The sequence below is a fragment of the Aquarana catesbeiana genome, linkage group LG05 (assembly GCF_042186555.1).
Source record: "Aquarana catesbeiana isolate 2022-GZ linkage group LG05, ASM4218655v1, whole genome shotgun sequence".
Taxonomy (NCBI): domain Eukaryota; kingdom Metazoa; phylum Chordata; class Amphibia; order Anura; family Ranidae; genus Aquarana; species Aquarana catesbeiana.
Genome location: NC_133328.1, coordinates 458,039,338 through 458,327,695, shown reverse-complemented (window position 1 = coordinate 458,327,695; position 288,358 = coordinate 458,039,338). Strand labels below are relative to the sequence as shown.

General features: G+C 41.8%; 2 protein-coding genes across 5 annotated transcripts in view; both read left to right on the top strand.

Moving 5' to 3' along the window:
- NDUFV2 (NADH:ubiquinone oxidoreductase core subunit V2) overlaps positions 1–22,741 on the top strand; it is a 36,451-nt gene extending 13,710 nt beyond the window's left edge. Inside the window, exons 5-6 of the mRNA XM_073631357.1 lie at positions 21,275–21,351; positions 22,580–22,741. Of these exons, the coding sequence (XP_073487458.1) occupies positions 21,275–21,351; positions 22,580–22,673 (171 nt within the window). The 3' untranslated portion in view covers positions 22,674–22,741. The remainder of the gene's footprint in view (positions 1–21,274; positions 21,352–22,579) is intronic.
- A 33,390-nt stretch (positions 22,742–56,131) lies between these two features.
- On the top strand, positions 56,132–278,454 carry ANKRD12 (ankyrin repeat domain 12). Of its 4 annotated transcripts, none has more exons than XM_073631354.1 (14): positions 56,132–56,404; positions 146,934–147,072; positions 183,649–183,796; positions 194,303–194,371; positions 199,097–199,243; positions 221,284–221,487; positions 223,396–223,538; positions 231,566–231,713; positions 237,135–241,621; positions 253,514–253,612; positions 255,323–255,466; positions 257,201–257,254; positions 259,595–259,690; positions 275,954–278,454. In XM_073631354.1, exons 2-14 carry the CDS (start codon positions 146,971–146,973, stop codon positions 276,137–276,139), a joined length of 6,027 nt encoding a protein of 2,008 aa, XP_073487455.1. In that variant the 5' UTR covers positions 56,132–56,404; positions 146,934–146,970; the 3' UTR covers positions 276,140–278,454. The 4 variants fall into 4 exon arrangements, with proteins under 4 accessions (XP_073487455.1, XP_073487454.1, XP_073487457.1 ...); XM_073631353.1 differs by lacking the exon at positions 56,132–56,404 and adding an exon at positions 56,784–56,962; XM_073631355.1 differs by lacking the exon at positions 56,132–56,404 and adding an exon at positions 60,948–61,234.
- The last annotated feature ends 9,904 nt before the right edge of the window (positions 278,455–288,358 follow it).

Sequence of the window (288,358 nt, the reverse complement as noted above, 5' to 3'; positions counted from 1 at the left end):
CAGCACCCCATATTGACAGAAAAACACAGAGTTGTTGATATTTTTGCAGATTTATTAAAAAAGAAAAACTGAAATATCACATGGTCCTAAATATTCAGACCCTTTGCTCAGTATTTAGTAGAAGCACCCTTTTGATCTAATACAGCCATGAGTCTTTTTGGGAAAAATGCAACAAGTTTTTCACACCTGGATTTGGGGATTCTCTGCCATTCCTCCTTGCAGATCCTCTCCAGTTCTGTCAGGTTGGATGGTAAACTTTGGTGGACAGCCATTTTTATGTCTCTCCAGAGATGCTCAATTGGGTTTAAGTCAGGGCTCTGGCTGGGCCATTCAAAGAACAGTCATGGAGTTGTTGTGAAGCCACTCCTTCGTTATTTTAGCTGTGTGCTTAGGGTCATTGTCTTGTTGGAAGGTAAACCTTCGGCCCAGTCTGAGGTCCTGAGCACTCTGGAGAAGGTTTTCGTCCAGGATATCCCTGTACTTGGCTGCATTCATCTTTCCCCCGATTGCAACCAGTCGTCCTGTCCCTGCAGCTGAAAAACAGCCCATAGCATGATGCTGCCACCACCATGCTTCACTGTTGGGACTGTATTGGACAGGTGATGAGCAGTGCCTGGTTTTCTCCACACATACCGCTTAGAATTAAGGCCAAAAAGTTCTATCTTGGTCTCATTGGGCCAGAGAATCTTATTTCTCACCACCTTGGAGTCCTTCAGGTGTTTTTTTTTTTTTTTTTTTTTTTTTTACAAACTCCATGCGGGCTTTCATGTGTCTTGCACTGAGGAGAGGTTTCCGTCAGGCCACTCTGCCATAAAGCCCCGACTGGTGGAGGGCTGCAGTGATGGTTGACTTTCTACACCTTTCTCCCATCTCCTGACTGCATCTCTGGAGCTCAGCCACAGTGATCTTTGGGTTCTTCTTTACCTCTCTCACGAAGGCTCTTCTCCCCCAATAGCTCAGTTTGGCCGGACGGCCAGCTCTAGGAAGGGTTCTGGTCATCCCAAACATTTTGCATTTAAGGATTATGGAGGCCACTGTGCTCTTAGGAGCCTTAAGTGCAGCAGAAATTTTTTTGTAACCTTGGCCGCATCTGTGCCTTGCCACAATTCTGTCACTGGGCTCTTCATGCAGTTCCTTTTGACCTCATGATTCTCATTTGCTCTAACATGCACTGTGAGCTGTAAAGTCTTTATATAGACAGGTCTGTGGCTTTCCTAATCAAGTCCAATCAGTATAATCAAACACAGCTGGACTCAAATGAAGGTGTAGAACCATGTCAAGGATGATCAGAAGAAATGGACAGCACCTAAGTTAAAAATATGAGTGTCACAGTAAAGGGTCTGATTACTTAGGACCATGTGATATTTCAGTTTTTCTTTTTTAACCAGTTGCCGACTGCCGGACGACGATGTACGTCGGCAGAATGGCACGGGCAGGCAAAAGGACTTACAGGTACGTCCTTGCCTGCCCGCGGGTGGGGGGTCTGATCCAACACCCACCCCCCTCCCCCGGTGCCTGCGGCGGTCGGCAGATCTTCCCCGGCGATCGGAGGTGAGGGGGAAGGCCATCCATTCGTGGCCCCCCCCCCTCACGATCGCTCCTAGCCAATCAGATCATTTCCCTGCCTCTGTATTGTACACACATTTTCCGTTCCGGCGCCAAGGAGAGAAGACTGCAATGTGAGTGCACCAACACAACACATCACAGTAGACCATGCCAGGCACACAATACACCCCCGATTTCCCCCCCCCCCGGTCACACTGACACCAAGCAGTTTTTTTTTTTTTTGTTTTTTTTTTCTGATTACTGCATGGTGTCAGTTTGTGACAGTTAGTGTGGTAGGGCAGTTAGTGTTAGCCCCCTTTAGGTCTAGGGTACCCCCCTTAACCCCCCAATAAAGTTTTAACCCCTTGATCACCCCCCATTGCCAGTGTCGCTAAGCGATAATTTTTCTGATCGCTGTATTAGTGTCACTGGTGACGCTAGTTAGGAGAGGTAAATATATAGGTTCGCCGTCAGCGTTTTATAGCAACAGGGACCCCCATATACTATCTAATAAAGGTTTTAACCTCTTGATTGCCCCCTAGTGAACCCTTTCACCACTGATCACCGTATAACCATTACGGGTGACGCTGGTTAGTTCGTTTATTTTTTATAGTGTCAGGGCACCCGCCGTTTATTACCGAATAAAGGTTTAGCCCCCTGATCGCCCGGCGGTGATATGCGTCGCCCCAGGCAGCGTCAGGTTAGCGCCAGTACTGCTAACACCCACGCACACAGCATACGCCTCCCTTAGTGGTATAGTATCTGAACGGATCAATATCTGATCCGATCAGATCTATACTAGTGTCCCCAGCAGTTTAGGGTTCCCAAAAACGCAGTGTTAGCGGGATCAGCCCAGATACCTGCTAGCACCTGCGTTTTGCCCCTCCGCCCGGTCCAGCCCACCCAAGTGCAGTATCGATCGATCACTGTCACTTACAAAACACTAAACGCATAACTGCAGCGTTCGCAGAGTCAGGCCTGATCCCTGTGATCGCTAACAGTTTTTTTTGGTAGCGTTTTGGTGAGCTGGCAAGCACCAGCCCCAGGCAGCGTCAGGTTAGTGCCAGTACCGCTAACACGCACGCACCGTACACCTCCCTTAGTGGTGTAGTATCTGAACGGATCAATATCTGATCCGATCAGATCTATACTAGCGTCCCCAGCAGTTTAGGGTTCCCAAAAACGCAGTGTTAGCAGGATCAGCCCAGATACCTGCTAGCACCTGCGTTTTGCCCCTCCGCCCGGCCCAGCCCAGCCCACCCAAGTGCAGTATCGGTCGACTGTCACTTACAAAACACTAAATGCATAACTGCAGCGTTCGCAGAGTCAGGCCTGATCCCTGCGATCACTAACAGTTTTTTTGGTAGCGTTTTGGTGAACTGGCAAGCACCAGCGGCCTAGTACACCCCGGTCATAGTCAAACCAGCACTGCAGTAACACTTGGTGACGTGGCGAGTCCCGTAAGTGCAGTTCAAGCTGGTGAGGTGGCAAGCACAAGTAGTGTCCCGCTGCCACCAAGAAGACGAACACAGGCCCGTCGTGCCCTTCCTGCTGCATTCGCCAATCCTAATTGGGAACCCACCACTTCTGCAGCGCCCGTACTTCCCCCATTCACACCCCCAACCAAATGCAGTCGGCTGCATGAGAGGCATTTTCTTTATGTCCTCCCGAGTACCCCTACCCAACGAACCCCTCCAAAAAAGATGTCGTGTCTGCAGCAAGCGCGGATATAGGCGTGACACCCGCTATTATTGTCCCTCCTGTCCTGACAATCTTGGTCTTTGCATTGGTGAATGTTTTGAACGCTAGGCACGTGCACAGACTAGGCACACTTTCACAGGGTCTCCCAAGATGCCATCGCATTTTGAGAGACCCGAACCTGGAACCGGTTACAGTTATAAAAGTTAGTAAAAAAAAAAAAAAAAAAAAAGTGTGTAAAAAAAAAAAAATAGTTTTATTGTTCTCTCTCTCTCTCTCTCTCTATTCTCTCTCTGTTGTTCTGCTCTTTTTTACTGTATTCTATTCTGCAATGTTTTATTGTTATTATGTTTTATCATGTTTGCTTTTCAGGTATACTTTACCGTTTTACTGTGTTTTATTGTTAACCATTTTTTTATCTTCAGGTACGCCATTCACGAGTGGTTATACCAGAATGATGCCTGCAGGTTTAGGTATCATCCTTTTCAGCCAGCGGTCGGCTTTCATGTAAAAGCAATCCTAGCGGCTAATTAGCCTCTAGACTGCTTTTACAAGCAGTGGGAGGGAATGCCCCCCCCCCCACCGTCTTCCGTGTTTTTCTCTGGCTCTACTGTCTCAACAGGGAACCTGAGAATGCAGCCGGTGATTCAGCCAGCTGACCATAGAGCTGATCAGAGACCAGAATGGCTCCAAACATCTCTATGGCCTAAGAAACCGGAAGCTACGAGCATTTCGTGACTTAGATTTCGCCGGATGTAAACAGCGCCATTGGGAAATTGGGAAAGCATTTTATCACACCGATCTTGGTGTGGTCAGATGCTTTGAGGGCAGAGGAGAGATTTAAGGTCTAATAGACCCCAATTTTTTCAAAAAAGAGTACCTGTCACTACCTATTGCTATCATAGGGGATATTTACATTACCTGAGATAAAACAATAAAAAAAAAAAAAAAAAAAAAAAAAAATGAAAGGAACAGTTTAAAAATAAGATAAAAGCAAAAAATAATAAAGAAAAAAATAAATAAAAAAAAAGCACCCCTTTCCCCCCCTGCTCTCGCGCTAAGGCAAACGCAAGCGTTGGTTTGGCGTCAAATGTAAACAGCAATTGCACCATGCATGTGAGGTATCACCGCGAAGGTCAGATCGAGGGCAGTAATTTTAGCAGTAGACCTCCTCTGTAAATCTAAAGTGGTAACCTGTAAAGGCTTTAAAAATATATTTATTTTGTTGCCACTGCACGTTTGTGCGCAATTTTAAAGCATGTAATGTTTGGTATCCATGTACTCGGCCTAAGATCATCTTTTTTATTTCATCAAACATTTGGACAATATAGTGTGTTTTAGTGCATTAAAATTTAAAAAAGTGTGTTTTTTTTCCCCAAAAAATGCATTTGAAAAATCGCTGCGCAAATACTGTGTGAAAAAAAAAAATGAAACACCCACCATTTTAATCTGTAGGGCATTTGCTTTAAAAATATATATAATGTTTGGGGGTTCAAAGTAATTTTCTTGCAAAAAAAAAAAACATTTTTTCATGTAAACAAAAAGTGTCAGAAAGGGCTTTGTCTTCAAGTGGTTAGAAAAGTGGGTGGTGTGTGACATAAGCTTCTAAATGTTGTGCATAAAATGCCAGGACAGTTCAAAACTCCCCCAAATGACCCCATTTTGGAAAGTAGACACCCCAAGCTATTTGCTGAGAGGCATGTCGAGTCCATGGAATATTTTATATTGCGACACAAGTTGCGGGTAAGAGACAATTTTTTTTTTTTTTTTGCACAAAGTTGTCACTAAATGATATATTGCTCAAACATGCCATGGGAATATGTAAAATTACACCCCAAAATACATTCTGTTGCTTCTCCTGAGTACGGAGATACCACATGTGTGAGACTTTTTGGGAGCCTAGCCGCGTACGGGACCCCGAAAACCAAGCACCGCCTTCAGGCTTTCTAAGGGCGTAAATTTTTGATTTCACTCTTCACTGCCTATCACTGTTTCGGAGGCCATGGAATGCCCAGGTGGCACAAACCCCCCCCCCCCCCCAATTGACCCCATTTTGGAAAGTAGACACCCCAAGCTATTTGCTGAGGTATAGTGAGTATTTTGCAAACCTCACTTTTTGTCACAAAATTTTGAAAATTGAAAAAAGAAAAAATGTTTTTTCTTGTCTTTCTTCATTTTCAAAAACAAATGAGAGCTGCAAAATACTCTCCATGCCTCTCAGCAAATAGCTTGGGGTGTCTACTTTCCAAAATTGGGTCATTTTGGGGGGGGTTTGTGCCACCTGGGCATTCCATGGCCTCTGAAATTGTGATAGGCAGTGAAAAGTGAAATCAAAAATTTACACCCTTAGAAATCCTGAAGGCAGAGATTGGTTTTCGGGGCCCCGTACGCGGCTAGGCTCCCAAAAAGTCCCACACATAAGGTATCCCCATACTCAGGAAAAGAAGCTAAATGTATTTTGGGGTGCAATTCCACATATGCCCATGGCCTGTGTGAGCAATATATCATTTAGTGACAACTTTGTGCAAAAAAAAAAAATGTCACTTTCCCGCAACTGGTGTCAAAATATAAAATATTCCATGGACTCAACATGCCTCTCAGCAAATAGCTTGGGGTGTCTACTTTGCAAAATGGGGTCATTTGGGGGGGGGGTTGTGCCATCTGGGCATTTTATGGCCTTCAAAACTGTGATGGGTAGTGAGGAGTGAAATCACAAATTTACACCCTTAGAAATCCTGAAGGCGGTGATTGGTTTTCGGGGCCCCGTACGCGGCTAGGCTCCCAAAAAGTCCCACACATGTGGTATCCCCATACTCAGGAGAAGCAGCTGAATGTATTTTGGGGTGCAATTCCACATATGCCCATGGCCTGTGTGAGCAATATATCATTTAGTGACAACTTTTTGTAATTTTTTTTTTTTTTTTTGTCATTATTCATTCACCTGGGACAAAAAAAATTAATATTCAGTGGGCTCAACATGCCTCTCAGCAATTTCCTTGGGGTGTCTACTTTCCAAAATGGGGTCATTTGGGGTGGGGGGGGTTTGTACTGCCCTGCCATTTTAGCACCTCAAGAAATGACATAGGCAGTCATAAACTAAAAGCTGTGTCAATTCCAGAAAATGTACCCTAGTTTGTAGACGCTATAACTTTTGCGCAAACCAATAAATATACACTTATTGACATTTTTTTTTACCAAAGACATGTGGCCGAATACATTTTGGCCTAAATGTATGACTAAAATTGAGTTTATTGGATTTTTTTTATAACAAAAAGTAGAAAATATCATTTTTTTTCAAAATTTTCAGTCTTTTTCCGTTTTATAGCGCAAAAAATAAAAAAGCAAAGGTGATCAAATACCATCAAAAGAAAGCTCTGTTTGTGGGAAGAAAAGGATGCAAATTTCGTTTGGGTACAGCATTGCATGACCGCGCAATTAGCAGTTAAAGCGACGCAGTGCCAAATTGTAAAAAGTGCTCTGGTCAGGAAGGGGGTAAATCCTTCCGGGGCTGAAGTGGTTAATAAATCTGCAAAAATGTCAACAATTCTGTGTTTTTCTGTCAATATGGGTTGCTGTGTGTACATTAATGAGGTAAAAAAATGAACTTAAATGATTTTAGCAAATGGCTGCAATAGAACAAAGAGTGAAAAATTTAAGGGGGTCTGAATACTTTCCGTCCCCACTGTGTGTGTATGTGTGTATGTATATATATATATATATATATATATATATATATATATCGTTGTCAAAAGTTTGTAGAATTCACCTCTGTAACATCTCTAAAATTCGCCCTTTTTTAACAAATGAAACCACCAAGCTCCTCATTCACTCCCTTGTTATCTCTCGCTTTGACTATTGCAACTCCCTTCTCATTGGCTTACCTCTCCATAGGCTATCCCCTCTTCAGTCTATCATGAATGCTGCTGCCAGACTTATCCACCTTACCAACCGCTCAGTGTCTGCCAACCCTCTACTTCAATCCCTACACTGGCTCCCAATCACCCAGCGAATTAAATTCAAAATTCTAACCACAACATACAAAGCCAGTCACAACTCTGCCCCAAGCTACATCACTAATCTTGTCTCCAAATATCACCCAAATCGACCTCTCCGCTCTTCTCAAGACCTCCTGCTTTCAAGCTCTCTCATCTCCTCCTCCCATGCTCGTCTCCAGGATTTCTCCAGAGCCTCTCCCATCCTCTGGAACTCGCTACCTCCATCTATCCGGCTATCCCCTACTCTTGCTACCTTCAGGCAATTCCTGAAAACTGATCTCTTCAGGAAAGCCTATCACGTCTCCAACTAATCTCCTACCACTTCCACCAGCTCATTCCCCACAGTTACAACCTTTTGTACCACCTGCCCCACCCTATTAGATTGTAAGCTCTTCTGAGCAGGGCCCTCTTAATCCTATTGTATTGTATTATAACTGTATTGTCTCCCTTTTATATTGTAAAGCGCTGCGTAAACTGTTGGCGCTATATATATATATAATTTATTTATTTATTTATTTTTAACATCTTACTGATCTTGTATTGTATGATAAAATGTAGAACTAATGATTTTTAGCAGGGGTTCCCTGAGACATCAACATTTTGAGGGTTCCTCCAGGGTAAAAAGGTTGAGAAAGGCTCATCTAGATTGGGATTGTTGCTCTTACTAGCTAGATAATCTACCTGCTAATCTCAAAGCAGTGCAGTGAGACTTTAAATACAGGTTTTAGATGTGCAGATGGTGTTTATTGTGTAGAGAATGGAACACATGCACACCAGATAAAAGATGGCTTTTGCAGCTTACTACTTCCTCCTAGTAAATACAGTGACAACAAATCTGTTGTGGAAGAAGTTGCTTCATTGGTAAAAAAAAATAAAATAAATAATTTTAAAGTGGCAGTTAGGACCTTGATTATAGTTTATAACTAACACCGATATAAACAAATGTCAAATAGGAATAGTGAGACTGTGTATTTATAGAAGTTGAGTTCCCATTGTAATGTTCACAGAAAAAAGTCTTCCAAAGCAGCATGGTTTACAATAATATCCAGAAGAGAGCGGAATTGTTTTGAAACGTATAGCTAACGTTTATCAAAATGTCTGCTATCAGATAAACCACTGATGTACAGTGAGAAAAAAATAATCTGGTTGTTTCAAGTGGTACAGATGCGATAAAGCCCCAACTATCACCAAAACCTTTTTATTTATTTATTTATTTTTTTTTTTTAGCTTTGATAGTATTAGAACTTATAAATATGCCTTGTTGAGGAGACTTTTCTGTCTGGGGTTATATTGTCTGACACTTGTCTACCGGATAGGAAGTGATGGGAAGTCTCCCTGAAGTAAACAGACCGCAATCATATCCTGATTTTAAACCTTTTCCACTCACGTTCTGTCTCATTCATCAAAGAGACAGGAACTGAGGAGAAACCGCTAGAATTTGGACCAATTTTTTCCCACTGTCCAAAACAAAATGGGAGTTAGGTTTTTGCTCCCCAATCCCATGATGTTCTTTTAGGTCAATCGCAGCTTTTTCCAACACTAACCGAGCTGCAGTCTCTTGTCGGCTGTAAAATGAGACATATGGTCTTGATGATCAATAGAAATGCATATGAGGTGGCCATGTGAGGAGACAGGCACTCTGACGAGCAATTGAGCCAGTAAACCTGCTTTAGTGACCTGGGTTCACCTTTTTTTAAAGTGAATTTCCTCTAGTCAAATCTTAGTTAATGGTAGGCATAATTTGCCTGGTGCTAACTACTGTTAGTAACTTTCAAGTGCCTCAGAAACCCCAGGTTATTCTTTGTAAATTCAGACTGTTCAGAAAGTCTTACAGTGCCTTGAAAAAGTATTCATACCCCTTGCAATTTTGCACATTTTTGTCCTGTTACAACCAAAAACATGTATTTTATTGGGATGTTATGTGATAGACCAACATGTTTCACAGAGTGATGTGCAGTGTTAATTTTCGCCACACATGGCGTTTTGCTTTTTAGGCCAAAAATGTCACTTTTGGTCTTGTTAGACCAGAGCACCTTCTTCCACATGTTTGCTGTGTCCCCCACATGGCTTTCTCGCAAACTGCAAATGGGACTTCTTGTGACTTTCTTTCAACAATGGCTTTCTTCTTGTCACTCTTCCATTAAGGCCAGATTTGTGAAGCGCATGACTAATAGTTGTCCCATGTAGGTTTATAGAACAAGTGAGCCGCACTGTCTCTTTAAATGGTGTAATAGAAGCTGGCACAGCAAGAGATCAATTTGCAAAGTGAGAAAAACTGTATGTATAATAAAGTGCAGCGCTAATATGATATCAGTGGAATAAACCACAACAAAATAGAAAGTATACTCAATACAGTGACCTCATAAGTATGTAATACATATATATTAAAAAAGTATATCTATGCTCTGTAAAGGAACGATCAAACTATCTCCATATAGTTACATAGACAATTTGTGGAAAACTGACTTGAATTTGTGAAAAAAAATTATATTGCTGTGAAACAAAAATGAAATAAATATACGTTCATAAGTGAATATCAGAGTCCATGATCAAATAGTCATAGTGACATGGTGATTTGAAAATACTTGGTGCAAACAGTTTGCCAGTAGATAATCCACCACTGATGAGTATAAGGCTTACCAGAAAAGTTGAACCCAAATAGGCGTACGCCTAATGAGTCAATAAAGCTTGTGGTGTAATACACCCAGGGAAACCATTCATTGCACACACAGCATCCAGTTGAGGATATAGACTCCTATTGTCCTTCACAGCGCTGCTTCCAATGGGTATCCACTGGAGTGGTGATGGCCAGGGGATGGATCAAAGAAATGTGTTGTGTGTTTACATAACACACGGGGTAGATCTAAATCTTTGGAGTTCAAATCTATGACTACCAATCGTGTGTATTCAATCAGGGGATTTTACACATGTGCCACTAGACACGTCTATATGATAACGCGCCCTTTTGGCAAACAGTATGTAGGCCATACCATTCGCACCTTTACAAATAGAGTAGGTGAACATATTGCTAAAATAAAGAATGGTGACACCAAACACACTGTACCTAGAGACTATAGGGAACATCATACTTGTGACCCTCAGCCCCCGTTCACACAGGGGTGGCATGACTTGCAGGTCGCCTCACCAAGGCGACCTGCACACGACTGCCACGGCGACTTGCAAAACGACTTCTGTATAGAAGTCTATGCAAGTCGCCCCCAAAGTAGTACAGTACGGTTCCATTGTACAGAACGGGAGGCGACTTGTCAGGCGGCCCTGTGTGAACGCGCCCCTGTGTGAACCGGCACTCAGGGTACAGAGTTTGTTCTCATCGATCAGTACATCCCCCCTTGGAGAGGGGGTGCAATGACAAGGGGTGTCTTACATCTTGAAACGTATTGGATAGACGAGTTGCAATCCCATTATCCTCTTGGAATGCATGTGGAGTGGTATATCAACTCTTTTTTTTTTTTTTTTTTAAATAAAGCATAGAAGATTGGGTGGTTTTATTCCATATAAAATTCTGGATGCATACCCATTTCCAAACTGTTCGGGATACCAACTTTTTTCTTGTAAAATGTTGAAGATTGGATGATTCAACAATATACGAAACTCTGAATGAGTGTGTAATTCCAAACTATTGTTTGGTTTCTTATAATCAGGATACTCCTTATATATTCTTTCTTTTTAGATATATATTTTCTTTATATATACTTTTTTTTTTATATATTATTCTTGTATCCATATTTTCATCAGTCGTTTTGAGCAGATATGTGATTGTTGTAAACCACGATTTGAGTGTCCGCTCCTGTGGCATTTGAGGTGTAAAACACTTTCATATAATAATGTTACTTGACCATTGAGGGCCATTTTATTATATAATCTAAGGTAACCTATTTGTTACCCTCATTCACTTAATATGTTATTGAGCGGTAATTTCACGGCCCAACATTAATTCTGAAGCAGATGGGTTAATATTTACCATTTGTCCAATTCAATTCCAAGAAGTGCAGCCTTAAAGGTGTTGTAAAGTTATTTTTTTTTTTTTTTTTAAAATAACAAACATGTTATACTTACCTTCACTGTGCAGCTCGTTCTGCACAGAGTGGCCCCGAACCTGGTCTACTGGGGTCCCTCGGCGGCTGTTTCAGCTCCTCCCCGCAAGCATTTACCACCTTCATGCGAGCTCCCTCGCACGGTGGTGAGTGCTTGCGGGCGCGCTCCCGTGATACAGCCGGCGGCTATAGCCGCTCGCTGTATCACTCGGCCCCGCCCCCCGGCGCGCCGCGTCATCGGATGTGATTGACAGCAGCGCGAGCCAATGGCTGCGCTGCTTTCAATCCATCCACTGCAGCCAATCAGCGACCAGGCTGAGCTGCAATGAAGCTGACGAGGACGAGGAGCGAAGATTCGAGGCGTCAGGTAAGTAAAACGGGGGGCCTGGGGGCGGCGGTACTGTCAAAAGTTTTTTCACCTTAATGCATAGAATGCATTAAGGTGAAAAAATTTTTACCTTTACAACCCCTTTAACAGGATCCTAACAGTTTCTGGCTAAAGGGGATAAGAGTACTGCTCCACTTTTTTGATTTTGACCATATGTTTTAATTTTAATGTATGTGGCGATGTTTCGCCCATTGTCTGTTTAACTTATGGCTCTGAAAGTGAGGTTTGAACCGCATTTCCTGGCATTTAATTAGATCTACACGTTTCCGCGCCATTTTGGCAGTGACGGGAAGTAGAGGCTGCGATTTCCGGCTTTCACGCCATTTTGGCGGCGCTCGGAAGTAAACATGTGTCCATCCGGAATATGGTGACTGCCGAATAACATTGCAGTGTGTGTGGGGTGGTTATCTCTGTCCCACATGTTAGAACAAGGCCTGAAAATTATACTTTTGTCATTGGTGCATTCTGAAGCGAGGCACAGATTACACGCCTCTGTGTCATATCCAAGAACGACGTGTAAATCCCATACCATTGACATAAATACATCTCAGAGTGAGGCGTGCACCACACACCTCAGTGCCATCTTTGTCACAACCAGAAGTAAGTGAAATTGCATTTCGGGTGCCAGGGAGCTGTTGCTTATTAAGGGAGGCATAATATTGTATAAATACACAGTGGCCAGGCACCCCAGATGTCTTAGAAGAAACGCATCGGGCTGTGCTGATGCCACTGCATCACTTTCCAAACCTTTTTTTTTTTTTTTTTTTACTACAAAGTGCTTTTTAGCTTCATAAAATGTGAATGGTCCCTTTTTTTTTTTTTTTTTTTTTTTTTTTTTGTTTTTAATACAATAAATGTCTTATGATAAAAGGAAGGGGGAAGTGGGGTAACAAACCCTGGGGCTTTAACGGTGTTCAGTACAGAATCAAGGCAAAAACACAATAGCATCAATAAAATTTGAATATTTTATTTTTATAAATGTAAGACATGTGGAAATTAGACCTTTTGTTATTCATTGTCCTTTTGTTATTCCTAGCATAATATACCTCTTACCAGAAAATCCTGAAGAAGCTTCAAAAGCGAAACATGTTGAGTGGTATTGGTTGTATTTATGCCTCTTAATGAAATTTATAACCTTGATATGGATGGTCTAATTTCCTCATGTTTTTTTATCTTTATAATAAAATATTAAAATTTTATTGATGCTATTGTGTCTTTACCTTGATTCTGTACTGAACACCGTTAAAGTCCCGGGGTTTGTTACCCCACTTCTCCTTCCTTTTATCATAATATACATTGGGATCTGGTATTCTTTCTGATCTGTCAGCATTAGTTTTCAATAAATGTCTTATATTGAAATTGAATTACACTATGTGGTCTATTCCTTCTTCTCCTTATAAACACACCACATCCATCCCTTGGCCATCACCTCTCTGGTGGATATCCATTGGAAGCAGTGCTGTGAAGGACTAAAGATGTCTATATCCTCAACTAGATGCTCTGTGTGCCGATGAATGGTTCCCCTGGGTGTATTACACCACAAGCTTTATTGACTCAGGCGTACGCCTATTTGGGTTCAACTTTTCTGGTAAAGCCTTATACTTATCGGTGGTGGATTATCTACTGGCAAACTGTTTGCACCAAGTATTTTCAAGTCACCATGTCACTATGATTATTTGTTCATGGACTTTGATATTCACTTATGAACATATTTATTTCATTTTTGTTTCACAGTAATATAATATTTTTTTTTTTCACAAATTCAAGTCAGTTTTTCACAAATTGTCTATGTAACTATATGGAGATTGTTTGATCGTTCCTTTACAGAGCATAGCTATAAATTTTTGTATATATGTATTACATACTTATGAGGTCACTGTATTGCGTATACTTTCTATTTTGTTGTGGTTTATTCCACTGATATCATATTAGCACACTTTATTATACATATAATAGTTGTCCTGTGGACAGATTCTCCCACCTGAGCTGTGAATCTCTGCAGCTCCTCCAGAGTTACCATGGGCCTCTTGGCCACTTCTCCGATTAATGCTCTCATTGCCCAGACTGTCAGTTTAGGTGGACTGCCATGTCTTGGTAGGTTTGCAGTTGTGCCATACTCTTTCCATTTTCGAATGATGGATTACACAGTGCTACGTAAGATGTTTAAAGCTTGGGATATAAACCCTGCTTTAAACTTCTCCACAACTTTATCCCTGACCTGCCTGGTGTGTTTCTTGGCCTTCATGATGCTGTTTGTTCTCTAAGGTTCTCTTACAAACCTCTGAGGGCTTCACAGAACAGCTGTATTTATGCTGAGATTAAATTACACACAGGTGAACTCTATTTACTAATTAGGTGACTTCTGAAGGCAATTGGTTCCACTAGATTTTAGTCGGGGGTATCCGAGTAAAGGAGGCTGAATACAAATGCATGCCACACTTTTCAGATTTTTGTAAAAAAAAATTTTTTATTTATATAAAATGTTTTCCTTCCACTTTACAATTATGCAGGGCTCGACAAAACTCAGGTCACAATAGCAACTGCAAATTGCGTCCTAGAGCCTGGGTTACACAGAAGCAGAGTTCGGAATCCTCCCATGTGGCCCACTCATGGGTGTGCGGACTAGCGTCGGGCTGGCCAATAATTAAGGCTGCAAATTTGCAGCCTGCTGGAGTGGGATACACACCCCTATGTGCGAACCGGTGCCCTCTGATGGACGGTGCTTGCTCTCACTGCTCGCCCACCTCCGACATCCTTTTCCAAGGTTGAGGTTGTGGGTTTGATCGGTCCCCCACTGCTGAGTGGATGGGGGGAATGCCACCTCATCAGTGCAGCCTCAACCATGCCCAGAGTCTCCCATCAGTGCAGCTTATCAGTGCCCATAAGTGCCGCCTAATCGGTGCTTATCGGCGCAGCCTCAGTGTCGCCTGTCAGTGCATATCAGCGCAACCTATCAGTGCCACTTTTTTAATTTTGGATCTTTTTTCGCTTGCCATTTCTTATTGCCTGACACCCTGGACATGCAGTTCTGGGCGGTGGGCAGCTGATTTAAAAAACTGACTCCTAATTTTTTAGCTGGCTCCTAGGTTCTAAGCAAATTTGTCAAGCCCTGCAATTATGTGCCACTTTGTGTTGGTCTGTCACATATAATCCCAATAAAATAAATGTTTACGCTTTTTGGTTGTAATATGACAAAATGTGGAAAAGTTCAAGGGGTTTGAATACTTTCCCCCCCCCCCCCCTTCAAGGCACTGTATAAAGAACTTGCACGCAGGCACCTTTTTAATCGGTCATTGAGACATTAAAATGTAATTGAGGGATGCAGTATGTTGTGAGTGTGGTATGGAATCTTTATTAAAGGAGTTGTAAAGGTTCATTTTTTTAAAAATAATAAACATGTCATACTTACCTCCACTGTGCAGCTCGTTTTACACAGAGCGGCCCCGATCCTCCTGTTCTGGGGTCCCACCACGGCTCTCTCGGCTCCTCCCCGCAATAGCTAAGCCCCTCAGGAAGCTCTCTCCCAAGAGGGTTACCTTGCGGGTGCGCTCTCGTCTCATACACTCTGCGTCCATAGACACAGAGTGTATGTCTCAGTCCCGCGTCATTGGATTTGATTGACAGCAGCAGGAGCCAATGGCTGCGCTTCTATCAATCTATCCAATCAACGCCAAGACTCTGTGGAGAAGAGGACGCCGGGGACGAGCCGAGCAGGTAAACGGGCTTAGGTAAGTAAAACGGGGGGGGGGGGGGGGGTTGCTGGGGAGCTGATTTCTTACCATTGTATAAATATCTAAAATTTTACTTATAAATATAAATTTTTGACTATTAATTAAAAAGTATAGTGATACAATGTCATACAGAACTGGAATTTCTGGTGATTGATATTTCACACACACATTATCAAAACATCAACACGGCAATAAAATGATTTTTTTAAATATTTTACAATTAACTCAGGGAAGCTCAAATTGTTCTGTTAGAAAAATATGTGCGGTAATCGCGCCTTACTTCCAAGAATACAATATGCCTCGGGGAAACAGTCCTCTAAATTTCTCCGGCCGAAAGGAATCCAAAGTATGTCTCACGGAGTCAACAGATGGATATTGCCAATTTGAAAGAAATATTAATCCAAATTGAATGGGACAATAAATACTCTCCCTGGGACCACAGAAATTTTAATTGATATAATACAAGTTTGTGTCTGAATTTCCCCAAACACGGCTTCAATAATACACAGCCTAGACCATCAATATGGGCAAATGATAATGATAAATCACCCTACACACTGTGTATGATAATGTCAACACAATAATTTATAAACTACAATCCCTTCAATTATGAGAGAAAAAGAGAATTAATATTTGTCTGGTCTGTATCTTACCAACAGTTTAGAAGGGGAAAATATCCGTCAAAATCCAAGTACATCTAGTGGTTCCAGTCACAAGGTCCAGCAAGATGGGGAGTAGTTAAATATCATCAGGCTTCTTGATCGTCTAGGGGTGTATCCGGCATGTGGGTCTGTGATCACTCTCTATGGACCTCACATCTGGGACAAAAAGCTCATAAAATTATCATAAGCTCAGCCCAGAAAGTTTGGCTTTATTCTCCATTGGTTGGGGAACTTTAATGATTTACCTGGTGAGTCCAGGTAATATCTTCAGCTACAAGGTGTGTCTGAGGACATAAAATGTGTTCTGAATTATTTATTAAAAGAAAATATGTCCTCTTTCATAATGGGCATCTATCTATATATTGGTGCTTATGAATATATATCTATATTGTTCAGGGACCCCTGCAACTGGTACAAAATACAATACACTTAGTATAAATTTGATCAATCAATATAACACAAAATGGACGTTTATATGGATAAATGTATGACTCCTGCATATCCCATGAAAACCTTTTTTGTCTTAGGACAACACATTTTATATGGGTATTTTCATGTAGATGCGATCACGGTTTCTATGTCTTTACAACAATGATGGGTATCTAAACACAATTCTTCATTTGTTCTTCAAAATGTATATTTCTCTCTTATGGCAGATTACTCATGGGGTCAGTGGATCTTAAAATTATGGTCATATCTGTGTCCTGGAGTCTTAATATGGCATTTCAATCGCTTATGATCACATATATTTTAAAAAAACACATACATATAGGAATTAACTGTTCTCCTAGAGCCTTTGAAAATAACTTTGGACAGGCTTACTAAAGGCTTAGAGAAGGGTTTAGCTGTACAAACAATTTCTCCTTATAGGCACTTTTAGACAATGTCATTATATACTGTTCATATATTTGGGACTGTTGTCGTTTTGGTGTAACATTAACCTCGCATCTCAGTCATTGTCTGAGGGAAAGATTGAGTCAACGTTGGGGTTTGAGTAGGGAGGCAATTTCACCCTTTGAAACAATGGGGTTATTTACCCAAGCTTTTCCTTTAATTAAAGGTTTTGTAACTTAGGTCTGAAAACACACATTTGACCACAATCAGCTGGTTTCATGTCAGATTCATGTTTACTTGGTTTTGACATAAGTTTTGTCTCTTAACTTTAACTCTCCAATGGATGGTATGACTTAATCCACCTTCCTTGTTGGGAGGAGGGGATGTTTTACTGGAGTGATGACTCCTAAGTTGAAAGTTCCATGAAAATGTATAATATTTTAATGTATCTCGGCCATGACAAGTATGTATTGGAATCGGCTTGAAAACATGCAGGCCAGATTCAAAGTGTTGTGATGCATTGCCTTTACACACATTAAAATGTGATATGGTAAGGTAAGCTTGATTGTTCTGAATGTGCTGTCAACTTTAATGGATTTAAAATTTTTAATGGACATGCACTTTTTTTTTATCGCAGTGCCACAACACACAGATGGTAGCCATAATTTGTGCTAAAACACAGGCCTGTTTTGATATTTTGCGGTACCATTCCAAGTGAATGGTATTGAAGTAATGTGGAGAAATAACTGGTGATACTCCAAGCATGGAGAAGTGCTTATAGATGTATGGAAAGATGTATTTTTTTCGGCAAAGGATATTTATATTATGTTATTAAGGGCTTGTTTAAACCTTAAAATTTGTGCTTATGAAAGCAGGCTAAACGTGAAGGGCACATAAAAACAATTGACAAACACCTGGAAACCAATTGGTTTCTTTGCAGAGCTGCACCAGATTTTGCACTCACAAGTAATGTTCAAGTAATTAGGGTGTTGCGCTGTAAAAATGCATTGAACAGCCCCTACACAATGTACACCTGCATGCATTATACAGATCAGAACACGCATAAACTTGTGTGAACAGGCTATAGGTGTTTGTTATTTGTCTTGCAAACTGAGTAATTCAGTGCGGTTTCTTTTCTGTTGTAATTTGCATTGCTACAGGACTTTTTTTTTGTATTATCTCAAAAGGTGTGTGTGTTTGTTTTATTGCACTAATAATCGATTATCCATGTTCACTGCCAATTTATGCCTGACCATTTTTACTGAGCTGACAAGGATTGAGAACTGCTAAATCAGTTCATTTTGCCTTTTTTGTTTTGAATAGAGTGGAGAGATTAGAGCCTGTCTGTGCCAGTTAGGGAGATTCACTCCTTCCATTTGTACAGTTTACCATTTAGGACCGAAATGAGAAAAAAAAAATCTGATAGGGTTATAACTCTGTTAAAAAAAGAAAAACGCTTTTGTTCTACCTAAAGTGCTTAGTTATCGCAGGTATTTACTGACTATTTGATCACCAACATCGAAGGTCTCAATGCCATACTAGAACATACCTTTTGTTTGAAAATAAGAATTTGGCCATATATATAAAAACATTGAAACATTTGTTGGTACCCATACAGCTCATCGAAACAATGATTCAGTCTTCCTAAGAGATGAAATGAAAACTAAATTTCATGTATATTTGCATGCCCTTTTAGTATGTTATAGAGTAAAGCAAAGACAGTCTGGAAAGCAAAAGTTATTATTGTAGATAGATGTTCTAGAATGGCCTGGACAGATATGTTAGTACCTCCAGAGAAGATCATAAAGACTTGCATCATAGTGATATTTCAAACTAACTATTCTCTTTTATTAGTATCAGGCCCCTTTTACACGGGCACCATCAGTTTAGCCACGTTAAAAACGTATCAGTTCTTATCCGTTGCTTCATCCATCTTCTGTTCTGTTAATCTCCATTTTCATCCGTCTTCCATTCCATTAATATCTGTTTTCATCCGTTAAAGTACACGTTTACATGCGTTTTTGTATCCGTTTACAGGAGTTTATGTGCCTTTAAGGAAATTACCCAGAAAGCATTGCTCCTCCCATCCTACATTGCCATGTGTGAACAATTTGCCGACTACTTTCTATCTCCATCAGAAGTTCCATGGCAGTACCAATATATAAATAATGCAGTGCAAATTTAAATTTATTAAATAATTTGGTTATTTCATTGTGTTTTGATAGCATAAAAAGACACAAAAGCACATATGTTCAAACTCTTTTAGTTTTATTATTCTGTATAAACCGTTTAAAATAAAGGTTTTTTCACTTTGTTTTTTTAGTTGTCAAAGTATGAACTTTGAATTATTTCTTTAAAATGGATCTTAACTGATTGGACGTTAACGGCCATTGTCAGTTAATATCCGTTTTGACGAATCTGGACGTAGCCTTGTACGTTAAAAAAAAAAAAACGGATTAAAAGGGAAGCGGAGGTTAATGGATGGTCATCCATTTGCCCATAGGAATGCATTGTCGTCCGTTGACGGATGGAAGAAAAACGGATAGTCCGTCCGTGTGAAAGGGGCCTCACACATGTCTTCAATCTTGTAATCAGTCTATTTTAAATGAAGAAATGTAGTCCCTGTTCTGTTTGGTAACATTGTATGCACCACACTAAACATGAACCAGTGAAAATAAAGGAGAGAGTTGTCTAAGGAGATCAGAGAAAAAGTTATAGACCAGCATTTCAAAGGTAAAGTTTAATAATCTCAAAGAGATACAAGCTGAAGGTCAAGGCGCATCAGTGTCTGAATGCACCATCTGTTTTTTGAGCAAAAGTGGGCTGAAGGGGAGAAGACCCAGGAGGACTTTGCTGTTGAAAGGTAAAAAAAAAAACCCCTAAAAGCCAGACTGGAATTTGCTGAAATGCTTGTAGACAAGCCACAATGCTTCTGGAATGAAGTCCTGTGGACAGAGGGGACAAAGCTAGTTTTTGGACAAGTCATATATGCTCTGTTCAGACACAAAAATAAAGCATTTTAGAAAAGAACACTGTACCTACCGTGAAACATGGAGGAGGCTTGATTATGCTTTGGGGCTTTTTTGCGGTTTCTGACATGGGATATCCTAGACTGGGGCAGGGTATAATTAAATCTCAAGACTATCAAGAAATTCCAAAGCAAAAAACGCTGCCCAGGGTCAGATAGCTTTGCCTTAGTTTGCAGATCATGGATCCTCCTACGGGATCCCAAAGCACACTGCTAATAGCACCCAAGAATGCCAAGAACAAAACATGGACTGTTCTGTAGTGGCCCTCCTGAGTTTTGATCTTAATTTCAGACATCTATGTAAAGAGCTGAGACATGCAATCTGGGGAACATACCAGGCTGCTATACCAGTTTTCTCAAAAAGAGGGCTGCAAACTACCTGTTGGCAGGCGTAGAAGTCTCATTTAAGAGCTACAGACATTTCTTGTTTTGTAGTGATAGCTTCTAAGGTTAGCACAACAGAATTATGGGTTAAAGGTCCCATAATTTTTGTTCATTCCATTTTGTTTTCTTTTAAAATATTCTGTTGCTTCAAAAGCAAAAGTTGTCATATTTGGTCAGGTAATTTTTCAAGTTACTTCAGAAAAAATTGTGGTTTTACATTTTGGTCCAGGTATACAACAAGCTGCTTCTCACCTGTGTCAGGTATCCATGTTTGTAAGTGTGGTGCAACGGAAAGCTCCTGTCAGCTGCAACAAATGTGAATGAATATAGCTGGCGCCTGCGGTAGCTCTTGCGATACAGCGGGCGCCGCCTATATTCATTCACTTTCTTTTGTGGAAGAGTACCAACAAATTTGTCCACGGCTGTAATTTACATGCTACAGCTTTTACAATCCATATGCATATTTACTCTGCACTTCCACTGGCCACCCAACATAATCCCAATAAAATACTCTGTTTATGCCTTAAACAAAGCTGTTAATACAAAACATTTACTTTAAGACCACATCAAATTTCTGCTGAATTTTGTCATTAGTGGGAAGTTAATCAGCAATTTACATAATTAAAATACATATTTAGGTTTGCAGCAAACTCAAGCCCCCACATATAATAACAGTATTTTGGCCAATATTTGTTTTCCTATGATCATCAGCTTCATCTAGTGGCCATAATGTTATATTTTTCAGATTGAGATATTTCAGTAAAGTACCACAATATAGGCACTAAATGGGGCTGAATACTGTGATTCTGCTTTAAGTAGAATGAATTTGGGGTGCAGTTTTATGTATGTCATTTCTGAACATGGTACAAGGCACATTTTAGCTGGCATCATTCACTGTAAACCATTTATGATAAATTAATATTTTTTGACCCACTTCACGGATTTATCTTCTAGGAGGATCTTTTGCCGAGGGATATTGAAAGTATAATTGATGACTTAAAAGCTGGGAAAATACCTACTCCTGGACCCAGGTACCCATTTTTTTTAAGTGTTCGCATATTCTTGTAATTAGATACATATTCTAAGTAATTTAGATAAACCACAGATCTAGCTTTATCTTGTCTCCTTGATAAAACAAAAGGGTATCCTGTTATAACGTTGAGGGTTTCATGCTATCATTCACCCTTCAAAAGCACCTTCCTTTTTGTTTCCTGTCATTTATTTTGGTTACTGGGTAGAGGATGCCAATGTCTAATTTATCAGTTTACAATACATAGACCTTCAATGTGCAGATCATTTTTATTTTCACTTTATAGCTTATTTTATTTTGTGCTTATTTGTATGATGGCTCTAATGCTTCGGTATTGTTTGAAAACAGATTGGCTTGCTCTGGAACTCTCCTTAATTCTGGAGAAATCCTTTAAAATATAATACAAATATTCAGCTAAGTGGTGCTGCAAGCTGTGTCTGCTTTTATGAGTCACAGAGCTATTCATACTAATACCATCTTTCCTTCTTGAAAGCCATACTGCACTTGATGCACAATTACTCTTAATGTTGAGCATGCAGCACTTCTGCTGCTGGGCAATTATCAGATAAGAGTATGAAAGGTCACCCAGCATCAGTACTAATGTTACAAGGTAAGGTATGCTTCAAGGGGCTGTAAAGTCTAAACGTTTTTTTTTTACCTTTTTTTTTTTTAATGCATTCCTTGTATTAAGGTAAAAAATGTTTTGTATCAGCATCACCTCCTCAATTTACCAAAGACCTCATTCTATCCAGCACCGTGCAGGTCTGCAGATCTCTTCTCTCCTCACTTCTGGGTCTCGCTGGCTTTGCTGTGGTATCGGGAGCCATTGGCTCCCAGTGCTGTCAATCAAAGCAAGTGAGGAGGAAGCGGGGGCGAGCGCACACAAGTACCCCCATTAGAAACTGCTTCCCGTGGGGGCACTGAGAAGAGGTTCCTGTCCGCTCTGTGCGATTCCATTGCTCAGAGTAGGCAAGTATAGACATGTTTTTGTTTTTTTTCCAATTACCTTCACAAACTCTTTCACTATTCAGAAGTTGGTGTTTGTTGCTATTGTAAAGGTTACATTATATATATATATATATATATATGTATATATATATATATATATGTGTTTTTTTATGTGTGTGAATAATGTAACAGTGTTCTAAAATGAGCATCACTGCACATTAATGCATTGCTATAGATCCTAGAAGAGTATACTGATCAAATTATCTTTTTAAATACTTTAGGAATGGCCGTTTCTCGTGTGAACCTGCTGGAGGACTTACCTCTCTGACTGGACCTCCAAAAGGACCAGGCTTTGGTGTGCGTGCAGACCTCTAAAATTACTGTGTAATATAACTGCAAAGCTTAACCCTTATACACATAAATAAAACAGTTTTGTTCCAATATTCCTGAGTTGTATAGTCTGTGTATATGCACTGCATTACATTTGGCAATGGTAGGATCTGTATGTTGCTGTTTGGTGATGGGAGCCAGGAGCAGTACTTTTTTTTTTTTTTTTGTTTTGTTTGGATTGACACCACCTTAATGGGCTGCCCTACACACAATTGCCCCAAAGAAGCTTCAGAACTTTTTTTTTTTTTTTTTTTTTTTAGAGCGGAGCTTGGTGCATTTGTTACTGTGCAGTGCATTCTGAAATGCAAGGAAACGCACTTATGTGAATGGAGCCTCATTGTTCTTTGTTCATTTTCACTTTCAGGACCCATTCACATTTAGCGTAGTGGGAGTGCACGCTTGTTTTTTCCTGTGACACGCATAGGGCAGCCTATCGATTTCAATGGGCTGCGCTACATGTGGCTCATGGGACATTTTGGTGTGTTGTGGGTTGTTTGTAAATGGGTGGATGATGAAGGGTGTGTGCTAATGAGGTCAGCTGGTTAACTCCTTCCTGTGTCATGACCTATAGCCTATCCAGGAAGTAAGGTAGAACAAATGGATAAGTTTCCATGAATATAGTGAAGTGTGTGTAGAATTCATTTCTAAGCCCTGGATTTTTCTGTAAAGGTGAACTTACCCTTTTAATCCTAATAATAAAAAAAATCTGCAAATTTATTGAAAATGAACATGATCCAATTATGTATGCTAACAATAATTGATGTCCAAACGTGCTTGTGTCCAACAATCTTATGTCCAAACAATACAGACCCATAAAAGCAGTGTCCAAACATATCTATAAATCCATGAAAAAAAAACAAAACATATATCACATCCACAGCCATGTGTATTACAATAAAGACATATAAAAATAGGTGAATACTACCAAAAAATGTATGACCATAAAATGGATAGTGTCAAATAATTAATCAGTGTTGATCACATATAAAGTAAATACACAATAATACTTAATCATCAGATGTGCCAGTGATTAGTAGAAACCCGTGCTGGTTCCATGAGCCAGACACCAAACATAAAAAACATGAAACTTTAAAAATCCATAAAAAATGTGTAGAAAATAGTGAAGAAAACATCAACAGAGTTCAAAGGGGGTGATGATGCATAGCCAGATGGTATTCACAGAATTTTAGTTGCACCAAATCTGGCGAGTGGGCAGAAGGGAGACCACAAGTGTGCATAGATTGTACATTAGTGTCGGGGCCAACACCAGGAGTAGAGGAGGCTTACCGGAAAAAATTGACCTGAATTGGCGTACGCCAGACAAGTCAAAAAAGCATAATAACCACTGGTTCTAGGAAATGCGTCTAGTCAGATGTCATCAACAGATGGTGGAAAGAAAAGGGGGGGCGCACGGCTTCCTCTCCCATAGGTAATCCAGCATAAGCCAAACGTGTAGTTTCATATGCCATGCAAGGAGCAAACGAAACTCACATAGCGTAATAACGTTTTAAAACACTAGTTTATTAAAATAATAAAAAACAGACTCACCTTTTGGAAGAACGAAACAGAGCTCAAATAGCGGCGATCGTGAGGGGTCCACCCGACATGTTTCAGCTAAGGAGCCGTCATCTGGGGTATGGACCACCCTCACCTCACCGCTCTATAAACAGAAGATGACCCCCACTGGGAGTGTCTACAAACCGGAAGTGCAACAAGTAAGAATCGCTTCCGGTTTACAGGGTCATAGGATGACTAATTGAATAGTTATATTAAGAACAAATTAATGAAGCAGAGAACCATGTATCTCATGTTTCTAAATTAGGAGATTAAAAATGAAAAATAAGTACAAAAAAACGGTAAGTTGTGCCCTGAATCAGTCCATCTACCAGGAACTGGTCAGAGCGCTAGCCAAGCCTCCCTTTCAGCCAGCCTGCTCCTCAAGCCTCACTTTCATATGTGATGCACTTCCCATCACACAGAGAGCCTCACACAAACCAAGCCTCAATCTGAGGCGAAGTGTCAGCAGAGAGGAGAAATAAATCAGTGCACTGAAAAAAGGCATTAGTGTTAAAATAAAAACAGATTGAAAAAGAAAAAAAGGGGATAAAAATTATTACACAAGGCTAATGCTTGCAATAACAAAAGGTGATATAAGGACATTCTAATAAGGTTAATTAGTGATCAATTTTAGAATCATGGGCCATAATATTAAAGGGACACTGCCAATGGGGGAAATCAACAGCGTACATATCAAAAATTGCATTCTAAACCGTAATTATCCCGGACTCCATGACATAAATTAAGACAACCAATAATCTTGTATAGTAAAAAAATAATAACAATATTCTTTGTCATTTAGACAATAAGAGAGATCATATTTATATTCAAGCTTGGTTAATAAAAGAGTTGATGTCCCACTCCACGTTGATACCCTGTGGAAAATGGGACCCAGTAGGTCTCTAAACGCGAGACACCTCTAAGAATCGACCTGCCCCGCCAGGGGGGCACGTACCTATCTATAATGAGGAATTGAGTACCCACAGGGTTCCGATCGTGAACCTCCCTGTAGTGTCTAGGGACAGTGTGTTTAGTACTGCCTGCTTTAATGAGATTGATGTGTTCCGAAACCCGTGTAGTAAAAGATCTGATGGTCCGGCCGACATATTGCTTTCCACAAGGGCAAGTTAAAAGATAAACTATTCCTGTAGTGGCACACGTGCAGAAATGTTTAATTTTGTAAGTACGGCCGGTCACGGTGGAAGAAAAACTATAACTAGCCCTTCTGCCACAGGTATTAAATTTACAGACCAAGCACTTTTTACAAGGATAAAATCCAATCAAGTTGTGGAAAAAGGATGGTCTCTCTGGTGGGTTGATGACATTAGGTGCTAACCTATTCCGGAGAGATGGAACACCCTTAAACACCACCTTTGGAGTCTTAGGCAACAGAGGTCCCAAGATTTTATCTGTTTTTAAAACATCCCAGTGATTTTCAAAGATTTTCTTAACATGCTTGTGCTGCATGGAGAAAGATGTCAAGAAGGACCATTTGAATTCATCATTCGTTTGTCTAGGTCTATCCTCTAATAATGACTGACGGTCTGTTGCACAAGCACTTTCGATCTCATTATCTAAATCCACAGAGTTATAACCCTTCTCCAGGAACCTATCTTTCAAGGTCATGGCCTGTAGTCTAAAAGTGTCTGAATCAGTACAGTTCCTTCGTAATCGTAGGAACTGACTTTTGGATTACCTATGGGAGAGGAAGCCGTGCGGACCCCCCCTTTTCTTTCCATCATCTGTTGATGACATCTGACAAGACGTATTTCCTAGAACCAGTGGTTATTATGCTTTTTTGACTTGTCTGGTGTACGCCATTTCAGGTCAATTTTTTCCGGTAAGCCTCCTCTACTCCTGGTGTTGGCCCCGGCACTGATGTACAATCTATGCACACTTGTGGTCTCCCTTCTGCCCACTCGCCAGATTTGGTGCGACTAAAATTCTGTGAATACCATCTGGCTATGCATCATCACCCCCTTTGAACTCTGATGTTTTCTTCACTATTTTTCTACACATTGTTTATGGACTTTTAAAGTTTCATGTTTTTTATGTTTGGTGTCTGGCTCATGGAACCAGCACGGGTTTCTACTAATCACTGGCACATCTGATGATTAAGTATTATTGTGTATTTACTTTATATGTGATCAACACTGATTAATTATTTGACACTATCCATTTTATGGTTATACATTTTTTGGTAGTATTCACCTATTTTTATATGTCTTTATTGTAATACACATGGCTGTGGATGTGATATATATATTGTTTTTTTCTGCCTTGAGTCTATAGGTGTGTTGGCTGCTTTTCACTTTCAATCTAAACGTAGCGCTGTACTTAATTTTTATTTTTGCTTTCTGTAAATCCATGAAAGACTTAAAGTGGTTGTAAACTCATTACAACCACTTTAACCTACAGGTAAGCATAGATTAAGGCTTACCTGTAGGTGCAAGAAATATCTCTCAAACCAAAAAGATTTAGGAGATATTTGCAGGAATAGTGGCACCAATGTCTATGGCGCATGCGCCGTAGACTTTGGACGCAGGCGCACTGAGCGTGCAGTTTCTAACGGCGATCATGCTGTTAGTGGCGGCACCAGTGCGCATGCGTGGGAGTGACGTCATCGCGGCTCCGGCTAGTAACAGCGCCGGAGCCGTGATACCCGGAAGTCACTCCGGGATCGATGGCGGCGTCTGAGGAGGCGAACGAGGGCCGATGCCGGGGCTTCGATCTCAGGTAAGTAATTCATAATGAGCTAGTATGCTATGCATACTAGCTCATTATGCCTTTGCCTTGCAGGGTGTATTATTTTTTTGTTTTAAGAGGCTTTACTTCCTCTTTAAACAATATTTGTTTTTTGTTTTTTAATAAATGTAGTGTCTGCCACAGCTGCTGAACCAAACTTGAATTTTTTCTTCCTGTGAATCCCACCACCACTCTTACTTGAAAGAAATTATCTATCCGCAACAAGGTCTTGCAGACATATCCCTTTTGGAGCTGGGGTAAATGCTGTCACTCCACCAATGGTGGTAAAGATGTCAACGCTCTCAGGATAAAACCACGTAGGCAAACTCAAGGAAAACACAAAAGGGACAACGTATAATTTTGTATTTAATTAACACAGTAAAATACACTTGCATGTAAAAAAAGACACCCTTGCTTTAAAGTGGTGTTCCGACCGAAATTATACTTTTTAAATAAAAATACCCCTATAATACACAAGCTTAATATATTCTAGTAAAGTTAGTCTGTCAACTAAAGTCTGTTTTGTTAGTTTATAGCAGTAGTTTGTTATTTTATAAACTTACAGCAGGCCATGGCCATCTTAAGTGTGGGCATCTGAAGCCAGACTGTATTTCTTCCTGGATCTCATCCTTGCAGATCTTGCACATGCTCACTGCAGCACAAGCAGTGTAATAGGTTTCAGGTCAGGTTTCCATAGCAACGGCAGTTTCAGAGGAAGTTGCCTCCCCTTCCCAGAAGGCATTGCAAACAGGAAATGATGCGATGGGCTGCGGTCAGGGAGGAGGAAGTGAAAAATGAATACAGCAGATATACAGTAGGTGCTGAGAAAAAAAAAAAAAATCCAATTTGTTTACAGTGCACAGTTTAGTGAGGGATGCTGAAGAGTTGTAAAAGTGGGTGGAACTCCACTTTAAGGATCCCACTATGACTTTGTAGCACTCGGGAAGCTGCACTTTGAGCCAGGCTGTGTGTCTGTCAGCGCTACATAGGCATTATTGCCGGTCTACTCTGTCTCCTAGAACAGTTCTTTCTCACACGAGTCCTCCCTTCGCTTTGCCCAACATGTTTTGTTGTGACATCATCGGGGACACAAGGTTAAGGGATTTAAAGCTAATCCATTCATAATGGACAAGTTAAGTGACCGACTATTGTGAACCAAATTCAATCACCAGCATCCAGTTGAATTGTGGACTTTTTAAAGCAAGATATTTAAAACAAGCATATAAATCATAATGAACAAAAAAGGCACTAAAACATTTAAAAAAAACCTATATATGAGAATAATTAAAACCCAAACTGCAAGCTTCTTTATCACCATAGATGGCACCTGAAAGTGTTTTCCAATCCAAGCACCATTACCACCCCTTATCTCCTTCCATGTAACCACTACTCACACTGTGAATAAATTAGTTATGTTCTATAGCATGAAAAATATATATAATGTGTTAAACGTAATGTTTGAGATATAGTATGACCCTTAAAAAAATATATATATGAAATTAGAATATTGTTACTGTAAAATTCCAAGATTGGCCTAAAAGTCAATCAAGAGAATATTAAGGGTCACTAATGTAACAATAGAGATCCATATATTGTGATCCTTGAGAATCAGTGTGTCCGCTTCATAGATCCACCAAGTTTCCTTTTTGGACATGGCTCTTTTGAAATCCACCCCCTCCCTGCGCCAATGTTCGTGTTATTTAAACCCACTGGGGTCCCTGTTCTGATGGATATTCCAGTGCTCCTTAATGTGGTTGAAAAACTTCACATATACCCAGTGAAGTAATTAGCCTCAGGTGATATACAGTTGTGCTCAAGTTTGCATACCCTGGCAGAAATTGTGAAATTTTGGCATCAATATTGAAAATATGACTAATCATGCTAAAAAACTGTCTTTTATTTAAGGATAGCAATCACATGAAGCCATTTATCACTAAGTTTTTTGGATCCTTTTTAAATCATAATAACAGAAATCACCAGGAATGTTTGGCCTTGGTACAGACACAGGTGGCACACACAGATTAAAATGGCAAAGGTCTATTTTCCCACCTTTTTTTTTTTTAATCACAATTAGTCAATGAGTTTGTTAGCTCTCACATGGATGCACTAAGCAGGCTAGACACTGAGCCATGAGGAGGTAGAAAAGAACAGTCAAAAGTAGAGGTCGACCGATATGGGTTTTTCTCTGGCCGATGCCAAAGCCGATATTTAGAAATTGCGGTGGCCGATGGCCGATATATGATGCCGATTATTTAGGGCCGATATATTAGGCCGATTTTTTTTTTTTTTTTTTCCCTTCATCTCATAAAATCTAACAGTTAGACCCCTTTCACACTGGGGCGTTTTTCAGGCGCTTTTGGGCTAAAAACAGCGCCTGTAAAACGGCTCCCCTGCAGTCTGTATGAAAGCCCGAGTGCTTTCACACTGAGGCGATGCGCTGGCAGGATGTTAAAAAAAAGTCCTGCAAGCAGCATCTTTGGAGCGGTGTGTATACCGCTCCTCCACCACTCCTGCCCATTGAAATGAATGCGCACCGCTGCCGAAGCGCCTGCAAAGCGTTTCGGCAGCAGCGCTTCAGGGGCGCATTTAACCCCTTCTTCGGCCGCTAGCTGGGTTATAAGCGCCCCGCTAGCAGCCGAATAGCGCCGCTAAAATGACGGTAAAGCGCCACTAAAATTAACAGCATTTTACCGTCAACGCATGCCCGCTCCAGTGTGAAAGCAGCCTTAAGTAATAAGTGATACAGAAAATTTTTTATATTTAAACATTTATTAAACAAAACAAACCTCCAATCAGTTCACTTGTATGTAGAATTTAGATTAAAAAAAAATAACTATATCTTAAATATTAAATACACAAAAACAGGTAATCAAAACTTTTGGACGAAAAAAAATGGGCTAACTTTACTGCTTTTTTTTTTTTTAATTTCATTTGTGTATTTTTTTTTTTTTTTAATTGCGTTTGAAAGACCGCTGCGCAAATACTGTGTGACATAAAATATTGCAACAACCGCTATTTTATTCCCTAGGGTCTCTGCTAAAAAAAATATATATATAATGTTTGGGGGTTCTAAGTGATTTTATAGCAGAAAATACAGAATTTTTACTTGTAAGCAACAAGTGTCAGAAAAGATTTAGTCTTTAAATGGTTAAACTAAAAAACTTCTCCACGGAGTTCAGTCTATTGATAAAAGAACCTGAAAGAGATACAAATGTATCTTCTTATCAGACTTGGCAGGCTGCCCAGAGGAGGAGAGAAGAAAACTTCAGACAACTTGCAATTGACTTCAATTACAGAAGTCATTTGCAAGTCCCGCTGAATCGGCTTTTTTATCAGCACAATCGGCTGATGCCGATTAAGTAAAAAAAAGCCAAATATCGGCCGATATATCGGTCGACCTCTAGTCAAAAGACCTGCGTAACAAGGTAATGAAACTTTACAAAGATGGAAAAGGATCTAAAAAGATATCCAAAGCCTTGAATATGCCAGTCAGTACTGTTTAAGCACTTATTAAGAAGTGGAAAATTAGGGGCTCTTTTGATGCCAAGGTCAGGTAAACCAAGAAAGTTTGCAGCCACAACTGGCGGAACAATTTTTCAGGATACAAAGAAAAACCCATAGGTAACCGCAGGAGAAATACAGGCTCTTCAAAAAGACGGTGTGGTTGTTTTTAAGGAGCACAATTCAACGATACTTGAACAAAAAAAGAACTGCATGGTTGAGCTGCCAGAAGGCAGCCTTTACTGCGCCAATGTCACAAAAAAGCCAATGAGGCATGTCAAGGTGTTGGGCATATTGTAACTAGGCTTTTTTTGTTGAACTTGTACAGTAAAGGCTTCTTTCTGGCAACTTGACCATGCAGCTCTTTTTTGTTCAAGTATCATCGTATTGTGCTCCTTTTAAAAACAACCACACCATCTTTTTCCAGAGCAGCCTATATTTCTCCCGAGGTTACCTGTGGGTTTTCCTGTGGCTGAAACCTTTCTTAACCACTTCCCGACCGCCGCACGACTATGTACGTCCTAATTTTGAACGGGGATATCGTTGTTATGGCAGCAGCTAGCTGCCATAACCCCGGTATCCCCGTTTTCGTGCAGCGGCCGGCTTTCAGATAAAAGTGGTCCCTGCGGCGGATTCGCCGCGAGATCACTTTTATCGGTGGCGGGAGAGGGGCCCCCCCTCCCGCCGCGATCCGGTGCCCTCCGCCGCTTACCGGAGCCGTCGGTAGCGGCGGAGGCGATCGCGTCCTGTTCTCTGGTGTGTCTGGAGACGAGTGAGGCCAAGATGGCGCTCACTCGTCTCCATGACACTGCTGGGCGGAAGCGACGTCAAAACGTCACTTCCGTCCACGCCTCTTAAAGGCATATTTTTTCAAATGTCATTTTTCTAAATTACTTTTTTTCTTTTTTTTTTTTTTTTTTTTTTTATTGCATTTAAGTGTAAATATGAGATCTGAGGTCTTTTTGACCCCAGATCTCATATTTAAGAGGTCCTGCCATGCTTTTTTCTATTACAAGGGATGTTTACATTCCTTGTAATAGGAATAAAAGTGACACAATTTTTTTTTTTTTTTTAAACAGTGTAAAAATTAATAAAATATTGTAAAATAAATAATAAAAATAAAAAAAAAAATTTTTAAAACCCCCCTGTCCCGACGAGCTCGCGCGCAGAAGCGAACGCATACGCGAGTAGCGCCCGCATATGAAAACGGTGGTCAAACCACACATGTGAGGTATCACAGCGACCGGTAGAGCGAGAGCAATAATTCTAGCCCTAGACCTCCTCTGTAGCACAAAATATGCAACCTGTAGAATTTTTTAAACGTCGCCTATGGAGATTTTTGAGGGTAAAAGTTTGACGCCATTCCACGAGCGGGCGCAATTTTCAAGCATGACATGTTGGGTATCAATTTACTTGGCGTAACATTATATTTCACAATATAAAAAAAAATTGGGATAACTTTACTGTTGTTTTATTTTTTTATTCAAAAAAGTGAATTTTTTCCAAAAAAAGTGCGCTTATAAGACCGCTGCGCAAATACGGTGCAAAAAAAAGTATTGCAATGACCGCCATTGTATTCTCTAGGGTGTTAGAAGAAAAACCATATATAATGTTTGGGGGTTCTAAGTAATTTTCTAGCAGAAAAACCTGTTTTAAACATGTAAACACCTAAAATCCAAAACGAGGCTGGTCCTTAAGTGGTTAATCTACCTGACCTTGGCTTGGTATCAAGAGATCCCCACATTTTCCACTTAAGTGATTGAACAGTACTGACTGGCATATTCAAGGCTTTGGATATCTTTTTCCATCTTTGTAAAGTTCCATTACCTTGTTAGGCAGGTCTTTTGACTTTTCATTTCTACCTCCTCATGGCTCAGTGTCTAACCTGCTTAGTGCATCCATGTGAAAGCTAGCAAACTCACTGACTATACACAGACACTAATTGTGATTTAAAAAGCCACAAATGTGAGAAATTAACCTTTAAGTGCCATTTTAACCTGTGTGTGCCACCTTCTGTGTCTGTACCAAGGTCAAACATTCCAGGGTATGTAAACTTTTTATCGGGCCATTTGGATGATTTCTGTTATGATTTAAAAAGGATCCAAAATACTATGTGATAATAAATGGCTTCATGTAATTGCTATTCTTAAATAAGACTTTTTTTGGCATGATCAGTCATATTTTCAATATTAATGCCAAAATTTCACAATTTCTGCCAGGGTATGGAAACAATTGTACAACAGATGAAACAAATCCTGCTACATAGGTTGTACCCCATTATCTGCGAACCTCTCTCCTCTACATCTGTCAGTGAGGAGAGCTCTGAGTCTTAATTGGAGGTAAGGGACATACCACCTCCGCTCCCCTCTCTCTTGGAGTCTGCAAAAGCTGTCAGAAGTGAGTCATGTACAGTGGATATAAAAAGTCTACACACCCCTGGTTACAATGTCAGGTTTCTGTGGTCTAAAAAAAATGAGACCAAGATAAATCATTTCAGAACTTTTTCCACCTTTAACGTGACCTATAAACTATACAACTCAATTGAAAAACAAACAAATCTTTTAGGGGGTGGGGGGGGATGGAAGTAAAACTAAAATGTGGTCGCAGAAGTATGCACACCCTCCTATAACTGGGGATGCAGCTGTGTGTTCCTAGTAGAGGAACACCGATCAGTCTCCCCCAGGCAGTCCCACCCCCCCCATAGAACATACTGAGGGAACACATTTAACCCCTTGAGCGCCCCCTAGTGTTAAGCCCCTTCCCTGCCAGTGACATTTATACAGTAATCAGTGGCTATTATATAGCTCTGATCGCTGTATGTCAGTGGTCCAAAAAGTGTCCGATCTGTCCGCCGCAATAATAACAAAAAAAAAAAAACAAAAAAAAAAAACGCAGATCGCCGCCATTACTAGTATAAAAAAAATGCCATAAATCTATCCCCTATATTGTAGACGCTATAACTTTTGTGCAAACCAATCAATATACGCTAATTGCAATTTTTTTTTTACCAAAAATATGTAGAAGATTACAAATCGGCCTAAACTGAGGAAAAAATGTTTATTTTTTTTCAAAATGGGGAAATTATAGCAAGAAGTAAAGTGGGTTTTTTTTCAAAATTGTTGCTTTTTTTTTTTTTATAGCACAAAAAATAAAAACCACAGAGATGATCAAATACCACCAGAAGAAAGCTCTATTTGTGGGGAAAAAAGGACATCAATTTTGTTTGGTTACAGCATCGCACGACTGCGCAATTCTCAGTTAAAGCGACACAGTGCCGTATCGCAATGGCCTGGTCAGGAAGGGGGTAAATCCTTACTGGGCAGAAGTGGTTAAACAATCACATTCAAACTCATGTTGAATAGGAGTCAGTACACACCTGCCATTATTTAACCGCTTCGTTTTTGCGATTCGGCACTGCGTCGCTTTAACTGACAATTGCGCGGTCGTGCGACGTGGCTCCCAAACAAAATTGACGTCCTTTTTTTTCCCACAAATAGAGCTTTCTTTTGGTGGTATTTGATTGCCTCTGCGATTTTTATTTTTTACACTATAAACAAAATAAGAGCGACAATTTTGAAAAAAATGCATTATTTTTTACATTTTGCAATAATATCCCCCAAAAATATATAAAAAAACATTTTTTTTCCTCAGTTTAGGCTGAACGTATTCTTCTACATATTTTTTGTAAAAAAAAAAAAAAAAAATCTCAATGAGCGTTTATTGATTGGTTTGCGCAAAAGTTATAGCGTTTACTAAATAGGGGATAGTTTTATAGCATTTTTATTAATAATTTTTGTTTTACTAGTAATGGCGGCAATCAGCGAGTTTTATTGTGACTGCGACGTTATGGCGGACATTTTTGACACATTTTTGGGACCATTGTCATTTATACAGCGATCAGTGCGATTAAAAATGCACTGATTACTGTGTAAATGACACCGGCAGTGAAGGGGTTAACCACTAGGGGGCAGGGAGGGGTTAAGTGTGTCCTAGGGGAGTGATTTCTAACTGTAGGGGGATGGGCTAGCAGTGTCATTACTCTGATCACAGCTCCCGATGACAAGGAGCTGTGATCAGTGACACTTGTCACTAAGCAGAACGGGGAGATGCTGTTTACATCAGCATCTCCCCGTTCGTCCTCTCCGTGAGACCGCGGGACCCACGACCCGACTCACGGAGCTCCCGGGCGGTGCGCACGCAATGGCATGGCGGGGAATTCAAATGGACGTACAGGTACGTCCATTTGCCCAGTCGTGCCATTCTGCCGACGTACATCGGTGTGCGCCGGTCGGGAACCGGTTAAAGTGCCTCTGATTAACCTTAAATAAAGTTCCGCTGTTCTAGAAGGTCTTTCCTGACATTTTCTTAGTTGCATCCTACAGCAAAAGCCATGGTCCGCAGAGAGCTTCCAAAGCATCAGACGTATCTCATTGTTAAAAGGTATCAGTCAGAAGGGTACAAAAGAATTTCCAAGGTATTAGATATCCCATGGAACACAGTCATCATCAAGTGGAGAAATTATGGCACAACAGTGACGTTACCAAGAACTGGACATCCCTCAAATTGATGAAAAGATGAGAAGAAAACTGGTCAAGGAGGCTGTGAAGCGGCCTACAGCAACATTAAAAGAGCTGCAGGAATATCTGGCAAGTACTGGCTGTGTGGTACATGTGACAACAATCTCCAGTATTCTTCATATGTCTGGGCCAAGGGGTAGAGTAGGAAGACTTTTCTTATGAAGAAAAACATCCAAGCCCGGCTGAATTTTGCAAAAACACATCTGAAATCTCCCAAAAGCATGTGAAAAAAATGTCTTATGGTCTGATGAAACCAAGGTTGAACTTTTTGGTCATAGTTTCAAAAGATATGTTTGGCACAAAAACAACACTGCAGCATGGGGGGGGGGGGGGGGGGCAGCATCATGCTTTGGGGCTGTTTTTCTTCAGCTAGAACAGGGGCCTTAGTCAAGGTAGAGGGAATATGAACAGTTCCAAATACTAATCAATATTGGCACAAAACCTTCAGGCTTCTGCTAGAAAGCTGAACATAAAGAGAAACTTAATCTTTCCGCATGACAACAACCCAAAGCATACGTCCAAATCAACAAAGGAATGGCTTCGCCAGAAGAATATTAAAGTTTTGGAATGGCCCAGACCTGAATCTGATTGAAAATCTGTGGGGTGATCTGAAGAGGGCTATGCACAGGAGATGCCCTCGCAATCTAACAGATTTGTGGTGTTTTTGCAAAGAAGAAGTGGGTAAATAATGCCAAGCCAAGACGTGCCATGTGGATAGACTAATACCCAAAAAGACTGAGTGCCGTAAAAAAAATCAAAAGGTGCTTCAACAAAGTATTAAAGGGTGTGCACACTTATTGAACCATATTTTATTTTTTTATTTTTACTTCCCTCCACCTAAAAGATTTCAGTTTTTTGTTCAACTGAGTTGTACAGTTTATAGGTCACACTGAGGCTCAGTTCACACTGGAACCAACTGTGGATCGCACAGGAATGCTGTGCATCCCCACTCTCCAGTTCAGGAACGTATCTTTGCCTGAATTCGGCCCTGAAACCGAGCCAAAGACGCACAGCATTTCTGTGCAGTGCGCTCTGCAGCCGCCCCAGAGATATGTGAACCGGCTCCATAGACAGCCAGTCTCATTCTCCTGCTATGCGAATTGGATGCGGGGGGTTTCTCATAGGTGTGAACCCAGCCTAAAGGTGGAAAAAATTCTGAAATGATTTATCTTTGTCTCATTTTTTTACATCACAGAAACCTGACATTTTAACAGGGGTGTGTAGACTTTTTATATCTACTGTGGATAGCAAAGGTATGAGACGGCAGATAGAAATCACACTTCGTGCTTTGGAGAGTACACATCATAGAAGGATATTTATTCATATTTCATGTCTGAGGTTTACAACTGCTTTAATGATTTTTTTCAATTTGTTTATGTTGAATGTTGTAATCCAATCCAATATTATTGCTAAGCCTGTGTCTTTCCTCTCTCTTCTGTCTTTGCCTGATAGAATATCTTCCCTTTTCTGATCATATACTCTGCTTATTTATATTGTCCTCAGAGTAACCCTTCTGGAGAAATCTTTTTAAAAAGCCCAATAATTTTTCTCGCTGGTACAATTCTTCAACTTACTTAAGAACGGTTCCTTTCAGAATATTTTGTAGCCAGAGGGGAAGATGGCAACTGGGGAGTGTAAGATAACGATTTCCCTTTTCTCCTTTTTAACTATTCAGTTTTTTGTAAAAGTGAGCAGAGTGGCTATACAGCCTCTTGATCACTTTTACAGGGGGCAGGGACTGTTATGGACAGTCAGGCCCCCTTGCCATAGAGAGAGAGAGAGAAACATCCATTCCTTAATTGTCACTATAGTATATAAAAGGATTTAGTCACTTTGTTTCAGTTTGTTTACAAGCCATTCCTAGCTTGTAAAGCATCTGATCAAACTGATCTGTTTAATAAGATGCTTTTGGGGGGCAGAGGAGAGAGATCCCCAGATCTCTTAGTAAAGAGCACCTATCACTGCCCATCCTATCACAATAGTACAATACATCCCTTGTGATGGCAAAAAAGTTGATGAAAATATTTTTTTAAATTAACCACACGTGAGGTATGGTCGCAAGCGTCCACCTGAGAGCAACAATTCTAGCACCAGAACTCTTGTTTATTTCTGGTAACCTGTAAAAGCTTTTAAAGCTTCATTTCTGGATAATTCAATGTACCATGGTTTATAGCCATTCCATGGCCATGCACAATTTTAAAGTGCGACATTTTAATTATCTATTTTATTTACTTGGCATCAAATCATCTTTTATATTTTACCAGGAAATGTGTCGTTCTATTGTTTGTTCCCACTAAAATTCACTGAAGTGTATTTTTTCATGAAAAATTTCATTTGATAAACTGCTGCACAAATATCGTGTGACATAAAAAAAAATTGCAACCGCCATTTTTATTCTCCATGCCTTTTGCTTTCAACAAATGTTTGGGGTTCTAAGTAGTTTTCTAATTAAAAAAGGCTGATTTTTACATGTATGTGACAAGCGTCTGAATTGGCTTGAGCAGCGAGAAAAAAAAAAAAAAAAAAGATATAGTGCCAATTGCATACATTTCTAAATCTAAAAAGTTAGCGTATCACTGATATAAATGTACATAATATTAACCTGATATTCTTAATTGAATCCTCACGGAAAATATTTAAATCATGTTCATCCCCTCTCCGTATCATGATAATATCAATATACAGTGCATCCGGAAAGTATTCACAGCACTTCACTTTTTCCATATTTTGTTATGTTACAGCCTTATTTCAAAATGGATTAAATTCATTATTTGCCTCAAAATTCTACAAACAATACCTTATAATGACAACGTGAAAGAAGTTTGTTTAAAATCCTTGCAAATTTATTATTAATACAAAAAATAAAACAAAAAAAAAATCCCATGTACATAAGTATTCACAGCCTTTGCCATGAGACTCAAAATTGAGCTCAGGTGCATCCTGTTTCCACTGATCATCCTTGAGATGTTTCTACAACTTGACTGGAGTCTACCTATGGTAAATTCAGTTTAGTAGGAAGTGGATGGAAGGCGCGTGATCAGACGCTTACATCAAGAAATGTATGGTTTATTTATGTAAAAGAATACAGACATATAGTCATATAGATATAAAATCATACAAATACTACATAATATTATAAAAAAAAAAAAAGGAAAAACAGGTAACAAAATAAGTACTAGGAAGTTAAAATTGGGGTGTGCCCATATTGAGGCAGGTATTTAAGAAATGCTGACGCGTTTCGAGGAAAACCTCTTCATCAGAGCCAGGAGAACTGGAGCACAGTCTGTATGGGCCGGTAGGCCGACATGTGTACATGGGGAGAGGTGGTGTGGCTAGTAGGAGGATGTGTCCTGTGATGGACAATTGATTATTCCAAGTTCCATACCCAGGTGTTCTAGATGGGGTATAAATAAGAACAATATATACCGTACACTACAGACTGGAGACGTAAGATAAGTTTACATTGAAAAATGCATTCATAAAATGATAAAAAGTATATAATATAAATATATTAGAAATAAAAATTACCATATCAGTACAAAGAATTAATGATAGGTAGTGGGATTTTGAAGCACAGAACATGAGATTGTAGTCTAAATACATACAAATGAAAAAATCTACGCATACATAAGTGTACACACACATACTCGTGTACACATACATGCATATACATACATGTGCATAATACAAACGCATGTAAATGCATTAAAAAAAAAAAACATATATGCATATGAGGGGGGGGGGGGGGGGGGGCGCGATGGTAAATGAAGTAAAAAGTGCACTGAGACACATTGAGAGATATTGTCTCTCCGCATGGTAAAACCGGTTGTGCTTTTGTCCAAAGGACATGCGCATGCGTGTAAAAACTCTGCCAGCACGTACAAACGCTGTGCTGGAACAGATATGTGGAGGTATGCCCCTGTTCACGGAAAGCACAAATGGGGGCACAAAGATGGCCATGTGGTTTGTGCAAAAACAGAAATGTGTTCATTCAAATGGAAATCCACAAAAATATATACAAAAATGCATATATCAAATGTACATAAAAATCTAAAACGCATATATATATATATATATATATATATATATATATATATATATATATATATATATATATATATATATATATATAGATAAAGAAACAATATGCACAAAATAAATATATGTATATATTCACATAAATCTGTACACACACACACATATATATATATATATATATATATATATATATACACACATATGCACACATATATATATATACATGAATGTGTAGTTTGTGCAACGCAATAGCGGAGAGTGGCGGGAGTGGATACGTTAGGGGGATAATCTGGTGTTGGTGACCAAATATTGGAGGTGGCAGACAGGTGGGCTGATGACAGAACGCACCTACCTATGGATGAAATTAGAATGTAAATAGATTGTATTTTCTTTTTGCGGTCCTGTTAGGCTGTCAGATGTGCCTGTAGTGAAACATAAGTTGAGCAGGGAAAGTAAGCAAGCTCTTATGGACACTGCTGGGTTTAACAGGATAAGGAAGTTACAAAGACCATTGTGGCTAACCTGTCTCAGGAGAAGTGTGTAGACACAGCTGTAAACTGTAGAGATCCCTTGGAGTGGAGAGCCGTGTGATCCTGGCACCAGCTACCAGATGAACAATACACCCATTCAGCAAATACCGATGGAAAACACACAACCATGTATTTTTTTAGAAGAGGGAGCTGTGGGAAACTGGAACCCCACGGCACAACAACAACAAAAAACCCCTCTGGAATTCCAACAGAGGTCGGTAAGAAAAAGAGAAGATGGAGAAGAAGAGGTAGACGAGGAGGAAAGAGCACCAAAAAAAGGGAAAAGATAATTCCAACACATACTACAATTAAGATCTTCAATCTATCTAGTTCAGTCTTCGATGACACAGAACTCAACATCCTTCGCAAAGGTCTCAACTTTGCCCCAAAAAACCCTCCAAACCTTTTTGAGATCTTTTTTAGACCTAAATAGGTATATAAGAAATCTCACCCTGAAAAGGTATTTTGCCCTTCGCGAATCACCCTCTGAAGCACCATCCTTATCCACAAGCCCCCCATCTGACAATATTGCACTAAATACGGACAACGCACTCGAAAACTTGGAGAGTCTTTTTCAGGAGGGAGCCTGCGAGGACTATGAAACTGAACCAGAACTCTTAGCCCTCATGGAAAAACAGATCACACACACCGACTTCAAACCCAAGTATTCCTTCCATCCCCACTGGGCAAAAGGAAAATTCATTCCAATATTCTATGAGATAGTGCTGGACGAAATTAAAAGAATCTGTCAAAAAAATTGTCTCAGTGACAAATCCATAAACATTAAGAACAAAGACCACAAAGTCTCCAAAGAGATCCTTAAGAAATTCCAGAATAGAGAAGACATCATTATTAGGCAAGCTGATAAAGGTGGTGGTCTAGTAATTCAAAATCAAGCTGACTATCTGGCAGAGGCCCTGAGACTCCTTGGAGATACCGACACATATGAGAAACTCCCTGCTGACCCACTACCATCTTTTGCAACCTCCCTCGAAGTCCTATTAAATCAAGCTAAGGATAATGGAGTCATCACGAAAAGCGAACTCCTTTTCCTTAACAAACAGCATCCACTGACTCCCCATTTCTACCATATCCCCAAAATTCACAAGAATCAGACAAATCCACCGGGCAGACCTATTATTGCTGGGATCGACAGCTTAACCAGTAATCTAGGTTGTTATATCGACCACTTCTTACAAGACTTAGTAATACAACTACCATCATACGTAAAAGATTCCGGACACATGCACGACATCCTTTCATCATTTTCTTGGCAACCGCATTTCAAATGGCTCTCATTGGATGTCTCTTCTCTCTATACCTCCATCGAACACAAATATGGCATAGAAGCAGCCAAACACTTTCTCTCCAAGAGTAACATACACCCTCTACAGACCAAATTCCTCCTCGACTCCATCGAATTCTGCCTCACTCACAACTACTTCTCCTTCGTGGGCGAATATTTTCGCCAAACCAAGGGAACTGCCATGGGAGCAAAATTTGCACCTAGCTATGCAAACCTCTTCATGGGCATGTGGGAAGATCTGTTCATCTGGGCCAACAATCCTTTTAAAGATCAGCTCGCCCTCTACACCCGATACATTGATGACATCCTGATCATTTGGAACGGATCACGTATGGATCTAAACAAATTTCTGGAATACTGCAACTCCAATCCTTATGGTATCTCTTTTACCCATGTGGTCGACAACACATCACTCGTCTTTCTGGATTTAGACCTGCAAATCGAGGAAGACAGCATTATATCCAAAACCCATTTCAAACCTAGTGCTGGAAATTCCTACCTCCACGCCAAAAGTCACCACCACCCCAAATGGATCCGTAACATACCCCACGGGCAATTCTGCAGGCTGAAGAAAACCTGCACTAAGAAAAGTGACTATGAAAAACAGGGATCCATCTTAAAAAAGAAATTTCTTGAGAAGGGTTATGAAGAATCACTCATCAAACAGGCCTTTTACAAATATTGGACCCAGTATGACGAACATCCCTCTGTCACTATGGCAATGGAGGCTAACAAAACAAGCGGCAATAAAAGGACCACCGACAGCAATATCTCCAACCCCATCAGATTCAGTACACAATATAACACCAAAGCATTCGACATACAGAGAGCCATCGAGAAAAATTGGAACATTCTCAAGCAGGATCCCATCCTCAATCCAGTTCTACCACCCAAACCAGTAGTTGTGTTTCGAAAATCCAAAGATCTTAGAAGCCTAATATCTCCGAGTAGAGTACGAAAACCTCAGAACCAAACCAAGACCCCCACTGGCAATTGGGCATCCATCTTCGACCAGAAAGGCAACTACAAGTGTGGAACCAAAAACTGTGGAGCCTGTGCCTTCATGGCACACCGCAAAAAAGAAATCATGGGGTCCGACAGCCAGTACCACAAAATCAAACAGTTCATCAATTGCGGTACCTCCTATGTAGTCTATGGTCTTATCTGTCCATGCGGTCTTCTGTATGTTGGGCGCACAATACGTCCACTCAGGACAAGATTTAGCGAACACAAATGCAGCATAATCAATAGTAACACGTACCATCAGAGTAAAAATAAAAAATGCCACAGCTATTCAGTACCTAGGCATTTCAGAGAATGTCATAACAGCAATCCAACAGGCATCAAAGTGTTTGGCATTGAAGCTATCAAAAAAGACGCTGACAATGGGAGGAGATTCAGAATACTCTGTAAACAAGAATCATTCTGGATTTTCACTCTTGGGTCATTGGTTCCCGATGGAATGAATGAAGATCTAGATATCCACGGTGCCATCTAGATACAGAATATCACCATCATGCTTTGCCCCCCCCCCCTATCCTAGCCATCCCCAGCCCCCCCCCCCCTTATTACCTGTGATCCCCTTCATATCATCACCATCATTCCACCATACGGTAAACCCTGTATACCCTCTCCTGTCTCCGCATTTTTATGTACACCATTTCTCCTCATATTATCCACCTCTGCTGTTATACAACACATATAAACCTGTGTGTGTACATGTGTGTGTGTATGTGTATGTATATATGTGTGTATATATATATATATATGTGTGTGTGTGTATGTGTGTATATATATATATATGTACATGTTCTGCACGAAATACCTCCAGTTCACTATTCAAATCATAGTCACACTTTTCATATCACATTACTTTATATGGCTTAACTGGATTCAATAATAGCCTTTTCATTCATGCCCTGACCCGCCCCCCAGAGTCTTATAAACCCCCAGCACAACCTCATCACAAAACCTTTCCTATCCCTAGGCAGCAAGACGCTTTCTATCCAGCCATCAGCTGCCTCAAGGACACCTCCTCCCTCCTCCTCCCCCCCCTTCTGCTGCCAGGATCACACGGCTCTCCACTCCAAAGGATCTCTACAGTTTGCAGCTGTGTCTACACACTTGTCCTGAGACAGGTTAGCCACAATGGTCTTTGTAACTTCCTTATCCTGTTAAACCCAGCAGTGTCCATAAGAGCTTGCTTACTTTCCCTGCTCAACTTATGTTTCACTACAGGCACATCTGACAGCCTAACAGGACCGCAAAAAGAAAATACAATCTATTTACATTCTAATTTCATCCATAGGTAGGTGCGTTCTGTCATCAGCCCACCTGTCTGCCACCTCCAATATTTGGTCACCAACACCAGATTATCCCCCTAACGTATCCACTCCCGCCACTCTCCGCTATTGCGTTGCACAAACTACACATTCCCACCCTACCGCCATGACACTGGTTCTACATAGGCACAATACATGCTGTGTAGGGGTGGTCTCCACATGTGTGTATGCATGTGGACATGTATATGTGTGCATGTATATATATATATATATATATATATATATATATATATATATATATATATATATATATATATATATGTACAGATTTATGTGAATATATACATATATTTATTTTGTGCATATTGTTTCTTTATCTATATATATATATATATATATATATATATATATATATATATATATATATATATATATATATATATATATACATATGCGTTTTAGATTTTTATGTACATTTGATATATGCATTTTTGTATATATTTTTGTGGATTTCCATTTGAATTAACACATTTCTGTTTTTGCACAAACCACATGGCCGTCTTTGTGCCCCCATTTGTGCTTTCCGTGAACAGGGGCATACCTCCACATATCTGTTCCAGCACAGCGTTTTACGTGCTGGCAGAGTTTTTACACGCATGCGCATGTCCTTTGGACAAAAGCACAACCGGTTTTACCATGCGGAGAGACAATATCTCTCAATGTGTCTCAGTGCACTTTTTACTTCATTTACCATCGCATTTACCATCGAGTATGTGTGTGTACACTTATGTATGCGCAGATTTTTTCATTTGTATGTATTTAGACTACAATCTCATGTTCTGTGCTTCAAAATCCCACTACCTATCATTAATTCTTTGTACTGATATGGTAATTTTTATTTCTAATATATTTATATTATATACTTTTTATCATTTTATGAATGCATTTTTCAATGTAAACTTATCTTACATCTCCAGTCTGTAGTGTACGGTATATATTGTTCTTATTTATACCCCATCTAGAACACCTGGGTATGGAACTTGGAATAATCAATTGTCCATCACAGGACACATCCTCCTACTAGCCACACCACCTCTCCCCATGTACACATGTCGGCCTACCGGCCCATACAGACTGTGCTCCAGTTCTCCTGGCTCTGATGAAGAGGTTTTCCTCGAAACGCGTCAGCATTTCTTAAATACCTGCCTCAATATGGGCACACCCCAATTTTAACTTCCTAGTACTTATTTTGTTACCTGTTTTTCCTTTTTTTTTATAATATTATGTAGTATTTGTATGATTTTATATCTATATGACTATATGTCTGTATTCTTTTACATAAATAAACCATACATTTCTTGATGTAAGCGTCTGATCACACGCCTTCCATCCACTTCCTACTAAACAGTCCTTTGCAGACCACCCCTGGTCAGCTAAGGCAGCGGGACACGCTCCATCATCTCCCCCAGTCCTATCTCTGACTACAATACTACCTTTGTTTTAAAGCAAATGATCTCAAAAGCACAGGAGTATTTTTCACCATATCCGGTAAATTCAGTTGATTGGACATGATTTGGAAAGGCACACACCTGTCTATATAAGGTCCCACAGTTATGGCCCGTATACACGATCCAAAAATCGTACGAAAAATACCCTTTGATGCGATTGTACGATAATCGGATTGTTAGTACAGAGCTTTCGAGAGCCAATCACGACAATTCATCCGACATTATTCGATCAGACAAGCATGAAAATTTTAATAGTACGATACCAGATCGTACGATTTTCGTTTTAGTTAGTACAGACGCCAAAAAATACAATACAAATACAGTACAACCCATGACATCACTTCAGATTTTTTTTTTTTTTCTGTCGTATGAGAATTTTCTTGACTTTAGTAACCTATTCAATTTCTACTTGCGACTATTAAGCAAAAAAAGTCAGACGTTCAGTCGTCCGATTTTTGAATCGTGTGTATGGGGAATTAGCAGTGCATGTCAGAGCACAAACTAAGCCATGAAGTCCAAGGAATTGTCTGTAGACCTCAGAGACAGGATTGTATCGAGGCACATATCTGGGGAAAGGTACAGAAAAATGTCTGCAGTATTGAAGGTACCAATGAGCACAGTGGTCTCCATCATCCGTAAATGGAAGAAGTTTGGAACCACCAGTACTCTTCCTAGAGCGGGCCGCCCGGCCAAACTGAGCGATCAGGGGCGAAAGGCCTTAGTCAAGGAGGTGACCAAGAATCCGAAGGTCACTCTGACAGAGCTCCAGTGTTTCTCTGTGGAGAGAGGAGAACCTTCCAGAATAACAACCATCTCTGTAGCACTCCACCAATCAGGCCTGTATGATAGAGTGGCCAGACGGAAGCCACTCCTGAGTAAAAGGCACATAACAGCCCACCTGGTGCTTGCCAAAAAGCACCTGAAGGACTCTTAGACCATAAACGAATTTCTCTAGTACAGAAACTACTTTTGGCAATCAGTGCGGTGTCGTACCGATTCAGAAGGTGCCATTGCGGGCAATAGCCGCCAATTTGGCATGCGATTTGACATGTCAATCAATGTGAACCTAGGCTAAAGGTGTGATTTTAACTGCACTTTGTCCCCGTCTGGTTTATGGTTCCTGACACTGCCATGAATATTACAATGGCTTCACACAGGACCTGTAGCGTTGTATCGTGTTAAAAATTAAGCAGCATGTCTCTTTCATGAGGCATCGAAGCCTGTCAGCTGCCTCTATTGATTTCAATGGTAATGCTCTATAACCGCACCTTAACCACTTAAGCCCCGGAAGGATTTGCCCCCTTCCTGACCAGGCCATTTTTTGCGATACAGCACTGCGTTGCTTTAACTGACAATTGCATGTGCGATGTTGTACCCAAGCAAAATGTAAGTCATTTTTTCCCCACAATTGGAGCTTCCTTTTGGTGGTATTTGATCACCTCTGTTTTTATTTTTTGCGCTATAATCAAAAAAATAGTGACAATTTCGATTAAAAAAAAAAAAACACAATATTTTGTACTTTTTGCTATAATAAATATCCAAAAAAATAAATAAATACTAAATTTCTTCATCAGTTTTAGGCCGATATGTATTCTACATATTTTTGGTAAAATGAAATCCCAATAAGCGTAGATTGATTGGTTTGCGCAAAAGTTATAGTGTCTACAAAATAGGGGATAGATTTATGGCATTTTTATTATTATTTTTTTTTTTTTTACTAGTAATGGTGGTGATCTGCAATTTTTATCGGGACTGCCACATTGCGATGGACACATCGAAAACTTTTTTGGGACCAGTGACATTTATACAGCGATCAGAGTTAAAAATAGCTACTGATTACTGTATAAATGTCACTGGCAGGGAAGGGGTTAACACTAGGGGGCAATCAAGGGGTTAACTGTGCTCCCTCAGTGTGTTTCTAACTGGGGGCGGGGAAATGTGGCTGACCTAGAGGAGTAGACCGATCATTGTTCCTACCTAGTAGGAACAAACGATCTGTCTCCTCTCCCGACAGCTCTGTCACTAGCGATCGCGGATGCCCGGCGGTCATCAGGCACGCGCATCAGCTCTGGGGACACGTTGCGGGCGTGCGCCTGCTACAGTGTCTTAAAGAGCCGACGTACAACTATGACGGCACGCCCAGGGGAGCCAACCTGTCACAGTAGAACTGCGGCGGCTGGTCGGGAAGCGGTTAACAGCACCTAGAACTTTTATGTTATCAGGGAATTGAGGGAGAGGCAGTGGAGGCTTCTGCATCCCAGAATGCACTGGGAAATAATAGAGAATCAGGACAGAGCCGTTTCAGTCACTTCCTGGCTGTAAAGAGCAGCTGTGTGTTAACACCATTTGCTTCTGTGTGCATCACTCAGCCAGCAATACAGGCAGGAGCAGAGGCAGTGAGCATTATTGTCAATGGAAAAGCATTTTGTTTCAGCAAGGCTGAGCTGAACCCAGCCAAGTGTCAAAGTATATGATTCCACCTTGCAGAGAATTCACAAAAATGTCTTATCACAATGGCTGGGAGTGCTGATCGACAGACCCTTTTCAGTCATACTCCTTCGTTTGGCTGGCTTCTGTCGGACAAGCTGCAGTACACACGGGCCGAATGTAGGCCAGTTTCTACTGAACAGGCCGATGCCTCCCGACATTTGGTCCATTTGTACTAGACTTAACCATGCCTCAAAGCAGATAGTTTTCTCTACATCACTTCCCCTTTAAGCACTTCACACTATAAAAGCAACACTTCCATGGGCATTGATCAAGTGTTCTTGATGCTGTTTCAATGCTTCATTTTTCAAAGATGCTGCTAGCAGGACTTTTTTTAGCGTCCTGCCAGCGCACCGCTCCAGTGTGAAATGAAAAATATAAATAACACCAAAATTAATTATCAATATGTAACCTATAATGTCTCATAGTAATACGATACAATTAATTGTGTAAAGACCATATGTGCCAATATTACCATGTCTCTAAGAAAGTAATAAATTAATATCTAAATAGATAAAGGTTAAAATATTATAAAAATGGACATGAATTGGTAATGTGTGTGTGTGTATATATATATATATATATATATATATATATATATATATATATATATATAATATATATTATATAATGTGCCAAAAACAAATCCACAGCAGCAAAGATCGATGTGGATTGTAATGGCCTCCTATCTCTGGCTACATCATCTCCCTGAAATTACATACATGGATATTAGCAGTCGGAACTAAGAGGTGTACTATTGGATCACGCTGAGGACATCAATTTCCTCATTGAGGCCTTCAGGCGAAAGGGAACCAAAACAATAGATCCAAAAAGTCTCTCCTTGGCACAAAAGGGAGAATCTTTCATTTTCAGTCAGGGTACCCCTAGGGGCGGCCTCAATTGCTCGTACTTGTATTTGACCAAAATCCTTATTATGTACATGACAACAGTGACGCGAGACGCTAGGTTTAACACATCCCTTCTTGGTCAGTCTGCGGTGTTCCCCCACTCTAGTACGCAGGGTGCGTACTATTTTAATTTTAAGGGCCCACATATTGAAACATTTTATCAGGCCGTTTGCAGAGATTTTATGGAGTTGTGTGATGTCCCAATCAGTAGGAAATCCCAGAATTTGAGTCTTGATGAACGCCAGGCCCTTAAAGATTTAATGACCAATAGAAATATTATAGTTAAACAGGCGGACAAAGGAGGTAGTTTGGTGGTCCAAGATAGACTTGATTACCCTTGAGAGGCCCATCGTTTACTATCAGATGTGGATACTTATTTAAGACTCCCCTCTGATCCACTTCCTCTTTTTCAACGGGAATTGGTTAATCTCGTTGAGGCAGCATATGGGGATGGTGTACTGAATATCAAAGAGAAATGCTTTTTGCTTCCAAAGGTAGGTAGTACTCCCCTACTTCTATCACCTTCCGAAGGTGCATAAATCACTCATTGACCCTCTAGGGAGACCTATCGTCGCTAGTACGAATAGTTTCACGAGTGGTCTATCAATATATATATATATATATATATATATATATATATATATATATATATATATATATATATATATATATATATATATATATATATATATAGATAGATATATAGACCACTTGTTGCAACCGACTCAACTAACATCATATATTAAAGATTCGAGTTATGTTATTGATATTTTAAAGGACTGCTCTTGGCAAGAAAACTACATGTGGGCTTCATTAGATGTAGCCTCACTGTACACATCAATACCTCACGATGTGGGTTTTGCTGCTGTACAGTATTTTCTGAGCAAAAATGTGGAGATGAATTCAAAACAATCAGAATTCTTGCTCTCAAGCAACGATTTCTGTTTACGTCATAACTATTTTACGTCTTTGGATCTTTTTTACCTGCAGTGCAAAGGTACTGCTATGGGGGCCCCGTATATGCAAATTTGACTATGGGGTACTGGGAGGACTTAAGAATATGGGTTGATAACCCTTTTTCTCAATATAGCATCTTTTATGGACGGTATATTGATGATGTTTTAATGATTTGGAGTGGTGGTATAGATATTTTTCTTCCTTTGTAGCGTACTGTAATGACAATTCATTTGGACTATCTTTTACCTATGAGTTAAGCCAGAAAGAACTAGTGTTCTTAGATCTGGTATTGTCTCATGATAAAGATACTGTTATTACCAGTAATCATATAAGCCGACATCTGGTAATAAATACCTTCATTATAACAGTTGTCATCATCCTACCTGGAAAGAAAATATTCCTAACGGTCAATTCCAGAGATTACAAAGGAATTGCACAAAAACAGATGATTACATAGCACAAGGATATCATATGCAAAAGAAGTTTGAGGAGAAAGGATACCCAAGAAACTTGATAATGGATGCTTTCCTCTCAAATGAGACAGAACTGTACAAAAATAAAAAGGATAAATCTCTTGAAATGGTCAATACAGCTAAATTCGTATCAACATTTAATACCAAATATAGAGCCATTTCTAAAATAATATATAAACATTATATTTTAAAACTTGATCATATTTTGACTCCTGTACTTCCTTCAAAGCCCCAAGTGACTTTCAGACGCTCTTGTACGGTTAAAAATATTATTGCCCCTAGTAAGTTGACGAAACCGAAGACTGGACCTTTGATATCAGAACTTAAGAGGAGTTCCACCCAGGGGGGCCGTCAAAAAAAAAAAAAAAATTAAAAGTCAGCAGCAACAAATACTGCAGCTGCTGACTTTTAATTGGACACTTACCTGTCCCTGGGTCCAGCGATGCGGGGGATCGAAGCCCCGCTCGTCCCCCCCCTCTGCTCGTCGGCGCCGGCATTTCAACTGTGGGCGCCGGGCTGTGGCTTCACAGCCTGGCACCCACTGCGCATGCGCGAGCGGCGCCGCGCGCCGTGATTGGCCGCTCAATCACCTGGGACCTGTAATGGGTCCCAGATGATTGACAGGAGGGAGAGAGCAGAGCGGAGCCCTTCCTGTGCCTGGGGGGGAAGTGATGTCACCAGCCCAGGCAAAGGAACAGGCAGACTACGAGGGACCACCTAGCAACAGGCATTTAGAGGTAAGTGAACAAAAAAAAAATATCCAAATGTTTTTTTGTTTTTTTTTTTAGAATTTTTACAGGTATTTTTGTTTTTTGGGTGGAACCCCACTTTACTTTGATAGTAGGAATGGGATTTTTCAATGCCGCAAGAGAGGATGTCTCACATGCCAATCTATTTCCCATGGCTGTTCAGAGATAGTAACTAATAGAGGCAAGTCTTTTCAAATCAAACAATTTATTACTTGTTCTACAGAGTTTGTTATTTATGTTTTGCACTGCTCGTGTGGTCTTCTATACATGGGGCGCACGATACGCACCCTGCGTACTAGAGTGGGGGAACATTGCAGACTGACCAAGAAGGGATGTGTTAAACATAGCGTCCCGCGTCACTGTCGTCATGTACATAATAAGGATTTTGGTCAAACAGAAGTACAGCAATTGAGGCCGTCCCTAGGGGTACCCTGACTGAAAATGAAAGATTCTCCCTTCTGTGCCGAGGAGAGACGTTTTGGATTTACTGTTTTGGTTCCGTTTCGCCTGAAGGCCTCAATGAGGAAATTGATGTCCTCAGCGTGATCCAATAGTACACCTCTTAGTTCCGACTGCTAATATCCATGTATGTAATTTCAGGTAGATGATGCAGCCAGAGATAGGAGCCCATTACAATCCACATCGATCTTTGCTGCTGTGGATTTGTTTTTGGCACATTATGTAATATACATATACACACACGCACGCACATTACCAATTCATGTCCATTTTTATAATATTTTAACCTTGATCTATTTAGATATTAATTTATTAGTTTCTTAGAGACATGGCAATATTGGCACTTAAGGTCTTTATACAATTAACCACTTCCCTACAGGGCCAATTCTGACATTTCTCTCCTATATGTAAAAATCATCATTTTTTGCTAGAAAATTACATAGAACCCCCAAACATATGTGTTTTTTTAGCAAAGACCCTAGAGAATACAATGGCGGTTGTTGCAACTTTTTCACACAGTATTTGCGCAGGAATTTTTGGAACGCGTTTCTTTGGGGAAAAAAACAGTTTTGTGTTTAAAAAAAAAAAACAAAACAGTAAAGTTAGCCCAATGTTTTTGCATTTTGTGAAAGATGAAGTTACGCTGAGTAAATAGATACCTAACATGTCACGCTTCAAAATTGCACACACTCGTGGAATGGCGCCAATGTTCGGCACTTAAAAATCCCCATAGGCGACGCTTGAAATTTTTTTACTGGTTACATGTTTTGAGTTACAGAGGAGGTCTGGGGACAAAATGATTGCTCTCGCTCCAACGTTCGCGGCGATACCTCATATGTATGGTTTGAACACCGTTTTCATATGTGGGCGGGACTTACGTATGCGTTCGCTTCTGCGTGCGAGCATACGGGGACAGCGGCACTTTTAATTTTTTTTTTTTTCCTATTGTTAATTATATTTTCTTTTTTTTTTATTTTGACACTTTTTTGAAAAAAAAAAAAAAAAAATGTGATCACTTTTATTCCTATTACAAGGAATGTAAACGTCCCTTGTAATAGCAATATGACATGTCAGGTGCTCTTAATAGTGAGATATGGGGTCAATAAGACCCCATATCTCACCACTAGGCTGGGAAGCCTGAAATAAAAAAAAATAAAACGATCACCGCTTCCCAGCCGAAGCAGTGCCGATTTTTTGAATGGAGAGGCCGGGCGTGACGTCATAACATCGCGCCTGGCCTCCGACGATCATAGAGACTCCGGCGACCATCTGGTCCGCCGGAAATCTCTATGATCTACATCCCGCGCCGGCGGATCCGCTCTCCGCCTCACCGATCATAACAGTGAGTCGGAACAAGCACCGGAGGGCGGCGGGAGGGGAGTCCCCTCTCGCCTCCCATAGGAACAATCAAGCGGCGGAACAGCCGCTATGATCGTTCCTATGGTGTAGAGATTCGCCGGCTGAAACCGGCAATATCTGAATGATGTCTGTAACTACAGGCATCATTCAGGTATACCCGCCCAAAGCCCAGGACGTCATATGACGGTGGGCGGGTGGGAAGTGGTTAATTTTATCGTATTACTATGAGACATTATAGGTTACATATTGATAATCAATTTTGGTGTTTATTTTTTCATTTATTTTTCTTTTATTATTATTTTTATTCTTTATTTTTTATTATTATTCATTATTATCGTTTATTTTTATTTTCAATATACCAAATTGCTAGCGTTATTGTATTTGAATCTGTTTTCCCAATGCAATATGTATGTACTAATTTACCATAATAATGTACACAAGGGGTTAATATCACAAGACTTGACAGCTCTTCCCCCTCTACGTCTATAAGCCTATATATGCGTCTGTTGCCGCTGGCTCCCGTGACTTTGACAAAGCACAGGCGCGTGAAACATGTTAGTCACGGTCGCCATGGCAACATCGAGTTTGCGTACTGCCTGACATCTTGTGACTTCCTGTATCCGGCTCTCGGATTTAGCTCTCGCCACCTAGAGTGCCCCTGCAGGACACCTGGTACATTGCTCGCCTGATCAGCTTGCTGACCGTGGAAGTCCCACGGCGACACGGGCTACAATACACCTCCCTACAGAGTGAGAGTGACATCCATTATCAAGCCAGTAGCTGCAGCATAGAGAGCGGTGTCTCTCTTCTTCAATTCCTCCATGCACACTTGAACCATTGGGTCTTTTTATTCCGGATTCAGAACAGAATCTTGCTGATGTTAACCCCTTGTCATCTGGAGTCACGGCGGTATTGTAACTATCAATTTTCAGAGTATTTCAACGATGAAAATGATTTTTTTTCTTATCAAGTTTTATTATTATTTCAATCTTTTCATCTGACTGTTGTGAGATTTTTAATTTTTTAGCGTGCATCAATATAAATGAACTTGGATTAATGTATTATTTATAATAGACATTTTATTATTTTTCTGGTCCCATTGAGCGCTGTTTGTACATACCCCATCGGTCACTGTCCTCTTCCCCCAGGCTACTTCTGTGTTCTGGGTTTTTGGCCAGCGGGGGGTGACACAGTCCTGCGCATGGCCATGGACATCAGTCATTCCGGCACAGCTGCAGTGTGCTGGGAAGGCATGCTGAGCTGTGCACACATAGCTGCGTACATTTAATAAAAGACTGAAAGTGTGTTATTGCAGAAGAGTCATTGCATGCAATGGTGCTCTGTCTAGCATTGTCGCCTCTGCAATAAATTGATGTCTGTTTTCAGCTTTTTAATTGTAGCTTTAGTTCCTCTTTAAAACAGAACTTCACTCTCTCAATATTTGCTTGCTTTAAACATTTCTTCAGTTACTTCCTGGTTTCCATGCTTAGGCAAATGATGTCATACATCCCAGGAGTCTTCAGTAGGGGAGGAGTGGCTTTCTCAGCTAGGGGGTGTTTTCAAAGTGATTTCTCAGTAAAATGAAGCATAGAGACCTAGATAGAAGGGGGAGTTTGCCTTTAATATTAAAAATGAATTAAATAGCATTTTTGGTTTGTAGAGCTCAAATGCAGTGTACTTCCATTTTAACCATTTGCCTACTGGGCACTTTCTCCCCCTAACTGCCCAGGCCAATTTTCAGCGCTGTCTCGTTTTGAATGACAATTGCACAGTCATGCAACACTACCCAAACTTTTTAGCATTTTTTGAGACTGATAGAGCTTTCTTTTGGTGGTATTTGACCCCTTCCCGACCAGCCGACGCAGTTATACTGCGGCAGGTTGGCTCCCCTGAGCGAACCGTCGTAGCTATACGTCGACACGCCCTTTGACAACTAGGGGCGCACACGCCTGCAGCGCGACCACAGAGCCGATGCGCGTGCCCGGTGGTTGCTATGACTGCTGGGCACCCGCGATCGCTCCACATAGAGACAGAACGGAGATCTGTCAATGTAAACAGACAGATCTCTGTGCTGTCAGGGGTGAGGAGAGCGATCTGTTGTTCATACTAAGTATGCCTCTCCCAGGCAGTCCCATCCCCCCACAATTAGAATCACTCCCTAGGTCAGTGATGGCGAACCTTGGCACTCCAGATGTTTTGGAACTACATTTCCCATGATGCTCAACTACACTGCAGAGTGCAAGAGCATAATGGGAAATGTAGTTCAAAAACATCTGGAGTGCCAAGGTTAGCCATCACTGCCCTAGGTAATCGCCCCCTACTGTTAACCCTTTTCCTTCCAGTGACATTTACACAGTAATCAGTGCATTTTTATAGCACTGGCCGCTGTATAAATGCCAATGGTCCCAAAAATTTGTCACTATGGCCCTTATAGTGGTTGTAAAGGCCGAAAAGGTTTTATATCTTAATGCATTCTATGCATTAAGATAAAAAAAAAAAAAAATTCTGTGTGTAGCAGCCCCCTAATACTTACCTGAGCCCCATCTATATCCAGCAATGTACGCCCGGGACTCTCCCTCCTGATTGGCTGAGACACAGCAGCGGTGCCATTGGCTCACGCTGCTGTCAATCAATGTCAGCTAATCAGCAGAGAGAGGGCGGAACCAAACAAAACTGCGGCTCCGTGTCTGAATGGACAGCAGCGGCTTGGGTGCCCCCACAATGAGCTGCTTGTTGTGGGGGCATTCAACAGGGGGAGGGGCCAGGAGAGCTGAAGAGGAGGATCTGGCTGCTCTGTGCAAAACCCTTGCACAGAGCAGGCAAGTATAACATGTTTGTTATTTTTAAAGGGAAAAAAAAAAAGGAAAAATTAGACTTTAATATCACTGTAAGGATGAACAAGCTGAAAATAGATGCTGATTGGTTACTCTGCACAGCTGCTCCAGATTCCATGTGCACCAGTTGTAGTAAATTCCCCTCTATCGTGTGAATGATCCTAAATTACCTCCCAAAATCAGCATTTACAGTTTAGGCACAGCTGAGAAAGAAATCAGGTGTCCATTCTATCTTTGGCCACACACAGTCACGTAGAACCAAAGCTAAGTTCACATAGGTGTGTTCCTGATCTGCAGGCAAAACGCGTTGCCCTTTAGCAGATGTACAGGGTGCCATTAATTCTTAACAGCATCAGAAAATATCTGAGTGCCAAAACTACATGGGACCGCATGGATGCGTTTTTGAAAAAGGGTCGGGGGACTTTTCGCCACTGCATTTCTTGCGAGTACAGCAGCCCATTTAAATGAAGGGGTCGCTGTACCTGCACATATGTGAACCTAGACTAAATATACCTCTTTCACCACAAAACAGAAGAACTAATGCAAACGTTTGTGTACACAAATTGCACCATAACGAATGCGATTTAACAAATGGACTCACTCAGCCAGAAAACGGCATTCTAAATGTACAATCTACAGCCAGAGTAGGGCTGGGATCACACTGATGCAATGCGAGAAATGCACTGGAATCTTTGCGTTTCTTGCACTGCATAGCAATTGCGCTGTATTCATGCGATCTGCTGCTTGACACCCCAAAAGGAGATTGAATCGCATGAGTATGAACAGCTATGTGATCCAATTCCAGTCAGGCAAAAAAAAGGTGCCTGTACCCTTTTTCATGCAGATGCAGCATGACTTGAGCCATACAAAATGATGGGCTCAAATCACACCGCACAGAATCGCATGTGATTTGCACAGGAATGCATTGTGACGCATCACATCAGTGTGAACCCAGCGTAAGCAACAAAAAGCGATCTGGAAGTCACATCCCCAATCCTAGAGACCCCCTGATCAGAGTCACCTAGCTGAGAAGAAGGCTCCCCAGCCCCATGGCACGCATTATCTCACTGAATGTGGGCCCTCAATAGACACATACCGCTCAGATCCGTCAAAACAGCTGCTGCTTGCGTCACTGTCGCAACTGGCAAGTCACGTGACACCCCCAGACTTGGCGCATGCGCCCTGGCAGCCCAGCAGACAATACTCACTGCGCCATCACAACAATAGTGAAGGCAGACCCTGCAATGGAGACGAGCACACTGGACTCTGAGGACGTCAGACACAGCCAGAGCGCTGAGCAGAAGCCCGGCGCCTCCACCGCCCGAACCCGCCTGCCGGAATCGCCTCCTCTTCGCATCTTCACCCTCCTGCAATTCGAGAACCTTCTTCCAGGGGCAGCCATTCCCGGGTGACGCCACTACCCTAGCAACCAATCGGAGGCCGCAGGTTTGTTTCTAACTGCCAGCTCGTACCGGGTTGAAGCTGCCTTTTCCGTGACGTAGGGTTGGGGGAGGGGCTCTGCGGACAGAGGCACACAACGAGCGAGCGCTTTATTAGAGCACTGAGAATGGATTGTAGGGAATGTGAACGTGTGCTATTGCCGCGTGTCCGCTCCCTGCCCCCTCGCACTACGTTGCTCCTCTGTGGGTGATAAGTCGGGCTGCCTGTCATTGTCACCCCACGCTCGCCGCAGACTGTATGTGCCTGTGAGTGACAGCATTGGCTCCGCCCCGCCAGCCCGCCAATGGGACGAGGCGGTGTGCAGTCACGTGGGCCGCGGAGCTGCGTCCAATCAGTTTCGGGTCGCTGAGGGCTGTGTGGTGGGGAGGGGGGGAGTGTGTAGAGAGAAGGGGGGAGGGTGGACTAGAGAGACAGAGGGAAGAAGAGGGGTGTGAGCGCTGCTGTGTGAACGCTGCCGGGCTACTGAGCGCCTTACGGCTATTCACCCCGACACCGCTCAACGTCCGAGTCTGAGGGGAGCCCGACACAGCCTTGTGCTAGCAGGTGAGCAGTCCGGGGGGGTCACATGGGGAGGGGCGCGCAGGCCTACCAGAGGGGGAGGGGTGACAGAAGGTGCGGGTCACGTCACTGGGGTCACCCGTGTTGTCTATGTGGCCGGGAGGTGGAGGCCTGACTTCCCGGGGGGAGTGTGTGAGTAGCGGGCCTGACTACTGAGGAGAGAGGAGCACTGACCGGCCTGCCTGTCCTCCTCACTGCTACACTGTGCCGGTCCTCATCTCCTCGCCGCTACACTGTGCCGGTCCCCATCTCCTCGCCGCTACACTGTGCCGGTCCCCATCTCCTCGCCGCTACACTGTGCCGGTCCCCATCTCCTCGCCGCTACACTGTGCCGGTCCCCATCTCCTCGCCGCTACACTGTGCCGGTCCTCATCTCCTCGCCGCTACACTGTGCCGGTCCTCATCTCCTCGCCGCTACACTGTGCCGGTCCTCATCTCCTCGCCGCTACACTGTGCCGGTCCCCATCTCCTCGCCGCTACACTGTGCCGGTCCCCATCTCCTCGCCGCTACACTGTGCCGGTCCCCATCTCCTCGCCGCTACACTGTGCCGGTCCCCATCTCCTCGCCGCTACACTGTGCCGGTCCCCATCTCCTCGCCGCTACACTGTGCCGGTCCTCATCTCCTCGCCGCTACACTGTGCCGGTCCTCATCTCCTCGCCGCTACACTGTGCCGGTCCTCATCTCCTCGCCGCTACACTGTGCCGGTCCTCATCTCCTCGCCGCTACACTGTGCCGGTCCTCATCTCCTCGCCGCTACACTGTGCCGGTCCCCATCTCCTCGCCGCTACACTGTGCCGGTCCCCATCTCCTCGCCGCTACACTGTGCCGGTCCCCATCTCCTCGCCGCTACACTGTGCCGGTCCCCATCTCCTCGCCGCTACACTGTGCCGGTCCCCATCTCCTCGCCGCTACACTGTGCCGGTCCCCATCTCCTCGCCGCTACACTGTGCCGGTCCTCATCTCCTCGCCGCTACACTGTGCCGGTCCTCATCTCCTCGCCGCTACACTGTGCCGGTCCTCATCTCCTCGCCGCTACACTGTGCCGGTCCTCATCTCCTCGCCGCTACACTGTGCCGGTCCTCATCTCCTCGCCGCTACACTGTGCCGGTCCTCATCTCCTCGCCGCTACACTGTGCCGGTCCTCATCTCCTCGCCGCTACACTGTGCCGGTCCTCATCTCCTCGCCGCTACACTGTGCCGGTCCTCATCTCCTCGCCGCTACACTGTGCCGGTCCTCATCTCCTCGCCGCTACACTGTGCCGGTCCTCATCTCCTCGCCGCTACACTGTGCCGGTCCTCCACCATGGATCCCCAGATTGGGTCTAAATTAATTCAGCAATCACATTGTTACAGCAGAAGCCATCAGGCTTAATGAAGTGGTCCTGCAAGGCTCTGAATGAAACCTTCCTTCTGCTGTAACTATGTGATCGCTGAATAAAGTTTTGGACCCATTCTGGAGATCCTTGGTGTGCTGGTGACATTCTCTCGCTCTGAGTATATAGTATCTCACAAAAGTGTGAGTACACCCCTCACATTTTTGTAAATATTTTATTGTATCTTTTCATGTGACAACACTGAAGAAATGACACTTTGCTACAATGTAAAATAGTGAGTGTACAGTTTGTATAACAGTGTAAATTTACTGTCCCCTCAAAATAACTCAATTGGGCCCAAAGTGTCAATATTTTATGTGGCTGCCATTATTTTCCAGCACTGCCTTAACCCTCTTGGACATGGAGTTCACCAGAGCTGCATAGGTTGCCACTGGAGTCCTCTTCCACTCCTCCATGACGACATCACGGAGCTGGTGGATTTTAGAGACCTTGCGTTCCTCCACCTTCCCTTTGAGGATGCCCCACAGATGCTCAATAGGGTTTAGGTCTGGAGACATGCTTGGCCAGTCCATCACCTTTGCCCTCAGCTTCTATAGCAAGGCAGTGGTCGTCTTGGAGGTGTGTTTGCAACGTTATCATGTTGGAATGCTGCCCAATCTCCGAAGGGAGGGGATCATGCTCAGCTTCAGTATGTCACAGTACATGTTGGCATTCATGGTTCCCTCAATGAGCTGTAGCTACCCAGTGCTGGCAGCACTCATGCAGCCCCAGACCATGACACTCCCACCACCATGCATGACTGTAGGCAAGACACACTTGTCTTTGTACTCCTCACCTGATTGCTGCCACACACGCTTGACACCATCTGAACCAAATATGTTTATCTTGGTCTCATCAGGCCACAGTTCCAGTAATCCATGTCCTTAGTCTGCTTGTCTTCAGCAAACTGCTTGTGGGTTTTCTTGTGCATCATCTTTAGAAGAGGCTGCCTTCTGGGATGACAGCCATGCAGACAAATTTGATGCAGTGTGCGGTGTATGGTCTGAGCACTGACAGGCTGACCCCCCACCCCTTCAACCTCTACGGCAATGTTGGCAGCACTCATACATCTATTTCCCAAAGACAACCTCTGTATATAACGCTGAGCATGTGCCCTCAACTTTATTTATTTTAGGTACTTATATAGCGCCGTCAATTTACGCAGCGCTTTACATATACATTATACATTCGCATCAGTCCCTACACCCTCAAGGAGCTTACAATCTAAGGTCCCTAACTCGCATTCATACATACTAGGGCCAATTTAGACAGGATCTAATTAACCTACCAGCATGTCTTTGACTTCTTTGGTGGACCATGGCGAGGCCTGTTCTGAGTGGAACCTGTCCTATTAAACCGTTGTATGGTCTTGGCCACCATGTTGCAGTTCAGATTCAGGGTCTTGGCAATCTTCTTCTAACCTAGGCCATCTTTATGTAGAGCAACAATTTTATTTTTTTCCGTTTCTGAGAGTTCTTTGCCATGTTAAACTTCCAGTGACCAGTATGAGAGAGTGAGAGCGATAACATCAAATTTAACACACCTGCTCCCCATTCACACCTGAGACCTTGTAATTCCGTGTACAGACAATCGGAATTTCCGACAATAAATGTTCGATGCAAGCTTGTTGTCGGAAATTCCGACCGTGTGTAGGCTCCATCTGACTTTTTTTTTTTTGTCAATCTCTGACCAACAAAATTTGTAAGCTGGTTCTCAAATTTTCTGACAACAAAATCCATTGACGTAAATTCTGATCGTGTGTACAAAATTCCACGCATGCTCGGAATCAAGCAGAAGAGCCGCACTGGCTATTGAACATTTTTCTTGGCTCGTTGTACGTCACCACGTTCTTGATGTTTGGAATTTCCGACAACATTTGTGCGACAGTGTGTATGCAAGACAAGTTTGAGCCAACATCCGTCGGAAATAAATCCAGGATTTTGTTGTCGGAATGTCCGATTGTGTGTACGCAGCATTACACTTACGAGTCACATGACACCGGGGAGGGAAAATGGCTAATTGGGCCCAATTTGGGGTGTACTCAGTTTTGTTGCCAGCAGTTTAGACACTAATGGCTGTGTGTGTGTTATTTTGAGGGGACAGCAAATTTACACTGTTATACAAGCTGTACACTCACTACTTTACATTGTAGAAAAGTGTCATTTCTTCAGTGTTGTCACATGAAAAGATATCATAAAATGTTGTGTACTCACTTTTGTGAGATACTGTATATGGTTTCAGTCAGTGGTCGCTGCAGCACCCACTTACATTTACATACACAGGAATTTCTACAGGAACGTGTGCATTTGGAATCTTGTGGCTGAGCAAGGTGGCAACATCCCAAATATTTCAGAGAATAAAAAGTGTTGTCGGTGTAAAGCTGCCCACACTTGGGTCAAAATTTTGCCAGTTCAACTGGAGCTGGCAAAATTTTGAGTCCTGTATGTCTGTTTTGTTTGTAAGAAGTTGATCTATCGATCAACTTCCACGAACAGTCCTGCTGGAAAATTTTATATTTGGTTAATGCTTGCAGTCAATGGGTTGCAGTATTGATCAGTGTATTCTGATGGAGGAGGAGTCCTGCTGTCACAGAAGACAATGATACAGCAGGAAGGATTTTCCCATTCACCTAAATGTGTGGATGAGTAAATCGGGTCAGTGGTTTTTGTTAAACCTGCTGGCTGGAAAAAAAAAAAAAAAACCTGATGCATGTATGGCCAGCTTTAGGAAATTTCATGTCATCACTAGATACAAAAATATACATGCAAGATAATGGCACTGCAAGCTGGGCTGGCAAGATCTCTGCTTCCACTCCCTGTGCCTGACTTTCAGTCTCCACCCCACAACAGAGTCCTTCCATGGTAGATAAAGTCAGCAACCAGGTAAGGATGAATAAAATGTATTTTTATTTTTTCCAAGGATGTTCCAAGCAGAGCCAACACTAATGCGTTTCAAGTGCTCGACCAACCCCAAGCTTCGGGAATCTGCTTGCCCATCTGTGGGCCCCCCCACATATATACGTATGTACAAACATAAATGCACTTGGTGGGGTGCCTATGCTTGAAAACGGTGATTGCGATGCACATGTTACATATCGCCATGCACACTGGAATGAGAGCAGTAATTCTAGCACCAGACCTCCTTCGTAGCGATTTTAAAGCATCACCTATGGAAAATATAGGGTGCTAACATGTTGGGTATCTATTTACTCTGAGCAACTTCGGCTTTTATAGTTTGCCAAAAAAATTGGTAATTTTATTGCGTTTTTGTGCCCCCTAAAATTAACTTTTAGTGTGTGTTTTTGTTTTTGGTTTTTTTCCTCCTTTGCGGTAATATTGTGTGACATAAATTGTCGCTACCACCATTTTATTCTCCAGGGTGTCTGCTTTCAGAAAATATATAATGTTTGGGGATTTTATGCAATCTTCAGGCCTACAATTGTTTTAATCGTGTGCAAAAAATGCAATAACGGCTCTGGCTGTTAAAGGATAAGTTCACTTTTGGGAACTTGTTCCACTCGTAAGATTTGTTAAAAAAAAAAAAAAACTGGCTTCTTGATTCAAAGCAAATCTGTCAAGCTCTGCCCTATGCTAAGGCCTTGATAGCCTGAAAGGTGTTAGCTCTGTTTGGAACATGTTTATTGCTTGGACAAAATAGGTACAAAAATGTTTTTAAATTCTTTTAATAAAAGCCATGGAACTTTATTACAGTAGAAATTAAAACCTATTAAAACAGGCTGGGTTAAGTATAAACACCAATATACGCCAATGAACATGATTAAATAGTACAGATGAATGGATATAAATGTAGATTCCATAGCTGATGTGGTCTTACTAATGCACTTTGAAGCAAAGATGTACCTTTTTATCTATGAACAAAAGTAACATTACATCCATATAGATTCCCGCCAATGGATGAAGAATAGAGAAACATACATCTAATCATAATTCATCACAATTACATATGGGATAAATTATATGATATTTGGGCAGCAGGCAATCTGTCCTTGTGTCGGGGCCCAGTGTTTAGTTGCGCGTTTCACAAAGTGCGACAACATTCAAGATAAAGATACCTGTATTCTGAAAGGAACCTGTTCATACCTGAGTGTGGTGTTATGTGAAGCTCAAAAAAGTTGTACAAGCTTCTCTGGGGCAGAATCCAGGCATTTCCATCCCCTTCTATCCCCCATGGAAGTGCCTGGGGAAAAAAAAAAAAAAAAAACGTGTTTATGCACATTTTGTAAGGTGCTCCTATTTGAAAAAAAGTCCACGAGGACAAAAACACAGAATTCTGCACCTATACTGCAAGAGCCTCTAAATCGCCTGGCTGCATTTACGCTGAAGTGTGAATGGGGGCTGAGTTGTGCTTGTGCCCCAGTTTGTCCCACATTTCTATTTTTTGAGCTGCAGATTATCTATATTAATCCTGAGTGCTTTAGGGGCCATGTTTTTCAGCTTTCCCAAAACAAAGGCAGAGAGAAAAGGTGACACAAAAGCATGCCATGCTGATGCAGGCTATACAAAATGAGAGGTCAGCTCTGGGTTTTCCAGTGGGACTGTTTTTCTGCAATCACAGTAAATACTTTTTAAGGTGGCAGTTTGAAATTTTTTTGATCTGTTCCAATGCTTTGTATCAATTTACATACATTTTTTTTTTTTTTTTGTACACAAAATATTTTTTATGTGTAGTAGAATTGTTTGCTTCTTTTGTGTGTGTGTGTTTTTTCCTTTTTTTTTTTTTTTTTCTCCAAAACATCAGCTTGATTAGTTTGTAGTTGTGTACAATTGCATCATCAAGTATTTCCTGGATTTTTTGCCAATGCTTCTTTCTGTGGTCTAGTATGTTTCTTCTCCTGTGTTTTGTCTCAGGGGAGAGCAGCCAGGTCACTAGAGTGCAGGAGCTGCTGCTTCTTTACCTCTGTGGGTAAGAGACAGGTGTCCCCCCCTGGCATCATCTTGTACAGCACAGGTTATGGTGTCCTTTGTTTGTCTCAAGATCTGTGTCTGGAGAGGTATAGTTGTATTTGTATTCTGTGCACTATTGTACAGGGGATGATTTGTTTGTGCCAGTGGAGGTGGTGTTGTGGCTGTGCGGCGTGTTTTGTTGCTGAGGATTGGTCATGAAAGAGCAGCAGGAATGGCTGCTGAATGTGTCACTGCCCATCTGCCTGCATTACTATCGCTCCAGGCTGCTGTAAGCTAAGCCTCTGTGTCTGTGCTTTTTACTTTCCCTTTTATCACGTACACAAGTTACCCTTCCCAGGTAATAACTATATACAGAATTAATAGCAAGTTTATCCTTCTGCGTTTCCTACAATTTATATTCCGTGTCAAGTAATGAACCTTCCCTAAAGGCTTTAAAGTATGCCATCATCAGTTATTTTGTTTATAATAAATGTGTATATGTCCCCTTCTGAATCCTATGTTGCTGTTTTTATCTATTAATAAAGTATACATTTTTAGGTCTGTCTATGATTTTGTGTGATAGAAGCAGAGGGAATAAAGGGGGTGTGTACCTCGTCAGGCGAGCATCCAGAGACAATGCAACTCAGGCATGAATGCCGCATAGAAAGGAAGAAATGGCACATCTTAGCAGTAAGCTCGCCAGCAGCAGTTTGACATGGCATTGACTCATGCTTACTGCTGTTTTGCTTCTGTATTCATGCCCTACTTGGCTTGTGCCTGATCTTGTGTCTGGCATGGAGTTGACTGCTCCACCTTCTTTTCTAGTGCACACTGAAATGTTGCTGTGTCTTTGAAACCAATATTTTCTGAGTTCTATGTGGCAACAAATAGGTAGCACAAACCAGTGAACATCTCTGTAAATACTTTTGTAGGTTGTTTTTTTAACTCTAACTAGGTAGATCCCTCCACTGCTGCAGTAAAAAAAAAAAAAAATCTTTGAGTGATCTTAACAGATTTCACAAAATTCTTCTGGCAACCACAGCTTATTTTCAACTTCTGATTCAAATGGTTTGTTTAGGCCTTATTTACAGTTGTGCGTGTGCAAGCATATGTGCTGTGGCGTGCATTGTAATTAATTCTTATGCGAACCTAGAGCTACACGTTTCTGGATAAAATAAGAATCAATTTTTTGCTTAAAATAAGATCACAATTCCCAGTGTAGCACCATCGTTCACATTATACAGAAAATTTGGTTAACTTTACTGTTAAGTTTTTTTTTTTTTTCTGTTCATTAAAGTTTATTTTTTCCCCAAAAATTGCTTTTGAAAGACTGCTGTGCAAATACAGTGTGACACAAAATATTGCACCGACTGCCATTTTATTCTCTAGGGTATTTGCTAAAAAAAATGTATGTAATGTTTGGGGGTTCTAAGTGATTTTATAACAAAAAATACTCTATTAAATCATCTGCCCTGGTTTAATCAATTAATGAATCATGTAAATGCCTGATTAAGATTGTGAGGGAGGTTGAATGGCGATCGCAATTTTTTTTTTTTTTTTGTATTGCAGTACAAGGATACATGAGTTTTTAAAGATACAGATCATATTATGTATCATTTCTGTTATACAGTCACATACAGTACAGCCTTTGTCTCCCTGACAACACCAGCAGCAGTCAGGGCTAGTGGGGTACATGTCGTGGAGCACATCTGGGGTCATTTACCAAAAAAGGAGGATTTTATAAGAGTTTTCTTTATACAGTGTGCAGAGTGAGCTTTTCGCTGCTTGCGACCAGATCACCCGCCACTGCTCTATAGGGATTTCCACATTGAGTGCCTACTCCCATCTGATCATATAGGCATGTTTGCCCTGCACTTCTAAGGGGTAGGCGTTTAGTATCCTGTATATATCGGAAATTAGGCCCTTCTGGGCAGAGCCTGCTAGGATTAGGCTTTCAAAGGGGGTTAGAGGTGAAAATTGCAGGTTTGGGGCTATAGCTGGGGCGTAGTGGCGGATTTGCAGGTACCCATAAAACACCTGGCAGGGCAGATCGAATTTGTTCGGCAAAAGGCAACAGTTTGCCTGATCGGGGGGTCTACTAGATTCCCAAAGTGGAATGGGTTCCGTGATGTTCACGTCGAGGAGATCCGGTGGGTGAGGATATCTGGCACCTTGGGATTACAGCAAACTAGGTCAGAAGTGATCTTTCTGACAGCTCATGGAGATGTGACAGTTTTACGACCCGAGCCGCCGAAGTTGGGACATGGAGCCCAGCAGGCGGTCGGGGTCTACCTCTGCATTCCAAAGTAGGTTGTTCGGGTGTACCGGAGCAAGCCATATCTTTTCGATTTCTGTCCTTTTGTTGTAGGATCGTTGGGTAAACCAAGAAGCTATTGCACGCAGCTGGATCACCTAATAGTATTTTGATAAGGTTGTGAAATGCAAGGTCTCTATCCGTGCGTGCCGCCGTTAGTACCGAGCGAGGCATTCTATGTCTTTTGTAGTTTCAAATATACTGGAGCGGGTCGGATTGGAGCTTTCTCACGTGGTCTTAGGGAATGGGTATGGGCAATGTTTGAAATAGGTATAAAGGTTTTGGGAGGATCGTCATCTGAATTGATTTAGACGCGTTTATTTTATATCCCGAGAGGGCTCCATAGTGGTCAGGTTCCGCATGTAGGTTCGGGAGGGAGACTCTAGGTTGGGCTATTGTGAAGATAATGTCGTCTGCAAACAGTGAGGTTTTGAACTCCCTACCTCTGACCGATATGCCCCGAACGTCCAGGTTTCCGCGGATAGAGGTAGCCAAGGGTTCAAAACACAGTGTGAATAGCAGGGGTGAAAGTGGGCATCCCTGCCGGGTGCTATTAACCACTGAGAAAGAGGAGGAGAGGGCAAAGGGAGTATTAACTTGAGAGGAAGGGTTGGAGTAGAGATCTCGGATCAGAGGAAGGGCCCTCCAAACCCAACATGGTGTAGCGTGGCGATTAAAGGCCTTTTCGCCATCCAAGCTAAGTATCAAGGACGCCGAGCTGTCCCTATTCGCCACATCAACCAGATCCATCACTTTTCTAGTGTTGTCGCCCGCCTGTCAGAGTGGGACAAAGCCCACCTGATTCTTGTGGATAAGTGAGGTGATCGAAAGTAGTTTTGTGAAAGATTTTAAGGTCTGAGTTCAAAAGGGCAATGGGTCTGTAGTTGGCACACAGGGAGGGGTCTTCGCCTGGTTTTGGGATCAAGGTGATAAAGGATCTCTGCATGTCCATTGGAATGGGGGTGTCCCGGAGAAAGGCATTGAAAAGTTTTCAGTTTTCACAAGGGGGGGAGTAAGGTGATGAAAATGATTTGTAATATTCATAAGGTAGTCCGTCTGGGCCCAGGGCTTTATGGGAAGGTAGGGATTTGATAGTCTGCTAGGGGATGATAGGTCTGAGGGTTGCATTGGGAGATCCCGCTCCGCTCGAGATATTATTATACGGTGGAAAAGGTCGGGAGAGGGGGGGTTACTAGGGATACCGGGACTGTTATAGAGATTAGTGTAGAATTCTACAAAGTGGTGGGCAATCGCCTTGGGGTGAGATAGTAAGCAGCCTGATTTATTCTTAATCTGGTGTAGTGTCGTCATGTCAAGTCAACTTTAGTCAATTAACCCTGGGGGGGGGGTACTTGAGTAAGATAAATCCCTCACTTTCGGATCTCATCTGTGACACGCCCATGAGGGGTAAACTGAGGACTAAAACTGGGGCACAGGGGGAACTGAAAGCTGAACAGTGGTTAGGGCAGAGTCACCAGCCGCGATCAGGTGGTAGATCATTTGGTGAGCAGGTACCACAAGAAAGAGAGTAGATATAGTTCAGCCATTTCTGTGTTTGGTGGCTTTACGGGATGTGTCTGTGCCCCAAGGACGTTTAGGTGAGGGGATCTTCTGCCAGACTGTGGGAGGTGGGGATCTCCAGGACATCACAAAAGGCAGCTAGGTCTTCCAGGTATCGCAGCATGGCAGATTTGCCCTGGCGCTTTGCTGTGAGGCTGAAGGGGAACACCCAAGCAGTAGAGAATGTTCTCGTCTTGAAGAGTGCGCAGTAGGGGTTGAAGTCTGCGCTTTTGTAGAGTGATCCAAGAAAGATCTGGGTATAGCTGATTTTGGACACCTTTGAATGTTTTACGTGCTAGGCGAGCCTGTCTCATAATTTCTTCTTTCAGGGGGTAGGAGCTGATCCTACAGATGATTATCTCGTGGCTTGGAGGTGGCTCCTTTAGGGCATAGGGCTCAATGGGCTCTGTCCATTTCAATATGTTTTAGCAAGGGGTTGGCCTAGCAGGTTATTGAACAGGGTCTGCAATGTAGACTGTAGATCCTCAGAGCCCTCTGGTTCTGGAACTCCCCTCACTTGAATGTTGTTTCTGTGTCCCCTGTTGTCCAGGTCCTCGACATGCTGTTGCATGTCTCTTAACCTCCCTGGGGGTTTTCCCGAGTGTGGCTCGGGGTTACCTTTCAGCACCATTAGCGGTAACCCCGAGCCACACTCGGGATTACATCGCAGGATACTGGTGTGACTTTACTTACCTTGTCCCCGGGATCCTGCGATGTCCCCCGCTGTGTCTGCGGGCTCCGTCCTCCTCCGAAGCCTCTCCTTGCCAGGCACCGTTCCCTGCGAGCGTCGCGACGCACGGGGGCGGAGCCTGGCGGCAAATTCAAAAAATTGTAAAAATCATAACACATACAGTACTGTAATCTTACAGATTACAGTACTGTATGAAATGATTTCACATCCCTTTTGTCCCCAGTGCTTTGGCCCATGCCCTGCATGCAGTTTTATAATATATATACTGTTCTTTCTGCCTGGAAACTGTAGATTGTCCATAGCAACCAAAAAGTGTCCCTTTACGTCAAAAGTGGCTTTAGACCAGCTAGAAAACAGCGATAGTAAATTAGAACACTTGCAGAATTGGACGATAGTGAATCGTGGGGAAAATTATTTTATTATTATTTTTTTTAATTATTTATTTTTATTTATTATATTATAATTTATGTTTTTGTGTTTCAAACTTTATCATACCCGGGATATCTACTAGACTCTGGTTTGGACAGATTTAAGTGTGTTGTTGTTAAGAATTACAGACCTACAATATAAAACGCCAAATTTCCATGCAAAATAATTGTACCGCTTTCAGCACCTAAAATCCGAAATAATCATACCGCCAGGGAGGTTAAGTAAGGAGCAGTGATCTGCACCCTGAAGTTGGGCCCTATGAACTGGTAGTTTGGTTTCCTGAATCTCTTTTTTGGCCATTTCCACTCTGTCTGCCAGGTGTTTGAGGCCTGATTGGAGTACCTGGATCTCTGAGCGGCAAGTGGATTTCACGTCCTCTGTCAGCTGCCTGAAGTCCTCCTTAGTTGGCATCGCCTGCAAGTAGGAATACCACTGGGGGAGCATGAGGTGGACTTGAGCGGGCACCGTTGTTTGTGGCGGTAGATGAGGTTAGGGCGGCAGTGGTTGAAGTTCCGGTGTAGTGGTGCTGGGGGGCAGGGTGTGAATGTAGTGATGGTGGGTCCCATGGCTCACTCAGTGAATTGAAAGTGTTTCATATAAATAAACATCAATACTGCAAATAAACACACAGGGGGTTATTTACTAAAGACAAATCCACTTTGCACTACAAGTGCAGTCGCTGTAGATCTGAGGGGGACATGCAAGGAAAATAAACAGCATTTTTGCTTGCACACGATTGGATGATAAAATCAGCAGAGCTTCCCCTCAGATCTACAGCGACTGGTAATAAAAAAAAAAAAAAAAAAAAGTGTCCAGATATGTACAAATAGCCCATCTATGCTTTTTTTACATCAGTGGATGATGGCGCACTGAAATGAAAATTCTGGACTGCAATCGAAACCGAAAATTCAGGATGCACTTGGCTGAAAACTGAAATGAACAGCTTTTTTACTTTAAATTGCAAAATCTCACATGTTTTTTGATGGCCATTATTGGCACCCTTTTTTTTTATTGGCAAAATGCAGATAACCCTATTTTCGGACGATAATTTTTGGCAGTTATATAGGTGCATCCCTGTTTTCACCCAGTGCATGTTTACTTCAAATATTAACTTATTTGTGCTCCTTTTTCACCAGTGCACACACCAAACTCACCGGATCTTTATGCCTATCTTTTCCAAGAAAGACAAATGAGCTCATGGATGTTTCAAACTGCTTTTCTGGGACATTGCTATCTCAGTCGTCATACTTTTTTTTTTTTTTTTTTGCTTTCAATATCAGACCCAAAATTAACACCACCAAGCGAGAGAATTCCATATAGTGTAAGTTAAAGCGGAGCTCCACCCAAAAGGTTAAGTTCTGCTTTAAGGCCTCCTCCCCAGCTCCTGTTTGTGAAATGGAACTTTTCGGGGAGGAAGGGGGGGGGAGTGGGTACTCGTTTTTTGACAGTTACTTGCTCCCACTTCTGCTTCAATCGCCTTAGGCGTTAGGAAGTTCTTCTCCTCCCTCCCGAAGTCTTTTGGGACACATGCTCAGTAGGCACCCAGCTGTGAAGCCGCAAGCTGTAACAGCCTGGTGCCCATAGTGAAAATGTCGGCAAGGGAGGACGCAAAGAAAACTGGGGTGAGCACACCACTGGATCGCGGGACAGGAGCTACAGTTTTTGTAGCTGCTGACTTTTTTAATTTTCACTTCAGAGACTGGGGCTCTGCTTTAACCGGTTCAATACCGGACATTTTCACCCCCTTCCTTCCCAGACCAATTTTTAGTTTTCAGCGCTGTCGCACTTTAAACGACAATTGCACGGTCGTGCGACGTTGTACCCAAACAAAATTGACGTCCTTTTTTCCCCCACAAATAGAGCTTTCTTTTGGTGGTATTTGACCACCTCTGCGGTTTTTATTTTTTGCGCTATAAACAAAAGGAGAGCGACAATTTTGAAAAAAACACAATATTTTTTACTTTTTGCTATAATAAATATCCCAATTTAAAAAAAAAAAAAAAAAATTTTTTTCCTCAGTTTCAGCCGATACGTATTCTTCTACATATTTTTGGTAAAAAAAATCGCAATAGGCGTATATTGATTGGTTTGCGCAAAAGTTATAGTGTCTATAAAATACAGGATAGATTTATGGAATTTTTTTTAAAAAAATTATTTATTTTTTTTTTTTTTACTAGTAATAGCGGCGATCGCAATTTTTTTTCGTGACTGCGACATTATGACGGACACATCGGACACTTTTGACACATTTTTGGGACCATTCACATTTATACAGCGATCAATGCTATAAAATTGCATTGTGTAAATGTGACAGGCAGTGAAGGGGTTAACCACTAGGGGGCAGGGGGGGTTAAATGTGTTTCCTAGGGAATGCTTCTAACTGTAGGGGGAGGGGACGCACAAGGGGAGGAGACCGATCAGTGTTCCTCCGTTCTGGGAACACAGATCGCCCTCCTCCTGAGCTGACAGGACGTGGATCTCTGTGTTTACACACAGAGATCCACAGTCCGCCCGGTTAACGGGCAATCACGGGTGCCCGGCGGACATCGCGGCCGCCGGGCACACGCACCGGGTCCCGAGCAACGCGGCGGGCGCGCGCCCCCCTAGGCGACCGGGAACCCGAGGCCGTCATATGACGTCCACCCAGGATGGGAGATCCCATCTGTGGACATCATATGTCTATAGGCGGGTAGGGAAGTGGTTAATAAACAAGAAATATAGTCACAAAAGGAGAAACCCTGCCAATATCAGACAGGCAACCCATGCCTGTTTACTGCATTGAGACAGATCACCAGTGACTCCATCCTAGACTCGGACTACTGCCCTCCAGTGCTAGGTTTCTTTCACCTCATACTGTCGATCCATCTGATGCGTTTCGTTGCTATGGTAACAACTTCAAGAGGAGATCCTCAGCTTCCAGCTGGCTGGATCAAATTTAACATGGTACGCTAGTGTTTCTCAGCTCCAGTCCTCAAGGCGCCCCAACAGGTCATGTTTTCAAGATTTCCCTCAGATAAAATGGCTGTGGTAATTACTAAGGCAGTGAAACTGATCAAATCACCTGTGCAAATTAATGGAGAGCCTGAAAACATGACCTGTTGGGGCGCCTTGAGGACTGGAATTGAGAAACGCTGTGCTACACTATATGGGGTTCTTTCTCTTGATGTGTCCATCTTGGGTCTGGTATTGGAAGCAAAAGTGTACACAATGTCTTGGAAAATTTAGTTATTTTTTTTCTGGGGGAAAAAAAAAAAATGGGAAAGCAATTTTAAACATCCCATGAGCTTGTTAGTTTTTCTTGGAAAAGATGGGCATAAAGATCTGGTGAGTGTGATGTGTGCAGTTGTGGAAGGGGAGCAGAAGGAAGTTTTAATATTTGAAGTGAACATGCACTGGGTGTAAAGAATGTATAAAGCATAAATGGACTCTTTATACATATTTGGATACTAGAAATCATTTGCTTTTTTTATTTTTAAAGTGGATGTAAACCCTAAATTTTTTTAATTTATTTTTTATATCATACTGTAGAGTATAAGATTTCCTATCATTTGAGCCCAGTCTTGCCACACAGAGTTAATCCATCTCTGAGCAATCCCCTTTTATTGTTGAGTGAGAAAAATCTTGACAAACTGAGAAAAACTTTGTCAAATACACCCCCTTGCTGTGAGTGACAGCCGAAGACACAGGCATTATTTTTTAATTCCCTCCCCCACTCCTTTTCTTCAGCAGCTCTGCAAGGATTGGCTGTTCCACACCTCAGCATGATTTGGCATGCTGAAGTCATGTTACTTTCGTGTCTTTTCACTGGATGTTAGAGATCATAGCAGAAGTTCAGTGTAAGAAATACACAGGAGAAAATGCATATTGACAAGGGGAGTGTAGAGATGGGCGGGGAGTCTACTGACATCACGACTCCACCCACCGAGCTCCAGACAACAGACCCACCCACAGAATATGCAGTTTTTCGGGTCTAATAACAGACAGAGGGGAGACATTTGACAGGTAAAGATGCATGCATGAGGCATGTATATCCTTATAGATAACCCCTATGGCAGTAGTTTTTAGAAAGGATGACATTGGGATTACATCCACTTTAAGTTTGTCTTGATCAGATATTAGGCCTCATTTAGATTTGCGGATGAAGGATGGAAAAAGATGTGCAGTTGAGCCATGTTGTTGCCACCCGCCTACCCAACCCCCTCCCCCCACCCCCTTAGGTTGCAATAGGCAGTGGTCGAGGGTGTTTACATGCCATGGCCTTGATGCCTCATGCCTGTGGCACAGCTGGCCCATCTTGTCGCAATTAGTACCCCCCGCCAAACGCTATGTATTCAACTTGGTAGGGAAGCACCACAAATACCCCACAACTGTGTGCAATGAACGTGCTTATGACATTTTTGTTGGCAAAAATGGAGTTAAAACAGGTGGTGTGGAGGCTTCGCTGCCTGTTAGTAGCCTCTGGAGCACGATCCAAGCATGGATAGGGCTTCAGGGGTAAGGGAGATTTAGATGCACGTTTAAATCTACCCTTAGTGAGCAGTGTATTTACACCTATCTTGGTTATATACTGTATGTTCTGTTTGCAGTACTGATGTTTATGTAACGCTTTCAGTTTACTGAGTAGATATGTTGCATCTACCTGTAGTTTTTTTGTTATTTTCAGGTGATCATTATATTCACAGCTCTGGGCTTAGACCCCTTTCACCTGTAAAGCGCCTAAAAAAACGGCTCCCCTGCAGTCTGTGTGAAAACCGGAGGGCTTTCACACTGAGGCGATGCGCTGGCAGGATAAAAAAACTCCTGGAAGCAGCATCTTTGGAGCGGTGTATGCCCATTGAAATGAATGGGCAGCGCCGGCAAAGCACCGATGCAGCGGCACTTTGTGGGTCGTTTTAACCCTTTTTCGGCAGCTAGCGGGGGTTAAAAGAGCCCCGCTAGCATCCGAAAACCACCGCAAAAACGACGGTAAGGCGTCACTAAAAATAGCGGCGCTTTACTGCCGACGCCCCAGTGTGAAAGGGGCCTGATTGAAGTGACATATTTTACTTTGATATTGTTTTGATGCAATAAAAAGTGCATTGCTTTTGCTGTGTAAAAAATGAGTGCATTTTTGGTCTGTGGATGCAAGTTGAAGACTCTCACTGAAAAGGAATGCGCTTGCCCAACTTGTGCACCAGCAAGGTTTCTTTCAAAAGAAACCTTAAATTTCTTTTTTTTTTTATTTTTATTTTTTTTCACAAGAAAAGCTTAAATTTCTTACATGTTGCAAGATTTTTTTTTTTTTTTTTTTTTTTTTGAAGTCCTACGATTTGTGTTGCTTATGACGGTTCATCCTCCTCCTCCACAATGCTGGAGGCTGCAGCATATTGTATGAAAATATCTTGGAACAGGATTTTGTTTTAGGTATTGCGTGACCTATTTGAAAATGTGTGAAAATACCCATACACTACTAAATTTTTTGACAGATTAGACAGTTTTGAGACTAATGGAAATCACTTTATTTTTTTTATTTTTATGTTTATCAAATTTTATTTTAATACAATGCTTTTGGAGTAAAAATCTAAAGATAGTTTTCTATTTAAGATGCATTAATAATTTTAGTTCATTCAGCATGAAATGGAGCTTAGTTATGTAGTATACATTTTACATTTTTGGTAAACTCATTCAATGAATGCAAGCAGAGATAACATGCACTGAATTGATACATTCACACAATTTCACAGTAACCATGAGATAAAAACAAAGTTCGGGAATATTCCTTTATCCCATTGTTTTGCAAATATATGTACACTACAAACTGTATGATTGAATCGATTCTGATATCGCTGTTTTACTAAACTGTCAGCTTATTATTCTAAATAGGAAACCTTCATTTTGTTTGCAAATATTAAAGATTCTCACTACCAGTAAAAATAAGTCCTTACATTTAAAGAGCACCTGTCATTTCAGGTCCATCATGGCACCGCCTGTTAGCGGGCATCCACTTACCTGCTGCCGCCATGTACCTCCCCTTGCTCTGTCACTGCCGCATCACCAGCCGTCCCATTAAAGTGAATGAGACTGTCGGTGAGTCAACAGCGGGTCAGAGGAGGAGCTGGACAGATGACAGTTGCTCCTTAAAAATTATCATTTTAAGTTGAATTGATTTAAATCAAGCTTTTTTACTAGTGATTTAAATCGACTGGTTTTAAATTAAATACACTCAAAATAATTGGTAATTGACCTGGAAATCAAAATAATCCATTCACTTGAGTTTAAATTTTGCAAATGAAAAAATTAATTCTAAAATTCCTTTTGCAGATCTTATTTCTGAAAAGACCAGATGGAACAATAAAGTGGGAAGGAAATAATTGTAGTGGTTACAGGGCACACTATAGAGAAAATGTTTAACTCCAGTTCTCAAGTACCCCCAACTGGTCATGTTTTCAGGATTTCGCTCAGATGAAACTGCTGTGGTAATTACTAATCCCTGATTTACACCTATGCATTTTTAGTGCTTTTTGCATTTTGCAGATTTGCACTACAAAACGTGTTCCATAGGAAACCATGTTAAATGAACTGTAGTGCAAAATGCAAAAAGTACTAAAAATTCATAGGTGTAAATCGGGCCTTAGTAATTACCACAGCTGTTTCATCTGGGCGAAATCCTGAAAACATGACCTGTTGGGGGGTACTTAAGGACAGGAGTTGAGAAACCTTGCTATAGAGCAGCCTTCCTCAAACTTTTTAACAAGGAGGAACTTGCAAAATAACTTGTAGATTTCAGGTAACCCCTGATAATAAAAAATACATCTGTAGCTTACAAAACACACAAAGTGTACCTTGGGTGTATAAGAATTAGGCATGTGGCATACTTAACATATTTTACAGGGCTGCCTTGTACAACAAAATTGATTTTCAGTAATATTAAAAAGGCTCCCCCCCCCCCCCCCCCATACTTACCTGAGGTCCCTCTTTGTCCGGGAATCGCTGGACCGGTTCTCCAATCGGTTTCGGGTGCTGCTGCTGGCATAGGAAGCAAGGAAAACTGGAGGTGAAGGCTTGCGGCATCAGTCGGTTTCCTACTGTGCATGCGCGAGCTGCACTGTGCCATGTGTATGGTCCCGTAGTCTTCTGAGACCTGTGATGTGTCCCAAAAGACCACGGAAGGAGGACAAGGGCATGGCGATCTGAGTCGGAAGTGGGAGCGTATAGTACTGTCAAAGTGCTGTTTAGCCATCCTCTGAAAAGTGATTCATGATCATGGATCCTTTTTGAGAAATAATTGAAGTGTGAACCTAACCTTACATTGGTCATCAGTGGGAAGAATCCTCTTTACATTGATGGTTAATTTGAAGAATGACCCCCTTACAGTAAGCTGTGAAGAGATTTTGTGTTAATGGTAACTTATTGGAGTGGTAGCAATTGCCTAGGGGGACCCTAGGGTTTCATGGAATCCTGGTTAAGAGACTGGTATAGAGCAAGCCAATGTGTGCACCTTTGTTGCCAAAATATATCTCCCTAGTATGGCCAGCCTTATGCTTAATTTTTTTTTTTTTTGTACATTATCAATCTGCATTGTGATGTGGTACCATTGTCACCAATGGGCATTATAACATGCATTGATATAGGGCTGCAACTAACGATTATTTTCATAATCGATTAGTTGGCCGATTTTTGTTTCGGTTAATAACCTTAAAAAAAAAAAAAGTGTGGTGTATAATTTAGTTAATATGTAAAGTTTTAAAAAAAGGCAGTTTATTCTAAATTATCTCCTATGCAGTGGTAAATATAAATAACCAACTATATGGTTAGGGAGCAAATTTTCTAATCCACTCTGAGAATAACAGACAGAAAAGATATACTGTATATACTATTAAAGGGTGAATCTGGTAAATATCATCAGATTCAGAGATCAATTTTTTTTTATTTAAAAAACAATGTCTTCCTTCAAAAAAAAAAGTACTTTTAAGAACATTCATTCGATTCTTTATTTGTTAGTGGGGTCAAATAGACGTTCATTTTCAGCCACAGTGATGGGAAAATTTGGAAATAATAGAAAACTTCTTGGTCAAAGGAATTTTCAGACAGTGTATGTGGTTTTCGTTCAGAAGTTAATTTTAAAAACAAGTGAAAATTTCAAACGTTCTTTCATTCAGTGAATGTACAAAGATTTTTAGTCTGAATATTCTCGTCTGAAAATTGATCCGTGTGACCAGCATAAGGCTCAGTTTACACCTATGCAGTTTGCTTTTCATCTGTTTCTGCAGTGCTTTTTGCTGTGCGTTTTCATTTTTGTGCATGTGATTTTGCTGCGATTTTGCTTTTTTGCATTTTTTTGGCCAATTTGTTGTTGAGCAGATTAAAAAAACAAACACAAATTGCTACAAAAACGCATTACATGCTTTTCTGCAGCTTCTCCATTGAAGTATATTGAACCAAAAATGCACCGTTTTGCGTTAAAAAACCCTGACCCTTTCCAAATACGCAGCGACTGAAAAAAAGCATACATGTGAACGTGTCCCATAGGAAACCATGTAAATGAACTGTAGTGCGTTTCTGCCAAAAGCACCAAAAAACACATAGATGTGAACCAGGTCTCAGACGTTTAGTAACATAATTGGGTTGAAAAGACTAAAATGAGCCCTTTATAGTACAAAAAAGCAGATAATCGCTACTGTAGGGGGTTCCTTTTTTTACTGTAGACCTGTGAAAGTAATATTTACAGTAGCGATTATTCTTTTTGTACTATAAAGGGCTCATTTTATTTTATTTTTTTTTAACCCCATTGTGTTACTGGCCGATTTAATTGATTATGAAAATAGTAATCGAATAATTTCATAATCGATTAGTTGTTTCAGCCCTACGTTGATACTTCAAAAACCAGATGTAAACTTTTTCTGTGACATAATCTGGCAATAGTGTACATATGTTAATGTTCATTTAAACATATAGGTGTGAATGGGCTTTATAAGAAACGTAACAACTTTTTGTCTTTTAAGCCCTTGTTCACATTGGAGCAATTTGTCATGCAATTTGACAGGTCAAATTGCATGACAAGTCGCAGCCTATTGCGATGCTGACTTTGTGGCACTGCACCAGTTTGCAAAAGTAGTTCCTGCGCTACTTTTGGCGACTTTGGGTGCGACTTCAATAAACATCTGTACATTGCACAGATGTCTTTCACGTCGTACCTGAAGTTGCGACTTTGAAATCGTGCCATTTCAGATCAAGTTGCACGATTTCAAAGCCATGTTCAATGTGAACGAGAGCTCAATCTAAATTATACTTACCCCGTGTACAATAAATAAGTATCGTATAACTTGACTTTGTTGTAACCATGGGATCAATTTCATAGCTACACACTGAATAAAGTCGGCCATACATGGATCCCCGCTGAACCGGCCATATTTCGATCCATGTATGGGCACTTTTGGTTTAACAAAAGTCAACCTACCAATCGACTTCTGTGCTACCAGCCTTCAGGTTTTTTTCCAATTGTTCAGTGCCGTCGGCTATAGCCGGCAACACTGATCAGTGTATTCTGACAGCAGGGGAAGCCCCCCGACATCAGAACACAATAGCACAGTGGACAGATTCATCATCAGATCGTTTTTCCTCATTCAACCTGCTGGTTCAATGAAAAATAAGATGAATGTATGGGCTGCTTTAGTCTTATGTTCATGGTATGTTCAAACCATCTACGGTGACCTGCATTGTTTACACACTGCATAAAAGCAGATCACTGCTGGGGTGCATAGAAAGCAATGTGCTCTGTTCCCACCACAAAACTGGTTTGATGTCCGTTGCAGTGCAGAAAAAATGCAGTCTGCATTTTTTTTTTTTTTTTTGTTCTGCACTGGACAGGGTGGCACCGCATACCTTGGCACAGCACAATGCCAGCTTTATATCAATCCCAATAGGCTTCAATCTTCAGCTTTTTCATGTAAGCATTGAAAATGAAAGTCAGGAGCTGATTGGTTGTCATACACAGCTTGGTACATTGCATTTTTTTTTTTTTTCCACACATTTTAAATATATGGTTCACTTTAATCGGTTTCTACTGACGAATTTCACTACACTCCTTTGCAATACAGTGAAAACAATGTGCTGCAGGAGATGATTGTTGACAAGCCGATAAATTGCTTAGTAGCATGAGACTATCGTAGTCCATCTTGTTTAGGTTTTATTTATTTATTTCTTTGCCCTTTAAAATCAACCTTTGTAGTTAAAACACAAATGATCCAAAATGGAATAGATACTGTAAACATATTTTTCTTTGTCCTCTGAATAGCTGCATATAGAGAAGGTATATATGCTTGCTCAAGTATTCTTTTGTTCTGGTTTTAGCTGCTGTGAATTTGACATCCTCATGCATTTATGTTGGGTATTTTACTTTTCTTTGTCATTATGGTTGAAATCACATATCGGATGTTTCTCAGCCGAGACGACGTAGACATTTTAATAGAATACAGACTGAGCTATAGTTGTTGGGAAGTGTTCTTGCTGACGCAAAGGTGATGCTGACCTACACAGAGCACATACGTCTGAAACAATACCCATTGCATATTAATTGCTTTGTGCTTTTATATACCTTTTTTTTTTTTTTTTTTTTTTTTTTTTTTTTTTAGTGCTAAACATTGCAGTGTGGCCACATCTTTTAGTGTTAAAACAAATATAGTGAAAACCTTTTAATAGGCGAAATTGCCTCATTTTCTTCTCCTGACTGAGTGTTTTAAATGTAGTACCCTAAATATATTATTCTGTACTGAGGCTTTTTTTTTTTCTTCTTTGCAAAACCATGTTTATTTCCTGCTGTAGTCAAAACCTTTTGTTTTTTGCTCTCATTTGGTACTGCAGCTGTCCTGTGTCCTTGAATTATTTCTGCAGTTTTTCAACTGGCTGCTCAGCACTTTCGGTTTTTAGTATTTCTACTTTATTGGCTATATGTATTTGCGCTGCCACTGCCCTTTGTTTCAGGCTTCCTAAACGTTCTACACTACAATTTTGATGGTGAATGTTAAGGTCTAAATGACTATAAATCATAGTATTTGTGTGACACAAATGACTGTTGTTCTTACGGTAGTTCAGTTGCAAGTTTGTTTGTGATGTGACAATAACAGCAGTTTTTTGTGATTGCCTTTATCATCCAGCTTCATGATGGTTTCCTAGCAGCCCAGGTATATTTCTGATTATTTATTTTTTTTAAACCATTCGTCAGGCATAGTTTTAGTCTGCCTAAGGGCCTGTTCACACCACAAAAATGCAGTCGGGATGTGTTCAGATACGTTTCTGCATGCATGTTTTTGATGCATTTTCAATGCGTTCAAGACATTGCGCTCCCCAGTGTGTCTTGGTTCCATTTACACAGAATGCTAATTGTACTGAGGGGTGTAGCAGTTATTAGTGATTATAAATGCAGAGGGTTTTTTATCTTAATGCATTCAGATAAACTTTTAGTGTGCAGCAGCCCCCCTAATACTTACCTGAGCTCCATCTCAATCCAGCAATGTGCACAAATCCCTTGGCTGTCTGGGACTCTTTCTCCTAATTGGCTGAGACAGCAGTGCCATTGGCTCCCACTGCTGTCAGTCAGTTAGCCAATTGGGAGAAAGGGGGGTGAGGCCAAACAGCGGCTCTGTGTCTGAATGGACACTTAGAGCTGTGGCTCAGGTTCCTCCATAGCAAGCTGCTTGCTGTGGGGGCACTCATTGAGAGGATGGGGCCAGGAGCTCCGGGGAGGGACCCTAGAAGAGGCTGATCAGGGCTGCCCTGTGCAAAACCACTGCACAGGGCAGGTAAGTATGTTGTTTTTAAAGAACAAAAAACGATAAAAGGAGTATCACTTTTTAAACGCTGACAGCATAGACTATTTGAGTGGTAGGTCGTGAGGCAGAAAAGCTGTATTTTTTTTTTTTTTTTTACGCAAAAATCCATCACAGATCATATGTGGATGTACAGTACTATACAGAGAGAAAAGGTTTGGGACTTCAGTTGGACTTTAAAGTGTCAAACCCACATCATTAAAAGCTGTCAGTACCTGCTGTATTACATGTGTATTTTCTACCGTAAGCATTTTCTCCCGATCGCATCTGAGCAGCCCATGTGACTATAGAGTCACACGGGCTTATGTATAGTGATAAATGGCAGCCCACTCCTTCCCTCCTCCATGTCCTTTTAAACCACTAATGATCCATGAGAAAATGTTGGTGGTCCCCAGGGGTTCTGCCGCAAATTAACATTGTGGCCGATGTATTCCACCCAGTGTTTCCAGTGTTTCTCAGTGCACGCTGACAGTCAATGATTCTGTGTAAGGCAGCAGTGTGATGGGGGCGGCAGAGTGCCGGGGTATTGTATGTGTATAGGGGGGCAGAAAGCTGGAGCATTGTGTATATATAAAGCATGTAAAATCACGTTAGTGGTCTGCGGGATTCAAAATTGTGAGGTCTGAAAGGTTGACTAGCCGACAGTCCTATTCACTTTAATGGGACGGCTGGTGATGCGGCAGTGACACAACAAGGTGAGGGACATGGTGGCAGCAGGTGAGTGGATGCCCGCTAACAGACGCTGCCATGATGGACCTGAAATGACAGATGCTCTTTAGGCTCGGTTTCCACTACTGCGAGTTGTTGTGCGACTTGACACATGAAGTCTCATGACAAAATAAAATCCATGTATTTCTATGGTCCCCGTTCTAATTGGTGTGACTCAAGTTGCAGTGACTCCAAAAAAGGTTTTAGTACTACTTTGTTCTGACTTCGGTGCAACTTGTTCTCACCAGTCGCATGACATCGTATCAAAAATCGCATTGCAAATTGCGTAACTTTGGGGTCGCAATAGTGTAAACCAAGCCTTAACGTACAAATAAAGGCAGATTACATATTTTTATTGTACTGTGAATAAAGCTCATGAAAGTGCCACATTTTAACCACTTAAGGACCACATATATACGGTGGCAGGGCAGCTCTATTGCATGAAATCACGTACCTGTGTGTAATAGATACTGCGCACGCCCATTGAACAGAGGGGGGTCAATCAGCAGTCATTCCCCAGAGAGACAGAATGAAGATGTACCTATGTAAATGAGGGAGCTCGCCGTTCTGACGGGAGGACACACATTTTCTGTTCCTGCTAAGTAAGAATGCGAATCTCTGTGTTCCTTCACTCAGTCCATCCCCCACACAGTTAGCAAGCACCTCCTAGGGACACACTTAACCCTTTGATCTCAACTGATGTTAATCCCTTCCCTGCCAGTGTCATTGGTACTGTAACGGTGCATATTTTTTGGTACTGATCACTAATGTCACTGGTCCCCAAAAAGTGTCCGATGTCAGCCGCAATGTCCCAGTAACGCTAAATCTCACTGATCGCTGCCATTACTGGTAATAAAAATGCCAAATATCCCATAGTTTGCAGATGCTATAACTTTTGCGCAAACCAATCAATTTATACGCTTATTGGGATATTTTTTTTTTTTTTTTTACCAAAAATATGTAGCAGAATACATATTGGCCTAAATTGATGAAGACTTTGTGGTTTTTATTTCTTGCAAAACAAAAAAACAGAGGTGATCAAATACCACGAAAAGAAAGCTCTATTTGTGGGGAAAAAGGGCATCAACAACCGCAATTATCAGTTGAAATAATGCAGTGCCGTAGCGCAAAAAATGGCCTGGTCATTTAGAGGGTAAAACCTGGGGCTGAAGTGATTAATACGCAGCCTAAATAAAATCATAATTACTTCAGCATTCACCCATTTGCTTGCTGTAATCTCTCCCCCCACCCCCCCCCCCCCACCCCCACCCAATCTGTGCCTCCGCTGCTGGCTCCTGATAGTGATGGTGAGAGGAGTTTTGAAGAGCTAGCACGTTGTTGCCTTCCACTATACTAGCATCTCCCACAGTAAACTACATTTGCCATGATTCATTGGGCGGAGCCTTGGCGTGTCTTCAGAGAGGACTGACGCACTACATACGGCTTTGTAAGTAAAGGAAGCAACGCCCCCCCAATGATGTGACGGCACTGTGCTGTATTTGCTTCAACAAAGGCATAACACAAAAGGGGACAACTGAACCGTTTGAAAAGTGGGGAAGCTGCGTTGTCCCCAGAAAGGAAGCTGACTAGCTAGAGGGGGAGCAGATCCATTTCTCTATATCCATGCATTTATATTACAAAGACAGACATGTTTTACAGTCTACTAAGTTATATTGCATAAAATTTTTGTTTTTGACCTTCATTCTTTAAATGTAAGGACTCATTCTTGCTGGTAGTTTAGAATCTTTAATATTTCCAAACAAAATGAAGGTTTCCTATTTAGAATAATATGCTGTCAGGTTAGTAAAACAGCGATATCAGAACTGATTTTAGGTTAATAGGTTAATCACACGTAGTTGGAGAACTAATCAAATTCTCTTATTTGATCAATAATATTATATTGCATATTCTTGTATTTGCTTAAGTGCCGGTTCACACTGGGACGACTTGTCAGGCGACTTTGCCGCCTGACAAGTAGCGTCCCGTCCTGCGTCGCTCCGACTTAGAAAAAGATTTCTGTACGACTTTAGGGGCGACTTGCATTGACTTCTATACAGAAGTCGTTTTGCAAGTCGCCGCTCCTGTCGTGTCCAGGTCGCCTGAGGCAGTCGCGCTGCAAGTCGTGCTGCCTCAGTGTGAACCGACACTTAACATCAATGTTTAACTTAAGTGCACAAAGTATCTTTGAAAAAACAAATAAAAGAACTTAAACTAAATTTATCAGCTGGGTCCACATAAAAAAAAAAAACTTCAACCACGGTCCTTTCATCACAGCATGTCTTCTCATGATGTTTCATTCAGACCACTGGGTCTTGCATCTCTTTGTTGCATTTTGCATGCATACCTACTTTACCCATGGGTAGAGGAGCTTCATTAAAATATTCCCAAACTGGGTTCCTTTTACGGCCTGCTGGCATTTTGTTCCTCAAGGGAGGAATAACGCACTTCAATCTATGAGCAGAAAGATCACAAGGTTTGCTGCTTAGGTTTCACTTTCATTTTTACTGCTTGCCCTTCCTCTTCACAATTAGAGCCTGGTACAAATCATTTAAATGGCCCCTGTTCAAATCTGAGCGTTCTGTTACATAGGTGAGGCTGAAAAGACACAAGTCTATCAACTCCAACCTATGTGTGTGATTATGACAGTAATACATTGTATATCCCTGTATGTTGCGGTCGTTCAGGTGCTTATCTAATGGTTTTTTAAAACTATTGATGCTCCCCGCTGAAACCACCATCTGTGGAAGGGAATTCCACATCCTTGCCGCTCTTAGTCAAGAACCCTCTACGCAGTTTAAGGTTAAACCTCCTTTTCTAATTTTAATGAGTGATCGCGTGTTTTCTTAAACTCCCTTCCGCAAAAAAAAAGTTTTATCCCTATTGTGGGGTCACCAGTATGGTATTTGTAAATTGAAATATCTCCTCTCAAGCGTCTCTTCTTCAAAGATAAGTTCAGTGCTCGCAACCTTTCTTCATAACCAATATCCTCCAGACCCTTTTATTAGCTTTGTTGCCCTTCTCTGTACTCACTCCATTTCCAGTACATCCTTTCTGAGGATTGGTGCCAGAACTGGACGGCATACTCCAGGTGCGGCTGGACCAGAGTCTTGTAGAGTGGGAGAATTACCGCTTTATCCCTGGAGTTGATCCCCTTTTAATGCATGCCAATATTCTGTTTGCTTTGTTAGCAGCAGCTTGGCATTGCATGCCATTTCTGAGCCCATCATCTACTAGGACCCCAAGGTCTTCTCTTTTTTTTTTTCTTCCATCCTAGTTTCCCCAGAGGTTCACCCCCTAAGTGAGTAGATTGCATTTATATTTTTGCCACCTAGATGCATTATTTTATATTTTTCTACATTAAACCTCATTTGCCATGTAGTTGCCCACCCCATTCATTTGTTCAGATCTTCTTGCAAGGTTTCCATATCCTGCGGAGAAGTTATTGCCCTGCTTAGCTTCGTCCGTAAATACAGAGATTTAGCTGTTCACCCCATCCTCCAGGTGGTTTATGAACAAATTAAGCAGGATTGGTCCCAGCACAGAACCCTGGGGAACCCCAATTCCCACCCCTGATCATTCCGAGTATTTCCCATTTATCACCACCCTCTGGGCTCGCCCTTGCAGACAGTTTTCAATCAATGTACTCGCCCTATGGTCCATGCCAACGGACCTTACTTTGTACAGTAAAGGTTTATGGGGAACTGTCAAGTGCTTTTGCAAAATCCAGATACGTCACATCTATGGGCCTTCCTTTATCTAGAAGGTTAATAGATTATATATATATATATATATATATAATGTATAGGGAAGCAGCGCTAATTGCCTACAAACATAGCAAAAAATAAAGTGATAGTGGGCAAAATACCAATAATCCTTCCCAAAGTGTATCTCATCAAACATTCATATAATTATTTTCAATAAAAATAATCCAGTAATAAAGTGCATCACATCCTAATAATATTCAAGAAAATAATTCAGTGAAAATAGTCCAATAATAAAGTGCATCCAAAGGAATCTAATGATTTGGAGAGATAGTCAGTCTCTCTTATTTAGGATATACATTCGTACGTTCCTGTGCAGACAAGCAGAGATGAAGGCGAGAGGGACAGATAACCCCTTCCCGCCGACCGTACGCAGATATGCGTACTCGGCTTTCCGGGGTTATACCGGGATGATGCCCGCAGCTGCAGGCATCATCCCGGTACCGTTGTTTCCAGCGGGCGATCGGCTACCCGAGTATAACGACCGATGCGGCTAAAAGCCGCTCGGTTGTTATACCGGAGGAGCGGGACGGGACATCCGCCGCCACCCGCCGCTGTTACCGGGCCTCCCGTGCGATCGGGAGGCCCGGTGTCCGATCGGGTACCTTCGGCAGCTGGGGGCGGGCTGGAACGAAGCTGTGGGCGGCTTCGTTCCAGCCTTCTCGTTGTAAACGCGGAAGCGATGTCATGACGTCACTTCCCGTTTACTCGGCTGCCAATGGCGCCGAATTTAAAAAAGTACACAGTATTCAGAATCGCCGTTTTCGGCGATCTGAATACTTTGAAGTGTAAAGGAGGGATGGGGGGTCTTTTAGACCCCCCATCCCTCCATAAAGAGTACCTGTCACCACCTATTACTGTCACAAGGGATGTTTACATTCCTTGTGACAGCAATAAAAGTAAAAAAAAAAAAATTTTTTTTTAAAACACAATTTATAAAGTAAAAAAAAAATAAAATAAATAAAAAAAATAAATAAATTTTTTTTTAAAGTGCCCCTGTCCCCGCGAGCTCGCGCAGCGAATAAAACGCATACGGAAGTCGCGCACGCATATGTAAACGGTGTTCAAATCACACATGTGAGGTATCGCCGCGATCGTCAGAGCAAGAGCAATAATTCTAGCCCTAGACCTCCTCTGTAACTCAAACCTGGTAACCGTAAAAATTTTTTAAAGCGTTGCCTATGGAAATTCATAGGTACCGTAGTTTTGTCGCCATTCCACGAATGCGTGCAATTATAAAGGGTGACATGTTTGGTATCTATTTACTCAGCGTAACATCATCTTTCACATTATACAAAAAAATTGGGGTAACTTTACTATTTGGATTTTTTAAAATTCATGAAAGTGTCCCTTTTTCCAAAAATTTGCGTTTAAAACTCCGCTGCACAAATACCGTGTGATAAAAAATATTGCAACAATCGCCATTTTATTCTCTAGATTCTCTGCTAAAAAAATATATATAATGTTTGGGTACTCTTAATTAATTTTCTAGCAAAAAATACGGATTTTAACTTGTAAACACCAAATTTCAAAAATAGGCTTAGTCATGAAAGGGATAAAGAAGTCCAATTCACAGATGTATAATGATAATATATGGAAAAAAAATCCTTCTAGAATCCTCCCCCAGTGGTACTAGCCTCTCACCTTATGGATAGACTCCAACAGGTCTAGTAGTGCATAAATAAGCATCAGAAACTATTGCTTTATCCTCCTTAGTGTGTCCAGGACAGGGAGTCACTGCAGCTTTTCCTCCAATCTCCACGGTCTTTTTCCTGAAAGGAAATATCTCCAGGTCCACGGGATCAAGAGCAGAAATGAAGATTCTCCATAGTGTAGTACATTTAAAAATTTCTTACTTTTTAAATAAATATATCATCACAGTTTAAAAAACGGCAGAACAAGCCAAGCAGCAAAAAAAAAAGTGACAAAAATGTAAGAACTTCCGGTCACGTCCGTAACCGGTTGTGACATCACCAAGCTCTTCCCGAAGCATTGCGTCATAACACACGTGACTTTATCAAGGGTATAGGAGCTTAGGTGATGAAGGTGAGCTTAAATACTAATAATCATCATGGTAACAGCCTTGAAATCAATAATGGGCTTGGTATATGCAAAGGAGAAGTGGAAGCAGAGAGGTCTGGGAATAATTGAACCTAGAAGAACAAGTCGCTCAAGCTCTCACTAATCCATAGACATAGTGGAAGAACAATAGTATAAAAACAGGTGAAAAAAACCCCTAGAAATTTAAAAAAAAAAAAAAAGTCAATAATAATGATAAACAATGGATACAAATATTGATAACAAAAGAAAATAAATTAAATAAAAATAAATAAAACATAAAATAAAAAAAGGAAAATAGAAAGAAAAAAAAAAATATATATATATATATATATATATATATATATATATATATATATATATATATATATATATATATATATATATATATGAAATAAAGCAGTTCAAATCAAACTCTATGTTCAGACCTAGGGGAATAAAAGATTGCATTTCAAATATCCAGCGAGATTCAGATTTGCTGAGTGATTTATTTTATTGCTTCCTCTCCAATGAGGCTTGTACTTTTTCAATACCCCAAAAAGAGAGGGAGCTAGAAGGATTGGAGGAAAAGCTGCAGTGATTCCCTGTCCTGGCCACGCTAAGGAGGATAAAGCAATCGTTTATGGCGCTTATTGATACACTATTAGACCCATTAGGGTCTATCCATAAGGTGAGAGGCTAGTACAAATGGGGGAGGATTCTAGAAGGATTTTCCATAAATTATCACTACACATCTGTGAATTGGACTCGTTTATCTGTCCCTCTCTCCTTCATCTCTGCTTGTCTGCACAGGAATGTATGGATGTATATCCTGAATAAGAGACTATCTGTCCGAATCATTAGATTCCTTTGGATGCACTTTATTATTGGACTATTTTCACTGAATTATTTTATTGAATGTTATTAGGATGTAATGCACTTTATTACTGGATTATTTTTATTGAACTTCTTTTATATGAATGTTTTTTGATGAGATACACTTTGGGAAGAATTATTGGTATTTTGCCCACTAGCACTTTATTTTTGGCTATGTTTGTAGGTAATTAGCGCTGCTTCACTATACATATACATACCTATCGGTGTTGGCAACACTACAGAAGTTTAGCTGCTTTTTACGTTTTTTTTATTAAGCACTTTATATTTTAACGTAGCACTTTACTTGTTAGCACTTTTTTGGTAGCGCATTAGTACTTTATTTTCTATAGGTTAATAGATTGGTTTGACAAGAACGATTCTTCATGAATCCATGCTGATTACTGCTAATGATACCGTTTTTCATTACTAAAATCTTGTATATAGTCCCTTATCCCCTTCAAGAGCTTGCATACTATTGATATTGCGCTAACTGGTCTGTAATTCCCAGGGATGTATTTTGGCACTTTTTTAAATATTGGTGCTATATTGGCTTTTTTTTACAATCAGCTGGTACCATTCCAGTCAGTAGACTGTTGCCTGAAGCTCAAAAAAGTACATGAGCTTCTTTTTAGGCAGATTACAGGCATTTTACTGCTTTTTACATTGGTTACCTTGGGACCTCGAAACGCCTGTACAAAAACTCTGCAAAAACGCCTGAAAAGGATATGCTTAGGTGTGAATGCAGCCTAAACAATCAGTTTGCAGTGTACATAATTTGCAAAACAATGGGATAAAGGAATATTCCTGATCTTTGTTTTATCTCATGGTTACTGTGAAATTGTGTGAATGCATCAATGCAGTGCATGTTATCTCAGCTTGGATTCATTGAGTTTACCAAAAATTAGAATGTTGCAAAATATACAGCCTCATGCTACATAACTAAGCTCCATTTCATGCTGGGTAAACTAAATTCTTAATGTAACTTAAATAGAAAACGATAGATTTTTACTTCAAAAGCATTTTATTAAAACGGCTTGCAAAGCTTGGATTCATTCAATGAGTTTACCAAAAATGTAAATATGGCAGCCTATACAGCAATATACAGTATAACTGCTGGTCGCCTGCCTGCTGGCCATCATATAACTTTCCTGACTTTGTGCCGGTATATCCGAATGATGCCTGCAGCTACAGGCACCATTCAGATATCTGCTTTTACAGCCGGCGATTCCCTACACCATAAGAATGATCATTATTGGTCTTATTGACCCCATATCTCACTGTAAAGAGGACATGTCATGCCATATTCCTATTAAAAGGAATGTTTACTTCTATTACTACTATTTGTTTTTATACTGCTGAGTCTGCTGTTACTCGGTGGGTGATCACTTCACTGGAAAACACTCAGCCTTTTGCCTTAAACATTATTCTTTTAAGTCGTCATCTTTTTTTTTTTTTTTTTTTACCCAATCTCACAAGCTGAGCTGTACAACATAAGAAAATGTCTTGAGTGGAAATGTTTGGAAGGCGGGCCTAAGTATTTGATTGTAACTTTATTGATCCAGATGCTAAAAATTTGTATAGCACTACATTACTTTTAAATTAAAAAATTAGTGGTTCTGTTGAAACCAAACCACGGTCAGGTAGACCAACTAAGACCCACAAAGAAAAACCCACAAATAACTAGGTGAAATACAGGACTCTCTGAAAACATGTGGTGTGGCTGTTTTCAAGATGCATAATAAGGAGGCACTTGAAGAAAAATGGGCTGCATGGTTGAGTCGCCAGAAGAAAGCCATTACTACGCAAATGCCGCAAAGTATCGCGCTTACAATATGCCAAACAGCACACAGACAAGCCTCAAACCTTCTGGTGCAGTCATTTGGAGTGATTACACCAAAATTTTAGCTTTTGGCCACAACCATGAATGCTTCATTTGGAGAGGAGTCAACAAGGCCTGTTGAAAGGTACACCATTCATACTGTGAAACACAGAGGTGGATCGTTGATGTTTTTCTGGATGTGTGAGCTACAAACGCACAGAAAATTTGGTCAAAATTGATGGCAAGATGAATTCCGTATGTTATCAAAATAATACTGGAGGAGCATTTGCATTCATCAGCCAGGAAGCTGCTCATGGGACGTACTTGGACATTCCAACATGACAATGATCCAAAACACAAGGCCAAGTCGACCTGTCATTGGCTACAGCAGAATAAAGTGAAGGTTCTGGAGTGGCCATCTCAGTCTCCTAACCTCAATATCATTGAGCCACTCTGGGGATATCTTAAATGCGCAGTTTATGCAAGACAGCCTGACGCTTGTAAAAGTGTGTAATGCGTTCGGGCACTTGTATAGGCATCAAGTGCCTGAGTGTTTAATTCATTTTATTGGCCAGAATAATATTTTATTCTGGTCCATGAAATTAATGCTCAAGCGCTAAACTTGCCTAGCGATTACAAACGTCAAGTGTTTTGTTCTGCCAAAACGCCACTGCTCCTGGAAGCATCGGCAGTGGGTATGGGTGTGTTTTTTTTTTTTTTGTTTTTTTTGTTTTTTTTTCCTGCCTCTAAAAGCCCCTGCCACTAAACTCTGCTAAAAGCCTATGCTAAAGGAATTAAACCCATTATCCAAAAACTGCATAGTACTAACCAGTAAAGCTATTCAGCACATAATGCCGGTGAAACAGTCTAAAATTGCTGATTGCTTCACTTTGGGAAATGAGAGCAGTTGATATTTGGAAATTACTACATTAAAAAATGTGCACATTGGCTATTTGGAAATCTAAAACCCCGGGATAACATTCAAGTATTTTAATCGAACTCCAAATGCAGCAAAGATTGGGCAATCCCGACATGGCCGGGCTTACACGTTGCAAACACACACAGAAGTACATTATTAAATTGTTACTATTGTAAAAAGCTCAAGATTGAGTTAGGGTTGTGTGTTTTTTTTTTTTTTTTTTTTATTTTTTTTAATAATGTTGTATTTAGCATATCTTGAACAGTTCTCCATTAATGCATTGATCCCTTGTTGGACTTTTCTACATTTTCTAGTTAAATCCTGAAATTAAAATGATTGAATTTAGATATTTATACCGCTCATCTTTACAAACACATGAACGATAAAAATCGACAGTTTCCAAATTAAAGCAAATGACGATTGATTGTCCCCTTTGCTGTAAAAACATTAGTGCAAAGATTTGCAAGCAGAAGATGCAACAATGTGCTTATTTCTAAAAAGACCTCAGAATTTGTTAGCAAACCATGTATTAAGAGAAAACACATCATCATGACAAAGAAGCTGACAAAGCAAGTCTAAGATGCATGTCTGTAGAAAACACAAGTGTTAAGGCTCTAAAAATAAATAACCCTTAGGGCATTTAAATCCCTAATCTATATAGCAAAATGGAAAGAATATGACACAACAGATTCTGGCTAGGAAAGGCTGTGTTTCTTTTTTTCAGTTTTGGAAGGCAATGGAAAATATGAATGTGCTGCAGAGATCCATACCTGAGAAGAAATGGTCCATGGAATAAAAACTATAATCTGGAGGGTCCAGAAAGCTGAGCTGGTAGAGCAATGCAAAGAGTATCTGCTCTTTCAGTGCTCCTGGCACCCTCCTGTTGAGTGCCCCCGCAGCTTACTATGGGGGCAGCGGAATGTGGACACAATATGGTAAGAATTACTCCTGCGCTTGTGAGAGCGTTTGTTGTGTAATTGGGTAGTATTTGTAGATGGTGAAAAGTATAAAGGAGATGGTAATGCGTGTCCCGCTGCCTCAGCTGACCAGGGGTGGTCTGGAGAAGGAGGTGGATGGAGGGCGCGTGATCAACCGCTTACATCAAAACATATTTGGTTTAATCATGTATAATAGAATACAAACAAATATCACCATCTGAATAATACAAATACTAGTTTCATAAAAACAGGTGACAAAATATACTCTGAAAGGTTAAAATGGGGATATGCCCATGTGGAGGCAGATGTTTAAAAAAGGCTGACGCATTTCGAGGGTGACCTCGTCACCTGTTTTTATGAAACTAGTATTTGTATTATTCAGATGGTGATATTTGTTTGTATTCTATTATACATGATTAAACCAAATATGTTTTGATGTAAGCGATTGATCACGCGCCCTCCATCCACCTCCTTCCACACATACTATGGGGGCAGCCAAGCTGCAGCTCTCTGTGTCCATTCAGACATGGAGCCGTGGCCAGGCCCCGCCCCCTTTCATTAGCTGACTTACTTTGATGGACAGCAGAGGGGCGCCATGCTGCTGTTTCAGCCAATGAGGAGGGGAGTCCCGGGCAGCCGAGACAAATCTACAACATCGCTCAGGTAAGTATTTGGCTGATAGGGACTGCTGCGCACAGAAGGGTTTTTATCTTAATAAATAGAATGCATTAAGATAAAAAAAACTGCATTTACAACTTTTTTTTTGTTTTTTGTTCAGCAAATAGGGGGCAAAAGGTCACCTATGTGATGATCTTTTGGTGACAGGTTCTCTTTAAGGAGAGATTTGGGGTCTAAAAGACCCTGGATGTGTCCCTTCTGCTCCACTGAATGTAATACAGTGCAGACCTGACGGCAAAAGGATTAAAGCAATAAACTGTTACATAAGCCCACTGAAGTGACTAACCTCAGGTGATGCACAATGATGAAGCAAATCCTCCCTCACATAAACTATATATATCTTTTTATCTGCAGACCTTTCTCCTCCACAGCCTTCCAAAGTATAGAGTTCAGATGTTATTTCTCAGCTTACAGGAAGCAGCAGGTGGGATCTGACATCATACACTGCTAAGCAGAGAGCTGAGTGAAATGTGACACCTTAGTGGAGGCAATGGATGCGCCCCATCTACAGTCTCATGGAGAAACCTGCTCATATGAGGCTGTCCGATACCTGCTGTGTGCTCAGGGGAATTGTGGGGGGGGGTTGCGTGATGCCGGGGAAAACTGTCAGGCATGTTAGATGCAGATTGGGGGGGAGAGACAGCAGCCAGAATCCACACTAGGTGCTTTGGAAAAAAGGCAAGTAAAATTTTTATATGAAGATGATTTAGATTTTCCTTTCAATGGTTTACAAACACTTTAACCACTTCAGCCCCGGAAGAATTTACCCCCTTGCTGACCAGAGCACTTGCACTTTTTTGCGATTCGGCACTGCGTCACTTTGACAATTGCGCGGTCGTGCGATGTTGCACCCGAACAAAATTGACATCCTTTTTTTCCCACAAATAGAGCTTTCTTTTGGTGGTATTTGATCACCTCTGCGATTTTTATTTTTTGCGCTATAAACAAAATAAGAGCGACAAGTTTATAGCATTTACAAAATAGGGGATAGTTTTATGGCATTTTTATTATTATTTTTTTTTTTTTTTTTTACTAGTAATGGCGGCAATCAGCGATTTTATTTATTTTTATTTTTTTTTATGGTGACTGCGATGTTATGGCGGACATGTCGGACATTTTTGACACATTTTTGGGACCATTGTCATTTATACAGCAATCGGTGCTATAAAAATGCATTGATTCCTGTATAAATGACACTGGCAGTGAAGGGGTTAACCACTAGGGGGAGGGGTTAAGTCTACTAGGGAGTGATTTCAAACTGTAGGGAGGATGGGCTAGCTGTGTCACTACTCTGATCACTGCTCCCGATGACAGGGAGCAGAGATCAGTGACACTTGTCACTAGGCAGAACGGGGAGATGCTGTTTACATCAGCATCTCCCCGTTCATCCTCTCCGTGAGGTGATCGCGGGTATCCCCACAGTGATCGAGTCCGCGGGACCCACAGCCCCAACTCACAGAGCTCCCGGCCGGCGTGCACGCAATGGCACTGCAGGAAATTCAAATGGAAGTCCATTTGCCCAGCCGTGCCATTCTGCCGACGTACATCGGCGTGTGCCGGTCGGGAAGGGGTTAAGGTATCCCATTCAGTGCTGCGACGGCACTCATGCTGAACCTGACACTAAACTCTAGTTAAAAAAAAAAAAAAAAAAGGCTGTTCAAGTATGTATTGACTCAATAAAGTACCCTGACTTATTAGAGGCTGGCTACATTTGTTCACCACATGGGAACGTAGCCACGTTCTCTTGCTCACTCCCAAGATGGACTTGGACTATAAACTATTGGATTTGTAGTGTGCATAGAGCAGTGCACAAGGCCGTAACAAATGTGCACGGCTTGTTCCAAACTGAAGTAAGGAGGAAAAGTGGAAGTTTGGGAGCTCATGGTGTACATTACAAGGAGGCAGCAAAATAGGTTACAGCGCCATTAAAGTGATATTAATGCTTTGTTTTTGTTTTTTTTGTTACCTGTTCTGTGCAAGAAGTTTGCACAGAGCAGCTCCGATCCTCTTCTTTTCGGGTCCCCTGCTGGCGAGCCTGGCTCCTTCTCAAGCAGTACCTCCAGGCAAAGCCACTTGCCCTGGGGGCACCACTGCGTGTTCACTCCCGAGCTGCTTCTCTATGCATCCATAAGACACCTAGAGCGCCCCTTCCTCCTCTCCTCACTGGCTGTGATTGACATCAATGGATGCGGGTGTGGTTTAGTGGATTATTTTTGGAGATTAAGGATATTGTTTAGTGTCACTTTGTGCATGACCCTTCTTTTCTAATGCAGGTGCATTAGGATGCTATTTAAAATGCCAGGTTATTTACGTTATTGTGTGTTTTGGTAAAACAGAAGTGTCAATTTCGGCCTAATGGCAATCACATAATGTTTTATCAGTAGCAATAAGAGGCTGGTCATGGTTGATGGTAATGGATGTAAGCAAATACATGGCAATTTGGGAAGAAAACTTGTTTGTAAAATAGCCAAGGACATAGATTTACCTTGAAGCAGAACAGTGGCCATTAAAACACAACCAAACCTATAAAAATATTTTGCACCCTCAAGCTAAGTATTCAAATCAGTCTAAGGCGGTAAATAGTTCTGAAAAATACTGTAGGAAATGTTTGGTTCTCATTTCTAAACCTAAACCTATGAAGGTCCTGTAAACAAGGTAGAACTCTCGTACCTTTTGATCTAAAATGGTGATTTGAATCTCAGAAAGCATGGACATACTATATTTCATGATATTTTCATGAATCCTATGCTAAAAGAAGTACATGCACTGCCATTGCTCACCTCGCCTTTACAAAATGCTTTTGGGAAACTGCCATGCGGATTTATTTACGTCAATATTTTGTGTCTAAATCACTGACTTGAAGCAAGTATGCAGATCAGGAATCCTGATTTTACTTGCTGCATTTTTGTTCCCAGTCAGGGGCTCGATATTAAAACCAGAGGCTTAAAGTGCCTGTTAAGCCATGGAGTGTCATTTCTACAATCCTCTATTACATGAACTGATTTGTGTGACTTTGTAAAAATAAGCTGTTCTATACTGTGTTTTCGCTCGACCAGCTGGCTGCCTCTCTCCTCTCCCAGTCTGACGGCTACAGTGGGAGGGGCCAAGAAACCCCTGCTGAGATCAGCTGAGAGGAGAGAGGCAGACGGCCATGTGAAGACGAGCGGCGCTTGTTAATACAGTATAGAACAGCTTATTTTTACAAAACCACATACTCTGGGCACATCAGTTAATGTATTAGAGGGGATTGTAGAAATGACACTCGGAATTTATAGCAGCAGTCGGAGCAGGCAGGGGGGAGGAGAGCTGTGGATGATGGAGGCACGTAAACTGACCACGGTGTTAGGGCTCAGCAGAATGCTAAACCGTGGTCAATTTACAGTGGGGTGGGCAGGATCAGCCAGGTATTTCAGGTGATACAAGGGGCCGAAATACACAGCACAAGCACTGTGCTGCTGTTCATGCTTTAAAGGAACAGTATCTATATTATTATTATCATTATTTATTTATTTTTACGGTTACAAACACTTTTTAACAGCATAGGTTTAAGGACAAATTTACACAGGTGTACCTATCTGTACACCCATACGAAGGGCTGTCTTTGCCTGAGCCTGATACACAGGTGTTCTGTGCACTTGCATGCAGCCAGTCTCATTCCTGTCTATTGGGCATGAACGAACACGGCCGCTTGCCCAAATCTGGCAGCTTTGTAGGTGCATGTCCCTGATTGCAAACAGCAGACAGCCGTTTGCACAGGTGTATGAATAACATGGACATGTTGCCGGGTGTCAGAGTTATAGGCACCACATCCCTTCATAATCAAAATATTGTGCCAAACCAGCAATCTTTCATTTATAAAAGTAGCAAAATTTTATTTTAACGTTTATTAAAAACTATTTCACAGATAAAAATCATTAAACCGTATTCATATGGTTATGATACAGGTGCAATAACTCCAGCTCTACATGTTTTTCCAGCCTGTCTTTTTCAGGAGACTTTAATGAGTACTGCATACATAATCATTAAAAACAATACATTAGTCACGTGTGACTATCGCTTATATTGGTATTCAATAAATTGTCACAAAAATGGTAGATGTATTTTCATTTCACGAAGATGCATGTGATTTCAGGTTTGTCAAGGAAAGCCCTCTTACCTGACTGTATACAGTCAGGTCCATAAATATTGGGACATCGACACAATTCTAATCTTTTTGGCTCTATACCTCAGCACAATGGATTTGAAATGAATTCCCTCATTATCCCATTTACAAAGAGCAGATAAAAGGTCCAGAGTTCATTTCAAGTGTGCTATTTGCATTTGGAATCTGTTGCTGTCAACTCTCAATATGAGATCCAAAGAGCTGTCGCTATCAGTGAAGCAAGCCATCATTAGGCTGAAAAAACAAAACAAACCCATCAGAGAGATAGCAAAAACATTAGGTGGGGCCAAATCAACTGTTTGGAACATCCTTAAAAAGAGAGAACGCACCGGTGAGCTCAGCAACACCAAAAGACCCGGAAGACCATGGTAAACAACTGTGGTGGATGACTGGAGAATTCTTTCCCTGGTGAAGAAAATACCCTTCATAACAGTTAGCCAGATCAAGAACATTCTTCAGGAGGTAGGTGTATGTGTGTCAAAGTCAACAATCAAGAGAAGACTTCACCAGAGTGAATACAGAGGGTTCACCACAAGATGTAAACCATTGGTGAGCTTCAAAAACAGGAAGGCCAGATTTGAGTTTGCCAAACAACATCTAAAAAAGCCTTCACAGTTCTGGAACAACAACCTATGGACAGATGAGACCAAGATCAACTTGTACCAGAGTGATGGGAGTATGGAGAAGAAAAGGAACTGCTCATGATCCAAAGCATACCGCCTCATCGGTGAAGCATGGTGGTGGTAGTGTCATGGTGTGGGCATGTATGGCTGCCAATGGAACTGTTTCTCTTGTATTTATTGATGACGTGACTGCTGACAAAAGCAGCAGGATGAATTCTGAAGTGTTTCGGGCAATATTATCTGCTCATATTCAGCAAAATGCTTCAGAACTCATTGGACAGTGCTTCAGAGTGCAGATGGACAATGACCCGAAGTATACTGCGAAAGCAACCAAAGAGTTTAAGGGAAAGAAGTGGAATGTTATGCAATGGCCAAGTCAATCACCTGACCTGAATCCAATTGAGCATGCATTTCACGTGCTGAAGACAAAACTGAAGGAAAAATGCCCCAAGAACAAGCAGGAACTGAAGACAGTCGCAGTAGAGGCCTGGCAGAGCATCACCAGGGATGAAACCCAGCGTCTGGTGATGTCTATGCGTTCCACACTTCAGGCTGTAATTGACTGCAAATGATTTGCAACCAAGTATTAAACCAAGTATTAACCACTTACCAACCGGCCCATAGCCGAATGACGGCTGCAGGGCGGTTGGATAACTCTGGGAGGACGTCATATGACGTCCTCCCGGAATTCCCCTCGGGCGCGCACCCGAACACATCCGTGACCGCCGGGTCCAGAGGACCCGGCGCATCACGGATCCCGGTAAATGGCCGCTGATCGCGGCCGTTTACCATATGATCGCGCCGTCAAATGACGGCACGATCACATGTAAACAGAGACATCCAGCCATCCAGCCATCCATCCATCCATGCTCAGCCATCCCTCACTACTCTGCAATGCTGTGCAACACTCTGCAATACCCCCACAATACTCTGCAATGCTGTGCAATACTCTGCAATACCCCCACAATACTCTGCAATGCTGTGCAATACTCTGCAATACCCCCGCAATACTCTGCCATGCCCCTGCCATACTCTGCCATGCCCCCGCCATACTCTGCCATGCCCCCGCCATACTCTGCCATGCCCCCGCCATACTCTGCCATGCCCCCGCCATACTCTGCCATGCCCCCACCATACTCTGCCATGCCCCCGCCATACTCTGCCATGCCCCCGCCATACTCTGCCATGCCCCGCCATACCCCGCCATACTCTGCCATACCCCGCCATACTCTGCCATACCCCGCCATACTCTGCCATACCCCGCCATACTCTGCCATACCCCGCCATACTCTGCCATACCCCGCCATACTCTGCCATACCCCGCCATACTCTGCCATACCCCGCCATACTCTGCCATACCCCGCCATACTCTGCCATACCCCGCCATACTCTGCCATACCCCGCCATACCCCGCCATACCCCGCCATACCCTGCCATACCCCGCCATACTCTGCCATACCCCGCCATACTCTGCCATACCCCGCCATACTCTGCCATACCCCGCCATACTCTGCCATACCCCGCCATACTCTGCCATACTCTGCCATACCCCGCCATACTCTGCCATACCCCGCCATACTCTGCCATACCCCGCCATACTCTGCCATACCCCGCCATACTCTGCCATACCCCGCCATACTCTGCCATACCCCGCCATACTCTGCCATACCCCGCCATACTCTGCCATACCCCGCCATACTCTGCCATACCCCGCCATACTCTGCCATACCCCGCCATACTCTGCCATACCCCGCCATACTCTGCCATACCCCGCCATACTCTGCCATACCCCGCCATACTCTGCCATACCCCGCCATACCCCGCCATACTCTGCCATACTCTGCCATACTCTGCCATACTCTGCCATACTCTGCCATACCCCGCCATACCCCGCCATACCCTGCCATGCTGAGCCATGCTCAGCTGTACTCGCCCTCTGTATGTGGCCAGGCTGTGGAAGTCTCACACATGGGGTATCGCCGTACTCAGGAGGAGTAGGAGAATCTATTTTGGGGTGTCATTTTTGGTATGTACATGTTATGTTGTAGAAATATTGTATAAATGGACAACTTTGTGTTAAAAAAAAAAAAGCGTTTTAACCACTTCCCGCCCGCCGGCCGTCATACAATGTCCTTGACTTTGTGCGGGGATATCTGAATGATGGGTGCAGCTACAGGCATCATTCAGATATCAGCTTTTTCAGCCAGCGATTCCCTACACCATGAGAATGAGAACGATCATAGCAGCTGTTCCACTGCTTGATCGTTCTTACGGGAGGCAAGAGGGGATGTGTCCCCCCCCCCCCCCCCCCTCCCGCGCTTCTACCGACTCACCGCTACGATCGAAGCCAGGATCGTTTTTTTTTTTTTTTTTTTTATTTCAGGCTTCCCAGCCTAGAGGTGAGATGTGGGGTCTTATTGACCCCATATCTCACTGTAAAGAGGACCTGTCATGCCATATTCCTATTACAAGGATGTTTATATTCCTTGTAATAGGAATAAAAGTGGTCAAAAATTTTTTTTTTTGGAAAAAAGCATCAAACTAAAATAAATAAAGTAAAATGAACAATAAACAATAAAAAAAAATGTTTAAAGCGCCCCTGTCCCTGTGTGCTCGCATGCAGAAGCGAACGCATACGTAAGTCCCGCCCACATATGAAAACGGTGTTCAAACCACACGTGTGAGGTATCGCTGCGATCGGTAGAGCGAGAGCAATAATTTTGGCCCTAGACCTCCTCTGTAACTCAAAACATGTAACCAGTAAAAAATTTTAAAGCGTTGCCTATGGGGATTTTTGAGTAGCAAAGTTTGGCGCCATTCCACAAGCGCGTGCAATTTTGAAAGGTGACATGTTGGGTATCTATTTACTCGGCGTAACTTCATCTTTCACATTATGCAAAAATATTAGGCTAACTTTACTGTTTTGGTTTTTGTAAAGCACAAAACAGTTTTTTTTTTCCAAAAAAAACGCGTTTAAAAAATTGCTGCGCAAATACCGTGCGAGATAAAAAGTTGCAACGACCGCCATTGTATTCTCTAGGGTCTTTGCTAAAAAAACATATATAATGTTTTGGGGTTCTATGTAATTTTCTAGCTAATAAATGATGATTTTTACATGTAGGAGAGAAATGTCAGAATTGGCCTGGGTGCTCCAGAACGCCTGAAGGTGCTCCCCTGCATGTTGGGCCTCTGTATGTGGCCACGCTGTGTAAAAGTCTCACACATGTGGTATCGCCGTACTCGGGAGTAATAGCAAAATATGTTTTGGGGTGTAATTTGTGCTATGCATATGTGGTGTGTGAGAAATAACCTGCTAATATGACAATTTTGTGGGAAAAAAAAAAAGTAAAAAAAAACCTTGATTTTGCAAAGAATTGTGGGAAAAAATGACAACTTCAAAAAACTCACCATGCATCTTTCTAAATACCTTGGAATGTCTTCTTTCCAAAAAGGGGTCATTTGGGGGGTATTTGTACTTTTCTGGAATGTTAGGGTCTCAAGAAATGAGGCCGTCAGTACTTCAGGTGTGATCAATTTTCAGATATTCGCACCATAGCTTTTGGACTCTATAACTTTCACAAAGACCTAATAATATCCACCGATTTGGGTTAATTTTACCAAAGATATGTAGCGGTATAAATTTTGGCCAAAATATATGAAGAAAAATTACTAATTTGCAAAATATTATAACAAATGAAGAAAAATGTATTTTTTTTACAGATTTTTCGGTCTTTTTTTCTTTTATGGCGCAAAAAATAAAGAACCCAGCGGTGATTAAATACCACCAAAAGAAAGCTCCATTTGTGTGAAAAAAAGGACAAAAATTTCATATAGATACAGTGTTGCATGACTGAGTAATTGTCATTCAAAATGTGAGAGCACCAAAAGCTGAAAATTGGTCTGGTTAGGAAGGGGGTTTAAGTGCCCAGTGGTCAAGTGGTTAAAAAGTGAAAGTTTGGATGATTGTTAATCTGTCCCATTACTTTTGGTCCCTTTAAAAAGTGGGAGGCACATTTACAAACTGTAATTCCTACACCGTTCACCTGATTTGGATGTAAATACCCTCAAATTAAAGCTGAAAGTCTGCAGTTAAAGCACATCTTGTTCGTTTTATTTCAAATCCATTGTGGTGGTGTATAGAGCCAAAAAGATTAGAATTGTGTTGATGTCCCAGTATTTATGGACTTGACTGTATAAGGTATTTTTAAAAGAACTGCATATCAGGAAGGTGTTCAAAGGAAATATCTATGAAACCACAGGGTAGAATACAATCCGAAATCAGGCCTGTGCAAAAGGGGAATCGACAATAAAAATAGGGGATTCACCAAATACAACACAGCACAAGCCCGGGAGTTGAATGTTGAACCTACCAGTCTATCAATGCGAGAAGGACCAGGGCCAGAAAGACCTGAACAGGTTGCCAATGGGTTAAACGTGTTGTAATTCCTATTTTATCCTATAATCCAATCCCCATTCACTTGCTATCAAGCAGGCAATCCTCCAGACTGGCTCTGCAAATGAAGCAACTTAGGTAATGACTTCCTCACCCAAATGGACATAAAAGTAATCTGTGATTGGCCATAAATGTCTGAAATTACATTTACCTCTATCTGGCATTAAAACATCTGTCCAACCTCTTCAGGGCAAGCTATCGCACTAACCATGGTCAAGGGGATCTTTAAATATCCCTCCCCACCGCCGTTCAATGACGCCGATGGAGGTGCAGATGTCCAAATGAGGCCATCACACATGCACGATCACGGCTGGAGGTGACATCGCGTGCAACGGGCCTCCAGCATGGCATGGCTGGAGAATCTGCCCACAGATAGGATGGTCAGAGACAGGCATAGACTCATCCAACCCAGCTCCTCAGCGCCAGTGCCCACCGAAAACAGAGGCACCCGTGTACACAGGAGATCATCCTGTGAAAGAACGCGTAGGGTGGCGGATCAGCAGCACCACCACCCATGACAACAGACCGGAGCGCTGGCTCCCACTCCACCATCCCAAATAATGGTGCCCATGCAGTCACCCATCCAAAATGATCACCATCACTGTAAAAAATATTAAATATGCACCATCTATTGGACAAACTTTAAAATGGCATCCACGAGGCGTCTTTTAACAATGAAAACATAAACCAGGCATCAAAAGGAATTTCAAAGAATACATACACAGGGCTTTCAGACAAACCTCCATTATTCACATGCATTTTCGAGTTACTAACCAGAAAAATTTAATTATATGGTCATTTTAACCACATATCAATTCTCACCAGATGCAAATACATGAGAAGCATAATGGCCAGTTAGTTAGTGTTTTTTTTTTTTTTTTTTTTTTTTTTTTTTTTTTTTTTTTGTTCTTTAAAAAAATTCTACTACAATTAATAGATTACAAAAAGGGCTTAAAACTGATGGAGTTGTTTAATCCAGGTGATTTAGTCGCTGCCAAGGTGTTATTCCATTTGGTTTCATGCTGCAATAGCTCTTGTCCACATCTCCTCCTCTTCCTCATGTTTTAGACACATGTCATAGAGCAAAGGATCTCATTTAAGATATTTGGAATTCATGATGAAGGCTCACGTGATGGCTAATGGGGGGCTCCAGTGTGTGTGTTTGTGGTGTGTTTTTTTTTTTTTTTTTTTTTTGAGACCAGGGAAACATGCACCCACAGTTTGACAATTGACATAGACATTGGGTATGTACTCACATCCATTTGGCAGGGTTATTTGTCTAGTATTCATAAATTGCTTTTATTGCAGGGTGCTGTACCTGTAATTTTTTTGAACCTTAGATCTTGGTCCTACATATGACTATGGACCAACTGATCTTTTAAAGACTGGGATCTCCTATATATGTGGTCTGGGAATATGGACTCACATACTTAGACCACATCATCGGCCACCAAAAGGTGCTAATATTTTTGAATAATCAGACAAACCTGCCTATGCTGACCTGAGTAGCGTGTTATCAATCTGACATTTTGAGCCTGGGATTTACTTTTTTTTTTTTTTTTTTTTTTTTTTTTTTTTTTGCGTGTGAATCAAAGAATCAGTATTTAGTGACTTGGCTTGATGGTATGCTTTAAGGCATCACCAACTGTATACTCTACTCAAGAGTCGGTTTTGTAAAGCTTTGGCCTCAACCTCAAAGTCTCCCTGACGGCTGCAGTTCCTCTTCAGCCGCAGGTACTGACTATACGGTATACTTGATACCAGGGGTGAGGGGTGGGAGCTACTAGCATGTAAGATGGTATTCCATGCAGAAGGTTTCCTGTGCAAGGAAGAACCCATGCTGCCATCAGCATTTATGAAAATTTGAATGTCTAAAAATCACATGGATTGTTGGTCACAAGTCATGGTGAATTTAAGTTTAAATTTGTTTTAGTTTGAGAATGTCCAAAAATAGAAGTAATTCATCCTTAGATCCAGTGCAAATGATAAACACGTTGTCTTTAAATCTGCGCTAAACCAATATCTTATTAAGGCTATCTTGCAAATCCTCACATGAGAAAAAATTGCGCTCCCACCCCTCCCCAGGTACAGATTTGCATACGATGGGCACATGCGATGGGGTCTCCAACACCCTGCACCTGGAGGTAGTGGGAGCCCCAAACATAAAAATATTGTTAGAATAAACTCAAAACAAAACGATTATATTGGCCAGCCTTGATTCCTCTCTCCTGAGATAAAGCCCTCCTCAACTCTGACCCCCAAATCATGGGGGGATCGAATTATAGAGGGCATCAACAGCCACCAACCAAGCCCCCTCTGAAATCGAAACACCATCTAGGGCTCTCAGGAAATCCATGGTGTCTTGAATGTAGGAGCGAAGAGCTCCCACGTGGGCGTAAATAGTCATCAATGAGCTGACTGGCTGGCTCAGCAAGACAGCCAATACCCGATACTATGAGACGTCCAGAAGGACTGTCCATGCTCTTATGGATTTTTGGAAGAGCATGCAGTATTGGCATCTTAGGAATTTTTACTGCAAGAAATTCCCAAGTTTTTTTGATCTATAATCCCATCATGAAATGCCTGGACAATAGGATTTTTTTGAACTTTAGGCTTCATGTACATAGGACGTTTTTACAACCTCTCTTGTACGATTTTTAACTTGGCAGCTACAGTGCCTTGCAAAAGTATTCACCCCCCCCTTGGCTTTTTACCTATTTTGTTACATTACAGCCTTTAGTTCAATGTTTTTTTGATCTGAATTATATGTGATGGATCAGAACACAATAGTTTAAGTTGGCGAAGTAAAATTAGAAAAATATATAAATAAAACTATTTGTCAGAAATTAAAAAATATTTGGCATGTGCGTATGTATTCATCCCCTTTGTTATGAAGCCCATAAAAAGCTCTGGTGCAAACAATTACCTTCAGAAGTCACATAATTAGTGAAATGATGTCCACCTGTCTGCAATCTAAGTGTCACATGATCTGTCATTACATATACACACCTTTTTGAAAGGCCCCGGAGGCTGCAACACCTAAGCAGGAGGCACCACTAACCAAACACTGCCATGAAGACCAAGGAACTCTCCAAACAAGTAAGGGACAATGTTGTGGTGAAGTACAAGTCAGGCTTGGGTTTTAAAAAAAAAAAAAAATATCCAAATCTTTGATGATCCCTAGGAGCACCATCAAATTTATCATAACCAAATGGAAAGAACATGGCACAACAGCAAACCTGCCAAGAGACGGCCGCACACCAAAACTCACGGACCGGGCAAGGAGGACATTAATCAGAGAGGCAGCACAGAGACCTAAGGTAACCCTGGAGGAGCTGCAGAGTTCTTTTTTCTGTTATTTTGTCCTATTTGTTTGCTTCACAATAAAAACATTTTTTAAAGTTGTGGGCATGTTCTGTAAATTAAATTGATGCAAATCCTCAAACAATCCATGTTAATTCCAGGTTGTGAGGCAACAAAACATGAAAAATTCAGAGGGGGTGAATACTTTTGCAAGGCCCTTAGTAACCCAAGTTTAAAACATCCGTTTTGCCGCATTTACATGCTGCGTTTAGCAGCGTTTTGCCACGTTTGCATTTTTAGAAGCATTTAAAAAAAAAAACCTGTAAACGAAACATGTTTAGAAGCGTTTGGCGCTTGAAATGCCTCTAAACTCCGCTTCTGAACCCATTTTTTTGTGTTCCAAAAAAAGCCTCTGGACTCAACTGCCTAGAAACAACTGTAAACCATACTGATAAGATAACATAGTGGAGAGTTCAGGAGAAGTTGAAAAAAATACCCAACTGCTCCTAAACATCAGTTTTTTGCAGTAGCAGGGTACATGAGGCCTAATTGATACCCAATCTGCATAAGTTTCAGATATGTGTTTATACCACTGACGATTATCAAGCATGTCCATAACCATCTGCAGTTATCAACAGGTGTATGACTAGGTATAACAACAAAACCTGGGGAATGCCCAGGTAAAAACTCCAAGCCTACTTACCACCAGCTCGCAGACAACCAATTAACCTGTCTAACAGTACGCATTAAAAACGGGTTCAGTCCGCACGCATTTACAAACGCATGCGTAAGCCACAGAGCCACGTCGCGGCACCCTGTAATCTGTGGTCCTAACACTAAAAATGTGGGTGTCCCCACAGTGGAGGCACATGCATTCTGATGGTTAAGTGAGGGCAGGTGGACTGAAGGGAGCCCACCCCTTCTTAAAGGTACAGGACACACCAGACACCCAGCAGATAGCACAATGGCTGCAAAGGTGCTGGTGCGTTGCTGGACCAATACACACCCCCACGTGATGACTAGGCATGCCCATTTTTTATTTATTTAATTTTAATACTATTGATGTGTGGTACAGTATTAACCACTTCAGCTCCTGAAGGTTTTACCCACTTCCTGAACAGGCCATTTTTTGCGATACGGCTCTGCGTTGCTTTAACTGACAATTGCATGGTGGTGCGACGCTGTACACAAATAAAATTTATGTCCTTTCTTTTCTTTTTTTCTCCCACAAATAGAGCTTTTCAATTGGTGGAATTTTGATCATCTCCTGTGCGTTAGTTTTTTTTATAGCACAAAAAAAATTCTGCTATAAAACCTTCCCAATAAAAAAAAAAAATACAAACAAAAAATCAAATTTTATCAGGTGAGGCCAATATGTATTCTGCTACATATGTTTGGTAAAAAAAATCCCCATAAGTGTATATTGATTGGTTTTCACAAAAGTTATAGCGTCTTCAAACTATGGGATAGATTTAGGGACTTTTTAATTTTATTTTTTAAATTTGTTTTTACTAGCAATGGCAGCAATCAGTGATTTTTAGCAGGATTGTGGCGGACAAATGGGACATGGATCCTTTTTGAGGACCAGGACACCAGTCTAATTTTCAGTGCTAAAAAAAAATGCACTGTCAGTCAGGGTGGATATAAATTAATAAATTTTTTTTTTTTTTTTCCGGATTTTTTTTATTCAAATTTTATTTTAATAAAATGCTTTTGGAGTAAAAATCTATCTAAAAATAGTTTTCTGTTTAAGATACATTAATAATTTAGTTTATTCAGCATGAAATGGAGCTTAGTTACGTTGGTAAACTCATTCAATGAATCCAAGCTCTGCAAGCTGAGATAACATGCACTTCATTGATGCATTCAAACAATTTTACAGTAACCATGAGATAAAAACAAAGTTCAGGAATATTCCTTTATCCCATTGTTTGCAAATCTATGTACACTACAAACTGTATGATTGAATCATTTCTGATATCGCTGTTTTACTAAGCTGACAGCTTAGTATTCTAAATATAGGAAACCTTCATTTTGTTTGCAAATATTAAAGTTTCTAACTGCCAGCCAGAATAAGTCTTTACATTTAAAGAGCACCTCTAATTTCAGATGCATCATGGCAGCGCCTGTTAGTGGCCATTCACTCACTTGCTGCCGCCACGTCCCTCACCTTGTTGTGTCACTGCCGCATCACCGGCCGTCCCATTAAAGTGAATGAGACTGTCGGTGAGTCAACAGCGGGTTAGAGATGACAGTTGCTCCTTAAAAATTTTATGATTAAATCGAGCCTTTTTACTAGTGATTTAAATCAACTTGATTTAAGTCAAATCCACCCTGGTCCCAGTATAAATGACACTGGCAGGGAAGGGGTTAACAACTAAGGGGCGATCAAAGGGTTAAGTGTGTCCCTGGGTGGTGCTTACTTTGTGGGGGACGGATACACTGGAGGAAAAGAGAGCTGAAACACGAGATCTCTTTGGCTCCTTGACAGATCAGCGGTCTGCGTTGTTTACATAGGCAGACCTCTGCTCCGTCTCTCCTCTGAATGACTGGCGGGTCATAGCGTCCAATCACAGTGGAGTGCACAAAATCATGTACAGGTGCGTGATTTTGCACAGCCGGGAACAGCCTCAGATGATGAACAGAGAATATACCAATCCTCCTACATAAGTTTTACTTGTTTATGTGCAGCCCTCTCTTCCCTACACCCCTTCAAAAGGGCAGAAAAGCTTTCTTCATCTGTCAGAAACACAGAGAAGCTGCAGTAACACTGTGTGAGAGCTGATTGGGGGAAAGGAACGCACCCCCCCTCCACACAGCAGAAGAACTGTTCTGTGCTGAGCTCTCCCTCCCTACACAAATATCTCATGTGTGGGCAAAACTTCTCAGAAGTGACATATGCTGATAACAGAGGAACGAAGCACCAGAGAGAAACGACACTTAGACCTTTGGAGAGCGATAAGTAAACATGAAGTTTACAACCACTTTAAGTCTTGTTTGAATATAAAGTTTGTAATTATGTGTGTTCATAGGAGTCCCTGTATTTTCTCATTGTTTGCAGGTTCTGCTTTCTGCGATGTAGTACTGCACAATCTGTGCAGTACTACCGCTCTGGTGGTGGACTGTCCCTCCTGCTCATGTCCAGTGCATGGCTATAGTCCCTGCATTGGTCTTGTTGACAGGGTCATCCGACTGCTGGAGTTAAGGGAAGAGGCTGCGGGATTTGATGTAGTCATGGGGGGGGATCCAGTAAGGAAAACTGCATCACCTGGCCCCCTAGACTTAAATGAGCAGTTATCCCTTGCAGTGTAGATATAGTCCCACTGCAAAGGAGGACTTTTTACTATTTCTGAGTTCAGCTTTAACCACTTACCGTCCACGCTATAGCCGAATGACGGCCACAGCGTGGACCTGAATTTCCAGGAGGCCGTCGTATGACGGCCTCCCCTGTGCATGCTCCCTGCAGGGCGCGCGCGTAGCTCACTGTGATCACGAGTCCATGAGACTCGGGTGATCACCGATCCGAGTAAGGGGCCGGTCCCGGTCCCTTACCATGTGATCAGCTGTCGGCCAATGACAGCTGATCACATGATGTAAACAAAAGCTCGGTAATTTTTTTTTTTTTTTTTTTTTTTTTCAGCGTGAGGAGAAAAAAAAAGCTGATCACCGGCTCATCTGCAAGGGATATCGGTCCCCGAAGAGGAAGAGGCAATTATGCCTCATCTGTGCATACCAATGCCACCTATCAATGCCCATGCGTGCCACCTAGCAGTGCTGCCTATCAGTGTAACCGATCAGTGCCCATCAGTGCTGCCTCATCAGTGTACATCAATGAAGGAGAAAATTACCTGTTTTAAAATTTTATAACAAAATCTTAAAAAAAAAAAAAAAAAAAAAAATTTAATTCGGTCTTTTTACATTTTTTTAACAAAAAATAAAAACAGCAGAGGTTATCAAATACCAAAAGAAAGCTCTATTTGTGGTAAAAAAATGATAAAAATTTCATTTGGGTACAGTGTTGTATGACCGTGCAATTGTCATTCACAGTGCGACAGCGTTGAAAGCTGAAAATTGGTCTGGACAGGAGGGGGGTTTAAGTGCCCAGTAAGCAAGTGGTTAATCTAGGTTCACATGTGTGCAGGTTGTTTGGCTTGCATTTACTTGAATGGGCTGCTGTACCTGCGTTTCCTGCAGGGACCCTTTTTTTTTTTTTTTTTTTTTTATGCCTCTGCATGGTGCTTTGACAGTTTCACACACCCTAAAATGTGCAGCCTCTTCCAATGCGTTAGGGTGCCATGACATGTCGTAAATCTTTGTTAAAGTGTAAGTTCACCTTTTACAGAAAATCTGTAAGGTGAACTTACACTGGACCCCCTCCCCATCGCAACCGGTCCTGCTGTAACCTGAGAGCAATCTCCCGCAATGACAGCAGTATCGCCGCTGCACAGGTCCGGGGATTCGAAATCCCTGCATGGGCTACGCTGCGGGCTCTGCTCTAAGCCACAGACTTGTGAGGGTGATTGCCATTCTCCAGGTCAGTGGGACTAAGGAGGAGGGGGTCCTGTGTAAGTATACCTTATGCCTCTTCTCTGAGAACCAAGCGATCGAACACTGCCAATCGCTCGGTTATCACAGCTCTCTGCTCCCTCCTCGCTGGAGGTCTGAGCTGTGGAGGGGGCGGTAGCGGCTGGCTCAGTCTCTCATCGGCTCGCTGAGAGGTTGAGCCTGGTGTTGGTCCAGGAATCTAGGTGGATCCCGACTCTATGGTTGTGATGACACAGAGCCTGGACCGACTCTGATATCAGCAGAGAACGGACTTCAGCCCGCTGTCTGCTGAGAACAGGTCACAGGAGTGAAGAACGAACAAACTTTGGCTGGACTTCACCTTTAAAGCCCCAATCCAGGTAGAAAAGAAAATGCCCTTGCATTTGAGCCCTCCCTCCCTGCAAAGGGTTAGATGCTTGTGAAAGAGTATCTATGGTCACAATGTAAAAATCATATATTAATTTTTGCATTATATTTCAGTGTTTTCTAGCCTATTCCTATTACTGAGCAGTCTTGACGTTTTTATATTTTGTGAAGATCCCCATATATTTGCTTCTGTGACACATATTCATTATGCCCTGTGAGTAGGCACTGCTGTGTCACAGAATTCAGTCTTCTACTACAGAGGTGCTGACAGGAGGAGTTTCAGGAGCCTTAGTCTGTACAGGAATTACTGCTTGCAGGTAGCACGGTATCATGGGATATGTAGTCCTTAGAAATTGAAAGGAAAAAGGTAGAGAAGAAGCTGCAAATCATGCAGGGAATCCAAGAAGTTGTGGAAAGAGATGGTCAGGAGATGGGCACAACTCACAACATGAAAGGCGATTCCCCCCCCCCCCCCCCCCCCACGTAACCTTATATTGGATTGTCAAAAATCAGCATTCTAAAAGCAATGCAAACAATAGTTATAGAATGAAAGTGTATGCTTTGATCATAGATTTCATTTCTAGTCTAGGGGTAGAGGAATAAGCTCTGGCAGGCTTCCTTCACACAATGTAACAAAGTCCCCTGAAGCCTCTTCTCATCGACAGTCACATGCAGTGTCATCAAGTACAATGGGGGGACCAATAGTCCTGCATTGTACCTGAGAAAGGAGAGATCCCATCCACAACCCAGAGCGTCAGAGAGAAGAGTGCAGAAGGCTTTACTTGCACAGAATATGGAAAGTATTACAGCTTATACCTCTGTCCCTAGACCTACTGAGTATTTTTTTTTTTTTTAAATTACAGGTACTTCTATAGTGCCGTCAATTTATGCAGCACTTTACATATATAGCGGGTAAAATAAGTATGGAACACGTCACCATTTTTCTAAAATATATTTCTAAAGGTGCTATTAAGATGAAATTTTCACCACATGTTGGTAACAACGCATGCAATCCATATATACAAATAAACCAAATCAAATATCAGAAATAAAGTTATGCTTAATAAAATGGAATGACACAGGGAAAAATTGCTGACTTGGAAGCGTTTAGTCAAACCACAGATGGTAACTTTGTCCCAGTGGTTCCCCAGCCTAGCATACACCAAATGTTTGAACCTGTTTCCTTTCCTACTGAGCTATTGCAGCATATCAGTAGATATTGATATATTGTGGTTTGCAGATGTGTATTCTATTTTGTGACTGTTTGCTGAGCCACGTTAATACATTTTCATCCCATGGAGCCTATGCATAGAAATAAGCAAGAACTTTTTTTTTTATAAATGTTATCAGCTGGATTGTGGAATTTGTATGCAGGGAAATATTTTTCTGGGAGTAAATCATAAAATTTGCTTGTTTTTCCGAGGGAAGTGTTGCTGTTCTTTTGGTTTGTTACTTTCAGTTTACCAGAAGTATTTGCTGAACACATCCACACTGATTGCTGCAAAGTCTAGAAAAGCACTGTGGAAGAAAGTTGATATAAATTAATGTTTCTGTGCTATTGTATAATTATATGTGTTCTCTGCGTGCAGAAAAAGGAGAGCTTTACTGTCAAAAAGAGAAAAAAGAATGCATTCTGTGGTTTTCCGTTTAAATGTAGTCATAGATTTCAGATTCATGTATCATTGGCAAGATGAATCAGCCAAAGTCATAAGTGTTCAATAGAAATTGTACAGCTGCTACAGAGAGTTTACAGACTGTTTCATCTTCAGAATGATCTCTGCTCTACTCTGTTTTATTTAAAAGGAAATAAATACCACCTACTTCTTTTTTTTTTTTGGTGGAGGCCTATGAGTTTTTTATAATTAGGGTGTAAATGAAGAATGATAACTTTATGTAAATTTTAATAGCAAAAGCTGTTTCTGTAAAAACTATTTAGTAAAGAAACTTGCAGTGGGGCTGCTGGAATAAGACTGAATTATATTGCCTTTTAAAGTGGTTTTAAAGGTACATTTTTTTTTTTTTCACCTGAAATAAGCATGTTTTACATACTTGCTCTCTGTAACTGTACTGCGCAGATCGGCTCTTACGTTCTCTTTTGGGGTCCCCCACCGACGCTCTCCAATCCTTCTTCCCTGCGTGTGCCCCCACAGCAAGCTGTGTGCTATGGAGGCACATGTGCAGGTGCGATCCTGAGCCAAGCTATGTGCGTCCATAGACACACAGCATGGCTTCTCCCCACTCTCTGCTCCCAGGATTTGACTGACAGCAGTAGGAGCCAATGGCTATCTCTGATGTGTCTGTGTCCTGAGAGAGCTGCTGCAGATGGGCACAGTGCTGGATCGAGTAAGTACAGTAATTTTTTTCGGGGGGGGGGGGGGGAGCATATAACTACTGGGACATTTTTTTTACCTTAATGCATCCCCTGCATTAAGGTAAAAATGTTTTATTTTAGAACCACTTAAAGTTTATGGTATATAGTCTTAAATGCACATTGAGAAGCACAAAACCTTAAAATAATTAAGGGCCCATTCATACTTTATTACATTGCCGTAATACTTGCAAAGTGGCGCTTTATTGCGCGTTGCTGCATGTTGTATTTTTATAGCCCATTTTGGGGCTATAAAACCCCCAAATTGGGTTTGAAATCGTGCACGTTCAGCTGAACTTGTGCAATTTCAAATCCGCGTTCATTGTGAATGAGGCTAAGCCCTCGCAATGTGAACGGGGGCTTAAACCTGAAAACTTGGATACTATGCACAGCTACACCAGATTGTGTGCACCAGCTTTAGAAGAATCTCCCCCACTGTCTCTTTAACATTTGTACACAAATGGAGGGAGCCATTGTCACTGAGGACAGTAAGCCACATAATGCAATAAAACCGTTGTTAGATGTTCCCCACCTTTCCCCACACTGCTTAAAAAGTGACATTTGTTTTTGTCTCGTCTCCATTGAAAATATTTCTTATCACTTCCTAATAGGAAGTAAGGGGAACTCTACCTAATAGGATCAGAGACGGCCATATAAACCCGTCAGAGGATAGCCCGTTGCCTGCTCTATCCCAAACAAAATACATTTTGGCCGTGTTGGGGCTTTGCTCTGTTAAATATACAATTAAATACAATCCATACAGTGGGGACGGAAAGATTTCAGACCCCTTTTAAATTTTTCACTCTGTTATATTGCAGCCATTTGCTAAAATCATTTTAAGTTCATTTTTTCCTCATTAATGTACACACAGCACCCCATATTGACAGAAAAACACAGAATTGTTGACATTTTTGCAGATTTATTAAAAAAGAAAACTGAAATATCACATGGTCCTAAGTATTCAAACCCTTTGCTCAGTATTTAGTAGAAGCACCCTTTTGAATTAATACAGCCATGAGTCTTTTTGGGAAAGATGCAACAAGTTTTTCACACCTGGATTTGGGGATTCTCTGCCGATCCTCTCCTGATCCTCTGTCAGGTTGGATGGTAAACGTTGGTGGACAGCCATTTTTAGGTCTCTCCAGAGATGCTCAATTGGGTTTAAGTCAGGGCTCTGGTTGGGCCATTCAACAACAGTCACGGAGTTGTTGTGAAGCCACTCCTTCCTTATTTTAGCTGTGTGATTAGGGTCATTGTCTTGTTGGAAGGTAAACCTTCGGCCCAGTCTGAGGTCCTGAGCACTCTGGAGAAAGTTTTCATCCAGGATATCCCTGTACTTGGCCGCATTCATCTTTCCCTCGATTGCAACCAGTCGTCCTGTCCCTGCAACTGAAAAACACCCCCACAGCATGATGCTGCCACCACCATGCTTCACTGTTGGGACTGTATTGGACAGGTGATGAGCAGTGCCTGGTTTTCTGCACACATCCTGCTTAGAATTAAGGCCAAAAAGTTCTATCTTGGTCTCATGAGACCAGAGAATCTTTATTTCTCACCATCTTGGAGTCCTTCAGGTGTTTTTTTTTTTTTTAGCAAACTCCATGCGAGCGTTCATGTGTCTTGCACTGAGGAGAGGCTTCCGTCGGGCCAGTCTGCCATAAATCCCTGACTGGTGGAGGGCTGCAGTGATGGTTGACTTTCTACAACTTTCTCCCATCTCCCGACTGTATCTCTGGAGCTCCGCCACAGTGATCTTTGGGTTCTTCTTTACCTCTCTCACCAAGGCTCTTCTCCCCTGATAGCTCAGTTTGGCCAGATGGCCAGCTCTAGGAAGGGTTCTGGTCATTCCAAACGTCTTCCATTTAGAGCCCTTGCACACTGGGGCGGGGGGCGGTGTCGGTGGTTTACCGTCGGTATGCGGCCGCTAGCGGGGCGGTTTTACCCCCCTGCTAGCGGCCGAGAAAGGGTTAAATACCACCGCAAAGCGCCTCTGCAGAGGCGCTTTGCCGGCGGTATAGCCGCGCCGTCCCATTGATTTCAATGGGCAGGAGCGGTATACACACCGCTCCTTCACCGCTCCGAAGATGCTGCTGGCAGGACTTTTTTTACCGTCCTGCCAGCGCATCGCTCCAGTGTGCAAGCCCTCGGGGCTTGCACACTGGATACACAGCAGCGGCACTTTCGGGGCGGTTTGCAGGCGCTATTATTAGCGCAATAGCGCCTGCAAACTGCCCCAGTGTGCAAGGGCTCTTAAGGATTATGGAGGCCACTGGGCTCTTAGGAACCTTAAGTGCAGCAGATTTTTTTTTTTTTTGTAACCTTGGCCAGATCTGTGCCTTGCCACAATTGTCTGAGCTCTTCAGGCAGTTCCTTTTGACCTCATGATTCTCATTTGCTCTGACATGCACTGTGAGCTATAAGGCCTTATATAGACAGGTGTGTGGCTTTCCTAATCAAGTCCAATCAGTATAATCAAACACAGCTGGACTCAAATGAAGGTCTAGTACCATCTCAAGGATGATCAGAAATAATGGACAGCACCTGAGTTAAATATGAGTGTCGCAGCAAAGGGTCTGAATACTTAGGTACCATGTGATATTTCAGTTTTTCTTTTTTAATCTGCAAAAATGTCAACAATTCTGTGTTTGTCTGTCAATATGGGGTGCTGTGTGTACATTGAGGAAAAAAATGAACTTAAATGATTTTAGCAAATGGCTGCAATATAACAGTGAAAAATTTAAGGGGGTCTGAATACTTTCCGTCCCCACTGTATGTGCAAAAATTATTGATCCAGTGAGTATGTCCTGTGGTAAATTGACCCCACAGTTCCTTTACTGCATTGAAATGGGGTTTACTGTAGTCCCTAATCAGGAGCAAGCAGTCTAGGGTGACAGTGCTGTTTCTCTGTAGATCTAGATCAGAGAGATGAAGCTTTCTCACCCTAGTACAGAAAATGTGTTGCTGGCACCATCACTACATTTTAAAATGGGGGAGGGAAAGAGAAAACTTTTAGGCCTTGGAGCGGCAATATATACTTTTTTTTTTTTTTTTTTTTACATTTTAGTAAATTGGAGGAGAGGCAAACTGTATTAAGGTTGTATCATCAGGTTTCTTTAGCTGGGTATACCTGTCTGAGTGCTGGTAAATATTATCTCTGAATGCCAACTGAACCATGGACCAGACCTGTTTATTGGCAGTTGTTGAATTTGCCTTGTTTTTTATGCATTACATAGTGCTCTTAAAGAGATGAATCTGGATTATTAAATGTCCCCCACAAAATGGTAACCATTCCGAACAGCGTAGTATCTGCACATAAATCTGTAGCATGTACAACCCCCCAAGCATGATGTTCAGGCTTCAGTGTGTGTCATCCCCATATCATATGATTTTAATGTGCAATTCAAAGCTACATAAGATATCTGCAATATAACTGCCAGCAGTGTTCTTGCTTAGAAGAGTTTTTTTGTTTTGTTTTTTCTTTGTAGGCGAAACCATGAATACTGTATGCTATTGTTGCCTGTTCTTGCTGCCTGAAATGCAAAACAGCTTTCTGACTTTAATCAACGCTCATTGAGGTTTATGTGGAGCGCAAATGAATTCACTGTGTTTAAAAAGAAAAAAGAGTGGATGTGAAGAATTCAGCCCCTAGGGATTAGCCTGTGCTAGGTATCTGCGATTTGTGTAAAACTGCTATCTTATTTGCCGCCCACAAAATGAAAAGCCTCCCTATGTAATCCAGACCTTGTCATCAATCTCTGATCTTTTTTATTGCATTTTTATTTTGGTTCTTTACATTTTTATTTTTTTCCCTTTTGAAGAGGCGTTACTGTAATTGTAGGCTGCCCATAGACTTGGTTGCCAATTGCCCTCCAACACCTGCGAGACCTACTCACTCTATAGGTTGAAATATTTGGCTTTCCTGAACATTCCTGGTCAAGTCACTGGAAGGCTAGGTTCACATCTGTGCGGGTGATGCTGCTGCGGGATCCGCACAAATAATAGCAGTGGCAACTACCCACACAGAGAAATGCAGGACCCACGGGTGGGTGCTATTCTAAAATGGTACTGGAAATCGCAGCCGTACCGGGAACCTCAGTTCCCACGCAGAATGCAATTTAAAAGATGGTGGAGGAACTTTTTCTGTGTCATGGGGCAAGGCAACCTATTCAAATGAATATGCTCTTGTGCCCACGCAAACCGTGGCCAGCACGGCTGCACAGGGGTGAACCTAGCCAAAGGGGGAATGAATAGTGCTAGCAGATACTGCTTTTCATGGGGGGGAAAATATAGTGCCCCTAGAAATGGTCAGTATATATCACCTGATACTGTCATTGGGAAGTTTTAAATTTAAACAATGGAGAAGCTTCTGGGTGTGATAGTTGGGTTATTTTGTGTGTGGTGATGCATAATTTTAAGATTCAATCCTTTCGGCCCTCAGGATTTACTCACGCTCTAATCTCCTCTTTTCTTTGTCTTTTTACCTTCTTTTTCTCACTTTTTACCACCTGGGTGGTGGTTTTCTTTCTATTTTTTCTTCTGCCTCCTTTTCTATTATTTAACTGTGCCACGTTGCCTTCTGTTACTTTAGGCTGCGGCTTTATTCATTATAACAGGGACCGCTTGTTGGTCAGTCTGTGGCCTGGTTCACATCTATGCATTTTTTTAGTGCCTTTTTAGTTTTGCAGAAACACACTACAGTCCATTTAACATGGTTTCCTATGGGTCCTGTTCACATCTATGCATTTTATGGAAAGGGCCAAGGACTTTTTTTTTTTTTTTGTTTTTTGTTTTTTTCGGTTCCATAGACTTCAATGGCTCAAAAACGTGTATTGAAAAACACAAAAATGCACCTGGAACATGCAACCTGCATAGGCGTGAACCAGGCCTGATTTAAGAAGTACTTGCACTAAGTCTGGATTCACACCTATGCATTTTTAGTGCCCTTTGCATTTTGCACTACAGAACGTGTTCCATAGGAAACCATGTTAAATGGACTGTAGTGCAAATCTGCAAAATGCAAAAAGCACTAAATGCATAGGTGTGAATCCAGCCTAAAGGACTTAGTCCTTAATGGTGTAATACTTGAACTGCGATTAGGCCTCATGTTCATAGCCACTTTTTAAGTGGTACTCTTTTTCCTTGTTTATTTTGTTCAATCCATGTTCAATGTTCAATTTGTTTGATTCAATCCATTCCTCAGACCAAGCAAGACTGGAGAAAATTCCATTGGTCGTGGCGACTGGAAAAAGTTCCTCAGTGACCAGGAAACTCTGCTTTGTACCAGCTTTTTGGCCATAGCTTGGAGCTTAGCGCTAAGTCTGAGTTGTGAGTGATTCCATCTCAACAGCTCTACAGACCAATGAGGACAATGTGGATTGTGCAGTTTAGTTAATGCTGGTTAGAAAAGTGGGGTTTGTACCATGTGGTACAAAAAGAGGAGGAAGAGCAGTGCAACAGAGTCGGCAGGGGACAGTAACTGGCAAAATAACCTTCTCACCAGACACATTAGTTCCAGAACAGCAAGTGCCGAAGAATATAACTGCTGATCCACCAGTACCACTTACTGTAACCCTCCCCTTCTGTACCTCTTCTGCATCTCCACCCTCTGTAACTACCCACACTACATTTAGGGCTCCTGCCCATGGACATTTAATATTCAGCATTTAGAGCCTTAATTTATATGACTCTGAATACAGCAGCAATGTATGCCGTGGGTCCATGCACAGTGGTCCATTTCGGTACTTGGAGTTTAGCAATGTAAACTAAAACTAGAAAGATCTCTGTTCACAATCTGTCATTTGGCTGCTCGGGGCAGTCGTGTATATATCAACAATGTATAGTCATTAGCACCATTGATTTACACACTATGTAAACTAAAGCAGAACATTAGTACCCCACCCCACACACACAACACTAAACAGTTATTACATTTGTGAAATTTCTTACCAAGAGATATGACGGATTGAATTTTCAAGTAGTCAGTTTTCTGATTTAAAAAAATGCAGCCTGTATTCTGCCCAAGAGAAGGTGTTAGAAGAGTGATTGCATCATATCCTCTTCTCTCTTTAACTATAATCAGCCTACATTTCCCATGAATACTTGGGATGGGAGTGAATGTGGGAGGTACACGAGGCTTGTACATGTAAATGTGAACTTGTCCACTTCATCATAAATTACACCCCTCCATTCTGCAGCTAGCAAGCCATACATAACACACGGTATGATAGATTACAGCCTTATAAATACAAAGCATTTTAATAACATGAATGCATATTAATATAATAATTAATGAATTGAATATAAATGCAAGCCAGTGCAGCTTATCAGCGTCCACCAGTGCCACTTGTTGGACCACCAGTGTCACTTGTCAGGGACTGCCAGTGTAGAGCGGGATTATTATCAGTAATTACTTGTATATACACAGTGGGGATCCCCCACAGTATCCGGTATTGTTATGAGAGCGCTGATGCCCCGCCCCCCGCTGTTGTTATGATTGACAGCGAACTGTTCCTATAACAGCAGGGGGTGGGACATCAGCATTGGTGTTCTCGTATACAATACCGATGTTTCGCCACCATGTTGCTACACCCCGCACTCCTCCACAGTAAGGATACACTGAGAAGGGGACAAACGGACATCTTGTTAAACCCCCTGGAGTCTTGGATTTCACACTTTTTTTTTTTTTTTTTTTTTTTTTTTTTTTTTCAACAGTAAACTGAGTTTATATAGTGAAATACAGTACTTAGAACTCCGTGTAAATGTTTAGATGTTGAATTTTAAAAGCAGCCAACTTCTGTCCGATTAGTAAAACTGTGAGATCCGCAGGCTTTCCGCTGCTTTTAAAATTCAACATCTAAACGGTCAGTCAGAATACTGTATTTCACTATATAAACTCAGTTTACTTTTAAAAATAAGTGTAAAATGCAAAACTCCGGTGGGTGTAACAAGATGTCCATTTGCCCCCTTCTCAGTGTATCCTTACTGTGGAGGAGTGTGGGGTGTAGCAAGATGGCTGGGGCGACGAAACGTCACTTCTGTTACACATTCTGACGGGTCGCCTAATCTGATGAAACACCGGACACAGCAGGAGATCCCCGATGTGTCATACAAGTAAATACTGATGATAATCCCCGCTCTGCATGGAGATAGCAGATTGTGGGGGGGTGAGGGGGGGGCGGCGGTGACTGTCAGGGAGCAGAGGAGAAGGAGGGCACCACCTCCATGGGTGGCACAGATTTCCGCCCACAACATGTCTGCTTCCGCCTGCTCGGCTTTCGGAGGTCTACAAACAAGGGGGCGTGTGGGATAGCCTGAGGGATAGCAGCCAGCGGTCTTACAAACAGGATGTCAGCAGGCAATAACGTTTTTTCAGTAAGTTCAGCAGCCTACTACAGAGCTCAGAAAAACATGGATGGCAAAGTGGGTGAAGGCAGAATTTCCTGGGTCCTCAGTCATGACTGCTTCTCTATAGACAAAGTGCATCCCAGATGTCTAGTGCTATTGTGTCTTTCAGCCTTGCTCAGTCACCTTATCACTTGCATTTCTTTGCACCATGTGCTGTCAACGCAGCAGTACAGATCCCCATCCACTTCACCATACATGATCTCATTCATGCACCATCGCTGCAGGAATGACAGAGGCAGATGTAATGCCCTAAATATTGGTGCTTATATTACTGGCAGGATATTGTGAGATGATCCTGCTAGCGATACAGGTATTTAAGATGCTTTCTCCTGTCAGATTTATTTTCAGGAGTTTTGTTTTTAGCTGAATAGAAGATTTTGATGCCTTGTCTGCCCTGATGAAGGGGGATCCTCAGCCTCTAAAATGCATCAGATGCTGCTTACTTTCCTGCTACTTGTGACTATATTAAGACTCCTGAGACTATCATTTAATGCACTTTTTTTTTGCCTCATTTACCCATGTTACCCAATATTGGCATGCTTGGTGTAGCAACCCATGGGTTGTGCTTCCCAGTTTAAAACAACCAGTTTGCTTTAAGCAATATTTTGCTTTAATTTCTGTCTTGATACATAAAATAATTAGATGTCCATAACTAAAAACTATCATCAGCCTTTTGAACATCAATATATGCAGCTGTGTTCCCTGTTAAAAATTGAAACGCGTGAGTGTTATTTGATATATCATTTTTGTTTTCAGGAATTTTTTTTTTTTTTAATGGTAGAAATGTCTTGAGTGGGAAACTGAGCATTAGTTTCAAATTTTATGAATGCTCCTTTTTTTTTTTTTTTGCATGCTTTTTTGTTGAGTTCATAATTCTGCTTCATTAAAATCAGCTTATATTGCATAATATATTTTTATTTTCAAAGTGATACCTCTTATACAAATCTAAAAGCTGCTGGCTACATTTGTTCTGTAATTATAACTGTTTTATAAATTAAAGCACATTGTAAACATAGCACTTTGTTGCTGTTGTGCTGCAAATTACATTTCTTGATTGACAAGCCTGTAGTGGTTTGCAGATCAGTTGGATTTAGTTGCTATGGGAACAGATGTGCAGGGTAAAGAAAATGTAATGGTACAGCTCATGGCTTTTCAGTGGATGATCTAACCAGGGTTGTTTCAATTCCAGTCGCTTCTGTAGCAGTGAACTCCAGCATATAAAACAGAGTTCACTGCAGGGACATTAATCTGTTCCCTTTCATGATACTGCAAGTTTCTTCAACCTGCTGGGCACGGTCCTCTTGAGCAGAAGTATAGAAGAGTTATAGCTATGCATTAAGCAGTCGTCATTATGCAGTGCTTTTATTAACACAGACTTGACCATTAAATATACCATGTACACAGTATGTTCTCTTTCTCCTCCTCACGACAAAATTCGAAATCTCTGTTTATCTTCCATAAAAGCATTACCTTCAGACAGCATTACTGTCAAACAGTGGTTTTCAACCTTTTTTTCACTTGCATACCCCTTAGTAGTCCATTTACATAAATTGTACTCCTTGATGAAGGTGGAAAAGTAGGCCTGTTCAATTGGTGGGGCACCAGTTCAGTATAAGCTTACTTTTAGGTTGGGTGATGCTCGTCTGCTGACTTTCTTTCTACAACTTTCTGGATTCCCCACATGCTTTAAATCTTCTCCTTTTGCTGTTAACTTTCAATTTCTAAGGACTACATATCTCATGGTATCTTGCTGCCTGCAAACAGTGATTCCTTTACTGTCTCTGCCTCCTGAATCTCCTCTCAGCACCTCTGTAGTTTAAAAGGCAGACTCTGTGAAACATGTTACGCGGCAGTGCCTACTCACAGGTCATAATATGAGTCACAGAATAAAAGGAAGTAAATTCTGTGACCCGTAAATTTTCACAAGGTATGTTTATAAATATCAAGTTTGCATTAAAGTGGAGTGTCCCGTCCCCCCCCAAAAAAAAAAAAAAAAAATTAGTAATGTTTCTCAAATAAAATTTTAAAAAATTAAATTAAACATTTGGAGAAAATTTTTTTTTTTTTTTTTACTCGCCTCTAAATGCCTGTTGCTAGGGGGTCCCTCGTAGTCTGCCTCCTTTGGTGCCTGGGCTCCTGACGTCACTTCCCACGGTGCAGGAAGGGAGATTGCCTCTCCACCCTCCCTCTTGTCAATCATCTGGGACACGTGACCAGTCCCAGATGATTGCGGGGCCAGTGACGGCTCGCGCATGCGCAGTGGTAGCAGCCGGGCGCCCACAGTTGAAATGCCGACGAGTGTAGGGGGGGGGGATGGGGCTTCGATCGCATCGCTGGACCCTGGGACAGGTAAGTGTCCAATTAAAAGTCAGCAGCTGCAGTATTTGTAGCTGCTGACTTTTTTATTTATTTTTTTATTTTAAATGGGAACCCAACTTTAATATGAGTAGGCTAGACATAATTGAAATTCAATTTGGAAATGAAATTGTGATTTTTACATTTTGACCAGAGATGTACTTCAGTAACGTGCCCTGTTCTGGGTAGTGCTGGAGTTTGCCACTGCCTTTTGCTCCCCACACATTCCCTTTGATCCATCAAAATAATGTGCTGATCGATATGCAAATACAGTGCCTTGAAAAAGTATTCATATTCCTTTAAATTTTCCACATTTTGTCAAAAACGTAAATGTATTTTATTGGCATTTTATGTGCTAGACCAACACAAAGTGAAGTGGAAGGAAAATGATAAAGGGTTTTCAATTTTTTTTTTTTTTTTTTTTTTTTTTACAAATATCTGAAAAGTGTGGCGTGCGTTTGTATTCAGCCCCCTTTATTTTGATACCACTTACTAAAATCTAGTGGAACCAATTTCCTTCAGAAGTCACCTAATTAGTAAATAGAGTCCACCTGTGTGTAATTTAATCTCAGTATAAAAACAGCTGTTCTGTGAAGCCCTCAGAGGTTTGGTAGAGAACCTTAGTGAACAAACAGCATCATGAAGGCCAAGAAACACAACAGACAGGTTAGGGAAAAAGTTGTGGAGAAGTTTTTAAAGCGGTGTTAGGTTATAAAAAATATTCCAAACTTTGAGAATCTCCCAGATCACTGTTTAATCCATCATTCGAAAATGGAAAGAGTATGGCACAACTACAAACCTGCCAAGACATGGCCGTCCACATAAACTGACAGGCCAGGCAAGGAGAGCATTAATCAGAGAAACCGCCAAGAGGCCCAAGGTAACTCTGGAGGACCTGCAGAGATTCACAGCTCAGGTGGGAGAATCTGTTCACAGGTCAGCTATAAGGCTTGCACTCCACTGCAATCTGGCCTTTATGGAGGAGTGGCAAGAAGAAAGCCACTATTGTAAGAAAGCCATAAGAAGTCCCGTTTGCAGTTTGCGAGAAGCCATGTGGGGGACACAGCAAACGTGGAAGAAGGTGCTCTGGTCAAAGGCCAGAATTGAACTTTTTGGCTTAAAAGCAAAACCCTATGCGTGGTGGAAAACTAACACTGCACATCACCCTGAACACACCATACCCACCAAGAAACATGGTGGTGGCAGCATCATGTTGTGGGGATGCTTTTCTTTAGCAGGGACAGGGAAGCTGGTCAAAGTTGATGGGAAAATGGATGGAGCTAAATACAGGGCAATCGTAAAAGAAAACCTGTAGAGGCTGCAAAAGACTTGAGACTGGGGCGGAGGTTCACCTTCCAGAAGGACCACGACCCTAAACATACAGCCAGAGCTACAATGGAATGGGTTAGATCAAAGCATATTCATATGTTAGAATGGCCCAGTCAAAGTCCGGACCTAAATGCAGTTGAGTGCTGTTCCGACTCTCTCCATCCATCCAATCTGACAAAGGTTGAGCGATTTTGCAAAGAAGAATGGGCAAAAATGTCACTCTAGATGTGCAAAGCTGGTAGGGACAGCCCCAAAAAGACTTGCAGCTGTAATTACAGTGTAAGGTGGTTCTACAAATATTCAAAAAATGTTGAAAAACATTTATTTTCCTTCTACTTCACAATTATGTGCCACTGTATGTTGGTCTATCACGTAAAATCCCAAGAAATAAATTTACACTTTTGGTTGTAACATGACAATGTGGAAAATTTTAAGCGGTATGAATACTTTTTCAAGGCACTGTATATGGCAATGTGAAGGAAGTGATGGACAAGCTTCTGCATGATCAGAAAGTGCTAAAGCTCTACCTGTTAGGAATTCCTAGAATAAGACTGCTGCAGGTATATGTAGGTACCTTTTTAGATTCTTACCCCTTGCACCTGCTGCAGTTTTATTTAGGAAATGGGTAAACTTTCCTACCTGAACCTTGTGTTTTTTTTCCGTGCATGACATGTGCGTTGGTTATGTAGTTTTATGGTGTCATTTGTTGCCCTGTACACACACCCCCTATAGTGTTAAAACATGAGACTTGCAGCATGGCACTGCAAAGGTTAATGCATGATCTCTGTCTGTAGTGTGAGTCCCAATACTTTCTGTGAAGAAACTATATATCCCACAATCTCTGGGTCTCCTTGTCTAGTGTTCATGCAAGTGAGGACTACACAGTAACTGGATCTCACACAGACACAAGCATGCAAAGGATTTAGAGAACGCTCATTTATGCAGTGTTTTATCACGAGTACATACACCATTATGATGCAACACAAAGGAGGTAGCGAGGCATGCATTGGACACTTTGTGACCTTGAACAGGATGTTGTACTGTCCTCTTGGAGTATAGGGATCTGCTAGCTGAAACAGTACATGGGCATAGGGAAATTGATCAGCCATGACACTACAGACTGCAGCCAAAACATGTTAGCCCATCATTTCAAGGTAAGGCAAACCAACACAGAGACTATAACTACACGAATACCTAATGCAACAAAAACATTTGTAAGTGTACAATGCCTTTTTAAAGAATTCTACATGCTTTTAAAAATACTAATAAAAGGACTACCAGGGAGATTTTTGAATTTTGACCTATACCACTGTTGCTTATTACAGCACACAGGCCTTGTCACGTAAAGCAGGGAAGGCATCAGTCAGTAGCAGCTTGACACTGTTGTGAAGTAGGGATAGTTTACACTTATGGTTTTCCTTTGGGGGTAGTATTTCATAGACATAGTTGCCAAGAAATCTAATTTAGGCTGGGTATAAATTTTGAATAAATGTAATCAAGTAACACATACAGTATATACTTGCAATGGAAGGGCAACTTGTTTGAGACTGCAGTTGTCGTCATTCATTTAGGCCTTGTGTGTAATCGTACAGAGAACTACTGTTCTCTGTCAAGCATGGCATCCTCCTACCAAAGAAAAAAAAAATCCCAGAAATGTTAAGAGGAAACAGGGTTTTCTGGCCTTGTAAAACCAAGAAGGATTAAAATAGAAAATTTTAGTACTAAGGATCCACAGGTGTTTGCTTCTGTTTCATTTTTTTCCTAAAAAAAAAAAAAAAAGTTAACTAGGCCTTCAAGCTCAGATACTTAAAGAGGAAGTTAAGCCAAAAACTATTAATCGTCAGACAGCCACATTCTAAAACTAATCTATCCAGCACTGTAAAGCAAAAATCGCTATACATACTTTTTCTGAAGCCGGTCCGGTCCCCAGTGGCGGATGCTGTTTGTAGGAGACAGCCGACCGAAGCTGTGAAATGCCTGGGAAGAACGTCACCCATAGAGTTACTATGGGGCTTCTATTGTCAGCTGCCTCTCCTGCACACACATAAACACAGAAGCTGCCGCTGACAGCTTAGCGTGGGACCGGACCAGACTGGAGTGGTTGCAAAAAAGGTATGTATAGCAATTTTTTTTTTTTTTTTTTCTTTTACAGGGTTAGATAGATTAGTTTTAGAATTCGTCTGCCAGTAGATTTAGTTAGTTTTTGACTGAACTTCTACTTTAAGTTCTTAGAAATTAAAGAGAACCTGTATAAAGGTGCAAGAAAATGGAATTCTTTATGATGTTATATTTCCCTGACACCAAAATTATTACCCTTTTGTGTGAAAAGTTAGAAAATATATTCTGGATTGTGCTATAAATATATAGGGGGCTTTACAAATGTATGTGGCAGACCTGATCATGTTTTCCCTGTGGATTGGACTTTCTGCTTTTGACAACTTTGCGCCTGCAGCCCAATCGGTCACTGAGGCTCTTCCTTTGGGGTCATTACACAAAGGTTTATGTTAGGTGAAGCATGCAACTTCTCCACTGGCATAAACCTGTGTTATGATACCGGTTAAGAAGCTAAGACGGGCAGATTGCTCTTCTGGCCTCAGTGTTGTCACAAACTGAGATTTTAGCCTGCAGTAATGAGATGAATGCGCATAAGACCTGGATAAATAAATTTAAAGTAGCTACAACTTTTCTTGATGATAAATGAAAAAAAAAAATGAAATATTTGGTCAATACTATCGAGTCAGACAGCAAAGTACAGTAAAAACGGCTGCTCATCAAAAAATATTTTTATTCTTACTGCTTCTAATGGATATAAAAGGGAACTCCATAGAGTTGAAGAAACAAATACAAATTTCTGGAGACTGTCCAGTTTAGGATTCAGGGGAAAAAAATGTGAGTGTCGCAATATTTATTTTTATGCATTTGCTACCTGGGTTACTGAACTGTTCACACTACAGTATTAATGACCTATTATATCTCAATATTAAATATAACTAATGGAACTGATTTTCATTACCCTATTTGTATGTATGTGTGTGTATATACTGCCATTTATTTTTTTTGTCCGAAAAGGTTGTACAACAAATGTAAACCTTACCTAAATAGGAACATATTTAAGCTTTGTCTTAGTGTTCGTAAACCTAGGGCCCTGCATTCACTATATCTGATCTCCCACAGTACACAGAACATGGAAATGCAATCAACAGTGGCTGCATCCTATCAAATGCAATGACGGTTTGGTTATTCGGGAATATGTAGCTGTCTGACTATAATAGCTGGTAGTGAAGATTCTGCTGTGGGGCTGAAGGGGAGAACTCTACACGTGTATACCTAGTCTAACTCTCAGGGCCTAGATCACCAGATAATACAAACCTTATGCAGTTAATAAGGCTTCCCCTCCTGCTCATGTCCCCACTGCAGCAGCATCTGAACAGCCCATGTGACTATAGAGTGGGTGTATACACGGTGGTAAATGACAGCCCACTCCCTTCCTTCTCTATTACATGTAGATTGTCTGAGGCTTCACCTCCCTGTTCTAAGACAGACTGGAGGGGCGTGACACAGCCTGTGACTGGCAGAAATCCACCCACACCATGTTATTGCCAAAAAGATAATAAAGATTTAATTTCAAATTTATATTTGTATGACGGTTTAAAACCGTTTATTGATATTAATTATTTTTACTCTGTATGCCAAAGGCTGCTGGGGTTTATTTATTTGGTTTTTTTTTTGTTGTTCTTTTTGAACATGCGACCAGCAGCAGAGGACTAGAAGCTCCTCATTATATTTCCCCGCAAACAGGCTGGGAAAGATGTGTGTCATGTGACAGCTGTATATGAAGCGCTGTGCAAACTGTTGGCGCTATATAAAACCTGTATAATAATAATAATTAGGAAAAAGGTACTTAGATGTTTTTTTATTTTTTATTAAAATAGGTACAGTGCTGTCATCCACATGCATAAAGGGAAGGGATAATGTAAATTAAACGGTGTGTGTTAAGTATCACTTTAACCGCTTCCAGATCGCCCCACACATATATACTGTGTCAGGGCGGCCTTTTAGCGCGAACTCGCGTACCTGTACGTGATTTTGTTTTCTAGGTCTGGGGCGCGCACGCCGGCGACCAGCTCCTGCTGTGATTGGACACAGCAGGAGCCGATCGGCAGATCCCACGGACCCGATGTCCACTGGGACCCGCTGTCCACTGGGACCCGCTGATCATTCCCGAGGCAGACAGAATGGCGGTCTGCCTATGTAAACAAGGCAGATCGCCATTCTGTGACAGGAGAAGACAGATCTTGTGTTTCTGCTAAGCAGGAACACGGATCTCTGTCTTCTCACAGTACCAGCATCCCCCTCCCGACAGTTAGAAAGCACTCCCAGGGAACACATTTAACCCTTTGATTGCCCCTAATGTTGACTCCTTTCCTGCCAGTGTCATTAGTACAGTTACAGTGCATATTATTTAGCACTGATCACTGTATTGGTTTCTCTGATCCCCAAATATATGTCAAGTCTTACTTGGTGTCCGATTTGACCTCCTTAGTGTCACAGTCTGCCATGGTACTGGTAAAAAAAAATAAATAAATAAAAATATCTGTTTACTTTTGTGTAAACCAATCAATTTACATTTATTGGTATCTTTGTATGTAACAAAATACATATTGGCCTAAATTGATGAAGAAATGCGATATTATTATTATTTTTTTTTTTTTTATTGGGTCTGTTTTTTTTCTAGCAGAAAGTAAAATATTTGTTATTTTTCAAAATTGTCAGTCTATTTTTTGCGCTAGAAACAAAACAAACAAAAAAAAAACCACAGAGGTGATCAAATACCACCAAAAGAACGCTCTGTGGGGAAAAAAAGGACATCAATTATATTTGTGTACAGTATTGCACAATTATCAGTTAAAGTAACGCAGTGTCGTATTGCAGAAAATGGCCTGGTCATGAAGGGGGTTAAACCTTCTGGAGCTGAAGAGGTTAAAGTAGAATTCCAGACAAACCTAACTACACTCAAAAATTCTTCAGCCCAGCTCAACAGCTATTCTAACATCTGTAAGAAAGAACTTTATCCTTACTATTTTGAGGCCGCTCCCGTCTGGTCACATGATTTCCCCTGTGAGCCAGCGTCGGCTGCAAGGGAGAGCGATATTGACGTTTGGCAATGCCTGGGAGCAGCAATGTCACTCATAGGCCCCTATGGCCCATCCGTTGTCAGCGCTTCCTCCTCTCCCCTGCATCCGATGCTGGTTGACAAAGGGGATGTCATGTGACTGGACTGGAACTGCCTGAGAATAGGTAAGTATACAGATCTTTTTTACACAGGTTAGTCATAATAGGTTTTAGGAGGGGGTGGAGCAGTTGGATCCAGTCTGAAATTCTACTTTGAGTACTGATTTTATTATCTTTTTTTAGTATTCTTATCTCTTTTCCCAAGTTTTTTTTATTTTTGTAAACACATGACTCTGTTGTATTCTTAGAACAGATCCAGCTGGATGACTAACTTTGTAAGTAAGTGATAATAATTCTGGCAAAATTAGTCAACATGTGTACAGTTCTGATGCTTTGCGGATTCACACCCATTTCTGTAAGATATCCTTTCCTCTCCTGTTCTTTTCTCTGTTCATACATGATAACGCCTAACCACCAACTGAGCTCAACACCAGAGGTATGCAGTAGTGGAAAAGCCCGTGTTTGGCAGGTCACAAAGTCCCACAGATCACTTGGGCCATTTTCATTAAGCTGAACTCCAGGCAAGCAGCTAAATACACAGGATATACTGTATGTACATACTGTGAACTCTTTTACCTGATAAGCGATTTGTAATTGTTGGTCAGCCAGTCTTTTAAGGTATGTAGGTTTATTTAGGTATTTCAGCTCTTTATGTGTAAATATGTATTTCATGTTTATTTTAGTATCTGCCTAGACTTCAGCTTTAATAACGACAGACTTCTTGCTTTCACTTTTTTAAGTATATGGTTTATTTTAACATTTGCTACAAGCTTCCTTGGTGAATGGAAAGTCCCATTACACACACCAATAAGGAGTCTTCTCCAAAGCTGAAGCATGCCATAGTGATTACCATTTTTTTTCTATTTGCAGACTATAAGGCCTATGTATGTAAGATGATTCTGTAGACCTGGGCAGTATTTTCATGTTTTCTGGAAAATTAAAATTTTGTGTTTTTTGCCATTCCATAGAAAGTGTTTTACGTGTGTGTGTGTGTGTGTGTATGTATGTATGTGTGTGTGTATGTGTGTGTATATATATATATATAATTATTATTATTATTATATATTTATTATTATATTATATATATTATTATAATATATATATATATATATATATATATATATATATATATATATATATATATATATATATAAATATATATATATATATATATATATATATATATATATATATATATATATAATCTCTATCTATATAGATAGATATCTGTATCTCTGATTTGTAAAGCTTTTCAGAAAAGCAGTGATATAGAAATATTCATATTTTTGGATCATATTTGGCACCTTAATACATGTAGCACAACTGTATATGCTCTTGGCAAATATACTATATGCTGTATTGTTCATAGATGCCAAGTACCAAGTTATGATTATGCATATGAATGTTTTTTTCTTTCCAGAGATGAAAGAGAACCAAAATAAATTAGACTAATTGCAACTGTTAAACCAAGCTCCTTTTTTTTTTTTTTTTTTTTTTTTTTAAACCCCAGCACTTTTTTCACTGAACAAAAGAAAAGAATTTGAGATAGAATAAAACTGAAATTAAGAGACACTTTCATTCCAGGTACTATCATGTAGCAGAATTCTGAAATGGTAAAGAAAATGAGAGAAATTATAGTGCTGATGTGTATGTATACAGACAAAAAGAAACAGACCTGCATGATGCTGCCATTTCCTTACTCCTTACGGAGACAGGCAAAAATGGAATGATACCAGCATCCGATTCCCAATGACAAAAGTGTAAATGATAATACAGTACAATCTAAACGACAGCATGTTGCCTCCATAAAATGGGATGGGGAGAATGATAGTAATACTAATATGTAGAAGGTCCTAATTTCTCTGAAGTTATGCATAGCCAATATACAACATCAATATAAAAACATTTTGGCATATATAAGGATGATTCATGTAAAGTTCCATTACCAGTGGCACTTCACCCCCCCCCCCCCCCCCCCCCAACCCAATTCACTCCCCTGCTCCATTTCCTTTTCTTTTCCACCCTAGGTGTCCTACATATAACTCGTTGGTTTTTGTAAGTTTAATTTCCTAGAACATGCTTTATTATCAACTGGAAAGATGTTTCTGTTCCTATATATGATACCTCAGCATCCTTGGGTACACACTGTGTGCAATGTACTGTGATATTATTCCTCTGTTTCCATCAGCAATTTTCAATCTTAACTGCTTTGTTGCATAACTTTATGCAAAGTATACTGTTGGATTATGAACATCCTAAATGTCTAACACTAGAATGGTAATAATGTAATTTTAAGATGACACTAAACTATATATTCTTTCTCCAAAAATACTCCAGACACATATATTCTGGAGTGGATCTCATAGTTCATAGGCTCTAGTCTAGAGCCAGGGTTGGCAACCTGTTGATTGCAATGTACAGTATTTGTCGATAGTAGCCTGGTGATGCGTCTCTGACCCCGGGCTAAACTGCTCCTACCCAGTGGCATACTAATAGAGTATGGTTAGAGTGAGAGCTGTCCGGAGCAGGTGAGCAGAGAGGCGGGTGGGTGGAGCAGTTGAGCAGAGGGTCGTGTGGGCGAAGCAGTTGAGCAGAGGGCTATAGGGGGGTGGGGGGTTCTGTATTATAAAGCTGGTTGGTCTATGCTGGACAGGGGCAGTCTATACTGAAGGGAGTAGGTTGGGAGGGAGTAGGATAAGGGAGGTTAGGGGAGAACTCCATCGTGAGGAATATGGGTGGTTGGGGGGGTGAATTGCACTGAGCAGAGGGGGTCATTGTGGTGGTACTTTGTAAAGTGCTTTGTGTGTTTAGGACTTTGTTCACACTATTGGTTAGGGTAAAGTAAAACCCCTCAGCTGAGCTGCAGTTTTTTAATACCTCCCAACCACTTTCTCTTTAGCTGCAGAGGCAACAGCCGGGGGCGTACACACGTTGTGGTCACAAGGCTTTTGGGTTGTGGCCACATAAATTATAGCTTGTTACTTATTATTGGGGGTTTGCTAGTAAATGTATTTTTCTATAAATAAAAAGGTGCACCCTGAGATCTTTGATCTCCATGTTGTTCAGGTGGATATCCAGCTCCTAAAGGTGTAAAGATTGCACAAAGGTAAAAACCTTAAGCCTTTAGAACCGCTTTAATGTTGGGATCATTCCAGAGCCTGGAGCAGTTCTGTGACGTCAGTGGACCTTAGCCCACTGTCGGCTGATTCTGGGTCACAGGAGAGCACAAGTAAGTGCATGCCTGTGACCCACGTGAGAAGTGTGGCCAAAAGAGCTTTGGCCATACTTCTTTTTTTAAATTCATTTTATGTGAAGGCTACCTTCCCCCAGGAATTGGAGACCTTTTTCTCTAGTGATTTACATGGTACAGTGCATTATCAAAACCATCTTATAGCTCCTAGCATCGAACACAATACATCAAACTGTTATGTGGAGTAAATGTTCCAAGTCTTGATTTGTATGATTACTGCTCTCTCAACTTTACAGTGCAGAATGTAGACAAGCTGAATGTAAACCGAGCAATGTTAACACTGGCCTAGGTCTGTGATTTTAGAGGTAATGGGTTATTATATCTGAAATGTGCTTGTTGTTCCTGGGTATTTTAAGAGACATTTATCATTCAAATTAGAAAAAGAAAACCTGTAAATCGGGCTGCATGTCAGCAAAATCTGTGATAATTATGTGTTTTTGCTATGCCTGGGCTTGAAAGCAAACTGAGACAGAATTTCAGCAAAATGCTGTACAATTAAAGTGGTTGTAAACCCCTTTTTAGAACAAGTACCTATAGGTAAGCCTAGAATAAGGTGTACCTATAGGTAAGCCTAGAATAAGGTGTACCTATAGGTACTGTAAATAACTCCTAAAACGTGCGCCGTTTAGGAGATATTTACCATGTAGTGCGCCAATTATGTAATTGGCGCATGCACTGTTAAGAAACGGCCCTCCAAGCCATTTCTTCCAAAGCGAGTGGCGAGAGTGACGTCACGTGGCTCCGGCCAGTCACACAGCCGAAGTCCGCGGCCCTGGAAGAGAGAGGGCTCAAGATGGATGCGGCCTGCAGCGAGGACAGCGTGGGCTACGTTTGCAGGAAAGTGGCACATACAAGTTGCATACAAGCCCATTATGCTTTTACTTTGCAGCGAACAAAAGAACTAAAACCCATCAGGGTTTACTTCCTCTTTAAGAAATGGTCATGAGTAGATTTTCATGTGTTGCAGTACTACTTTTGAGCAGAAAGAAATTTATGAATGACACTGCATAATTATCAAAAATTGGCCTCCCAGTTCTAACTGCTTCTGTTTAGCGTTGCCTTGCTGTGCAACACGACTAATAAATACCCTCCAATCTGTGTTAAACATAAAAAATGAGACTTTAAAGCGGAGTTTCACCCAAAAGTGGAACTTCCGCTTTAAGTACTTCTCGCCCCCTGACCTGCCACAATTGGCATGTCATTTTTTGGGGGGGGGGGGGGCTGGGTACCTGGTTTGGAGTGTGACTTCTTGTCCCATTTCCTCCTTCCGACTTCTGGCTGCCTAGGCGACTCCTCCCTCCCGGCAATGTTCTGGGACATGTCACAGGTTCCAGAACATTGCCTGGCCATTGACGGAGCGCAGCGCGGCTCGTGCCCGGCTGTGAAGCCGCAAACTGTCACAGCCGGGCGCCCACATTCACAATGTCAGCGCCTCGAAGAGAAGGGGGAGAGAATGGAGGCTTCGGGTGGCTGCATTGCTGGACCATGGGACAGATGAGTCTCTGTTTATTAAAAGTCAGCAGCTATACATTTTGTAGCTGCTGACTTTTAATAAACTCAAAAACCAGTGGAACTCTGCTTTAAACAATTGCTTTTTAAATAGTCCTTTTAAACTGATTTCCTAATAATACCATTCATTTATGCCATTTACATATTACATATGACCATATTTTAGACATTTGGTTATTCTTTTTCTGCTTGGCTTTGGGTCTTAAACGGTACTAGTTTGGGCAATTTTATTTTCTATAATTGAGCTAAGTTATGTAAAACCACTGCAATATTGCGGTTTCCAAAGTGTGCTTTTGGTTCTTGATTCTCAAATATTTTTTTGCTGTAGAGTGACCTGTGCTAAATAGGAAAGCTACTTGTTTTCTACATGCAATAATGCAGTGTGCATAGCTACAGGTTTAGATTTTTCCATATTTTCATATCCTGATCCATTTGCTAGGTTACCTGGCTTTCAGGTATTTGGTACAAAATATATCAAGGTCAGAGGGCATAGCTCCTGATCACATGCATACATTTTTTTAGGCCCAATGAACACAGATATGCTCCAAATATACTGCCAGAAGTCGTATATTTATGCTTGTTTACAGGCATATGGCGTTTTAGAAGAGTAAACTAATTTTGTTGGCTAAAATATCCAGGCCAACAGGATATGTGTACATGTATATGCTTGGACATGTGTAAATTTATTCTGATAAGAGCCTCTCTAAACGCAGCTTTAGGGCTTCTTTTTTTTTTTAATACCCCCTGAACGTTGCACACAAATCCACGCATAAATGCCTGCATGTGCATGGCCACATTAAATAACATGCAGCTGAATTCACGAGTCTTTAACCCCCTCCAGTCTGGCCTATTGTAATATAAAGGCGAAGTGGGAGCCCTGTTATCCTGGGAGGACATCATATGATGTCCTCCCGCTGCTGGTACCATGTGATCGCTGTGGCCAATCACAGCAGGTCATATAACAAATTTACACAATGAAAGCTTTGATTCATGCCTTTCACTGTGTACTATTGTGATGAGCTCTGTGATTGGTCACTGTGATCACATAATTCAGACAGGGCCAATCACAGCCCATCTGTACCCTGTGATTAGCTGTGGCCAATCACAGCTTATCATAATAGTAAACAGTTAACAATTAATAGTTTTCTTGCAGAGGAAATGGTTTCTTATAACTGTAACATTCGTAGTGTGTAAAAAAAACATTGTGACAAAAAAATACAGCTTCAAAAAAATGTCCCGTGCCTCTTACTAAATACCTTGGACTGTCTACTTTCTAAAAAGGGATCATTTGGGCATATTTGTACTCTCCTGGCATTTTAGGGCCTCAAGAAATATAGACTGTCAGTACATCAGGATTGATAGATTTTCAGAGATATACTATAGTTTGCGGACTCTATAATTTTCCTACGGACTGATTAACCACTTCCCGCCCAAGGTACGTCCAGGGACGTCCTTGACTTTGCGGGGGTGTATCTGAATGATGCCTGCAGCTACAGGCATCATTCAGATATCGGCTTTTTCAGCTGGCGATTACCTACACCATAAGAATGATCATAGCGGCTGCTCCGCCACTTGATCGTTCTCACGAGCAGCGGGAGGGGACGTCCCCCCTCCGGCCACCCTCCGGTGCTTTTGCCAACTCACCGCTTCCATCGGTGAGTCGGAGAACAGATCCGCTGGTCCCGGATGGTGATCATAAAGATTTTCAGCCGACTAGATGGTCGCCAGAGTCTCTATGATCGTTCGGAGGCTGGGTGCGATGTTATGACATCACGCCCGGCCTCTGCATTCAAACGAATGGCGCCACCTCGGCTGGGAAGCCTAGATTGTTTATTTTTTTCTTATTTCAGGCTTCCCAGCCTAGAGATGAGATGTGGGGTCTTATTGACCCCAGATCTCAATGTAAAGAGGACCGATCAAGCCATATTCCTATTACAAGGGATGTTTACATTCCTTGTAACAGGAATAAAAGTGATAAAAAATAAATTAATAAAATTTTGAAGTGTCAAACTAAAAAAAATAAAAGTCAAATTTAACAATAAAAAAAAAAAAAAAAATTTAAAGCGCCCCTGTCCCCGTGTGCTCGCACGCAGAAGCGAACGCATACATAAGTCCCGCCCACGTATGAAAATTGTGTTCAAACCACACATGTGAGGTATCGGTGCGAACGTTAGAGCTAGAGAAATAATTCTAGCCCTAGACCTCCTCTGTAACTCAAAACATGTAACCAGTAAAACATTTTTTAATGCATCTCCTATGGGGATTTTTAAGTACCTAAGTTTGGCGCCATTCCACGAGCGTGTGCAATTTTGAAGCATGACATGTTGGGTATCTATTTACTCGGCATGACTTCATCTTTCACATTATGCAAAAAAATTGGGCTAACTTTAATGTTTTTTTTTTTTGTTTTTTTTTAAAGCATGAAAAAAATTGCTGCGCAAATAAATACCGTGCTAGTTTAAAAGTTGCAACGACCGCCATTGTATTTTCTAGGGCAGTGGTTCTCAACCCTCTAGTGCCGTGGCCCCTTGATAAAATTTCCCAAGTTGTGGGGACCCCTAACAGTAAAATTATTTTCGTAGCGTGGGTTGTCAGCAACCAAGGCAAGAGTAGTAATTTGCACCCCTAACCCATGGACATTTAGTGCTCCCTGAGTCCCTTCCACCCATACAGTATTAAAATCCCTTATGGTACATTTTAGAAAGTGTAACACTTTCTTTTTGTTCTCCTTTCATTCCCTTTTATCTCCCTCTATCCTAATTTCTCCCTCCCCCATCCCTCTCTCTAGCCATCTCTCGTTCTTTCTCTTATTCTTTCTCTCCCTTTTTCTTTGTTCCTCCCCCTCTTTTCCTCTCCCTTCCATGTATTGTCTATTTTCATTCCTTCTCTTACTCCTTGGTGGGGGGGAATGGAAAATCCCTGGATTCGGTGACCCCTGGCAAATCATCATTCGACCCAAAAAAATGTTTGGGTGTTCTATGTAATTTTCTAGCAGAATTGGCCTGGATGGGAAGTGGTTAATATACACTGACTGACTTATTATTTTCACCAAAGAAATGTAGCAGTTTACATTTTAGCCAAAATTTATGAAGAACCATTATTTATTTGCAAAATGTTATAACCAAAACAAAAATGATTTTTTTCTTTTTCCAAATTTTTGGTCCTTTTTTCAAAAAATAAAAAACCCTGTGGTGATTAAATACCACAGAAAGAAAGCTTTATTTGTGTGGAAAAAATGATAAAAATTTCATTTGGGTACAGTGTTGCATGACCGCGCAATTGTCATTCAAAATGTTACAGCGCTGAAAATTGGCCTGGGCAGGAAGGGGGTAATAGTAGTAGTTTCAATGGCCTGCACCAATTATGTTCTTCAGAGAAGGCATGACGCTGTACTGTACAGTTCTGGATGTTAAAACATTATAAAAACTTGTGACTGATCAAAGTGCACAGTTATCAGATTCACTGATTTTCAAAACATTTTGGGGGATTTTCTCTTTGGGAAAATATTACCATCTCCTATCATGTAAAATGAATTTTCTCTATGGTATAGTGCATGTAACCACAGCTATTGGCAGTTTTTCAGCATAGATTTATATGCATGCTTTCACATCATACTTTTGGAATGTGCAGTTCTATATTTAAATTTTCAGTTACTTGAAAGCGCTTTATATGTGACACTGTGTCAGAGTTCCAGGTGCTTATTTGCTGTAAAGATATATTAGTAAAGCTAGACTGCAGTTATAATGTGCATATATTTTCAGACGCTGGATTTTAGTTTTCAGCAGCTTGTGCTGTGATTTTTTTTTTACTGTTTGGAGAGAGGAAAACTGCCAGCAGGATGCCAGTATCCATCTCACAGAAGGCTGTTGATTATAGAGTATTTGTTAAATGCACAATGACCTCAAACATTTTCTTAGCCAAACTGCATCTAGTATAGTGTAATGTATATGCCCTGTTCAGTCTTCTAGTCTAATATTACTGCTTTGCACATTTTAAAAACAGATTTAGGTCTTTGTGATGGCGTCGGGGCTGGTTCCCAAAATTGGCAGAACAGAATTCTAATCCCTCTGGCATGTAGCACAATTCACATGCGTTTTAGCTGGTTGAGAGGAGTTCTGTCTCCATGAGATGGAAAGGAGGGCGGTGACAATGGCACTCTAAGGATGGCAGCAGTGCCGAGCAAGTGACCCTCTTTGGTCAGGAATTCCTCCATCCACCCTGAATCTATTCCACTGGCTGAAATAGAAAAAAAAAAAAAAACTAACGCTCTATGGCAAGCTTAACTAAGGCAATACACTAGGATCTTCAATCACTAAAAAAAAAAAGTCAGCACCTACAAATACTGTCATGTTGTATGTGGGATGCGCTACACTCTGTGAATGGTCTCGCAGCCACTTGTGGCATGTCCCAGAAGGTTGCGGGGAGGGAGGGGCCAACTTCCGCTGGCATAGGTTGTTCCAATAGAAGAGGGAGCGGGTTTTGACCAGTAAAAAATGCATTATTTCTGTTTTCCACTGATTCACTTTAGGGTTTCATTTATAAAGGGGGAAAAATTGCTGTTTGCTTCAGAATTCACTAAAGTCATGAACAATATCCATAATATGTGTGTGAAATATCTGTTTCTATTTAATTTCCTAACATTTCATACCAAAAGTAACAAACCTGTATGGTACACTGAGCAGGCTAGACTACATTCATTACAGAGCACTGCAGCTAAAGGGGGCTGGTTTCAGGGCTGGAAAGAGTTGCTGAGGTGAGGCGTAAGGCAAGTATTTATGCCCTAATTCTCTGCCTAAGCAAGCATATAACCCTTGCAGTGTAGTGGAACCCACTAAGAACATTCAACCAGAAGAGGAATTATGAAGGAGGCCTGTTCACTGTGTATAAAGTTTATGGAGATTGCTGTATTTTTTTCCTATTTTTTTTTTTTTTTTTTTTTCAAATTAAAAAAAAAAAAAATCATGCTTTATCTACTCTCTACAATGATACTGCACAAAAAGGTCCCTTACCACCTCTTCCGGCAATCCCCTGCCCACATTGTCAGCCTCTCCCTCATCTGGGTGCCTCCTTAGCAAGCCAGGTGCTTAGTAGGCATCTCTGTGTGCATTGATAAGCCGGTCACGAGCATCGGCACTCCTGGCATACGGCTACAACGGCTTGCGGGATCGTGCCGACCCGCCGCAGTATGACGGCGGCTGGTCGGCAAGTGGTTAAGGTAAAAAACCTTTAGACTTTAGAATCCCTATAATCCAAAAAGATCAATCTCTATTAGTCAGGGTGGATTTGATTTAAATCAAGACAATTTAAATCACTAGTAAAAAGGCTTGATTTAAATCATAATTTTTAAAAAAACAACTGTCATCTCTGTCCTGCAGCTGCGCCTCCTCTGATCCACTGTTGACTCACTGACAATCCTATTTACCTTAATGGGACAGCTAGTGATACGGCAGTGACACAACAAGGTGAGGGACGTGGCGGCAGCAGGTGAGTGGATGCCCGCTAACAGGCGCTGCCATGATGGATCTGAAATGACAGGTGATCTTTTAAATGTAAGGACTTATTCTTGCTGGTAGTTGAAATCTTAAATATTTGCAAACAAAATGAAAGTTTCCTATTTAGAATAATAAGCTGTCAGTTTAGTAAAACAGCAATATCAGAACTGATTCAATCCATAGTTTGTAGTGTACGTAGATTTGCAAGACAATGGGATAAAGGAATATTCCCGGACTTTGTTTTTATCTCATGGTTACTGTGAAATTATGTGACTGCATCAATGCTGTGCATGTTATCTCAGCTTGCAGAGCTTGAATTCATTGAATGAGTTTACCAAAAAATGTAAATATTGCAGAATATACATCCTCATGCTACATAACTACTAAGCTCCATTTCATGCTGAATAAACTAAATTATTAGTGTATTTTAAATAGAAAACTATCTTTAGATAGATTTTACCCCAAAAGCATTTTATTAAAATTTGATTTAAAAATTAAAAAAATCGATTTTTAAATAAAAAAAAAAAAAAAAAAATTTTTTTTTTTTAAATCATAGATTCTTTTATACACCCTGCTATTTGTTCATGTAATCTGTGGGATCAGGCAGAAATCATCTGGATGCCCTGTTGAATATTTGCTTGAAAGCTGGATCCGACCTGTACAGTGCATTAAAGTATTCATACTTTTAGTATTCATTTTCCGCGTTTTGTCATATTACACCCAAAAACGTAAATGTATTTTATTAGGATTTTATGTGATCGACCAACACAAAGTGGGACATAATTGTGAAGTGTAAGGAAAATGCTACAGCTTTGCACATCTATAGAGTGAAATTTTTGCTATCTGGGCATTTCATGGCTTCCGAAACTGTAATAGGTAGTGAGGAGTGAAATCAAGAATTTACGCCCTTAGAAAGCCTGAAGGCGGTGCTTGGTTTTCGGGGTCCTGTATGCGGCTAGACTGCCAAAAATCCCACATGTGTGTGGTATCCCCGTACTTGGGAAAAGCAGCAGAATGTATTTTGGGGTGTAATTTCACATATGCCCATGCCATGTTTGAGCAATATATCATTTAGTGACAACTTTGTTGGGAAAAAAAACAATTATTGTCATTTTCCTGAAACTCTTGGAAAAATATAAAATATTCCATGGACTCAACATGCCTATCAGCAAATAGCTTGGAGTGTCTGCTTTCCAAAAACGGTCATATGCACAACATTAGAAGCTTATGCCACATATCACCCACTCTGCTAACCACTTGAAGACAAAGTCCTTTCTGACACTGTTTGTTTACATGGAAAAATATATATATTTTTTTTTTTGCTAGAAAATTACTCTGAACCCCCAAACTTATTTATTATATATATATAATAATTTTTTTTTTTTTAAAGCAAAGGCCCTACGGATTAAGGTGGTGGGTGTTGCAAAAAAAAAATTCACACAGTATTTGCGCAGTGATTTTTCAAACGCAATTTTTTTGGGGGAAAAAAAACATTTTTTTGAATTTTAATGCACTAAAACACACTATATTCCCCAAATGTTTGATAAATATAAAAGATGATCTTATGCCAAGTACATAGATACCAGACACAACGTTTAAAGTTTTGCACAACCATGCAGCGGCGAAAAACTACATATGTATTTAAAAGCCGTTACAGGTTACCACTGATACCTCACATGCACGTTGCAATTGCTGTTTACGTGAGCCCCGGGGGGACAGGGATGTTTTTTGTTTGGTTTTTTTTTTTTGTTTTTTTTTTTATTATTACAGAGAATGTAAATATCCGCTATGACAGCAATAGGTAGTGCCAGGTACTCCTTCCCTTTTTTTTTTTTTTTTTTTTTTTTTTTGATTGGGTCTATTAGACTCTAGATCTCTCCTCTGCCCTCAAAGCATCTGACCACACCAAAATCGGTGTGATAAGATGCTTTCCCAATGGCGCTGTTTATATCCGGCAAAACCGAAGTCATGAAATGCTTGTAGCTTCTGGTTTCTTAGGCCATAGAGATGATTGGAGCCATTCTGATCTTCGATCAGCTCTATGGTCAGTTCGCGGAGCCACCGGCTGCATTATCAGTTTCCCCGGTGGGACAGGAGAGCACAAGAAAACCAAAGAAGAAGACTGAGGGGGGGGGGGGGGCGTTCCCTCCCACTGCTTGTGAAAGCAATCTAGCGGCTAATTAGCCGATAGGATTGCTTTTACATGAAAGCCAACCGCTGGCTGAAAAAGAACGATACCGAGATGATACCTAAACCAGCAGGCATCATTCTGGTTTAACCACTTAAAGTCCATCAACATACCAGTATGTTGCTGGTCCTTGTTTGGGCATATATTGTAATGTTGTTGTTTTTTTTTTTTTTTTTTTTTTCATGCAGCCTGTGGGCTAAACGAAAAAAGATATTGATCGGTGGGTATGCCCACCATTAGCATACAGCCCTGCATCCACCCACTTTTCAAGATGAACATGCATGGACCATTTTTTTTTTAACTGTGGTGGTAAAATCGCCTCCTACAGTCGCTGATTTGCGTATCGTGAGAGCAAAGGCTGTTGCTATCAAGATAAATAAATCAGTGCTGCAGCTGAATGTACCTGAAAAGCAAACAATGGTAACAATAAAGCAAACCTGATAAAATATAGTAAAAAGAGCAGGACAATAGAGAGTGAGAGAGCAATAAAACGACAACTATTTTTTACTTTTTTTTATTTTTATTTTTTACACTTTATTTGTAATCGGTAACGGCTCCAGGTTCGGGTCTCTCAAAATGCGATGGCATCTTTGGAGACCCTGTGAAAGTGTACCCTAGGCTGTGCCGTGCTGTACTTTTACACTAATACTCTAGTGTGTGGTAGCGTTCGAAACATTCACCAATGCAAAGACTAGGATGGTCAGGACAGTGGGGGCAATAATAACGGGTGTCACGCCTATATCCGCGCTTGCTATAGATCTGACATCTTCTTTGGGGTGATCGTTGGGTAGGGGTTTCAGGGAGGACATGGGTAGGGGTACCAGGGAGAAAATGCCTCTCATGCAGCCAGCTCACTGCATTTGCGTTGGGAAGGTGGGGCACAGCACCGTGTGGAAACAGAAGGGCGGTGATGATCTCTTCCTGGAATTTAAGGAAGAATCCAGTTCCTCCTGACGCTTTGTATACCATATAAGCGTTCAGCAGAGCCAGTTGGAATAAATATACAGACACTCTTTTGTACCAGAGTCTGGCCTTACAGGCAATTAAGTATGGCGCCATCAACTGGTCGTTGAGGTCCACCCCTCCCATATTAAGGTTGTGTTGGTGGATACAGAGGGGTTTCTCCACAACAATTTATCTGCATCAAGGGAGGACAGAGCGAAAAAGTTCCGTGAATCCCTCCTTTTCACTGCGAGCAAATTATTACTTCTCAGCCAGGCTCTCTCCCCCAGCCGCTGGGTAAACCCCAGTGATTAGATAGGATGGTGCCACATGCGCCAATTCCATGATCAAACAAATGACTAAAAAGTGGCACGCTCATGTAATAATTGTTTACGTACAAGTGGTACCCCTTTCTGAATAAGGGTGATACCAAGTCCCACACAATCTTACCAGCGATCCGTATGTAGTTTGGGCAGTTCTCTGGCTCCACGTGACTATCTTTTTCCCTCGTAAACCAAAAAAATATGTATAGCCTGTTGCCCTGTCACAGACCTTTTACATCTTGACCCCATATCTGTCGTATTCGGGGTCACCCCAAGGACGACAGAGTTGATTGTCGTTGAAGTGCCTAAATCGCAAGATCTGCTTGCATCTAGCCCTGGTCATGGAGGCAGAGAACACGGGGATATGGTGATTTGGGTCAGTGGACCAATATATGACCGCAACTCGCTTTTTTTAGTTCTGGCCATGAGGAAGGATAGGCCCAGAAAGGTCTTAAATTCTGGGTTGGCCAGTGAATGGGGGAAGTACGGGTGCTGCAGAAATGGTGGGCTCCCAATTAGGATTGGCAAATGCAGCAGGAAGGGCACTATGGGCTCGACGGGCCTTTGTTTGTCTTCTTGGTGGCTGTGGGACACTACATGTGCTAGCCACCGCACCAGCTTGAACTGCACTTAGGGACTCGCCACGTCCCCACATGATACTGCAGTGCTGGATGTACGACCAGGGTGTACTAGACTGCTGGTGCTGGCCAGTTCACCAGAAGGATGAGCGGCACTAGTACTGGCTCACTGCTCCATAGGAAAGCCCTGGGGTTCTTGCACCTCAACAGAACAATGGGGTTGGGTATGCCTGACCTTAGCTTTGACGACGGAGTAGTGGTCCCTGCTAACTGTCAGGGTGCTGCTGCTGTCTGCTGGATCGTATTCTGAGCCTGAATCTGATAGATGGGCGACTTCCTCTTCACTCTCATCTGTCATGGTCAGAAACGTGTAGGCCTCTTCACTAGTGTACCTTTGATTGGACATTGTGGCCTCTAAGTTTACTGGTACAACTAGTGAAACACAGAGGAAAAAAAGAACACCTGATTGTCAGCGACTGCTTCAATCGCTACCAAAAAAACTGTTGGCGTTCGCAGAGATCAGGCCTGTCTCTGCGAACGCTGCAATTATGTGTTTTCTAAATGACAGTAATCGATTAATACTGCACTTGGCTGGGCTGGGTGGAGGGGCTAAACGCAGGTGCTAGCAGGTATCTGGGCTGATCCCGCTAACGCTGTGTTTTTGGGTAACCTAAACTACTGGGGACGTTAGTATAGATCAGCTCAAAGATATTGATCCATTCAAAAACTATACTACTAAGGGAGGTGAATCGTGCGTGGGTGTCAGTGCTACTGGCACTAATCTGACGCTGTCTGGGGCGATGCAGACCCTGATGCTAAAACCTAACTGATGTCACCTGCTGGGTGATCAGGGGGTTAAACCTTTATTAACTAATATATGGCGGTGACAGTATAAAAAACAAACTAACCAGTGTCACCCTTGACACTAATACGGTGATCACTGGGCACAGGGGGTGAAACGGTTAACTAGGGGGCAATCGGGGTTAAAACCTTTATTCGTTAATATATGGGGGTACCTGACACTATCAAAACCTGACGGTGAAACTAATCATCTATCTGGCTAACTAGCGTCACCCGTGACACTAATACGGCGATCTGAAAAAAGATCTATTAGTGACACTGATACAGGGGGTGAAAGGGTTAATCCAGGGTATGTGGTTTTGCCACTTTGCCGGCTAAATCGGCGTGAGCCGGTCAGCAAGAGATTAAAATGCTGAATGCCACGCATGATTCTGCAAGATCTATTTGGCTCCCCTTTTTTTTCCTATGAGGAAGTCCCTGTATCACGTGATGAAACATGAGTGGGGCTACGTGACATAATCACGCCTGGAAGTTCGAGGATGGCCATTTTCAGTGATGATTATCCTTAAGGAGTCAATGTTTAGAAGATTTTAAAAAGGCTCTTTATCTAGCGCACTGGATTTTTAGTGCGCTGTATTTGTGAGTAGTGTTTTATTCTTTTTAAGTTAATAAAGGTGAGCAGTGTTATTACATGCTGAACCAGGCATAGACTCTTCTGGTGGATTACTGCAGTGTATTGGCCCAGATTGCTGAGAATGTGCACGGTGACCTTACCTGAGTGTAGGTCATGTTTTGGAGGCAAGCGGCAGCGCTGAAATGTGGTGGGACACATTGGCGGAGCACGTTTAAATTGTATATTGGAGCACTTATGAGGAACTGTGACGTATGATATAATATGCACTGATATTCAAAGGAAAAACACCTCTGTAAGAAGATTGAGGTTGTGATTTAAGAAAGGACTAGTATTGATTTATTATATTGATCACATATTTTTATATTTATCATGATATTTATTTTTTTATTTTATCAATTCAGTTTTCTCGTTTCAATTTTGTTGCGCTGCATGGATATAGTAACATTTTAGGTGTGGGAAAGCACAACAGTGATTGGCGCCAAAATTTTTATTTTGTATAATTTTTTTTGTATTATTCTTGGTGAGCGTGGAGATATTTTTTGTTTTCACATTCTAACAGTTGGCTTGTGTATAATAAGTTAATCACAATGCATACGCATACCTGGTTACAGACATTCCGGGAGGGAGAAAGTACTGCTGGGCTTTCTTATTAGAAAACGCAGTATGCTCTGGAAAGTGATGTTTGTTTAAAAACAAAAATACCAGTAATAAAAAAAGTTTAAAGATCTATTTATACAATTCATAAATAATTAAAAAGTAAAACAACATTTGCAAAAAATATAGCCTAATACTGATATACATACATGTACTCACTAATTCAGCAATAAATTCCTGAATGCATATCGCGTGAAATGTGAGCAATTTAAAGAGTGTCGTAACACCAAAAATGTTGAATAATTATTGTTATAAACAATTAAAAATAAACGTAAGTCCAAACACATGAATGTCTGTATCACCCATGTGATAAATAGTTGAAATAATGTGAAAAGTCCATCAAAAAACTGTGCAATCCTTAATAATGTGAAGATAGTGCTCAATCCACCACCAAAAGATGTAAGTTGGCCGCTTACCAGAGACTCATGATCTCCCACTACAGAGGATCAGAGAGAACCTGAATAGGAATCATTCCTCCGGACCATATCCGATAAGCCAAAGCCTGAACTTGTTAAGATGTAGTATCATAACCGGAACATGTGTGTTTCAAACTGCCACGTATTATCTCCAGCTCGCAGATAGATGGATGCACCATGAAAGATAAAAGGCTCCAATGATGTATAACCTTAAAATTTTATTCAAAATTAAAATACAATCATGCACTCACATAATCCTGGTAAAATAAGCGCCTATACGTCTGGAGCGCCGGCCAGTAAGCTCGCAGACTAACCCATCCTGCTGGTAACAACAACAGCCATGAGAGGTGACGCCAGCTCCGCCCTGCGCGTTTTTTATAATAGTTACGTCGTCCAGGGGCAAGGGCGGTGCGGTGCGTCACCTCCCTTTGTACCAAAACAACCTAACCAATGTATATCAGTATTTAGCGCGATTCCATTCTTATTCTATTTGTAATATACTGTGTTTATGTTGCGCAGAGGAATTGCTGCTTTATAGTTCACACAACTATTTAGTTTCACTTTTTAGGATTTTGATAATTTTACCAGAGCGCAGTTTCTTCCCCTTTTTGTTCCAAAAAATATAGCTTCGCTTTAACTGGTTGGTCAGAGACGCTCAGGTGAAACTTGCAGTGCAACAGAAGGATTCTTAATATGGCTCTCTGGACTCTTGTCTAGACCAGTGTTTCTCAACTCCAGTCCTCGAGGCTCCCCAACAGGTCATGTTTTCATGCTTTCCATTATTTTGCACAGGTGATTTGATCAGTTTCACTACCTTAGTAATTACCTCAGTTTCCTCTGAGGGAAATCTTGAAAACATGACCTGTTGGGGCGCCTTGAGGACTGGCGTTGAGAAACATTGGTCTAGACATTATAGTCTTTAGACTTTTTTATATACTGTAGCCATTAAACAAATTCTGTTATCATTCAGTTGGTGTGCTTTTATAATATTTTCTAGTCTGTCTGATTGTCATAGTCCAAGATGATTGGTCTGGGGAAAATATGTATTTTGATTTCAGATGGAATAGCCCCACCTACTGCTTAAAACCCAACCAGTTCTCTTAATAAAGTATCAGCTCGTTACAAGGTAGACTTGGATGCCACCCCAACCAGATAGCTCAGTAGGACACTGGAACAAAAGGCAAGTCCCAACACTATATGCATCAGGGAGACTACGAATTGTGTATTCCAAGAGTGTCAAACTCCATTTCATAATGGGCTGCATCAGCATTATGGTTGCTCCCAAAGGGCCGGTTTTATCTCTGACTATATATAAATGCATCTACTCTTTATCATTTTAATGATTGCCTCTGCATTCTATCATTACTGGTTTTAGTAATAACCTAAGACTTAAGCTGTGAAGGACAGGTACAGTCCAGCATGGAGCTCACTCACACCCTGTAGCAGATGATTTAAGTCTGAAAAAGGAGTGCCGCACGCCATTGGTGTTAGCCACAAACTTATTTGGAGACTGCTCAGACATAACATGATTCTACCATGGTGTTCTGTCTGAGCAGTCTTCAATAAAGTTTCTTTTGGACGTTACCACTGGTAAGCGAACCTTTTCAGCTGGCGTAGAATTGTATTGTTCTCAGATGTCCAGAGCACCCCCCCCCCCTTCCGTTTCATACTTCAGAAAGAAGCTGGGGGTTAAGCTGGGAAGCAAAGGGTGCTGGGTCTGGAGGAGGATCAGAGGAGAGTGGGAGTCAGCTGCCAGAGTCTGCTGAATGCTGAGACCAGGGGAGATGGAGACTAGGGAGTGCGGCAGCTACAGAGAGGTACAGGATCTGTAGGAGGAATTCTGTCCTCCCTTCTGCTGCCAACTGCTAAGATGAGGTGGGGACAGAGACGAGGGGGGTGTTGCAGCTTGGGCCACATGAAATGGCCCGGCGGGCCTTGTGTTTGATACATGTGGTGTATGCCCAGCTTAACTTTACAGGTTGGCTGTGGAATGGTTTGCATGCTAGTTAACCATTTTGGTCCCCTTCATTTCTCTACAGTAATCCACCTACTTGTCTAACCTATTAATTCAAAGCACCTTGTTCCGAAATTTTACAGTTTCTTTTCGGTAGTTGTTGCATCTAACTAATTAATTTAAGTAATTATCATTTGAATGAATGTGTGGTTGGAAAATAATGGCTGTAGCATAATCGGCAAAATATTTTCTTTCCTTGTAGGCACATAATGATCAAGCTGACTTGGTTTGGAAACTGAATGAATAATAAGATGCCCAAAACATTATCCACAAAAGTAACCCCAAGTGAGAATTCTGACAGTGACTGCAACATCATGGTAGAGAAACAAACCGGAAGAAAGGTAGGTAAAACTGCTTTCTGTAGAACTTGTTTTCTAATTTCTGTAGAATAGGATAAACTGATTTAAGGCACCACCAGATGTTTTCATTTGCTTTTCCCTTAAATAGGTTGTTTTTGCAAAATAAATCCTATTTTTCCATGTCTCAAGCAGCTGGCTCTGGATGTTCCGGATGTCTTCCTGTGCTTGCTGGAATGCATGGAAAACAGCTGGTGGGTTTCTTGAAGAACTTGCTTTCCATCTCTTACACATAGGCCTTTATTGTTCAGATTCATTTTACTGGTCAGGTTTTCATTTCAACATTTAATCCTGTTGTATGCAAGTAAAGCCTCACAAAATGAAAATATACATATGTAACTAAGTTAATGATTATTTGAATGTACAAATCTTCACACTTAACCGGTAATCCTGGTACTTCTACAGGTTTTCCAATAGTTTTTTAGCCTTTTTGTAAGCTAGGGCTCTGGAAATCCATATTATTGTAGATGTCACATACTTATCCTTGAAACAGATATTAAAAAGCTCCAGAGAATGTAGTTGCATAGTTAAAAATGTAAAATGCAGTTAGTAAAAGCATCCGGATTTGTGTTGCCTTCTGTAATCCTCTATGTAGCTGGATTCAAGTAGAGCGGAGGGTTAGCAGTAGAAGTAATGGAGTGACCTCCTTAAAGTGCTGCTTTTTCATTGTCCAGTCTGGGCTGTGTGTGTTTGTTTTTTTTTTGTGTGTGTTTTTTGTTTTACAAAGTGCCCTTGATTAAGCTTAATGACAAAATTGGCTGCACCGAATTGCATTTTTTTGGCAGAGTCCTCATATACATATTGTATTTTGGCTATATATTTTTTTAGATTTATGGCTGGTTCACACCACAATTTCTATGTTTGCCAAATGCCAGTTGTTTTATGTGGTTATTGTTCTCACCAGGTATTGCACCATTCTTTGTAATATCTGAAAAATAATTTCTACACTATTCTACATTATTTATATTTTAGGTGGTTGTATCGAGCAATAGACCTAATTTTTGTATCTTGTATTAACAAAAGATTGCTCTGTATATGTATTCAGAATTGTGACAGATTTATCATTATTCATTATATGACTGTGGTTTGCTTTGCTGTAATGATGTTGTTCACATTTTATTTGCCTGTTAAGATTATGTCTGCATTCCATTAGTACTTCACTACATGCACTCTCAAGTGAATTCTACTATAATCTATGTAGCTGTTCCATTGCATTTCATACCTTCTGTCTTTGACTGCATTTCCTGTACTTATGGTGTAGTCAAATTTTAGTGTCCAGTTTAAAGATCATCTCTATCTGGGTACTCAGAAAAAAACATGCCCTATATTTGGTAAAGTGTCTGCTTTTTTAGCGGTTACAATTCTATAACCTATTTAAAGTTTGAATTGAGCTTCTAATAAAAATGCTAAAATTGAATTAATCTGTTTGGATGCTGAATTTTGAACTCCTCAGAACACTGACAATTTGTGTAGATCCTGTCTTTTTTAACTTCTGAAAGTAAGATGAGATATGCAGCATCCACGTGCAGCAGCTGCTTCACAAGTTTTATGTCAGGGTAACCTTGAAGAGTCCCTTTTACTTCAGAGAAGCTAATTTTTATGAAGTGTGCTTGTGTCAGTGCTCTCTCAGAAGACATCTGTCTTGCTTTGTCTCATAAAAGCTGTTAGTCACTTCTTCTCTTCCTCTTCATATTCCCCATACACACTAAACATTTCTGTTAATGTGTTACGTTATGTATTAGCAAGGCTCCGTGCATTTATCAAAAGGGATGGCGCAAGGAGGCCTTTCATGCAGTGTTCGTCCATTTGATAGGTAGACTGCTTAATGCAAAAAAAAGAAACAAAAACTCTGCACCTAGCCAGGAATTACCAGAATCATGGTCAGGTTTATGGTTTCTGTTGATTATAACAACTTATCAGATGCAGCCAGTTAAATTATGCTTTTGTTTGCTAACTTCCTCTGAACATATGTTGGAAATTACAGCACCTTAAAGTGATATTAACCCCTCAATTGTTTTTAAGCAATTCAACAGCTGATTTAAAAACGTCCTCATCATGCAGCCTCTTCATCATTTAAATCCTTGCTTTCATTCCAGTTTAAGTTGGTTCCTAGATTTCCTGCATAACTGTTTCTGCATTAAGATGGCCCCATTCCCTTGCAAGGGCGCTACGAAGCCACCCTTGCTTTGGGCTGCTGGTGTCTATACAAACATAGCCCCAAAGCCTAGGACAAAGCACTTCCCTGCTCCCACAATCCAGCCATTTTGAGCCAGACGGAAATGTTTGGAAACTCTTGGTGGGTGAATGTTATGTGGTGGCAGCTAGTATAGAAGTGTTTTCGCTTCCATAGTGTCTCCTTGGAACCAGAAAGTATATGGAATCATCCCAGTGGGATAGAATCAAAAAAATTTGACAAAACTTATTCAGTTCCTGCTTTGACCAAAACTTAAAATGTTTTTGAATGTACTTACTCTTTTAATATAATGCTCTTCCAAGTATTCTAAGCTAATGTAGCGGTGCCCCAGTAGGAGCCACTGGGTGTTGTGGCCCACCTCCCACCCTGCCCAGCCCGGCGTTCACTCCGCAGTTACACTCTCAGGCAAAAAACAGTCCGTTTTGTTTTAATGAGGGAATAGAACTTGTGGATGGGTAAAGGAATATATGGGATGCCCAGTGGAATTTTGGAACATACAATTGGTGGATTGTATAGCATTCAATTGGGGTATTGTATAGCACTCAGTTGGGACAACTATGTACACAACACTTCTCCGGACTCCTGCACAACTCTTGCTTGCAGAATATTGCTCTCCCTCTCCCTCCTGCAAAACTCTTGACTCTCAGAATTAGCTAGCACGTGGTTATGCCAGACACTGACTCAGCCAGGCCCAAGTAACTTGTCCTTTTGGAGGCAGGGACCGCGGGCCCCTGTGGTGTAGCAGAAAATAGAAAGAAAGTCTTTTGTGCGAGCTGTCCTATAGGTGGATTACTGCTCCCAGTCAGTCCTCTTCAGGCCCTGCCAGCCCTCCTTGCTGCAGCTGCCCAACTTCAAGAGGAGTTCCACCCAGGGGCTCCATTTAAAAAAAAAAAAAAAAAAAAAAAATTAAAAGTCAGCAGCTACAAATACTGCAGCTGCTGACTTTTAATTGGACACTTACCTGTCCCTGGGTCCAGCGATGCGGGGGATCGAAGCCCTGCTCGCCCCCCCCCCCTCCGCTCGTCGGGGCCGGCATTTCAACTGTGGGCGCCGGGCTGTGGCTTCACAGCCTGGCACCCACTGCGCGAGCGGCGCTGCGCGCCGTGATTGGCCGCTCAATCACCTGGGACCTGTAATGGGTCCCAGATGATTGACAGGAGGGAGGGAGCAGAGCCGAGCCCTTCCTGTGCCTGGGGGGAAGTGATGTCACCAGCCCAGGCAAACGAAGAGGCAGACTACGAGGGACCACCTAGCAACAGGCATTTAGAGGTAAGTTAAAAAAAAAAAAATATTCAAAATGGTTTTTTTTTGTTTTTGTTTTTTTTTTTTTGTTTTTTTTTTTACAATTTTTCAGATATTTTTTTTTTTTTTTTTTTTTTTTTTGGGTGGAACCCCACTTTCACTGCCCGTGACATTGCAATCCTCTCTACTGGCTCCACACCCAGCTCTGACTGTTTCCTCGCAGTCCTCTCTGGCATGCCTCTCCAGTCCTCTCAACTGCACATGTCACTCGCCAGCCATCCTGGCTGCAACCGGTGGTTCCCTCCTGAAGACTTGCCCAGCAGTACTGGCTCCTGCTGTCCTCTCTGACTCCTCCTGTGCCTCCTGTCCAGATCCTTTATGAGTCCTTGAACGGCTCCGTCCTTCATGAGTTCTTGAAAGGCTCCGTCCTGCACCCAAGTTCCAGGCCTAAGTTCACTCTCTCCCCCCATATGACTGGGAAGCTCCCTCGAAGGCCCCGACAGCCTAGTACTCCATCCTCAGTTCTTCCACCCAACAACTCCTCCCCAGCTGGGCTGACTCTGGGTATTTAAGGAGGCCTGCCCCCTGCCAATCCAGGTTGGGGATTGGTCAGAGCTCCTTAACACACCCCAGACAGCTCCACCTCTCCTCTCCTTCTCGCTTTCCAGTACCTTCCAGAAGGCTCTAAAGAAGAGGGAGGTCTTGGTGATGCTACCTGTGAATCGCCAACTGCTAACACTGAGCCACTCCCAGCCCACACAAACCAAAACCAACAGGCCTAGCTTCCAGCTAGGCCTGCCTAAATTTACCTGTACTTAAAAAATCCTAACCTCTAGCACACCTACCTATGTAAAGGGTGCTATTCTAAAACACTGGGATCATCATTTCTGTTTTTCCTTTGTGCTGGTTTTCAGAAGTTGGACAGAATGTGTGCCCTCTGAATTTACTCTGTCGCTGTGCTACTTGAGCCATCGGTGTTCAATAAATGTAAAAAAATAAAACACATTAACGTGGTTAACGATCTCCTTGTAAAAACAACCCATTCAGCTTAAATAAGTAATGAAAAGAAAAACATTTTTGTATAGAATTAAAAATACATTTATAAATACCTTTTTTTAATTTTTTTTTTTTTTATCACATTCCCTCGGTTCTCAGCTGCATAAGTGCTGGGTGTGGGGGAGAGAGAAGTGGCAGCACACTGAGCTTCCCAGTGAATGGCTGTGCAGCGGAAGCATGTCCTGACAAGTCTGATCATTGGAGGAAAGCAGGCCGAGTTCCCAGCACAGCTAGAGAACTGATCATGCTGTGCTCTCCTGCTTAGTGTGGTCAGTTTTTAATAGGACAGCAGAGTGACTGTCAGGAACATCAGAGATTTCCCATAAAGGAAGCAATACAAAGAGAACAGGATACTTTCTCAGAAAAATACATAGTACGGCAGGCACATATCAGGAGTGTGATGCCCTCTGTAGGATGAAACCGATTGGGTAGAGATGGATCACATGACTCTGCCAAGTTTGGAGGTTGGCCATCTTGATGGTTGGAAACATTCCCCTGTGGATTATTGATGTACATGCAAGTTTTTACCTTTCCTGTGATGAGTGAGTTTGTTGGATTTTAATTCATTTTACATTGCATATATATATATATATATGCTTTTTTTTTTTTTTTTTTAATCTATGTTGGACTGATACATTCATTAAGGGGCCATATGAAGTGGAATCTGTTACAAGGGTGCAAGAGTGCTGCTGTTCGATCAGTTGGATTCTGTAACAAGTGCATTCGACCACTGTATGTAGTTGTCCACACTGGATGGTAAGAGCCAGTGTGTGTGCATCTGTCGGTGGAGGATCTCTCACAAGATTTTGTATTTCAGACCCCACACTTATTGGACCTTTTTTTTTGAATTTCTTGTCAAGGAGTTTCAGTTTTTAGCACTGCACCTTTTGTATGCTTTAATGTTAATATTTGCCACCAGTGATTTTGTCAGCTGCTTTTTCATGCATTATCCTAATAGTGTAAGCACAGGTTTATTGTTTGTATTTGCTTAAGGAATATGAAGTGTTGGGGTAACAAAGACTTTGAACAAAACATTCATATTTGTATATGTGTTTGTATAATTACAGTATGCCTGTAATATATTTGTTGTTTAAGACAAGTGATAGGAACAAAGAATTGTGAACTAGCTACACTCCTAGGACAATGGTAGGCAACCTTTGAGAGGTGGAGATCTGCAGAGCTACCGGAGCAACTTGAAAGAGATCAAAGATTATCAGGGTGATCCTTTTTAAGAAATGTTACTAGCATGGTTTAACTAATAAGGAAAACTTTTAAAATATAGAACAAATGTCACTGTAAAATGTATAAACTTGGTCTACCTTCAAAGTGGACAGTGTCTGGTGGGTAGTGTGTGGGCAGTGTCAATAGGGCATAGGATGGTGTCAGTAGGGGGCTTTTTTGAAATATCAGGGGTCTAAACAGACCCCTTATGTTCCACGTTTGAGACCGAGAAAGGAGACACTGTCCTCAATCTCCATCTATGCAGCCTCAGCTGCACAGAATGAATAAACAGGAAGAAGTCTGCATAATATCTTTGTTCATTCACAAACTGAGGCATATTAAAGTGGTGTTCCGGCCGAAATTATACTTTTTAACCACTTCAGCCCTGTAAGGACTTACCCCCTTCCTGACCAGAGCACTTTTTACAATTTGGCACTGCGTCGCTTTAACTGCTAATTGCGCGGTCATGCAATGCTGTACCCAAACAAAATTTGCGTCCTTTTCTTCCCACAAATAGAGCTTTCTTTTGATGGTATTTGATCACCTCTGCCGTTTTTATTTGTTGCGCTATAAAGGAAAAAAGACCGAAAATTTTGAAAAAAAATGATATTTTCTACTTTTTGTTATAAAATAAATCCAATAAACTCAATTTTAGTCATACATTTAGGCCAAAATGTATTCGGCCACATGTCTTTGGTAAAAAAAAATGTCAATAAGTGTATATTTATTGGTTTGCGCAAAAGTTATAGCGCCTACAAACTAGGGTACATTTTCTGGAATTTACACAGCCTTTAATTTATGACTGCCTATGTCATTTCTTGAGGTGCTAAAATGGCAGGGCAGTACAAACCCCCCCCCCCCAAATGACCCAATTTTGGAAAGTAGACACCCCAAGGAAATTGCTGAGAGGCATGTTGAGCCCATTGAATATTAATTTTTTTTGTCCCAAGTGATTGAATAATGACAAAAAAAAAAAAAAATTACAAAAAGTTGTCACTAAATGATATATTGCTCACACAGGCCATGGGCATATGTGGAATCGCACCCCAAAATACATTTAGCTGCTTCTCCTGAGTATGGAGATACCACATGTGTGGGACTTTTTAGGAGCCTAGCCGCGTACGGGGTCCCGAAAACCAATCACCGCCTTCAGGATTTCTAGGGGTGTAAATTTTTGATTTCACTCTTCACTGCCTATCAGTTTCGGAGGCCATGGAATGCCCAGGTGGCACAAACCCCCCCCCCCCCCCCCAAATGACCCCATTTTGGAAAGTAGACACCCCAAGCTATTTGCTGAGAGGTATGGTGAGTATTTTGCAGCTCTCATTTGTTTTTGAAAATGAAGAAAGACCAGAAAAAAAAAATGTTTTTTTTTTTTCTTTTTTCAATTTTTAAAACTTTGTGACAAAGTGAGGTCTGCAAAATACTCACTATACCTCTCAGCAAATAGCTTGGGGTGTCTACTTTCCAAAATGGGGTCATTGGGGGGGGTTTTGTGCCACCTGGGCATTCCATGGCCTCCGAAACTGTGATAGGCAGTGAAGAGTGAAATCAAATATGTACGCCCTTAGAAAACCTGAAGGCGGTGCTTGGTTTTCGGGGTCCCGTACGAGGCTAGGCTCCCAAAAAGTCTCACACATGTGGTATCCCCATACTCAGGAGAAGCAACAGAATGTATTTTGGGGTGTGATTTCACATATTCCCATGGCATGTTTGAGCAATATATCATTTAGTGACAACTTTGTGCAAAAAAAAAAAAAAAAAATTGTCACTTTCCCGCAACTTGTGTCAAAATATCAAATATTCCATGGACTCAACATGCCTCTCAGCAAATAGCTTGGGGTGTCTACTTTCCAAAATGGGGTCATTTGGGGGGGGGGTTTGAACTGTCCTGGCATTTTATGCACAACATTTAGAAGCTTATGTCACACACCACCCACTCTCCTAACCACTTGAAGACAAAGCCCTTTCTGACACTTTTTTTGTTTACATGAAAAATTATTTTTTTTTGCAAGAAAATTACTTTGAACCCCCAAACATTATATATTTTTTTAAAGCAAAGGCCCTACAGATTAAAATGGTGGGTGTTTCATTTTTTTTCACACAGTATTTGCGCAGCGATTTTTCAAACGCATTTTTTGGGGAAAAAACACACTTTTTTTAAATTTTAATGCACTAAAACACACTATATTGCCCAAATGTTTGATGAAATAAAAAAGATGATCTTAGGCCGAGTACATGGATACCAAACATGACATGCTTTAAAATTGCGTACAAACGTGCAGTGGCAGCAAAATAAATATATTTTTAAAAGCCTTTACAGGTTACCACTTTAGATTTACAGAGGAGGTCTACTGCTAAAATTACTGCCCTCGATCTGACCTTCACGGTGATACCTCACATGCATGGTGCAATTGCTGTTTACATTTGACACCAGACCGACGCTTGCGTTCGCCTTAGCGTGAGAGCAGGGGGTGCTTTTTTTTCTTATTTTTTTGCTTTTTTATCTTATTTTTAAACTGTTCCTTTCATTTTTTTTTTTTAAATCATTTTTATTGTTATCTCAGGGAATGTAAATATCCCCTATGATAGCAATAGGTAGTGACAGGTACTCTTTTTTTTTTAAAAAAATGGGGTCTATTAGAACCTAGATCTCTCCTCTGCCCTCTAAGCATCTGACCACTCCAAGATCGGTGTGATAAAATGCTTCCCCAATTTCCCAATGGCGCTGTTTACATCCGGCGAAATCTAAGTCATGAAATGTTCGTAGCTTCCGGTTTCTTAGGCCATAGAGCTGTTTGGAGCCACTCTGGTCTCTGATCAGCTCTATGGTTAGCTGGCTGAATCACCGGCTGCATTCTCAGGTTCCCTGTTGGGACAGGAGAGCCAGAGAAAAACACGGAAGACGGTGGTGGTGGTGGGGGGGGGGGGGGGCATTCTTTTTTGGAGGGGTTCGTTGGGTAGGGGTACTCGGGAGGACATAAAGAAAATGCCTCTCATGCAGCCGACTGCATTTGGTTGGGGATGTGAATGGGGGAAGCACGGGCGCTGCAGAAGTGGTGGGTTCCCAATTAGGATTGGCGAATGCAGCAGGAAGGGCACTATGGGCACGACGGGCCTGTTTGTCTTCTTCTTGGTGGCAGCGGGACACTACTTGTGCTTGCCACCTCACCAGCTTGAACTGCACTTATGGGACTCGCCACGTCACCAAGTGTTACTGTAGTGCTGGTTTGACTACGACCGGGGTGTACTAGGCCGCTGGCGCTTGCCAGTTCACCAAAACGCTACCAAAAAAACTGTTAGCGATTTCAGGGATCAGGCCTGACTCTGCGAACGCTGCAGTTATGCGGTTAGTGTTTTGTAAGTGACAGTGATCGATCGATACTGCACTTGGGTGGGCTGGAATGGGCCGGGCGGAGGGGCAAAACGCAGGTGCTAGCAGGTATCTGGGCTGATCCCGCTACCACTGCGTTTTTGGGAACCCTAAACTGCTGGGGACGCTAGTATAGATCTGATTGGATCAGATATTGATCCGTTCAGATACTATACCACTAAGGGAGGCGTATGCTGCGTGCGTGGGTGTTAGCGGTACTGGCGCTAATCTGACGCTGCCTGGGGCGCCGCATATCACCGCCGGGCGATCAGGGGGCTAAACCTTTATTAGGTAATAAACGGCGGGTGCCCTGACACTATAAAAAATAAACGAACTAACCAGCGTCACCCGTAACGGTTATACGGTGATCAGTGGTGAAAGGGTTAACTAGGGGGCAATCAAGGCGTTAAAACATTTATTAGGTAGTATATGGGGCTGCCTGACGCTATAAAACGCTGACGGCGGACCTAAATATTTACCTCCCTAACTTGCGTCACCAGCGACACTAATACAGCGATCAGAAAAATGATAGCTTAGCGACAATGGTGACGGGGGGTGATCAAGGGGTTAAAACTTTATTAGGGGGGGTTAGGGGGGTACCCTAGACCTAAAGGGGGCTAACACTTACTGCCCTACCACACTAACTGTCACAAACTGACACCATGCAGTAATCAGAAAAAAAAAAAACTGCTTGGTGTCAGTGTGACGGGGGGGGGGGGGGGGAAGGGGTGATTGGGGGGGGGATCGGGGGGTAAAGGGGGGTATAAAGTGTGCCTGGCATGTTCTACTGTGTGTGTTGTGTTGTGCAACTCACTCAGATGTCTTCTCTCCTCGGCGCCGGAACGGAAACTGCCGAGCCGAGGAGAGATGACATCATTTCCTCTGCCTCTGTGTACTACACAGAGGCAGGGGAAGATTCTGCTAGTGTTGGTCCACTGTGTTTTATCAAGTTCAATTTCAGCACAGCCCTCTTCCAGGAAATTCTAGAGCACTTCATGCTTCCCTTGGCTGACCAGCTTTATGGAGATGATTTCATTTTCTAGCAAGACTTGACACCTGCCCACACTGCCAAAAGTACCAATACCTTGTTTAATGATCGTGATATCACTGTGCTTGATTGGCCAGCAAACTCGCCTGACCTAAACCCCATAGAGAATCTGTGTTATTGTCAAGAGGAAGAAGAGACCCCAGACCCAACAATGCAGACGAGCTGAAGGCCACCATCAAAGCAACCTGGGCTTCCATAACACCTCAGCAGTACACAGGCTGATCGCTTCCATGCCATGCCGCACTGATGCAGTAATTCATGCAAAGGAGTATTGGTACAGTGCATACTGTACTATACATGGACATACTTTTCAGTAAGCCAACATTTCTGTATTAAAAATCCTTTTCTTTATCATACAACATGGGACACAGAGGCTAATATTCATTACCTACTGGGTTATATGCCATCTCTAGGTAAATAGACACTGGTAGACAAAGTCTTAGACAGGAAGTATGCCCCTATATAACCCCTGCCATACAGGAAGTACTTCTGTTTTTTTACCAGTGTCTACAATGTGGATGTGCACGTTTGTTGAGCTCTCTGAGCTCCAGGTCTTTAGTCCCAAAAAGTTTTTAAATGAATCAAGGAATTGACCGATCGGATCCATTTGAAGAAAAGCTTTTAAGTTTAAATAAATGGTACCCAAGCCTCGCAAAGAAGACTTAAGGATCCTGCAAGGTTTTGCCTGTAACGCAACCTTCGGGTGCTGGACCCTGCGTAGTGGAATCCTGGACACCACAGAGCTAAGGCATTCCTGCAGGGGGCTGTACAGGTCCAATGGAGTGGACCCCTAAACATGAAAGGTACCCAGTCCTTGAAGGTCCCCAAGTGGCCGAACCCACCGTGATGGGTGAAGATTGGGCTCTTCGTTTCTAAGGCTGCCCTGCGCCTGGAAGGGTAAGTAAAACCCCCTATTTACTTACTGTGGGGTGCACCAGTGATTGTAACAATCAGTTAAGCTAGCTAGAGGCTGGACACCTGTGTGCGGTGACCACAGGGGGGGGGTTTGGGCTAGCTGTAAGAGTGTGCAAAGAGTACCTTTTTTCCTCCTTGTCTTGACTATTTTTTTTTACTTGTGAATGGTCAGCGCACGAGGGTGCGCCATGCCGCACGTGCATTCGCCAAAGTGTGCAAGTGTTCGTGGCTCTTTGGCGGCCATGGCGCATAGAGCACGGGGCCGCGTCTTCTTTGAATCTCCACCAAGGTGTCATTGTGAATGGTAGGGAGGATATGTCTTTCTTGTCCCTCCACTTCATGGCCAACACTTCCTCATTTCTCATAAATGAAGATTCCCCATTTTTTGTAGCCTTTTTTTGTCAATAAATTTTGTGAGAAGGCCTTCCGTTTTTGTTTTTTTGTTTTGTTTCTTTACGGTAAAGGTGAGGAAAAAGGGGCAAGCTGATATAATAATTGTCCACATATAAATTGTATCCCTTTTTGAAGATGGGTATGCCAGCTCCCAGACAATTTTCCCACTGGTGCTGATATATGTGGGGCACTTAGGGGGCTGGAGCTATGAGTATTTGCCTTCATACAGATGGAAGGTGTACACACATCCTCTATCATCATACTGATCATACTGTGCCGTGAGAGGGAACCTTCCACCTCCCCAATTACACCAGCCCTTGGCCCTGAAGGCCATTTATCAGGAGTATCCGGCCCAACAGGTAAAATATAAGGTTACCTTATAACTTTTATTATGATAAAGTAAGACAGGAAATAAGTTTCCCTAGAGACATTTCCAGGCGCCCCAAAAACAGGGGATAGCAAAAGAAGAGTGAGTAAAAAAGGAAAGAGGGGGAAACGTGTCCACCTAATGCTGTGTGAAGGTGGGAGCCAATTGGGCACCGTGAGAAATTGAAATCCCTACATATTTAGCCCATGGATCCCAGATTCTTTCAAACTGCAGGGTTGTGTCAGATAAGAAGCTGGCTAATTTTTCTTGGGTCATTATCCAGGATATTTTCCTTCTAACTTCCGATTTATGAAGGGTTTAGGTTTCTTCCAAGCTTTGGCAATTGTGAGCTTGACTCCTGTAAGGATAAAGTGAATTAATTTTTGTGTGCATCTTGATGTTAAAGGTTTATGGGCATTTAGTAGAGCTACAGGGAACTTGACATCCAGTCACCTTGAATATCATTTTAAAGACTTTGTTAAAAAAAGGACGGATTCTAGGGCACCCCCACCATATATGAACCATCGACCCTAAGAGTTTTCTGCCTCTAAAACAAGTTGGATATATGGCTGCAAGTTTAGTGGGAGTTAAGTACCACCTGGTTAACCACTTACCGACCGGCTCCTGTACATATACGTCAGCACTTTGAAGATGGATATCTCGGTAACGGCAGCAGCTGCTGGCACAACCGAGGTATCCATCTTTACAGGAGCCGGTTCTGTGTACGATAATGGTGGTCTCTGCAGCAGGTTCGTCGCGAGATCACCGTTATCGGTGGCGGGAGAGGTGCCACCCCCCCTTCCGACGCTCTCCCGCGCCCTCCGCCGCTTACCGGAGCTGTCGGTAGTGGCGGAGGCGATCGGGACCTTTCTGTGCCTGGGTATGGAGACGAGTGAGGCTAAGATGGCCGCCACCCGTCTCCATACCATTGGATGGCTGAAGCGACGTCATTACGTCAGCTCCGCCCACTTTTCTTAAAGGCATATTTTTTTTAAGGTCATTTTTTCAAACGACTTTTTTTTTTTTTTTTTTTTTTTTTTTTGCATTTTAGTCCAAATATGAGATCTGAGGACTTTTTGACCCCAGATCTCATATTTAAGAGGACCTGTCATGCTTTTTTCTATTACAAGGGATGTTTAAAATGTAAAAATGAATAAAATATTGTAAAATAAATAATAATAAAAGTTTGACGCCATTCCACGAGCGGGCGCAATTTTGAAGCGTGACATGTTGGGTATGAATTTACTTGGCGTAACATATTTCACAATATCAAAAAAAATTGGGCTAACTTTACTGTTGTCTTATTTTTTAATTCAAAAAAGTGCATTTTTAAAAAAAAAAAGTGCACTTAAAAGACCGCTGCGCAAATACGGTGCAAAAAAAAGTATTTCAATGACCGCCATTGGGTTCTAAGTAATTTTCTAGCAAAAAAACCTGTTTTAAACATGTAAACACCTAAAATCCAAAACGAGGCTAGTCCTTAAGTGGTTAAAACCTTAATATTAGCTTCCATCAGGGAAACATTAAGGATTCCCCTGAAGGACTTAGTATGCCAGGTTTCCAGGTCCCAGCTGCATTGAAGGTCGGTTTCTCAAGCTTCCATATAGGGTTATTTCGCTGTAGGGTGAATGAGGCACAAGTAAATTACGGAGACTCCACCCTTTTGCTCCATGGCTTGGCCACCCCATATCTCATATTTCGTGAATTGGGACAGAAGCAGTTTATCCTTCAAAACTTGATCTAGAAATTTTAAGATTAGTTTGAATCGGGGTCTTTCAGATTCTGGTAGCTTCAGCTTTTTGATGCAGTAACTAAGGGTTATAGGTTTCTCATAGCTAAAAAAAAGTCCTATACGGTATAGTCCCTTGTCCACCCACCATTGGAATGTTTTTATATTTAAGCCCGGAGGGAAATCTGGGTTATTAAATAGGTGTCTGAGGGGCCGTCCTGTGGATACAAGGGCCGGGTGATTTCTGAGTCTGTCCCAGAGCGCACAGGATTGGGACAGAGATGGGGCCAGTATGGATGGTCTTTTTTTTGGGTGGACACCATAATAGGTAGTCTAGGGATAAGTGGAGTACTTCCTGTCTTTCGATATTTATCCAGTCTGGTTTTTCAAATTTTGAGTAAATTATGGAAAGCTGTGGACACAAAAAAAGAGAGGAAAGTGCACCAGAAATAAGCCACGTCCATAAATCATTGAGGATACAAAATAAGGTAGTACTGAGTATTACCAGGGAGGCGGACTTTTTAGGCTAAGAAACAGTGGAGAAGATATAGCATAAAAAATATAAATTTATTGAAAAATACAAATATCTAAAAAACACTGACAATTGTAACATATAGCATCTATGATTATTGTGCAGTGAGCCCTTGTATGTCTACGCGTTTCGCCGTTAGGCTTCCTCAGGACACGGCCAAGGTTCACAGATGAGACAGAGAAGGGAATGTCTCATTATCTAAAATGAGATATAATGTCATTAGACACACACAACTCACACATAAACAAACTGTTAACGATAAAAATTATGCGCTAAGCAACTGCGAGCATAGGAAAGAACACCAAGCCAGTACCTTAAATTGGAATGCAAAATCATGCAAGTCACGGTAGAATGAGAAAGTTCAATCAGCAGTAAGAAAGCTGAAATTAAAGCAAATGCAACCAGCGTCAATCAGCGAGAATATGCATTTGGGCAGAGAAAACTTTATAAGTTTGTTAAAGAATGAGACTTACTATATTAGATATAGCTAAATATCTCAGCAGTTGCATGTCAACAATATTCCTAATTATGGGAGCAGCCATTAGAGGGAGGAGGGCCAACACAGGATGCACCACTTAGATCCTGGATTTAGTATCAGCAATGCTGAAGGCTCAATCATAGATGCTATATGTTACAATTGTCATTGTTTTTTAGATTTGTATTTTTCAATATATTTAGATTTTTTATACTGCTATGTCTTCTCCACTGTTTCTTAGCCTAAAAAGTCCGTCTCCATGGTAAAACTCAGTACTACCTTATTTTGTATCCTCTATGGAAAGCTGTGCTAATCTAGCGGCCATATAATATTTATATAAATCAGGAAGACCTAGTCATCCCTTACTTCTATGAAGGAACAAGGTGTGTTGGGGTAATCGGTATCCAGAGGAGCCCCCGGTGAATTTGTGTATCCTGCTCTGGAGTTTTTTCAAATGTTTATATTAACTGGGATGGGGAGAGATCTAAAATAATATAGAATTCTTGGGAGCAAGGTCTTTTTGATCGAATTGATCCTACCTGTCAAGGAGAGATCATGTTTGGACCAGGTCTTATGGTCATTTTATAATTTCTTGTACAAAGGGGGATAGTTGTGTGCATAGAGAGTCTTGATGCGAGCTGTAAGTGTGATACCCAAATATTTGATGAAGTTATCATTCCAATCGAATTTCAATGACTGTTTTAACAGGGACACATTTGGAAGGGGGAGCGAGACATTACGGGCTTGTGATTTTGTGTAATTGACCTTTAGGCCTGATATTTTCGAAAAGTTATTTAGGACTTGACAAATGTTGGGAAGAGAGGATAACGGTGAAGTCACAAATACAGGAAGTCCCCGAGTTACGAACACGTTGAGGACTGTAGGTTTGTTCATAAGTGAAATCTGTAAGTCGGAACACTGCTTGTACAGTGTAACTTCCGCCTGTGCAGGGATGTGGGATGTTCCAGCGTCTGCCTGTGGAGGGATGTGGGATGTTCTGGGCGCTTCTGGAGCTCTTCTGGCCATGCAGTACATAAAGTACTGCAGTGTGGAATGTGGTAAGATAGCTGCTCAGAGGTATCCAGGACCAGCGTGGAGCACAAGCAGCCGGCATTAAGGCCGTTCGTAAGTAGGAGTCGTTCGTAAGTCAGGGACTGCCTGTAGAAGGCTATCATCCACTAAAAGACCGCAGTTATGGGTTTGATCTCCACAGGTTACCCCTTTTAATGTTTGGATTTTGTCAATGGCTATAGCCAAAGTCTCTATGGCCATGGCAGATATTACAGGAGAGAGCGGACACCCCTGCCTAGTACCCCTAGCTATATTTATTAGTTTAGAATAATGTTTCTGTAGACGAATTAGTGCCCTAGGATTTGAGTACAGGGATTGTAGCAGACCTATGAAGCGCCTTCCAAAGCCCCCAACGTTCCACAAGGGAAAATATGTATGGCCAAGAAACTGTCAAAGGCCTTCTGCAGGTCTAATGACAGAGTCTCGCCCCTCCCTCCCAGTTAGATTGTAGAATTGAGATCAAATGTATTGCTCGCCTTTTTTGGTCTGGGCCTTGTCTGCCCGGGACGAAGCCCACTTGGTCTTTAAGTATATAGGTATTAATAAAGGATGATAGACGGTTGGCTAGTATTTTTGTCAATATCTTTATATCATTATTTATGAGCAAGAACGGGCAAAAGTTGCTAACTTCCTCAGGGTTTTTATCAGGTTTGGGGATGACTGATATATGCTGTGTTAAGGTGAACATCTAAGGGATCACCCTGTGTTTTTGCATTAAAGAATTTGGTTAGATATCGTGCTAGAGTTCCTGAAAAGGCTTTGTAGTAGGGAATGGATAAACTATCAGGTCCTGGTGCCAACCTTTTTTTGAGGTCTTTAATGACCTCCTGCACCTCCTCATTCGTGAAGGGAGCTTCTAATAAATTCTTGTGTGAACGGTTTAGGGTTGGGATGGGAAGCTCATCTAGGTATCTAGAGATTGAGGCTTTGTCGGGTTGGGAGGATGAGCTGTAAAGGTTAGAGTAAAAATCTTGGAATGCGTCCAGGATTTTAATGGGATTGGCTGTGGGGGGTTGGCCTGCTATTCTGATCTTGGGCATAGTATGAATCCTGGCTCGGGGGGAGAGTTTTGTAGCATGTAAAGACCCTATTTTGTTCGTAAAATTTAAAATAAAAAACAAGTAAAATTTGGTACTGCTCCAACGGATCACTTTTTCTGCTTGCGTAGTAAAGGTTAGGTTGAGATTCAATCTGGCTTTATCTAATAGGGCAGTGGGGACCAAGGAGGGATCTTGTTTATGACTAGCTTGAAGTGCTGCGTATTCTGTTTCTGGGTGCTCCATTTCAGCCCTGTGTTCTCGTTTGGGTTGAGATCTGGATGAATTTGCCATGAATAAAGGCCTGTGGGCAGCCCATAGGATTTCAGATGAGGTATCCTCCGTGTCATGTAGAGAAAAATATCCTTTAAGTGCTTTATCGAGTATCTGATCACTGGGTATTGATGGTAGTTGGAATGTGGGGGTTAAAATATGGTCTATTCTAGCATGTGTTATGAGGGTGTGAGTAATGTGTGAAATCTCATTAAGAGGGGTTTAGCTCCCTCCGGGCATCGGCAAGACCATTAGCATAAATTATTCTGGCGATTTTGTGGCTTTTTTTGTTTGGATGAGTCATTTGATCCTTCATGGGTTTGGATTTATCCATAACCTTATCGAATGCTACATTCGAATCTCCCTCGAATACAACTGTGCCCGCAAGCATGGGGTTCAATGTGTCCATCATGGACTTTAAAAAAAAAAAACAAAAAAAAAACAGCTTGGCCCCTATTGGGAGCATAATATAATACTACCCTGTTTCCCCCGAAAATAACACCTAGCGTGATTGTGAGTGATGGCTGCAATATAAGCCCTACCCCCCCCCCCCCAATAAGCCCTACCCTGTTTCCCCGAAAATAAGCCCTACCCTGAAATAAGACCTACAAGGACCTTAAATAGGGCTTATTTGGGGGGTAGGGCTTATATTGCAGCCATCCCAGACAATCACGCTAGGTCTTATTTTCGGGGAAACTGGGTATTGAGTAAAGTTGTCCTTCTATTGTGCCTTGTATCAGTAGAATTCTCCCTTCAGGATCAATATACTCTAAAGGTTTCTCGAAATTACACGATTTTGAGAAAATTATAGCTACTCCTTTTTGGTTTTATTTTCTGCACTGGCTAGGTGAAATTCAGGGAAGTGTGGGTGTATAAATTTGGGACTATACCGTATAGGAAATTGCGTCTCTTGGAGAAGGAGAATATCTATTTTGAGAGATTTGTAGTAGTCTAAAATTTTCCTTCTTTTAATTGGTAAATTTTAACCCTTGTACATTATGGGTTGCTATTTAAAGGTGGGTTTGTGTTTTATCAGCCATGGAGACCCTTTAAGGTGTACTCCTAAATTAAGTGCTCACTCACCAGTCGAAGTCTTCCGACCATAAACGTATCTAGGACTTTACCCAACAAGTAAGTGCTGTGGACGGTGACCATCGTTAATCTGAGAGTTTGGAATTCTGTAACAGATGGGAAGGTCAGACACATGGATATTAAAAGGGGAATAGAGCAGAAAGAGGTGAGAGAAAAAAGATAAAAGTCTCCTAGCATGTAAATCCAGGGTTCGAGAGGGGAGACACCCCCTGAAGCCAGAGACAAAAACAATAGGAGTCTGACCCGAGGGGTTCAGACAACCTAGCCCTCAGAGATCCGCGGGTTTCCAAGGGGTAGGTGGAGGCGCATGTGGACCACCCTTGTACACGGCGCCCATAATAGGAATGATCAATAACAATAGCACTCCAAAATAATCTTTAGACATTTATGCAGTGTGTTAACTCCCAGAGAGTAAAGTTTTTCCAGGAGACTGGTCATCTAACACCTATATATAATGTTATCAGACATAAAGATATGGTTAGAACATATAAACTAAATATATTACGTCCATGGAACAGTGAACAACTGTATAACAGGCAGGGGGAACAAAAAGAAGTAGAGGGGGAAAATCCCTTTACAATAACAATGGTCACAGATAAATCTGTGGATGGACTCAAGGTCCAAAAGAGACTCATGGAGAAATAGTGGGGAAAAAGTCCTTGATTATGTGAGGCCATTATCCTTAATTTTCTTCATCTTTCTTTTGTTCCAAAGGGGAGATAGTGGGCTTGTCGGGTTGGGTCTTTTAACTGACCTGGTACTGGCTTTAGAAGTGTCCATGTCTGCTTCTTGTGAAATGAATTTGAGTTGTAGCAGTATTCTTTCCCCTTCCTGGAGGCTGGAAAAGGAATAGGCTCTCCCTTTGTCAGAAAACTTGACTGCAAATGGAAAAGCTCATCTGTATTTTATTTCTTGCTGTGTTAGGACCAGCAATAATGGCTTCAGTGCCCTCCTGCGTTGAATTGTGGAGGGGGAGACATTGTGTCAATTCTCGTTGCAAGGGTTTGAAAGTCAGCTTTCAGGTCCCCAGTAATTTTAGCCGCGGTTTGCGCTAGTCCCCTGTCCAGGAGATCTGAACACTTCTGAAAAAGGTCCGCCATTAGAAATGCCTGTTCTCTGGTCAGAGCCTCTGAGAGGATTGAGCCAGTTTGAGCTGTATAATTTGTGCCCTGAGGGGGAGAGGGCAAAGTCAGCTATTGTTGGGGGAGTGAGTAGCTCTATGTAAGCTGGTGGAGGAGTGAATACCTGTGGGTGACCTGTTTGAAGCCCTGAGTTATAGGTTGTAGCCTCTGAGGAGAATACATGCGTTTGCTCTGTGAGGGAGGGTGAGCTGGAGGCTGTATTCTGTATAGCGGTGGCCATCTTGGATTTTTTGTCTGAGACCACGGACTCAAATTGCGACTTTGGGCCCTTCTTAATCGGAGTTTTAATCATTGGGAGCTGTGCGTTCGCCGTGTAAGATGCTGTGGGCGCCGCTGTACCCGGCTGGAGCCGAGCTCTTGGCTCAAGCAGCCATCCTCAGAGCTCTGCGCATGTGCTCCAGTTTATTCAATTTTAACTCATACCTGGCCCTCTTGCTGGGAATATATTGTTTGAACTACAGCCGGCCAGTAAATTGAATAAGGGATTTGTCCACACAAATATTTTGGTCTGGGACAAACACTTCAGCAAATCGCCAGGAAAAAGAATTTATTAGGGGGGGTATATTATACATTTTTTGTCGTGATCTCTTCCTGGGGTCTGGTGGTAGGCAGGTCTTCTGATCTTGGTCCTGATCTCCTTATTCTTTTAGGGGGGTCGGTTTCCTCCGCTGAGTCGGTCTCTGATCCACTACCCTCTACTGGCTTGTATTCCGAACCAGAATCGGATGATGGGAGCTCCCTGCTGCTCTCATCATCCGACATAGTAAGGATGTTATATGCCTCCTCAGGTGTGTAAACTCTTTGAGACATGATGGCGATACTGTGTACCGCTGGGCCTGTGTGACGGTACCGCTGGGCCTGTGTGACAGTACCGATGGCAGTACTGATGACAGGCCTGTGTGGTAGTTCTGCTGGTGTCACTGATGGCGTTACCGATGGCGGTACTGTGTGACAGATCCAGATGGACTATGTGACCGCACTCTCTTTCCTGTGACAGGTTCTCTTTATTGGGTGGTGTTGTGTGGTGTACAGTAGGGGGTTATATAATCAGACAGACCCTAAATTACTCACTGATCCCTGCTGTCTCCTCACATGATCAGTGTGAGAAGAAGCAGGGAACAGATAGTAACCTCTCTTTGTTTACACTTGCGACTGGTTGTGATTGGACACAGCCGGTCACAAGGTAAACGGCCAATTTTATTGGCCGTTTACCCTGATCGGGGATGGGCTATGTCCGAGGGACACGCACTATCCCTGATCACTGCGGGGCACGCATTAGGCACGCTTCTGTAGTGTTGACACATGTGACCAGCTGTGATTAGACACAGCTGATCACGTGGTAAAGCCAATTTCATTGTTTCCGGGGGACACGCGCCATCCCCGATCGCCGTGCCACCTTGTTATCCTGCTGGATGTCATATGACGCCCAGTCAGGACAACTCCTGAACCACTTCCTGGCCGTCATTCTGCTATAGGCTGGACGGGAAGTGGTTAAAGTGTATGTAAAATGTAGATATATTTTTCCGTATGTTTGGCTTCATGCCTCACTCTATACCATTTTCTTAAAGCGTTTGTTACCCCAACATTTCATATTCCGGATATGTGCTTGCTGTACCATGTACTTGTATGAAAAGGTCACCTGTTCTCTTTATATTGCTTCCTTTGTGTGAAATCCCTGGTGCTCCTGCCAGTCCCTCCTGATTTCCTATTAAAAATGGACCACACTAAGCAAGAGTGCACACCATGGTCAGTTTATTAGCTGTCCTAGGAACTCTGCCTGCTCTCCAATGATCAGACTTGTCCTGACTCCTCCCCCCCCCCCCCCCCCCTCCTCACCGCACAGCTATTCACCAGGAAGCTCAGTGTGCTGCTGTTTCTCCTCCCCCAGCTCTTATGCAGCTGAGAACAGAGGGAATGTGATCACTTAAAAGAAAGTGGAAAAGGTATTTAGAATGTTTTTATATCCATACACAGATGTTTTGCCTTTCATTTCTCTTTTAAACAGAATGGGTTGTTTTAAAAGGTGATCGCTTACAATCACTTTAAGCAAAAAAATTTTGTAACCGTGTTAAAAAGTTTGTTACCTAGAGAATCCTTACAGTAACAGCATTTCCTGTCTAGACTGCCCAGTGACCAACCGAATGTGTGAACATGGCAGGCTTGACAACATTGCTGCTAATGGAGAGTCAGAGGCTTGGCATTGTCAGCCTGCCATGTCCATACCTTCAACTGACTGCTGGCCTGCTCAGACCTCACAGGCAGGCCAACAGCCAACTGAAGGAGCTACCACAGCAAACTGACAGTACAGCTGCTAATTGTAAGGCAGTGGCTTAGCACTGTTAGTCCGCAAGAGGAAGTACTGTTACTGGTATAATCTCCAGGTAAAAAACTTTGAAACCAAGGCAAAAAAAAGGTTTGCGAACTGTGTACTGTGGGGCATGATGCCAAACAAACTGAAAAATAGATTTAGGTTGTAGGTACACTTAGAGCCCTTGCACACTGGGGCGGTTTGCAGGCGCTATTGCGCTAATAATAGCGCCTGCAAACCGCCCCGAAAGTGCCGCTGCTGTCATCCCAGTGTGAAAGCCCCGAGGGCTTGCACACTGGAGCGATGCGCTGGCAGGACGGTAAAAAAAGTCCTGCCAGCAGCATCTTCGGAGCGGTGAAGGAGCGGTGTGTATACCGCTCCTTTACTGCTCCTGCCCATTGAAATCAATGGGACGGCGCAGCTATACCGCCGGCAATGCGCCTTTGCAGAGGCGCTTTGCGGTGGTATTTAACCCTTTCTCGGCCGCTAGCGGGGGGTAAAACCGCCCCACTAGCGGCCGCATACCGACGGTAAAACGCCGCTAATAATAGCGGCGTTTTACCGCCGACGCCGCCCCAGTGTGCAAGGGCTCTTAACCTCCCTGGCGGTATGATTATTTCAGATTTTAGGTGCTGAAAGCGGTACCATTATTTTGCACAGAAATTTGGCGTTTTATATTGTAGGCCTGTAATTCTTAGGAATAGTTCACTTAAATCTGTCCAAACAAGAGTCTAGTAGACATCCCGGGTATGATAAAGTTTGAAAAACGAAATAAAAAATTATAATATAATAAATAACTATAAATAATTAAAACACATAATAATATAATAATAATAAAAATTATATAATCATGTAATCAAATCAAAAACACTGAAATTTGCTCAGTTCCAGAATTTTAGCTTTTATTACTTTTAGTGTTTGATGACGGATCTCCCCACAAATCACTATCGCTCAATTCTGCAAGTGATTATAATTTATTATCGCTTTTTTCTAGCTGGTCTAAAACCACTTTTGATGTAAAGAGACAGTTTTGGTTGCTATGGACAATCTCCAGTTTCCAGGCAGAAAGAACAGTTTTATATATATATAACTGCATGCAGGACACTGGACAGACCACTAGGGACAAAGGGGATGTGTAGTTATTTGATACAGTACTGTAATCTGTAAGATTACAGTATGCTGTATCTATACTGTGTGTTTCACTTTTGAATTTACCGCCGAACTCCGTCCCCGTGCGTCGCAACGCTCGCAGGGAACGGAGCTCGGCACTGTGAATCGAGCGAGACACGGCGGCTCGCAGATCACAGCGGGGAGACATCGCAGGAACCAGGGGACAAGGTAAGTAAACTCTTCCTGGATCCTGCGATGCAAGCCCGAGTCTGGCTCGGGGATACCGCTTTTGGTATGTAAAATCCACCCCGAGCCAGACTCGGGAATACCGCCAGGGGGGTTAAAGTGTTATGAAACCCACAACAGTAAAATCAGTCTGTATATGCAGTAAAGCATGCTTGCTATACTCACTGTGGAACCTAAGGGGGTTAATCCTTTGCATTGTGTAAAAAGGCTGTTTGATCCCGTCTTCTCTGATCCTCCCCTTCTTCTACTGTCCCCAATCTATCTGCTGCTAGTACAGAGGCTAGGGGGCAAGCTGCACATCCTCAGTTTGGCGTGCATTGCTAGAGAGTTTTTTTTTGTTTTGTTTTCTTGGAAGTGTGCATGATCAGCACAAAGCCAAGCAGCACTGTCCAGAGGGTTAGGGGTCCTGCAGTCTCAACGGACAATGAGGGGAGATTGATACTCCTCCTACAAGCTTTAACCAGACACTGATAAGAAAAGGTATTTAGCAGCTTATATTTACTAAACTAATTGCACTTCCATGTTCTGGGGGACCAGCTATAGTAAATGCAGGGTCCTGGGTTTAGTAACACTTTAATTGTAGTATTGGCTGTTAGTTTAAATGGAAACTATAATGGTTTTGAGTCAGTTTTATTTTAGAAGGTTTTTTTTTTCTCAAAGTTTATACATATTTAAACGGTTGTTTCTTTGTCTTACAAGTAAACATTTGGGTTTTCTAAAGGGACTACACAGCAAACAATGTCTGCTTTGAAGCTATGATTTAGCGAATTGAAACTTCAGAGTGAACTGTCCAGAGAGGGAGTGAGTCATTCAGTTTATGTATGTAAATTACAGCTTGAATTATTATGTTAGTAAGCAACTGGCTTTTACAGCATGTGAAAGCATAGAAAATATAAAAAGGAGCCTGCTGCAGAATGCAAAATATCATATTTACGTAATTAAAACATTTTTTTACAAATTTTTATTTTATTTAAATTTTTTGAAATTCTGTACAAAAGAAATTGCAGGTTTTACAGTGCCAGTGCGCATGAGGCCTAATGCCCTCGACACACAATAGGATTTTCCGACAACAAAATCTTCCCGATGGATGTTGGCTCAAACTTTTCTTGCATACACACTGTCACACAAATCTTGGAAATTCCGAACATCAAGAACGCGGTGACGTACAACACGTACAACAAGCCGAGAAAAATTAAGTTCAATAGCCAGTGCGGCTCTTCTGCTTGATTCCGAGCATGCGTGGAACTTTGTGCGTCCGAATTTAGGACAACGGATTTTGCTGTCGGAAAATTTGAGATCCAGATCTCAAATTTTGTGTGACGGGAATTCCGATGGAAAATGTTCGATGGAGCCTACACACAGTCATAATTTCCAACAAGCTCCCATCGAACATTTTCCGTCTGAAAATCCTATTGTGTGTACGGGGCATTAGTCTACACAATGTTCTCTATTAGTCATTCTTGTAGTTGGGTAAATGACTATTGCATATTTATTTTTATTTAGTACAGATACTTTTATAGCGCTGTCAATTTATGCAAAGCTTTATATATATATATACACAGTTGTGCTCATACGTTTACATACCCTGGCAGAATTTATGATTTCTGGGCCATTTTTAAGAGAATATGAATGATAACACAAAAACTTTTCTTTCACTCATGGTTAATCTTTGGCTGAAGCCATTTTTTATCAATCAACTGTGTTTTACTCTTTTTAAATCATAATGGCAACAGAAACTACCCAAATTGCCCTGATCAAAAGTTTACATACCCCAATTCTTAATACCGTGTATTGCCCCCTTTAAAATCAATGACAGCTTGAAGTCTTTTGTGATATTTGTGGATGAGGCTCTTTATCTTCTCAGGTGGTAAAGCTGCCCATTCCTCTTGACAAAAAGCCTCCAGTTCCTGTAAATTCTTGGGCTGTCTTGCATGAATTGCACGTTTGAAATCTCCCCAGAGCTGATATCAATGATATTGAGGTCAGGAGACTGAAATGGCCACTCCAGAACCTTCACTTTATTCTGCTGTAGCCAATGACAGGTCGACTTGTGTTTTGGATCATTGTCATGTTGGAATGTCCAAGTTTGTCCCATGCGCAGCTTCCTGGCTGATGAATGCAAATGTTCCTCCAGTATTTTTTGATAACTTACAGCATTCATCTTGCCAACAATTTTGACCAAATTTCCTGTGCCTTTGTTGCTCGTACATCCTGAAAACATCAGCGATCCACCTCCGTGTTTCACAGTAAGAATGGTGTACCTTTTCATCATAGGCCTTGTTAACTCCTCTCCAAATGTAGCGTTTCTGGTTGTGGCCAAAAAGCTACATTTTGGTCTCATCACTCCAAATGACTTTGTGCCAGAAGGTTTGAGGCCCGTCTCTGTGCTGTTTGGCATATTGTAAGCGGGATACATTGTGGCATTTGCGTAGTAATGGCTTTCTTCTGGCAACTCAACCATGCAGCCCATCTTTCTTCAAGTGCCTCCTTATTGTGCATCTTGAAAGAGCCACACCGCAAGTTTTCAGAGAGTCTTGCATTTCACCTGAAGTTATTTGTGGGTTTTTCTTTGCATCTCAAACAATCTTCCTGGCAGTTGTGGCTGAAATTTTAGTTGGTCTACCTGACCGTGGTTTGTTTTCAACAGAACCCCTAATTTTCCACTTCTTGATTAGAGTTTGAACACTGCTGATTGGCATTCTCATTTCCTTGGATATCTTTTTATATCCCTTTCCTGTTTTATACAGTCAACTACCTTTTCCCGCAGATCCTTTGACAATCCTTTTTTGCTTTCCCCTTGACTCAGAATCCTGAAACATCAGTGCAGCACTGGATGAAAGATGCAAGGATCTATCGGGAGTCCAGAAACTCATTGACCTTTTATACACACACATTAATTACAAGCAAACAGATCACAGGTGAGGATGGTTCCCTTTAATAGCAATTCAAACCCCTTTGTGTCAACTTGTGTGCATGTTATCAGGCCAAAATCACCAGATCAGGGTCATTTGGGTAGTTTCTGTTGCCATTATGATTTAAAGCGTAAACACAGTTGATTGATAATAAATGGCTTCACCCAAACACTAACCATGAGTAAAAGAAATGTTTTTGTGTTATCATTCATATTCTCTGAAAAATGGCAAAGAAATCATAAATTCTGCCATGGTATGTAAACTTATGAGCACAACTGTATATTACATTCACATCAGACCTTCAAAATCTTACAATATATAGATATGTATTGATGGTGTCCATTAATCATCAGTTTGAGAAGCTTAAAGTTCCATGCATTTGACCTGCAGTTAACCTGATTCAAGATCTCAAAAAAAACACAGGCACTAAAATATTCAATAAATAATTGACTAGTCAATTTTTGGGCGATCAGTATTCTGTGGGAAGTGCTTACAATCACTGGTCATGCGGTTGAGGACTATAGATCACAAGCAGACAAAATCTGGCATGTTAGCAGGTGCATTGCTGCACATGGCCACTGGCAAACATTTAAAGTGTTGCTAAACCCACAACAGTAAAATCAGACTGTATATGCAGTAAAGCATGCTTATACTCACTGTGAAAAGTAAGGGGTTAATCCTCTGCATTGTCTAAAAAGGCTTTTGATCCGTCTTCTCCGATCCTCCCCTTCTTCCACAGTTCCCAGTCCATCTCCTGACAGTACAGAGCCTTGGAGGCTCTCTGGACATGCTCAGTTTTGTGTGTATTGCTAGAGAGGTTGTTTTTTTTTTTTGTTTTTTTGTTTTTTTTCTTTGGGGAGGGTGCAGGTGATCAGCACAGGGCCAATCAGCACTGTCCAGACAGAGGATCAGGGGTCATGTGGCCTCATAGGACAGTCAGAGGAGAATGAAAACTCATCCTACAATCTTTAACTCTAGTGCTCGACCAGACACTGATAGAGGTCACAAGACTGCTATATGCTGATGATAAAAGGTATTTAGCAATTTGTTAAATAAAACTATTGCATTTCCATGTTCTGTGTACTATGAGAGACCAGATATAGTGAATACAGGGTCCTGGGTATTAACGCTTTAAGCCACACACTATTACAAGGTCTCTTAGCCTATGCTTCATAAAATAGAAAAGCATCTAAAGTGTTACTTTCTTATCAATAAGTCAACAGATTTTGAATTTACACAAAAAAAAACATGGATTCAACTTTATTCCATAGCCCAGCTCAACTCTTGCAACCTTTTAAAACCGTTCAGCCATATTTACTTGTTCTAGAATAAATCTGTTCTTACACTAAACTTTCTAGGGTGCTAGCTTCAGGGAAATGCAGGCACCAAAAGGTGCTGGCATGTGCTTTTATCATTCTAAGACACTCTAGGAGCCCTAAAACCTGGGGCTGGCGATTTATGCAAACTGTCACATCTGCTTGAAAAGTTAAGTTCTGGCTTGCTCTCTCCTGCTCCTGCTATTGGCCTCTCAATGCATTGGCTGTCTCAGCAACAACAAACTGTGAAAGAGAGCCAGAAGAGGACATTCCAGAGCTTGACTTTCCTACAAGAAGCTGATACTTGTATTACTGAACATTTAGGGTTTTGGGTTTCCAGCAGGGTTGCCACCTTTTCTTCAAGCCAAACCCAAAAACTTTAGAGGTGCACAGCAAAGGTGAGCACACAGGAGCCTCAGGGGCAGCAGAAGGAGGAGGAAGCTGGTCAAAGCGGAGGCGACATTTACTAGTATAGATCCTCAGTCTTATCCTCCTTCAGCAGCTGAATGCCAGCAGGAGGGAGAGGAGGAGAAGCCAACATTCAGCTGCTACAGAAGTAAAATGCAGCCAATCCGTTCTAGTAAATGTGTGACCGGGAGTCGGCACAGGCCCCCTAATGCTATGCCCACAGACCTGTATAAATAATGTGTCCGGGTTGTAGGCCAATACCATTAACGTCCTCTGCCAGGGATATGTAAGGATGAAAAGCTGGAAACGGGGGGTGAGGGGAGGGGGACCGGGAGAGAAGAGGAACCACTGATTGTCTTTCCCATCATCCCCTGAATGGGACTGAGTACCCAAACATTGCCCATCCCTCAACCACAGTCTGGCCTGAATAATGTGTCTGGGTTTCAGGGGGAAATGAAACCTGGACACATGATTCAAAACCCGGACTGTCCAGGTGAAAACAATAGTTTCCAGGAGAATTTTATTTTTAAAAGTAATTAGATTCCAACCTACAGTGGAGACAGCTAAAGAACATAATTTTAACCTGACTGGTGACTGTGGAATAATTACAAATGGTTCTAAACAAATTATTTATTTAATTATACGTGGAGAGTGTCTAAGTAGCCCCTTTTATAAAATTCAGTAAAATAACAGTCTTAACACTGTTTTTATCTTTGCAGCTTTATCTCCCAACTCTTTGCGTTGTAGTAGTTATATTTAAAACTCAAACTAAACATTTATTATGTAATGAGGCAAAATTTCACTTCCACTTTAAGTAGCCATTAGCCCTTGCTGGTAATCACTTGCTCTAATGTACTGTGGGTTGAACCTGGGTGAGTACCAAAAGAAGGTGGAATTTGTGCATCTTCTCTAGACAAGCCAGGCAAGGTCACAGTAGCTGATTAAAAGGGTCTTTCCTAAAGTTTGTCATACACTGGATACATTTTTCATTTGTATCACAACATCTTACAATATGTTTAAATGTCATTCAAAAGTAGCTCCAATCTCCCCCAGAAAAAAATAAAAGTAAGCAGATAAAAATACTGTAGCTGATGACTTTTAATATAAGGACACTTGCCTGTCCAAGGTTTCAGCGGTGTCCTCACCCGAGCCGATTCTTCAGTTGGTCTCAGGTCCAGGTGCCAGCATCTTAAAGGGGTTGTAAAGTCTCAAGGTTTTTCATCTTAATGCATTCTTTGCATTAGGGTGAAAAAAACCTTCTGTGGTGACCCCCTTTTACTTACCTGAACCCGATCTTTCCAGCCACGAGAACGAGCCCAGCAGCTTCAGCTGCTGTCTCGGGTCCTCATTGGATAGATTGATAGCATCAGGAGCCATTGGCTCCCACTGCTGTCGATCAAATCCAGTAACACGGGGGCGGGGCTGAGTCCTGCTGTCTGTTTCAATGGACGCAGCAGCAGTACTCAGGGAGCGTGCCCATGTTGCGTCAGATTCGGCGACCCGTCAGAATGTGCAACGGAAGTGACGTTTCGTCGCCGCCATCTTGTTACACCAGGCACCCGTCCACAGTAAGTATACACTGAGAAGGGGGCAAGTGGACATCTTGTTACACCCACCGGAGTTTTGCATTTTACACTTATACAGTACTTGGAACTCCGTCTGACTGTTTAGATGTTGAATTTTACCAGCAACAGCAAGCCTGCTCATCTCTCAAGTTTGCTAATCTGACAGAAGTTGGCTGCTTTTCAAATTCAACATCTAAACATTCACATGGAGTTCTAAGTACTGTCTTTCACTATATAAGCTCAGTTTACTGTTCTAAATAAGTGTAAAATGCAGAACTCCTGTGGGTGTAACAATATTTTCACTTGCCCCCTTCTCACTGTATCCTTACTGTGGACGGGTGCGGGGTGTAGCAAGATGGTGGCGACAAAGCATCACTTACATTACACATTCTGACGGAACATCCGTACGAGTGCGCCCCCTCCCCCCGTGGGGGGGCACAAAGCAGGTATAACATGCTTTTTATTTTATTATGTTGTTTATTTGCTGTTTTAAATGGTGAGAGCCAAGGTTTTTTTGACCCCCGATCTCACATTAAAGAGGTTCCGTCATGCTTTTTCTCTATTACAAGGGATGTTTACACATGGAATAAAAGTGATCCAAAATTAATTTTTTTTTTGTTTAAAGGACAGTGTAAAAAAATATAAGAAAATTGCGCCCCATCCCTCCAATCTCGCACGCAGAAGCGAACACATATGTAAGTCACTCCCACATATGAAAACTGTGTTCAAACCACACATGTGAGGTATCGCTGCGATTGTTGGAGCACTAAACCTCCTTTGTAACTCAAAACTGGTAATCTGTAGAAATTTTTAAACGTCGCCTATGGGGATTAAGAGCCAAAGTTTGTCGCCATTCCTCGAGCAGGCACAATTTTGAAGCGTGACATCTTTGGTGTCAATTTACTCTGCATAACATTATCTTTCACAATATAGAAAACAATGGGGCTAACTTTACTGTTTTCTTATTTTTTAATTAAAAAAAGTGTATTTTTTTACCAAAAAATTTGCATGTGTAAGGCCGCTGCGCAAATACGGTATGACATAAAGTATTGCAATGACTGCCATTTTATTCTCTAGGGTGGCTGAAAAAAGAGATATATATATATATATATATATATATATATATATATATATATAATTAGCAAAAAAAGAAGATTTTAACTTGTAAACACCAAGTGTCAAAAATAGGCTTGGTCCTTCACACCCATGCGATCCGATTCATGTCCAAACTGTCAGTTCGCAGTGCGATATGCGGGCTGAAATGGGGGTGTCATTAACATTGTATTGACACTCCCCGCAGTTCACATATGACAGTGTGAACTGCCTTGCGAGTCGGGTGCGATGGGGGAACCCGCAGTGGATTCGCAAGGTTCCCGCATCCCACAAGTGTTTACTGGAACTTACTGTTAGAAAAAAATATCTGACCGGTTCCTTCAAATTTTCTTGTTGCTGCAGTCACTCCTATCCATTAGAGTGGTAAAAAAAAAACAAAAGCAAACATTTGTTATATTACAGCTTCTTGGATCTGATGACTTTTATTCCCTTATTTCACCCTGGAAACCTGGTCAGTAACTCTGTTATTTTTCAAAAAAACAAGCTCTCTTGCAGATGTAGCAGTTAAAGGGGTTGTAAAAGTATATATATTTTTTTTTTAATAACAAACATGTTATACTTACCTCCACTGTGCAGCTCGTTTTGCACAGAGTGGCCCCAAACCTGGTCTTCTGGGGTCCCTCGGCGGCTGTCTCAGCTCCTCCCCGCAAGAACTAAACACCTTCATGCAAGCTCTCTCGTATGGTGTTTAGTTCTTGCGGGGGCACTCCCGTGATACAGCCGGCAGCTATAGCCGCTGACTGTATCACTCGGCCCTGCCCCCCTGGCGCGCCGTGTCATTGCATGTGATTGACAGCAGCATGAGCCAATGGTTGCGCTGCTTTCAATCCATCCACTCTATCCATTCAACGGCCAGGCTGAGCAGCGAAGAGGAAAGCGGGGGCGATCGCAGCAGGTGAACGGGCTCAGGTAGGTAAAATGGGGGGGGCCAGTATTGTCGGATGTTTTTTCACCTTAATGCATAGGATGCATTAAGGTGAAAAAACGTGAACCTTTACAATCCCTTTTAAAGGGATGAGACAAAACCATTTACTACTGACAGGGGTGCTTACAATGGCCAGCTTTTACTTTGCGTAAAACCTTTATCTCAAAAGGAAAAAACTGTTGCTGTAACTGCTTATAACGTATGAACTGGAGTTTGGCTTCAATTAGGGTATCCAAATCTGCTAGTAAATTGAACACGCCCTCCCCCAGATTAATAATACTGCTGTAAAAGGTGCCCCATGCTCCTTCATCCAGAATTGATGCACTCAATAATAAGAAAATAATGCAGCCACCAAATCTAAAGATTGATGAGCTGCATAATTATTACATTTTAGGCCCCTTTCACACTGGGGCGGTTTGCAAGCGCTATTGCGCTAAAAATAGCGCCTGCAAACCGACCCGAAACAGCTGCTGCTCTCTCTCGTGTGAAAGCCCCGAGGGCTTTCACACTGGAGCAGTGCGCTAGCAGGACGGGAAAAAAAAGTCCTGCTAGCAGCATCTTTGGAGCGGTGAAGGAGCGCTGTTTACACTGCTCCTGCCCATTGAAATCAATGGGACAGTGCGGCTATACCGCCGGCAAAGCGCCTCTGCAGAGGCGCTTTGCGGTGGTTTTTAACCCTTTCTCGGACGAATACTGATGGTAAAGCGCCGCTAACACTAGTGGCGCTTTACCCCCGCCCCCGAGGGCTTTCACACTGGGGCGGTGCGCTAGCAGGACGGGAAAAAAAAGTCCTGCTAGCAGCATCTTTGGAGCGGTGAAGGAGCGCTGTTTACACTGCTCCTGCCCATTGAAATCAATGGGACAGTGCGGCTATACCGCCGGCAAAGCGCCTCTGCAGAGGCGCTTTGCGGTGGTTTTTAACCCTTTCTCGGACGAATACTGATGGTAAAGCGCCGCTAACACTAGTGGCGCTTTACCCCCGCCCCCGAGGGCTTTCACACTGGGGCGGTGCGCTAGCAGGACGGGAAAAAAAAGTCCTGCTAGCAGCATCTTTGGAGCGGTGAAGGAGCGCTGTTTACACTGCTCCTGCCCATTGAAATCAATGGGACAGTGCGGCTATACCGCCGGCAAAGCGCCTCTGCAGAGGCGCTTTGCGGTGGTTTTTAACCCTTTCTCGGACGAATACTGATGGTAAAGCGCCGCTAACACTAGTGGCGCTTTACCCCCGCCCCCGAGGGCTTTCACACTGGGGCGGTGCGCTAGCAGGACGGGAAAAAAAGTCCTGTTAGCAGCATCTTTGTAGCGGTGTATACACCGCTCCTGCCCATTGAAATTAATGGGACAGCGCGGCTATACCACCGGCAAAGCGCCTCTGCAGAGGCGCTTTGCGGTGGTTTTTAACCCTTTCTCGGCCGCTAGCGGGGGGTAAAACCGCCCTGCTAGCGGCCGAATACCAGTGTGAAAGGGGCCTTATGGTTTTAATACCACTTTAACCATTTTTGTTAGCTCTGAATAGATTTGCAAAGGGTTGCAAGCACCAATTTCTATTTCTGTTTGTGAAACATTGAAGAGAATTTCCTGTATGGCCCCCAGATTAGGAAGCAAGATATGTCTTGCTATTGAGAACACAGTAATTAAGCACATTCTTAAGGGCTAGTTTACACTTGCTTCAAAATGTGGCATTTGACATGCTTTTTTAAAGCACGATGAATGCCAGTCAAAGCACCTCTCACTAAATAAAATTACAGTCCTTACAGTTCTGTTCACATGTTGCATTTGCTTTGCTTCGAAAATTATACCCCATGTTGCTTTTTGGTGCTTCAAAGCATCCGGAAAGCCTCCATTGAAGTCTACGACAACACTCGCTAATAGCACCTGCAGCTTTTGGGGCTTTTATTCAGTTAGCTTTGCTTTGTTTAGGAGATATTGGAAGTATGACATAACCCGGGATGCACTGGGAAACCAAGCGAACTGGAAATAGACCATCAGCAGTCACTTCCAGTTCACATGTATATATTCTGGAACTGTCTGGTGCAGACATTACACCTGGTGTGCTGCATGGAGCAGCAGGAAGGTGAGCGGGGCCTAGAAGGAGAGGACTAAGTGTCAGAGGATTCGCAGAGCTTGGGGACCAGAGCAGGAGAAACTAGCAGATATCACACGTGCAGAGGGGAGTCACTATAGCGGGTGGTGAGAGGGGGCCAGAGAGACAGGAGGATCAGCAGAGCTGGTGGTAATTACTGAGTGGGGGATCAGCAAAACTGGGGGCTACTACTGAGCAAGGGATCAGAAGAGTTGGGGAATCAGCAGAGTTGGGGGTTACTACTGAGCGGGGAATCGGCAAAGGTGGGGGCTACTACTGAGCAGGGTGACGATCAGCAGAGCGGGGGCAATCTGCAGAGCTGGGGGCTAATACTGGGCAGGGTGGGGGATCAGCAGAGCTGGGGGCTACTTCTGGGTGGGGGAATCAGCAGAGCTAAGGGGGGGTTACTACTGAGTGGGGGGGGGTCAGCAGAGCTGGGGATCTGCTGAACAAGGGTACCACTGAGCCAGTGTTCTACTGGCCCCCTTTAAAACAAAGAGAAAATCAATACCCACACAGGGCTTTTGTCAAGCTTCATTAATGCATCACAGAAGCATCAAAAACACATCCAGAAAAGCATGTTGAATGCAGTGATGCAGAGAGCTCGGCGGATTATGAAGACATTTGCCCAATGCAGCCCCGTCTCATCTGGTGTGAACCGGCCCTATAAAACACTTATGCAGTGTGACAAAAGTGCATGGAAATTAGTCCCCCTTAAATCATATGTAACTGTTACATTGCTGTCCTGCATGATGCATCTGTGGTGCGCTTGTCAAAAGTGCACCAAAAATGCATTAAAAACTCACCGCTGTGTGTTTTTGGTGCATTTTTTGAGTCGCATGTACCAGTTTCACAGGTGCATGCTAGGAGACAGGAATCCAAGATATGAATAAAAAATGCACTGAAAATGCGATATGCATTTTTGCAAAATGTGTACTGCACCAGTGTGAAAGGGCCATTATGCTTTGGAAACTGTGTACATACCCTTTCCATCAAAGTAAAATTTATAAATTTGACCCCTACTATTGACCATCTGATACTTAGTTTCTATCAATTTTGTGCTCCTGTTTTTGGTGCATGAATGGAAGAATGAAAATTGGTAGATATAGGCACTACTCAGGTGCTTTTAGTCATGGCATCCATTTTGCAAGTAGAAAAGAAATGTAACTAAAAATGGCCAAATGAATTATCCCCTTTTAAGTTGTTTCGTCAAGGAAAATAATACGTTGACATGTTTTCTCTTTATACCAGAAAAAAACAGGTTGAGCAGGTGATTCAAGCAGTCCATTAATTGTGCATCCATGAAAGTATTCACAGCACTTCACTTAATTTTGTTATGATACAGCCTTATTCCAAAATGGATTAAATGCATTATTTTCCTCAAATTCTACAAACCATACCCCATAATGGCAACGTAAAAGAAGTTAATAAAAAAACAACAAAAAAATCACATGTTCATAAGTACCGTATTTATCGGCGTATAACACGCACCCCAATTTAGGAGGGAATTTTAAGGAAAAAAAAACTTTTAGGAGGGAAGTTGAAGGGAAAAAAACTTACATTTAAATGCCCATCATTGCAGCCTTCTCAGTGCAGCCTTGCCCCAGTGCAGCCATGTCAGTGCAGCCTTCCCCAGTGCAGCCTTCCCCAGTGCAGCCTTCCCCAGTGCAGCCTTCCCCAGTGCAGCCTTCCCCAGTGCAGCCTTGCCCCAGTGCAGCCTTCGATCCCCTGTCCCTGCTTGCTAGGCTTCAAAATCGCCGACCGCGATTTGAAAATGGCGCCGCCGGCGCCGAAATACACAGAGCCGGTCCTCGGCTCTTTCCGGCGGGTCTCGTTTACTTTCGGCTCCACTCGTAGTCCCGAGCGGAGCTATCCGAGTAGGTTCGGATAGCTCCGCTCGGGACTACGAGTGAAACCGAAAGTAAACGAGAGCCGCCGGAAAGAGCCAAGGACCGGCTCTGTGTATTTCGGCGCCGGCGGCGCCATTTTCAAATCGCGGTCGGCGATTTTGATATTTTGACAGCTCGGGATCGCAGGGGATCGGCGTATAACACGCACCTGCGACTTTCCCCTGATTTTAAGGGGAAAAAAGTGCGTGTTATACGCCGATAAATACGGTATTCAAAGCCTTTGCTGAATACTTTGTTGAAGCACCTTTGGCACCAATTACAGCTTCAAGTCTTTGTGTATATGATGCTACAAGCTTGTCTCGCCTGTTTTTGGGCAGTTTCTCCCATTCTTTCAGGTTCTCTCAAGCGCCATATCGGGTTGAATGAGAAGGTCTGAGCTCTGGCTGGGCCACTGAAGGACATTCACAGAGTTGTCCCATAGCCACTCCTTTGTTATCTTGGCTGTGTGCTCAGGGTTAGTGACCTTTTGGAAGATGAACCTTTGCCCCAGTCTGAGGTCCAGAGCACTCTGGAGCAGGTTTTCATCAAGGCTATCTCTGTACATTGCTGCATTCATCTTTCCTTCGGTCCTGACTAGTCTCCCAGTTCTGAGAGTCCCTCAGGTGCCATTTGGTAAACTCCAGACGGACTGTCATGTGCCTTTTTACTGAGGAGTGGCTTCTGTCTGGCTGCTCTACCATACAAGCCTGATTGGTGGAGTGCTGCAGAGATGGATGCTCTTCTGGAAGGTTCTCCTCTCTCCACAGAGAAACGCTGGAGCTCTGTCAGAGTGACCATTGGGTTCTTAATCACCTCCGTGACTAAGGCCCTTCTCCCCTGATCGCTCAGTTTGGCCAGGCGGCCCACTCTAGGAAGAATCCTGGTGGTTCCAAACTTCTTCCATTTACAGATGATGGAGGCCACTGTGCTCATTGGGACCTTCAATGCTGCAGAAATTTTTCTGTACCCTTCCCCAGATATGTGCCTCTATACAATCCTGTCTCTGATGTCTGCGGACAATTCCTTGGACTTCATGGCTTGGTTTGTACTCTGACTTGCACTGTTAACTGTAGGACCTTTATAAAGGCAGGTGTGTGCCTTTCCAAAACCTGTCCAATCAACTGAATTTACAACAGGTGAACTCCAGTCAAGATGTGGAAACATCTCAAGGATGATCAGTGGAATCAGGATGCACCTGAGCTCAATCTTGAGTGTCATGGAAAAGGCTGGGACTACTTATGTGCATGTGGGGTTTTTTTTATTATTTATTTTTAAAATAAATTTGGAAAGATTTAAAACCAACTTCTTCACATTTAAATAATTAATTTAATCCATTTTGGAATAAGGCTGTAACATAACAAAATGTGGAAAAAGTCACACGCTGTGAATACTTTCTGGATGCACTGTATGTTAAGATTCTTGGGTAGTGTATGGAGTCAAGCATGGTCCTATATGACATTCTATTTTCTGTACTGTTAACTTAAATGTTACCGTTACCAGAATCCTATTTGTTTCTGTTGTTTTAGAATAAGGAGAAAATCACATCCTACACCCGAACGCCTAAGTTGGATAGGAATGAAGTTGGAAAAGAAATGAAAGAAAAATCTTCAATGAAAAGAAAACTCCCCTTCACAATCAGCCCACCTAGAGAAGAAGAGAGAGATTCTGACACAGGTAGATGACCCAGAATGATACTGATGTCCTGTCATATATTCTGGCCTTTTGTTCATTCTAGGTAACTGTATGTAGCTGGATTTGAAGATTTAGTATTCATGTGATCTGGTTTGGAAGTAGTGTACAGGTAGTCCCCGGGTTACAAACAAGATTCTGTAGGTTTGTTCTTAATTTTGAATTTATATGCAAGTTAGGACAGGTACATCTTTTTTTTTTTTTTTTTCCTAAGTGTAACCCAAGCCAAATAAAATAATTTTAAGTGTTTTGGATAGCATAGGGAAGGGTTAACACTCCTGTAGCATTTGTTTTGCTGTCTGTGCCCCGTTTAGAAGATTTCACTTCACTTTCTGTCCCAATGACAATTGGATTTTGAAACTTTTAGGTTGTCATGGAAACAAGCATTGGTGATAAAGCGTCAGTGGAGACACCTTTTTCCCATATTAACTCTTACAGGAGTGAGTTTACCTTCTTAGGGGTAGATTTCCTATCACTTCCTGTTGTCTCCCTCCATTTGAAAGTATGAGTTGAATGTATGTAACTCGGGGACTGCCTGTACTATTACCGTAGGTTTATTTACAGGCCTTTTGATTTATAGTATAAAAATAATAAAACAATGTTAATAGTTACTATAAAGGCTCATTCAATGAACAATGCATAGAACAAAATGCAGTGCACATAGCAGTGCATCAAGAACTACCTTGTACAGATATGATTTTAGTAAGACCTCATTCACACGGGCGTACTACAACGAACACTCGTGTTAGGGCCATGTTTTCCTGCTGTCTGCGTTCAGGGCTGCGAATCCACACAGCTGTCAAATTGGAAGCAGCAGCTTTGTCCGTGCAGCCACTGCGCCCTAGTTGATATAAATGGGACACCTGTGCATCCCTGTGTAAGTAAGCACAGCCTTCTCAGGGGCGTACATTGAATTACGCTCCTGTGAACAAGGCCTAAAGGGTATTTTGTATTCTTCGCTATGCACTGGTCACTGAATAAATTTGCTAGATTACAGGAGTTAATAGAACACAATAGCGGAGATGTTGCAGCAAGATTTCACCCCCCCTCCTAATTCCACCCTCCTTGGAGCAGTCTTCAGTATGGTCTCTTCACATCCTCGTCCTCCTCCTCCTCCTCCTCCTCCTCCTCCTATTCTCCTGAGTGATGGGGTATTGAATGCTGCAGGGAATGTCATCAAATAATATGGCATGGCTCTCTGCAGCATTTACCTGTGTGTCTGACTCGTATGACTTGTCTCCAGGGAGTGGGTCCTTGACACCTTCAGCTTACAGGAAGCAGGTTAAAGGTATCTGGGATCCTTTCAACCTGAAAGAGAACTGGCACACTGGACCATGGAGGAAGAAGTTATATTACTAGGGAGGCTGTTTTTAAAAAATATATAAAAATCGACACTGGAGTTGGACTTTATTTATGGAAAACTCCTCACTTTTTCCTTTCTTAAGCTGAAAAATACTTTACACCCTGACAACCCTGGCTTTCACCTACGTCTCAATTACACCAGGTTCATATTTGTGCATTTCTGCAGGCCGTGTTTGTGTGGGCATCGCAGCCAGTGTTAATTTTGGCAGCAAATTTAGATTTAGTATCTTAGTCTTAGGACTAAAATGGCATTTTAGTTTTAGTACCATTTTAGTCTTCTGCAACTGTTTTAGTTTTAGTTTTATTTAGTTGACTAAAATCTCCAGTACATTTTAGTCGTCTAAAATCTAATGGGTGTAATGAAATTGTAATGGATTAAACATTTCTCTACAATTTCTAAACACTTATACTGCTGGAGTGAAATATCTCATATGTTATTATTTGTTATTGAGGTATGAACATGCACTACAGACCAGTGTTAATTTTGAAGTCAAATTTCAATTTAGTTTTAGTCTTAGTTTTTTGACTAAAATGCCATTTTAGTTTTAGTCCCATTTTTAGTCTTTTGACTAAAATGCCATTTTAGTTTTAGTTGTATTTTAGTCATCTCAGTTGTTATAGTGGTATTTTAGTCGACTAAAATAGTATTCATTTAGTCGACTAAAATGTTTTAGTCGTTTTAGTCAACAAAATTAACTGATCGCAGCCCATTCATTTCAATCAGCTGCCGTGTCTGCAATTGCCCCAGAAAAAGGTGCATGCACCTTTTTTTTCAAAACCATGTGGTTCCTGCACACTCACTGCAATTTTACATGCGTGGGGATGCCATTCAGAATGAATGGCAGGCCCGCATGTTTTTTTTTTTTTTCAGAGCAGCGGGTTTTCACTGCAGGTGGTTGCATATGCAAGAATTGCTGCGATTCCCACACACGCATAGTTGTGAACCAAGCCTTAGGTGGATGTCAAAGGCCCACTGATTAGATGCTGGGAAAGCGGAGGATCCCAGATCTCTGGAGTACACTACACCAGGGTTCTCCAAACTTTCTAAACAAGGAGCAAGACTTTAGGGGGGGCAGACTGTGGCCATTGGGAGTAAACGATGCCCTATCTTTGGTATTAGGGGGAGAAATAGTTGGTGTCAGCGGGAGGAATAGTGCCCCAGTGTTGGTGTCAGTGGGAGTCCAAATATTTAAAGGGGAGTTCCACTCAATAGTGGAACTTCCGCTTATTCGTCTTGTCTCCCCCCTACGGTGCCACATTTGGCACCTTTCAGGGGGGAGGGGGGCCATGGGTACCTGTTTTTGACAGGTACCGTCTCCCACTTCCAGAGACGGCGCTGTCTCTCTAAAGTTCGGCCCCCCTCCTCCTTCCTCTGCCGCCGGGTCATCTAGAAAGAGCAGCACGATTCGTGCATGCACAGCAGGGAACCGGCAGTGAAGCCAAAAGGCTTCACTGCCACGTTCCCTTACCAGAATGGCGGTGAAGATCAGCTGGAGTGCTGACATTGCGGGCATCCTGGACAAGTGTCCATATGTTAACCACTTCACGCAAAAGGACGTACACGTACGTCGGCACTTTGAGGCTAAATACCGGGGTTATGGCAGTAGCTAGCAATTTTAGGGAACGCCGCACGTTTCTCTTTAAGATAAAAGTGGTCTCCGTGGCGGATTCGCTGCGAGATCACTTTTATCAGCGGCGGGAGAGGTGCCCACCCCCCCTCTCGCCGCGCTCTGGTGGTCTCTGCCACTTACTGGACCCGCCAGTAGCGGCGGAGACTATCGTGACCCCCAGATCTCATATTTAAGAGGTCCTGTCGTGCTTTTTTTCTATTACAAGGGATGTTTACATTCCTTGTAATAGGAATAAAAGTGACCCAAATTTAAAAAAAAAAAAAGATTGTGTCAAAATAAAAATTTTAAAAGTAAAATGAATCAGAAAAAAATTTTTTTTAAAGCGTCCCGTCCCGACGAGCTCGCACGCAGAAGCGAACACAAACGTGAGTAGGGCCCGCTTATGAAACTGCTGTTTAAACCACACATGTGAGGTATCACCGCGATCGTTGGAGCAAGAGCAATAGCTCAAAACTGGTAACCTGTAGACATTTTAAAACATTGCTTATGGAGATTAAGGGTAAAAGTTTGTCGCCATTCCACAAGGGGGCGCAATTTTGAAGTGTGACATGTTTGGTATCAATTTACTTGCGCTTGTAAGACCGCTGCGCAAAGGCGGTGTGACAGGAAGTATTGCAATGACCACCATTTTATTCTCTAGGGTGTTAGATATAGGGTGTTTTTTATAGAGGTCGTCGGCCGATATTTGGCTTTTTTTACTTAATGGCATCGGCTGATCGTGCTGATAAAAAAAAGACTATTATAACTTCAGCGGGACTTGCAAATAACTTCTGTAATAGAAGTCAATGCAAGTTGCCTTCAGTTATCTGTGGAAACACTTCTCTCCTCCCTGGGCAGCCTGCCAAGTCTGATAAGAAGATGCATTGTATCTCTTCAGGTACTTTTATCAATAGACTGAACTCAGTGTGGAGGAGTTCTCAGTTTAACCATTTAAAAACTAAGTATTTTCTGATACTTGTTGCTTACAAGTAAAAATCCTGTATTTTCTGCTAGAACATCACTTAGAACCCCCAAACATTATATATATTTTTTTCAGCAGAGACCCTAGGGAATAAAATAGCGGTTGTTGCAATATTTTATGTCACACGGTATTTGCGCAGCGGTCTTTCAAACGCAATTTTAAAAAAAAAAATACACTAATGAAATTAAAAAAAAAAAAAATAAGCAGTAAAGTTAGCCCATTTTTTTTGTCCAAAAGTTTTGATTACCTGTTTTTGTGTATTTAATATTTAAGATAAAGTTATTTTTTTTTTTAATCTAAATTATACATACAAGTAAACTGATTGGAGCTTTGTTTCTTTTAATATGTATGTTTAAATGTAAAAAATTTTCTGTATCACTTATTACTTAAAGCAGTTGTATACCCGCTGAACATTTTTTTTTTTTTTTTTTTTTACCCCTGTAAAGCAAAAGGCATAATGAGCTAGTATGCACTGCATACTAGCTCATTATGAAATACTTACCTTAGAACGAGGCGTCGGTATCTTACCTGGTCCACGCCGAGGTAGCTGACATGTTGCCTCGGCGTGTCTTCTGGGTATCGCGGTTCCAGCGCTGTGAGTGGCTGGAGCCACAATGTCATCACTCCCGCGCATGCGCGCAGGAGATTTCTTTTCCGGCAAGGTCCAGCAGTTGCCGGGCCTTCAGCCGAGAATCCCCTGTGCGCATGCGCTGCTGCAGTTAGCGGCTCATAGCAAGGGGAATATCTCCTAAACCGTACAGGTTTAGGAGATATTTTTTTTACCTACAGGTAAGCCTTATAGGCTTACCTGTAGGTAAAAGTTAAAAAAAAAGACTATACAACCACTTTAAGGCTGCTTTCACACTGGAGCGGGCATGCGTTGACGGTAAAACGCTGTTAGTTTTAGCGGCGCTTTACCGTCATTTTAGCGGCGCTATTCGGCTGCCAGCGGGGCGCTTATAACCCAGCTAGCGGCCGAGGAAGGAGTTAAATGCGCCCCTGAAGCGCTGCTGCCGAAACGCTTTGCAGGCGCTTCGGCAGCGGTGCGCATTCATTTCAATGGGCAGGAGTGGTGGAGGAGTGGTATACACCGCTCCAAAGATGCCGCTTGCAGGACTTTTTTTTAACATCCTGCCAGCGCATCGCCTCAGTGTGAAAGCACTCGGGATATCACACTGAGACTGCAGGGGAGCAGTTTTACAGGCACTTTACAGGCGCTATTTTTAGCCCAAAAGCACCTGAAAAACGCCCCAGTGTGAAAGGGGTCTAACTATTAGATTTTATGAGATGAAGGGAAAATTTTTTTTAAAAAATCGGCCTAATATATCGGCCCCAAAAAAATTGGCATCATATATCGGCCATCGGCCACCGCGATTTCTAAATATCGACATCGGCCAGAGAAAAACCCATATTGGTCGACCTCTAGTTTTATTTATTTATATATATATATATATATATATATATATATATATATATATATATATATATATATATAATTTAAAATGTTTGGGGGTTCTAAGTAATTTTCTAGCAAAAAAAAAAATTTCAACTTGTAAACAAATGTAAAAAGGAGGCTCAGTCCTTAAGTGGTTAAAAGTCAGCAGCTGCAGTATTTGTAGCTGTTGACTTTTAATTTTTCGTGGGGGGGGCTGGACCTCCTCTTAAAAATCCTCAACTTTCCTAGGAAACCTGTAACTGGGGTGGTAGTTGAGGAAGAGTATTTTTATTTGTCTTATTGTTCTCCTATAGTAGGATTGCTTTGTAATGTGCACTTCTGCATTTTTGTATAGTGTATAGTGTGGGAGTCTAAAGAATAAGCTGCTCTAAAATGTTCAAATGCTATAGCAGGCGTTCTGTTTATTGTTAGACTAGACAGATATGTCACTGACATGACTGCTGCAGCTTATTGTGTTTGGTTGCCTCGCTCTCTCAATATTGATGGCTTGTCACGTTTTCATTGTTATGCAAACCAGTATGTAGCTCTAGAGTCAGGATTTCCATGGCTTCCTAAAAGGCACTTCGGCTAGTACAGATTGGCCTGCTCTTTGTTCCAAGTTTATTTTTCAGTTGGATGTACAGAAGTTCACTGAACTTGGAAATGGGCAGTATGTTGAATGGAAGAACATGAAATGATTATTACTGGGGTGAAATGGATTGCAGGTGTAGCTGAAAATTTAGAGAAAACATTGTAGCTGTTATTCATAAGCTGTTTTCCTGTAACAAGGCTGAGATGCTTCACACTGTTTGGAAATAGAACAGTTTGCTGTGTGGTAATGGTTTTTTTTTTTTTTTTTTTTTTTTTGAGTTTGTACTCAGTAATGATTAGTAAACATTATTTGCATTAAATGTTTTTGAAGATTTGCAAGCATGAACTGTAAACACTTATAGATCTCTAAACTCTGATCTGAGGCCGTATAAGGACCAGGCGCCGTTGGTTGCTGAGCCAAGGTTCAGTAGTCATATTTTGATAGATATAGGTCACACTCTCATACTTTGGAACAGATGTTACATTTTTTATGTAGATAGTTACACTTGTGCTGTTCTTGCAGATATTTAAGGTTTGTTTAATGCTATAAGTAAATGGTCTAAACAAGTGACATCTGTGCTTTTCACTAAAATTAGATCCTGTCCGTTGACTATAAAGGAAAGTCTTGATTTCTAGTAATGTGCAGGTGTAGCCACCAACAGAATCTTCATATCCCCTTGAAATGTTTATTACTTCGCTTCTGAGGTGGAAATGACTGCTGTCATGTGCGCTGTCACTTTAAGCCCTGATGCTACTTTGAAATCGCGCCCACTTCACTTGAAGTAGCGCGATTTCAAAGTAGCAAGGTCAGTGCGATTTCAGGTGCTACTTGATAGACATCTGGTTGGCTTCATGCACAGATGTCTTGAAGTCCCACCTGAAATCCGCAAAAGTAGTGCAGGAACTACTTTTGCAAATTGGTGCGGAGCTGCAAAATCGGTGTCGCATCGATAGGAACAGTGTCATTGCCTCCAATAGGCTGCGACTTGTCATGCGATTTGATCTCTCAAATCGCATGACAAATTGCTCCAATGTGAACCTAGGCTAAGGGATAGGAGTGTTTAAAAATAGCATATGAGGAGAGTTTACTCTGAAGATTCACTCTGCTGGTCTGGGGAATTGGCTGGCAACCTGTTTTTGTAGCATGTGTGCATAATGCAACCAGAGAGATATTGTTGCAGATACAGGCATCTCAGCTTGCATTGATTGCTCAGATGTCATTCTCTTTTGTTAATTCTTGTGCACACTTCATTATCGTAAATACATTTCAGAGTGGTATTAAACTCAAAAACTAGAGGTGCACCGAATGGAAATTTTGGTGCTGAAACCAAAAATGAAAATTCAGGATGCACTTGGCCGAAACCAAAAATGACAGTTTTAAAAACGTGTGTGTATGTATGTGTGTATATATATATATAGATGATATTCAACACTTTAATATTATGAATTTAAATGAATATGCATTATTGTCACCTTTAGCGCAAGAAAAGCTCAAGAAAAATGCATCCCTTGAAAGTTCTGTGTGTCTTCACACTGGTCTGCTGTGCTTCTGTTGTGTTAAAAATCTTGCTGCATTTTTGGTCAGTAAACAAAAAAAGCACCAAAAACGCACCGCCCCGTTGAAATGCATTGAAAACGTAGCAATGACACATCAATGCATCGGTGTTAGTTTTTTTTTTTATGCAGTTTTTGAGTCACCCGACCTATGAAAAACACACCTTATGCTCAGTAAAATTGCAGTACTATCAGGGCAAAATTGCGTGCGTTTTGGATGCCATTTTTTTGGCACCTATTTCTCTATCGCCAAATTGCAGAGAAAAACATTTTCGGACGATCTGTTTTGGCCGCTGAAATTTTGTTGCATCTCTAGCAAAAACAGCAAATCGTTATTTCTTGATCAAACATTACAGGACACAGGCATATTACTAGACGACTGAGTTATATGTTGCTACCCTCAAATGATTGGACACTGGCAAACAGAACTGTAAAGGCCCCCCAAATAACCCCTCCCACTGACAGGTATCCTCAGTTTTTGCTAGTGTCCTCTATTTTCGTTTTTTTCTGCTCTGACTTGGCTACGTACTAGCCCTTCTGGCTACTTGCACAGCTTTCGGAATTGTATGTAAGGTCTCTTGTCGGATAAACATATACTGTACATACCATGCCTCCTCACTGCCTTCCAAATGCTGAATGAGGATTGCTCTTCAGACAAGCCATATACTCTTGCTTCGCCTATTTGGAATACCAAGATTTTTTTTGTGTGTTTAAAAGTGTTGTACAGATAAGGGTATTGTGTTTCAAGCTAAAATTCGTCAAGTTTTCAGAAAAACCTCATATGCTGAAATTGTGTGTATAAGCATGTATCTTATAATGAAGTATATATGCTGTTAACATGGACTCTTGGTAATCACTGCAGCCATGGTATTTTCTTTAACAAACTGACACATGGTATGTACTGCAGCCTTATGCCGCTGCACTTGCTTTACAGTTAAACTGTCGACCTTACTGAGAAACAAAACAGGACTTGATGTTTCAGTAAATGTGTAGAGCAAAGAAAATATTAGTATCAAGAGTAAATAAGCTATCAGTGTTAACATTCAAAAATTTTAAAGGAGAAATCCAGCCTGAGCTCATTCGGCTGGGCTTCTCCTATGGGTCACAGGAGTGCAATTCGTTTTGCACTTCTGTGACCTGTTTTCAGCAGAGAGCGGTCTGAAGTCCGCTCTCTGCTGACATCACCAAGATAATTCCAGGCACCACGTCATCCCGACTCTGGAAGTCTGGATCCGCCAGGTGCCTGGACTGATAGCAGTCTCTGCCTCTCAGCAAGCCGCTGAGATGGTCGCTTCTCGCCCCTCCACAGCTCAGCGCTCCAATGAATGTGGAGGAGCAGAGCAGGAGAGCTGCTGATTGACAGTCAGCAGCTCTCCGCTCAGGGAGTAGTGAGAACCCAGCCATCAGGGGTGTTCGATGGCTCGGTTCTCAGTGAAGAGGCACCGGGGGACTGATGCTGCATCCACCTAGGTAATTATTAATCTGCAAAAAACAGGATTCCCATACTTCTCCTTTAGGCCCCTTTCACATGAACGGACCGTTCAGGTCTGCCTGTCAGTTTTGTCGGCGGTCCTGAACGGGTGCTCCATGTTAGTCTATGGAGTGACGGATGTTAGCGGTGACATGTCCGCTGACATCTGACCTTGTCGGATCCACTAAAATCAGACGGCTGACCCTACGTTCGCAATTGTCCCTATCGGATCGGGTGAGATCTGATTGAAACAGACATGCTGTCCGTTTTCGTCCGATCTCTCCATAGCAATCAGCGGCGCTCGACAAGCCCCTCCCCGCTCAGTGAGCAGAGAGGGACCTGTCATCCGCCCGGCTCAGTGGAGATCAACGGAGAGATCTCCCGCTGAGCTGGCGGACTCCGTGGTCGTGGATCTGTCTCATGTGAATGAGGTCTTAAAGCGGGGGTCCACCTATCTATCGTTTTTTTTTTTGTTTTTTTTTTTGAGTTCATTCACAAACTTTTCTTCTCAGCATTACATACTTACATATTGTGTGTAATATGTCCGCCTGTGTCAGATTTAGTCGGAAAGAATAACTTATAATATTCACTGCAGGCGGTTTCCATCTTCATTGTGGGCATTTGAAGCCCACAAGCATTTATTTCCTGGATGTGGTGAATGCTGTGCTCCCAGCATTCACCGCTCGTTCCAGCATTCACATGCTCAGTGGCATCCTGGGAAGCCTGAGACTAGCTCCCAGGAGTCTGGGAGAGGCTAGAAACACGCCTACTCCCACGGGAGGAGAACCAGGAAGTGCAAAGAAGAATAGAAAAATAAAAGGTAATTACAGCGATTTAAATTTTTTTAAATGGCATGTCAGCATCTAGGCAAGGAAGAGAATACATACAGATATTGTTCAAAATTTGGGTGGAACCCCGCTTTAAGCCTCTCTTTATATATTCCAGAAATACATCCAACAGGGAAAATGGGACCCCCTTAAATTGGCCACAGCACACATTGGCAGTCCCTGGACAAAATCATCTGCCTTCTAAATATAAGAAATTTTCAAGTGGTTTAATTTTCTAACATCTAAAATATTAGTTTTGAGTGGACTGACCCTTTAATATCATTAGGGCGTTTTTCATATACACAGTTGGGAAAATGATGCTTAAAGACTTATTGGGACCCCTGCACATCATGAAAACACATAAAGCTTTCTCCGTAATCTAATGCAAAGAGCAGTGTAAAAAAGCATAGACTGCACTAACTTATATCAACAAATCAGACTAAAGTCATATCTCTGGAAGATTAATTCTGATTGGTTGCTGTGAGTTACTCATCTTTGTACTTAGCTTTTTGACTAAAGTTTGAGAGTAAAATTCCATGAAGGATGGGTTTCCTTGCAAAGGTAGCCATTGCCTTCTCTTTTATGCTTGTGCTATCAGCCTGTCCTCTACTTTACTTGTTTCCTTCTTCCCTTCTTTCCTGTGCCTTTTAATCCTGTAGATTCTGAAGCAGGACACACAAGTGAAAACTGGGGCGAACGAATAACGTCCTCTTACAGCACAAACGCAGGTAAAGTGAACTGTACATATATTACATGGCACGTTTATCTATTTGAGTATGAAATCACTCTTCATCAGTTTCTAGAGTCCTATAAATCTGTTTAAAGAATGAGTCTGGCTATCGTTGCTTATGGTTAAGATTGCTATAATATACTTTACACTGGTTTTGTTATAATGCTGTTGGCTTCATTTGTATTGCAAAATAACCCTAAAATAGCAGAAATGAAGAACACCTAATATGGTATACAGTTATGCTCATAAGTTTACATACCCTGGCACAATTTATGATTTCTTGGCCATTTTTCAGAGAATATAAATGATAGCACAAAAACTTTTCTTTCACTCATGGCTAGTGTTTGGCTGAAGCCATTTATTAATCAACTGTGTTTACTCTTTTTAAATCAAAATTACAGCAGAAACGACCCAAATGACCCTGATCAAAAGTTTACATACCCCAGTCCTTAATACAGTGTATTGCCCCCTTTAACATCAATGACAGCTTGAAGTCTTTTGTGGTATTTGTGGATGAGGCTCTTTATCTTCTCAGATGTTAAAGCTGCCCATTCCTCTTGACAAAAAGCCTCCAGTTCCTGTAAATTCTTGGACTGTCTTGCATGAACTGCACGTTTGAGATCCCCCCCAGAGTGGCTCAATGATATTGAGGTCAGGAGACTGAGATGGCCACTTCAAAACCTTCACTTTATTCTGCTGTAGCCAATGACAGGTCGACTTGACCTTGTGTTTTGGATCATTGTCATGTTGGAATGTCCAAGTACGTCCCATGCGCAGCTTCCTGGCTGATGAATGCAAATGTTCCTGCCTCCAGTATTTTTTGATAACATACTGCATTCATTTTGCCATCAATTTTGACCAAATTTCCTGTGCCTTTGTAGCTCACACATCCCCAAAACATCAGTGACCCTCCTCCGTGTTTCACAGTAGGAATGGTGTACCTTTCATCATAGGCCTTGTTGACTCCTCTCCAAATGTAGTGTTTATGCTTGTGGCCAAAAAGCTAAATTTTGGTCTCATCACTCCAAATGACTTTGTGCCAGAAGGTTTGAGGCTTGTCTCTGTGCTGTTTGGTGTATTGTAAGTGGGATACTTTGTGTCATTTACCAGAGCTTTTTTCCTGTGTGAAGGGGAGTGTGTCCCTTCCCTTCAATCACCTCTCTGAGCTCTGCAGAGTGTAACTTCAGCTCTCCACCCATTTTTTCGGACCACTCCAAGCTTTCAAAATTCTGCATTTTGAACAGATTTAAAGAAGAAGGGGCTGCAGATAAACAGGTACAACTTACGTAGGAGCATTTTTTTTTTTTTTTTCATCTCTGTGTTTCACCTGAGGCCAGTCACTTCATTGGGTATATGTAAGGGTTTACAACCACTTTTAACACAGAGCACAGAACTTCATATTTCCAGTGCTCTGATGCTCAGCCCCCACTCAGTGCTCCAGTCAAGAAAAGCAACACTTGACAATAAAGCTTGTAGATCTTTGGGACAGCGCTGCATAAGAGAAGAATATTGCAGTCAAAGCAGTATTTTTTATTTTTGTAATTATTAAGAATTGGATATCTCAGTATACCCTTAGCTGTGCATGCTTCCAGACAACTTGTGCACAGTTGACTAGCAGAATTCATAGGGACTGTTCCCTGAAGATGCATTCTTTATACTGCTTCTTTCCTCGGTTTATGTTTGGGTACACGTTTCCTGAGAATAGATTGATAGCATGTGCTTTTCAGAAATCATTGCATGACTTCAGGCATCCCATTGGTCAGTAAAAAAAAGAAAAGAAAAAATAAATATACACACTCACACACACTATCTCACAAAAGTGAGTGACATTTTTGTAAATATTTTATTATATCTTTTCATGTGACAACACTGAAGAAATGACACTTTTCTACAATGTAAAATAGTGAGTGTACAGCTTGTATAACAGTGTAAATTTGCGGTCCCCTCAAAATAACTTAACACACAGCCATTAATGTCTAAACCTCTGGCAACAAAAGTGAGTACACCCCTAAGTGGAAAAAAGTGTCCAAATTGGGCCCAAAGTGTAAATATTTTGTGTGGCCACCATTATTTTCCAGCACTGCCTTAACCCTCTTGGGCATGGAGTTCATCAGAGCTTCACAGGTTGCCACTGGAGTCCTCTTCCACTCCTCCATGATGACATCACGGAGCTGGTGGATGTTACAGACCTTGCGTTCCTCCACCTTCGATTTGAGAATGCCCCACAGATGCTCAGTAGAGTTTAGGTCTGGAGACATGCTTGGCCAGTCCATCACCTTTACCCTCAGCTTCTTTAGCAAGGCAGTGTGTTTGGGGTCGTTACCATGTTGGAATACTGCCCTGCGGTCCAGTCTTCAAAGGGAGGGGATCATTCTCTGCTTCAGTATGTCACAGTACATGTTGGCATTCATGGTTCCCTCAATGAACTGTAGCTCCCCAGTGCCGGCAGAACTCATGCAGCCCCAGACCATGATACTCCCACCACCATGCTTGACTGTAGTAAAGACACACACTTGTCTTTGTACTCCTCACCTGGTTGCCGCCACACACGCTTGACACCATCTGAACCAAATAGGCTTATCTTGGTCTCATCAGACCACAGGACATAGTTCCAGTAATCCATGTCCTTAGTCCGCTTGTCTTTAGCAAACTGTTTGCGGGCTTTTTTGTATATCATCTTTAGAAGAGGTTTCCTTCTGGGATGACAGTCGTGCAGACAAATTGATGCAGTGTGCGGCGTATGGTCTGAGCACTGACAGGTTGACCCCCCACCACCCCTTCAACCTCTGCAGTAATGCTGGCAGTACTCATACATCTATTTCCTAAAGACAACGTCTGGCTATGATGCTGAGCATGTGCACTCAACTCCTTTGGTCGATCATGGTGAGACCTGTTCTAAGTGGAACCTGTCCTGTTAAACCACTGTATGGTCTGAGGCCTGTTCTGAGTGGAACCTGTCCTGTTAAACCACTGTATGGTCTTGGCCACCATGCTGCAGCTTAGTTTTAGGGTCTTTGCAATCTTCTTATAGACTAGGCCATCTTTATGTAGAGCAACAATTTCTTTTTTTTCAGATCCTCAGAGAGTACTTTGCCATGAGGTGCCATGTTGAACTTCCAGTGTCCAGTATTAGAGAGTGAGAGCGATAATGCCAAATTTAACATACCTACTCCCCATTCACACCTGAGACCTTGTAACACTCATGAGTCACATGACACCGGGGAGGGGAAATGGCTTATATTTGCCCAATTTGGACATTTTCACTTAGGGGTGTACTCGGTTTTGTTGCCAGCGGTTTAGACATTAATGGCTGTGTGTTTAGTTATTTTGGGGGGACAGCAAATTTACACTGTTATACAAGCTGTACACTCACTACTTTACATTGTAGCAAAGTGTCATTTCAGTGTTGTCACATAAAAAGATAGAATAAAATATTTACAAAAATGTGAGCAATGTACTCACTTTTGCACTTTTGTGAGATACTGTGTGTGTGTGTGTGTGTGTATATATATATGTGAGAGAAATATCTGCCCCATATTGGTATAAATAATGACTATATGTGAAAACACGTTTTATAATTCAACTGAACTGTGGAAGCTTTGTCTAAAAAAGACAAGCGGAGTGTAAAAGACTTACTTTCTTTGTCATAAAGCCCCTCTCACCCCCCCCCCCCCCCCCCAAATAGATTTTTATAGAGGCACTTGGCAGGGGGTAGGAGCCAAGAGCACAGGTGGGGGAACCCCAGAAGAGGAGCACTGTCATTCACTTTAAGCTTTAATCAGATATTTTGTAAAGTAGATCATTGTATGTTGGTCACCGTGGGATGTGAGGATCATAAATACAGGCCTATGTGGCCTTGAGGCTATTTGTTGTCATTCTCCTCGCTGCTAATTTTAGTACGTGTGTATCTCCAAACTGTGTCTGTATGCGATAATAATAAAAAAAAATCTTAAAAATGTCCTTTGTTTCTTTTGACATAGGGATGCCTCTCCTTGTATAGCATCTACAAATATATTATAGGACAGCTCCCAGGTGGAATCCATTAATTCCCTATGGGTCCTCCATCAGTGTCCACACATCAAAAAACATACCCAACAATGCACCACAACATATCTACATGATTTTTCAGATATGTGGTGGATTGAGGGTCTGGTATGCTATTTACTGTGGGGACTTGCATTGGGGCACAGTTGAATTAAATGGGCACACTCCCCAATATACATGCAAGAACAGCATTTAGCCTTCAGATGTGAAATTCTGTTTCTCTGTCAAGCGAAGCCCCTGCTGTTTTACCTGTGAGGGGCTGGGCAGCACTTTCCAGCTTGCATTCCCACTCAACAGAAGAGCATTTTAAATGAAACTGGTACTAGGTGACCATTACCCAAGGAGACTACTGCAGACAGAGGTTTCCATAGCAACACAAATCGGCTGATGCTACACATTCATTTAAGATTAGAGCTCTGTGTGCGTGTGGAAGACACCCTGTAAACTCTACTGTGACAATACTTTGCCTTTATCATGTGGTGGTGGTGTTTTTTAACTAGTTTTTTAAATCTTGCTTTAGTTTCACTGTGTGCAATTGACAGGTGTTTTCGCTCACAAAAAATAATTTACAGAGTATTATATTTTTATTTATGAATTAAATTAAACTGCATATAAAAGTGTACAGATCTTGTTCTAGCCGAGCCTTCCTTTTTACATGTTGTACTTTCTGCAATTACAGAGAAAGAAGGACCAGAGAAAAAGAAAGTAAAGAAAGAGTCTGGAAACAAGAAATCTACTCCGGTTAACATCCTCTTCGGTTACCCGTTATCTGAACGCAAACAGATGGCACTTCTCATGCAAATGACTGCCAGGGACAACAGCCCAGGTACCTGATTTATTGCTGCCTTAAGAAGGGAAAGCAGATTGTTATGGTAAACGTTTTACCTCATAATGCACAGAACATTACATTTGTATATGATATAAATTGTATACCCGCCATCTACAGCCTTACGGTTCAGATGCTGATTACCTTTGGCAGTATTTGAGATGTAGCTGCTAATTTGTGGATGTGCTCTTATTATATAAACAACTGTAAGACCGAAAAGTTATTTATCATATGCAGATCGGTAATCAACAGTGGCAACTCTAGGAACAATATATAGGGGGGGCACAGGAGATACCACAGTCAAAACTGGAGGGGCACTAATAATTTTCACCACTAAATCGTACAACTGTGGCTTCAAAGCCACTACCAATGCCAGGAAAAAGCAGCTGTAAAAACACGCTTTTAGTAGCTTTTTGCATTGGCATTAATGTGCGTTTAGCCGTGTTAGCTTTTAGCAGCGTTTCTCTTCCTCTATTCAAAATCAGTGGTTCCCTAGCCGTCTTAACTGACCCAACTTTCAGCAGATTGATTTGTATAGAAGTTGCATCCAATTTGGATCATCATGATCCGACTTGTGATGCGACTTTTGCTCTGAGGATCTTGAAATGAAACGCCGAAATGAAAAAAAAATTGTGTGCAACCCCCCCCCCCCCCCCCCAAGATCCATACCATGCCCTTTAAAGGGGTTGTAAAGGCAGAAGGTTTTTTATCTTAATGCATTCTTTGTATTAGGATAAAATGCCTTCTGTGTGCAGCAGCCCCCCCCCAAAAAAAAAAAAAACCGTACCCGAGGTCCCTCTCTGTCCAGCAATGTCCACGAGTCCCTCGGCAGTCCGAGATTCTCCTTCCCGATTTGGATGAGACACAGCAGTGGCGCCATTGGCTCCCACTGCTGTCAAACAAAGTCAGCTAGCCGATCGGGGGAAAGAGGGGGCCGGGTCGGGTCTCCGTGTCTGAATGGACACAGAGCTGTGACTCAGCTTGGGTGCCCCCATAGCAAGCTGCTTGCTGTGGGGGCACTGAACAGGAGGGAGGGGCCAGGAGAGCAGAAGAGTGACCCGACAAAAGGAGGATCCAGGCTGCTCTGTGCAAATCCACTGCACAGAGCAGGTAAGTTTAACATGTTTGTTATTTTTATGGAAAAAACGAACCTTTGCAATCACTAAGTCTGGCATGGATCTTAGGGGTAAACCCCATGCCAAAATAGAAGAAAAAACAACTTGTGGTCCCCCCCATACCAGACCCTTATCCGAGCATCCAGCGCGGCAGGTCAGGCCACATGCCCTCAACATGGGGGGGTGTGCGTGCTTTGGGGGGGGGGGCTCTGCGTGGACGTCCAGGCCTTTTTATGTTGCTGTGCTCACCAATGCGTTGTTCTTTCCTCCAAAATGTACCAAACTGTTGATTTGGCCACTAGTTTCTGAAGCCTTACAATGGCCTGTTTCACTTGCATGGACAGCTCCTTTGAACATATGCACTGCCTTGTAAAAGTATTCACCCCCCCCCCCCCCCTCCCCTCTTGGCATTTTTCGTGTTTTGTTGCCTCACAACCTGGAATTCACATGGATTGTTTGAAGATTTGCATCGTTTAATTTACGGGACATGCCCACAACTTTGAAGAATTTTTTTTTTTCTATTGTGAAGCAAACAACATATAGGACAAGATAACAGAAAAAGTCAATGTGCATAAATATTCACCCCCCTTAAGTCAATACTTTGTAAAGCCACCTTTTGCCGCTATCACAGCTCCAAGTCGCTTTGGATATCGCTTTGGAGTCTCTATGAGCTTATAATTCACATGAGATTGCATTATTAAGTGGCTGCTTAGAGTGAGGGGCTAATCCCATGAGCACAGTGTTTGGCACATAGAAAGGGGCGGATCATCTGTGTACCATATCAGCAATACAAATCTTTAAGTCTGACCACAGATTTTCTATTGGATTGAGGTCTGGGCTTTGACTAGGCCATTCCAACACATTTACATGTTTCCCCTTAAACCACTCAAGTGTTGCTTTAGCAGTGTTTTTGGGGTCATTGTCCTGCTGAAAGGTGAACCTCCGTCCTAGCCTCAAATCACACACTGAGTGGTACAGGTTTTGCTCAAGAATATCCCTGTATTCAGCACCATCTATCTTTCCCTCGACTCGACAAGTTTCCCAGTCCCGACTGCTGAAAAACATCCCCACAGCATGATGCCACCACCATGATTCACTTTTCTTTGATAGCCAAAACGTTCAATTTTAGTCTCAGCACCTTCCTCCATACATTTTGGGAGTTTCCCACATGCCTTTTTGCAAACTCAAAATGTGCCATTCTGTTTTTTGCTAAAAGTAATGGCGTTCTTCTGGCCCCTCTGCCATAAAGCCCAACTCTCTGGAGCGTACGGCTTATTGTTCTATGTACGGATACTCCAGTCTCTGCTGTGGAACTCTGCAGCTCCTCCAGGGTTACCTTAGGTCTCTGTGCTGCCCCTCTGATGCCCTCCTTGCCAGGGATCATCAAAAATTTGGATATTTTTTATAACCTAACCCTGGCTTGTACTTCTCAACAACATTGTCCCTTACTTTTTTAGACGAGTTCCTTGGTCTTCATGGCAGTGTTTGGTTAGTGGTGCCTCTTGCTTAGGTGTTGCAGCCTCTGGGGCCTTTCAAAAAGGTGTGTATATGTAATGACAGATCATGTGACACTTATATTGCACACAGGTGGACATCATTATTTAACTAATTATATGACTTCTGAAGGTAAGGGTCGGTTCACACTGAGGCAGCACGACTTGCAGCGCGACTGCCTCAGGCGACCTGGACACGACTCAGCGGCGACTTGCAAAACGACTTCTGTATTGAAGTCAATGCAAGTCGCCCCCAAAGTAGTACAGGAACCTTTTTCTAAGTGAGAGCGACTTGAACGGGACTAGGTCGCCTGACAAGTCGTCCCAGTGTGAACCGAGGCTAATTGGTTGCACCAGAGCTTTTTATGGGCTTCATAACAAAGAGGGTGAATACATACGCACATGCCAATTATCATTTTTTTTATTTCTGAAAAATAGTTTTATGTATATATTTTTCTAATTTTACTTCACCAACTTAGACTATTGTGTTCTGATACATCACATATAATTCAGATTAAAAACCATTGAACTAAAGTCTGTAATGTAACAAAATAGGTAAAAGGCCAAGGGGGGCGAATACTTTTGCAAGGCACTGTAGGTTCACAGCAATAGATTCCAAAATGCAAATGCCACACTTAGAATCAACTTCAGACCTTTTACCCGCTTAATTGATGAAGAAATAACGAAGGAGTAGCCCACACCTGGCCATGAAGCTTTTGATTCAATTGTCCAATTACTTTTGGGCCCTTGAAAAAAAGGAGGGAGGGTGGCTATTCCTAAAGGGATTGTAAAGTCTCAAGGTTTTTCACCTGAATGCATTCTATGCATTCAGGTGAAAAACCTTCTGTAGTGCAGCCCCTCAGAGTTACCCTTTTTACTTGCCTGAACTCGATCTTTTCAGCGACGAGCCCAGCCGCTGTCTCAGTTCCCCAAATTTATATATGGACCTAACTGTAACTCATTTGTATTTTAAAATGACATATATTGTTTTTTTTTAATACAAATACTTAAAAGAAAAACATACGATGTGTATCTAATCAATTCACACAGATGAACCATGTGGTTCAGAGGTACATCCTCCTACCACTACCCAACCACACAAGGGTGGTTGCCTTCTCAATACGTTTTGCTGTCCAATTCTTAAGGAGAAAATTAGGTAATTTAGGTTATATAAATTTGTGTATTTTTGATATGACCATCATTACATGCACAATAAACCATATTCAAAGGTAATAAACATTATATGTTCAACAATACAACATTTACATATAGATTGTGATATAGCCCTTTCAATCAAGTTGGTACACAGTCACAGTAGAACCTCTCATGTAGGGGGACACAAGGGGAGGAACCACACAAACCCAACTAAGGCCGTATAATCTGAAAGATGTTTGTCCAAAATTGTCATTTAATCTAGATCTCTCTAGGTACATTAGGGCTACCATTTATCTTCCCTTATTCATATCCCCCATGAGCAATACATCCCTGTAAATAGAACCTCATCCACTGACTGTTGGAGATGCATACAAATATAGTAGTAGGCTAGGTATGTACATTACACCCTCTCTGTATTCTATTCCCTCCCCACTTTGTGCGTGTGTATATATACATTATTTTAATGTTCAATCTGAATTTATTTTTTCATCACAAAAATAAACAGATGCGTAGCAAGTGAAAAGCACGTCCAGTCTTCCACAATATTGGGGTTAAGAGCACAGTGTTGTTGAGTGTATATAGAAAGGCGTATGTGGGATAATACCCAAAGTCAATGAATGTCAATGAATTAAATCGATAATGGGTAAAACACATACATGAAGGAAGATTGTATATAAAGACCTTTCCAATGTAGAAGCAGATGATAACTGAAACTGGTATACAACCATTGCTATAAAATATGTACATTGGCATGCATCCCAGACAGTGTTAAACCAAATTCAGTTACATTTGCAGTACATTAAAAAAGAGGGAGCTTTACCCATGGCCACTGCATAGCGTACTTGTATGTCCCAGTATACACATACATCAGGGCAAAAAAGGCTGTCGCCTTATATATTTCCTCCAGCATGACCAGATGTGCGCCAACAGGCAGCTGAGTATGATATCACCAGTGGTATGTATATGTGCACTGCACATGCCTGAACTGTGGCCCCTATAGTGGAGTAGGTCAAGCCTGTGAGCATAGATATGTGTGCTACTTGTGCACCTAGGACTGCCACCATCTGCAGTAGAGCAAGGGTAGCAGCCATATTGCAGTTGCTGTAACACTCTAGTTGGCCTAAGGCACCTGTCCAGACAGTAAAAAGGGACAGTCCCAACCCCTGACATTTGAGGCTGTAGCAGTCGTTGTCCTGGTCACCTTGTCCTGCACTGCGCACAGTATATACAGTAAAGGCAAAACCCCTACCATGGAGTGGGTCTCCTCAGCACATCATACAGCCTCCATTCCATTACGGTAGGGGGAGGTACAGCTTAGGTGTCAACCAAGATATCTTGAGGCAATTCATATAACTTAAACACTCTACAACAGCGATTATACACTATAATTTACTCTGTCTTAATAATTTCCAGAAAGCTGTGTAATTAGCCCAATATGGGAAGAGCAGCATACTACAACCCACAAAAAAAAAATGTGTGTGTATGTATGTATATATTATATATAAAAAAATCTAACTGGACCCAAACCTTGAATTACCAGTGTTCTAAATTCCTGCATGTTACGTACTGCCCACATCACAAATCCTCCTTGACTCAAGTTGCCATTGTTGCACTGTATATAAAATAAGGAATCACAATATCTATTCTAAAAAGCATTTAAAGCTTAAAGTATCATTTAAACCGAGTGCCGTAGTTGCCTTAAGATTTTGACTTCATCTGGCTTCCCATTTTAAAATTGATAAAACAGTATTGCTCCCTCTTATATTTGTATGTACGTGCTAGATGGCATAAAACTTTACTCCAGATGCATCGCATTTGAGTTTGAGTACCCCTGTGATGGCTTACCGAAGTGGTTACTTTCCCATTGGCATTTGGGATATGTGGAATCGTTTAAACGTTTACAAAAAATCCTCTCTGTTAGCTCATATAGAAGTCATCACTATATACATTATTGCCTCCATTATTTGGCAGGTAACAGAGTGTTTGAGAAACCAACTTTGTGCATTTGGCAATTCAATACATTATAAACATATATTTTCTTTAATGTATTTTCTGACTGTTCTGACATCAGAATAGGCCAATATTTAGTCAAAATATCCCTGATTTATTAATGCCGTTGCAAGTATTTGAGGCTTTTGTAGTCGGCTTTTCTTTTTATATGTGGCATATCATAGATTAGAGCTTTCCTTATCTGTTTGGCTTTCTGTATAGCACATTTTATTACCTTTTTAGTGTAGCCCTTTGCAGACTGCCTATTCCCCATGGCTTACAGCTGAACTCCAGCTTTCTTTTCACTAGAACTAAATGGAATGATCGATCCCGGCATAGATCATACCTCTGTACCATGTTGCTCTGTTGTCTGCAGATCCCCTGATATTCTGGATTTAGTGGTGGCTTTGTGTCATGTGACACTCTGTGTATCCCAATGATAGACTCTGTCCCTTCCACAGCTCCTTCCTGTAGTGACCAGAGTCTATAACACTCCCTGTTGCAGTCTTTCAGACTCAGCAAATAATGTAACTTCCTTCACAGCTCTGATGGTGGGTGGGATTGAATACATCCTAATTTAGTATTCACTCCTGCCCAGTCACACCTACAGGAAGAGTCCAAACCTCCCATGTCCCACCTCACAGATCACAGCATTATTCTTAAAGGCAATTTATTCTTAAATATCTCTATACTAGGGGTGCGCATCTTCACTGGCCTCACGATTCAATTCGATTATCAGGTCCACGATTCACGATGCATCACGATTACTGCGCGCGGTTTTCATCCAAAAAATTTAAGTAGTCAGAAGAACTCAATTTTTTAAATTTTATCTGTTCTTAAAAAAAAGACAACACTCCCTGCATGTAGCAAAGTGTAAACACAGCAGACAACTTAAAGAGGAGCTCCAGACTGCCCCCAAATGACTACAGAAGATGGTCAGAGACTGCAGACATAGTACAGGAGATGATCAGAGACTGCAGACATAGTACAGGAGATGATCAGAGACTGCAGACATAGTACAGGAGATGATCAGAGACTGCAGACATAGTACAGGAGATGATCAGAGACTGCAGACATAGTACAGGAGATGATCAGAGACTGCAGACATAGTACAGGAGATGATCAGAGACTGCAGACATAGTACAGGAGATGATCAGAGACTGCAGACATAGTACAGGAGATGATCAGAGACTGCAGACATAGTACAGGAGATGATCAGAGACTGCAGACATAGTACAGGAGATGATCAGAGACTGCAGACATAGTACAGGAGATGATCAGAGACTGCAGACATAGTACAGGAGATGATCAGAGACTGCAGACATAGTACAGGAGATGATCAGAGACTGCAGACATAGTACAGGAGATGATCAGAGACTGCAGACATAGTACAGGAGATGATCAGAGACTGCAGACATAGTACAGGAGATGATCAGAGACTGCAGACATAGTACAGGAGATGATCAGAGACTGCAGACATAGTACAGGAGATGATCAGAGACTGCAGACATAGTACAGGAGATGATCAGAGACTGCAGACATACTACAGGAGATGATCAGAGACTGCAGACATACTACAGGAGATGATCAGAGACTGCAGACATACTACAGGAGATGATCAGAGACTGCAGACCTGCTGGACGTGGTAAGGGAGGTGCCAGACTGTCCTATCCAAGATGACCAATACCCCGCCCCCCCTCACCACTAACCTGTCACCATATAATACTATTACCATAGCGCTCCCCTGCCCAGTGTCACCACGGACCAATTCCCATCCTTCTCGACCAGCATCCACACAGTCCTCTGCTCTCCACCACCCCCCCACCTCTACACAGTGAGCATGCAGATAGGGCAATAAAACAAAAAATGGTGTGCAGTGCTTTGTGGTGATAATAAATGCACAAAAGAGTCTTAAGTAGTGAATAAATTTAGTCCTGAAATATATAATCTGTGATATGATTAAAAGAAATCTTTTGTGTATTCAAAGTAATTCCAGTGCTGAGTGTTCTCTGCTGTGTTCAAATCATTCACCAGAAATCAGGAATGATTTGAACACAGCAGAGAACACTCAGCACTGGAATTACTTTGAATATACAGAAGATTTCTTTCAATCAGATCACAGATTTATATATATATATTTCAGGACTATATTTGTTCACTACTTAATAACACTCTTGTACATTTGTCACTGCAAAGCACTGCACACCATTTTTGGTTTTATTGCCCTATCTGCATACAGTCTGGCACCTCCCTTACCATGTCAGTCTTTAGTTCTCAGTGTCCTCCCCGTGGCCCCCTCACCTGCCTCTACTGCTCTTCTGGCTCTCCTCCAGCTCTGCCTCATCCTCCTCCATCACCCCTCTGAAACCTTCCGGGACCAAAAGCACTGATGGCTCCATTCTCCTCCTCGGAGCTCCGTGCTCCAGAAGCCAGCCGCGGCCACCACTCTTATCAGCAGTAGGGACAGCTCCAGCCACAACAAGCTCCGGCCCCGGCGCTCCATGTTCCCAACGTACACACAGCGTGGCTCCTCACTTCCGCATTCCACCACCATGACGCCGCCTGGGATCACTTTCTATTGGCTGGTGAGGGGGTGGGACGATGAGGGGAGAGAGAAAGGGATGTATGGAAGGCCTCCTCTCCTCGCTACACAGGGGGGGTGACGTCAGTGGGAGGCGGATCAAAGCGGCGCGGAAACTTCGGCTTTCAGCTCCACTCGGAGGCAGGGCATGGTGCGGCGGCACGGCGCGAGGATGACGTCATCCTCAATAATCGATTTCTTAAGGCTATAGAATCGATGCCGCATCGTGGACGGTCGAATCCTGATGCATCGATTCGACGATTAATTTCAACACCCCTACTCTATACAGTGGTAAATATAAATAACCACCTACAGGCGGTTCCCGGGTTACAAACAAGATGTAAGTCGGAACAGGTGCATTTTTTTTTTTAGGTGTAGCTCCAGCCAAAAAAACTCTTTTTAAGCTTTTTGGGTAACATAGGGAAGGGTTAACACCCTTGCAATGTTTGTTTTGCTGTCTGCCCCTGTTCAGAAGATTTCACTTCATTTTCTGTCCCAACCACAATTGGATTTTGAAATTTTTGGGTTGTTGTGGAAACAAGCCTTGGTGATAAAGCTTCAGTGGGGACACCTTGTTCCCATAATAACTCTTACAGGAGTGACTTTCCCTCCCTAGGGGTAGATTTCCTCTCACTTCCTGTTGTCACCCTCTGTTAGGGAGAAAAATCTCTAATCCACTCTGAGAATAACAGAAGAGATATATACTGTATATACTATTAGAGGTTGAACCTGGTAAATATCATCAGACTCAGATTAAATTTTTTTATTTAAAGAAAAAGTTAGACTGTTTTGCAGATTTTCAAACAGAACTGTAATATATTATATGCTGGCCACACAAAAACAAGGTCTTCCTTAATAAAAAAAAAAATGTCCCTTTAAGACCGTTCGTTCGATTTTCTAATCATTAGTGGGGTCCAATCGACGTTCGTTTTCAACCATAGTGATGGGTAAATTTAGAAGTGGAAAACTTCTTGGTCAATGGAATTTTCAGACAGTGTATGTGGTTTTTCGTTCAGAAATGACATTAATTTCCAAACAGAATGTTAAACGCATGTGAAAATTTCAAACAACATTCTTTCATTCAGCGAATGTACGTATCAATGTACGTAGCAATATTCTGATCTGAAAATTGATACGTGTCGCCAGCGTATGGCTCGGTGCACACCTATTCAGTTTGCTTTTGATCTGTTTCTGCTATGCTTTTTGCTGTGCGTTTAGATTTTTGGGCACGTAATTTTGCTGCGATTTGCGTTTTTATTGCATTTTTTTTATGCTTTTTTTTTTTTTTGGCCAATTTGTTGGGTAGATTAAAAAACACAAATTGCTTCAAAAACGCATTACATGCTTTTCTGCAACTTTTCTATCGAAGTATATTGATCCAAAAAAGCACAATTTTGCGTTGAAAAAAGTCCTTGACCCTTTACAAATACGCAGCAGCTGAAAAAAGCATATATGTGAACGTGTCCCATAGGAAACCATGTTAAATAAACTGGTGCGTTTCTGCAAAAAGCACCAAAAAACATAGGCGTGAACCAGGTCTAAGACGTTTAGTAACATAATGGGGTTAAAAAAAACTAAAATATAGTTTAAAAAGAGTAGATGCGGTAATCACTACTGTAAGGGGTTCATTTTTTTTTACTGTGGAACAGTGAAAGTAATATATATTACTTATATATAAATACACCCAGAAGTAGGATATATGGACTTTTTAACTAGGAGTCAGATATGAAGGGTGATTAAAAATCTTTTTTAATAAAGTAATACTAAAAGCTGAGACTTTTATTTTTCATGGATTTGATCATTTTAAATATAATGCACAATACTGGTAAAAGTTTACTTTAAATGTAATTGTAATGTTTTATATTACCTCCAGTCTATCATCCTCCACCTCTCTGGGTTCAGATGCTGATCTTCCCTGGACAGTCTTTAAAGTATTTTTTTTTTTTTCCTTTAAACAACAAACATGTTATACTTACCTGCTCTGTGTAATGGTTTTGCACAGAGCAGCCCTGATTCTCCTCTTCTAGGGTCCCCCATCAACACTTCTGGCTCCTCCTGCCTTCAGAGTGCCCCAATAGCAAGCTGCAAAGTATAGTATAAAGTGCCCCAATAGCAAGGTAAAGAAAACTTCTGCCTTTAGAACCACTCACTTCCTGCCCAGGACTACATGTCCCATGAGGCATTTCTCCTCACATATTCACAAGTTCTCAGGCACTTACTGACATGTATGGATGGTGTACTGAGCTGTATGTGTGCTGCACTGTAATACCGGATATGTAAACAAGTAGTGCATTCTGTATGCAGGCCAACTAATCGACAGGTCGATCAATCGATTAATTTCATAATCGATTAGTTGTTGTTTAATCGATTAGTTGTTTTGGCCCTACTTCATAATAACTTTCCATAGCCATTCCTCTGTCGTCTTGCAGTAAGATACTATTGGCAAGGCTGCAAGACAGAAACGACACAGGAGGAGGTATGACACATTTACACCTTTCACCACCCACTTGAAGGTCCAGAGACACCCACAGTAACCCCAGGACCCACCCACATCAGCTCCCAGAATTGGCACAAGTGACTCCCATAGCCGGCCCTGAAACTACAGAAGCTCAAAACATCATGGGACATGTAGTATCAGGACTGAAAAAGGAAGGAAACCGGAAGTCAGGGAACTTTGAAATCCAGCCAGAAGGAGGAGTGACATCACAGAAACACAAACCTGCTGTATACAGCTAAAGTAGGTAAGATACAGATAAAATGACAGCAAGGTTGTAATTCATTTACATTCACAATGCATCTGTTTTGGGGAGGAAAAGCTGGAGTTCTTCTTTAAATATTGTCCTCAATCACACTGGTTAGTACAGTTAGGCTTCACTCTAAGACATTGGATAAATTGAATGTTTCTTACGAAGGACACTGAGTGAATACCAGCTGTATGTAATATTGTGTTTGGAGTGGTTGGCTATATATTGCTGTTGAATTTTCTTTTTGAATTTTCTTTTCTGTTTTGTAGTTTAAATTTAAGACAACATATTTGATAACATTGCTTGAGATTTCAGTTCCGTGCACAGGAAATATATCTCTGGCAGGATCAACAGGTATTATTTCTGTGCTTGCAGAACAGGCGAGTTGCAATATATATTACATTTTTGTTCAGGAGTTTAGAACAGTTCTTCTCAACCAGGGTTCTCTGGAACTCCTCCTGTCTGATGGTGCCTACATATTTCTGGGGCCAGTGTCACTTGGCAGAGTCAACATCATGACACCAATTAACTTTTTGACTGCCTGTAAGAGTAGCATTCTGACCACCACTGATCTCCTCCAATGATTTGGTTTTCTCAGGGATTCCCAGTGACCTAGAAATTATTTTAAGGGTTTCACTGGGATAAAATGGTTGACAAAGGCTGGTTTACTTTAAAAGCTAGGTTGACCTGTAGGAGCCTGTTATACAGTGAGGGGAAAAAAGTATTTGTTCCCCTGCTGATTTTGTATGTTTGCCCAGTGACAAAGAACTGATCAGTCTATAATTTTAAGGGTAGGTTTATTTTAACAGTAAGAGACAGAATAACAACAAAAAAATCCAGAAAAACACATTTCAAAAAAGTTATAAATTTATTTGCATTTTAATGAGTGAAATAAGTATTTGACCCCTTCGCAAAACATGACTTGGTACTTGGTTGCAAAACCCTTGTTGGCAATCAGACAGTGCTGATCCTGACCTCCCTGGGGCTCTAAGCAAAATTCTGCTAAGGGGCCCTCTACCTGACCCGTGATGCCATGATCCCCAGAGAGCCTCCCCTTACATCAGGATCCCCAGAGAGCCCCCATTAAATCAGTGTCCTCAGAGTGTCTCCCACTACATTAGGGTCCCCATAGAGCCTCCCCCATACATTGGGGGTCCCCAGAGAGCCTCCCCCTACATTGGGGGTCCCCAGAGAGCCTCCCCCTACATTGGGGGTCCCCAGAGAGCCTCCCCCTACATTGGGGGTCCCCAGAGAGCCTCCCCCTACATTGGGGGTCCCCAGAGAGCCTCCCCCTACATTGGGGGTCCCCAGAGAGCCTCCCCCTTACACATCAGTGTCTCCAGAGGGCCCCTTCCTTGCAGAGGTTCCCCTGTACCTGGCTGGTTGAGGTGGGAGGCGACGATCGGCAGCTCTGTGGTGTCCACAGGCAGGGGGATCTCCCTGGGGCTAGTGGTTCTATCTCCGAATGTATACAGCGGAGAGGGGAGGGGCCTCTGACCCGGGCATCAGCAACAGTGTTCAAGCAGAGTGAAAGTGAAACTGATACCTGCCTGGGTCAGATGCCCCTCCCTTCTCCTCTCCACTGTATAAACTGACATTTAAAAGAGTACTACAAGCCCCAGGGTGATCCCGACGCCCAAACAGGCATCATAGAGGTGCCGATCTCTGCCTTCCACCTCCTCCCACCTCTCCCCACTGCACTCTAAAGGGCCAGCCAGAGGTGCAGGGGGGATGCTGGGTCTTGGGGGGGGGGGGGGGGGGGGCAGGCACAGCGATATAACGGAAGGGCCCAGTTGCAAATGCAACTGCAGCGACCCCTAAAGTTCCGCCACTGGATGTTGTAAACATTAATTGGCGTGCTATGACACGAGGGGGAGGCGGGGCCTCGAGTAATTTGCAGGGCCCTACGCAGCTTGCGTAGTCAGCGTATAGGGCGGATCGGCTCTGATCAGAGGTCAGACGTTTCTTGCAGTTGGCCACCAGGTTTGCACACATCTCAGGAAGGATTTTGTCCCACTCCTTTTTGCAGATCCCCTCCAAGTCATTAAGGTTTTGAGTCTGATGTCTTGAACCTTCAGCACCCTCCACATATTTTCTATGGGTTTAAGGTCTGGAGACTGGCTAGGCCACTCCAGGACCTTAATGTGCTTCTACTTGAGCCACTCCTTTGTTGCCTTGGCTATGTGTTTTGGGTCATTGTCATGCTGGAATACCCATCCATGATCCATTTTTAATGCCCTGGCTGAAGGAAGGAGGTTCTCACCCAAGATTCGACGGTACATGGCCCCGTCCATTGTCCCTTTGATGCAGTGAAGTCCTATCCCCTAAGCAGAAAAACACCCCCAAAGCATAATGTTTCCACCTCTGTGTTTGATGGTGGGGATGGGATTCTTGGGGTCATAGGCAGCAATCCTCCTCCTCCTCCAAACACTGCGAGTTGAGTTGATGCCAAAGAGCTCAATTTTGGTCTCATCTGACCACAACACTTTCACCCAGTTTTCCTCTGAATCATTCAGATGTTCATTAGCAAACTTCAGGTGGGATTATACATGTGCTTTCTTAAGCAGGGGGCCCTTGCAGGCACTGCAGGATTTCAGTCCTTCATGGTGTAGTGTAGGGTTGTCCCAATACCCAATTTTTAACCACTTCCCGCCCGCCGGCCGTCATATGTTGTCTTTGACTTTATGCGGGTATATCTGAATGATGCCTGCAGCTACAGGCATCATTCAGATATCGGCTTTTTCAGCCGGCGATTCCCTACACCATATGAATGATCATAGTGGCTGTTCCGCAGCTTGATCGTTCTTATGGGCGGCAAGAGGGGACGTTCCCCCTCCTGCCGCCCTTCGGTGCTTCTACCGACTCACTGCTTCCATCAGTGAGTTGGAGACAGGATCCGCCAGCCCCGGATGTTTACCATAGAGATTTCCGGCAGACCAGATGGTCGCCGGAGTCTCTATGATCATTCAGAGGCCAGGCGCATTGTTATGCCGTCACTGCCCGGCCTCTGCATTCAAACAAACAGCGCCGCCTTGGCTAGGATCTTTTTTTTTTTTTTATTATTTCAGGTTTCCCAGCCTAAAGGTTAGATGTGGGGTTTTATTGTCTTATTGACCCCATATCGCACTGTAAAGAGGACCGATCATGCCATATCCCTATTACAAGGGATATTTACATTCCTTGTAATAGGAATAAAAGCGATCAATTTTTTTTTTTTTTAAAGTGTCAAACTAAAAAAAAAAAAAGTAAAATTAACAATAAAAAAAAAAAAAAAAAAAAAAAAAAAGTAAAGCGCCCCACGCAGAAGCGAGCTCATACCTAAGTCCCGGCCCACATATGAAAACTGTTTTCAAACCACACATCTGAGGTATTGTTGCGAAGTGTTAGAGCGAGAGCAATAATTCTAGCCCTAGACCTCTTCTGTAACTCAAAACATGTAACCAGTAAAAAATGTTAGTCGCCTATGGGGATTTTTAAGTACCGAAGTTTGGCTCCATTCCACGAGCGTGTGTAATTTTGAAGCATGACATGTTAGGTATCTAATTTACTCTGCATAACTTCATCTTTCACTTTATGGACTTTACTGTTTTTTTTTTTTTTTCTATATAAAGCACAAAATAGTTTCTTTTCCCCCAAAAAAAGTTCGAAAAATTGCTGCGCAAATACTGTGCGAGATAAAAAGTTGCAGCGACCACCATTGTATTCTATGTAATTTTCTAGCAAAAAAAATGATGATTTTTACATGTAGGAGAGAAATGTCAGAATTGGCCTGGGTGGCAAGTGGTTAAAATCAGGTACAAGTACCGATACTTTTTTTTCAATTACTCATCGATACCGATACTTTGTTTTTAATGTCTTTAATGTCTTTTGACAGTTTTCATATGCACAATACAGATTAGGTGGCACTAATTAAGCAGCACTGATAGGATTAAGTGACACTCATGGGCACTGATATGCAGCACTGACTGATGGGCACTGAATGATGGGCAGTCATGGCTGGCAATGACTCATGGGCACTGATGGCTGGCACTAGCTCATGGGCACTGACTGATGGCTGGTACTGACTGGGCACTGACTGATGGCTGGCACTGATAGATGGCACTTATGGGCACTAAAATGCAGCCAGCAATAAATTACATGAGAGGAAAGAAATTCTATGCTGCCTGCGACGCCCATCTTGGTATTCTTTGCCCTCGGCCGTATAAAAGCAGCAGCGGACATCTTGTTACATCCAGCCCGAATTATATGGGCTGGGTGTAACCAGATACCCGCTGCCGGCTTACTGCGGCCGAGTGCAGGGTGTACTAAGATGGGCGTCAGAATGTTCAACCGCTGACGACGATACGGAGCTTCACTTCCGTTACCGAATGTGATGGTTATTGTCACCAATCCCTATGGATAATGCGGCTGCGCCCTGCCAGCTTACCTAGTTCCAATGCTTGAGGACTTGCTCTCCGCTCCGTCCACTGACTTCTGGTTGTGCCTCCTCTCCCAGGTATCGGATCAGGCATTGGGAGCATTTGTGCGAGTACAAGTACTCATGCAAATGCTCGGTATCGGTCTCGATACTAGTATCGGTATCAGGACAAGCCTAATATAGCGTGTTACCTATTGTTTTCTTGGTGACTATGGTCCCAGCTGCCTTGAGATCATTGACAAGATTCTCCCGTGTAGTTCTGGGCTGATTTCTCACCGTTCTCATGATCAATGAAACTCCACAAGGTGAGATCTTGCATGGAGCCCCAGACCGAGGGAAATTGACAGTTATTTTGGGCCCTTTCACACTGGGGCGGTTTGAAGGCGCTAATAATAGCGCCTGCAAACCGACCCAAAAGTGCCGCTGCTTTGTCTCCAGTGTGAAAGCCCCGAGGGCTTTCACACTGGAGCGGTGCACTGGCAGGACGGGGAAAAAAGTCCTGCCAGCAGCATCTTTGGAGCGGGGAAGGAGCGGTGTATACACCGCTCCTTCCCCGCTCCTGCCCATTGAAATCAATGGGACAGCGCAGCTATATCGCCAGCAAAGCGCCTCTGCAGAGGCACTTTGCGGTGGTTTTTAACCCTTTCTCGGCCGCTAGCGGGGGGTAAAAACCCCCCGCTAGCGGGCGAATACCGACGGTAAAGCGCCGCTAACAATAGGGGCGCTTTACCAACGACCCCACCCCAGTGTGAAAGGGGCCTTAGTGTTTCTTCCGTTTGTGAATAATCGCACCAACTGTTGTCATCCTCTCACCAAGCTGCTTGGCAATGGTCTTGTAGCCCATTCCAGCCTTGTGTGGGTCTACAATCTTGTGCCTGACATCCTTGGACAGATCTTTGGTCTTGGCCATGGTGGAGAGATTGGAATCTGATTGCTTCTGTGGACAGGTGTTTTTTATACAGGTATGGAAGAAACCTGGGAGCCAGAAATCTTGCTGATTGGAAGGGTATCAAATGCTTATTTCAGTAATTTAAAATGCAAATCAATTTAACTTTTTTGAAATGCGCTTTTCTGGATATGTTTGGTGTTCTGTCTCTCACTGTTAAAATAAACCTACCATTAAAGGTATAGACTGATCATTTCTTTGTCAGTGGGAAAATTTACAAAATCAGCAGGTGATCAAATACTTTTTTCCCTCACTGTATGTTAGACCCATATTTAGGGTGTAACATGCTCCTGTGCAGAAACCTCCCACCGCCAGCGCTGCCCTGCTTTTTGACAGCGATCAGGGGATCCTCTCCCTGCGCACGATGTTGCAATTTGAAAACAGTGCGGCCGTGTAGAGCTCCACCCACACGGCCCTGTCATTCATTCTCAGTTTCCTGTGAATGAATTTGACTACAAGTACCGTCGTTCACTGCAGCTGACAGCTTGTAGTTCCAAATGAACTGTGTGGGTGCTGGTGAGCGCTCTCGTAGTCCATTGACCTTCCTGACATTCAGTAACTGCTTCCCCTATCAGGGGTATGGGCAGATCGTGTACTGAGTCTGCAGGATCAAGGCATTGCACCCGTGATCTGCTGATTGTGGGTGCAGTGCATAAAAGGTTGTAGAGTAAAAAAAAAATGCACATTTTTTTTACATGCATTTATTATTATAGATGTGCATTTATTTATTTTACAAGTAGCCAGCAATGGTTGGTAATGGAAGTGTGTCCCAGGGAAGAGAACCTAAGGGTCTTTAAATCTCTGTCCTCTTATTGTTTTTCTTCTTTGATATCTTAAAGTGCTTGCAGGCAATGTTCTTCATCCTATATTTTGAATCTGTATGTTTCTGCAGATATGACTAAATCAAGCAGTCACCACTCCCCATTTTCTGTTTGCTGACTTTCTCTGTGTCTTGCCTCCTGCTCATGTGGCCATTCAATAGTCTCTATAACAGCTGAATGAGTGTATTCATGAAGCATGTGCAAGTTCCCTGCAGGTGGTGTTTGACAGCCCTCTCCCATCACCCTCTTGCTAAGATAAAAGCACTATGATGGTGTTCCTTACAGTGGAGCAAAATGTGTTTTCACTGCCTATGGAGCTGCGTTGCTACAATTATAAGCACATTTAGTGTGTGTGTGTATATATATATATATATATATATATATATATATATATATATATATATATATATATATATATATATATATATATATATATATATATATATATATATATATATATATATATAAATTTTTTTTTTTTTTTTTTTTTTTTTTTTTTTTTTATGGAACATACTGGGTACAGGTTTGTTTTAAATATTGGTCAACAAAGACCCCTAAAGTTATTTTTTTTAAATGTAAACATGCATCATTTATTGTATCCATTCTGGTAATCCTAAAGTAGGGGTAGGCAACCCCTGGCACTGGTGCCACAAGTGGCACACAAAGCCTCTTTTGCCTGCACTCGACTCCCTCCCCATCAGCAGAGCAGCACAGGGAAGTGTAAGTAAGACACTAATGCATTCAAACTTCAAAGTTTCCCCCACCGCACCTGCACTGAGGGGGGAGGCACTGTGCCCCCACACATTGTAAAAGATGGGAAACATGGTTTGGTTTTCTAACTTTGCTATATCTGCGATCGGCAGCTTTTGTGATGGGGAAGAGATTGGGTGCAGTTCTGCTGGGGGGGCGGTCCCTGTTTCCAGGAGGAGGACTGGCTTGGCTACTGCTAAAGCCAATCACAGTCCTGCTAGCCCCGCCCACCATCTGGAGGAAGATGACTCGCTTGGTTGCCACTCAAAAAGAAGGGATTTCACTGTGATTGAGAAAACCACAATCAGGTGACAGTTTGTGGAATTACTGTTGAGCTTCTGGGAACTTTGTTGAAACTATTCCTGAATCTTTGCGTAACTTACTACTGAATCCCTCTCTACTCTGTGTCCCTTTAAGCCACAGCCAGTATTCAGTGCAATGAAAATCACACCCAACTTTTCCTGTGAAGCAGAGCGCCGCACTTTTTCTCAGCTGCGGGGGCCCAACTTATGATCCTGCACACAGGCCCGCTGCTTTCAGAAAATGCCCCTGACCTGAGCTCATCATTGCGCATCCATTCCAGATGCTTGTATGTGACATCACATACAAGCACGTGGGCTGGATGTGAGAGGTGGATCAGCAGGATGAGTGTGCCAGGACAGGTAGATGTGTCTCATCTCTGCTTCCTTTCACCACTTTGCATATCACGCTTATCATAGATGAGAAGAGGGTAGAGCGGTGGAGCAGCTGAGCAGGGAGGGTAGAGCGGTGGAGCAGCTGAGCAGGGAGGGTAGAGCGGTGGAGCAGCTGAGCAGGGAGGGTAGAGCGGTGGAGCAGCTGAGCAGGGAGGGTAGAGCGGTGGAGCAGCTGAGCAGGGAGGGTAGAGCGGTGGAGCAGCTGAGCAGGGAGGGTAGAGCGGTGGAGCAGCTGAGCAGGGAGGGTAGAGCGGTGGAGCAGCTGAGCAGGGAGGGTAGAGCGGTGGAGCAGCTGAGCAGGGAGGGTAGAGCGGTGGAGCAGCTGAGCAGGGAGGGTAGAGCGGTGGAGCAGCTGAGCAGGGAGGGTAGAGCGGTGGAGCAGCTGAGCAGGGAGGGTAGAGCGGTGGAGCAGCTGAGCAGGGAGGGTAGAGCGGTGGAGCAGCTGAGCAGGGAGGGTAGAGCGGTGGAGCAGCTGAGCAGGGAGGGTAGAGCGGTGGAGCAGCTGAGCAGGGAGGGTACAGCAGTGGGGAAAATGAGCAGGAGGGGTTCAGGGTGCAGATGAGCAGGGAGGAACAGTGAGATGAGAAGAGATGAGTAGGGGGTTCAGCAGTGGGACAAATGAGCGGGGGGGGATCCAGTGTTGGACCAGGTGAGCAGGGGGATCCAGTGTTGGACCAGGTGAGCAGGGGGGTCCAGTGTTGGACCAGGTGAGCAGGGGGGGTCCAGTGGTGGGACAGAAAAGCAGGGGGTAGAGCAGTGGGGCAGATGTGAAAGGAGGTGTATTGGTAGGACAGATGAGAAAGCCAGTTACAGTGGTGGGGCACATCAGTAGATGGGTTCAGTGTTAGGACAGATGAGAAGGTGATTCAGTAGTGAGACAGAAGAGCATGGGGATATGGCGGTGGAGCAGATGTGCAGGGGGGTACAGTGGTGAAACAGATTTCAGGGGGGACAGTGATCTGAGGTGTGAAGGTGCATGAATTAGGGCTCATCTGGGGTGCGAGAGTACGGGATGTTAATTTCTCACTACTAAAGTAGTTTACAGCATTCACTTTATAAAAAAATCCTTTTCGTGATTGGGAGTGTGAAGTTGACATTTTTTTGTTATAAAATCGGCACGCCCAATTTCTTTGAAAACATTTTTCGTCACGCTGCGCTCAAAAGGTTGCCTACCCCTGTCCTAAAGACTGCTTTTATGCTGATAATAATGATAAAATGTGAAATGTTTCAGACATGTAGGTAATTGAGCTGCTCCATATATACCCATGAAGTTTTATTAGATTCTTTATATGATAAAAATTTTTTGGTGTTTTGCCCATTCTAGTGTGCTAAACAGGGAAAAATGCTAAAAGTAAATATTTTGGTATCCGTTCGACTTAATCTTCAGTCGACTATGCCGATTATGTGCTGAAGTAGATGTGTACTGTCATTTTAATACCCATTCTTTTTTACGGACATATTTGAATTAGATAAGTGGTTTATCTGCTTTGGGATCCATTCACACCGAGATGTGTGCATTGAGCACGTGTAATTGCACATGCATTGACATGCATTTTAATGCTGTGTTGTGTTTTTAAAATACACTGCAATATTTTATATTTTTTTTAAACTTCACATAGATTGTTTTGATTCTCACATGTATGTGCATTGCAGCGTGCTTACATGCGTTTACACACTTTGTGCTGAAAAAATAAGGCATGTTCTACTTTTTGTTTATACCTTTTTTGTTTTTGTTTACATTTTCTTGATGATTATTGTCAGAACTGAAGTAAAAAGAAAATTTAATTTTGTATATGAGTTATTTGTATTTTCATATCCAGCCAGCAGATGTTTCCCTCTAACTCCTTTCACTGATTTTATAGCTTCGATTTAGCGCTCCTGTATAAAGATGCATCTTTAGTAGCTCAAACTAAAATTCACTGACATGTAATTCCCCCCTCGCTTCAGACAGCTCTGTATGAGAGATTTAATAATAGATTGGAAGTCTGAAAGAAAGCAGCTTCTGCTCTGCTCAATCCATAATTCCCTGGACATTGTACTTCTTGTGCATCCTGTGTTAAATGGTAATTTGTGAAGATCTTATATATATTTTACAAAAAGTCAGTTTAAAAATGTAGTTTGTAACTTTAAACAAAAATTAACTCCAAACAATTATAGTTTGTTGAAACTGTGTATGTATTTGTGTATGTATGTACACTGTACGCGTGTGTATGTATATGCACTTTCTAATACTTTTACTTCAAAAAGCATGGAGATTGCATAGAGCTCCACCTGCTGGCTGTAAAAGGTAAATCAGAAATTTTCCCTATTTGCCAGTTAAAAAGAGAAATATACTTTTAATACAATAAATATATATATATAGTCAGCCCCTGTTCATGCCAAATAGAAGAAAGGCCTGCCTGAGTAAAGGCAATGCCAAACAAGTGAAATCTGGAATGTGAAAATCACTGTATCAGCTTAGTTAAGGGTTCATTTAGGGACTGTTCACCTGCCAGAAGTTTTTGCAAAAATACTGTTGGGTATAAAGTGGATTTTTATTGTGGTGGGGAAAAAAATAAATCAAATGTAGCCAAATAGTTTGAAGCATGCTTTCTTGTTTGTTAAAGGGGTTGTAAATGCAGAAGGTTTTTTACCTTCTGTGTGCAGCAGTCCCCCTCGGTTCCCCCAAATGCTTACCTGAGGTCCCTCTCTGTCCAGCGATGTCCACGAGTGTCTCAGCTGTCCGATATTCTCCTTCCTAATTGGCTGAGATGCAGTAGTGGCGCCATTGGCTCCGGCTGCTTTCAATCGAAGTCAACAAGCCAATCAGGGGAGAGAGAGTGCGGGCCAGTTCGGAGGTCCGTGTCCGAATGGACACAGGGAGCTGTGACTCGGCTCTGGTGCCCCCATAGCAAGCTGCTTGCTGTGGGGACACTGGACGGGGGGGAGGGGGCAGGAGCACAGAAGAGGGACCTGAGAAGAGGAGGATCCATGCTGCTCTGGGCAAATCCACTGCAACAGAGCAGGTAAGTATAACATGTTTATTTTTATACGCATACAATCACTTTAGGAAATTTTTACTCTGTGTGAACTGAGGGACAGGGGACCTTTAGCAGATACAGCAGTCTCTGGTGACTGCAGTTTATTGAATGCTTATCTACAGAGGATAGTTAAAATGTAACTATCCTCTGTGGTTTAAATTTAGCATTTTGGTTGGAACTCAAAGTGTGGCCCAGCTCAGCATATTTGGCAGATGAGCAGCAGAGATCTGCTGCTTTAGTGAACGCTTTTTTTCTATTTTTACCTGCTAGTTGCTTTATATTAGAATTGCTTCCATATGTTTTCATATCCACAGACTCTACTCCAAATCATCCTTCGCAAGCAACACCAACTCAAAAGAAAACTCCCACCACATCTTCCACAAGGCAGAAGGACAAAGTTAATAAAAGAAATGAACGTGGAGAAACTTCTTTGCATATGGCAGCTATACGCGGAGACCTTAGTCAAGTGAAGGAGCTCATTCGTCTTGGTGCAAATGTAAATGTTAAAGATTTTGCAGGTAATAAAAAATGTCAATAAGCAATGTTTTAGACACCTTTGTTGCAACAGTAAACCCTCATGCTGCAGCTAGGCAGCACACTCAGACTTGAGACAAGGGGTGAAGTTGGGCAGCAGGAGCCACTGCCCCCGGGAGCAGTGGTTTCATATGGGGTGTCATATGGCAAGTATCCTCCAACGTTACAGGCTGACTGGAGTAATGACCACATTTTCACTACTCCTGTCAGGTGCAGGAAGTGGGGAGCCAATGCTATAGAGGGGGAGAAAGCCAGTAGGAGGCATGAGTTCCGTTCTCTCTACCCCTTCCAGCACCAGCTTCCTGCCAGTGCAGCTTTCCTTTATACATGTAAACGCAGTCAATGACTTTGGTAAAACAAGAGTGCTGTCAGATTAGGACTGATCAGGGTTTGCTCCCCCCCCCCACCTGCATTGTTCTGCTGCCATCTTACATGCCTGGCCACATTAATGAGCTGAAGTGAGGACAATGGTGACTCGCCAACACAAGCCCGCACCCAGTATTAACACTGCAGTAGTTGTTTATGTTCAACTCCTTTTGTTTCCCTAACATATCAACTATTTAATACCTAATGCATAGCCGAGTGTTCTGATAAAAACACCCTTTACTTCTCCCTAATCTGTGCAAATGCATGCTTCACTGCGACTGGCATGCATGCTTTGCCCTTTGTTTTGGCTCTAGCCGGTCTGATGCTATTCACAGTTGGTGTAAGGAGATTGGCAGAGGCCATGATCACACAGTAGGAATATCACTGCGCACTTCGGGTTTGACATGGACCCAGGAGCCTGCGCAGTGATGCTGAGACAAGCGGGAGGCAGTTGCATAGGACATTTTGGGTTTGCACAATAGGAGATTGGAATAGCCGTTTGGCATCTTCACCCTGGGCACTGGATGACCTTGTCCCTGTACTGAGCACACTGCCAGATTATTCCACAACATAGTCTCATACTTCCATATACAGGCGGTCCCCAGGTTACAAACAAGATGGGGTCTGTAGGTTTGTTCTTAAGTTGAATCTGTACGTTGGAACAGGTAAATTTTTTAAGCGTAGCTCTAGCCAAAAAAAATATTTTTAATTTTTTTCGATAGCACAGGGAAGGGTTCACATTCCTGTAACATTTGTTTTGCTGTCTGTGCCCCTGTTCAGAAGATTTCAGCTCACTTTCTGTCCCAATAACAATTGGATTTTGAAAATTGTGGGTTGTTGTGGAAACAAGCCTTGGTGATAAAGCGTCAGTGGAGACACCTTTTTCCCATAACTTACAGGAGTGAATTTCCCTTCCTAGGGGTAGATTTCCTCTCGCTTCCTGTCGTCTCCCTCCGTTTGTAAGTAGGAGTCTTTTGTAATTAAGATGTTTGTAACTCGGAGACCTCCTGTAGTCTGAAACCAGGGTTTTAATTTCTCTGAAGGATGAACTCTAGGCAGATATAGAGGACACGTTAATGCAGATCTGTAATCATTATTACATCATTAAATGTGTTTTTAAAATGCAAGCATTGTATGTATCTGAATTTGACCTGGTATCAGTCTGTAGCAGTCCCTGTATAACAGAGCTGATGTGTGAGCAGAACCAGCACAAGGAGTTAGTCAGTTCATGTACTGATAAGAAGCATGCAGAAATATTATTTTCTTTTCTGGAAAGTATTTATACTGATGATATCTTTATGTCCTTAATTAGAATTTTTAAATTTAGAGAACTATTGTATATATGTATCATTACACTGCAAAACTGTACAATATTTAGCTCCCACGTTGAAGACAGATATGCTTTCTTGGGAGAAAAAGCTTTGTTAGTCACATGCCAATGATTTGTTTAAAACTGATTATCATAATAGATTTGTGTCCATGAAACAATGTAACTTAGCCATTGTATTCATTAACTTGCTTTGCAGGATGGACACCGCTGCATGAAGCTTGCAATATGGGGTGTTATGAAGTTGCTAAAGTTTTGATTGCAGCAGGAGCTGATGTGAATACCCAGGGACTGGACGATGACACTCCTCTTCATGATGCAGCCAGCAGTGGCCACAGAGATGTAAGTATTTCCTGCTTCCAAAGGTTTTTATTCTGAGATTTATTTTTTATTTTTTGTGGAGTTTTTTCTTTTATTCATGCAATGCCTGCATTACTTGACTTGGCGTTATTAATTCAAAAAGCAAAGCTTTATTAGAATGCAGCTTACCAATTCTTAGATGTGATGGTTGCATTAGTTTTCTTTTTTAGGCTTTCTCTCTTATTTTCACCTGGTGATCCAGCCAGTAAGTATGATGTTTTTCAAAAGACAAAGCTCTCCTTCAGTTGTAGCAGTTACAGGGATGAGACAAACCATTTAACACTGACAGGGGTGTTTAAAACGATCATCTTTTAATTAGATACATTTTTTATCCCAAAAGGAATTGCTGTACCTGCTTATGAAGTATTATCTAGAGTTTGGCTAGTATATCAAAGGCTTCATGTACACTAAACTCTTCTGAACGTTGTCCTCTTTCTTTCAAGTGTTTGGGAGTTCATGCATTTAATTGGTTAGAATATTAATTTATTCTGGCCATTCAAATGAATGCACGCTCATGCACTAAACACACCTAGCGTTTAGACTTGTTTACACATGTTTAGGCATGTCAGGTGGTTTTTCTCCTCAACGGCTCCTGTGCTGAACAGCCTGTAAACTCCTGTGTATGCATGGACAAATAGGCTAACATAGAGGGGCCTTTTGGGGCAGGGGAAAAAAAAAGTCAAATGCCCAGTAAAACAGTTGTTTCAGAGCTGCTTTGTGCATGAGGCCTAACACTCCTTTCCCCTAGACTCACAATGCTGCTTTTCGAAGGTGCCCCTGTGCCCCTTCATCCAAAGTGAAGGCAGCCTTATACAAGAGGTGTGTTATTGGTCAGATTACCAGGTGAAAGCAGAGGGCAGAAAAAAACTAAAAAAAAAAAAAAAAGGAAAACTTATGCAGTCACCGCATCTAATGATTTGTAAGCTGCAATATATTACATTTTTGTTTTGTGGTTTAATGCAGCTTTTACAATATTGGCATTCATGGTAGCATTATTTCCTTTTTTGATAAACCATTGACAAAAGACCAGACCTTTTAAAAAATGTTCTCACACAAATGGAGCTTTCTTTTAGTGGTATTTGATCCCCACTGGGTTTTTTATTTTTTGCTATATAAACAAAAAAACACCAAAAAGAAAAAAAAAAGTTTTTTTTTTTTTGTTAAAAAATTTTGCAAATAAATTATCTTTCTTCATAATTTTTATGCCAAAATGTATTCTGCTACATTTCTTTGGTAAAAAATAACCCAAATCCGTATATTATGTAGTCTGTAGGAAAATTTTACAAATTTTATGGGGTCCACATACAACTGGTGTGGTGGTGATCAGGGATACAGACTGGTGACAGTATGTAAGAAAAAAAAGTATATATATAATATATATATATATATAATATATATATATATATATATATATATATATATATATATATTTGAAAATTGATCACCCCTGATGTACTGATGGCCGATCTCATTTTTTTTGAGACCCTCAAAATGCTAAAATAAATATATATTTATTTTAGCATTTTGAGGGTCTCAAAAAAAATGAGATCGGCCATCAGTACATCAGGGGTGATCAATTTTCAAATATATATATTTTTAGAGCTGCAGGACTCTGGCTAAAATGAGAATCAAGATTTTTTGGCTTAGAAGATAGATCACTATTCTCACGGCATAACATCTTTCACATTAAACAAAAAAATTGGGCTAACTTTACTGTTTCTTTTTTTTTCTTCATTGAAGTGTATTTTTTCCCAAAAAATTGCGTTTGAAAGACCACTGTGCAAATGCAGTGTGACATAAAATATTGCAACAATTGCCATTTTATTGCCTAGGGTCTCTGCTAAATATATATAATGTTTGGGGGTTCCAAGTAATTTTCTAGCAAAAAAATACTGATTTTAACTTTGTAAGAAACAAATGTCAGAAAAAGGTTTAGACATTTACACACAGAAGTTTATCCTTCTGATCTAAGGAAGAGTTACAATGTTTCTAGTTATCTACTAGCACAGACAATGTTAAAAACTTGGCAGACTGGCCAGATTTTTACTTTTGACAGCTGAGTGAGCAGAGAAGTCTCTACACAGAATGCGGGAAACTCTGCAATAGAGATCGTGAGGGGGGGTTGAATCGAGATCACGATTTTTTTAATGATTAATTGTGCAGCTCTAAAATGTATTTATAAATAGAGATATATATTATACCGTATTTAGTGGCATATAACACAACCTTAACCCTAATAACCTGAAAATCGTGGGTCTGTGTGTTATACACCGATCCCTGCTGTCTGAAGGAAGAGGAATGAGTGCCGCTGAATTACATAGAGCCGCGATCTCTTGTGTACCCGGCGCTCCGTCACTCACAGCCACTCCTCCAGGGCCCGCATTGGGCCACTGTTTTGTCTATCATATGTGCAGAGCCAGGAGGCGTGGCTGTGAGTGACGGAGCGCCGGGTACACGGGAGATCGCAGCTCTGTGTAATTCGGCGGCACTCGCTCCTCCTCTTCCCTCTGAGACAGCAGGGATAATCCAACACTGGCGAGGCTGCAATGATGGGAAAGATGAGGCTACAGATGGGAACTGAACAGGCTGCATTGTTGGTCAATTTAATGGCTGCAGATGGGCACTGAGCAGGGTGCATTGATGGGCAATTTAGAGGCTGCAGATGGGCACTGAGCAGGGTGCATTGATGGGCAATTTAGAGGCTGCAGATGGGCACTGAGCAGGGTGCATTGATAAGCTGTGACCCTAATTTTGCTTCAAAGTTCTTTATTTAAAATGTACGTTTTTTTTCCTTAAACTTCCCTCCTAAAATTGGGGTGCGTGTTATACACCGATAAATAAATAAATATATATATATATATATATATATATATATATATATATATATATATATATATATATATAACCAATGATAGCGATCACATGATAGATAGATATATCTATCTATGTGTGTGTGTAGATAATAAATATATAATTTTTTTTAATTATTATTTAATTTTTTTACACTGTTATTGCTTTTAACAGCAGTGATCCATGTTATAAGCATTAGTTCACTTTCATGAATGGCTTTCCATTCATGACAGCTTGCTTACTTTTGACATGCTGTGATTGGCTCAGGTACTATGTGATAGCAGTAGGCCAATCACAGCATCACAATACAGTCATGAATGGAATCTAATCATGTGATCGCTATGACCAATCATAGCGATCGCATGATACCCCAGCCTCTCGCAGCGATCGCTGTTATGTGTCCAGTGGACACATCAGTCACAGGGTCACGTAGCTGTGCACCCCGGGGGGCGAGCTAGTGCGCATCTGCTACGTGACATACATAGCCTGGCTTTGCCACCTGTCCGCAGTAAATGTACTGTGGTCGGATGGTAGGAGGTTAACCACTTCAGCCCCGGAAAATTTGGCTGCTCAATGACCAGGCCATTTTTAGCGATTCGGCACTGCTTCGCTTTAACTGACAATTGCGCAGTCGTGCGACGCTGTACCCAAACAAAATTGACGACGTCCTTTTTTCCCACAATTAGAGCTTTCCTTTGGTGGTATTTGATCATCTCTGCGTTTTTTGTTTTTTTTTGTTTGTTTGTTTTTTTTTGCGACAAATTTTTGAAAAAAAACACAATTTTTTGTACTTTTTGCTATAATAAATATCCCCAATTTTTTAAAAAGAAGCAAATTTTTTCCTCAGTTTAGACCGATATGTATTCTTCTACATATTTTTGGTAATAAAAATTGCAATAAGCGTATATTGATTGGTTTGTGCAAAAGTTATAGCGTCTACAAAATAGGGGATTTATGGCATTTTTGTTATTATTTTTTTTACTAGTAATGGCGGCAATCTGCGATTTTTATCGGGACTGTGATATTATGGCGGACACATGGGACAGTTTTGACACATTTTTTAAACCATTGACAATTATACAGCGATCAGTGCTATAAAAATGCGCTGATTACTGTGTAAATGTCACTGGCAGGGAAATGGTTAACACTAGGGGGCGATCAAGGGGTTAATTGTTCTCTGACTGTGTTCTAACTGTGGGGGGAAGGGACTGACTATAGGAGATGACAGATCGTCGTTCCTAGCTATTAGGAACTCACGATCTGCCTCTCCTCAGCTTACAGAACAGGGGTGTGTGTGTGTGTGTGTGTGTGTGTGTGTGTGCGTGCGCACACACACATCCCTTTTCTGCCTCTCATGCCCGTGATCGCTCGCAGCCATGAGCATCGCACCCCCTGCTATCCCGCTTAAAGGAGCTGACGTACAGCTACGTCGTTTCGCTCACCTGTGCCATTCTGCAGCAGTAAAACTGCTGCGGCTGGTCAGGAAATGGTTAAAGTGGTATTAAACTTTGAAAGCACATGTTCATTATATTGCAGCTTACCATTTCTAGATGTGATGGCTGCATTCAAATTTTTTTTTTTTTTTAGGCTGGCTTTCTTCTATTTTCATCTGGTGATCCAGCCAGTAAGTCTGTTGTTTATTAACAGAATGTATCAGTTACAGGGATGAGACAAGCCATTTAATACCAACAGGGGTGCTTACAATGATCAGGTTTTAGTAAAAAATTAGGATTAGGGGTAGTGGCGCTACCTATATTGGGGTACCTATTATAGTGAATATAATACTATGCTAGTATGTGTAAAATAAAAAAACACTCTGCAGTGGAGTCCTACAATAAGTAATAGTGCTCCTAGAAACCAATAAATAGACCGTGCTAGTGTGTATAAGCCAAGGAGATGCTCATATATATAACTAAGGTATGTGTACCTTCCAAATTAATGTAGTATATATTAAAAGCAAGTATATAACACCCACCTCCACCTCTTGCATAAAAAGGATTTAGCCAATAGAAATCCCCTCCGCAAGTGGTGTGGTACCAAAAATCATTACATACAAAATGATACCTCATAAACCCAAACCTCATGCTGAACCCCTCTCACCTCAAACCAGAGAGGGGGGGTATTAAATCTCAAATTAGTGCACCATATATTATAAACATAAAATTGTGAATAATTAAAAATGAATAAATTCCAAAAAATGTGAAAAAATCTGAAAAACACACATATAAAAATTATATAAGACATATGTATATATAGAGTTCCAGCAAAAAATGTTGGTATAGTGTTCCGGCAATGTTCTTAAGGTTAGTGACTTTCGTGAGAAAACACAGTTGATATCCAGTGACTTGCAGTGCTCCCCCTCAAGGATCCCCACTCACCAGCTCCCTACACCCCTGCAGGGGTAGTAGGCATGTAGTACCAGGCCGTGGAGTAGCGTCCTAGATTCCAATAGGGCTGTTCCTGGGTTCTACCGCTCCATATGTAATAATCCGTCCGTAATATGGTCATCCACATAGGAAAGAAACAGGGCTCCCGTAGTGTAATACGTTTAAAATTGCTTTATTTAAAACATTAATTTAACCCAAACATCAGGTTAAATGATAAAAAATATTAACTAAAAAGTCCAGGCTCCTCAAAAAAGGAAGCCAAAAGATCACACTGCGTATGAATAGCATGCACGGAGAGAGCTCGTGGATCCCAGAACCTTCAGCTGAGCGGCGTGCACCTCAGCTGCGTTCCACACTCTCTCCGACTTCCGCGTGTGACGTAATTGCGTAGCTCCGTCTTACGCGTTTCGTCATCGACGTTGTCAAAGGTGCCTTTGACAACGTCGATGACGAAACATCTGAGTCCGTGAGCGCGGAAACCCTTTCTCATTTATAATGATCAGGTTTTATTTACGTAAAACCTTTATCCCAAAAGGAAAAAACTGTTTCCTGTAACTGCTTTTAAAGTGTTATCTGTTGTTTTGCTTCAATTTGTTAGTGTATTTAAATCTGCTAGTACATCTAACACATTGTTTATTCCTTCTTGTATACATTGGGAACCGCCATGTGCTACCCAAACTGTGGGTGGTCAATATTCTACATATGCCCAATCCTTTATAGCGGGGGTGTCAAACTAGATTTCATCACGGACCCAATCAGTAGTATTGTATGGTTGCCCTCAAAGGGCTGGTTGTATCTAAAGTGCGCTACGTATAGAGTGCAGGGTTCAGGATTACGCTACCTACACAGTGCAGAGTTCGGGAGTGTGTTATGTGCAGAGTGCAGAGTTCAGGGGTGCACTATGTACACAATGCAGGGTTTAGGAGTGCGCTAAGTACAAAGTATAGAGTTCAGGAGTGTGCTGTTCAAAGCTTCCTTGCATCTCTCTCTCTTACCTGGCCCTAGTACCTCCATATGTAGGCACCGTGTCTTGCAGGAAGATCGAGTAAGAGAGATCTTTTTGATCCGGAAGCCACTGAGCAAAGCTGTCCCTTGTGAACACTGAAGGCTTTTGTGTTTACAAGTGATAGTGGGGAGCAGAGGTTGAGAGCTGGAGGCGGCAGAATGGCGTTCTGCCACGTTGCGGCTGTAAAACTGGATGCGAGGGCCACAAGACCAGGCCTAAGGGCCAGATTCGTCCCTCGGGCCTTGTGTTTGACACATGTGCTTCAAGTTATTAAAAGAAAAGAACACTGTGTTTCCTGTAGAGCAGCATTGGATAGCTCTTGCACCCAAAAACATTTACGCCCTAGGGAGCAGGCTCCATCTCCCTTTCTGTTTTTTTCACAGCTGCACTCCCCCCTGCTTTCCTTTGTTATCAGCAGTAGTGGAAGTCTCCTACACACATTTAGGGACTAGACATAGCATATGTAGGGTTGAAGCACACAAACACTTGTTTGGTCATCATTATTACATGAGCATGGTGGAATTACTATAGCTACCGCTAATATAGCAGAGATTTCCTTCTTTTTATGTATTGTATTGATGTGTGCATGTAGGAAATTTCCCTCCTGTTAAGTGATGAGGGTGTAATAAAATATGGCGGTGTGGTGTGCGCAAATGCAACGCACTTGGCAGAGTACAGAAAGTGAGGGCAAGATCATCAAAGATGGCTGAAAAAATTATTCTTTACTGCAAATCTTTGGAAACCACTTTGGCTAGTGAAAGTTAGTTCAATAATCACGTAATTGCTGCATGTCTACAAGAAAACACATCTCATATTTCCGGACTTTTATTAAAGTAGTATGCATGGAGTAAATGTCTGCAAAGGGAAGCCTTTGACAACCCTGCATGCAGTGTTAATCCCTCACATAGACAGTATGAACCTAGGAAAAGGTCTTAAACATCAACGCAACAGTCCTTGTAAATGTAAAGATTGTTAATAAAGGATATACGTACTTTTAAATGCTGGGGTTACAGAAAGATAGTGCTGTGTCATACGTATGTGCATTGAGGTATGCCTGAGGCTGTTTTTGGAAATATGGAACGACCATACAGCACTGTGGCTGGCATACTTATACGGCCATCTTTGATAAACTGAGCTAATATTGCCAAATAACTGGAGCTTGTATATAGCTCTACATAATGCTACATTTGATTATTTGTATATGTGCAAATATCTTCTATGTTTTTATAAAGTCCATTTGATGCCATATTGTCATCCCTCATGTTTCTAAGTGTTTGTTAAAAGTACTCTTTACACTTAAGTATTAGAAGGCTGCACCTAACTAACTTATTACTTATTGTTGGGTCACACTGATGCGATTTCTGATGCGACTTGAGTCGCACAGAATCCACATGACAAGAAAAATCACATCATCTTCAGTGATGCCCATCCACATCAATCCGACTCTGTGCCGTGCGACTTTGGAAAAGATTCCTGTGCTACTTGTGTTTTCAGTGCAATTTGGCTCCATTGAATATACTAACCACATCCAAAGTTGCACTACATAATCTGACCCAAAAATTGCATCAAAAGCACATCGCAGTAATATGAACTGATCCTTAAATGACTCACAATATTATGGACTAGCTTGAAAATAAACTTGCACTTTTCTAATGTTTGAATAATATATTCTATGAACTGAACAACAACTTCAGATTGCTTCTATTTAGTTATTTAGGAAGGGTCCTCATATTATTATTATTTTTTTTTTTTTGTCATCATTGTAGATTGTGAAATTACTTCTCCGGCATGGCGGCAATGCTTTCCAGGCCAATAAACATGGAGCACGTCCCATTGATGTGGCTGACTCTGAGGAACTAGAGCAATTACTAAAACAAGAAATTCCCCTTTCTGATGATGAGGAAAGTTATACAGGTATGCTATAATTAACCCTGTTTATGTATACTTGCATTTTCTTATTTTTCCCCCCCCCATAATAGTATCTATTAACATTTTCATTACATTGGTACAGAGGAAGAACAAGCAAACCAGGTCAGCAAAAGTATTGGTAGAGAAAGAATATAAAGCATTTACAGGAGGTGTGTGCAATCTTTGGGAATTGTTATCCTGGCATGTCCCCAATGCGCCCAGCTGCTGGGGACATTAGTGAATCTTTGAGGGGCTACTGTTTAAGGGTCCAGAGGGGCTTTCAGGGAGTTTACCCCGGGATAAACTTTTCCTATTTTATTTTAATAATTAATTTTTTAGTATGGAGATTGTTGTGCCTAGATAAAGAGCACATATGAAAGTTTTGCATTCATACAGGGACTGTTTTGGAAACTCTTTTTTCCTGCAAAGCAGTCAATGAATGAAATAATCATAAAGCCCCACTCTCATTAAAGCCCCACCCCAGACTGCTGTTAAACGTACCCATGCAGTGCCATCCCGTCACCTTTCCCACGCTGCATGTTTTAAATGCCCATATGGCTAGGGGGTGAAGGAGTAAAACGAAATATTTACATATTCCCTCGCTTCCTTTCCTCCCATGCAACCAGACCCCTAAAACTGCTTAAAGCCGTAATAAACCGGATTATAAAAAAAATAATTGACACTGGGCAGTTTGTCATAATGTGCTAGTATGCATCGCTACTACCTGAAAACAAATTCATCTAGCGGCGCACTGTCAACGCTGAAGGAGCTTCCATCTTCACCTGGTCTTCCTTACGGGTTTCAGTGATATGAATGGGCGCGTGGACAATGATGTCGCTCCCGCGCATGCATGCGGGAGTCACTGTTGACGGCACGGCTCTGAAGGAATGGCACAGGTATGCCATTCCTTCAAAGTGCATGCGCCAGTGATGTCACCGGCTGCATCTAAAATAAATATCTCCTAAACTGCGCACGTTTAGAAGATATTTTCTGTACCTATAGGTAAGCCTTATTATAGGCTTACTTCTAGGTAAACAATATACATGGGCGTTTACTCCCACTTTAATTGTGCTGCCCGTCCCGTTGCACCTCTCCGATATCACCTTCAATGCAGGGCCAATGTATTGTACGTGAAGATGCTGAAGGTCCTCCCATAACCCAGGAGTTTATGTAGCTGAAGCCTCTGTTAGCTCATCAGCGGATGTGGTTGAGTGTCCCTTAATTTTGCCAGTGTTATTGTTTCATGGAGTGAGACCTGTTCCTAAAGGGGCTGCACCCAGAATGATGAGTGGGAGGCGTTTGAGAGGTGCTATTTTTTACATGTGGCCTCCCTTCTAAGCTCACCTGTCTTTTTTTTTTTTTTTTTTTTTCTGAGTGAAACAGAAAATAATTTTCTCTGGTAGTTTTACATATATTATGTTGTGTGCTGTTAATGTGCTTTGTACAAGGAATAAACCTAAAATGGACATTCCTCTTGGCATGTGAGGCTCAACCAGGATTCTACTACAATTTCTGTGACTCCCAACTCTTCTTTCCCTCATGATTGTAGTAAACTGCCGGTAGAAAGGCTAGCAAGATATGAGCCCAAGGATTGATGGGTGTGGAGAAAAAAAAATCACTAATGAATGTAAAACACACTAAAGTCATTAATGATTTTGAAATGCACGTTTCTTCCAGTAATGAAAACCCTTTGGCCTTAAACAGTCCCTTTTAATAGCTTTTCCAACTATTTTAGCTATATACAGTGGCAAGAAAAGTTTGTAAACCCCTTGATATTAACCGGTTTTCTGCAGTATTTTGCCATAAAATAAGATTTGAGCCTCATCTAATGGCTGGTACACACTGTCGTTTTTCTTTTCGTTCATCCCAGCGGGCTAAACAATAAAAAAAACTTGCAGTTGGTTCACTGTACTAACACAAGCGATGTAATGTAGCAATATCCCCCCCCGCTGAGCTATTGTGTTCTGACAGGGGGACTTACTCACGCCCCCTCCCCCCACGGTCATGATACTGGCTTCTGTCAGACAGGAAGCTGTACTCGCAAGCCAAAAGTCAGCTGGTTCCTGCTGAACTAACTGCTTTCAGCCCGTGTGTACCCAGCTTTAAGTGGTTGTAAACTCCTACATGTACGCAGTGAAGTGACTGGCCTCAGGTGATACCCAGAGAGGAAACCAATCCTCCTACATCGGTTTTACCTGTCTATCTACAGCAGGGCTGGGACAAGGGGTGGGCAGGAGCTGCCCTGGGCACTGTGGTATCATGTGAGGTAGGGGGGCACCACAAAGAGTTTGGGGGGGGGGCGATTTGTGTTAGGAGGAGGAATTTGGGGGCAGCAGGGGGTAAGAATAGTTGTAGGAGGGGAAATTTTAAGAGGTGTGCTAGGAGTGGGGATTTGGAGAGAGATTTGTGCTAGGAGGGGGGATTTGGGAGGTTTGTGTTAGAAAAGGTGATATGGTAAAAGGGTAAGGGTTTTGTACTAGGAGGGTAAATTTTTTTGGGGGGGGGGTTGTGCTATTAGGGATGATTTGGGGGTATTTGTGGTAAAAGGGAAACTTTGGGAAAGAGATTTGTGTTATTTGTGTTAGGATGTGGAATTGGGGAAAGGGAATTTCTGTTGGGGGGGGGGGGGGGGCAGAGGATTTGTGTTGCAGAGGATATTTGAGGGTTAGGGGATTTGTGCTAGGAGGGAAAACTTTTTTTGTGAGAGGGGATTTGTACTGGAGGCATATGGGGAGAGACGATTTTAGCTGGGGGGCATGGGGAGGTAAGATTTTGTGCTGGGAAGGAGGGAAATTCAGTAGGGGGTGGATTTGTACTTGGAGGAGGGGAATATTTGCTTAGGGGGTAAGCATGCAGATTAATGCTCGATTGTTTGGGGGTGAGGGATTTTTGCTGACACATAATGCCCATACAGTCTTCTCTACATCCGTTCAAAGTGCTGAACTATAAAGCTTGTCTGAGCTTTCACGAAATAGGGGGCAGAGAGCTGAAGATGCACTCTGCAGAGCGCAGTGAGAAATGCTCTGACAGCTGATTGGAGGGAAGAGACCCCCCCTTTACATAACACACAGGAACAGACGTTGTCATTCAGCTGGAGGTCCCTCCCCATCACCATTTTTCTCATGGTGTCAGGAAAACTTGTCAGAAGTGATTCATGCAGATAGCAGAAGAAGGAAGCAGCAGACAAGTGACAGTCAGTGCTCTGTGATAGAGACAAGTACACACTCTAGAGGGATATGTTTTGTTCATATTCAGGGTGTAACATGATATGAATGCACCGGCCACCGTGGATCTTCTCCCGGTGTCTGCTGCCACAATTAAAGACCCGGCCACGTCGCTCATTCACAGTCCTCTGTGAATTGAAAACTACAAGATCTGGCAGCCATTATGTTGATTTGTAGTTTTCAATGAACCACCACAACGCTGTGAGCTCTGTGATAGTTCATTGAGTCTTCCTGTCAGAATGTATCAGCTTTCTCGTGTGAGGTACGAACAGGTCGAAAACCCGGACAGATTTGCATCAGCAATCTGCCAATCGCTGGTGCAATGCTTTATAGGCTCCCAAAACAAAAAAAATAACAAATGCACTTTTTTTTTTTTTTACCCGCAAAAGATGAACTTATCCATTAAAGTGATTGCAAAGGTTTTTTTATTTTTTTTAAATAACAAACATGTTATACTTGCCTGCTCTGTGCTAGGGTTTTGCACAAAGCGGCCCCCGATCCTCCTTTTCTGGGGTCCCCTGGTGGCACTCCTGGCCCCTTCTCTTTGGTGAGTGCCCCCACGGAGAGCCGCATTCTATGGCTATGGAGGGTAAGTGAGGTGCCGGAGCTCAATCACAAATGGACTACATGACATGACCTGATGAAGAGGTTAATCCCTGAAACATGTAGTCTGTCTGTGATTGAGCTCCGGCACCTCTTCCCTCCTCCACTTCCCCTCCATTGCCTCGTTGAACAGTGACCGGCTAGAGACTGGTCGGTGGTTGCAGCTGCTGGTTCGTGCACAGATTTGGCAGCCCAGCTCCTTTGCCTGCTCCTGCCATTTTCTACCAACCGGACCGTTAAGCTCTACATTGCCTCACTGAGATTCGGGATTGGAGCGTGCTCTCCCTGAGCCCCATGTCTCCTTCCAGGAACTTCAGAATTCGACACAGCCAATTTCCAACTGGCTCTGCCAGTGGAGTTGGGGGCTGAGCATTCACTGAGCTTATCGTCCCTCTCCACAGCCATCCATCTCTTCTGGCTTAACAGAGAAACCACATAAGCCCGTGAGTCAGTGCTCACAGGGCACATTCCTTTCCCTTGTTTTTATCATTTGGATTTTTGATACATTGTTTCCTGGTACATGATTCCTTCATCTACAATTCTAGTTTGTTACTTTTAACTCATTTTAAACTAATTTTTCATTATTCTACTGGAACGTTCCTTATGTTGATATATTTTTACATAATTTGTCTTGCCACTGTATATAAAATAAAGCTTGGCAAAAGATAAATTATCTTAAAGTGTTACTAAACCCTGGACCCCACATTCACTATATCTGGTATCCCACTGTACACAGAACATGGAAATGCTATTATTTTAGTAAATATAAACTGCTAAATACCTTTTCTCATCAGCAGTATATAGCAGTCTTGTGACTTCTATCAGTGTCTGGCTTAGCACTGGTTAAAGCTTGTAGGAGGAGTTTTCATTATCTTCTGGCTGTCCTATGAGGCTGCATGACTGACACTCTGTCTGGACAGTGCCGATTGGCCCTGTGCTGATCACTTGCACCCTCCCCAAAAAAAAAAAAAAAAAAAACCTCTCTAGCAATACACACAAAACTGAGCATGTTCAGAGGGCCTCCAAGGCTCTGTACGATCAGCAGATGGATTGGGGACTGTGGAAGAAGGTGGGGATCAGAGAAGACGGGATCAGACAGCCTTTTTACACAATGCCGAGGATTAAACCCTTAGGTTCCACAGTGAGTATAACCAGCATGCTTTATTTCATATACAGACTGATTTTACTGTTGTGGGTTTAGTAACACTTTAAATTAAGCATGTTCTTGTTCAATAACCTAGTTTTATGGATGGTTTATCATTTTAAATGTTCGTCGGACATCCATATTTGCTGGTTGCTTAAAATCCCTTGTCCTACTTATTTCACTAGTAAGATTTGTCTAAAAACAATAAACACACTGCAGTGTCTATTGGGATGAAATGCCTACAATGCACCTGGTTTTCTACCTCCATGTCATCTTTGTGCAGCCTGTAAATGACACGAATGAACCTCTGAGCCTCAGTTTTTGTTCATTGCCAAAAAGTTGGGATTTTTTTTTATTTTGTTTTTCCATGCAAAGACATTTAGCAATTGTTGATATATGCTCCTAATCATTCATGCGATTCAGTCAGTTTTAATTTCATTGTATTTTATTTTACAGACTCTGAGGAGCCCCAGTTTACCAATCTCTCCAGTGTAGATGAAAACTTAGATTCAGAGGGCGAAAAGGAGCCCATGATCGATGAAACCAAGCATGCCACTGCCAAGGGGACACCTTGCACTTCAGGACTTGATGAGTATGAATTTAAAGATGATGAAGAGGATGAGGAGGAGGATGATGATGATGGAGAGATGGGCAAAATGATGGAGGACAAACGTGTGATCAGGAATGAGATTAACAAAGAGTGCTCTGAAGAGAGTGAAAACTTTTTTGTAAAGAAAGACAAAATAGATTTTCCAAAACTGTACAAAAACAGAAAACCGAAACCATCTCGCTTATTATTCACAAGCTCCGACAGCTCAGATGATGATTTGCTTCCTGAAAAAGTGAGCCTTGCTTCTGAAAGCCTAAATTCTGACATCCGACACAGAAAAGAGTATAGTGTTCTACACGAGCAAAAGGAGAAGGGCAAAGTCAAGAAAAAAGTGAAGAATCAAAGTAAAAACAAAGAGAACAAAGAATTAAAACAAGAAAAAGATCAGAAAGAAAATGTTAAAGTAGTGAACATAGTGATGAACTCTGCTTTGGATTCTATAGAAAAATCTAGAGGCGAAGAGGTGTTTAGGAAGTCTCTGTGTACAAAAGATGAGGGGTCTTTACAATTGTTTCAGATTACCCCTGGCAAATCTCCCAAGCACACGTTCACTTTTGTTGATAAGCAATCGACACCACTAAAACAAGACAACACTAAAATGTGCGTTTCACCACCTGGTGGATCTGAATCCTCATTACAAGCAGAGCTCTTCCACTTCGAACAGAGCCCGGACTCAGAATATGCACTGGAAAGTTCAAGCACCGCTATTTCCAAAAACAAGGAAAAAAGTAAACACGCAAAAGACTTTTTTAATGAATATGGTGACAGGGCTGCAGCTAAAAGCAAAGAAGATGACAAAAGCCCTTCCTTTGAAACAGCGGAGTTTGTTGTAAAGAAAGACAAGGAAGGCAAAGTACTAAAAAAGCACAAAGTAAAGCATAAGGATAGGGAAAAAGACAAAAATAAAAAAGAGCTAGATGTGGAAAAGGATAAAAGCAAACACAGAGATAATAAAAACACACCAAGAAATATAGAGTTTGACAGGGAATTCTGGAAGGAGAACTTTTTTAAAAGTGATGAAAACGATGATGAATTTTTGACCATGGAATCCAAAAACCCATCTCCAGATAAAAAAGGCAAGCTGGAAAAACCGCAAGCAAAAGAAGATAAAACAAAAGAGAACTATGACCACAAAGAAAACACTAAAGATCTTGAGGAGACCATGAAAAAAGAAAGGGATACTAATATTTTTCCAGAAAAAGGTGATATTTTTTTAGGGAATGTACTTACTAAGGACGAGTCAACAAACCTTGCCAGGGAAACCGATACTGAAATACTTGCTAAGGAAAGCAGGGAGAAGTCTGAGAAGAGATTAGCACTTAAAGAAAAGGACATTGATAAGTTGGATAAAAAATGCACAGACAAAGAGAAGAAATCAAAAGATCACAAAACCGAAAAAGAGAAGATTGACATACATGACCACATAGAAAAATGCAAAACACATTTACAGTCTGTACAGAAAGAAAACGATAAAATAAGAACCGTTTCAACCAGCAAAGAAAAGTCCAAAGACAAATCTGAAAAGAAACTTGAAAGGATTGAAAAGGATAAGCATCTTGGTGAGCAGAAAGTTTCTTCTGATAAGAAAACTAAACAAATGGAAAAAGATCTGGAATCAAGCAAATCTGACAAAGGAAAACGCAAAGAGCGGGATTATCGAAAGAAGGAGAAATCTAAAGATGGAGATTGTTTGTCGGGAACAAGTGTAAAGCACAGCCAGGAGGAACGGAAACCAAGTAGCACAGAAAACAAGGTATTGCATGAACGACTATCGTTAGTAAGGGAAAAGTCAAAAGAGGAGCAACAAAAAATGGCTGAATATAAAGAAAAAGACCGCAAAGACAAGGAAAAGGATATAGATAGATATAAAGAACGGGACAAGCATAAAGACAAAACGCAAACAAATATATTGAAAGTAAAACCTAAAGAGACTGAACCAGAAAAAAATAAACCTAAATTACAACTACTCAAAGATACCCGACCAAAAGAGAAAAGATTAGTGAATGATGATCTAATGCAAACTAGTTTTGAGAGAATGCTTAGTTTGAAAGACCTTGAAATTGAACAGTGGCATAAAAAGCATAAAGAGAAGATCAAACAAAAAGAAAAAGAAAGGCTGAGACATCGAAACAGTACTGAATTGAGTAAACTAAAGGAAAAAGAAAAGCAGAGACATTCGCTCACACCATCTAAAAACAAAGAGTTAATGAGATCGAAAAGTTCAGAGTTGTCAGATTCTGGCCCCAAAGATAAAATGCTAAAGGATGCCACAAGCTGCAGATCACAGTCAGTCGATGGAAAAAATGTGGCACATCCCGGAAAAACACTTTTAATATTGGAAAACAATAGCCTAGCTAGGTCTCCTCGGTCAGAGAGTGAAAAAACTGGTCTAAGTTCTCGATCTATATCAATGATATCAGTTGCCAGTTCTGAAGACTCTTGTCATGCTACTGTGACCACACCAAGGCCTACAATTGAATATGATTCAGACTTTGCACTTGAAGGTTCAGATTCTCAGATGTCTTTCTCTCAGTCCCCTTTTCTATCAAGTGCTAAATCACCAGCTGTTCATGACAGAGAGTTGGACAGCCTTTCTGAGCTACCTGATCGTGTTAAGCAACCTCTGTCAAACAGACTTCTCCCAGGTTATCTCAGGTCAGTGTCTGTAGAGGATACTAAATTGGCAACCAGTGAATGCAGGCCGGTTGTAGAAGTTAGAAGATGCAGCATGCCAGCTGCTTTTGTTGATCAAATTAGGCCCTCCCCTTCAATTTTAGAAAGCACTTTACAAGAAACTACATCAGCTGCTCCATCAGTGCCTAGCAGCTGTATGTCTCCAAAAATAGAAGAAAAAGATTTCCAAGGTAGCTTTTCTAGTCTACATCCAAGTAGTAAAAAATCCTTACCTTTTAGTAAGCATACTGGAGATTCAAATATGTTAGTCCAAGAAACTCAAACCATTCCAGAGGGGTCACCTGTTATAAATAGCTCTGACCGAGCCAGTTGTCATGTAGGAATATCTTCACCTTTGGATTCTGAACTTGCAAAATCAGTTTGTTCAGAACAAGAGTCTGCCGCCTTTGCGGAGGCTGACGGCAACACATCTCAGGATTTGCTTTCATGTAGACAGGAAAACACCAAAACAAGCCCACATGAACCGTGTGTACTTTCCTCTCCTATATCATGTCCTACTGTTACAGCACCACCACCTTCAGATCCACATAGTTCACCAAAAACGTCTGTGCTTTGCAGTTTGACACCTAGCACTGGAATAGAAGAGCAAACTTGTGCAAGTGCCAACTCTAGTAACGTCAAAGGAAATGAGGTAAAAGAAGATGAACCCAAGCTTCCTGAAACCGAGAAAACTGAGGTATCCACTGCAACATCTCAAGAAAATGTTCACCCTGTTGACAGGATAAAAATTGTCCTTTCAGACTGTGTTGTGGAAAGAATGGAAAACACAGCAGATATACAGGCTCCTAATCTTTCCAAGAAAATCACACCAAGCTCAAGTCCAACAAAGGAGAATATTCTCATAGACAAACAAGAGGAGGAACAGTCTACATCTAAAGACTGCAAATCTGGTGTAGAAAATCTTACTGCATCACAGAGTGATAGAAAAGATGATGGTGACTTGGAAAAGACGAGTGGAACAGCAGAAACACTTAAAGAAAATACACATCATCAAGTCAACCATTCTGGTAACATAAAGGACACTTCTTTGCAAAAATACGACTTCTGTTCATCTGAGAATCAAACTCCTTCAGTACAGGAAGAGATGCAGAAATGTAGCCAGACCATTAAGATGGAAGTAGAGGAAAATACTGAAGTAAAAACCGAGCCGCAAGAAATTCCTCAAAGAATTACAAGAAATCGTGCTAACATGTTGGCCAATCAAAATAAGCAGGCGCAAGCAAGCTTCTCCCACACTTCAGAAAAGGAAGCTGTTGAAAACACTATATCCCTGAGAGGGAGGATACGACTAACTGAAGAGGATGATGTACAAGTTCATCATCCACGTAAAAGAAAGCTGCCTCGTGTGCCTCAACCTGGTTTAGCTAATCCTTCTTCAATACAGCAAGCAAAAGAAAAAACACAACAGTCCTTGGCTGCAGTTGTGGATTCTTTGAAACTGGAGGATATCCAACCATATCAGTCTGAGAGGGCAAATCCTTATTTTGAATATCTTCACATTAGACGAAAAGTAGAAGAGAGGCGAAAGATGCTGTGTAGTGTTATCCCTCAAGCACCACAGTACTATGATGAGTATGTGACCTTCAATGGCTCATATCTTCTAGATGGGAATCCATTCAGCAAGCTTTGCATCCCCACAGTAAGTCAGCTACTAAATCAGCAGCAATCCTTTTAAATGTTAATTTGAGTTTGGTTAAAAAAAAAAAAAAAAAAGTTTAAGCAGAACTCCAGTCTGCAGTACTCTATTTTTATATTTTCCCCTAAGCTTGCTGCCCTGCTTATTTTTCCCTTTATTTTATCTAAATATGAACAATACAAAGACCATAAACCAGGTGCTATGTGTTGCATCTATTTGCAGTCCAGATTATGCTGGACAGCATAAGACATTAACCTATGTTACCCTTCTGTACTCCTTACTGCTCCTGTATAAGTGGATAATATAGCACAGATTATCACCTAATACAATAAAGAACACAGAATATTGTTTGTGCTCACTGAGAAATAACACTGCATTCACATTGAGAGTAACACAGCTACTTAAAATACACGGCTTGTTTCAAAAGAGCTCTTAAGTACCACAATTCACTGAATACGTCTTTTCAGATAACCTTTTCTAATCCAGAGTCTGTACAAGTCTGGATCACACTGCACAGACACTTGTTTGACCAACATTACAACTGCTGCAGAGGATTTCCTGAGTCCCATGGTTCAGCGTGCACAGGGAAGTGTCAGGCTTTGCAGCTAACTGTAATCACATTAATCTGGCTCTGTGAATGTTGTGCTCAACGCATGGGTAACAACTGTGATTGACAGCCTGTAGATACATGTCTAAGACTGTATTTGTGACTTGTGGGAGGCTGGGCATTCTCAGACAGGAAGTGTGCCTACTGCAATGCCCTTGAATGGATAATTAGAAGCATGAGGGCAATTAAATTAAAAAGCAGGTTAATTTTCTACCAAGAAACGGTAGCAGAAGCAAATTGGAGATATAAGGAGAGGTCAGCTTTTTTAGTATGTTAGCCATCTATCATAGCTAACTGAACTGAATAATTATCAATTTAACCACTTTTGTACAAGACCTTTTTTTTTTTTTTTTTTTTTTTTTTTTTTTTTTAGGTTTTGCACATGTTAAAATTTCACATTAGTGAATTTTTAAATTGGTTAAAACCTCCTAACATATTTTTTTGAAAGCAGAAAATAGGTAGTTGCAGTCTTTTATGACATATGATTTTAGTGCACACGTTTATGCACTATTGCTTATTTTAGTGTACTTAATAAACACCAATTCCAAAAAAGTTTGGACGCTGTGTAAAATCTACATGAAAACAGAATGAAAAGAATTTCAAATCTCAAAAAAAAAAAATGTCATTTTGAAATTGATTGCAGCAACACGTCTCAAAGGTTGGACAGGGCAACAAAAGGCTGACAAAGTAAGTGGTACTAACAAGGAAGAGCTGGAAGAACATTTTGCAGCTAATAAGGTTAATTGGCAACAGGTCAGTAACATGATTGGTGTAAAAGGAGCATCTTAGAGAGTCTGAGTATCTCAGATGTAAAGATGGACAGAGATTCACCAATCCGCAAAAAGCTGCTTCTAAAAATTGTCAAACAATTTCAGAATAATGTTCCTCAATATAAAATTGAAAAGTCTTTAAATATATCATCATCTACAGTACATAATGTCAAAAGATTCTTGGAATCTAGAGAAATCTTCGTGCTCAAGGGAAAAGGCCTGGATGCCCACGATCTTCGGGACCTCAGACTGCACTGCATTAAAAACTGCTCGATTCTGTGAAGGACATCACCGCGTGGGCTGTGAACACAGTTCGCCATGCCATCCGAAAATGCAAGATGAAGCTCTATAATGCAAAGAAGAAGCCATATCTGAACATGATCCAGAAACGTTGCCGCCTTCTCTGGGCCAAAGCGTGTTAAAAATGGTCTGATGTAAAGTGGAGAACTGGTCTGTGGTCAGACAAATCAAAGCCATGAGCACCGTGTCCTCCAGACTGAAAGGGAGATTGACCATCCGGCTTGTTATCAGCACTCGAAAAGCCGGCATCTCTGATGGTATGGGGGTGCTTTAGTGCATATGGGATGGGCAGCTTGCACATCTGGAAAGGCACCATCATTCAGAGGCGTAACTAGAATCTTCAGGGCCGGTGCAAGAAACCATGAAGGGCCCCCACTAGGGACGTTGCTGGCTCTACAAAAGATCTCGGGCTAGAGCCCATAGCAGCGAAGTAAAGAAAGTCATACGCTTGGGCGGGCATACACATGTATATAATATACGTGTGTGTATGTATGTGTGTGTGTATGTATATGTGTGTGTATGTATATATATATATATATATATATACACACACACACACACACACAGCATCTCACATTTTTGTAAATATTTTACTATATCTCTTCATGTGACAACACTGAATAAATTACACTTTGCTACAATGTAAAGTAGTGAGTGTACAGCTTGTATAACAGTGTAAATTTGCTGTCCCCTCAAAATAACTCAACACACAGCCATTAATGTCTAAACCGCTGGCAACAAAAGTGAGTACACCCCTAAGTGAAAATGTCCAAATTGGGCCCAATTAGCCATTTTCCCTCCCCGGTGTCATGTGACTCGTTAGTGTTACAAGGACTCATGTGTGAATGGGGAGAGGTGTGTTAAATTTGGTCTTATCGCTCTCATTCTCTTACTGTTTACTGGAAGTTCAACATGGCACCTCATGGCAAAGAACTCTGAAAAGAAAAAAATTGTTGCTCTGCATAAAGATGGCCAAGGCTGTAAGGAGATTGCCAAGACCTTGAAACTGAGCTGCAGCACGGTGGCCAAGACCATACAGCAGTTTAACAGGATGGGTTCCACTCAGAACAGGCCTCGCCATGGTTGATCAAAGAAGTTGAGTGCACATGCTCAGCGTCATATCCAGAGGTTGTCTTTGTTAAATAGACGTATGAGTGCTGCCGGCATTGCTTCAGAAGTTGAAGGGGTGGGGGTTCAGCCTTTCGGTGCTCAGACCATATGTAACACACTGCATCAAATTGGTCTGCATGGCTCTTGTCCCAGAAGGAAGCCTCTTCTAAAGATGATGCACAAGAAAGCCCGCAGTTTGTGGAAGACAAGCAGACTAAGGACATGAATTATTGGAACCATGTTCTGTGGTCTGATGAGACCAAGATAAACTTGTTTGGTTCAGATGGTGTCAAGCGTGTGTGGTGGCAACCAGGCGAGGAGTACAAAGACAAATGTGTCTTTCCTACATTCAAGCATGGTGGTGGGAGTGTCATTGTCTGGGGCTGCATGAGTGCTGCCGGCCCTGGGGAGCTAGAGTTCATTGAGGGAACCATGAATGCCAACATGTACTGTGACCTACTGAAGCAGAGCATGATCCCCTCCCCTCAGAGACTGGGCCGCAGGGCAGTATTCCAAATGATAACGACCCCAAACACACCTCCAAGATGACCACTGCCTTGCTAAAGAAGCTGAGGGTAAAGGTGATAGACTGGCCAAGCATGTCTCGAGACCTAAACTCTATTGAGCATCTGTGGGACATCCTCAAATGGAAGGTGGAGGAGCGCAAGGTCTCTAACATCCACCAGCTCAATGATGTCATCATTGAGAAGTGGAAGATGACTCAAGTGGCAACCTGTGAAGCTCTAGTGAACTTCATGCCCAAGAGGGTTAAGGCAGTGCTGAAAAATAATGGTGGCCACACAAAATATTGACACTTTGGGCCAAATTTGGACATTTTCACTCAGGGGTGTACTCACTTTTGTTGCCAGTGGTTTAGACATTAATGGCTGTGTGTTGAGTTATTTTGAGGGGACAGCAATTTTACACTGTTATACAAGCTGTACACTCACTACTTTACATTGTGGCAAAGTGTCATTTCATTTCTTCAGTGTTGTCACATGAAAAGATAGAATAAAATATTTACAAAAATGTGAGGGGTGTACTCATTTTTATGTGTGTGTGTGTATGTATATATACATACATATATATTATAATTAATATTGTTACATAGTACGGATCCCCCCCCCCCTTACATCAGGGTCCCCAGAGAGCCTCCCCTAACATCAGGATTCTCAGAGAGCCCCCCCCCCTCTTATACACACACACACACACACACACACACCTGGGGGGATGTGGGAGGCAGCGATCAGCAGCTCTATGGTGTCCACGGGCGGCGAGCTCTCCCTGGGGCTTGTAGTTCTCTTCTCCGACTGTATCCACTGGAGAGGGGGAGGGGCCTCTGACCCGGGCATGTATCGGCAAGAGTGTACAAGCAGAGCGATTCACTCTGAAGAGTGAAGCCGATACATGCCTGGGACAGAGGCCCCTCCCCTCTCCACTGTATACATACGGGGAGATCCCGTGGCTTGGGGGCACCATAGAGCTGCCAATCGCCGCCTCCCACCTCCCCCCTGCATGTTAAACGGACAGCCAGGGGTGCAGGTGTAGATGCCGGGTCTTGGGGCCCCCCCACAGCGGCAGAACGACAGGGCCCAGTCGCAAGTGGGACTGCAGTGACCCCTATAGTTCTGCCACTGCCATCATTGCTAAAAGATATCCTGGTTTTTGAGCAGCATATGCTCCCATCTAGATGACCTCTTTTTTTAAGGAAGGCCTTGCATATTGCAGCAGGACAATGCTAAACTGCATACTGCATCTAAGAAAACAGCATGGCTTTTTAGTAGAAGAGTCCGGGTGCTTAACTGGCCTGCCTGAACTCCAGACACCAATTGACAATATTTTGTGCATCTTGAAACGAAAAAAATATGACAGACGATCCAGGACTGTTAGCATCATATATCAGGCAAGTATGGGACAATATTGCTCTCCCAAAACACCAGCAACTGGTCTCAGTTCCCAGACATTTACAGAGTGCTGTTAAAAAAAAAAAAAAAAGGGATGCTACACCGTGGTAATCGTGGCCTTGTACCAACTTTTTTGAGTCGTGTCGCTGCCATCAATTAAAAAAAAACCTTCGTTTTTTTTTTCTTAAAATGGTACATGTCTGAGTTTAAACATTTGATATGTTTTCTATTGTGAATAAATTATGGGTTTGAGATTTGCAAATCATTGCATTCTATTTTTATGTAGATTTTTCACAGCGTCTCACCTCTTTTGGAATTGAGGTTGTATAATCACACTTTTTGTATAATAAATAAGATTGTGACAAGTAAATACATTCCAAACATGTCTAACCTTAAAATTGCATGTGCCTGTGAAATGACAAACTTTGGTACCCAAAAGAGGCAACTCTTTAACCACTTCTGGACCGTCCGCCGTCATTTTACGTCGCTACTTTGAAGAGGAATACCGTTGTTATGACTGCAGGGCGGAAGCGACGTCAAAACGTCACTTCCGCCCAATGCTCTTAAAGGGAATTATTATTTTTTTGAAATGATGTAAAATTATATTTTTTTTTTCATTTTAGTGTAAATGAGATCTGAGGTCTTTTTGACCTCAGATCTCATATTTAAGAGGTCCTGCCATGTTTTTTTCCTATTACAAGAGATGTTTACATTCCTTGTCTTAGGAATAAAAGTGACCCAATTTTTTATATTTTATTTTTTTTAAGAACAGTATAAAAGTTAAATACGTGAGCAGCGCCCGCATATGAAAACGGTGTTCAAACCACACGTGTGAGGTATCGTCGCGATCGTTAGAGTGAGAGCAATAATTCTAGCCCTAGACCTCCTCTGTAAATCAAAACATGCAACCTGTAGAATTTTTTAAACGTCCCCTATGGAAATTTTTAAGGGTAAAATGTCGCCACTCCACAAGCGGGCGCAACTTTTGAAGCGTGACATGTTGGGTATCAATTTACTCGGCGTAACATTATCTTTCACAATATAAAAAAAATTGCCTAACTTTACTGTTGTCTTAGTTTTTACTCAAAAAAGTGATTTTTTTTTTTTTTTCCCAAAAAAGTGCGCTTGTAAGACCGCTGCGCAAATACGGTGTGACAAAAAGTATTGCAACGACCGCCATTTTATTCTCTAAGGTGTTAGGGGGAAAAAAAAAAAATATATATATATATATATATATATATATATATATATATATATATATATATATATATATATATATATATATATATATATATATATATATATATATATATATATATATATATGTGTGTGTGTTTGGTTGGGGGTTATAAGTCATTTTCTAGCAAAAAAAAGACTGTTTTCAACTTGTAAACACCAAATCTCAGAAAGAGGCTCGGTCCTTAAGTGGTTAAAAGCCTTTACAGTTATTAGTTTAGAGTTTAATGTAATGATGACCCTAGAATTACTGTGAAATTCATGGCAAAATTTAACATGTAGTGCGTGGTTTTAGTACATAGGCGCATCCGTCACATGCATTTTATGATCTTTTGTGCATGAACGTGTTGTTGAAGGTGACTAAACTTTTTTTTTTTTGTTTTTTGTTTTTTTAATTGCTTTATTTTTTCTACTTTTTTACTCAGCTATTGATGTCTCATAGTGGGCCATACTGTAATGACAAGTTCTCTTTTTACTGAGGCATTTAGGGTGTATTAGACACCACTAAAGCACTGATCACGTATATAGCAGTGTAAAATCACTGAGAAATTGAAACCTGGCTAGTGTCCTAAATTGATGGACCTTTTATCCTTTACAGAGAAATCACTCTTAGCCTAACTAGTTTTTCTCAGGATACAACCTGGTATCATATCATAGGGTCATATTCCCACCTTAAGAAATAGAACTCTAGGCAGAAAAAAAATGCAGCACCGCCTATAGGCAGCGCTAACTGGTGGCCAACCCCCCCTTCTGTGTTGGGCATCTGTTTTTTCTGCTTGGTTTCTGCCAGGTAAGACATGGTCACATTGCATCTCCTACTGTTACTGTAAAAGACCAAGGTTAAATTTGAATTGTATCCATTAGGATGTAAACTTTTCAAATTTGGTGCAAAAGCTCAACCACTCATAGCTCAGTCTCAGGTGGATGACCAGGTGTTACATTACACCACAAGTCACAGTCTTCCGCCTAAGGCCTTATTGGATACTTTGCCCTTTCACTATGAGAAGTCGTTACAGGATGGTCTACACCTGCATTGCTGTGTTCCCCTTCTAGGCACGCTTAACTTATTTTCCTCATCTTACTCTGTGTGAGCCCCACAGGGGAATACACTCACCCATTGCTATGGCGGAAACCAGGAGATAGGGAGCCTTGGCAAAATCGCATTTGGACATTTTTTCTGCCAAGTGTGATCGCACAACAATCAACCTCAGGGTGACAATGCGCCCCTTACACTGCAGCAGGACCCAATTTTAACAGCGGTGTCTGCATCCGTTTCAGGTACGCAACAAGTGGAGTACCTGACAAAGGCAGAATTCTCTGCTTCTATGTTGCAATTCTTTTGACAAGCAATGGCTTTAATGCAGCCGTATTTTTGCCAGGACTCTTCTGCTCTCATGTTTTATTGTTTTACCTGTGTCAGATCCCAATATGCCTGCCCTAGATAAGGCAGACCCAAAAGGGAACGAAGAGCTTCAAGCAACATGCTCGCTAACGTGGAAAATCTCACTGCTGTCCTCAGCAAAAGCCTTGGCATTGTGCTCTGTCTTGCCATGCTCTTTTGGGTACAAAAAGACCTGCAAAATCCTTAAATACATTACAATACATGAACAAAGAATGTGCAATCTATGATGATAGGATTACTCCAGAAAGGATTTTAACTCCTCCCAAAATCTTTGCTGAACTCTGTAGTGGAAAAAGAGTTCACTAAAAGATGTATTCCTGTAGCTGATCCTGCAATCTCAGGCTCAATTGAAAAGTTCAGCTTTGGAACATGTTACATCTTCCACCCATTTTCAGCATCTGCAGCATGATTCATTTTCCCTGACCCCCCCCCCCCCCCCCCCCAATCCCTGTGAAAGCAGGCGGGGGTTCTTCTCTCTGCAACCGCTTTCACAATTTCAAAATGGCACGGCAATGCGGGGCTCCGCCCACATGGTTGCGTCATTCATTTATGCAAGAAGAAGCCAGGTCATCTCCCTTTCCAGCCGTCTCTGTGGTCCACATTACAGGAATGGAAACCAGACTCAGCCACCACTGCCTGGATCAGGAGTATTGGGCTCTTCACCCAGACATATTCAACCTGATATGTCAAACGGGGGATCTCGGATGTAGACGTCCTCAAGAATCCACAACAAACTACCTCAGTTTGTGGCCAAGACAAAGGATCCTCTAGTGCTGACCTACAGGCTGATCTATGCTTTCTCTGCAGTGCAAATTCTACCACATTCTCAGCAAGATAAAATACAATAGGCATGAATGGATTCTGGACAGCCGCACTCAAATAATAGCCTTGTTTATTGAAAAATACACATCAAAATTCAAAGAATCACAGCAGACAAAAATGAGCTGACATTTCGCACTGGTGTCAGTGCTTACTCATAGATAAAGTACAAGAAGGTGATTCTAATTGCACAACAGGCCAGACCTGCTGTCATAGGGTCCTTTATTGCATTCCGTTTCTCTGTTTCTGGCTTTAATGGCATGGCTGTGGAAGCCTAAGTCTTAGTAGACAGAGGAGTTTCTAAGTCTGTTATTTCTTCATTGCTAAAAGCAAGAAAAGCCACTTCCAGAAAGATCTATCATTACCATTCTTGCCTTCCTACGATCAGGTATTGACTAGAACTTGGCCTTAAGCACTCTGAAAGGACAGATCTCAGCCTTGTCTATTCTTTTTTCAAAAGCCACTGGCTTCCCTTTTCCGTGTCAAAACCTTAATTCAATGAGTATCTCGCATCATGCACCTGTGTTCTTTTGGGATCTCAACATGGTTCTCTCTGCCCACACTTTGAAATCATCTGAGATATCCCCCTAGATGAGCTCTTCTGCAAAGTGGCCGCCTTGGTTGTCATCACGTCTCCGATTTGCCTTTGAGTTGGCAGCCTCTTCTTGTAAGGAGCTGTTCCTCATCCTTTTCAATGAAAAGACCATCCTTTTCTTCCCATGGTGATTTCATGCTTCCGCCTCAAAGAAGACCTAGTCTTACCATCCTTATGCCTTGCTCCAAACCAGCAAAAGGAAATCCCTCTTCATTGCCAGGATGTACTTAGATCCTTTAGAATTTTCCTCAAAGCTACAGCTTTCTTCAGGAGAACTAATTTCCTATTTGTCCTCTTCTCAGAACCTCCTGCTTCAAGGTCTAACATTGCTTGATGTATAAGAACAGAGCTTACACTCTAAAGGACAAATATTCTCCTCTGCTCTCACATGCGCATTCCACCAGATTGGTGGAAGTTTCCTGGGCTTTCCGGCACCAGACCTCTGTAGCCAAGCTCTGTAAGGCCGTCACTCGGTCCTTTGTTCATTACTTTTCAAGGTTTTACCAGATAGGCATTCAGTCCTCAGATGCAGCTTTTGGCTGCAAGGTTCTTGCAGCCGAGCTCTGAAGTTGAATATATTGACCCTTTTTGTAGGGCCTAGTTGTTGCCCACTCCTCTTTTACATTATTTGGGCCAGTGTCCTGTAATGTATGATTAGGATAAGAGGAATTTTGACCTGCATGTAAATTCCATATCTTGGAGTACAGTACAGGACATTTCTTGGTTACCCTACATTGTTTGCTACAAAACTAAGAACTCAGAATGGGGTAGGCTAATACAGGAATCATCCAGTGGGTGTGTTCTTGAAAGCTTACAAGTGTTGAATCACCTGAAGGTACAAGCCTATAACACAGGGTCTATAAATGCTTTGCCTGTGTCTTGTACTGTACTTCAAGATATGGAATTTACAGGTAGGTGAAAATCCATGTTTTCAATAGAAAACATAGATTTACAGTATATACAAACAAATCTCTCACTTTTCTATTAAAAGATGTATTTTTTATTTTTTTTTAGAATCCTACCTAGGTGGATGCAGCATCGGTCTGATGCTGCATCTGTCCCCGACACCTCTAACACTGAGAACTGAGCGATTGAACACCGCTGATCACTCAGTTCTCACAGCTCCCTGAGCAGAGAGCTGCTGACTGTCACTGAAGCAATGGGCTGTGGAGGGGGCGGGAGCGGCCGGCTCAGGCTCGCTGAGAGGATAAACTGGGTGCTAGTCCAGGCATGTGAGCAGATCCCGACTCCATTGTTGCGATCTTGCCCGAGCCTGGACCGGCTCTGTGACGTCAGCCAACGGCGGGCTTCAGCTCGCTGTCTGCTGAAAGCGCGTCACAGGAGTGCAGAACGAACTGCACTCATGTGATCCACAGGAGAAGTACAGCCAAACAAGTGTTGGCTGTACTTCTCCTTTTAAATGTAAAAGATGGGACTGTATCAAGTTATTAGTATAGGTATAAGTACCAAATGTATCTAGCCTAAAAATTGCATGCATTTGCAAAGTTGTGAAAAACTACCATACCCCAAAATTTAATTGGGGCCAAATAATGTCTCTAAGATTATTCCTTTACCTTTTGACATGAGTGGGGTTTCATAATGTGTCTTGTAAGTATGTCCATCTTAACTGCTTGTTTCAAGATCCCTATGTAATAGTACAGATGCAGTGACAGGTACTCAATATAAAGGCATCAAGGGTCTATTAGACCCCTGATGTCTCCTCTCTCTCTAAACCAGTCCAGGCACAGAGCGCCCAGTTTGCTGCTTCTGACAGGTTTTAGACAGCTCTAAACCCAGAAGGGCTCATTTAATCTAGAAGAGATCTGTGAATTGCTATTAACTGATCTCCTCCTACTCACCTAAATCCCCTGCAGTGGTCCTGGGGACACACAGGAGGCTGCCTTTGCGGACGACTTTCTGAAATGCTAGATGCTGTTCTGTCTGATAGTTTGGCCTCAATAATATATGGGTCACCTAGAACAGGTTTGCAGATTAAGAAAGTTGTCACAATCAAGACCCCTCTGCATGCTGGCTCCAGCTCCGTGCTTTAGAAAGTTCCGAAACAAATTATCCATGTGACAGCCACGCAGTTAGCATTTATAGGAGGAGATCCGCAATGGCAGCCTCTCTTTCTTTAATATGTTTTTTTTTTTTTCCAGTTGCCGCTTTAAGACCTCCTCCCAGCTCTTGATGGTGAAACTGAGCTTTTGGGGAGGGGGGGGGGGGGTGTGTAGGTACCTGGTTTTGACAGGTACCCGCAGCCACTTCCATTCCAGTCACCTTAGGCAATCGGAAGTGGAAGTTCTCCTTTCCCCTACCTCCCAAAGTCTTCTGGGACATGACAGGTCCTAAAAGACTTCAGGACCAATCACAGAGAGCAGCGCCGCTCACACATGCGCAGTGGGCACCCAGCTGTGAAGAAGCCGCAAGTTGTCAAAGCTGGGTGCCTATAGTAGAAATGCCGGCGCCGCCGAGGGAGGAGAGAGGAAGAAAACTGCTGGGGTGACTGCACCGCTGGACCGTGGGACAGGTAAGTTTGTGTTTATTAAGTCAGCAGCTACACTTTTTGTAGATGCTGACTTTTAATAAACACTCAAATGACTGGAAACGCTGTAATAAAATGTATCGTTGTGTGCCTAGGTTTCTGACAAGTGTACTTTAAGAAATGCATACTGTACCACAGTTAAACCTGTTACATAAATTATATATATATTATATATAATAGGGTGTGGGTAATGGCTTTTGTCGTTCTTTGTGAAAGCGCTGGGTCTTACATGAAACTTGTCAGAGCAAAACTTATTGCTGCTGGCCATTTTAATGAAGGAAGATTATAATTTTGCATCTGGGTGTTCCTGTTGCTGGTACAGTTGATAGTAATTTAACTCTGTGTTGTTTTGAATAGTCTATTTCATAACCAGTGTACATGTGTGTTGTTTTCCTGCTGTGTTTCTTCTAGTACAGCAGGCTCTATCGAAGTGCAAATCAATTGCATGCAACATTAGGTCCTGCTTAAATGAAAAGGTTTGGTTGGACATAAAGGCCCATCCAATCCTAAGGCTTCATTTACACCTCTGCATTTTAGATTTATTTTAAGTCCATTTTACATACTTTACCATACATCCTTATGGAGCTATAACATTATTACTTTGCAGATTACACCACCTCCGTCCCTCTCTGAACCTTTGAAAGAACTTTTTCGACAACAGGAAGTTGTACGGATGAAACTCCGCTTGCAGCACAGCATAGAAAGAGTAAGTGTTAACGTTAATTTGAGTGCAGATAGTAATTATAATAATTAATCATGAGTTTAACAACTTAAGCTCCGAAAGGTTTCGCCCCTTTCGTGACCAGGGCATTTTTGCAACACTCTACACAAATGAAATTTATATCATTTCTTTCACACAAATAGAGCTTTCTTTTAGTGGTATTTAATCTCCACTGGGGTTTTTACTTTTTATTATATAAATGCAGAAAGACCGAAAATAAAAATTTTTTTACTTTTTGCTATAAAACCTATTCAGTAAAAAGAAATTTCAGGCCAAAAATGTATTCTACTAAAAGAAATCCCAATAAGTGTATATTGATTGATTTGCTCGAAAGTTATAGTGTTTACAAATTCTAGTATATATAGTGGAAGTTTTATTTATTTTTTTATACTAGTAATGGTGGTGATCAGCGACTTAGTGCGACCGTGATAGTGTGGAGGACAATCTGACACTGGGTGGGAACTGACTAACTGACATCACCATTGATGTTAATATAGTGCTAATACTATACTCTGTCACTGTACTAATGACACTGACTGGGAAGGGTTTAACATCTAGGGGCAATCAAAGGGCTGTGAGCTGCTTTTACTAAGAGATGTGATTTGTTTTTTTTTTCTCCCTGCCTTGCAGAGAGAAAAAACAGCCACATCACTGCTCTGTGTAGAGAGCCCTGTGTTAGTAAACACAGGGCTCTGTACTTTGATTTGCTGAGGCAATCAGCAGGTCCTGGCCATAAACCATTAGCCAGGACCTGATGACCGACTTATTGTACCGATTTACAGCACAGATGGGGTGGCGCGCGAACCCCCTACCCAGAAATGCCGGTTCACGTGCATGTACGTGATCCAGCGCAGAGCGGCCACCCCGCCGCCATATATCTACATGGGGTGATCTGCAAATGGGGTGATCTGCAAATGGGTAAATACATATACAGAAGTATTTTATATTAGTTTGTCAAAAATGTAGAAAATAAAACGGCATGCTTTCAATAATTAGTAATTGGACAATTTATGATCTTTTAAGAAAGCTAGAACAAAAGCCAAATATTAATTGTAATCACCCAGCTTTTTGTTTTTATTTGAGAGATAAAATTTGATGTGTTATTACAGCACACGCGGTGCACTTGTTAATGCATTGCAGTGCCAATGATATTGAATGGCATTCCAACACACTAAACAACATACCCATGTAGCAGAACATCATGCATGATGCATTCTTAAAAAAAAGGGTCAAGTTTCCTGTGCACAAGTGTGCGGTGGCAGCCCATTTAAAAAAGAATGTGCCTTAACACATTGCATGCAAAATGTGCCTTAAAGTGATATAAAATACTTATAAAATACTTTATACTTGCCTGCACTGTGCCGTGGAGTGGTACCCCCCCGATCCTCCTCTTCTCGGGTCCCCCGCGCCAGTACTCCTGGCCCCTCCCTCCTGCTAGTGCCCCCACAGCAAGCAGCTTGCTATGGGGGCACCCAAGCAGGCCCGCTTCCGAGCCGCTGCTCTGCATGTCCAGTCACACACAGAGCCATGGCTTGGCCCCTTCCCCCACCCCCCCTCTCTCTCCTCTGGCTCACTGGCTGTGACTTCTCTTGGCTTCATAAACAAACGCCTAAATGCTTTTTTTACTCTGTAGGACTAGTGTGACTATTGTTTTTTTCTCTCTCTAAACTTTTTCTAACTTTTTTTCTTTTTTAGGAAAAGCTGATTGTGTCCAATGAACAAGAAGTTCTGCGTGTCCACTACAGAGCAGCCAGGACATTGGCTAATCAGTCGCTGCCATTTAGTGCCTGCACAGTATTATTAGACGCTGAAGTGTACAATGTTCCACAGGAGTCACAGGTATGTTACTTTGTTACAGTTTGTTATTAGTTGGATAACGGTGGTTAACCTTACAAAACCATGATAGCCTGATGTACCAGTTTACAAAAACGAGCTGCCTTTTAAATTATGTAGCAGTTATTGTCGATACACCACCATTGGTGACATTATTCAAAGCACCAGTGCCACTACTACTAAATTTTATACAAAATATTGATGACATAAAAAAAAATTTTAACAACAAATTATTTTGCCTACTTAAGTCACATGGTTAAATCATGTTGGTGTTGCATTTTAAGATGAACTCCAATAACACCCAACACCCCCCATCTGACCACAGCATGAGTTAAATACTTTTTACTTCTTTAGTCTATGAGGTAAGAAATATGGTGAAATACTTGGTGTATTCCTTACCCCCGCAGGCGCCTCCAAAGCTGCTCTGTGCTGCTTGTTCAGTAATGATCTTTGTGACTTTGATCACGATAAAATGCCTTACCAACGGTCCTGCATTGTAAGTGGGGGCATCAAGGGCCTGCCTGCAGGGAAGTAGGAAGAAATGAAGAAAAACAGACTCTCTTCTCAGAGCAGAGGGGGAGAACTGAGTGATTAGCGGTGTTTGATAGCTCAGTTCTCAACCTGAGTCGGCGGGGGACAGATACAGCATCTAAATGGGTAAGTATAATTTTTTTTTTTTTTTTTTCACATCCCAAACTTCTCTGTTGAAAATTTAGTGTTGCTGGTTTCTAAACCCTTTCGAAAAGGGTATGTCAACCGCAACCAGTCAGGTTCCAAATGTACATGTTTTACAGTGCAGGTAAGAAAATGAAGTGAAGGCTAAAATTAGTTACTTTGGATAATGCCTCTGTTTTTGTTTAACAAAATGGTAACCTCATTCAAGTTTAGACATAGAAACACCATACAGTGTTAATTTTTGCCTAGTGATATGTACATGAGGCTTACAAGTGGTCATCTGGGTTATCAATAAATGAGTGGAAGGATCCATAGAATGGTTGCACTAAACTAGGGGTGTCCAACTTTTTTAACCTTCCTGGACCACACTGCAAAAAGAGGAATTGTCTTGGGTCACACATAAAATACACTAACAATTAAAATAGCTGATGAGCAGAAAGAGTCGAGTAGATAATAAATTAACAATCACTGATGTCGATAATGTACCTATCTGAGTAATAAAAAACTAATTTTTTTTTAAATATTTTTTATTAGAAAAGTAAAAGAACGCAACATAAAACTAGTGCGTTTTTGTGCAGTCCAGTGCATTTTTTTCCCTTCTTTTTTTCTTGACCTTAAATAAGGACGTGTGTTCCAGTGCGTTTTTGGTGCTTTTTAGAGCGTTCCTGTACAGTCAAGTGCAGGAGAAATGCAGCATGTTCTACTTTTTTTTTTTTTTTTTTTTTACTGGAACGCACAGGAACTGCAAGCATTGGTGTGAACTATGCCATTAAAAACCATATAACCTACTTTTCATGTGTTTATGATGCAGAAAAAAAAGCACTGGACTGCATGTGGTGTGAACTGACCCTAAAGTTTTTTTTTTTTTAAGATGTTTAATAAAAAAAAGGTGTAAATTGACAGAATTAAAACACAAGTTGAGGTGAGTGAGAAACTCAACCTGTGTGGCGTCATCTTTTTTCGTCCATGCTTTACATGGTCATTTGAAATGATTGTCATGAATACCGATGTTGTGTTGGGCCCACAAATTACTTTCCATCAATCTGTTTCTTTTTTCCAAAATAGTTAACGACAGGACAATTTGGTGTACGTGATGTGGATGAAAAAAGAAAAGTAAAGGTAACTCAGAAGAAAATAAGCCTAAATGTACTGATGCTGTAAATAAGCTGTCGCATTTCCATACTGGGCAATACCCTTGTAACATTACTTGCTGAACTAAAGTATTTTTTTAATGAATGCCACCGTTTTTTGTTTTTTGTTTTTGATTCTTTGGTAAAGCACTCAAGGGCTGGTGTACAAAGATTACATGGTTTAAATACGTGGTTCCGTGTTCAATATCCCTGTAAAGCTGAATTCTGGGGTTTTTCTAAAAATATCTTTGCAGTGGGGCCCCTCTTGCATTGCAAGGGATAAATGCTTGTTAAGTTTTAAAGTAATAAGCTGGAATACTTACTTTCTCTCTCCCTCTCCTCATCGCTCTGGTTTGTGGGCAGGCTCTCACCAACCTTCCGTGCAATGCAGGACATCAGAGTGCAACTGTCAACCTGAGCGCCGAAGAAAAGAGGCTTCAGGGAATCGGTTGCACAGTGTGTGGAAGCTGACTGGAGTGAGGAGCTTACAGCTTATTCCTTGGTTGCCAGACTTGGCGAGCATTTTACCCTTGTTGTAAAGCCCAACTGCAGCAGTAATTTTTTTGATGCTTGGGGTGATGCTTTAAAGAAAATGGTGTATAAAAATATAACATGACAGGCTGCTGATTTGTTTTGTCCTTCACACTAACAAATCAGTCTTGACCCGCTGTGTCCTTCTGATTCTTTGAGGGGAGAGCCCTAGCAAGACCTTTCTGAAACCTCTTGTGTACAGGAATTCTGGATGTTTTTAGTAATGGCCAATGAGATGCTTTTCATTCTATTATGTCAGTAAGCTAGTAGCTGATTCCAACCTTCAGCCTAAATTGTGGGTAGGGTTCCATGTAGTTGGCAGCATAAAATAAAAACAAGGTTTACCTTTGTACAGTTCTTTGTTATTATTTGGAAGATGGCCATAGTGTGGAAACTAAAACGGCTGACATACTAAAGAACACTGCCACCCAGAGGCCAAACCATTTTAGCGTAGATTTACCATTGTAGTAATATAAATTGGTGTTTTCTTCGGTTAGCAATATCAAACACAATCACTTTCTATGTATTTTCAATGTGATATAAAACTGTGCCTGAAATTTATGTTGCAATCACAAAATGTTGCTGGATACCAGCATAAAATATGCCTTTTTGCAGACAACGTTTTGTTCCTTACAAATATAATTTTCAGGCATAGTGTGGAGTAATTACTGCAATGTTCTGCTAAGAAAAATATCTACCCCCCATTATAAATCCGGCCAACACAATTTGTGTGCATACACAATTACAATGTCACTTTGCTGTTTAGCTGCAAACTATAAAGAAAATTAGTCATGACGGGGCTTATGCAAGAAGGTGAACGAATCATAAAGGGAAGTGTATATGTTCAGGATTAAATAAAATTATACAACATTAGTTTCCTAGGCAAGTATGAATTGCATATGAATATGCATATGAATAATTCATATTTACCAGTTCCAGCCAGAAGATGGGGCTCATTTTGATATTTGCCAAACTACTTTAAATGCTTCTCTGAAAAATTGTGAACAGAGCTGAGCATCTCAAATTAAAATATTAATTAAAGGCAAAAAAAAAACCCTAACATGTCATACTTACCTGCTCTGTGCAGCAGTTTTGCACAGAGCAGCCCCTGGTCCTCCTCTTCTGAGGTCCCCCCGGCAGTTTTACTGGTCCCTCCCTCCTGTCGAGTGCCCCCAGAGCAAGCGGCTTGCAATGGGGCACCCACGAAGGGGCGCTCCAGAGCTGCTGCTCAGTGTGTCCATTCAGACACTGAGCTGCGGCTCGGCTCCGCCCCTTCTCTCCTCATTGACTGGCTGTGATTGACAGCAGCGGGAGCCAATGGCTCCTGCTACTGTCTCAGCCAATGAGGAGAGGGAGACCCTAGAGAGCCGATGGTCTCGTGGACATTGTTGGATCGGGAGGGAGCTCAGGTAAGGATTGAGGGAGGTTAGGGGGGACTGCTGCACACAGAATTTTTTTTAACCTTTATGCATATGCATGAAGGTAAAAGGTCTTTAGAACCACCTTGTAACATACAGCTAAATGGATCGAAGGTGTGATTCACCCCCCTTCCTTTCCTTTTATATGAGCCATATTAGCCACATTTAAATCGGCAGTCACAAAAGAGCTCTCTCTTCAGAAAGCCCGAAACACTCTGGATATGTGTCATGGGTGCACACTGTTTTAAAGGAAGTGAGATGTAGGGTTTCATTGCTGTTATGCTTTGGCTTCAATACTTTCACACTCTATGACCTGGAACAAATATAAAAATAGATTCTGACTTTTTTTTTTTTTTTTTTTTGTTTTCTTTTAATTTCAGAGTGAAGATGGCAAGGCATCCGTGAGAGACAGATTCAATGCACGGCAGTTTATGTCTTGGCTGCATGATGTTGACGACAAATTTGATAAACTGAAGGTATGCTCTAGCATGTGTGGTTTTTTTTTTTCAGTATTTCTTTCATCAGTTCTAAATACTAGTTCAAACTACACAGGTTTACCTTTCATGCACAGTTTTTCTTAACATGAACGTCCACTTTTTAGACCATGTTTCATGGAACACCCATATTCAGGGTGTAATGGGAAACCTAGTAGCATACAGCAGTGGTTCTCAACCTCAGTCCTCAAGTACCCCCAACAGACCATGTTTTGGGAATTTCTCTTAGATAAAATAGCTGTCCAAAATACCAGGCCATTGACTGATTTAAAGCACCTGTGCAAGATGAAGGAAAACCTGCAAACATGGCCTGTTGGGGGTACTTGAGGACTGAGGTTGAGAACTACTGGCATTACAGCATTCTTCTTTCAGAAGTTTTTCATCCAGAGGGACTGTGCAGAGAGTGCTGGCAATCCCTCCTGCCTCTCTATGCTCTGTAAATTAAGCCATACTTCCTCCAGCAAAACATTGCAAGAGCCCATGCATTGCTCTGCAGGCATTGCAAAAAATTGGTAAATGCACATTGATTGATTAGTGTTAGTGTAGTGTAAAAAGATTTCATTACAAAAGGTGGACTACATTTTATATACAGTATATTCTATATTCACTCACCACACACAATGTATCATATGGCAGAATATTTTCTTTCCAACTATAGAAAACATACAAAATTGTACATATATAAGACATAAAAGTATTTACAAAAACACTTCATATTTGTCAGTACCAAGTTCCAAATAGAGCATCAGTTATGCAGTCTCCATTGCATCTTTTCAAATATTGTGCAGTTCCATTACATATGCATCAAAAATGTTTCATAATTTGTGTGTTGTAATTCAATATATTAATAGGAATATGCACTACATGAAATTTGCAAGCTTCCTCATATGTCAGCTTTAAAATGATTGTAATTGATCACCTTGTAAAACAACCCATTTAGTTAAACCACTTGCTTACTGGGTACCTAAACCCCCCCCCTCCTGCCCAGACCAATTTTCAGCTTTTAGAGCTGTCACTCTTTTAACGACAATTGCACGGTCATACAACACTGTACCCAAATGAAATTTTTATAATTTTTCCCCACAAAAAGAGCTTTCTTTTGGTAGTATTTGATCACCTCTGGGTTTTTTATATTTTTTGTTAAAATTAAAGACTGAATTTTTTTTTAAAAAATACAAAACCGTTTTATATTTTGTTAATACATTTTGCAAACAGGTAATTTTTCTCCTTCATTGATGTACTCTGATGAGGCTGCATTGATGGGCTGCACTGATGGGCACTGATAGGCTGCACTGATGGGTGGCACTGAAGGGCACTAATAGGTGGCAGTGATAGGCTCTGATCGGCACCATTGGTGGGCATTGATAGGTGGCACTGATTGTGGACACTGTTATGCACTGGTGGGCACTGATTTGTGGCACTGGCAGGCGGTACTGGTTGGCACAGATGAGGCGGCTTCGCCTCTTTCTTTTCGGGACCGATGTCCCTTGCACGGAAGCCGGTGATAGGCTTTTTTTCAAAAAACATAGTTACATAGTAGGTGAGGTTGAAAAAAGACACAAGCCCATCAAGTCCAACCTATGTGTGTGATTATGTGTCAGTATTACATTATATATCCCTGTATGTTGCGGTCATTCAGGTGCTTATCTAATAGTTTCTCGAAGCTATCAATGCTCCCCGCTGAGACCACCGCCTGTGGAAGGGTATTCCACATCCTTGCCGCTCTTACAGTAAAGAACCCTCTACGTAGTTTAAGGTTAAACCTCTTTTCTTCTAATTTTAATGAGTGGCCACGAGTCTTGTTAAACGCTCTTCTGCGAAAAAGTTTTATCCCTATTGTGGGGTCACCAGTACGGTATTTGTAAATTGAAATCATATCCCCTCTCAAGCGTCTCTCCTCCAGAGAGATTAAGTTCAGTGCTCGCAACCTTTCCTCATAACTAAGATCCTCCAGACCCTTTATTAGCTTTGTTGCCCTTCTTTGTACTCGCTCCATTTCCAGTACATCCTTCCTGAGGACTGGTGCCCAGAACTGGACAGCATACTCCAGGTGCGGCCGGACCAGAGCCTTGTAGAGTGGGAGAATTATCGTTTTATCTCTGGAGTTGATCCACCTTTTAATGCATGCCAGTATTCTGTTTGCTTTGTTAGCAGCAGCTTGGCATTGCATGCCATTGCTGAGCCTATCATCTGCTAGGTCCCCCAGGTCCTTTTCCATCCTAGATTCCCCCAGAGGTTCTCCCCCCATTGTATAGATTGCATTCATATTTTTGCCACCCAAATGCATTCTTTTACATTTTTCTACATTGAACCTCATTTGCCATGTAGTCGCCCACCCAATTAATTTTTTCAGGTCTTTTTGCAAGGTTTCCACATCCTGCGGAGAAGTTCTTGCCCTGCGTAGCTTAGTATCTTCTGCAAATACAGAGATTGAACTGTTTATCCAATCCTCCAGATCGTTAATGAACAAATTAAATAGGATTGGTCCCAGCACAGAACCCTGGGGAACCCCACTACCCACCCCTGACCATTCTGAGTACTGCCCATTTATCACCACCCTCTGAACTCGCCCTTGTAGCCAGTTTTCAATCCATGTACTCACCCTATGGTCCATGCCAACAAGCCTTATTTTGTACAGTAAATGTTTATGGGGAACTGTGTCAAATGCTTTTGCAAAATCCAGATACACCACGTCTACAGGCCTTCCTTTATCTAGATGGCAACTCACCTCTTCATAGAAGGTTAATAGATTGGTTTGGCAAGAACGACTCTTCATGAATCCATGCTGATTACTGCTAATGATACCGTTCTTATTACTAAAATCTTGTATATAGTCCCTTATCATCCCCTCCAAGAGTTTACATACTATTGATGTTAGGCTAACTGGTCTGTAATTCCCAGGGATGTATTTTGGGCCCTTTTTAAATATTGGTGCTACATTGGCTTTTCTCCAATCAGCTGGTACCATTCCAGTCAGTAGACTATCTGTAAAAATTAGGAACCACGGTCTGGCAATCACTTGACTGAGTTCCCTAAGTCTCCTCGGATGCAAGCCATCTGGTCCCGGTGATTTATTAATGTTAAGTTTCTCAAGTCTAATTTTAATTCTGTCCTCTGTTAACCATGGAGGTGCTTCCTCTGTTGTGTCATGAGGATAAACACTGCAGTTTTGGTTACTGAAGCCCCCCGATTCACTCGTGAAGACTGAGGAGAAGAATAAATTCAATACCTTCGCCATCTCCCCATCCTTTGTAACCAGATGTCCTTCCTCACTCATTCTTTATGGGGCCAATATGGTCTGGCCTCCCTTTTTTTACTGTTTACATACTTAAAGAATTTCTTGGGATTTTTTTTTGCTCTCCTCCGCTATGTGTCTTTCATGTTCTATCTTAGCTGTCCTAATTGCACCCTTACATTTCTTGTTGCATTCTTTATAAAGTCTGAATGCTGAGGATGATCCCTCAACCTCGTATTTTTTTAAGGCCTTCTCCTTTGCTTTTATATGCATTTTTACACTGGAGTTAAGCCATCCAGGACTTTTGTTCGCTCTTTTAAATGTATTACCCAATGGGATACATTGGCTAATGCCCTTATTTAATATGCTCTTAAAGCAAACCCATCTCTCCTCCGTATTCTTTGTTCCTAATATTTTATCCCAATTTATGCCTTTTAGCAAGGTTTGTAGTTTAGGGAAGTTGGCTCTTTTGAAATTCAGTGTCTTTGTATTCCCTTTATGTTTCCTATTTGTGTGATTTATACTGAAACTAATTGACCTGTGATCGCTGTTACCTAAATTGCCCCATATTTCCACATCCGTGATCAGGTCTGTATTGTTGGATAGTTAAAAAAACAATTACCGTTCTTCTGTTTACATCACATGATCAGCTGTCATTGGCTGACAGCTGATCACGTGGTAAGGGGCCGGGATCGACCCTCTTACTCGGATCTGTGATCACCCGAGTCTCATTGACTCGGTGATCACAGCGCGTGCCCCCTTTTTTTTATAAGTGCTCACATTCCCTCTGTTCTCATCTGCATAAGACCTAGGGGAGGAAAAACAGCAGCATTACTGAGTTTCCCAGTGAAAAGCTGTACAGGGGTGTCAGGACAAGTCTGATTTTTGGAGGAAAGCAGGCTGAGTACCCAGCACAGCTAGAGAACTGACCATGGTGTGTTCTCCTGCTTTCCGTGGTCAGTTTTTAATCGGAAAGCAGAGGGACTGGCGGGAACACCAGGGATTTTGCATAAAGGAAGCAATACAAAGAGAACAGGGGACTTCTTCCTACAAGTACATGGTACGGCAGGCACATAAAGCATATATATGTAAACCCAACATTTCATATTCCTGATAAGATTGTAATCTACTGGGATATGTCTTAGCCACTTCAATACAGGGCGCTTTCACCCCCTTCCCACCCAGGCCAATTTTCAGCGCCGTCGCACTTTGTGCGGTCATGCAACATTGTACTCATGAAATTTTTATCATTTTTTTTTTCCATACAAATAGAGCTGTGTTTTGGTGGTATTTAATCACCACTGGGTTTTTATATTTTGCTAAATGAAAATAGATCAAATATTTAAAAAAAAAAAAGAAATTTTTTCTGTTATCAAATTTTGCAAATAAAAAAAGCTTTCTTTAATTTAGGCCAAACTGTATTCTGCTACATTTCTTTGGTGAAAATAGCCAAAATCAGTGTATATTATTTAGTCTGTAGGAAAGTTTTATAGAGTCCACAACCTATGGTGTGTGTATGTGTGTGTGTGTGTGTATATATATATATATATATATATATATATATATATATATATATATATATATATATATATATATATATATATATATATATATATATATAGTGTATGTGTATATATATAAAAGTGAGGACACCCATCACATTTTTGTAACTATTTTATTATATCTTTTCATGTGACAGCACTGAAGAAGTGACACTTTGCTACAAAGTAGTGAGTGTACAGCTTGTATAACAGTGTAAATTTGCTGTCCCCTCAAAATAACTCAACACACAGCCATCAATATCTAAACCACTGGCAACAAAAGTGAGTACACCCCTAAGTGAAAATGACCAAATTGGGCCCAATTAGCCATTTTCCCTTCCTGGTATCACGTGACTCGTTAGTGTTACAAAGTCTCAGGTGTGAATGGGGAGCAGGTGTGTTAAATTTGGTATTATCGCTCTCACTCTCTCATACTGGTCACTGGAAGTTCAACATGGCACCTCATGGCAAAGAACTCTCTGAGGATCTGAAAAAAAATTGTTGCTCTACATAAAGATGGCCTAGGCTATAAGAAGATTGCCAAGACCCTGAAACTGAGCTGCAGCACGGTGGCCAAGACCATACAGTGGTTTAACAGGACCTGTTACACTCAGAACAGGCCTCGCCATGGTCGACCAAAGAAGTTGAGTGCACGTGCTCAGCGTCATAACCAGAGGTTGTTTTTGGGAAATAGACGTATGAGTACTGTCAGCCTTGCTGCAGAGATTGAAGGGGTGAGGGGTCAGCCTGTCAGTGCTCAGACCATACGCCACACACTGCATCAAATTGGTCTGCATGGCTGTCGTCCTAGAAGGAAGCCTCTTCTAAAGATGATGCACAGGAAAGCCTGCAAACAGTTTTCTGAAGACAAGCAGACTAAGGACATGGATTACTGGGACCATGTCCTGTGGTCTTAAGAGGCCAAGATAAACTTATTTGGTTCAGATGGTGTCAAGCGTGTGTGGCGGCAACCAGGTTAGGTACATATGTGTGTGTATGCGTAATATATATAATATATATTATGTGTATATATATAGAGAGAGATGTGTGTAGCTCTCTCGCTCTCTCGCTCTCTCTCTCTCGCTCTCTCTCTCTCTCTCTCTCTCTCGCGCTCTCTCTTTCTCGCGCGCTCTCTCTCTTTCTCTTTCTCTTTCTCTCTCTTTCTCTCTCTCTCTCTAGATAAAGTGAGATAGATAGATAGAGATATATATATATATATATATATATATATATATATATATCTCTCTATCTCTATCTATGTGTGTGTGTTTGTATGCTTCTAAACGAAAACGCGGCATGTAAACATGGCAAAACGGATGTTTTAAACATGGATTACTATCTGTCAAGTTAAATCGTTCAGGAAAGGTTGTAAAAACATCCCGTGTACAATAAGCCTAAGACAACATTACTGATCAAATCAGCGGTGAAAATAAAGGAGAAAAAAATAAAATAAGTGCAGTCATGACATCCAAGAATTGGTAAGCTCTGGAATATTACATTTTTGGTTTGGGGTTTGGATACGCTTTAAGTATGAAGTAATATGTGAAGGATGAACCACTAGAAAACTCCTAGTTTAAGATGGCATAACCAATCCACAAGTCAGCCATAAAAAATATAAAATGTGTTGTAATAATAAAAAAGACACCACAAGTCCATAGTTCATATTCAAAAGATCATAGGAGTATATTGTTCTGAACCAAATATCACTTATACAAACCTATTTCATGCAGATCGCATCCAAGTCCGAAGTGTGCAAAGCAAACATCCAATCTTTATAGTAAAATGGCCCAGCCGAATGAACAAATTGGTCACAATGGACATCAATAATTTCATTGCAGAAAGTATCCCAAGTGTCGAGCAGTAGCTTGCAAACTGTAACAAGGCTGACCATGAAAAATGCTGTTGGTGGACACTGGAAGGCCCAGTTGCTGTGATGTCACACTTGAGCAAACGCGTTTCGCCTTGGCTTCCATAGAGGGATGTGGCTGCATTTACTACATCATGTCACTTCTTTATATTATTCAGGAAAATTAAATTGTATTCCTGATTGGATTGCAAACCTCAAAAATTTTTTATCAACATATATGTAGAAAATGCAATAAATGTACAACTTATACAAACATTGGATGCGATGAATGGCATAGGGCAGGGGTAGGCAACCCCCGGCACGCAAAGCCTCTTTTGCCGGCACTCGACTCCCTCCCCATCAGCAGAGCAGCGCAGGGAAGTGTCAGTGAGACACTAATGCATTCCAATTTCAGAATTCCCCATGCCACACCTGCACTAAGGGGGGGGGGGGCACTCTGCCCCCACACATTGTAAAAGATGGGAAACATTGTTTGGTTCTCTTACTTTGCTGTAGCTGCGATCGTCCGCTTTTGTGATGGGGAAGAGATTGGGTGCAGTTCTGATGGGGGGGTGGTCCCTGTTTCCAGGAGGAGGACTGTCTTGGCCACTGCTAAAGCCAATCACAGTCCTGCTAGCCCCGCCCACCATCTGGAGGAAAAAGACTCGCTTGATTGTTTGTCCCTACCAATCTCAGAAAGAAGGGATTTTGCTGTGATTGAGAGAACCACAATCAGGCGACAGTTTGGAATTACTGTTGAGCTTCTGGGAACTTTGTTGAAATTATTCCTGAACCTTTGCGCCACTTACTACTGAACCCCTGCACTCTGTGTCCCTTTAAGCCACAGCCAGTATTCAGCGCAATGAAAATTACATCCAACCATTTTTTCTCAGCTGCGGGGTCCCAACGTATGATCCTGCACACAGGCCCACTGCTTTCAGAAAATGCCCCTGACCTGAGATCATCATTGTGCATCCGTTCCAGGTGCTTGTATGTGACATCACATACAAGCACGTGGTCTGGATGTGAGAGGTGGATCAGCAGGATGAGTGTGCCAGGACAGGTAGATGTCTTATCTTTGCTTCCTTTCACCCCTCTGCATATCATAGATGAGAAGAGGGTACAGCGGTGGAGCAGATGAGCAGGAGGGTACAGCGGTGGGGAAAATGAGCAGGAGAGGTTCAGAGGTGGAACAGAAGAGCAGGAGGGTACATTGGTGGGGCAGATGTGCAGGGTGGTAGTGGTAGGGCAGATGAGCAGGGGTGGGGTTACATTGGTGGGACAGATGAGCAGGGGGGTACAGTGGTGGGGCAGAAGAGCAGGGGGAACAGAAGTGGGACAGATGTACAGTCGTGGGGCAGATGAGAAAGTGGGTTACAGTGTTAGGACCGATGAGAAGATGGTTCAGTGGTGGAGCAGATGTGCATGGAGGTACAGTGGTGGGGCAGATGAGAAAGGGGGAACATTGATGGCCAGATGAGCAGGGGGTTACAGTGTTGGGACAGATGAGCAGGGGGTTACTGTGGTGGGGCATATGTGCAGGGGGTTACTGTGGTGGGGCAGATGTGCAGGGGGGTACAGTGGTGGGGCAAATGTGCGGGGGGGTACAGTGGTGGGGCAAATGTGCGGGGGGGTACAGTGGTGGGGCAAATGTGCGGGGGGGTACAGTGGTGGGGCAAATGTGCGGGGGGGTACAGTGGTGGGGCAAATGTGCGGGGGGGTACAGTGGTGGGGCAAATGTGCGGGGGGGTACAGTGGTGGGGCAAATGTGCGGGGGGGTACAGTGGTGGGGCAAATGTGCGGGGGGGTACAGTGGTGGGGCAAATGTGCGGGGGGTACAGTGGTGGGGCAGATGTGCGGGGGGGGTACAGTGGTGGGGCAGATGTGCGGGGGGGGTACAGTGGTGGGGCAGATGTGCGGGGGGGGTACAGTGGTGGGGCAGATGTGCGGGGGGGGTACAGTGGTGGGGCAGATGTGCGGGGGGGTACAGTGGTGGGGCAGATGTGCAGGGGGGGTACAGTGGTGGGGCAGATGTGCAGGGGGGGTACAGTGGTGGGGCAGATGTGCAGGGTGGGGTACAGTGGTGGGGCAGATGTGCAAGGGGGGGTACTGTGGTGGCGCAGATGTGCAGGGGGGGTACAGTGGTGGGGCAGATGTGCAGTGGTGGGGCAGATGAGCAGGGGGGTACAGTGGTGGAAAAACAGATTTTCAGGGGGGGGGGGGGGGGGGACAGTGATCTAAAGGTGAATGAACTGGGGCTCATCTGAGGTGTGGAGTTGTAAGAATTGGGGCTCATCTGTGGCGTGAGAGTGCAGAATGTTAATTTCTCACTACTAAAGTAGTTTACAGCATTTACTTTATAAAATATCCTTTTCGCAATTGAGAGTGTGAAGTTGACATTTTTTTGTTATAAAATCGGCATGCTCAATTTCTTTGAAAACATTTTTCGGCACACTGTGCTCAAAAGGTTGCCTACCCCTGGCATAGGGGAACAAATTTGTCTTTTTTGTTTTTCTTTTTTTCCCTCCCCCTGATGCCCTTTGGCACATATAGAATAATAATTTTTGTCTTTTTTTTTTTTTTTTTTTTTTTTTTTTGAAGCTCTGACATACGTATTTGGTTATGTTGGTGTGACAAAGGGCCATTTTGTTCTAATTGCAGCAATTTCTTTGTTTTAGCATTGAATGCTTTATGTACCCTATTTAGTTTAGGATAGGGTAATTGTTCCTTTGCTGTGTGTTATATTTCCAGTTCTATGCCATAATCATCTATTTGGTTAGATGCGATGGAGACTGCATAACAGATGCTTTATTTGGACATCACTTTTGATACATGTGCGTTTTTTGAGGAGACACAGTAGTGCTTTTTTTTTTTTTTTTTAATCATTTTTATAATCTATTTTTGAACAATTATGTTTTTTCCCTATTTGGAGAGTAAATATTCTTGCATATTATACATTGTGTCTGTGGTGAACGACTTTATCCTCTTTGTTTTTGTACTACTCATGCAAAGATGAGACAAACATGATTGTTAGCGTTGGGGAATTGGCTCCGTAAAGTGGTATTAAACCCAAAAGCAAAAGTGTATTGCAACTTCCAATTCTTAGATGGCGTGACTGCATTATTTTCTTTGTTTATTTTTTTTTTTTCACCCAGTGATCTTGCCAGAAAGTCTTATTTTTCAACTTTAACCTTACCAGCAGTGCTTACAATGGTCAGGTTTTTATTCATTTATGTAAAACCTTATCCAAAAAGGAAAAAATTGTTTTGTAACTACTTAAAAAGTATTAAGTTGGCCATACACCAATGTGTTTTTTTTCTGCTCAGCCCAACAGATTTCTCCATGCATGCTATAAAACACAAATGGACGAATCTCCCACTATGCCTATTGCATTTTGACTGCCTACTGTCAAGATACCCAAACAGCAGCTGCATGTAATTGGATGCAACTGCTTTTTTTCCTACAATTTTCCACCTGGTTCCTTCTTTTTTTCATTCTAGAGCTGTCAGGAAGGAGGTGACCAATAGGGCCACCCACTCAGCGAATTTCCCTAGGAAGCGGGCAAAATTTTACAGCCTAAGGCCAACTTTAGCTGGAGTTCGACTTTAATTTGTTGGTCAATTCCATCTAAATCTAATAGTGCATCAAACATTACTCTCTTCCCAGATTAACAATGCTGCAATCCAAAAGCTCATTCCTCAACATTAACAATCATGATTGGTTTGTCCTGCGTAAACAGCTCAAAACCAGTATTCCATTATAGCTGGCCATACACTGTTCAATGTTTTTTTTTGTTTTTAGCCAGGAGATTCCTCCATTCACACAAATGAGGATGGAGGAATTCCCTCCCCCTGGATATTTTTTGTATTCTGACCGCTGCATTCAGAACTGTCAAAATACACTGATCAGTAGCCTCATCTGATGGCCGAGAAACTTTAGCAAGCTTGTCCTTTGACAGAAGTCAGTCAAAGGATCAACTTCTGACAAGTGGAGACAACCACGCACTAATTTTAATTTGTCTGATCCCTGCTGATCCGGCTAATATCGATAAGTGTATGGCCAGCTTTAGAAACAAAATTAAAGTGGAACTAAAGTTGCCATATGCACACTAGACCCACCTTGTAAACATGTTCCACACACTTTTGAGCCCAGTAATTGTGTAGTACAGACTCCATAACCTGCAGAGAAAACTAAGCAGTATATGTGCACATCAACCTCTGCCCCAGCATCAGGGAGATGCTGCAGAAATTATTTATGTTGTACCAAGGTGACTACACTGTCCTCTGACACCATTCTCAAAAAGGGATGCCTTGACAGCTGATGAATATACACATGTGCAGCTCTAGTGACAGATATTGCAAGGGGAAAACAAGTCTTATAGGAAATGTATTAATGGAGGAAGCCATTTAAAGATATATTTCACACCACAATACAACCTTCTTTCTGTATTAAGACGTCAAGTTAGAAGCATGTCCCTTATATAGCTCTATTTATCCTTTGCTTCAGTTCTCTTTTGCATCAGTATGATGAATCTATTTCAGTCAAGTTTTAAAGAAGCTGCTATTATTTCAGAAGCCCTGATGTAAGATCGTCCTTGGGTGGGTGTGGGCTAATGAGTCATTAGGCTTGATTCCTAAAGCTTTAACTCAATGATAGGGATTTATAATCCAGCTGTGTAACTGTGATTTTCAAATCCTATTGAATCAACTGAAAAAAAAATATTTTTTGTAAAAATTATACAGCACATATTCTGGTATAACTTTGAGAATTGAGCCCATCATGTGATATTACCTGTTGACAGAGCTATATATACAGTGGGTATAGAAAATAAGCACCCCCTTTTAAAATCACATTTTTGTTGCTTTGCAGCCTGAAATGATAGACAGTTTTTGTTTTATCCAGCTATATTTACTCCGTGCAACTTCTAACATTCAAGTGAAAGATATAACACAACAGTGTCAGAGAAAAACAAAAACAGAATCACTGAGTTGGAAAAAGGATCACCCCCTTGTGTCAATATTTTGTTGAACCACCTTTTGCCTTAACCACTTAAGGACCAGCCTCGTTTTGGATTTTAGGTGTTTACATGTTTAAAACAGGTTTTTCTGCTAGAAAATTACTTAGAACCCCCAAACATTATATATGGTTTTTCTTCTAACACCCTAGAGAATACAATGGCGGTCATTGCAATACTTTTTTTTGCACCGTATTTGCGCAGCGGTCTTATAAGCGCACTTTTTTTGGAAAAAATTCACTTTTTTGAATAAAAAAATAAAACAACAGTAAAGTTATCCCAATTTTTTTTTATATTGTGAAATATTATGTTACGCCAAGTAAATTGATACCCAACATGTCATGCTTGAAAATTGCGCCCGCTCGTGGAATGGCGTCAAACTTTTACCCTCAAAAATCTCCATAGGCGACGTTTAAAAAATTCTACAGGTTGCATATTTTGCGCTACAGAGGAGGTCTAGGGCTAGAATTATTGCTCTCGCTCTACCGGTCGCGGCGATACCTCACATGTGTGGTTTGACCACCGTTTTCATATGCGGGCGCTACTCGCGTATGCGTTCGCTTCTGCGCGCGAGCTCGTCGGGACAGGGGGGTTTTAAAATTTTTTTTTTTTATTATTTATTTTACAATATTTTATTTATTTTTACACTGTTTAAAAAAAAAATAAAAATTGTGTCACTTTTATTCCTAGTACAAGGAATGTAAACATCCCTTGTAATAGAAAAAAGCATGGCAGGACCTCTTAAATATGAGATCTGGGGTCAAAAAGACCTCAGATCTCATATTTATACTAAAATGCAATAAAAAAAAAAAAAAAAAAAAAGTCATTTAGAAAAATGACATTTGAAAAAATGTGCCTTTAAGAGGCGTGGACGGAAGTGACGTTTTGACGTCGCTTCCGCCCAGCAGTGTCATGGAGATGAGTGAGCGCCATCTTGGCCTCACTTGTCTCCAGACAAACCACGGAAGAGGACGCGATCGCCTCCGCCGCTACCGACGGCTCCGGTAAGCGGCGGAGGGCACCGGATCGCGGCGGGAGGGGGGCGGGCCCCTCTCCCGCCACCGATTAAAAGTGATCTCACGGCGAATCCGCCGCAGGGACCACTTTTATCTGAAAGCCGGCCGCCGCACGAAAACGGGGATACCGGGGTTATGGCAGCTAGCTGGTGCCATAACAACGATATCCCCGTTCAAACTTAGGACGTATATAGTCGTGCGGCGGTCGGGAAGTGGTTAATTACAGCCTTTAGTCTGTTGGGATATATCTCTACTAACTCTGTACATCTAAACTTTGCAATATTTACCCACTCTTCTTTGCAGAACTACTCAAGTTCCATTGAATTTGATGGTGACCATTTGTGGACTGCAGTCAAGTCATTCCACAGATTTTCAATGGGTTTTTAAGACTGGGTCATGCAAGGATATTCACCTTTTTTCTCCTTTAACCACTGTGTGATCATTTTTGCTGTGTGCATTGTCATGTTTGAAGGTAAACCTTCTTCCCATTGACAACTTTCTGATAAAGAGCATATGTTCCTCAATAATTTGATGGTATTTTGCCCATCCATTTTTCCTTCTATCCTGACAAGTGAACCAGTCCCTGCTGCAGAGAAACACCCCCATAACAGGATATTACCACTTCTATGCTTTACTTTAGGAATGGTTTTATTTGGATGGTGAGCTGTATTGGATTTCTGCCAGACATATTGTTTGGAGTTGAGGCCAAATAATTAAATTTTAGTCTCATCTGACCACAACACCTTTTTCCATGCTGCCTCAGAATCTTCAAGGTAAGTTTTGGCAAAGCTCAGTTGTGACTGCATGTGGCTTTTCTTGGGGAGTGGCTTTTTTCTTGCAACCCTCCCATACAAGCCACATTTGTGGAGAATTTGTGATATTGTTGTCACATGCACACAATGAACACTCTTTGTCATTAATTCCTGCAACTGCTTCAGAGTTGCTGTAGGCCTCTTGGTAGCCTCTCTGACCAGTTTCCTCCTGGCTCTTTCATCCAGTTTGGAGTGACGTCTTGATCCAGGGAGGGTCTGTGCGAATACCTTCCACTTATTGATAATGGACGTCACTGTGCTTATAGGCATTTAATAAAGCCTTTGAAAAATTTTTGTATCCATCTCCTGACTTATGCTTGTCCACAACTTTATCCTGGATATCTTTTGACAGTGGCTTGCCATCCATATTTGATTGTTTGCTTCAGTTGCACTTCCAGGGACTGAAATGCTCCAGGAAAGCTGTTTTCACGCTGAGCTAATCAAATTGACTTTCAACTGTGATCAGCCACAGCTGATCACAGTTGAAAGTCAAATGGCTTTGTGTGTCTTTGAGAAGGTGATTAGCTACAATAATTGTGTTTGCAAGTCATTTTTTAGGAGGGGCGTGATCCTTTTTCCAACTGTTTCTTTGCATTAGGGACTGGAGCACTTGTCTGGATAGAAGGAAAAATGGATGGGCAAAATACCGTCAAATCCTTGAGAAAAATCTGCTATCTGCCAGTAAGTTGTCAATGGGAAGAAGGTTTACCTTCAAACATGACAATGACCCAAAGAACACAGCAAAAATTACCACACAGTGGTTGAAGGAGAAAAAGGTGAATGTCCTTGCATGACCCAGTCAGAGCCCAGACTTAAAACCCCATTGAAAATCTATGGAATGACTTGAAGACTGCAGTCCACAAACGATCACCATCAAATTGAACGAAACTTGAGCAGTTCTGCAAAGTAGAGTGGGCAAATATTACAAAGTCTAGATGTACAAAGTTAGTAGAGCTATATCCCAACAGACTAAAAGCTGTAATTAAAGCAAAAGGTGGTTCAAAAAAAATACTGACACAAGGGGGTGATCATTTCTCCAACTCTGTGATTCTGTTTTTTATTTTTTCTGACCATGTTGGTGTTATCTTTCACTTGGATGTTATAAGTTACAATAGTAAATACAGCTGGATAAAACAAAAACTGTATCTGTCTTCATTTCAGGCTGCAAAGCAACAAAATGTGATAATTTTAAGGGGGGGGGGGTGATTCTTTTCTATTTTCGCTGTATATATTTTTTTACTGTATTAAATGTAGCACGGCCAAGTGAGCAATGCATGTTTCTGATCACTCTGTCTTTTGTCAGCATCTGAGAATACCCTGTACAATTGTGCCTGTATGTTTAGGAGTATGTTACTCCCAACATTTCATATTACTGATATGTGTCTGTTGTACCATGTACTTGGGTTGAAAAGTACCCTGTTCTTTGTATTTCTTCCTTTGTGTGAAATGCCAATCCCCCTACTTTCCTTTTTCAAACTGACCATGCTAAGAATGAGAGGACATGAATCCCATTGTAGTCCGTTTTCTGCCTGTGTTCCAATGAACACCCCTAGACAGATAATCACTGGGAAGACCAGTGTGCCGCTATTTCTCCACCCCTAGCTTTCCAAGCCCCTTTTGTAGCTGAGAACAGAGATTATGTGATTACTTATAAAAAAAAAATATACGTTTTTATTATGGGGTGTGTATGTGTATGTGTGTGTGTGTGTGTGTATATATATACTGTGTGTGTGTGTATATATATATATATATGTATATACATGCATGCATACATACAAACAAACAAACAAATGTTTTGCCTTACGTTTCTGTTTTAAACTGAGTGGGTTGCTTTACAAGGTTTTTGTTCACATATACTTAGCATTTTTTAAACACGTGTTTTTCATGCAACACGTATAGAGAAGCCCATGCATTTCAATGGGCTGCCCTATACACCACAAATGCTACAAAGTAGCTCATGTAAATTTTTGCTGCATTGAGCCTTGCATGTCTTCTTGCTGCATTTAGGGTGTCATTAATAATGAACAGCTCCATAACTGTGACAAAAACACTTATGATATAGTCAAAACAGTAATTTCATTATTAAAGTTTTGCTGTATCCTTTTGAAGATGAGTTTGAGAACTAGACCCAAGTGTTTCCAGAGTGCTTGAAAGATATGAACTAGCTCTTAGGCTCCTTTCACATAAGGTGGACTCCACTAGTTTAGCATGCCCACTGAGCAGGCTTGTCTGTGTCTGCTCCGATTTTGTAGAGCGGACACCGACACAGCCCCTCTATGGGCGGACAAATGTAAATGGACCTACTGTCCGTATACATCCGACGGTCATCCGATCCGCCAGATGGGTGGGGAACGCATCCCCCATCTCTCTGTATTGGATCGGACGTTGTGGATGTCAACAGACACGTCTGTTAACACCCGCCACTCCATAGAGGGCACTGGGTGGTGCGATCGGTTTCTTCTTAAAAAAAAAAAAACTGATAGGTGAAGCCCTTGTGAAAGGGGCCTTACAGATTTTTACTTAAATTTAGGTATGGCAAAGAAACTCTTCTATGCATATAGTAAATTGTGTACATTTTCATTATTTGGATAATTGTATACCTAACACTGTATTAGGATACCTAGAATTGTGCAAAGGAGGCGGGTAATATGGAAAGTTGGACAGTTTGCAAATTGTTTTAATGCATTCTTGTGGTATTTTTTTTTTTTTTTTGCACTAAATATCACTAGTTACTTTGTGTGTTACAAGGTTTACTATGTCACCTTTATTCTTTTTCTGTAGACATGTTTACTCATGAGGCAGCAGCATGAAGCAGCAGCTCTGAATGCAGTTCAGAGATTAGAGTGGCAACTCAAACTACAAGAACTTGATCCAGCTACATACAAATCCGTCAGTATCTACGAGATCCAAGAATTCTATGTACCACTTGTGGAGGTCAATGACGACTTTGAACTGACACCTATATGATGCTGTGAAACTCAACAGTTGCCACTATAGGCTGCATTTTATAGTCGCCTTCACTTGATTACAGTTATGAGAGGCACTGCTTCTTGAACAAAGTTTCTAAAAGGAGGAGGAACTCAAAGAAATATAAAGTGCACATAGCCTTCAGGCCTTTCAGGATCGTGCAGTCTCGGATGTGCATATAGGATTTATTAACAAAATATTTAACTATGGAAAAGCTTATTCAACTTTTACTAATATAATTTCACTTTTGGTGGGATCAGAGTTCCACTTTAAACTGGCAGCTCAGGGAGCTGCTTAACGTTAAGCAGCTCCAGATCACATAATAGAGAATTGTCCATCACCTCTGTATGATGCTTTTGGTACCGGACTTTTGCACATCAATGCATTATAGTCCCACTTCAGAGCTAATCCATTGAGTGCCATAGGGATAGCTACCTAAAAGTGTAATGCAGGAACACAGCACACCCTTACACCAAGTTTAACCACTTGCTACCCAGACCAATTCTGACACTTTGCTCCTACATGTAAAACATCTTAATTTTTTTGCCAGACAATTACTCAGAACCCCCAAACATTATATATGTGTATTTTTTAGCAGAGACCCTAGGGAATAAAATGGTTGTCATTGCAACATTTTATATCGCACGGTATTTGCGCAGTAATTTTTCAAACGCGTTTTTTTTTTTTTTCTTGGGGAAAAAAAAAGTTTTATGCATTAAATTATTTAGGCCAATTTTTTTGCATAATGTGAAAGCTGATGTTACGCCGAGTAAATAGATGCCTAACATGTCACTACGCTTTGAAATTGCGTACACTCGTGGAATGGCGCCAAACTTGATAAGTAAAAATCCCCATAGGCGATGCTTTAACATTTTTTACAGGTTACCTTTTTAGAGTTAGAGGAGATCTAGTGCTAGAATTATTGCTCTCGCTCTAACATTCGCGGCGATACCTCACATGTGTGGTTTGAACGTCGTTTACATATGTGGGCGCGACCTACGTATATTTTTTCTTTTTTCTTTTTCCTTTTTTTTTTTTTTTTTTTTTCCCTTATCACTCTTATTCCTATTACAAGGAATGAAGACATCCCTTGAAATAGGAATAGTGCGTGACAGGGTCCTCTTTACAACGAGATCTGGGGTCAGTAAGTCCCCAGATCTCACCTCTAGGCTGGGAAGCCTGGAAAAAAAACAAAAAAAGAATTCTGGCTTCTTTTCAAATGCAGAGGCCGGGCGTGACGTCATAACCTCGCGTCTGGCCTCCGAACGATCATAGAGACGCCGAGGGGGCATCTGGTCCACTAGATTCTCTATGGTGAACTTCTGGCATGGACCGATTCCTTCTCTGGCTCAACGATCGTACGGGCGAGCCGGGAGAAGCACAGGGGGGGGGGGGGTGTCCTCTCCCACTGCCTGTAAGAATGATCAGGCGGCTGAATAGCCACTATGATTGTTCTTACGGTGAAGGGAATCACCGGCTCTAAAAGAAGATATCTTAATAATGCCTGTAGCTGCAGGCATCATTCAGATATCCCCACTCAAAGTCGGGGACGTCGTAGGACGTCGTTGGGCGGGAAGTGGTTAAAGGGTTTATGTTCCGTTACAGAACAAGAAAGATGATGAAGTGTAATGCATCTAAAAAATAAAAAAAAAAGTTTAAAAATTAGAAACGCTCTGAATGGATCAGATCTAAGGAGACGTGTGAAATTCGAACAGATATAATATTGTCTTATTTTAAATAACTTATTTTCTATATATATTTGTGCATTTGTATATAGTATTGTAATTAATGAACAAAGCCTGTATAAAATAGATATTTTATGTGTAAACCTATGTCTGCCGTTTTAATGGACCAAAGTTGTCTTTTTTTTTTTTTTTTTCTACTGTAATGTGTTGTGTTTGTCAGTGTTCAGTAAGGCATGATCATGGCCTTGTACAGGTTTATGGATAAAAGGTATTGCATGCGTCACACTTCAACACGTCTACTGCACTAGCCTCATTGCTATTTAACACTTTAACAGAATTCATGTTAGCCTGCTGAAGATAACCTTTATCTTGCTCAGATTATTTTTTTGTTTAAATCTTAAAAACCAACAAAAAAAATAATTCTTGTTAGACATCAGACTCAAATGAGCCTATTTTTAAAGGAAAAAAATGACTTTGAACGAAACAAATTCTAAAATTGTAAATGTTCTATTTTAATATTTACCTAAAATTTGTACATATCTATGTAAATATATTGTTTAATAAATTTTATTGGTCATGTTCCGATTGCATATGAACTTATTTGTAAGTAAATTTATTTGACAACTGGCATCATTTGTTTTTCTTTTTACTTTGAGCTATATACGTGAATGTTTCACTGGGATATGCACCTAAATTTAAAAAGTATAGGAAGTGCTCCTTCAGTTATGCGTTTGGATGAGAATATTCATACGAGCATTAGTACAAAAATTATTTGTATACTGATGAATGGATAAATGCAATTCGAAAATTTCCCTTGCTTTTAACATTTGACTTTTAAAATTAATGAACTTCCCAAACGAAAACAACATACACTGTCCAAAAATTAATTCAGTCAAGAAAATTTTTTCATCCTGCTGCTTTGCATTTTCTCATGATTGTGGTAGAAAACAAACCTTGATTTGATCCCACTTACACTCTCCTCTTTTCCTAGATTCAGAGGCAACTCTGAAAGCAGCGGGAGCCATAAGCTCCTTCTGATGTCAGTCAAATCCTCTAGAGAGGGATCAGGGGGCATGGCCAAGCATGCTTTGTGTGTCTATGAATGCACGCAGCCCAGCTTGGGAACACATGGCTTGCTATGGGCACACTCGAAAGAAGAAACAGTGTACAGCACTGGTGGGGGGGACTCAGAAGGGGAGGTAAGGAAAATACTATATATCATGTTTTTTGTTTTAATAAATTTGACTTTGATATCACTCTAAGGCTGGCCATACATGGTTAAAGATTCAGAGATTCAAACCGTTAATGGATAGGCTTAATGTACCAAGTTGATCAGTCGATCAGCTTGAGTACAACCAGCCTGCCGTATACTCTTGCGATTATCAGTAGCGACTGCTAAAGCGATAATCACGGTCTTCTCCCAGCTGGTCACAAAAACATATGAAGAGTCAGGTAAGCATACATTATCTGATGACCCTCTGACAATAGGTGAGCAATGAACACGTCCTGTTCAGGCCAGACCACTATCTTCTCATATCTAGGAGCAGCATTTTTTCAATCTATAAGTTGCATGTATGAGAACTGAGCTTCTATTGCATATTAAATGTAAAAATATCTAAAGGACACTATGGGTTCTATTTTATGGATTGTTTTCACACTTTTACCCAGGATTCACAAATTTTTCCCATTTAATCCATGTAGGCAGCCCAAAGATGGATCAGTTTTTTTGGGGTTTTTTTGTTTTTTTTGTTTTCATACCAGCAGGTTGAAAGAAAAAAAACTGACCTAATTCCCCTATCCACACATTCGAGGTGAATGGGGAAATACTCCCCGCTGAGCTATTGTATTGTGACACCAGGAACATCGACTTCTGTACAACCTTCCTGCCCACACATGGACTGAAATTCAGCCAGTCTCTGCTGAGCCCACTGAATTTGATCCATGTATGGCCGGCTTTAGAATGTGTGAATCTAGGATAAAAACATAAGCAGATCCTTATGTTATCTAATCTGAAGTGGCTGTTCGTTCCTCATTGTGTTTAGGAGAATAGCAGAGACAATACAGGATCAATCTTATCGCACAGGAAGCATGACACCCAATATAGCACCTGGTTCAGTGATGTTTTCCTCTAGCATTTCAATCAGTCGTGTGTAATTGAAAAGCTAAACTGTAATTATGAGATTTTGTAATTAGTCTTAAAAGATTAGCGGCTCCCCCCTAGCATAGTATGATTGGACAGCACAACTACACTAAAATGCAGGTTTAAGTATCTCTTGACATAAATGCGCAAAAGCAGTAGGGGGTAGGTATACTTGAAACAAATAACCTTGCTTATGTTCACAAATTAGTTAGAAGTCAATCTGCATCTTTATTTATAGTCAATTAGTTCTGATATGCAATGTCAAGTAGTGACATGGCTTAATTAAAGGTTACTTCTAGCTTGTACCATATTATTTTTAAACGATACAAAAATGTACCAAATCTACATTATAATAACAACCGCAAAGTATGTAGTAAACATTTGGAAAAAACAGCTTGAAAGATGCTATTCTTGAGCTGTCTGTTGGGGAGGGCATGGGACAGGGAGTTCACCCCCTAGAGGGCATTTCAGAAACCACAAGCCACGCGGATTTGCTGCACGTGCGCCGTAGCCTTTATCTGGACGCACAAAGATTTGAGCCCTATTAAAGGGTCTCCCTTTTGGGGTGTTTTAACTACACCCAAGTACTCTTTGATTGTGGCATTGAAAGTCTTCCAAAAAGAGGAGTGGGACTAACACCACAGGGAAGGGCACACCTACGTCAACAGTAGTTCCTGATGAACCTAGTCGTATCCCTAGTGTTGTATCCCCTGAAAGACTAGAGGCTCCCGGGCAATCTGAGCCGCTGTGCCTATCTGGTTATTGTGTCTACAATCAACACTGCTGCTTCACCCTTAATCACTAAGGATGAACTGTCCTCAGCCCTAGCCAGGTTAGAGCATAGGATTGGTGGCATGATTGCCTCCATTCCACAGGGTGATAGGAAGTGTGACAGATCCCCCTCCCCGGAGTCTTCTCACCTGGAGCAGGAATGGGTTGAGGATGGGAAAAAGCTTAAAGCTCAGGATTCGGTGGAGTGTCCGGCAGATGAGTCTGCTTCCGAGCAATCTGGACAAGAAGATATCCACTCAATTTCTGCCTCAGTCGCAGAGGTTTTTGATCCTGACTCTGACCGAAATGGTTCTTTCTGCCTTTAAGTTGCCTCTTGCAGAGGTGACTGAGCCCCCCCTGGTCCTCTTTGGGATCTCTGAGACCTTTTCAGGTCGCACAAACTTTCCCGCTACACCCACTGTTGGAACAGGCGGTGTATGCTGATTGGGAACATCCTGATAGGACTTTTTTGCCTCCTAAAAGATTTTCCCTTTTATATCCCATGGAAGAAAAGTTAAAAAATGGAGCATGTCAGCCGTAGATGCAGCAGTCTCTTCCTTAAACAAGAACTTAACTTGTCCAGTAGATAACGCACAGGGCTTGAAAGACCCTGTTGACAAGAAATTGGAGTTATTAAAGGCTTCCTTTTCTTTGGCCAGTTCAGCCATTCAGCCAGCTGTTGCAGCAATTGGTGCCAGCCCGTAAAGGATCACGTCAAACGGCCATATAGGCCTAACAAGGAGGATGATCTGTTTTGAAAGTAAGAAAGATTTTCCTCGAGCGCTGTGTTCTGCTGTTGATGCTTTAAAGGAGTCAATACAGCAGGTTTCTTGTCTGGCTCTCTTGTCTGTACATATGCGCAGACTTTTATGGCTTGAGAAATGGTCAGCCGAGCTTCCTTGTAAAAAGTTATTGGCAGGTTTCCGTTTCATGGGGAACGTTTATTCGGTGATCACTTGGTACAAATATATCCAAAAGATTTCTGGAGGGAAAAGTTCTCTACTTCCTGTGAAGAAAAGCACCAAATGTCCCTCGTTTAAAAACCCAGGGACTGCTTCCTCAAATGTCTCCGTGTCAGGGCGGTTCCGCCGCTAACAGGGCGCTAGGGCCAGGGGCAAGCCGCAAGGCCAGGGTCAGAAAAGGCCCTGGGTCCAAAATTCTTCTAAACCCAGCACTAAGCCCTCCTTTTGAGGGGACGCCCCCACTCCATCAGGTGGGGGGAAGGCTGCTGCACTTTGCGGACGTTAGGAAAACAACAATTCAGGACGAGTGGGTCACCTCAATTATATCTTTATATCTCACGATTACAAGCTGGAGTTACGGAGGGGTGCTCCCTCATGTTTCTAAGATCCAACACTCCCTCGAATCCTCCAAAAAGAATTTTATTGCTTCAGGCACTAGATCATCTAGTGCATCAAGGAGTGATTGTAGAGGTTCCGGTATCCGAAAGGGGCGCAGGGTTTTACTCAAACCTGTTTACAGTTCAGAAATCAAACAGGGACATAAGTCCCATTTTGGACCTAAGGTCCCTGAACAAGTATCTATTGATGCAATCCTTTCGGATGGAGTCTGTCAGTTTAGTAGTAATCTCACTCCAGGGGGGAGACTTTTAGCCTCCATCGATATAAAGGAGGCGTACTTGCACGTACCTATCTTTCAGCCTCATCAGAGGTTCCTACGTTTTGCAGTAGAGGAACGTCATTTTCAGTTTGTGGCTCTACCCTTCGGGCTTGCTACAGCTCCCCGGGTGTTCACAAAGGTCCTAGAACCAGTACTGGGTCTTTTAAGGGCCAGAGGGATACTCATGCTTGGGTATCTGGACGACCTCCTGTTCAGAGATCACTCCGTACAGGCTCTGGAACAGAGCATAATATACACAGTGAGGTATTTGAAAAGCTTAGGCTGAGGCTAATTACAAAGTTCTCATGCAATGGTATCTGGTCCCGACCAGAATCGCTAAATTTCTGCCGAATTATCCCTCAAATTGTTTTAGGGGTTACAGCGACAGAGGCACACATATGCACATTTGGTGGACATGTCCGATTGTACAACGTTTCTGGGCGACTACATTCCAAATGGCCTCTACACTCCACCGAGTTAATCTAGACCCAGACCCAGCTATAGCCCTATTAAATTATATTCCACAAGATTATACCAGAGCACAGCTACGTCTTCTCCTTCATCTTTTCACTGCAGCCAAGCAAACAATTGCCAAGGCCTGGAAGACACCCACCCTTAGCATAGCTGAAAAACAGGATCACCCAGGCAATGATACACAGCAAAATCGAAGCAACAATCCTGGATAAGGTCCCCCAGCACCTCAAAGTCTGGCATCCTTGGATAGACCATTTTCTGCCCCTTGACATAGACAAACATCTCTTAGAACCTTGTGATTACTTCAAATTTCAGCGACGCGTTTCGTCATAGGGATGTCGCTCCAGTTGACGTCCCTATGACGAAATGCGTAGGGCGTGGCCTATTCTGACGCTTTTGCATCATCTCCCAGAGGATCACCAACTTAAATCTGACGCTCTCCTGTTTTGATGACATTTGGTTGCCTATTATAAACTGCTTAAATGTGAGTACCATTCTGTCATCTGCGTTCAATAAAGAGTGTTTTATGGTTTTACGCTATGGAATCTCCTCTTTCTTCTCTTATGCCTAAAACGTCACCGTGACCCAGAAACAGCCTGTGGATTGCCGCACAGTGGCATACACTGTGACTGCGCATTACCCCCGCAGGGGTTAAAGAAGCTGCCTAAAATGTCACCGTGACCCAGAAACAGCCTGTGGATTGCCGCACAGTGGCATACACTGTGACTGCGCATTACCCCCGCAGGGGTTAAAGAAGCTGGTGAGTGTCCGCATGATCACAAGACACGAGCACCTGGTCACCAAGATTTATACAAATACCTGCCTAATTTACAAAGATGTCAAGTTTTTCACTTAAACTGCACTGAGCACTAGTCACGATTTAACCTATGTAATTATTCAGCAATGTTATGTTTGTCAATCACTATATGGGGTTTTTATGCGGATGGAATAGCTTTGGCTAAAGTCATTTTTTGATTTCATCCCCTGTTCCCCTTCCCCCTCCCCCAATTCAAAGGGGGCCAACCTAGCCGTTATATTTGCTATATGCGATTTTGTTTATATTTTGTTTATAATTTACATGCGATTTTACATGTGGGATCTGGCTACACACGATTTACAAAGTATTTTTTAAACTAGGACAACGTTACACCTACACACTCCAAAGGGGGTCACTTTGCTGTTTTATGTTTGGTTTTATTTTCGTTGAATTTTTTATTTGCAATTTTGGTTTATACTTTATATGCGACTTTACATATGGGATTTGGCTACACACGATTTACCAAGTATTTCTATGAATTAGGACTGCGCCACACCCACACACTAACCCTTCACTTGCTGTCATGCAAGCTAGCCTTCCTGATGGCTATCACCTCAGCTAGAACGGTGTCGGAGTTGGTGGCCCTTTCATGCAGGGAACCGTACTTGATCCTTCACCATGACAGAGTCGTGTTACGACCTGTTCCATCCTTTTTGCCAAAAGTGGTGTCGGCCTTTCATTTAAATCAGGACATTATTTTGCCGCCTTTTTTCTCTCAGCCTCGTTCGGCGGAAGAGAGATGACTGCATTCTTTGGACGTTGTCCGGGCAGTCATGGCTTATTTTTCTAGATCTGCGGATCAGACTTTTTTTTTTTGTTTTACCAAAAGGACCCAATAAGGGGCAGGCAGCTTCCAAAGCTTCCATTGCCAATTGGGTCCGTCAATTGGTTATTCAGGCCTACGGTCTGAAACATAAAGCTCTTCCCTTTAGGATGAGATCTAATTCTACCAGGGGTGTAGGAACCTCCTGGGCTTTTCGCCATCAGGTATCTGTGGCTCAGATTTGTAAGGCTGCTACCTGGTCTTCAGTGCATACTTTCACAAAATTTTATCACGTGGATGTTCGAGCGGCCGAGGATTCGGCTTTTGGCCGCAGTGTACTGCGAGCTACCGTATAAATTCTGATGCCTATTGTTTGGCAGGGTGTCTCCCTCCCCTCAAGGCTATTGCTCTGGGACATTCCTGCAGGTAATGAATATTAGCCTGACTCTGTGTCCCATGATGTATGAAAAAGAAAATAGGATTTTTACGTCATACTTACCTGTAAAATCCTTTTCTTTGAGTACATCATGGGACACAGAGATCCCTCCCCTCTTTTTTGAGGATTTAGTGCTTGCTACAAAACTAAAGTACTTCCTGTATGGGAGGGGTTATAGGGGATCACTTCCTGTCTGAAGACCTTTTGGTCTACCAGTGTCTATTCACCTAATGATGAAGTATAACCCAGTAGGTTGCACTTAACCACAAGGGTTAACCTGGTACTAGTGTACTGCAACAGCACATGACTGTTTAACCTGGCAGCTTGCAAGGCTTTAACTCCCAATGTAAGGTTCTTTTGGATACACTGAGGTTATGCTAGTTCAAGGTTCTTTTGGCTACACTGAGGTTATGCTAGTTCAAGGTTCTTTTCGATACAACAAGGTTACAATAGTTCTTGACTTGAACATTTCTCTCAGTATGTGACATGAACAACCACTTCACTTAAATGAAGTTCTTTTTACTTGTAAAGCTACATTTCATTCTCCACAACATCTTCCACATCTATGTACAATCAGTTACATATAATTTGGCTGAGGTAGAATGGCTGTACTGCTGACTTATTACACTGGCCCTAGTGGTTTGTATAGGAAAAGGTGCAAAGGGAACTTAGTGCACCCTATACCTGAATTGGATAAAGTCCATAGAATGTGGATCCCTGAAGAACAGGCCCATTGAAGAGAGAAAATAATAAGGAGAGGAATCACAATACAGAAGTTTGTCCTCAGATCTGTTTTCATAGGAATCCCCTCTGCAGCTACACACACACACACACACACACACACACACACACACACACACACACACACACACACACACACACACACACACACACACACACACACACACACCCCAGAAAGGCATAAGATGATACACTATATTGTCAAAAGTATTGGGATGTTTGCCTTTTATATATATATATACACACACACACACTTAAACTTTAATGGCATCCCAGTCTTAGTCCATGAAGTCAGGACTCTGTGCTGGTCAGTCAAGATTCTCCACCCCAAACTCTCTCGTCCATGTGCATGGACCTTGCTTTGTGCATACTTGGTATACTGACACCTTAAGGGGCCAAGCCCAACCCCTGAAAAACAACCCCACACCATAATCCCCCTCCCATCAAATGATTTGGCCCAGTGAACAAAGCAAGGTCTGTAAAGACACGGATGAGAGAGTTTGGGGTTGAGGAACTTGACTGGCCTGCACAGAGCCATACCTCAGCCCAATAGAACACCTTTGGGATAAATTGTAGCGGAGACTGCGAGCCAGGCCTTCTCGTCCAACATTAGTGCCTGACCTCACAAATGTGCTTCTGGAAGAATGGTCAAACATTCCCATAGACACACTCCTAAACCTTGTGGACAGCCTTCCCAGAAGAGTTGAAGCTGTTATAGCTGCAAAGGGTGGGCCAACTCTATATTGAACCCTACGGACTAAGACTGGGATGCTATTAAAGTTCATGTGAGTGTAAAGGCAGGTGTCCCAATACTTTTGGTAATATAGTCTATGTTGGCTCTAGGCTCCTGTATTATTTACTGAAGTGAGTATAGTGGTGAGGAAGCCTTCCCTGCACTTTCCCTACTCAACTGCACCCGTTCCCTAAGCTCAGTGCTGTCCCTCACAAGTAAATCCTGTCCTTGTCTAATACTTGCCAAAAGCGCACCACAGTGACCTGGATTCTCCTAATTAAAAAGGTTTAAGTATCCAAAATGACTGTCAAATCTCTTAAGAGTTCTGTGTCCAAACTTCTTTTCTCAAGGCACTGTACGGATTCTCTAAGAGATCAGTTCCCTCATGAGACTCCCTCTCCCCATGCAATAAAGGCGCAAGGCCTTCTGCAGGTGAGAATACTAATTGCACCTGTCTACACAGCAGAAATGTGAAATTACACCCTTTTTATCGATTAGCGTTGCTTGTTGAACTATGAAAAGGCATAATAAGCACACTCCTTGAATTCTATGAAAATGTTCCCTTAGAATGCAGTCTAATACATTTGGGATAAACAAAAATAGTCATGGTTACACTCCACAAAGGTAAAGGACACAGCCTAGTTATTTAAGTCAATAAATAGACTTTGGGGAAGATTTACTAAAACTGGTGCATACAAAATCTGGTGCAACTGTACATAGTAACCAATCAGCTAACTTCAGCTTGTTCAATTAAGTTTTGACATTAAAACCAAGAAGTGCACAGCTGTGCAAGATTCTGTGTGTTCTCCCCCAAAATGTTCTACACCTGTGGTTGTGTCCAGCTATGATAATAGGTTTTATATACAGTGCCTTGAAAAAGTATTCATATCCCTTTAAATTTTCCACATTTTGTCATATTACAACCAACACAAAGTGGCACATAATTGTGAAGTGGAAGGAAAATGCTAAATGGTTTTCAAATTTTTTTAGAAATAGATACCTGAAAAGTGTGGCGTGCATTTGTATTCAGCCCCCCTGTGTCAATCCTTTGTAGAACCACCTTTCGCTGCATTACAGCTGCAAGTCTTTTTGGATATGTCTCTACCAGCTTTTCACATCTAGAGAGTGACATTTTTGCCCATTCTTTTCAAAACAGCTCAAGCTCTGTCTGATTGGATGGAGCGTGTCTGTGAACAGCAATTTTCAAGTCTTGCCACAGATTCTCAATTGGATTTAGGTCTGGACTTCGACTGGGCCATTCTAACACATGAATATGCTTTGATTTAAACCAGGGGTCTCAAACTGGCGGCCCTCCAGCTGTTGTGAAACTACAAGTCCCATGAGGCATTGCAAGGCTGACAGTTACAAGCATGACTCCCACAGGCAGAGGCATGATGGGACTTGTAGTTTTGCAACAGCTGGAGTGCCACCAGTTTGAGACCCCTGATTTAAACCATTCCATTGTAGCTCTGGCTGTATGTTTATGGTCAGTGTCCTGTTGGAAGATGAACATCTGCTCCAGTCTCAAGTCTTTTGCAGACTCTTGACAGGTTTTCTTCTAAGATTGCCCTGTATTTGGCTCCATTCATCTTCCCATCAACTCTGACCAGCTTCCCTGTCCCTGCTGAAGAAAATCATACCCACAACATGCTGCTGCCACCAGCATGTTTCATGGTGGGGATGGTGTGTTCAGGGTGATGTGCAGAGTTAGTTTTCCATCACACATAGCGTTTTGCTTTTAGGCCAAAAAGTTCAACTGTGGTCTCATCTGACCAGAGCACTTTCTTCCACATGTTTGCTGTGCCCCCCACATGGCTTCTCACAAACTGCAAATGGGACTTCTTATGGCTTTCTTTCAACAATGGCTTTCTTCTTGCCACTCCTCCATAAAGGCCAGATTTGTGGAGTGCACGACTAATAGTTGTCCTGTGGACAGATTCTCTCACCTGAGCTGTGGCTGGGCCTCTTGGCTGCTTCTCAGATTAATGCTCTCCATGCCCGGCCTGTCAATTTAGGTGGATGGCCATGTCTTGGTAGGT

Coding starts and splice junctions, on each gene's coding strand:
- ANKRD12 (XM_073631354.1), top strand. CDS start 146,971: ATGAATAATAAGATGCCCAAAACATTATCCACAAAAGTAACCCCAAGT. Junction 183,797..194,302: donor AGAGAGAGATTCTGACACAG/GTAGATGACCCA, acceptor TTAATCCTGTAG/ATTCTGAAGCAGGACACACA. Junction 253,613..255,322: donor TGCAGCACAGCATAGAAAGA/GTAAGTGTTAAC, acceptor TTTCTTTTTTAG/GAAAAGCTGATTGTGTCCAA.